General features: G+C 40.0%; 1 protein-coding gene and 1 long non-coding RNA gene across 2 annotated transcripts; one reads left to right on the forward strand and one right to left on the reverse strand.

Annotated features, from left to right (window-relative positions):
- Nucleotides 1–68,437: 68,437 nt before the first annotated feature.
- Nucleotides 68,438–211,934, reverse strand: LOC124269627 (neuroligin-4, X-linked-like). The gene is given in 8 exon segments (XM_046704663.1): nt 68,438–70,033; nt 70,036–70,118; nt 73,304–73,419; nt 96,177–96,978; nt 102,104–102,289; nt 107,176–107,325; nt 211,063–211,264; nt 211,266–211,934. Coding segments are annotated over 8 exon segments (2,649 nt in total). The 5' UTR covers nt 211,509–211,934; the 3' UTR covers nt 68,438–69,166.
- On the forward strand, nt 161,205–180,667 carry LOC124269628. Its single transcript, XR_006896555.1, has 3 exons — nt 161,205–161,243; nt 163,885–163,886; nt 180,512–180,667. It is a non-coding gene; the product is annotated as an uncharacterized LOC124269628 (long non-coding RNA).
- Nucleotides 211,935–288,358: the final 76,424 nt, after the last annotated feature.

The raw sequence follows: 288,358 nt of genomic DNA on the forward strand, positions 1-288,358 counted from the left end.
TCTCACCAGAATAGTTTTATTAGCCAGTAAAATTGCAGGTGTATCTTTTGCTAACCTTAATGAAATATATGAAGAAAGAGTTCTCAAGTATGCCCATAAGATTATATCTGATCCAGATCATCCCATCTACTATGAATATACATTACTGCATTCTGGGAGCCGTTATAATTTACACCGTTTTAAATCCAATCGTGCCATGAAGTCCTTTGTACCTGCCAGTATTAATCTTTTAAATGATTACTAGTGTTTGTCTTACCTTGTTAGCGTGTTATATGTGTGTTATTTATTGTATGAAAATAATTTAATCATTTTATCAATGTTTGAGCTCTGTACTTTACACAAGAATTCCCTCACGGGTAATAAAGTATTGTCATTGGCATTGTCATTAACTTCTCCAATTGCATATCAACTTCCCCAACAGTGCGGTTACAAATGGAACTACTGGAATGGTTTATCCACTGTCATATGTGCAGGCTGTTCTTCCTTGACTCAATTTCTCCGAATGCAGAGATAAAGGCAAAGTAACCATAGGTCCAAAAAAACCAGTTCGGTCAAGTGGCTATCGACCCATGTCTCCAGCATTTTCTTTGTTATGTCCCTGTTATATTTCTTACAAAAATAATTTCCCTGCTAATAATTACTTGAGCAATCTTATATCCTACGGTCAAACTATTGTTTTAATATCATACATAGTCACACAATGAATAACACATACATTCATTATTTGAATGAGTCTGCTTATATTTCGTTCTTTATAATATTTCTGATGATTTGACAGCAGTGTCAAGCTGGCATTCCGTCGCTCCGCTGTCCGAGGGTCAAATGCCGACTGAAAAAATAATTCTTGAACTTAACTACCTGTCACATCGTTGCTTTGATGTGTATTCACTCCACTGTGAAAATTCAGATAGTCATCGGAAGTTATTTGTCGCCGGTAACGCAAAACGAACTTATATAACCATCCTGCTGAAACCCATTTTGCATGTTGCCTCGAGCTGCAGCATCCTATGTAAACTATACATTATCAGTTATACTGAGTTAGTTATCAGTGTGTGACTTTATTCGTTAAGTATGAGTAGAAGTAGTAGCCTGCAGGTGAACACACCACCCACCCACGTACACTTACCCAGCCACCCACGTTCCCGTCCATCTACCCACCCCATAGACATGGGAAACCAATTTGTAGGACACCAGTGCTTTATGACAAGTCTATTACACATACCCAGAAATGTATTGGTTGATGTTGTGAATGAATTGCGCCTAAACAATGAATTATGCATTACGGCTTTGTGCTATCTGACCAATCTTCGACAAAGCAAATCCACACAAATGAACTGACCGTCGAACTCAATCTTCTCCATGTAAAGTAATTACGACTCTGGACATTGCAATCAGTGTGGTATCACTAAAGCCACCTCAGTATCCTACACATCCTGTAAATATGTTCATGATTAATACATGACTTAAAGGCTATGCAACATCCATCTGTCTTTACCTTCTCCAAGGCTACGAACATCAGTCATTCTTCTTAACTGGTTTGCAATCAATTTCAATGAATTACTATACAAACCAACCTCAAATCACACCATTCACAGCAATATCGATTACATGAATGTTTTTATAATAAGTAAAACTGCCACACTCACAGGACCATTCTTTCAATGGGACCTACATTTGTCATGAAAATGCAATTTCGACCAATGTGAAAACACCAAGTTTATACAAGAAGCACCAATTATCTTTGGACAAAAATGCATACATATTTGATTAAAAGTATCATTTAGAAATTCACAACACCATGCGACAGCTAAAATAGCAATCACAGAGGAAACCGTTGGACAGGGTCGGCAAAAAATGTATTCATTTTGCTGTAATATCAGTTCATTTATTCGGTTCGATGAGTTTTACTATGGCAAGCTGTAACCAGGTAAGACATCAAGTGCAACGATTCGAAGTGGGGCTTCCTAAAGCAAAATATTGTCTTTCTACGGCATTTAACGCTTTTTGAATTTGTGCTCGAATTAGGACTAATATTGATCAATTTTCTCCACAAAGCATCAAAGGCTGTATTTGTATAGAGTTGTGTTATTTAATTCAGTTAGTTCCGAAGTCGACAGAATGTCCGTGAAAATTGATTGGAGACTTGAAGTTTTCTTTTGCCCAATAAAATCTTTTATTCAGCTCCAGTGAGACTTTGAAAAATCATGGTAGGGACTTCTCTTAAGCCCAGAGCAAATTATAGCTTTCGGGACGGTGACGGGAAAAAGAGTATTGTTTTTGTAAGACGTAGAATTTATTGCCATTTGCGTTGAAATAGTGTATACTAAGATCAAGATTTGAGGCACTTTTGGTATACCGGAAGAATGAAATTATCTCTTGTCACCCTGACTGCCGTTGGAAGAAGATTTCTATTGATTTCGTAGGTTTTACCATCATATTAATATAGAAGTGGTATCAGCTCAATTCTTTGGTATTAATGAGCTTGAAAATGGTTCAAGCACTGTTTCAACACGAGACAGGAGAGTCAAGTTCCCATAACTCTGACCATTACAATAAAACAGTACTAGTTCATCGGCTTGAATTTTCCGACCGGGGACGGTTTTGATACCTAAATGAGTAGAATTTGCCTTTGTTTTTCAACAGGGCAAACAAAAAACTACTGTACAAAAAGTTATCACCGACTTCACTTGACCAAAAGAACAGACGTATGTGAGATTTATGATAATTATTTTATAAACAAAATTTTCCATCTTCCAATATACTGACTGACAATTCATTGTAAATGCTGGTCTTGCATTTGATTTAATTGATTAAGAAAAAGTCAAGGGGTCAAATTAAAAATGACACAAATCAGAGTTCATTCAAAAAAGAGCATAAAGAGACCCTAATGAGACAGGGGTGAGATGATACGTGATCAGTAGTGGGCATGCATACACGCCAACACACGTCTCCTCATTGACGCTGTCAGTCTGCGGATGACGTCAGCATGAGTCCTGTTCCATAGTACAAGAGTCTGTTCAACTGCCGAAATGATGACCGATGGAATTGTCTTTTGTCACCTATTCTCGCGAGTTTGGATTTTGCTTGCTATTTATCAAGTAAACTTTTGTGATAGGATACTCAAACACGAAAAACAGATACTAGCAATATAGTCGAAATTTAAAACGGAGCACAGACATATATGGCTTCTGTGAGATCTAACATAATCACTGCGAAAAAGGGAATCGAACCCATGATTGGCTCCTGAGACGCCAAAGGCACACAACTCTGCTCCTGTGGCGGGACCACATTCAATTAGGTCGTCAGGTAACTACTCGGTTTGGGTGTAAATTAGCTGCAATAAAACCGATCGCTAGATTAAACACACATAACGAGATGATTCATAAATATTTTTGCTGATATCAGAACAATAACTGGATCTCGATTCATCCACTCATCAACCAGGAATCGTTACGAGGATCATCAGTATCATTGCTATCTATGACTTCTTTGTATGACCTGACCTGAGAAGGCAATGACATTTTAGGGTAGGCGTTTTATTACCCGAGTGACACTAAAACGCCTAACCCTAAAATGCATGGCTTTCTCGGGTCAGATCTCTTAACGTTTATCCTCCAGACTCCCTCACTCACCCATCGGTTCCTCAGTATGAAGGACAGTACGATCTCAGCGAATGGTCCAGGATCGTTTGATCCCCACTTTTGCCTCTCGAAATCAGATTTGCTTGTGACATAAAGGGGAACTATCTTTGTTCCAGCAAAGGTTTATGAACTTTATGTCTGACTATGTCTGAATTACAAACTCTTTGGGTAATGTTTATTCTGACAGTGCTATTTTATGTCGAAACTTTAGGTGAAAAATTCCCGACATCCATCAAAACCAAAATCAGGGGACTTTAAGAGGCAGGGACGCACCACTGCTTTAATAAAAAATGCTTCCCTGTCATAGAACGGTGTTGAATGTTGCCGTCTCAAAAGATCAATAATACAAAATATAATATTCTCTCATTCTCTCATAGCACTTATATCAGAGTGATATTACTGAATATGTTCTCATTATACATGTAGATTATACATGTGAGCGAAAATCGATTTTGAAATGATATAAATTTTCTTTGCTGATTCCATGGAGCCAGAACGTATCGTTCCTTTTTAATTTTATTGATATGATTAAAAAGAATTTACAGTCAACAATGTGTGCCAAGATCCCAATGTGAGAAAAATCAACTGTGCGGCAGAGTCAATGTCATCACGACATATGCCATGTTGTCAAGTTTATATTTCCCTCTTTTATTAATTTGTTGAGGAATATCCTCTTCTACCTATATAAATCATCCTCCTCTTCGTGAGACAACCAACGGGGAGCCTTCAGCAGATGAATCCACGCGTGTGTCACGTTCGACAATTTATTTGTGAGAATGGCCTCAAAATCAATACACATTATACATTAAACATCAAAGACTGTTCTTTCATGACGCCAAAATATAATCTTCGTATATGCTTTGATTTAAGATTTTCTGTTCGATAATTCTAGCAGTGAAATCCTTTCACCGTGTCATTAAGTTTCTTCATGGTGAAACGACCTTCTTCGTCTTATCAACTGGTTCCGTTTTACTGACAAATCAAACTCAATTGACGACCGCGAGAGGTTTGGGAATATATTCATTTCTGCGCAACACTGACTTTCCTGACACTTACAAACATTTTTTTTATAATGGTGTACACTGTTGAGTACAAAGGAGTTCTTTTCAACCACTGTGTGTTTCATTTTCAAATTAAGGCTGCATTCAGTTGCGTTAGCTTTATTACGAGGTAAACCATGTACCCGACTAGAGCGCCTGTAGGGATGGAGAAATTAAAGGACTCTTTGAACATTTTTCAGTTATAAAACTTCGACATATCAGGTTAATATGAGTGTTAACTCCCAAGTGAAGGAAAACGATGCTTACAAATGGAGACACGAGATGCTTACAGACCGTGGAACATAACCTGCGACAATCAGAGATTCGAAAACAGTGTATAACACTTCGTATGATGAGGTGAGTACAGAAACAGAGATAACTAGAATCCGGCGAAAGAAACCAGGGACCAGCGGATCCTGGCATGACCAAAGGACCTAGGTTTGCAGAAACGCCTTTAGACTTGTAAAATAATGAATGTGATTGCAAATTAAGGTTTAATTGTCTCCATCAGTCAAGAAAAAACACCACTATTACATTCGGTCAATGAATCACCCCTTTTCTCACGACACACATTGTCACTTTGTGGACCTTCAGTTGAAATGAAAAAAATCCCCATGATTACATCAACCGCCTCGTTACTCACCAACACTGCTCACGTGTATCCGAGTTATAGACATTAGTCCACAGTAAACATTCACACAACCGCCACGCGACTAAATTCTTGTAAGGTAACATATTCACCACTGACTGCGTTAATTTTACGTTGATGTTTACCATGTTGGTCTTGAGATCGTTGATGTCGTTAGAATCGTTCATGCTGATAACGGTAACAATGATTGTGTTCGTGAAATCACATCCAGTTCTTTTGATTACATGGACGACATATAACGTGTTGATAGTGACTACGTTGATGTTTATTACGTCCATGCCGTTGAATTCGTTGATACTATTCAACTCTTTGATATTTATTATGTGAACATACATTACGTTCATGTAATCATGTCACATTATACCAATTACGTGGACGACGCTGATGTAAGTTACGTTGATGCTGAACACGTTGAGCACGTTGATGATGGTGAACACCACCGTGCTATTCAGGATTAGGTGCATCAGAACGTTGCGACGTCGTAGTCAGTAAACGTTGAATTTACTGATTGCGTATGTCTCATTGCAAACCTTGTTCCATTAATTACATAGCTGTCCATGCAAATCGGTAAACAGAGTTTATTGATCCAGTTCTTGAATTTCCTCCATTATGATGCTTGGTCTGTCAAGTAACCACATTCGTACCTTAGTGTAGTCTAGCTGTAAAGGGCGGTGGGGTAGCCATGTGGTTAAAGCGTTTGCTCGTCACGCCGAAGGCCCGGGTTCGGTTCCCCACATGGGTACAATTTGTGAAGCCCATTTCTGGTGTCCCACGACGTGATATTGCTGGAATATTGCTAAAAACGGCGAAAACCCATACTCAGTCAGTCAGTCAGTCTAGCTGTAAACGTGCTTTAAAACAGGTCAATGGTCAGATAGGTTTTATACAGCTATTGTTTTTCAAATTGACTTTGGAACAAGATTCAGGGACCACTTTGGTACCGGGTCAGGGACAATGTTGTACCAGGTGTATGACAAAAAGTGAACATCAGAGCGACCGTCACCAAGTACTTACACAAACACATGATGACACAGAACAATGGATGAATGTGGCTTTACGCCGCCTTGTGAACTGGCAGTCAAACATTGTATCCACTGGGGGACAGAGCCTTGGTGTTTTGCCACTATGCTTTCCCCTCGGTTTAATAGTTAAAAGAGATACATGCAGAACAATAAAGCCCCAACAGTCTAAGTTTGACTTCAAATGTAGGTAATGATGCGGATGGTATTAGTCGCTGCATGAAATAATTGTTTTTAGGTTTGACTGGGGACATGAGGTCGTGTGTTCTCTTCAGTCATGACCATCTCAAGCTCTTTGGTCACTGTCCTGACAGTGGTCTGAGGGACCACTGTCTGAGGGACGTCCTTTCCACGTATATTTAAGAAATACACTTCGCTCTACCACCATGTATAGTGTAATAAAACACACTTTTGCCCTGAACTATTATAGTTAAAGCACGAGGACGCTTGCGTCCGAGTGCTTTAACGTTATAATAGTTCAGGGCGAAAGTGTATTTTATTACACTATACATGGTGGTAGGGCGAAGTGTATTTCTTTTCTAAGATGCCAAATTTAATACTTTCTAAAGATAATTACGATTAATTTAAGGCAGAAAACAAACGACGGTGTCGGTGACCTAAATTAAGAATCCTCGCACAGGGCTAACTGGCGCGCTGTTCTATTGATGTGTCTGCCCCCTACGTTAAGACGAACGTTACCAGAAAAAAACAAATGATAACAGTTTGATGACGGTTTACGTTCGGATTAAATATCTTCTCTGAATTATTTTAATTACATCTGTCATTAACGTAAACCATATGGGGCAATATGAACGTCGCATTTCTACTACCAGCGTAAGTTTAGATCAGTACATCCAGAGGAAGTTGAGTAGTCAAGCGACATTCCACAATTGCATTGTGGGAATGTAAACATTACGAACGTTACCGTGTCGCTGAAACCTTGTGAGTCGAAATTACACATTTTAGCCGTCGTAAAACATAAACGTAATGTTTCCACCAGTGATGTTAGCTGCGTGAAGCAACAGCAAACCAAGAAACTGGATGCAACGGTGTAGTTTACTGTAGGAGGCCGTACGAGGCGATGACAACTGACATGCATCGTGACGTCGCTTACATTGTGACGTAATGTAAGATGGTTCGATTACGAGGGGGCACACTAGAATGGCGCAGTGACGGGATAACATCATTCAATTGTTACGTCATCAAAAAACTATACCTTTATTGTCTGATAATGTATATTTTTTTCGATTGTTCGAACCGCTAGGCATCTTAGAATCATTATTAGTACGGCAATCGATTGGGGGTACCAGACCCTAACCGGAAATGCAGTCAATGGAGTCTTAAATTGGACCGTTGAATACCAGTCTTATACCCTTTGCATCTCTTAAGAAAATGTGCTTGTAATTATACCTTGCTGCCTTGAGATGTATATATCGCTGTAAAGACACAATCGATTACTCAACGTTATTGCTGTATTCAAAGACGAGCATTGGATGATGTGTGTATGTGGGTTCCATTGTCCTTGTTCATCAACCTCATGTTGTAACAAAAGTATGAATATGCATATTTCAATGGCATATGGTATACAAATTAAAACTTCAATCATTTCAGTGAAAATACATATATTGTCCTGTTTTATTAACCTTGCTTAAAACATCCGTTTCAGCTAATCAAATAACAGCTACTCTTCTTAAAGTAAACACCTGCGCAATTGAGATGATAAATTTTGTACAATGATATTTTAAACCTAATGACTCGGTTTGTTTTTTTTAAACAAGAAATCGACACAACTCCGTTTATAAAACGATGACAAACATCTTCCGTTTTCAATACTCCACTTCACTCGCATGGTTCTTGCTAATTCAACAAGGAAAGATAAAGCAGTCCGTTTCATGACGCAAACGTTATGAACACTTCCTGTCGGATAATCTTCCTTCCATTTTGGATAAAAGTCGTGACATGTTGTTCAAACATCGGCCCTTGTCTATCATGATTTTTATGCGACATTGTATGGGGTGATCATAAACCTTTTTCCAAACGTAAACGGTTGTTCAACAATATTGGTAATTTTTATTGTCAGATAGCCCCGAACATACCCGATTCCGCACATGCCTTGAAGCTCGATCCTTTGTGCTCTATTCCAGGAAACACATGCTTTACATGCCTATCTACAATATGTGAACTCGCAGATTGTGTGAAATCTGACGCAGTCGACGTATGTTGTTGCTCATCCTATCGACCACTTTTCTTGCCAGGTCCAGATACTTAATGACTTAGAGCTCACTATAGTTACAAACCACAATGGATATCTGGTCGATACATTCATCGATTTAAAAAACCCCATCTGAAATGCAATCGTTAACGTTTAGACTCAATCCAAATTAATGTACTTTCTGCCGTTTCAAACTGTCACAATAACTCGTTCACTCACTCACTCATGTCTCTGTTTGTTTGATCTCAGTTTTATCGAACGATAATGTTGAAATGTTCTTGACGTCACCCGCCGTTAGTTCACCAGACAAACACAAAACCAGTAGTGATATTCCCTCCATGAGCCCAACCGCCCGAATCAATAGCACCTCAGGGGAGACGAGACGTTATGTGATTGAAAACAGGATATACAAAATCCAATTTCTAAATGTACCACATTGACTTCCAGGTGCATCGTAAGCCAACAAAACGCTCTAATTGACTGTAACTCCCTATAAACATTGAAAACATTCCTTGGTGGGCAAAGAGGTCTTTGATTAAAATGGAAGACTAAAGCGAGCTATCTGTGGCATTTTAACGAGCCGGCCGGAGTGCCACCAGGGCGTGAAATTCATATGTGTCAACGGATGACAGGAATTCCTTTCCCTTGTTTCAAATATACATCACCCTAACATAGCAATAAAGCCAATTGACCAAGCTAGAAACATTGAATAGCTGGCTATCCCCATGGAGATGCTTGCTATCAACATGTTTGACAAGATCATAAATATAACTTGAGGGCGAATGAAACTTATGTCACTCCATCAGAGGTGTTGATTTGACCGTTTACATCACTTGCTATATTCACACGTTTGTATTCATGAACATTTTAATCTGATTGACATTTCTGTCTTCCGCTTGTGAAACCATAAGCACATTGCGAACTGACATTTAGTTATCTATCCGCTTAAAAGCAGAATGTGCAAAAAGGCTTTAAACAAGATATACAGTGGTGATGTTATTGATCCCCTCTATTTCTCGGATGAGTTCGAATCGTTATTACTGCATAAATTGGTCAATTAAAAAATTAAGATTCAGCACTAACTTTTATAGGATAGCCTATAAAAACAGAGGTAATCTATTTTGAACCATCTGAGATGCATCAGATGGTCGGGAGATCACCTTCAATACAATCCGCTTCCTTAACCTACGTAAATTACTTTGGTAGCCATGTTTTTCTTCTTTTGATCTGTCGCGGTTTAGAAAAGACAGTTCTATATGAACAAATGATTGAAACCATTATCTTTATTATCAGCTAGTGTTTTTCAATCATTACGTGGAAAAAATAACATTGCCAAGGATAATTTATAGAGAAAACTTTTTCAGAAACATATTTGAAAAGAGACGTACTTACCCATATTTAATGCTCAGAGTGTTTTTCATATGCATCACGTTTCAGCTAATCATGAAACACCCAATACTATTATAAAATAATTTTCTTCTCCAGTATTACTGTCAGTTGAAATTTCTCGGTGAACACTCACATGAGTTAATTTCGATTTGAGAAACAGTAATTGTTTGTCTGTACCACGAACCGCTCCGATGGCAGTTACAGAGTTATTGCCCAGGAATGGTCCCAGTGTTGTGAATAGAACCCGGATCTTCGGCGTGACAAGCAATCGCTCAAACCACTAGGCTACCCCACTGTAAAGGCCTAACCTGTTCAACATTAACACAGGTGAATATAACACATCAAACAGTAATAACTTCACCTCACTAACTAACAAATTCCGATAGACATGAATGTAGTAGCCCGTGGCCGTGGTATATCTTTTGTTACTAATCTCCAGCTGGTCCTAAATTGCCGCCTCGCTCAAATAATAAGTTTATTCGCATCCACTCATACAACTGCCTGAATATAAATCAGATCGCTCTGGAAAAAACCCCGAATTTCCCGTTTCATAAGAAAAACCAAAAAAAACAAAAAGGAATCATTTCTCTATGTGCATTATCAGGAGAGTATTCCATGAAGGTAACAAAGTTTCCCCATAGCTTCGTGTGTTTTTTAAACCACAAATTGCTGTGTCAATACAAAAGAGTTTCGTAGAAGTTTAGCTACTTTTGGTATATTCATAATTCAAACATTCTGTAACCTGATTTTAAGTTTAATTATAATTGTGCCCTTATACACTTTAAATGTATCAGCTGTGTTTTCAACAAAAGAAGATATATATTTTATATATTTTCACTTTGCGTGCAGACTCTTTCAGTGTTGTCACAACCCCCAGTGTACAGTACACAACCCTGTGCACTTAAAAGAACCCACGAATCCCTTGGTAGATGGCCAGATGGTGGCCACATGAATACGTATATCGGCGCTATACAAATGTATGTATGTATGTATGTATGTATGTGTGTGTATGTGTGTATGTATGTATGTATGTATGTATGTATGTATGTATGTATGTATGTATGTATGTATGTATGTATGTATGTATGTATGTATGTATGTATGTATGTATGTATGTATGTATGTATGTATGTATGTATGTATGTATGTATGTATGTATGTATGTATGCATGCATGCATGTATAATTTACTTTCCTATTTTCTTTCATGCTCTAAAGCTCAGCTGGGAAATGAGAACTGCATGAGTGACATGTATGAGCCACAATTACAAGTCAAGTCTAATTACCATTGTATTACTAGTATTACGTAAGCTGGTAAAAATGACGATTCTCTCTCATTCCGGGAACTTCTAAATTGGCTTTGATTCTCAGATAAGGAATCATTATGACTATATCCTTTCAGTCGATCACCTGCTTTCTCCTGTCTCTAGTATGTTGACTATTTAGGGCCATCGCAATATGGCCCTGAGATACAGTTCTCAGTAAAGGCGACCGAATGGACATGGGAATCAGGTCAAGTTGGCTCATGATGCAGCCCTGGTAGGGCTCATACAGAATGAGGATAAACAGCATTATAGAGATGATATAAGTGACTTTGTATCAAGGTCTGAACATAATTATCTTCAAGTAACTGCGAAGAAAACTAAGGAACTTATTATTGACTTCAGAACTAAGAAGAACACCAAGTTGCCAGTTATAATTAACAATGAACCTGTTGAAACCGTAAATGAATACAAGTATCTTGGTACATATATTGATAACAAACTGCATTTTAATATAAACACAGATGCTAAATTGAATAAGTGTCAACAAAGGTTACACGTCTTGCGCAAATTGTGGTCTTCCAATGTTAATCAATCAATTATGTGTCTTTTCTATCAGTGCTTTATACAGAGCATTCTGGCTTTTTCTGTACAATGCTGCTATGGAACCTTGTCCCTTAAAAACAGAAACCGTCTCACCAGAATAGTTTTAGTAGCCAGTAAAATTGCAGGTGTATATTTTGCTAACCTAAATGAAATATATGAAGAAAGAGTTCTCAAGTATGCCCGTAAGATTATATCTGATCCAGATCATCCCATCTACTATGAATATACATTACTGCCTTCTGGGCGCCGTTATAATTTACACCGTTTTAAATCCAATCGTGCCATGAAACCCCTTGTACCTGCCAGTATTAATCTTTTAACTGATTCCTAGTGTTTGTCTTACCTTGTTAGCGTGTTATATGTGTGTTATTTATTGTATGAAAATAATTTAATCATTTTATCAATGTTTGAGCTCTGTACTTTACACAAGAATTCCCTCACGGGTAATAAAGTATTGTCATTGGCATTGTCATTAACTTCTCCAATTGCATATCAACTTCCCCAACAGTGCGGTTACAAATGGAACTACTGGAATGGTTTATCCACTGTACATATGTGCAGGCTGTTCTTCCTTGACTCAATTTCTCCGAATGCAGAGATAAAGGCAAAGTAACGATACGTCCAATAAACCAGGTTCGGTCAAGTGGCTATCGACCCATGTCTCCAGCATTTTCTTTGTTATGTCCCTGTTATATTTCTTACAAAAATAATTTCCCTGCTAATAATTACTTGAGCAATCTTATATCCTACGGTCAAACTATTGTTTTAATATCATACATAGTCACACAATGAATAACACATACATTCATTATTTGAATGAGTCTGCTTATATTTCGTTCTTTATAATATTTCTGATGATTTGACAGCGGTGTCAAGCTGGCATTCCGTCGCTCCGCTGTCCGAGGGTCAAATGCCGACTGAAAAAATAATTCTTGAACTTAACTACCTGTCACATCGTTGCTTTGATGTGTATTCACTCCACTGTGAAAATTCAGATAGTCATCAGAAGTTACTTGTCGCCGCTAACGGAAAACGAACTTATATAACCATCCTGCTGAAACCCATTTTGCAAGTTGCCTCGAGCTGCAGCATCCTATGTAAACTATACATTATCAATCAGTTGTAAGAGGATCACCAAAGCTGGAGTTAGTTATCAGTGTGTGACTTTATTCGTTAAGTATGAGTAGAAGTAGTAGCCTGCAGGTGAACCCACGTACACTTACCCAGCCACCCACGTTCCCGTCCATCTACCCACCCTATAGCCATGGGAAACCAATTTGTAGGACACCAGTGCTTTATGACAAGTCTATTACACATTCCCAGAAATGTATTGGTTGCTGTTGTGAATGAATTGCGCCTAAACAATGAATTATGCATTACGGCTTTGTGCTATCTGACCAATCTTCGACGAAGCATATCCACACAAATGAACTGACCGTCGAACTCAATCTTCTCCATGTAAAGTAATTACGACTCTGGACATTGCAATCAGTGTGGTATCACTAAAGCCACCTCAATATCCTACACATCCTGTAAATATGTTTATGAGTCATACATGACTTAAAGGCTATGCAACATCCATCTGACTTTGCCTACTCCAAGGCTACCCACATCAATCATTCTTCTAAACTGGTTTGCAATCAATTTCAATGAATTACTATACAAACCAACCTCAAATCACACCATTCACAGCAATATTGATTACATGAATGTTTTTATAATAAGTAAATCTGCCACACTCACAGGACCATTCTTTCAATGGGAACTTCATTTGTCATGAAAATACAATTTCGACCAATGTGAAAACACCAAGTTTATACAAGAAGCACCAATTATCGCTGGACAAAAATGCATACATATTTGATTAAAAGTATCATTTAGAAATTCACAACACCATGCGACAGCTAAAATAGCAATCACAGAGGAAACCGTTGGACTTTAAAGGCCCGTTCAGCAAAAACATGTATTCATTTCGCTTTAATATCAATGCATTTATTCGGTTCGATGAGTTTTACTATGGCAAGCTGTAACCAGGTAGGACATAAAATGCAACGATTCGAAGTGGGGCTTCCCAAGCAAAATATTGTCTTTCTACGGAATTTAACGCTATTTGAATTTGTGCGCGAATTAGGACTAATATTGAAGCAGTTTCTCCACAAAGCATCAAAGGCTGTATTTGTATAGAGTTGTGTTATTTAATTCATTTAGTTCCGAAGCCGACAAAATTCCGACGAACATTGATTGAAGATTTGAATTGTTCTTTTTCCCGATAAAATCTTTTATTCAGCTCCAGAGAGACTTTGAAAAATCATGGTAGGGACTTCTCTTAAGCCCAGAGCAAATTATAGCTCTCGGGACGGTGACGGGAGAAACAGTATTGGTTCTTGTTAGACGTAGAATTTATTGCCATTGCAGCTAAAGCAACAGAATGCAATAGTGTATACTAAGATCAAGATTTGAGGCACTTTGGGTATATCGGAAGAATTGAATTATCTCTTGTCATTCTTGCCGACGTTGGAAGAAGATTTCTATTGATTTCGTAGGTTTTTCCATCATATCACCTAGTAAAATAGAAGTGCTATTAATGAGCTTGAAAATGGTTCAAGAACTGTTTCAACACGAGACAGGAGAGTTAAGTTCCCATAACTCTGACCATTACAATAAATAAAACAGTGTAACGGCGTGATATAATTTTCAGACGGGGGCGTTTTTTATCCATAATAGAGTAGATTTTGCGTTTGTTTATCAACAGGGCAAACGAATAAATCCAGGAGGAGAATCTCAAAAGGGGCCTAGAAATAGGATTTCGTAGCCTCCCCAGTACTGATTTTGTTTGACACTATTTTCAGTTAGTATGATGTCTTGGGCTCATGAAAAGGCCTGTAATACTCTCAGATTGTGGTATCAGGTTTTTTTACAGGCCATTATATGTGGTGGGGGTCTGGGGGCATTTTCGTCACATTTGGTTTGCTGCCCGACAACACCTCAAAGTTAATCATTAATAGTTTTACTACTATCAATCTGATCACTTTCATTATGACTTCTGTGTACTGCTAAAGGATGTAGAAATTATTTGACATAATTTTGTTTTGAAAAAAAATCAAAATGGCCGCCATTATGGCCGCCATTTTGTTTTGTCGTGTTTTGCCTTCTCAGCACTTAAATCTACATAAAAATGTACACCGAATGTTTCCATTTACATCCAAAGTTGATACTTTTGATGTGTTTTGACGCTTGTTTCTCCTAGAGTGATGGCTTGGGCACAAAACAAGTCATTTGGTTGGTCATATCGTGGTAATTTAATGTTTTACAGCCTATTCTTTGAGACAGGGGTATTTTAGCATTTCTCAGACTTTTCATGGAAATGTGTGAGGGTGATTTATTTAATGGCAGATAACATTATTTTGTTACTAAAACAAGTTGTTTTGTTTTCTTTACTTCTAGAGTGACGGCATATTATTAGGGATTTTTATATATTACCCAGAATTCAAAATGGCCGCCAAAATGGCCGCCATTGTAGTTTTTACTACATATACTTAGTGGAGGACTAAATTTGTACTGATATGAAATCCAAACAAATCATTTGGTGTCTAATGTTGAATACAGTATAGGAATAGAGCTAAATTTCAATGATAAGGTCATTCAAAGCTTCACACTCCTAAAATATTTGATGAAATAACATTATCCAAAAGTGTTTGAAAACTATGCTTCATGGCCGATAACTACGTCTAAGCTTTGGTTGTAGGCATTCAAATTGTTCTATCAGATAACTCTTAATCACTTTTGATACATCCATAAGCTTGCAATTAACCCTCCTTTTCACTTTCTTTCATTTCATATGTTACTTCATGTCACAATCGGACCTGCAGAGATCCGGGTTAGAATTGATCTTCAATAACCCATGCTTGTCGTAAGAGGCAACTAACGGGATCTGGTAACGTTGTCAGGCTCGCTGACTGGGTTGACACATGTCATCGTATCTCAATTGCACAGATTGATGTTCATGCTGTTGATCCCTGGATTGTCTGGTCCAGACTCGATTATTTACAGACTGCCGCCATATAGATGGAATATTGCTGAATGCAGTGTAAAACTAAACTCACTCACTCACTCATGTCAGAATCGGAGTCATCTACTGGCAACAAGTCAAATGTGTTCGGGCAACAATCATCTGCCATACAAAAGACATGCCTATGTGCACACTATATCATTCTTTCTGCTGGCATGCTGACTTTTTGCATTTACACGATGTCAGTTCAACCAATCCACGGGGAGCAGGATCTCTCGACATCAGAATAGGATAAGCTGACCATCACAAATGCTCCAACCATGGTCAACTGGTGAAGGGATGTTCATGATTGGTTGCAGAGACTGTTTCCAAACATGGACTTGGTAGTTTACTCTTTCAATGTGATGTTTTAGACTGTTGGATGTTGGTGGGAGGTTTTCATTCAATATCTTGTGTCATCTACAGACATCACTGGATTATTTGGTACATGAATAGAACTCACAAACTGGCCACAAGATATAATGAGTGTTTCTTGAACATCCAAATTGTCATCCATTTGTTGTGTGAAGCTTCTCATCCCTGGGCTTTACATCCTTTTTGGGAATCAATGTAGAAAAGGTTTTCAGGTTCAGTCGATGTAAAGGTGACCACAAGTTTGTCCTGGAAGAGTTCAATCGACTACTTATGATGTTATCCCTTTGCTCTGCCCCAATCTGTTTAACATGCAAGAGGCTGTGAATCATATCCTTTGGGACAACAACTCCACTTCCAATGTTCACAAGATGCAGGCATCATTCATTTGGAAGATTGAATGGATTTGTCATCAACCTTGATCTGAACATGGACATTTCTAGTGTTCATTTTACAATGGCCCATTCAGATGGAACATTAAGAAAGAACATCAAAAGCGGTTTGTTAAATGAACTTTAAAAGCTTTTGATCCTTCGCTGCTTATACTAGCAGATGAAAGAATGTTGCCAGTTCATATAGTTGATGGAATGGCAAAATTGCAAATGTTCAGAAAGGGAGCTGCTTCCACATTTGGACACTTGGCTGATATGCATTGAGACAACTTCACTTCAATTCTGAATCGAACAGACTGCATTAGAGTTGATGTTGTTTGGGACAGGTATGCCAGACAATAGTAAATCAAAGCAGGGGAGCAAATCAAAAGAGGGTCGCCAACGGCGCTAGAGGTCAAGATTGTTGGCAAAAACAAACCACTGCCAAGACAATGGGGAAAAATACATCAGCAGTCCTGTCAACAAGTCTAGTCTTGTAGCATGTATGAACGAACGATGGTGTTTTGTTTGTCCAGCCATGCTACCTGTTGGTAAAGCCTGAGTCACACCAATGTAGTTCTTAGGACGTCCTGCCCTGTCCAAACAATAACTGTAAAGTGACCTCGAACGGGATAGAACGTGTAACTTTTGTATAAATTACAATGCTAGTTTGATCATAAACAGTTCTCAGTACGTCTGTCTCGTCTTTACCCTGTCCTCAGACAGTTGGTGTTACGTTTAGAGTGGGTAAAATTGCCCGTTCACCCCGTGTGGACAACGTTTTCAAGCAGTCCAATCCTGTCCATAGTCACTTTATATCCCTTCTGAACTAAACCTATCTCGTTCTTAATGCGCACAACCCCGTTCTAACTCATTCTTCTAAACCAACTCATTTTCAGGCACTTCTTCCCATTCTCACTACTTTCTCACTCCGTTTCTAGTGTGTGCAATCGTAATAGCAATCACTTCCTGGTTCGATTTATATAAATACCCTGCCCATTCTTATTCCGTTCTCAGTTTCAAGGTGGAAACATTGACATCACCATGCCTCCAAGGAAGAAGAAGGGTGAACATCTAATTTATAAAGGGGTCAATGCGTTCAAGAAGTTCATCAAACATGGGTGGGGTGATTCTCAAGAAGTTGTAGAAGGACTCATGATCATCAAGGCGGAGCTCCTCCATCAGCTGATGATAATGTCCCACAGCTATTCACCTCTCAGGTTTAAGCCAGTTCCTCAGCCAACAAGTTCTTGTGTTTTCCTTCTTTCTTGCTCTACCAACTCATTGTACTCTTGCTCTGCTTCCGATAAAAATTGCAGGAAACCAGCATTCAATATTCTGACAGCTGCAAGCTTGTTCATAGAAACTCTATCCCAAATGACGACCATGTTAAAAACGCATGTATATATACCCTACCTTGTCATATCGTAATGCACACAGAGTTGACATAGTAAGAACTGCATGAGAACTACATAAACATACTAACAACGAGTAGAACGTGATGAGAACCAATTTCAAACTGTTAGAACCGTGTACTACAAGTTTCTTCAGAACGATTCATTTTGTTTTGAACATATTTGCTTGGAATAGCGACTAACTAGAGTTCAGTAGAGTTCTGCAAACGGGATGGACCAGGTGGAAACTGTGTACAAACGTATTGCAATTGATGCCGGACTGCACTACGTCCTCACACATACCCAGTAAAATTGAAGCGCCGCGATTCCGTTCGTAGTATGGCAATTCCGTTCTTAGTATGGCAATCTCATTTTACGTACGTTATTACTCCGTCCCATTTTAGAACGTGTAGAACGTTCGACATGGGGAATTGACTTACATAAGTCCTCTGAAAATCACCAACAAACATTGACACAGTTGACATTGACATCCAAAAAGGATGTAAAGCCCAGGGATGAGAAGCTTCACACAACAAATGGATGACAATTTGGATGTTCAAGAAACACTCATTATATCTTGTGGCCAGTTTGTGAGTTCTATTCATGTACCAAATAATCCAGTGATGTCTGTAGATGACACAAGATATTGAATGAAAACCTCCCACCAACATCCAACAGTCTAAAACATCACATTGAAAGAGTAAACTACCAAGTCCATGTTTGGAAACAGTCTCTGCAACCAATCATGAACATCCCTTCACCAGTTGACCATGGTTGGAGCATTTGTGATGGTCAGCTATTCTGATGTCGAGAGATCCTGCTCCCCGTGGATTGGTTGAACTGACATCGTGTAAATGCAAAAAGTCAGCATGCCAGCAGAAAGAATGATATAGTGTGCACAGAGACATGTCTATTTGTATGGTAGATGATTGTTGCCCGAACATATTTGACTTGTTGCCAGTAGATGACTCCGATTCTGACATGAGTGAGTGAGTGAGTTTAATTTTACGCACTCTGTTATATTCGAGTTATATGGCGACAGTCTGTAAATAATCGAGTCTGGACCAGACAACCCAGGGATCAACAGCATGAACATCAATCTGTGCAATTGAGATACGATGACATGTGTCAACCCAGTCAGCGAGCCTGACAACCCGATCCCGTTAGTCGCCTCTTACGACAAGCATGGGTTATTGAAGGTCCATTCTAACCCGGATCTTCACAGGTCCGATTGTGACATGAAGTAACATATGAAATGAAAGAAAGTGAAAAGGAGGGTTAATTGCAAGCTTATGGATGTATCAAAAGTGATTAAGAGTTATCTGATAGAACAATTTGAATACCTACAACCAAAGCTTAGACGTAGTTATCGGCCATGAAGCATAGTTTTCAAACACTTTTGGATAATGTTATTTCATCAAATATTTTAGGAGTGTGAAGCTTTGATTGACCTTATCATTGAAATTTAGCTCTATTCCTATACTGTATTCAACATTAGACACCAAATGATTTGTTTGGATTTCATATCAGTACAAATTTAGTCCTCCACTAAGTATATGTAGTTAAACTACAATGGCGGCCATTTTGGCGGCCATTTTGAATTCTGGGTAATATGTAAACATTCCTAATAACATGCCGTCACTCTAGAAGTAAAGAGAAAACAAAAACAACTTGTTTTAGTAACAAAAATAATGTTAACTGCCATTAAATAAATCACTCTCACACATTTCCATGAAAAGTCTGAGAAATGCCAAAATACCCCTGTCTCAAAGAATAAGCTGTAAAACATTAAATTACCATGCTATGACCATACAAAATGACTTGTTTTGTGCCCAAGCCATCACTCTAGGAGAAACAAGTGTCAAAACACATCAAAAGTATCAACTTTGGATGTAAATGGAAACATTCGGTGTTCATTTTTATGTAGATTTAAGTGCTGAGAAGGCAAAACACGACAAAACAAAATGGCGGCCATAATGGCGGCCATTTTGATTTTTTTTTTCAAAACAAAATTATGTCAAATAATTTCTACATCCTTTAGCAGTACACAGAAGTCAAAATGAAAGTGATCAGATTGATAGTAGTAAAACTATTAATGATTAACTTTGAGGTGTTGTCGGGCAGCAAACCAAATGTGACGAAAATGCCCCCAGACCCCCACCACATATAATGGCCTGTAAAAAAAACCTGATACCACAATCTGAGAGTATTACAGGCCTTTTCATGAGCCCAAGACATCATACTAACTGAAAATAGTGTCAAACAAAATCAGTACTGGGGAGGCTACGATTTGAAATTTTTCAGCTGCCTCCTCCTGGACTAGTGAAAATCGATTTGAAATGATGTAAATTTTCTTTGCTGATACCATGAAACCAGAACTATTATAATTTTATTAATATGATTAAAAAGAATTTAAAGTCGAAAATATATCCTATGATTCCACTGTGAGAAAAATCAACTGTGATGTAGAGTGAAAATTTGCATCATTGTCATAAAACGGTGTTGAATGCTGCCGTCTCAAAAGATCAATAATACAAAATGTAATATTCTCTTATTCTCTCATACCATTTACGTCAGAGTGATATTACTGAATGTTTTCTCATCATACATGGAGTTGATACATCTGAGAAAAATCGATTTTGAAATGATATAAATTTTCTTTGCTGATTCCATGGAAGTAGAACGTGTCGTTCCTTTTTAATTTTATTGATCTGATCAAAATGAATTTACAGTCAACATTATGTGCCAAGATCCCAATGTGAGAAAAATCAACTGTGCGCCAGAGTTAATGTCATCACGACATATGCCATGTTGTAAAATTTGTTTCCTTCTTTTATTAATTTGTTGAGGAATGTCCTCTTCTACCAGTATAAATCAGCCTCCCCTCCATGAGAGAACCGACGGAAGCCTTCAGCAGATGAATCCACGCGTGTGTCACGTTCGACAATGTATTAGCGAGAATGGCCCCAAAATCGATACATATTATACATTAAACATCAAAGAGTGTTCCTTCATGACGCCAGGAGATAATCTTTGTATATGCTTTGATTTAAGATTTTCTGTTCGATAGTTCCAGCAATGAAATCCTTTCCCCGTGTCATTAAGTTGCTTCGTGGTGAGACCACCTTCTTCGTTTTATAAACTGGTTCCGTTTACTGTTTAATTGACGACCACGGGAGTCCTGGGAATAAATTCCCTTCTGCGCGACACTGATTTTCCTGACACGTAAAAACATATTTTTTATAATAGTGTACACAGTTGAGTACAGAGAAGTTCTCCTCAACCACTGTGTGTTTCATTTTCTAATTAAGGCTGCATTCCGTTGCGTTAGCTTTACTACGATGAAGACCACGTAAGCGACTATAGCGCATGTATGGATGAACAAATTAAAGGGCTCTTTGAATATTTTCAGTTATACTTCGACGTATCAGATTAATATGAGTGTTTACTCCCAAGTGAAACAAAACAAAGCCTCCAAAAAGAGGCATGAGATGCTTACAGACCATGGAGTATTACCGGCGACAATCAGGGGATAAAAACAGTGTGTATGACACTTCGTAGATTTGTGTACTCTGTTGACAAGGTGAGTACAGAAACGGCGAAAACAGAGTTAAATTTTGCAGTCCGGCGAGGGAAACCAAGTACCTGCAGAACCTGGCATTACCAAAGGTCCTAGGTTTGCAGAAACGCCTTTAGATTCACTACTCTACATAGTAAAATAATGAAAATGATTGCAAACTTTAATTGTCTCCATCAGTCTAGGAGAGTTACCATAATTGCATTCGGCCAATGCATCACCTTTTTCTCACGGCACACATGACATTGTATAGACCTACAGTTGAAATGAGAAAAGCCATCATTACATAAACCGCCTCGTTACTCATCAACACTGCTTAAGTGTATCCGAGTTATAGAAACAATTCTTGTTATGTAACATATTATGATCTTGAGGATGTTGATGCTTAAACTCGTTGATGCTGTTAAACTCATTGATGTCGTTCACGTTAATAACGTTAATGAGGTTCAGGTAATCATGCAAATCAGTAAACACGGTTAATTGATCCAGCCCTTGATTTTCCTCCATTATGTTTATACAGCTATTGTATTTACAACTGACTTTGGGACAAGATTCAGGGGCCACTTTGGTACCGGGTTCAGGGACAAGTTTTACCAGGTCAGGGACAAATTAAAAGTCTACATCAGAGATATCCTCACCAAGCAATGTGGTACGTTTAATATGACATCATAGAACAATGTGTGAATGTGGCTTTACGCCGCCTAGTGAACTTTCAACATAAAGGCCATGCATGAGGGACACCGCCTGTGTGTTTGATTTTAGCTCAAAAGAGATACACACAGGGCTAACAAAAAGAAGAGTCCAACTATGAGGATGTTATTTGTCGCTGCATGGAATAATTGTTTTTAGGTTAGAATGAGGACAAGGGGTCGAGTTGTTATTTCTACTCATGACCATCTCAAGCTCTTTGGTCAATGTCCAGACAGTGATCTAAGCGTCGTCCTTGTAATTATGCACAGCCCACGGTCACGTATATTCATAATTAGTACTGCAATCGATGGCGTACCAGACCCTAGTTTAACCGGAGATGAAGTCAATCGAGTCTTAAATTAGCCTCAGTCGAATACCCATCTCATATCCTTGGCATCAACTTAACTAAATGTGCTTGTAATTATACCTTGTTGCCTTGGGATATATATCGCTGTAAAGACACAATCGATTACTCAACGTTGTTGTTGCATTCAAATTCTAGCATTCGAGGATGTGTATATGTGGATTCCATGTTCCTTGTTCATCAATCTCGTGTTGTAACAAAAATATGAATATGTATATTGCAATGGCAGATGGTATACAAATTAATATTCCAATTATTTTATTGCAGGTAAATAATCCGTGTTATGAAACTCACCTGCCGCAAATGTCCAAATGTATTTTGTTGTTGTTTGGTTTATGAAGGAATCAGTAATATTTAAAAAAACACACATTTGACAGTCGAATATTGTCCAGTTTGACAGCTTGTCTACAATATCAGAAACAAGCTATTTCCTGTGTTTATGAGTGCGCGGTAACCAAGTATTTAGTTATACGACAATCAATGGACAATGCTGTTTCATAACCTTTTTTTCATGCAGGCATGTTACACGGATAGGGACTTCGCTCGGCATGCCCAGGACCCCTCCTCGATTCCCCTTATGGGTACGGTGTGTGACGCCCATTTCTTGTGTCTCTCGCCTTGCTATTGCTGGAATATTGGGAAAAGCGGCGTAAAACTCGACCCACCTACTCACACTCACCACAAAAAATGATGTTCTTATCACAACTCCCGAATCAGAGTTATAACTGTCTGAATAATTTTCTGAAGACAACTTGTGATTTGATACGGTTCACCACATGTCCATAAAGTACATTAACCTTGTTTAAAACATCCATTTCAGCTAAGCAAATAACAGCTACTCTCATTGAAGTAAACACCTGCGTAATCGAAATGATATACTTTATACACTGACATTCCAAAGCTAATGACTCAGTTTGTTTTTTCGGGACAAAAGGAAAATTTCAGTATAACTTCAAACAAGAAATCGACAAAACTCCGTTTATATATAAAATGATGATAAACATCTTCCGTTTTCAATACGCCGCTTCACTTGCATGTTTTTAGCTAATCCAACGAGGAAAGATAAAAGCATTCCGTTTCTGGCCACCATGACGAAAACGATATGAACCCTTCCTGTCGGATAATGTTCCTTCCGTTTTGAGAAAAAGTTCAAACAATCTCCACTGCATTAGGACGCATCTTGATTAATAAGAACCTTACGATCACTTACGAAGACGTCAGTGGAAATGGGGAAATGGAGTGAAACGAGATTGTCTAATAAATTATACACATTTATACTGTATGTGAAGGATTTTGTGCTTATGATAAAACAGAATATTTTCTTTTACATGTCATTATGTGGACGGATATAGTTTTGTCGTTATTAAATAACAACTTATTTGTCTTGTGTTATTTTGCTGCAGGTATGTTTAGTAAACTAGAAGTTCTTGTAGCACAACAGATTGTGAATGTTATTGTAAACTACGGACACTTAATACGAGTCTATTTAGCTACGTGGTTCATGAGTATTCTATACATCAGAATATGACAAATAACGATGTGTGGACAAGAATGGGATCGGCTCGTATAGGGATATAAGGGTGGCATATGGCAGGTTTGGACAAGATGCTACTGAGAAGGAAATTGCTACAAATTAATGTTTGTTTGTTGGGGATAGAAACAGAACCCGAAAGGAATGGCGGTGCGTAGGCTTTGGTACGGTTTGGTAGAATGGAATATGACGAAAGTGTGACACGTCGGGAAGGCGTAGGTGAGAGTAGATGCCAGTGATGATGGTGGGAAAAGGGTACATGGGGATTCCTGCCAGCGAATCTATGTCACTACGTGACTCCATTTGACAGTCACAGTATATACTGCCATGATGGACGTTTGCTCATCTTCCGACCCCACTCCCTGTGGAATGTTAAATATTGAGGTATTTACTTTTGCTTCACTTTTGTTGTTGTCACGATGCCTGTTCCCTAGGGAGAGTTGAACATGAGGATACACACCTCTGCTCCACTTTTGTTGTTGTCACGATGCCTGTTCCCTAGGGAGTGTTGGACATGAGGATACACACCTCTGCTCCACCTTTGTTGTTATCACCATGTCTGTTCCCTAGGGAGTGTTGGACATGAGGATACACACCTCTGCTCCACCTTTGTTGTTATCACCATGTCTGTTCCCTAGGGAGTGTTGGACATGAGGATACACACCTCTGCATCACTTTTGTTGTTGTCACCATGTCTGTTCCCTAGGGAGTGTTGGACATGAGGATACACACCTCTGCTCCACTTTGGTTGTTGTCACAATGCCTGTTCCCTAGGGAGAGTTGAACAAGATGATACCTATGACTCACTGCAGTAGTACGAACGTTACACTGAACTATATATATATATGCATTAAACGTCTATGATGAAGACGCCTGATGTCAAACAGATAAGCGAAAGTCACATTATATACATGAGTACTTTACTTGACCGGTAGGTGGGTGTTTTGGACAAAAGAGAGTAGGGTATACGAGGCATCAATATTGTATATATCTTTACCAGAAAATCACAAGACCGCTGCATATATGTCGAGTCCTGTGGTTTTCAAGTTGCCCATTTTAATTGCATAAAACATCAGTGCCAGAGACCTAGTCTCGATACAGTGTGAAGCCTAAAACCACGTTTTTGTTTGCCACGTCCAGAACCTATGTTCCTGTGTTCAAATCTCGGGTCACCCAAATCATGTTTAAGAGTTTTCTCACCACCGTTACCTTAGGATTCACCAAATTGGTAAGCGCCGTAGGCGTGCACAGCTCAGGTCTTCGTCCCATGATTAACAGATATGCTGCGATGTACCTGGAATATTTGTCAAAGTGACACCACTCAGTCAACGAATCACCCAATCAACCATCCAGTTTAACCATAAACAAACAAGGACAACTGTAAACTCTCTTTGATATACATCAAACGTTTACGTGTACATTGAAATTCCGTTTCTGGGCTGAACCGCTTGGAGATCTATCATCGGTATATAGTCCTTTCCTTGGAAATATATTGTTTTATACAATTTTAGCTACACAACGAAGAGATTGCTGATCCACACCAACCAACATCTATTGACAAACCGAATTTCCTTAAGGCAGGATGTTTTGTTGTTTTTTGTATGTGGGGGTAGACCTTGGGTCGTGATTCCAGATCTGTTAAGTGGATATTGTTTTTATTGATATGTTTGAGACCCGGCTCTGCAATATTTTGCCGGTCACCACTGTCAATATCGTAGCCGTATATTCTTTAGTCTGATTGAAAATTATACACGAGGGATGGCTGAACAGTATCAAGTCTAACTATGATGGGTTGCGGTGAAGGAGTTATTAATCCTCACTGACGTACACGTTTGCCACCAGCGTTGGACTGACTGGATCTTTATGGTGTAAAAACTTCTTCTCAGCAGATGTGATGCATGCAGGACAGTTTGGGTTTTTTAAGCGTGGGAATTAGTGGAAAATGTGGCAGTAAAAATCTGTTGAGCACGGATGTTCTGTGAGTTCTATGATACCGCTATGCATTACAGCTTGATTTCAATGGACTGGTGGCATGTTCTTGGTGAAGGATAATACTTTTAGATTTGATATCATCAAAAAGTTGATTGAATGAGCAGACCTGCGTAATGCTGGCCATTGTTGTTTGGATTCTTGTGGAATACCAGACAACCAAAGCCATGACCTTGTACACTGATGCAGCAGATGTTTCGTTCTGTGGATGAGGAGACATGTGTCCACTGATTTAATTGTTGTTCAGCGCTGGTTAATAGTGACCTCTACACAAACCGCTCACACAGTCAGTTGGGTGGGCCTCAAAATAACGTAAATTCTCACGAGGTTTGAAGATTGTACAGCAATTCAGGAGTGCTGGAAACTTTGTCACGCCCAGTTCATTGTCAGAATGGTCTTAACTCTCAGAAGAGAGATACTAACTCACTGGCTCTGTAACGCGTGTCTAGTCATCGATAATCCATGATCACATCCCGTGTGTCATCTAAATCATCCATTGAGGTGTTAGCTCTATCGTTTCCCTCAAAACTCTAGAGATCCAAATGCATGGAAAGTAATGTTACTATGTATTGCATGCCAATCGCCAGAGTGTACTTTTAGTATCAGTAATAATTACTACATGCTTATTATACGTTTTGGTTTTATGGTATGATCATAATTATCATGGTCTCTCCTATAGAAGCTAACATAACTAAATACAAAACTTTAAGCCACCAATCCATAAGACAACAGCCCTGAAACAGCTGATTGGACGATTCCTACTGTATCATCAATATGCTTCTGTGAATCACTTTCAAATATTAGTAATCACGAAAAAGGGAGCTTATCATTCCCCACCGGTGGCATACATGTAAAAGCAAGGGTTTCGTACCATACGCTGCAAGATAGATCCCATGATCCCATGTACAGTAGTGTAACTTTGGATGACTGTGGCACAATAATCCATCTTACAATACGTTCTTATACGACGTGATGACTTACGTTTGAATAGTTCATCTTGAAGATCAAGAACTACGTAAACAAGAGCAACAAGAAATTGCATATGACCCATTTCGTTGAACTGGAAAAAAATCAAACAAAAACTATCAACTTGAGGACTATTTTCCTATAATCTATGTTTCTCTCTACGTTTCTCTTTTAGCCTGTAGATTCAGTAAATAGCATTTGTCATAACACCGGTTTCATCCAACAGCTTTTCCCCGGTGAAGTGATTGAGCACAACACAAAATATGCCGATTTGTTTCAAAATTGATACGGAGCTTGTAAAATGCCTTGGTACATTTAAGAATTTCAATCTTTTCGCGATTATGGACGTATAAGTATGAACATGTGAAACCGGTATGCATACTGTGCGGCGGATATGCATAATGGGAAAAATGGGTGAAGTGAATTAATGAACTGTGCTCGCCCCAGTTTCTTTTAAGTTATATCGTCATGAACAAAGAAACCCACACATAAATAATGTCAATTCTTATTAATAAATACGCCAACAAAAATATCTTCATAGACTGCTTATTCAATCATTGACATTAAACTATATACAATGATACGGAATGGATTCAGCACAATTATGCAAGACATTTAAAATTTGGAGATTGATTATGCATGAATATTGCGGTTTTAATTAACCGACTTGGAGAATATTCATGAAGTGTGGCCCATACTCATGTCAAACCCAAAATCTCAGAAGGATGCTCATAGTCGGATAACAGCTTTCTTCTGTTCTTGTAACTCGCGGGTGGTAGGGAAGCCTTGTGGTCCGAGTGTTTGCTCGTCACACTGAGGACCTTGCTTCGATTCCCCATGTCAGTATAATACATGAAGCTCATTTCTGGTGTCCCGACCGAGGCATTGCTGGACTGCTGCAAAAGCATCGGAAAGCCACATTCATTCCCTCATACCCTTAATGTGCGGAAATTGTTCTGACGTGTACATACTGAGATATGATACTCACCGTGACCATTTATTTTGCATTAATGTTTAAACATTGCTGTTGAGTTGAGGTATAGACAAATCTCCACAGTTTCAATCATGCCCTAGTTGAGAAATCAAATCTTGTTTTCAATGAATTGCATTTCAGCTCTGAGATCTGTGTTATAGCGATGATCGATACTGAAATATGCTGATGGAGATCATGAATTATCTCACTAGCACTCATGCCTTTAAATCAAATCAATGCAAGCAACTACGAGGGCATTTGGAACTCAATTAAATTGGTTTATTATGTCGTTCAGGATTTCATGTAAGGGATTACTTCCGGCTTTTAACGATTTGTACCATCGACGTTTGTTCCAAGCTGGTTTGCACAATACATAAGTTTTTGAAGTTGGCATAGTGTTTAGGAGCATATTCCTAGAATCGTAAAGTGCAAAATAAGCTTTGAATCCTGTAGTGGTTGTATCAGGTTCACAATTTACACGTGTACTTGACATAATGAACGTGCCGTTGTATATTGTAGCCGACGCATAGTCCTGAAAAGAAACCCTTAAGGACCCGGGTTAGAATTCTTCTTCAGCAACCTATGCTTGAGTCGAAAGAGGTGACTAACGGGATCGGACGGTCATCAGGTTCGCAGACATGGCTGACACGTTTCATCGTATTCCAAATGAGTAGACCGATGTTCATAATATTGATCACTGCTGCTACCAATGCTACTGACCGTAACAAAATGCTTTCTGATCTCAATTTCCCTCGATAAAGCTGATGTGATGAGAAAAGAATGCTCTTATCTGTGAACATTCAGGTTAAACAACAGGTCAGCGTGACACTTCCACGTGCACATATAACAAAATATTGTTACTGAAGCCAAGCGACTCAACCTACATCATAAATCTATTATATCATCAAGTTATCAAATTTTACAATTTCTTTAAGATACATTGTACAACTGATAAAACCTATTGTTCTAACTTTCTAAATACTTTCTGAAACATATTTTCTCCCGCCGGCTCTGTTACAAGTTGGGGATGGAGATGAGAATCAATTATACCACGGATGGAACGGATCCTGACCAGCTTCATGTACACGTAGAACTATCGTAACTGTGACGTCAAAGTCACGAAACCCACCTCATTGAGTTGGGTGACGGCTGGGAACATGATGGCTTCTTCCTGTATGACAATAATCACCCGTCTAGCTCTGTCTCATATCAACGCATTTCATCTCTGATTCATGCTAATGCCAGGTTTACTGTGACCAGGTGCAACCTCTGCATGACATTTTGTTCAACAATAGGAGGATTGCGTGCGTTTCAGATACCATTACATCTTGTTCCTTTGGAGAAGCCTTTTCTCACAATTCAGGATCTCAACGTTGTGAGTATAAAAATCATTGTTTGAAAATACACTTGTGTTGTGATCAGATTAAAGATACTGAGACAGGTTTGATCAAGGATCGGCGTGAATCAAACGCTACAATGAAAGAGATGCGCCCGATAATTACACTTAGATGTTCGAATTCTGTGACTGTTTTCATAGTTTTTAATGACAAAAATCGATACGATCTCCTGTTTTCCTATCTCGAGGGAGTGTTATGGGACAGCTTTGGGTATGACTCCGTAAATAGAATTTTCTCTCTTATAATTGTGTCTCCATGTTTTTGATGGTGAGGCTCAACAACGGTGCCCGTACTTTCTGTGCCGGAGCGAGCTGACAAAGAACATGGGAATGATCGTCGTTGCATACTCTACCATGAACATGGTCAATGAGATGTTTTAAATGACAACAATGTCTCGGATGGGTTTAACGGGCTGTGGACGGTATGTCAGTTCTATCAAGGCGTTCCAGTTCAATGTGGGAGGAAAGCCAGAAGTGATGGAAGTCCAAAACGTTTTTCCATGTGGCTGAAACCAAAGAGCACAGGTATGATGTTGACAAACCTGGTAAGTTTTCTGAGATGCCCAATGGACGCAACTCTGCACGGCGCATTAGACGACTGATGTCAAGCATGATCACGCAAATCACAATAACCACCACTGACTGAAACAAGAGATTTGAACAGCGCATCAACAGAGAATGCAATTTACAATGATACTTCTTTGTCGTTTAAGTGTAAATATCTTTAAATAAGGCAATACAAGTTTATTGTGAGGACTTGTTGCGACTATGATATACGAAGCTTTACATCTGGTGCTCTTTCAAGATATGGCCGGACGCATAGTGTGTTCTAATCACTTGCACTACAATGATCGCTAACTTTAACATTTGCTACCTACTGCTGTGCATTGTGGCTCCGAATATACTTTCGCCGGGTGTAATCTACAGGAAATCTAATTCTTCGTTGATAACACAGTATGGCTATCTGTTAAATATCACTACACATGCGGTTAACAAAGCGGCTATGGTGATATCATTACCAGTTTCTTTAGGTAATAGTGTCTATGGTTCTCAACTGCAACTCTGTTATCTTTTAACATTGTTCTCTTAAACCATGTGGAATGAAAGCATGTTTCTTTCTGTCATCATTTAAAATAGTTAGGAGCACTATGTACGGGTGTGGTTGCACCAGTGGTTCTGTGAGTAGAATGAAACCTCTCTCATAACGGAGTTCAGTACCTTGGATGCACAAGGGTCCCATGACCGTTGGTCCTCTTTAGTAGTCTAAATAATCTTTGTTTGCCAGCGCTGTCATCGTGTGTTTAAGTTAACGTCAAAGATCTGGAGCTGTCAAGTTGGTCTTCATTATACATTGATCTAAAACTAAACTACTATTCAAAGCAAAAGTGGAACCCAAACTCAATCAAACTATATGCGATGAAGGACCTTTTGGATGGAGGCACTATTTGTGATTGGCCAATGGCGATAGTGTTTCTTGTAGTATTTCAGTGTCACATCATCTCGCAGATATGAAATAGATATATTACTCTAGATCTCGTCCATCCAGATTCCTTTCGATCACCACTCACTCAATAAACATAAACATAAACATATTGAGTGTGAAGCTACTATTTACAGAACCTTTTTCAATATAAATGCCACATCATGACACAGAATTCGGGAGAGGTCAAACTAAATCTTTTTTCACAACACGTCTTAGAATACGTCATCTGTCTTTCCTGTACAACTATTACATGGTGTGTTTTTGTATAAATACATTTGTTACTACGTTATACGAGAACATCATATCGCCTTGACATGATTGATTGTTGCTTGACACCACATTGAGCAACATTCTAGCTATATGAGTCTCGACCAGACACTCCAGTGATTGACATAATGAGCATCGATCTACGCAATCTGGGACACGTTAACATGCATCACCCAGGTTAGGTTGTTCTCACATTAATAGTGCGTTCTTTTCTTTCCAAACTAAATGAACTATACATTCTAATAGTCACTTAGTTCCCAGCTTGTTAAACCTGTAGGCTACGATCATAAATCTTAGCGAAGTTTGGATATTATGTGTCATCTGGTCAAAAGTGATGCTTCACAGTTTTTGAAAAACCAACGTGAGATACACCCAGCCTGATACACACAAACAGCCTGTGGCTACTGACGTAGAAGGTCCTAATGAACCGCGGCATTTATCGGCATTGTCAGGGTCCCAGGGGTTGACTTAATGGGGAAAGCGTCACGATCAATTCTCCAAATTACGGAAAACTCCACAATGGATTCAGTCGCAAAATACCACCATAAAGTAGTCAGCTTGGTGAACATACGTGATGGGAAAGACATCAATGGGTAAAATTGACTTTGAAAAAACAACAAAATCCCTTTGGCACCATATCGATAAAATGGTGCATAACTAACATCGATAAATCAACGCATTAATAACATCGATAAAAAAGGGTGAAAATATCATCTTAGGGAGCAATATGAAATCTGTTCCAATGAACCTGTAATTAGTACGGACCATTTAAACAAGTGACTGATAGCATGAGCAATGTTTACTCGAATGTAATGTGAACAATGTGATATACGTTCAGATACTGCGTTACACATGTGGGAGGATTCGTACAAACATATACTAAATCATTTGGTGATTCAGAAACGAATCAGAAGCAGTTGGTGTGCATTTCTAAATACATTGACAACCATTGAATATCTGGGTTAGAATTTATCTTCAACAACCCATGATTGTCGTACGAGGATGGGGTGGTCAGGCTCACTGACTTGATCCACACATAGCCTTGGGGGTAGCCTTGATGGTCCAAGTGTTCGCTCGTCAAGCCGAGGACCCTGGATCGATTCCCCATATCAAATAAATGCCAGCAATTACGTGGGCATTTGGAACTCAATTAGATTGGTTTATTATGTCATTCAAAACTTCATGTAAGACATTACTTCCTGCTTTTAAGGATTTGAACCATCAACGTTGGTTTCAACGTAAGGTTTTGAAGCTGGCATAGTGATTTGGAGCATGTTCCTAGAATCGTAAAGTGTAAAATAGCCTTTGAATCGTGTAGTGGTTCACAATTTACACGTGTACCTGACATAATGAACGTGACTGAGTACACTGTAGAAGGTGTGCAGTCCTGAAAAGATACCCTTAAGGACCCGGGTTAGAATTCGTCTTCAGTAACCCATGCTTGAGGCAACTAATGGGATCGGGTGGTCAGGGTCGCTGACTTGGCCGACACAGCCATTCATATCCCAATTGCGTAGATCGATGTTCATGCTATTTATTGATCATGGGATTGCATGGTCCAGACACGATTCTTTACAGACCGCCACCATTGCTGAGTGCTGTGTTAAACAACAAACAAAAAGAATACATTGTCAACTCTGACTCTGACTCAGCTTAAGTGCACTACATGTACTCAGATTTCTGCTTGTCGTTTATGGCATGCGAAATACACTCCCAGCATAAACATTTCTATTTTTTTGAAGACACGTTAACTAGTTCTATCAGACACAGTCCGGGATTACTATCACTATGATTATTATTGGATTGTTTGCGAGTCTGAGTTGATGAGCCAATTTAGTCTCCCTGTGCCAGAATGACCTGTACCATTTTACCTGAAGTTTAATCTGTTAAAGAACATTAATACCAAAGAACAGAAATTATGTACTTGAGGACTTTTATACGATATGAGTGCACGATCACACTACAAATAGAATTTGATCATGAATCAGTAAATAATATAATGATATTCAAACGAATTATTCTTAAATACGTAATACCACTAGATGTTGAGGGACTCTTGCATTGATGAAATAACTTAGAAAAGTAGGCGATTTCAAAGTCTCGAGATATACTACGTCGACAGGAGATACGTATTTCTAAAGATGTTGTCTGTCTGTGTTCCAGTGTCTGTGTAAATAGCCGAACTGCGGACAAAGTCACATGCATCCTACTACCACACAAACGTTTTAGTTGGGCTCATGTGCAGTAACTGGATGAAAGAAAATGTACGATGAGCGCTGTCAACAACAGGGAAATACATGAATATCTTTACAAGATGGCTTACTCAAACATCATGTGACTTGTTGCCTTGCTGGTGGGTGCTGCTGAACTAGTGACAATCTAATGTATGGTTGTCATATGACAAGAGGTTTGAATTTTAGACGTCTTGGATTCACTTTCTATTGGAAGAATACTACCACCAACCTCCTCACAGCCCACTGGGAATTGCAAGTTGCCTTGTCACAGATATAGGCCTAACCTTGTCGATCCCTGTCGCGTCAAACCAAAAGTCGTTAAAGAATGAACTTGTTGTTGCCTTGCCAAGCGTTAGGTAAGTACAGGATAGCAAACTATTGGTCAATTCGGAGTCAAAAACACACACACACACACGCGCGCGCGCACGCAAACACGCACACGCGCGTACATAGCACACGTACGTATACAACAAGTTGTCATTTATTTTGCGTTGCCCCAAAACCAGCACGCTGTAGGCAGTGATATACAACAGTTTACTGATTGTAAAACCGAAAACATAGACTGGTGATGCTCCCCGATTGTCACGTAGTTAAAAGGCAGCATGGTGTTTATTTCCCTTCAGTAAATGCTCTTTCCCAGCTATTTAACTAAACAATTTGATGTTTGACGGATGTCTAGGATTGGTTTGTGCTGACTTTTGCTGGGCAAAAAGGTCAGAATAATAAAAGTATACATCTGACAATTGTAAAGCAATCTGCATTTGTTAAGTATTTTGTTAAAAATAACATAAAGATTGTTGGCATTATCAAAACACCGAGGATAGATTAATGCATAAATGATGTATAGAATCTCATAGGCAACGAGCACTGCGAGATGCTTCAAAGTCTGGCGAAGTCTGCACTGCTGCAGTAATCATGTTACGATTTATTGCTTAATTCTATAAAAAAATATTAGAAGAATTCGAAATGCCATGCCATTAAATCTATGGCGTCGTCTTTCGTTGGAAAAGTAGGTTCCCCTGAAAAAAAAGTAGGTTTGTCGACAGTTAAAACAGATAGTCAGCGTATAATGAAATATAAAATTGAAAACACAATGACACCATGGCAAAGATCATATGTTTACATTGTTTATTCAAACAAGCTAAAAGTGCTGACATAAACTAGGACTAGAACTAAATACTGCAGCAACAATGGTGTGCAGATAAGATACTAGGAAATGTATTATACATTTCAAATGATAAATAGAGGGCTTCTTTAGGTGCATTTTTAATGGTCTACTAAAACAGCTACTCAATTAGGGACAAATTCAGAAGGTTTCTTAAGGTGCACTGTAATCTCTTATATGGCGTACCACAAAGAGATCCTTGTATAAAGACTGCCGTATGTCTATGAAATCTCTGAGATGTTAGTGTTAAGTTCGTGCAAAGATCGCTTTATGGTTCAACCTATATCATTTGTTTCCAACACAAATTACACGACTTGTATTGTAAGGTCCTCCAACTTGTTGATGGTGAGTGAGTTTACTTTTACTCCGCACACAGCAATATTCCAGCTATATGGCGGCGGTATGTAAATAATCGAGTCTGGACCAGACAATCCAGTGATCAACGATCTGGAAACAGATGACATGTGGCAACCAAATCAGCGAGCCTGACCACCCGATCCCGTTAGTCGCCCCTACGACGAGAATGGGTTACTGAAGGCCAATATTCTAACCCAGACCTACACGGGTTCCAACCTGTTGATACTACACCTCCTAACATCACCGCAGGTGTATCACATGCGGTACGATTGGTAATTCCTGTCCGCATGTTGGCACTTACTGAATTCACCTTAGCACTACAAAGGAAGCTGAGGGTATATACATTATCACTGGGTGTATAAACACGGGATGGTTCTCATTCTCAGTAAGTCTCAGAAGGATGGCCAACTCTCTGGAGAAGTTCATCAAGCCGTCACTCTGCTAGTCGACTGCCTGATGCAACTCGTGAAAGACAGGAAGGTCAGTGAGATTTCAGGATCTTAAGGGTCGTTCCTGGCGCGGCGTGCTATTGACTTAGCTGAAAGCTGTCGACATATACGACGCTGTTTGACGGGAACGACCTGGCGGGAGCTGAATGAAAACATCGCACACTTGGAAATACTTGGCAGATTAGCCGACAGATTGATATTTCGTGGGTTAAGGTAAACCGGAGAGATTCTGACGAGTGCTTCCTGAGTGTAGGTCTGACGACTGGCGTGTTCCATAACTGCTCGTGTCATAAAGCCGAATTGTGTATTATTGTGTATCGATTTCAATGTGAAGTTTACATTGAAATTTCATGACCTGAAATGCTGCATTGTAAATATATTGTTGGTCGTCATAGCTAAGACTTCTTTCAAAAAGATGTAATGTTTTATTTTCAGCTTTGGAATCATGCTGTGTACAATAAAACTAGGGATCAGTTGTCCTTTTAAGTTTGCCCAAAATATAATTTATTGAAAGATGTATTGTAAATCCATTCTTTAATTTTATGTAACAAGCCACATTCTGATTGGTTAATACCAAACTTGTAAAGCAATTAGCCGTATTAGTGGTCAAATGTATAATAGATATAAATATTTAATATGTGTATAATATAATCAACGAGTACATGTACCTTGATGAATGGGAACCTTACGATCACGTACGAATACGTAATAGGGAAATGGGAGGAATCGAGATTGTCCAATGCAATCTACATATTTAGGCACTATCTGTAGGTATCTGTATTTGTGATGAAACAAAAGAATTTATTTTACATGTCATTGTTATAATTTTGTTGTTTCCATACAGAAGGACTTAGTGAATATATTTAAGATATGACCGTTATTAAGTAAGTATTTATGCGTCTAGTCAGATTTTGTCTGCAGGTATGCTTGGTAAACAAGAAATTCTTAGAAGCACAGATCGTGAATAGTATTTATCACTTTACATTTGCATTAAACCACGGACACGTAATACGAGTCTTTTTGTAACTATAGGTCAAAACTATACATTAAAACCATACTGTAGAAAGAGAGCCCGAAACGAGTGGCGGTATGGTCGGGGGGAAACGGGTATTGGGCAGAGATGGTACGGTTGGGTAGGATTGAACCAGATGAATGTTAAACACTCAGATGTGAGAGCAGGTGCCAGTGACGATGGTGCGAATAGGGTACATGGGGATTCCTTACAGTTAATCTATGTCAGTAGGTGACTCAGTGCAAGAGTCACAGTGCATGTTGTCATGAAGGGCTTTTTTCTTGAACAAATCTTCCCTGTGGAATATTAAACATAAAGATTCATACTTTTTGTCCCGGTTAGTTTTGCCCCAATGCCTTTTTACTGCGGAGTATTGAACACGAGGGTACCTATGGTTCACTGCATCTCCCGATTTGGGAGAATCTGTCCCTTTTTCGATCTTTCAATACTTTAGATTTTTCACGCCAAATATTAAAACAGTATATATAGGCCATGTCTACATTGGCCGACATTCCCCTCCTTTCACAGATAAACATACCAAGCACTTTATGCATCGTTCTACACCCGTTATCTTTGGTATCTGGTGCACGGTTTATGCGATATCTTTGAAGTTAAAAGATGGTAAATACCATCTTCTCAGTCTTTTGTCTGCAAAATGGGGAAATGGCGGACATTCTATGTTCGCTACTTTCCCGAGGCAACAGAAAACCTTCTCCTAAGTCTTGAAATGTTGATCAAACGTCGGGCCTTGTCTATCATGATTTTCGTGCGTTCGTATGTGGTGATCACAGACCTTCTTCCAAACGTAAAGGGTTGTTACTCAAACTTGGTTTTGTTTGTTTTAGATAGCTGCATCATTTATATGAAAGGCAGTTTAATGGGTTTCTAATATATATACATATATGCAGAAGAAGACCTGTAATCGAGACGCTTGGTATCAAACGTGCTGACATCGGCAGGTTTAACAAATGAAATATGCCGATTTGTTTCAAAATTGATACGGAACCTATCATGTATATTTAAGAATTTCATTTTCGTCATTATGGATGTATAAGTATGAAAATGTGAAACCGGTATCCATACTGTGAAAATTGGGTGAAGTGAACTAATGAACGCCCTAGTTGCTTTTAAGTTATATCGTCATAGATAAAGAAACTCACACATAAATTAAGTGTCTATTCTTATTAATAAATACGCCAACAAAAATAGCTTCACAGACTGCTTATTCAATCATTGACATTAAAGTATAGACACTGATATGGAATGGGTAATATCGTTCAGCGCAATTATGAAGACAATTAAAATTTATAGATTGATTGTGCATGAATATTGCGGTTTTAATTAACCAACTTGGAGAATATTCATGAAGTGTGTACCACACCCATGTCAAACGAAAAATCTCAGAAGGATGTTCATAGTCGGATAACAGCTTTCTTCTGTTCTTGTAACATGCGGGTGGTCCGAGGACCACAAGGACCTTGCTTCAATTCACACCGAGGACCTTGGTTCGATTGCCCATATCAGTATAATGTATGAAACCCATTTCTGTTGTCCCTACCGTGGCATTGCTGAACTGCTGCAAAAGCATCGGAAAGCCACACTCATTCTCTCACTCCCTTAATGTGGGGAAATTGTTCTTACGTGTACATACTGAGATGTGATACGCACCGTGACCATTTCTCTTTTGCATTAATGTTTACACATTGCTGTTGAGTTGAGGTATAGACAATACATCCACAGTTTCAATCATGCCCTAGATGAGAAATCAAATCCTGTTAAAGTTTCCAATGAATTGTATTTCAGCTCGGAGATCTGTGTTATAGCGATGATCGATACTGAAACATGCTGATGGATATCATGAATTATCTCACTAGCACTCATGCCTTTAAATCAAATAAATGCCAGCAATTACGAGGACATTTGGAACTCAATTAGATTGGTTTATTATATCCTTCAAGATTTTATGTAAGGGATTACTTCCGGCTTTTAACGATTTGAACCATCGACGTTTGTTCCAAGCTGGTTTGTATAATGCATAAGTTTCTGAAGTAGTGTTTAGGAGCATACTCCTAGAATCGTAAAGTGTAAAATAAGCCTTGAATCCTGTAGTGGTTGTATCAGGTTCACAATTTACGTGTACTTGACATAATGAACGTGACAGAGTACATTGCAGTCGGTGCATAGTCCTGAAAAGAAACCCTTAAGGACCCGGGTTAGAATTTGTCTTGAAGGACTTCCGGTTGCGCATGGGAAGAAATAGGCCACGCTGAAGACGCGCTCCGCCGCCCCACAGGCTATCGTAAATAATCCTGCCAAATGACTTAGTGAAACACTGCTCTGTGAAAACAACATTTGCAAACAGTTATTAAAGACAATTATAAACGATTATTTAACAAATGCGCATCGACTGTGAGCAGTGTAATATCTCCAAAAATGGCAACACGAGCAAGCTCGGCTAACAAGGAGGAGATTGTAAAGTCATCAGAGAAAAGATTACGTGAACTCATCCCAGATGTGAAAACCGAACTGAAAGATTCTATTGATGGGATTAAGCAGGATATAAGCGATTTGAAAACCAAAGTTGACAGTGTTGAACACGATGTGTCGGTGCACGATGGTGAACTGACCAAACTTCGCGCGGAAATGGCCGCCATTAAACAATCTCATCTTGAACGTCAGAGTATTCTTAAAGACATACACGACAGGAAGACTAATATCCTTTTCTATGGTCTGCCAGAACGTCCAAATGAAAACAGAGAAAACACACTTAAAGTTTTCTTTATTGACAAACTCAAGTTCAGCCAGGACAGAGTTGATACCATGTTGATCAAAACCGCACATAGACTCCCAAAAAGCGAATACCAGAGGCAGCACAAGCCAACGGCCCCGCCCAGTATCATCGCTACTTTCGTGAAAATGACAGACCGGGACGATCTACTACGGGCACGGAAAATACTACGAGAACAGACCGAACGGTACAGCATCCAGACAGACCTACCCCAAATTTTAAAGAAGCGACGCGCGATCCTGAGCAGACAGGCGACGGAAATACGCGAGAAACAGAACGTGTGGACAATGGTGAGAGTCGTGGGGGTGGAGGTCGTACTGAAGACGAAGGAGCCGCACACTTAATCTTCTCAATGGAAAAGATATGAATAACACTTTACAACAGACACTGAGTCTGACTGAACATTGTTTTGTTCCCTATAAGTGACTGTTAATACCACCATTTCTTTTTTTTCACACTTGAAATGCATAATAACAAATATTGTCTTTTAGTTTCTACAGAATCTTGCACTTCTAGAGCATATTGTCTTGGTCCTTATATCGCAAAGTTCATTTAGAAATCCCGTTGGTGGAAAGGACACAAGTAGTGCTCATACCACTAGGATACCAGTGAACACGAAAATCACGTGCAGTCGTAACACGTGGCCGTATCTCGAACAGTACGCAATACAAGTTGTATTATGATTAGTGTTCTTTCTCTCGATTATTTTGTGATCTGTACTACGTTGATTTTCACTTGGACTACTTGGACTATACTCAGTGAGTATGCTTTGGAATTGCTACTTTTGAATTACTACCGTTCTATTTCGAATAGAAACAACATGTAGAGCACTCGTCTATGTCTGAAAAAATGTGAATATAACGAAACACCCATATGTGTTTATCTTAAACTTTTGATATGTTGTAACTTGAACAGTTCGCAATGCAATCGTTGTATTATGATTGGTGTTTTTCTACCGAACTATTTTGTCATCCGTGCTCTGTGGATTTTCTTTTCAAACACTTGGACTCTACTCAATGAGTGTGTTTTGGAATTGTTATAATTTTATACAACATGTACAGCACTCATCTATGTATGAAATTATGTGAATATAACGAAACACCCATATGTGTTTTTCTTGAAACTTTTGAAATGTCGTAACTTGAACAGTACGCAATGCAATCGTTGTACTAAGACTGGTGTTCTTTCGCGGGTTACTCTATGCGATCTGTGCCAGATAGATATTCACTTTGAACTCCGTTCAGTGAGTATGTTTTGGTTTGGTTATCATTTTGAGTAATACCACCGTTTTATTTCGAATATCATGGCACTCATCCATGTCTGATAATGTGAATATAACGAAATACCCGTATGTGTGTTTCTTAAAAACCTTTTGATATGTCGCAATTTGAACAAGTACACAATGCAAGCGTTTTAGTACGATTGGCGTTCTTTCGCGGGTTACTTTATGCGATCTGTGCCAGATAGATTTTCACCTTGAACTCTTTTCAGTGAGTATGCTTTGGTTTGGTTATTATTTTGAGGAATACTACCGTAACCGTTTTATTTCGAATAGACACATGTAGAGCAATAGTGTGAAGATAACGAAAACACCTATATTTGTTTTGTTTTGTTTGTTTCTTTTTACTTTTGATATGTAATAACTTGAACAATACGCAATGCAAGCGTTGTAAGTGATTGATGTTCTTTCTCTGGACTATTTTATGTGATCTGTGCTGTATGGAATTTCATTTCAAACACTTGGACTCTGCTTAGTGAGTGTCTTTTGAAATTACTATGATTTTGAGGAATACTACTGTTGTATATTGAATAGATACCGCATGTAAAGCACTCATATATGTCTGAAATAATGTGGACATAACGAAACACCCATATCAACCATGCAAAGACCTATTTTGAAACTTTATTTACCAGTAAACATGTCAAAGATGTCGATCTAGAATTCTTGTTCAAAGCTAGTGCAATACCTAGATTATCTGACAACGACGCCCATTCTCATGAAGGCGAAATACAATACGATGAAGTGCTTTCAGCATTGAAAAATATGAAAAATGAAAAAACCCTGGTCCATCTGGTTTTACAGCTGAATTCTATAAACTATTTTGGAAAGACATCAATAAATACCTAATCAATTCATTAAATGATGCATATAGGAAGGGTGAGCTAGCTATAAGTCAAAAACAAGGGCTCATAACATGTATCCCCAAAAGAGATAAATCCAAGGAACTTCTGAAACATTTCAGACCCATTTCACTAAAAATGAAACAATCGTTAAACATATCATAAACCTGCCTCAGCCGTGATATCAGCACATATTAAAAACATACTTCCTAATGTAATAAGTGAAGACCAAAAGGGATTTATGAAAGGCAAATACATTGGAGAATGTACAAGACTGGCTAACGACATTATGGATTACACAGAATATACGAATAAACCAGGACTTTTGATACTTATAGACTTCAAAAAAGCATTCGATTCGGTGGAATGGTCCTTTATCGAGAAATGTCTTGACTTCTTTAATTTCGGACCATCTATCAAAATTTGGCTAAAACATTCTACAATAGCATAAACTCTAGTGTTCTTGTAAACGGGTTTCCATCAGAATTCTTTCAAATTACACGGGGTTGTAGACAAGGTGATCCCCTATCGCCGTATATATTCCTCATAGTAGCAGAAATCCGGGCCCACATGTTACGACAAAACAAAATGATAAAAGGAATAGTGATGATTGATTTAGAATACCTACTAACTCAATTTGCTGATGATACAACTATAAATTTAGACGGGTCTGAGCGCTCATTTAGGGAAACATTACAAGTACTTGAAACATTCGCATCTTTCTCTGGACTTATTTGGATAGGTTCGAAACAATATTCAAGTTTGCAATACTGCAGAAAATACAACCTTGACTGGACTCAAAAGCCATTTGGTCTCTTAGGCATTCTATTTCAACATAATAAAGCAGAAATGGAAAAGAATTATAAAGATAAAATAAAAAAATTGACAAAGTAATGAAAATGTGGACTCTGAGAGACCTTACACCCTTAGGAAGAATAACTATTCTAAAGAGCTTGATTTTAACAACACTTAATCATCTTTTCACCTCGCTAGCAAACCCTAAATTAGAAACGATAGTGAACCTTCAAAAGAAATGTTTCTCCTTTATTTGGAAAGGTAAACCTGATAGAATAAAACGATGTCTGATAACAAAAACATACCAAGAAGGTGGTCTAAAAGTACTAGCTATACTTGAAACAATTAAGTCCCAGAAAATATCATGGATCAGAAGATTATTCGTACATGGCTCAAAATTAAATAATCTTTTATATACTTCACAAACAGTGAGCAAACTAAACCCCATAGAAATGGGACCATTGTATCTGAAGACAAATTATATTCCAAAACTCATAAGCCCGTTCTGGAAAGACGTATTTAAAGCCTGGTATGAATTACAAGGACAAAGTAAATATGATAATGACCATCCCAGCAAACAGTACATATGGGCAAATGATAAGATTACAATAGGGCGAAAACCAGTATTATATGACCACTACCTACAGTCAAATGTAAAATTTATAAATGATTTCTTAAAAGATGACAATACATTCCTTTCTTATAAAGAATTCGTAGAACTGTATGGGGTTAAAACAAATTTCCTTGAATATACAGGATTATTATCTTCATTGAAAACATATTCAAAACAGAGTTCGTTCAAAATTAATATTCAGAAAGATTTACCTTTTATTCCTCCTAATTTTGGAAATACTACTCAAAGCTAAGAAAGGATGTAGCATATTTTACAACAGGCTTCTTCACAAGGAAGCTATAAACCAAAAACTGCTTTATCAAAGTAAGTGGGAAAAAGAATTGAACATAAATATCACTCTTAATCTATGGAACACACATAATTGTATACCATTTCGAGCATCATATAGTGCTAGGCACAGATGGCTTCAATACCGTATTCTCCATAGGATCCTTACAACCAATAAATATTTATATCAATACAAACTAATAGAATCACCACTATTTACATTTTGCGATGTTGAAATAGAATCTATCATTCATTTATTATATGAATGAAAACATGTCCAAAGGCTGTGGCAAGATCTACTAGAATGGATTGAAAATGAAACAGACACCCATTTGAAATTAAACGCAGAAACCATTATTCTCGGATTCAAGAGAGAAAAAATGATGTACTGAATTTAATTTTCATATTAACTAAAGAGTACATATATTCTATAAAGTTAGCAAACATTGTACCTTCTCTCGCTGGTCTGAAACCAAAATTGAATTACAATTACCACTTACACAAATTTAATGCATACTCTCACTGCAAATACGACACTTTTGATACATTTTGGTCGTCTTGCCACAATCTATTTACATAGATAATGACTTTGTAATTTGAATCCTATATAAAGCAACAAAAATGCTGACTTGTTAAATGTGCATGATATGCTGTACCCAGATCAAAAAGAAATAAAGTGATAAAAAAGAAAAGAAAAGAATTTGTCCTCAACTATCCATGCGTGAGTCGAAAGAGGTGACTTACGGGATCGGATGGTCAGGTTCGCTGACATGGCTGAGACGTTTCATCGTATTCCAAATGAGTAGACCGACTTTCACAATATTGGTCACTGCTGCTACCAATGCTATTGATTGTAACAAAATGCTTTCTGATCTCAATTTCCCTCGATAAAGCTGATGTGATGAGAAAAGAATGCTCTTATCTGTGAACATTCAGGTTAAACAACAGGTCAGCGTGACACTTCCACATGCACAGATAACAAAATATTGTTACTGAAGCCAAGCGACTCAACCTACATCATAAATCCATTATACGCTATCACCAGTTATCAAATTTTACAATCTCTTTAAGATACATGACCATTGTACAATTGATAGAAACTATTGTTCTACTATAACTTCCTGAATACTTTCTGAAAAATGTTTTCTCCCGCCGGTTCTGTTACTGGTTGAGTATGAAGATGGAAAACTATAATACACGGATGGAACGGATCCTGACCAGTTTCATGTACATGTAGAACTATCGTAACTGTGACGTCAAAGTCACGAAACCCACCTCATTGAGTCGGGTGACGGCTGGGAACATGATGGCGTCTTCCTGTATGACAATCACCCGTCTAGCTCTGTCTCATATCAACGCATTTCATCTCTGATTCATGCTAATGCCAGGTTTACTGTGACCAGGGACAACCTCTGCATGACATTTTGTTCAACAATAGGAGGATTGCGTGCGTTTCAGATACCATTACATCTTGTTCCTTTGGAGAAGCCTTTTCTCACAATTCAGGATCTCAACGTTGTGAGTATAAAAATCATTGTTTAAAAGTGCACTTGTGTTGTGATCAGATTAAAGATACTGAGACAGGTTTGATCAAGGATCGGCGTGAATCAAACGCTACAATGAAAGAGATGCGCCCGATAATTACACTTAGATGTTCGAATTCTGTGACTGTTTTCATAGTTTTTAATGACAAAAATCGATACGATCTTCTGTTTTCCTATCTCGAGGGACTGTTATGGGACAGCTTTGGGTATGACTCCGTAAATAGAATTTTTCTCTTATAATTGTGTGTCCATGTTTTTTATGGTGAGGCTCAACAACGGTATAGTCTACCATGAATATGGTCAATGAGGTGTTTTAAATGACAATAGTGTCTCGGATGGGTTTAACGGGCTGTGGATGGTATGTCAGTTCTATCACGGCGTTCCATTTCAATGTGGAAGGAAAGCCAGAAGTGATCGAAATCCAAAACCTTTTTCCACGTGGCTGAAATCCCAGAGCACAGGTATGATGTTGACAAACCTACAAATAGAATTTGACACTGAATGAGTAAATAATATAATGATATCCAAACCCATTAGTCTTAAATAAGTAATACCACTAGATGTTGACGAACTCTTGCAGTGGTTAAATTATTTAGAAAAGTAGGCGATTTCAAATTCTGGAGATATATTACGTCGACAGGAGGTACGTTTTTCTAAAGATGTTGTCTGTCTGTGTTCCAGGAGCTCGGCTAGAGCCACTTTCTCCAGCCAATCTGAGCAAGATCGGTCACCAGAAGATTCTGCGAGTTGTTGTCAACAGAGCTGAAAGGTTTCCCCAGTCTGTCTGATTAAGCATGTAGCATTGTTTGCATTGAATCAGTGGCTCGGCTTAGCTCTTCAAGTCTGCATTTTCGATAGAAATAAAATACGGACATTTATTTATTGAGATATACATGGAAATAACTGAACTGGGGACAAAGTCACATGCATCCTACTACCACACAAACGTTTTAGTTGGGCTCATGTGCAGTTACTGGATGAAAGAAAATGTACGATGGGTGCTGTCAATAACAGGAAAATGCATAAATATCTTTACAAGATGGCTTACTCAAACATCATGTGACTTAAGCTTGTTGTCTGGCTGGTGGGTGCTGCTCAACTAGTGACAATCTAATCTATGGTTGTCATACGACAAGAGGTTTGAATTGTAGACTTCTTGGATTCATATACTTTTGGAATAATACTGTCCCCAACCTCCTCATAGCGCACTGGGAATTGCTAATTGCCTAGTCACAAATATAGACCTTACTTGCCTGGCGTTAGGTATATACAGGATAGCAAACAATTTGTCAACTCGGAGTCACAGACACACACACGCACACGCACACGTGCACGCGCACGCGCATATATAGCACTCTTACATATAGAAAAATTAGTCATTTATTTTGCGTTGCCCCAAAACGTGCACGCTGTAGGCAGTGATATACAACAGATTACTGATTGTAAAACCGAAGACAAAGACTGGTGATGCTCCCCGAATTCTCACGTAGTTAAAAGTAGAAATTGCCAAGGCAGCATGGTGTTTATTTCCCTTCAGTAAATGCTCTTACACAGCTATTTAACTAAACAATTTGATGTTTGACGGATGTCTAGGATTGGTTTGTGCTTAATTGTGTTGGACAAAAAAGGTCAGAATAATATTAGTATACATCTGACAATTGTAACACAATCTGAATTTGTTAAGAATTTCCTTAAAAATAACACAGAGATTGTTGGCATTATAAAAACACCGAGGATAGATTAATGCATAAATGATGTATAGAATATCATAGGCAACGAGCAATGCGAGATGCTTCGAAGTCTGGCGTGCACTGCTGCAGTAATCATGTTTCCTTAATTCTCTCAAAAAACACAGTAGAAGAATTCGGAATGCCATGACATTAAATCTATGGAGTCGTCTGTCGTTGGAAAAGTAGCTTTCTCTGAAAAAAGTATGTTTGTCGACAGTTTAAACAGATAGTCAGCGTATAATGAAACATGAAAACACAATGACACCATGGCAAAGATCATTTGTTTACATTGTTTATTCAAACAAGCTAAAAGTGCTCATGTGCTGACATGAACTAGGACTAGAACTAAACCAGAAAAAATAATGCAGCAACAATAGTGTGCAGATAAGATACTAGGAAATGTATTATACATTTCAAATAATAAATAGGTTTCTTCAGGTGCATTTTGAATGGTCTACTAAAACAGTTATTGAATTAGTGACAAATTCAGAAGGTTTCTTAAGGTGCACTGTAACATGTTTTTTGTCGTACCACAAAGAGATCCTAGTGTAAAGACTGCCGTATGTCTATGAAATCTTTGAGATGTTAGTGTTAAGTTCGTGCAAAGATCGCTTTATGGTACAACCAAGATCATTTGTTTCAAACACGACTTACACGACTTGTATTGTAAGGTCCTCCAACCTGTTGATACTACACCTCCTAACATCATTCCAGGTGTATCACGTGTGGTACGATTGGTAAATCCTGTCCGCATGTTGGCACTTACTGAATTCACCTTAGCACTACAAAGGAAGCTGAGGGTATATACATTATCACTGGGTGTATAAACACGGGATGGTTCTCATTCTCAGTAAGTCTCAGAAGGATGGCCAACTCTCTGGAGAAGTTCATCAAGCCGTCACTCTGCTAGTCGACTGCCTGATGCAACTCGTGAAAGACAGGAAGGTCAGTGAGACTTCAGGATCTCTAGGGTCGTTCCTGGCGCGGCATGCTATTGACTTAGCTGAAAGCTGTCGGCATATACGACGTTGTTTGGCGGGAACGACCTGGCGCGAGCTGAATGAAAACATCGCACACGTGGAAATACTTGGCAGATTGGCCGACAGATTGATATTTGGTGGATTAAGGTACACCGGAGAGACTCTGACGAGTGCTTCCTGAGTGTAGGGTTGACGACTGGCGTGTTCCATGACTGCTCGTGTCATAAAGCAGAATTATTATAGTGTATCGCTTTGAATGTGAAGTTGACATTGATATTTCAATACCAGAACTGTTGCATTGTGCAATATGTTCTATCCATAGCTAACACATCTTCCAAACAGATGCACTGCTACATGTTCAACCTACTAATCATGCTATACATTGATAAAGCTGAAATAAGGGTTTGTACTCAAATATTCCTATTAGTCTTTGTGTGACCCCTTAATGATCAACCTGTTTTTTAAATTACATCGGTAGGGTTTCACATTGCAATAACTCATCACAATTAACACATTTTAATTACATCCATGATCGAGTTTTCACAGTCCCCTTGACCCAGCTCCGCAGTGTTGAAACTCTATTTGTTTCCATATTCTATTTGTATTCTTATCAGTATTTGAAAAGACCCCTGGAAGAAGACTTTTGAACTTTCCCTTTCGCTTTAATTTGCAAACTATAACATACAATCAGATTCTATTGTTTTTTATGTCCGAAAACCTTTAAAGCTATATTTTATCAAATGTTGTGAACAAAACATCACCATGTTTAGCAGATGTTGTCAACTGGTTACCGGAAATTCAGCTGACAGTTAACGTGTTAAACGACACGTTAAATTGCCACTTAGGATTTGGTCATCATGGGTAAATTCCTCAACTGCCAAGGTATGCATGTGTTCAGTATCACACCCTTAATCTACAAGTTTCAGATATGTATACTATATCTTAACTTGAATTTAATGTGGAATTTAATTTCGTTGTGGATTAAAGTCCTTAGGTTATCATGAATGGAACAATCGGGGCATAATGGGAATAAGCTTTCACACCTATCGACAGTTAAAAAAACAACTGGAACCTGAATCTTATGTTATGTTATCCTACCTGGGCCTCACCGCTGTTTACTGAGTAAATTAAGATGTGGTTCCGTCATAATGCTGATTTATAAGTCCTAAAACTCCGCTGGCGAGTTGGATATGTAAGTTCCTTAACATTGACCCCATTGAGGATGAAGTACATTTTCTGATCAGTTGTCATTTTTTTATTTTGACCTAAAGTATAATTTATGGAAAGATGTATTGTCCATTAATCCATTCTTTGTCTTTGTGGACCATGGCGCATGCCTCCTGGCTAATACAAACTTGTAAAAGACTTTTAGTTTTTACAAGTATTTAATATGTGTCTGACATAATTCAAAAGTGTTTGTGAAGAGCTGCACTACGTTATTATTATTTTTTTACATTTTACTTTTGACTGTTTTTGTTGTTGTTGTGTACATATTTGTGTTAATGATAGTTAATGATAAATTAAATGTGTATACTATGGTCATTGTTGTGTTTCGTAACGTCTTTGGGCTGATGTTATAGTTTACTAGCGTTATGCTGTGTTGACAGGTGCCGATGTATAGTAACGAGCAGAAGAAATGCGACAAAAAACTTTACTTTGTAGACTCGATCCTACTATCAAAAAAGCCGAAATACTTTGTTTCTAGCCGCCAGTAGCTTGCTTCGTTGGTATGGAATTATCTCCCTTGGGTATAGGGATGGCTTGATCACGTGACTTCGTTGCTACCAGACTATACCGAAGCTTTGCCATGACGTTACAAAACAACAGAAATCGACTCTTGGCATATTATGAAGCAGGTATTATATCCATAACTAGACTTGTGAAACTGTCGGGACTACATCGGGCCTCTGTTTACCGAAATGTGAAGAAATTTTACGCAGGGTTAGGGACAGAGCGACATGCTGGATCGGGACGTCGTGCTACTCTTGGGGCAAATGACAGACGACGTATAGCGCGTCTCACGGCGGCGTACCCACACTGGTCTGCAAAACAGCTTGCCGTGAAGTCAAGGAACCCCTAAGGTATCAGAGTGGACAATCAGAAGATCTTTAATGCAATCTGGATATGTCAAGCAAGTGCCGAAGAAAGTTCCATTGATGACAACAGCACATATGGAGAAAAGGCTCGAGTGGTGCAGGGAAATGCAGGGTACAGACTTTTCAAATGTGATTTGTACTGACGAATCAAAATTTCAGTTTTATAGGATCCAAGTAGAGGTGGTGAGGAGGTGGACGTAGCTGCAAAATGGTTCCGAAGTTCTCACCCAGTGTCATGGTTTGGGGTGGTATGGGCAAACTCGGGGTAACGCCGCTGATAACTATTACAGGAAGGATGGATTCACGCAAGTACTGTAAACTTATACAAGAAGGCATAGTGGAATCCCATATAGGACAAAGTGGAATACCTTTCAAACTTTTACAGGACAATGCACCTGTACACAAGTCAAGACACACCTGTAACTGGTTTGAAACAAGTCACGTGACCTTACAGAAATATCCAGCGGAATCACCAGACCTGAACCCAATTGAAAATGTGTGGCAGATTATGAAGGACAAATTAGAAAGGTTGGAACCGAAGAGTGTCGTTGAGTGGTCTAATCTCATCAGACAAATATGGGTGGGCCTACCCCAGGACTACATAGACAATTTGATTGACAGCATGGGACGCAGTGCATCGAGAGAAACGGTGGACTAACAGACTATTGACTTGCATAAATGTAAACTTCAGTATCCAAAGTGGATGTATGAAAAATATAACTGAATTTATCAGTAAATAAATTTTGAAACTACGTCTGTGAAAAGTCGCATTTTTTCTGGTCGTTATTATACATCATTTGTGACAATAAGAAAATATGTTTCTTCTTCATGATCGAATCCAAAATTTGCTTTGAATACTCTCTTTGTTTCATCAGTACCAAAACAATTTCCCTGATTGTTGCTCAAGGATACTTTAATTCTATCGTGACCAGTAATTACAACCAAAAAAAAGTTATTATTCAATTCATATTGTGTCTCATAATACGGACTGTAAATGACTGCCTTTTAAACAACGTTTTGAGCATTGTATGCACGTGTAATTAGACCTGTCTGTGTCAAATACAAAACCGAAACTTATAAATCACATACACATGAATCGCAGTTATCAAACTCCATTGTTCAGTATACCGGAATAACATACATTAGCTAACAAACATCAGCTATAGAAGACCATCAATTTATGACAAGCCACGACGTTTGATGTTCATTTTTGTTCCACCTCCAACTGATGCTTCTTTTGTTTCCATAACTTCTTTGTTATATAGCTTTTCAAATTTCGAAAAAAAGAATTACAATCATTACGTTTTAGAGAATTGTAACGTTATGGTGATTTTATGAAACAGTTTGCTGCTTATAATGAAGGGACGTCGTTTGATGTCACTCGAGGCGGAAACGCACATGGCATCCCTCCCTCGTTCCATATTAGTAGTTAGTTCCGAACACATCAAATTCAGTGGATATGCGATCATTAAAATAGATTCTTTTGATGAGAGAGTTCACGGTCGTCAAGTCCTTTGTGAAACGGCGTTGAGTTCCATTGTAAGATATGACACCGTTGCTACAGCGAGATAGGTTACTGAAGCAGAACTTGTACAGGCGCTCGATGTTTCCGATCATTAAGATTTGTTCAGATCATAAAACACCTAGACAGGGATCATGTTATTGAATGTTGTGAGGTCACAAGCTAGACAGTTGTGTCACAACAGTATCTATACAGTCTGGCGCTCATTGCAAGATTGGACAGGGTATGGTCTATTTCCCATCCTGGATTCATGAGCCCGCAACATTGAGGTGCAGCATTACTCCCTTTCCAAATAAAACCTGGTGATATGAGAACCTTTCTTTCCATCAATGTTTATGCAATAACAGTGTGATTGAAAATGAAATCCATATTTTATTGAATGAGCTTGTCAATGATGACTTGCGATTTAATCTTTTGCAACAATTTGCTATTTAACAGTACATTAAAACGTATAAAAAGTTCCAGCAACTTTGCTTTACCGTTTTTATAGTGGCAATTTACCAAAGATATATCGAGAACCTGTGTTTATGTTCTAACATGTCTTACCACTGATATTACACTGGAGTTTGTATATTGGTAGACAGGTAGTACAATATCTTTGACCCCAGTCTGTCATAACTGACTGCCGCCATATAGCTGTAATATTGCTGAGTGCGGCGTAAAACTAAACTCACTCACTCATAATTGAGTGAGCTACATTTTTTAATCGAAATGGGTGATTTTAGTGATTGTACTAAGTCTGTACATCGGAGTGAGACTGTAATAAGTAATCTGTGTATCTGCCCTTTGCCTCCATTGTCCTGTTTTAATTGAAACTTGTAAGAAACAGATATTATTAGCAAATGTGTTTCTTTACCGTAAATATCATATTTCATGAATAATACACAATTTCAAAACTAATATGCGATATTTGTGACACGAACACAAAAGACACGAACGTAAGAAGGGTAAAAAATTTTCATGTCAATCGTACTATAATCTATGTTTCAGAGTTCATTTCACTCTACAAAGAGGCTTTGTTGCTTGCAGCCAGATTCGTCTACAGAAATATGCTAACACATCAGGAAACCCCTGTCCTATAAATGGGGAAGATAGTTAGTATATAGTAGTATATTGACAATGAAGTCAATGCAGCGATCTATGGAGTTTCTACTTTGCGATATTTTTGCATAATTATCGATCGCGATAAGATTATCTCTTAACGTGATATATACAGAAACATCAGTTCTATGTTTATTGGGGTAATCCAGTCCATTTGTTTTGTTCAACAACAACCAATCGAAAAAGGATGTTTCGTGATTTTTTTTCATGCGGCCATGTTAAACGGAGAGAGCGCAGCTGCAGAGACGAATGTCATTGCGTTGGTGAGGGTCACTGTGTATTATTAGAAAGATGAAATATACATTATTGCTCCCTTTAGTCATAGTTATTTAATTACATTATGAAATCGATAAGTGACCTTTACATGATGAAGGAAATATCAGAGTTGTAACATTATTCTTTATGCTAATAACAGCGATAGAAATAACATTAGCAAGGGAAATGAACATGGCTAACTACAGAGGTTTTTTGGGTCATGATTACCCCCAAAAAACATCTTTGGTGAATGGATAGTATTCCAGTTATATCACATCTTCTTATAGTGAGTGAGTGAGTTTAGTTTTACGCCACACTCAGCAATATTCCAGCTATATGGCGGCGGTCTGTAAATAATCGAGTCTGGACCAGACAATCCAGTGATGAACAGCATGAGCATCGATCTATGCAATAAAGATACGATGACAATGTCAACAAAGCCTGCGGGCCTTGACCATTAGATCCCGCTAGTCGCCTCTTACGACAAGCATGGGTTACTGAAGATCAGTTCTAACCCGGATCTTCACGGGTCTATCGAAAATAACATATTTCACGAATTATACACATATTTTAATTCCAATACGCGATATTTGTTACACGAAATAGAACACACGGAAGTAAGAAGGGTATTATGCATATGCTTTCATGTGTTTATGTCATTCGCACTTGAATCTTTGTTGCAGAGTTCATTGCATTCTACGAGTGAGTGAGTATGGTTTTACGGCGGTTTTAGCAATATTCCACCAATATCCCGGCGGGGAACACCAGAAATGGGCTTCACACATTGTGCTCATGTGGGGAATCGAAACCGGGTCTTCAGCGTGACGAGCGAACGCATTACCCACAAGGCTACACCACCGCCCCTCCAAGACGAGACTTTGTTGATTCGCTGCTTGGAAGCTTAGCAGAAACTGAAACTGAATGCAATGTCTGAAATCTGTTATCATATAGTGCCAATGAACTTGCAGGCAGATTCGTCTCCAGAAACAGTGACGCATTAGAAACCCATGTCCTACCAATTGGGGATATAGTTAGGGGTTTATCGAGAAAGAATTCAATGCAGCAATCTATGGAGCTTGAAAGTAGCTTCAACTTGGATATATTTTTGCATAATTATCGGATATGATGCCAACGGACTGTCAATCACGTGATTATACTGAAATATCAGAAACAGGCTCTTGCCTGTGTTTATGAATACGCGGTACCCCAGTCAGATATTAAGTTTGTTTTGTTAAACCACAGTCAACGGAAAACAGTTGTTTCACGAGTTTGTTTCATGCGGCCATGTTACTTGGATACGCCCAGGTGGAATAGCCAAGTTCATAAAGCATTCGCTATTCAGGCCGAAAACCCGGGTTCGAGTCCCCACATGGGTACAATGCGTGAAGCATAATTCTGATGTCCTCCGCCGTGATATTGCTTTAATATTGCTAAAGCAGAGTTAAACTAAACTAACATACTGACTACACAGAGAGGGCACGGCTGCAGAGACTATTGTCATTGTGGTGGTGGGGGGCACGTTTCGACATAGATTCTAATGTCGTTGTCAAGCAAGTGACATCACTTGCTTGACAACGACATAAGAATATAAATAATGTATGTCGAAACGTCGCCTCCACAGAATAAACGAAGTTTTATATCCATAATAATTGTCATTATTCTTCATCAACTCAACTTCTAAAATGCCCATCAAAGAAGTCATGGTATTTCTTAAAACAAAATATTGACCTCTTCAAATATATTCAATTGGTCAATTAACCTGTACAAGTAAAAAAACGGGTTAGTCTTTGCTCCTAGGTTTACCGGACCATAACTGAAATAGCCATTGTCTGCCGTGATATGGCTGGAATATTGCCTTCGTAGTACAGATGACAGTCAGTCACATTCCATTTGTATCTTATTCCAACTTGAAGTATTGAGGATCTAGTTTAATCAATTTGTTTGCCAACGGGCTTGTGGAATATGAGATATTTATGAACAGTCGTCTGGTCGAAAGGACGTTTTCGTTTACCATGACACAAGAGAACGCTGGATTCTTATTGTTTAAAATAGCACTGGCATCAGTTGTCTAATTCCATTGCATACTTTCAAAGTAAAGTCTTTTTTTCACACGCAGTGACTTGAACGTGGAGACATCGCACTGGTGAAAAGCCTACGCATCGGTGAAAAAAGCAAAGGCTGTTTGTGAGCCATTCGAAATGTATACGTTCATTATTAGACTTTAGTCAGTAGTTTGTAGAATGTATACACAACACATAGGACATGATAAAGTCTATGCCAGTACACATATAATGGTGTTAGGATATACCAAGCCAATGTTTAAAAGTAATGAAGATTCATGGATATATAGTCGTTACCACACACCATCCCCCCTATTTAAAACAACAACAAGAAACAAAATACCCAAAAGTAAAATAACAGCAAAAACCAAAAAGAACAAACAAACAAGATAACGAAAAAACAAACACACCTTTAATAACAACAACACACACACACACACACACTCTCTCTCTCTCTCTCTCTCTCTCTCTCTCTCTCACACACACACAGACAACTCCACTGCAGCCAGGTTCATCCAGGAATTCTACGTTCGATTCCCCTTCAGTCAAGCATATATATGCCGAGTGTTTATTATCGTTTATGGTGGATATTCGCCAACAGAATCCGCTTTGGCCGACAGGATGGAATGTAATAATATATCAAATAGATCACTTCCAAGGTTTGTCGCGACCTAACAAACATCTTACTTAACTCATTCATCTTACAAAAATAATTGAGTCATAAATCATCTCAACACCTACAAGCAACAAGTCAGTACATCAGCCAATGCCAACTGAATATTTCGCCACTTTTGACCCCAGCCAAACAACCATGACACCGATTTACCTTTCTTTTCCCTTACCCCGTTCACTGCCATCGAGTCTTAGATGAAGGACTCGATATCTTTGATGTTCGAGTGAGTAAATACCGATCTTTTCCAGTCTGCCTGATGGGAAGGGAGAGAACATTTATCTTGATGTATCGCTAGGAACATGCGAAAAAGTCTGGCACAGTGGCGCAAATACCGATCGGAGACACCACTCGATTTTCTGAAGACGCCATTTTGATTATTAAGCGTACTTTTCTTCTGCAGAGCCAAGATTATATCCATATCGATGGTTCATTAACATTAACCTTTTCTTTAGTTTACATTGTTCTTCTCTATTAAAACTTAAATATTGTTCGGTCAGTTGCATTTGGTCTTTGTTTTCCTTTTCATTCAATTTATTCAAGAGAGAAGAAGGCACCATTATACACTGACCCTACAAGTGAACGTGGCAATTGTTCCGTCAATTGCTGGCACTTTGGAACCGAAGTAGATCTGATGGAGTAAAGCAGGCATTTCCGTAGACTTTGGAGTTGTGCTGAGGAGGCTTATTGTCTGACGAGGAGAAAATGATCCCTGGATTCTGATAACAGATAGAGTGTATTCGTGTACTGTAGACAAGTATATTTTCTCAGGATGTCGTTTCTTGTGAACAGGAAAGGCCTCACAACGGGCACCCTTGATGAACTCGTTACACAGTCAAGGAAAGCGAGTCGACAGATAAGGAGCTGTCATTATAATATGCATTGTCTGGAGTGTTCGCCACATCAACGTCAGATGTGTCAGTGTGATGAACACTTATCTGGTCTATAGGAGCACTCAGGAAGTAGTGTGGTGTTTCTGAAATGGTACTAGTGTCCATGTCGAGACTAAATACATATGTCAAACGGAGACAGAATTATATTGTGTGGGGATGATGCATGTGTGTGTTTCCAAAATATGTCCGCGATGTCAGACAAATTCGTTTTCCAGTCATTACCTTACAAAACAGCCGTGCAAATATATGTCAAAATGACGACATGTTACGTTTTGTATCTCTAACCCGTCAAAGGTTTGTGACCTTGGCTAAGGTCGAGCAGTAGTGGGCAACATGGCGCTAAGTCGCTCGGTACCGTGCTGCACATTTAATGCTTGGGAGGTTGATATACAGTTTTCGAGCACAGAGATCATTTGTTAAAGAGATAGATGCGAATGAGTCACAAGCCATACGTGATCCATACATGGATATCCAACCGAACGTTTCAAATTCTGACACTGCACGTTGAACTGTTGTGGCCTTTCATCTTATACTGGGAATATGTAAGCGTTTCAATATATGCCAAGTCTTTGAAACCTGCAAGAACGATAAGTCTGTGTTGCTTTTGCGAATAGTAAGCGTAATATAGTGGACAAAATAAGTTAGGGATATTGGTATTTTTAAGATTGATATTTTATCATCGTGTCAATGAATAAGTAAATCTTTATTCATAATTTCAAAATGTACATATATCCCTAACTATTTTTGTCCAGTATATAAGAAATGTTTCAAGGTTTGGGAGTATGTCGTTCTCGAACACAAAATAAAACTTATATTTCAGTTTCAGATCAGGTGTTCTTATTGACATATAAGCACCACTTTGAACAAAAGATAACTTGTCACATTCGATACAATACTCCATCAATACGGGGAGACTTCGTGGCAGACGACACAAACAGTTAGAAGATTATCGAGTATTTTAAAAGTTTTTTCCTGCAAAAAACCTGTTTGGCCCCATCGGCAAAACTGCTGCGACTTCCTTGTCGACATTGATTTATTAAGATTGCATGGGCCTGTCGCCTTCCCCTGGTTGCAGAAAGTCTTCCTCTTAGAAGACAATTGTCTGCTGATACCAAGTCTGCGTTTGTTCAGGAACCACAAGACAGGTGGGAACAGTGAATACAGACCTAATCCGTTCACAAACTGGCTTTGGTTGCGTTTATAGTCCATGCAGGCACAATCAGTCAGCTGTGGACTGAAGAAAAAAATCAATTACAGCCGTGATCTCTGATACACAGAATTGTGTCTTACACATGTAAATTAAAGAATTAAGACCTTGTTCTACATTTTCGAGTATAAACCGACAAACGTTTATATTCGTCAGCAAAAGAATTAATGTTGATTAAAATGCGTGAAGTTTTTAATATGTGTTGCCATTAAGTCATCACTAGGTTTATCACACAGGACATGATAGGAATTGTATTCAGGTCTTTTGAAAACACACGATTAGGAGGCCCTTGTTATTCCCGAACTCAAATCTCTGTTGTCTATTCAATCAAAATGGGGTACATGTGACTATTCTTCCCAAATCCCTAAAGGTAAAGATTGCCGAATCTGTTCCTTTACAAACACTTCAATGGCACAGTTCCCTCTTGAGAACAGACATAGTATTGGCATTGGAAAGACATGCTCCTGACTGTAAATACAGTGGCAACTGATCTTCTCAAACCCCATCGAACAGAGCTCGAGTCGTGTCCTTAGCTTCCAATAGATATCATTTTGAAGAAGATGAAAGGTTCCAAATTTCAGAGGACATATGCAGTGTCATGCAACTACAATGAGCAATTCATTTACGTTCTTCTTTGTCATGTGTGAGTATCAGTACGCATATCATTCCACAATGTTATTTCTCAAGCACGACATAATCTACCGAAATACTTAAAATCAAACTGACTTCACAGTCGAAAGAAAACACAGTCGATCCATTTAAGTGCCAATCCCCAGGGCAATATCCAAATGACGTTGGAAAAACACGTTGAAAAAATGTTCCAGCGCCTAAGACATTTATTTTACGAGCAGCTACGACGAAAAAGGATTTATCAAAATGTCACGATGGCGGTTGGATGAAATCAACATGGACATGAAATGAATTGGACGAGAAAACGGCTGCCTTGATGTGCAACTTTACTCAACAAGGACGTAAACACAATGTAAAAAAGAGAAAACACAATATAATACAAAACCGATACACTAAACTACGTGGAAGTCTCGGGTAAATATTGCTTGGGAACAAAAATGTCGAGAGTTACCGAATACCAAAAAAACATGAAGTATTCGTTTTTCAGGCAATTAACCTGGTGCAAAAACATAGTGGAAACATTTGATGCATTATTTTATCGATGTTTTATTGCGAGTCTTGTCATTATCAGCGAAATTTCCTGTGAAGCCTGACACTAATGTAACCGTTTTGTTCTATCGTTAGCAACAACGGTTTCCTTTGTTGCCTAGAAAGAACTAACATCCAGTAGGTTGCAAGACATGATGGTATGGTGACATTGGCAATTCAGATAGTCCCTATTGATCCCTATTGAGACCATACCATTGGCGGCGTAAAGAATATGTTTTCTGGTGAAAGGAATATATTGCTAGCCATTGGATGATGTTTTATTTCACAAAACGGATTATATAATCTGGGCTGGTTATTCTCAGTTGTTGACGGTCTATATCTTTCACGCTATATTTTGTGTCGTAAATAATTAGGAGATACATCTTATGTGTTTTGAAATGTAATATAATCCAAATGTAGATTAGATACTTCTAATTTAAAACGAATCGGAACCAAGAGCTTTATCTCAATTGCAACTTGACGACAAGTGCTCTTTGAAAACGACGCTCTAATTACACATGTTCCATCTTATATGATGCCCGAAAAAGGTCACAAAGTGACTATTGTTATTTACGTTCAAAGTAACCATATCCATGGTCTTGACAAGTTCAGATAACAGTTGAAGAAACTGGGATGTTTTCAAGGTGAATTTGTCAAATAATCCTCCAAAGTTTACATTTTAATTTCATAGCAACCCCTTGAACATGCGCACTGTTTGGACTCAACAAAGTTAGTCTTGGAAATCAACATCCAATGATCATGTAATGTTGACAAATAGAAATCTTCAACAACTCTTCATATAACCGGAGGTACTCGTATTATTTTGAAATGTACGATAGAGCAATTAATTCCTCAGCAGTGACAACTATTTCAAATAACGAACTCTCCACCTCGAACTTCAACATGGCTGAACGTTGCTCGTCGACAAAATAGCTGTCGACCGTTACAATGTTCCTTGCTAACTGCTATGAACTAAATAGACAATCTAGACTTGTAATTACATTTGTAATGAGTATACTGGCGCACAGAGATTGCTCATTTTTGCAACACCTGGTTATGCGTCCGTATTACGAATAGGTGTGCGTTATACGTATTTGAGTGTGTTCTGATCTGCTATCTGCTATAGATGCGTAGATTACAGGTGGATCATTGTTTTTACCAGGAAGATAAATACCCCTTTTCATTTCTTTATTATCAGATATTATTCAATGTCGTGGTAGAATAATTGGTAACTGAAACGGCTAACGATAGGAGAAATTAGGAAGATCACGTGCGTAATGATGCGTCGACGCTGTACTTTTTCTTCCTACCGCATTCGAGTTCTGAATTCCTTCTCCGAGAGTTGCACACGGATTGTTATCGCCCTCAAGTTAATATGGCAGCTGTCAGAGGTGTTGGTTGTATGAGGATGGATGGTATATGATCTGTGGACGTTCTGGAAGTGGACACTAAGATTCAAGTCTGTGTCCTAATGCCCGAACGGCGTGACAGGATCCTGTAATCAGTAGTTCAATGACAGATCGCATTGTTCAGCAAAGTAGAAATGTCAAATACGTTATCATTGCAGCCTTTCCTCCTATAAGGAGATGTGACCCGTGAAGGTCTGGGTTTGAATGAGCCTTCACAAATCCATGCTTGTCGTAAGAGGCGACTAACGGGATCGGATGGTCAGACTCGCTGGCTTGGTTGACACATCGGCTCCCAATTGCGCAGATCGATGCTCATGCTGTTGATCACTGGATTGTCTGGTCCAGACTCAATTATTTACAGACCGCCGCCATATAGTTGGAATATTGCTGAGTGCGGCGTAAAACTAAACTCACTCACTCAATCACTATTAGAAGATGTGATATAACTGGAATACTATCCATTCACCAAAGATGTATTTTTTTGTAATCATGACCCCCAAAAAACCTCTGTAGTTAGCGATGTTCGTCTCCCGCGCTAATGTTATTTCTATCGCTATTATTAGCATAAAGAATAATGTTACAACTCTGATATTTCCTTCATGTAAAGGTCACTTATCGATTTCATAATGTAATTAAATAACTATGACTAAAGGGAGCAATAATGTATATTTCATCGTTCTAATAATACTCAGTCCCGCACTGTAATCAGTCAAGCACTGTCCTCTGAACTTGAAACTCTGAAAACAGTCTCATATGCGGCATTTCTTTAACGAAGTCGTACCTGTCAGAATTTTGATCAGGCCATTAGTATCCCCGTGCCCTGATGTTCTAGAGACGGTTTTTATTTTTGATTCAGCAATTAGTCATGTCTGGGAGGTAGGTAATGACTCCGGCTATCTGCAGCTGCTCCCGTCTCTCCCAGCCAGATTGTCTTTGTATCCAGCCCCTACCATGTTGCTGGAGAAGGCCTGGCTTTCTTTCAAAGCCGGATCTGTTGTCGTTGAACATTCTAGTCACTAAAACACATATTTAACGCCCAGGAGATGCGGCTGTGACTCAGTAACCGCTCTGCCACGACTTGAATTCGTAATGTCGAAAACATTTATTTAAATAGACGATTGCCTTCCTCCCTGTTCTTTCAGATCGTCAGCAATATCTCAACGTTTCACCTTAGTGAGTAGGGGCGGTTGGGTAGCCTAGTAGTTAAAGCGTTCGCTCGTCACGCCGAAAACCCGGGTTCCATTCCCCACATGGGTACAATCTGTGAAGCCCATTTCTGGTGTCCCCCGCCGTGATATTGCTGAAATATTGCTAAAAGCGGCGTAAAACCAAACTCACTCACTCACACCTTAGTGAGTAAATGAACAAATGGTTCGGGTTTTCTATGCTAAACGTTTTTCTTAAATAAAACCAGCGAGCACATATATGGTGCAGACAAGCCAAAAACATATTCTGGTAATCGAATCTTTGATAACGTGAAGGTAATACAACTTATTTCAACGTAGAAAGCATTTTCTTGCACCACATGCGATCCAGGTTTCGTCCTGCTGTAGTAGAGACAATACAAGTCTGATCATGAGTGCTTATAAGCTTGTGCTGTTGCAGGGAATGGTTGGCTTGTTGAACGTATGACCCTGGAGCTTTTTAGAAAAGACTAATTATAACACATCTCTTTGTCAATAAATGTACTAAACCGTGGCAGTCGAATACGAGCGGAAACAAAGATCATTTTCCAATGTAAAAAGGACATCTTCACTTTGTGAATATACGACATTTAGAATAGTGTTCCAGCAGTTACATTCGGTTGCACCCGTTGTCTCGAAGTCATATGTGCCTAACCCAATTATATGTATCAAACCTGTAACCTGGATGTGTCTAATGGTTGGTTGTCTCGAACTCCCAATCGTAGATAATATGTCCAAACAACAGCTTTACCACTACATGAATAATTTGTGAAAGACATTGGTGGCATACTTCGTATCAAGCATAATGGAATATATATATATTTCAGACACTAGCGCTTTTGAGCAGCTTACGCTGGATACTAGCGCTTTACAAATGTTTGTATGTATGTATGTATGTATGTATGTATGTATGTATGTATGTATGTATGTATGTATGTATGTATGTATGTATGTATGTAAAAGATAAAACAATATGCATATTGTTGGATGTTTTCCTCATTTGTCTAATAGCTCCATCTGACGATAACAAGGATTTGTCGGATGTGTCCTTAATAAGTCGAACGGTTGACCTTTTGTGATACCCACTTCATGTTTTATGTCCCTTTATGTAATACCAACTTTCCAAAGTTAGAATCCCTACAGCTAAGTTGGCGTGCACCAGACACGATTTATAGCGTTTTGTTCTGTGCAATCATTTTAGGTCCTGAACTACAACCCCCCCACACTTTGTACACTTTTGGGTACAGGCGAGACACAGCATCCAATATATCATATTCCGTTATTGGCGATTCCAGCATAAGCCTATCAACATCATTAAACTCTTCATTTAGCACATCGCTGTCACAATCTGATAACCAATTGTCAACACTGTAAGCAATATCTTCCTTGGAAAAATGATTCTTAAAATGACATAACCATTCCGTTTGCGATATATTTCCTATTGGAGTAGAGCGACTTTGCAGAGAACGTATATTTTTCAAAATAGTTTCGGGCTGTTTAGGGAGTTATTAAGTCGCTCAAGTCTTGACGGTTGGATATCATATTTGAACTTTCGGCAAGAAGATTTATAAATGTTTCTAAGTCTGCAGTAACCTTTATGATTATATTCACTGCGACATCGTCTAAACTTTCTTAGGGTTTATCTGCTTTCTGTCCTCGCTTGTCTACAAGCTTTATTCAATTTAGGTTTACTAGTTCCAGGATCAAAATGCTTCATTTGTCTTTTCTTACTTGAAGCTGAATGAAGAAGACAATGTACAAAATCTGCAATCCCTTCTTCATGGGAATTTTCAAGTTTAGTTAATAAAGAATTATCATTGATATGCTGCATCTGTCTCAATGATGCAGTAAATAAGTCTACCTTCGATTTATCCCAGACAAATCTAAAGTCAGCGTCATGGTCATCACAATCTACAGTGCGCTTAGCATGACTGCTTAAAGGAAACCTGCAAGATAACTCAAGGGGGAAATGGTCAGAGTCTAACCGATCACCAACATTTAGCATTTCTACAAACTAAAAAACACTAAGGCATTACGACTTCTTTAGTCAATGAAAAGAGTGTTTTGTTGTGTGCTATGAAAACCGCTTTTGAGAAAGAGCCGAGTATGCTTGTATTTATATCTGCCATTGAGAAGGCGCTAAGCCGCGCGCTCTGGAGATGCGTGAATAAAATACTTCATCCATCATTTTTCCGTAACGAAAAGTTAAAATAATCTCTCAGTTTGGTATCATTCCCCTCATCGGAATTTCACACGTGTGTTCTGTGTTATGATGCACACTGACACCCGGATACATATTATCTACGTACTGATATACCTGACATACAACGTTTTCTATCGGTCAAATGATTTACAATCTGTAACAATGCATAACACATACAGATTCTGGAGGTGTTTTCCGATAAATCAAGATGAACTTAGATATATTCTATATCTGTACTTAATAACAAGTGCCTTTATAATGCGCTAACCCCATTTACTAGGTGAATGTTCACATCGCTAACAATCAAAGCGCAGCTCAGTCTGATAATTATTACCCCGGGTAACCAACCCAAGCTGCCTGTGAGGCGCAAGGAGGTTATTGTAATAGTCATATGACTTATCCCATCAGGTACCCAGTTTTCTGCTGGGTGAACAGTGGCATTTTGAAATAAGCTCACTTGCCGAAGGTGATACCACATGTATCACATGTGCTTCATTGTTTGTCAGGACTTGTTACCTTACGTATGCAGGAACTGCTTGCTAATATCACCTCCACAGTCACTGTATCCCGTTAACACCCATTACACGTGGAAGAAGATGCAGCTCGGCAATGACGATGCTGTATGCAGTGTACATGTATATCTGCTGTTTGTTAAGACAACTGACTAGCGATTTGTCATTTATAGTCCTGTAAAGACTTTACAAAGATGTCATCTTTCTGGGCATTGTTTGTGCTTCACACACTTTGAAGCGTTCAACTATCTTCTATTTGAGGTTACACAAAAGTTCATCCGTTTGCTTGACATGCTAACTATCTTTAAAATGCCTTGTAATAAAACATATATACACGTTTTAATATACATATTGCATATCTTGATGCAACTAATGAATACATTGTGCGTCTTGAGGTGAGGTGAGGTGAAATTGGGTTTGACGTCGTGCTTGAGACTATTTCGCTCATATGACGACGTGCATGCGTGTGTATGTGTATGTGCGGCTGCTTGTACCAGCCCAGACTGAAGCTGGTTTTATAGTGCTAGCTCACTGAGATACCACGCCGCAGTGAAGCATGAATACCCCACTCAGACACATTATACTGACTCCGAGCCGACCAGTCCTTGTTGTACCCATTAATGCTGAGCGCCAGGCAGGGACCAACAAGTACCATATTTTAACGTCTTTAGGTATGACGCGGTCGGGGATCGAACCCGCGACCTTCCGCTCTCCGGGCGGACGCTCTAATCACTACACCACGGAGGCAGTCGTGCGTCTTGAAGCCGTGAGAGGAAACATTGTATGTCTTGAAACACTTAAATAAAGAAAACTTTGTCTGACTTGACGCTGTGACAGAAAACATATCTCTTCAAGAATGAACAGAAAATGTGCCCTAAGCACTGAAAGAAAATAAACCTGTATATCTTGAAGTAGTGAAAGAAACATTGCATGTCTTGAAGCCCCAAAAGAAAACACTGTATGTTCTAAAACATTGAAAACATTCTGTCTTGAATCAGGTGACCAAAAGATCATTGTATATCTTGCAACAGTTAGGTTGTTGTTGTTGTTTAACGCCGCACTCAGCAATATTCCAGCTATATATAAAGTTAACATTGTCTATGTTGAAACCGTGACGAAAAACATTGTCTGCAAGCAGTTAAAGTATAAAATGTATGTCTTGAAGCAGTTACAAATTGTTTATGTTTTGAAACAGTAAAAGAACATGGTGTATATGTTGTTACGTGACAGCACTATTCATTGTAACAGTGTCTTAAACCAGTGAGCAGTGATGAAAACTGAAAACTTCAACCCATACTATTCATGGTCTATCCTTAACTGGATTGACTTGCGTGATAAACTTACCTTAATATCATTGACTCGTCGGTTCAGAGAACATAGTGTCTGATGAATATACATTTCCAATAAAGCATCGATCTCAGCCGGAATAATTTACACATTCCATAAGGTAGGACAAGATCCATGAAAGAATGATGTCGATTAATACCGGACAAATGAAACGAATTTGAACGCTAACTCGAAATCTATAATTTTCTTTTTATTTCCATTATATTACTTAATGATATTTTACAGTCAATATTTACATCGGTGGTGGATTTCTAATGTCGGACATGCTAAGTACATTTCAAAGTAGTTCTAGTGACCTTCACGCACTATGAAAACAGCGAACAGACACACTCATGGAAATTCAAATCATACAAAATATACAGAATATTAGCTTTTTTCTAATGCCAAACCATTTGGCGGAAAGAGACTACTTCATTCACATAGTCACAGAAATATATTCATTATGCTATATTACTTGCTGGGCTGACAAGGATTTGTAAGAAACGCTTCACTGAATCATAGCGGGAAATCTTCAGTTAGAAACTCGACGTCAGCTACCCACCCACAGCAAATGATGATATGAAAACGGAACACAGATTCATTACAAATTCAGTGTACTTGTATAATTTCCATATTCGATGGGTCTTCTCAAATAACGTTCAAACATCTTGAGAATCACTGACAGACATTGTATGGTCCAACAGTGATTCGTCAAATATTATATTTTCTAGCATTTCACCAGTAAGAGGCGAAAAGGATGAATTTAGATGTGTTGTTAATACAAATAAAAATAAGACATAAATTAGAAAAAAGGAAAGTGGCTAGAAACCACATTATATTGAGCACCTGCAATATATTACTTTGCCAACAACAAAACGACGCCACTCCGTAAACCTCTGCCAAAACAAAACATCACTCACTAAAACAAAAGGGTTATAATACAAACGACGAAATGAAATCAAGAATCAAAACTAGAATATTATATGATGAATAAAATTATCTCCAAAATGTTGTGCGTTACGCCTGAGAGCTAATAACCACTCAATATTAAAACACAAAAAATAGACATCTTTATTAATGACTATAAAATGACTAGCGGCAATTATATGTCTAAGACGACTTAGCAAAACACTGATCAAATTTCATCTTAAACAGTGAAGAGAGAACCACACAATGTATGAAGATGCAGAGATGTATGTATCTGCCCTTTCTTGTACCGACCTTTTTCTAGACGGAACAGAATATAGTGGTGAGGATAATGGCTTCATAAACATTTGAGCAGGTAAACAAGGGAGAAACGTGAATTCTAACACCACAGGCTATGTACATATAAACAGTAACAACACGCTTAACAACACATGCAACAACCTCCCTGATTTTGTACATTTCATTTCGGTGTGATCAATATCAAACACAACACAGTTGCCATCCGTTTTGAACATTTTGTAATGTAATAGTTTATGACAACGCGAACATGAATTCGAAGTCATCAAAAAAGTGCTTAATAAATAGGTCTGACATGAAATGAATGAATACACTGGGCAACGTTACTGACTATGATAGCACACGTTAATTGGACAGCTATGGCGGAGTAGTATGTAGAAACGTCTAACAAAACTGGAAAGGGAGTTCTGACCTATGCTGTGGTATGTTAATGTTGTACAGAACATGTGTGACATATGAAAAAGAATGTTTCATTACGCCCGTACGAGATCCACATTTCATGATCATTCGGAATACTGTACATGAATGGTAGGTATTGTGTGCATCTCGCTCAATATAAAACACCTTTTCGACATGTTCGATGTTAGTCGAAATAAATTCTTGATTTTATTTTAAATAGGTGGGGTATCAAACACTTGATGCTATTTTACACGTGAAATAGGATATGATAAATTCATCCCCTTTCAATTTCATCGGGAACATGTACGCAATATACGAGGTCGTGCTATGGCAAGAGGAGTTTGTCATCTCACACTATATAAGTTCTTAAAGAGTAACGATGATATTTCTCAATGTGTTTTGTACATGAAGGCACAAGTTTGGATCATCCTCTGGTCTCATTCATTGTCAGTATCAGCCCTTTTTAAAACACTCATCCTGAGCAATGCACACTTAAGCAGCTGTCAGTATCACAAGTTGACATCTTGTCAGATGGTCAAGTTCTTCTCTTCTTCTTTTGCCAATATACAACAGTTTCAGCATTGCGACATCATTGGTCGATATGTAAGAAATCTCATTATATTCAAATGTCTGGGGACTGGTTCGTTCACCTTCACAGCTTAAAGGATATATGAACATAATAAAAAATGTATCAACACATTGCGCATTTACTGAGCACTGCAAATACATTCACACTGATCAAATGCTCCTCTTCATGACGAATTTACCACACTTATTCGCTTAACATTAAAATAATTTTTCACAAAACTGGGAAGACATTAATCATAGGTACTGAAATTTAATGATGATGAATATTTCTGAAAGCTATAAAGATCCATTTGAAGAAGCTACAATGTGCATTATCAATACCGAGGACAAGCTAAGATCCCTGCAAAATGAATTACTTGAAATATACCCGGGTTTCCAATGTCTTAAAAATGATACATTAGTAGTGGGAATGGAATGAGATATTTCGGCTATTCTGTCTTTATCGATCACAACAATGGCAAGGGACCATTGCTCTGTACATTTACTAATTTGTGTCTTGGCAAATGAACCTGTATAAATCGCTAAAACATAAACTGACAGTGAATGCACAATTACACTTCTCAAACACAACGTGAGGGTTTTATATTGAATCAAATGAAGTAAACATCAACTCTAAATATTGCTTTCTATTTTTGGGTGGCGGTAAAAATTCCATAAAACACCAAATGATACCGTAGAACAACTTTACAAATATCACAATAGCATCATCTGATCTTTGTAGGTAAGCAGTGTAGAGTCGAAGCAAGTATCTCATTTATACAAGACCATACTCATCTGAGGTGCATTCGTTTAAATTCAAAATGCAATCCAAGCATTATATACCTGTACAGATACATTGAAAGCTGTAAAATCACAATAGAATATAGTAACTGCTTGTTTCTTACACTTAGGGTATATCGGCGTTGGAGGAATTAACGTTTATAACAGGCAAACTCGTGCTGCGTTATCCTGGGTAAATAACGTTTTCAGTTCTTATGGAAATACAAAATGACTAAATTGCAAATATACTTCCCATCAAAAGTTTAGACTCACTTAAAACACTCACTGTATGTTATGTATATATATATATGGTTGCGTCGAAAATTGATTTCTCCACTAACTTGGGGGAACCAACTACAAGCCTTATGCAGATGAATTGCACAAGGATCATGCATCAAATTGCTAAACATACGTGTGCAAATATCGTGTACGTGAACAGTTGCGTTTTGGTGCAAAGTTTTGTTAAGAATTCGCCAATGTTTTACCATTTTCTGAACTCATGACAATAATCTTTACAACGTTACGAATTTGTTTTACAATACAACAGAACCTTTTAACAGTATGGAATATTTTGCAAAATTTAGTTAGAACAGTTGCCTGAAGTAAGTGGCTATATTTACACTAGTGAGTCTAAACGTTTGATGGGAAGCATATAATTAAAACAGCAAAACCATGTTACGTGATGGTGTTTGTTGCAATTATTGCAACCTTCCTGTGATATTTTACTGTGTAAATACTAAATATGATGATATATTGTGTTCCTTTGGGAATGCAGAATCAGACGTATCTGAACAGAATGAGATAGCTTTTCCACTGATAATTCTGATGGTTTGTAGGTAACAGTATGGAATCGGTAATATAGTGGTTGGGTAAAGAACAAACCCATCATGGCACATTTACCTACAGGGAACATATCTATTTGGGTGCATGTTACATGTTACAATTGGGACGTTTCACATAAATGCCTCTTTGTGTTGAAAGGGAAACGGTTTGGGCATTTTCAGGTGTAAATGGAATTAATGATGTCCTGTCCTTTGTTTGTGATTGTCACACGAATTTGCATGCTCTCGCCTCTTTATAGAAATTAGCACCTGTTCCAACAAACCATCGGACCAGCCACACCCTTCCCTGGCATTGTCCCTAACGAATAATCTCAAAACAATTCCGCTGGCTGACACATACGACGCCCATTCATCCTTGTCAATCACACTTGAGGCCAGCCACTGGCCTGTGTCTTTTGACACGTGTCCAGTCAATTGCTTTATGTTCTTATATCTACACGATCACTAAACTATAGTAATGGCATTGTTCGAGTCATTCATATCCCTCGAATTTGGTTTATTTATCTTTTTATAAATGTGACCATCATTTTCAGACCTTTGCAGGTGGTCTGGAGTCTTTCCTTTGCCGAAGGTGTTCATTGGTATTGGGTGTCCATGAGGCATGGCATTGCGGTGCATAGGTGATGTCGACTGTGTGGGGATGGCTGTGTACGTGTAGCCCGACCCTGGGGGCGGTGGTGGTTTGGATGCTATTGCTGTTTTCTGGTTATTCTGTGGGCTTGGTTGTGGATGAGCATTTTTGGCAGGAGATTGATGATTAGAAGGATTTGACATGAGACTTACAGTCTCAGGACCCGTGGCGTTTCGCACTGTCTTTTCTAATTTCCGGGCCAGTTTTACTTCCTCCTGTTCTTCCTCTTCTTGCTCTTGCTGCCTTTTTAACTTTTTTATTCGTTCCCTTTGATAAAACACTCCAGCAAATATCAGAATGTTAAGAAACAAAAGTGAACATCCAACTGCAACGGTAATGCTTAAAGGGACGGAGCTGTGAGAAGGATCTGGCTGTCCAGCTGTGGCAGGAACAGCAGTAACGCCATCTGGAGTGCTGTGGAGCACTGTGGCGGATTCAGTGGAACCATGACGCACTCTTGTGTGAATGTTATCTGGATCCTCATCTGTATATCCGTTGTAGTAACTTGTAGTTGACCAGGTGCCATCGTTGGGCGGTCCCCAGGTTGGCGAGATCGGCGGCATCGGTGGTGGAGATGGGAACACCTTATTGAATGGTGGGACCAAACGCGGGAATTCGTCAAAAGTAGACATGTTGTTGGAGTCCTCCAGAAGGTGTTGAGTTGGATCTGTGCCGCTTTTGTTGGTTTGCTGATATTTGGTATGAGATCAAGCCATAGGGCTAACTTCTGAGCTCGATAGTGATGCCGAACTGTTGGCCGACGCGCTGGAACAAATGGCATACAGTCAAGGGGGATACAAAGCAAGCTTGGTTCTAGTATCACGCATGTTAGGGAACTAGTGGACTAACTTCTACATCACGTCAACCAACGCTATTCACTCAAAACCGCTCGAAAGTGGAGAGAAGTCACTTTGGGAACACTATCCGAAAGCAGAACTAGGAAGAGAAACACGGCAAACAGACAATCCTAAAACAGATATCTCAGATAATTAAACAGGGCTCCTGGCATAAACTTTGAACATTAACTTGCACAATTGTTTTTAATTAATGGAAAGATGGCATCTTAGAAAATGGATACGGGAGGGTATGCTTACAGTTTTCATTTGATGTTTTTTTTCCATTACGTCAACATTTTGTCAAGAAACACATTAGTCCATTAACACACTGGTTAAGTTGACAGTACGTTGACGCACGCCTTTCTTTTACAATACATCAGTGAAAGCAGTTTCACATATTGATTACATTTCGGTTCTATCCAGTACACTAGTTATGATCTCTTTCAAACTTACATTATCAATAAACTGAGGCGGTTTTGAAGAATATATCGGAACAATTGTAGGTCACGCTGATCACTCAAGGCAAGTTTTGTGTTTGTGTGTGCGTGTAAATTCCAATTCCTGACATATCAGTGGTATATCAAAACTGTTTTCTACTTCACATTTAGCGACAGAACGGGTTGACACCAATTTGACAATCTTACAGTGACACAAACATATTCAGAGAGATGCGGGAATCTAAACGCAAATCACGTCTGGATTGCTGATGAGACGTAACTTTGCACAGATGACGGCGCCTTAGAACACCGAATACATTTGCCTCAATCACGCCTACCAGTCAGAGATACCTTAGTTGTATAAAACTAGGATGCATAGGAATTCTGAGAACTCATATCACCTTAGAATGTTGCCACCACTGCTTTATATTTCTTTGAAAAAATGGTACCGCAAGAATATGACGAATGGGTGTCAATCATGTTTGAGATTTCTGGATTGATTGTTTGACCTGCACCTACACGGATATCATCTTAAAGCGGATAGTCATAGATACTGATACTGACTGAAGGCAGTTTGTCCTTATTTCGACAAAGTTGAACTGAGACACTATTGTAGTTATTTGTTCTATGTTGAGTTGGATTAACACCGCTTTGAACAGCGTTCCAGTCACATCACGGTGTGTGAGAGGGAATCCAACAGTGATGCAGGTATTCCTATTTATTAAACCTTACTTTAGCAAAAGACCAAACTCTGTTAACATTGTTAAATTGTTTCAAAATGAAAAAGTTGGTCAACTACGAAAACTTTGTATTTTTTGTAACACTGTCATGTTCAGGTAAAAGTCACTAGGAAAGTGAATTATAAAAGTTAGGTGAAAATTTAGATGAAAGTTCTCTGTGTAAAAGGAAGTACTATGTACTGCTATTTATTATGAGGACGTTATATGTCTTATATGTCTACCAGCCCTGTTTACACCAAAATTTATATCATCATTGTGATCTTCATATGCCGTTGTCTTACGGCTTGAAAAGCAATGAAGTTCTGTTCTGTTCCACGTTTACCGCCTTGGTGATACCCACGAACAAGGATATGTGTTGATAGATCTGGACACATAATTGACTCGAACCTTTTTCGATCCAACGATCATAGACTGCAGGCGTACCCGCGGGACGCAACTTTCAAAACGAATTGTGGTGCCTTAGACGACTCGACCGTCCAAACTCTCCTGTATCATATGAATCTCTTTAGCAGGCCCCAGAACATTTAGTTAGGAAACATTCAACCCTATTCAACTCCCATCCCTTCTCATGTCCCGCAGCCTGTACACATCCTCTCCCACTCTCTGAACTATGTGACCATGTATTTTTATAGCCAAATGGTTCCTAGTGAATGATTTTTATTGACCTTATACATCGTTGTACTTCAGAGACACGTATTTCGTATTTACCTTCATCATCATTAGGTTGACAGATGGTGATAAATTAATGTTATTGTTATTGCAACATTCTCAAACTCGGAAATGCTAAACAAGGTCTTGAACAATCGGTAAATGAAACAGAAAATGTACCTCGGGAAAATCGGAACAAATTTAATCAGCTTTACGCTCGTAATTCTGAAAAACACAATGACAAGATTTACCCGAGAAACATTTCCAATGAGTTATAGTTAAAGGGCAGATCGATTGCTTGTTAATATCTTCTCATCACCGTTATTAATGTGTCTAATAACAAATATTATGGCAACGGTGGTAATAACTGACTTCGACTGTGAAAGATTGTGCCTGAACTAAGACATTACCAGGATGGTAGTAGATAAACTCACAAACGCTCACTGTCATACTTCAACACGAATATATAAACTCATCAGATACAATAATTTCAAACTATATGCTTAGAATAGATTGAATTAGAGACAAGGAAATAATTAATCAATATGTCTGTCAGCTGAACTATATAAATATATAAGGAACATTTAATTGACATAATAGATGTTATTGCGATCTGATATATACCGTTACATTACCACATGTTCAGTTATTTTACACGTGAATAGATTCCATTTTATTTGTTCTTTGAGAAAACTAAAACAGAAATGCAATCCTACTACAAACGAGCATGACCATGTCGCTAATGCGTGTGCAAATTGTATATGTCTAATGAAATGCATATGAATTTATTTCCAGAAAACGTAACAAATAATAACATTGAAAAACAGCTTCACAATCGGTCATTGTGACAGCGTATTTTTACTGATTTGTTTAGTTTCTGATGATGAGCTAAATTATGATATATAGATGATACAAGCCTGTAGAGAATTTATCTTGTGTTCATGAAGGAAAATCCTTAAATAATCACATTTGATAATTCAAAAGCCTTGAAAATACCCTACAATTTCACTACACCTCTCTAAGAGGGACACACAATCGTACTTACTTGTGAAGGTGCTACAGTGACAGAAACATTTCATCCAAAGGGAGATGGGAATACCTTAATGACAGATACACTGATCTTAAAGAACTGTTCACACAATTCAAATCCTCCCCATGCAAAACAGGGCCTATGCGAAACCCATGCGTAATCGATTAGTACAACTGGGTCCAATACTATGTTAAGATCAATCAAAATAGACTTTAATTATGCTAACCCTGGTCGCTTCCTTCGTTAATGTCGAACCCACCTATTTGGAGGTAATTTTGATCACCAAGCTCAAATTTTGGCCAATCGATGTTTACGAAACGGTTACGTACACGACCGCCGTGAACGGATGTCTGGTTGCGAGGCTCATTGGGGTTGCTGAAACATAAAATAGATATAATTACAAGTGAGTTATACATCATGACGAGACATATATACATCTGCTGGACAAGAAGGGGGACTCACTTCATAAAAAAATCAAGAGATGTCAAAATGGCAAATTTACGGTGACTCTAGCACACCTTCATGATTTTTGCCATTTAGTGGACATTCTTAAAGGAACACAACAATATGTTTGTATAAAGATGTGTGTACTTTACTACGAAAGGCACGCAATGAGTACATGTCAGTCTGGAGGCACGTACAGTGCTAGAGTTTGACAATCTAGGCTTCTAAATCTAGGTTTCTATAATTATGCCGTTGTAGTTATCATTGTGTGTATCACGGTCAAGCCCTGCTTGGCTGCATTGATTTTTCCATCACAGGGGATAAATATTTCAATGTCAAAACAGTTAAGAACCTTTTTACTAATGTTAATCATCATTAAATCATTGACTTTTAAAAGAAATAGAGTTGTTAGATAAATTTTGATTACAGCTATGTAAATAGATAAATGTTTTATGATGAGTACTCTAAACTAACAACTGATATTGTTAGTGGCTGTATCCTCGAAGGGTTTAAGTACTGTAAAATTATTATCCTTCTGTGAGGGTACGTAAGTCCCAAAACAATTATAGTAAATTAAACGTACTACTTTTTTAATTGTAGCATATGTGTTATTTTAATTTATGGATAGATTGTCAAAAATTACCAACATCTGAAGGGCTGGTGTAAAGCCAGATGGGGGCCATGCTGGAAGCAAATGTACTGTAAATCCCCATGGTCCCTAGTATGGTGATCAACTTCAGTTGTTGGCAATCTATAGCCTGTTCTTAAGTTGTATTGTCATTTATAGTTAAATGTAGGTTAGATTTAATTACTAGTTTTGAATTTATATCTGTGATAGTCTAGTTGTTTTATTGTCCTTCGTTGACAGGTGTGATTCAGTCACGATATGGCTGAAATATCGCCGATGTGACTTAAATTCTTAACTCACTCACTCTCATTGTGTGTTGCACGAGTTGATGTGTATGATCATATCCAAACAAACACTACATTACAAGATTATTTGCAAACAACATCCCTCCTCCTAAAGACATTTATAGATGAATAGAAAAATTAAAAAGAAAATAAAGAAAAGAAACTAGTAAAGTATAATATACTGAACAGCAAAAGAAACGCAAGTCTGGCTTTTTATCAAGTTTTGAATAGAAGACAACCACAATTATGTCTAATCATTTATTCTATAGAAAACACTGTCAATTTAACAGCTAAAAGTTGTTGTAGACATCGAATTGCAATAAGTTCAAATTGATCACAGTCCGTCAAATGGAGATACCCCTGAACGCCAAAAGTGACAAGTCTCTTTAGTAGCGCGTATAGCCACCTTGAGCTTGCACACAGGCCGTGCAACGTGGCTTATTGTTGCTGCTGGAGTTCGGTTCCTTAGATGAGTGACCCGGATGAACCGATCTTGTGCATGAGTTGTCACTCGTTGCCGTCCGGTACGGGGACGATCAGCAGCAACCCCGGTTTGGGCAAGTCGTGTAATGGAAGTAAGATGACAGCCCAATTGTCTAGCTACAGCGGTTTGTGAACTACCTCCGTGCAACTTTCCAATGGCCATTCCCCCTCTGCTCAGTCGTTAGTCTAGGCATCGTTTGTGTGGCGCGTACACCTCCTAGCGTCAGTACTGAACAGTTTTTAGACACAAACCATTATAAAGGATACCTCAGAGTGAAATGCATGCTTTTCATACAGAACCGCCGATGCACGTGCTAAAATTATGGTTTTGCTGCACTGCTGGTGTGTTGGTGCGAATGTTTCGTATGGACGTCAAATTGCATGACATCATCTCATCTAGGATCATTACGTCACTTTACCATGGACGTTCCATAAACATGAACGCTTACCTTCATGAGGTTTCATTTTTTTCGAAACTTGCATTTCTTTTGCTGGTTAGTATATATTACTGGGCGTGTACAGTTCAATAGACTTCCATTTTGTTTGTGTATTGTGTATTGCATATCGTTATTATTTGGTATATTTAATACAAGTAATAAGTTATATTTTTGCAATTCACATTCATATATATAGTCCTATCTATGGATGGAGCACGTAGCATAATCGAAATAGCATAGGTCCTCACAGTAATGGTGAAGTTTATGTTGATAATGTGAACACAACCACACACAATTCGCTTAAAACGACAACGTCCATGGGCTAGAAAACAAAAGACCTTCGTTCCAAACACTTTCCATGTTAATTTCGCTCAACCATACTTTTAATCGTAGTAGTTTTGTGATTTTAATTTCGTCTAAATCTTCCTACCATCGCCAGCGGCTGAAGGGATGGTGTAAATCCAGCTAGGGTCCATGCAGGTAGCAGAATTAAAATCTTTTAGTTTTACATGCTAGTTTTAGGTTCATATCTGTGATACTCTAGTATTTTTACTGTCCATCGTTTTCGTCACGATATGGCTGAGATATTGCCGAAGTGACGTTAAATATTAACTCACTCACTCACAAAAGACATTCTGTGAAAAGTGAAGGCCCTGGACGTTAATCACAGAACAGGAAATGACATAGAAATTCAAGACAGCAAGAGAACAAAGGAAAAAGAACAAAAGTTGACTCCCTTATATATTTAAGGTTTGCAGAAGTATACGAGCAATGTTTTTCGAAGTTCTAACTGATTTTTTTTAAGATCCTGTGTGTATCACCTCTGTAACTGCAAAATAGAAACTTGCAATTTGACGTCTTTCAAGGGATTCATCTGTGTACCCCGCCTGTCCGAAAAACAGGCTTCAGAAACAATTATACAACAGGACAATAAAGGGAAGAACTTTTGAAAGGTTTCGATCTTCACAGCCCCGTTCAAAAACATAAATCTACTCTGAAAACTGACGAGAGATAATTACGCAGACTCATTTCCCGATCAGAGAGGAATATCGAACACATAATAATGGTTCTCAACGCAGGAGAAAAAATGATATAAATCAAACTGTTTCTGTGCATTAGCCGTTATCCCTATCCGAAATGTCAGACTGAAGGACACGGTACAGACATTGTCGAGTCAAGCCAGGAGGCAGCGTATTTGTCAATGATATTATGTATTATGTTTACAGCATTAACAGCCACACTGCTGGCTTCAGGGACCTTTGGCACGGCTAGGTTAGACATATCCGTGCAAGGGTTACGGCAACCAATCAATCGGGTGCAAAGAGGGTTAACATAAGGCGTGTGTGATCACAAATGTGGAAGGTCAACAAATGGTCGAAAAGACACCGATGTGAATATTCCAATTAGCCTGTTTTGAAAGCATTTACTAAGAAACTTGCATGCATATGTACCATCCACTAGAAGTCAAAGAACACCCGCGGTTTCATATGGCTGTTGTTTATTCTCTTACAGTCGGTGGCCATTGCAGCACCTTTCACTTGTGTATGTTCGTGAACTGGTTTCGAGTGATATGTAGTGCCTAATAAACTGGACAGATGTGCCCCTTCCATCTGAAACAGGGTTGACAAGAGTCATCAAGAGATCACAAATCCCCCCGTCTCCCACATATTTGATAGAGGTAGTAATCAAGACCTACAAGAGTCATATGTCCAACTTCATGGAAGTATATCTATCAATCTGCCTGTGTACAGGTTATTGAGCTATTGGAAAAATGGAATAGGGATAAGGAACTTTGATCTGTATGTCACGTTAAGATGATCACGTACATGTCAGAAATGGTGGATGCCCTATGACATAGTATGTTACGAAGCTCGTCTTTCACCTGAAACATGGAATCCTATATTTGCAGGTTATATGAAAATAAATGTTTTCACAAAACACTTCCTTTATGTTCCTTAGGTTACCTTTAACTGGTGAATAACCATCCAGACAGTCTTGTGGGCAGACCAAAAGTCTGTAGAGTGTCAGTTTGGAAGGTATGCTGACGCAGAGGTAGATATTGTCTATGAGTGTTCTCATATCTGAAGTTTGTTTTGTGAGATATTGACGGTGATAAGTTGAAGAAATGCTGGTAGTTTTGGAGAAAAGACCAACAACACATCTCTATCAACTGAGTCAAAGTCAATCTTGTTGCCATGGTAACAGGAAATTGTGTTGTTTTTTTCTAAAAATCCCCAAACATCAAAACGCACCATTTGACAACTTGATCAACCTGTGTGCAAAGTATGTGAATGAGTACATATTAGTTTTAATAGGATCTGAACAAGGACACTACTATTAACAGAGTCAAAGTCAAACATTTTGCCATGGGAACGGGAAAATCTACAAATCCCTTACCAGCAAAAAGCACTTCCTGACAACCTGTACCGTCTGTGTGCAAGGTTTCGTGGATGAGTTCATGTTTGTTTCAGAGATATGTTCCGGACAAGAAAGTATTACAGACGGACGGACAGACTGATTGCTATATCCTCTCGTATAGTGATACGGCGGGTGGGATATAATAAGCAGGTATATGACATATTGGCTTGGGAACAAATAAGGTCTAGAATGATACAAACTTAAAACAGACCTAGCATGAATTAAGGTCAAAGTAAAGGTGCGGCGTATGTATACAGAGTCGTCCATTCCAGCAACTGCATCTCAACACAATCAGGGACCGGGAGATAAAATAGATCTCTTAAATCCTGTAAGACAGCTAACCTAGTTCCATTCGGGAGTGAAATCGTCGGATAACTACCTTCTACAAGAAAAGGACGATTACAGTCTGTGCAGTTTGTAGTCACTTAACGCTGTAGCTATGTATCTATTAGGATAAAGCAGAACTGGGCCAGTTAACTTCCATCACAAAGTCTGTTCTGTAATCGATACCCGTAGTCCACAGTCAGATGCCATTCTAATGTATATTGATTATTGCTGATGATGGCAAGGAATGAGTCTTTACAAATGAAATACTAAAGGATGCTTTTATCTTATTGTGATAAATATGATTGTCAACAGAGGTAGCAACATATAATGTTCCAGCTAATCATGATTAGGAAGTTTGCATTTTGAAAAATACATACGTTGCCAGATATATTCCAGTTGGAGGCAAATGAACATTTGATTTTCAGGATGAATTCACCTTAACTGTCACACTCTTCCATATATACACATGGAACAAATGGCGCACCACCATATATTTTTCATAGTGCCAGTGTTTACCATTAACCATACTACAAAGGGACTTATTTAAACCTCAGTTTACTTACTGAACTGACCCTCATGGAGTGAGTGAGTGAGCTTAGGTTGACGCCGCTTTTAGCAATATCCAGCTAGGGTTCATACAGGAAGCAAATGTACTGTAAGTCCCCATGGTCCCTAGTATTGTGATCTACCTTCAGTTGTTGGCAATATTTATAGCCTGTTTTTACCTTGTATTGTCATCTATAGTTAAACTGTTTTAGATTTAATTACTAGTTTTAAATTCGAATCTGTGATAATTTAGTTATTTTACTGTCCTTCGTTGACAGGTTTTTTACAATTTACCATTAATTACTAAGTATAAAATTAATTGTTCTCTATGGCTGAAATATTTCCGAGGTGACGATAAATGTTAACTTACTCACTCACCCTAAATTGCTATAGAACTAGTCTGCTATACAGAACCCGCAACAAGTAATCTAATACAAGTTGATGTTTGCCAAATTTAGATTACTTGTGTTTAATATGTTTGTTGCTTAACGCTGCAATTGACAATATTCGCGCAATATGATGGCGGTCTGTAAATAATCGAGTCTGGACCAGACAGTCCAGTGATTTACATCATGGACAGCGACCAACGCAGTTTAGACACGGTGACGTGCATCAACTAAGTCAGCGAACCTTAGAACCCGATCTCTCATGGGCTGCTGAAGACCAACTCTAACCCTGATCATTGCTGGAGTCAAGGAAATCAAAAGAGTCTCCGAGCCTCTTTTTATTACACATAATTAATTAATGTTATTAGTTTTTTCTTCTGAAAAACATGTTCATTTCTGAGACTAGATGCTAGTCAGCTGAGAGACTGAAACGACCCCTCCATAAAGTGTGTGTCGTAAGTCATCTCTCGCTTGATTGGGTTTCTAGCAATCTCTGCTGTAGCATTTGATCTCTTACTAGACACATCCATTACAACGGTCGACTAAGCAAACAGTGCAATCGATCTGAGTGAAATAAAACCCGGTTATACCAAACATCCTGGTTCGATTCTGGGATGGGCATTAACACAAAGAATACACCTACTCTACTTGTGGTCCAGGATGTCTGTCACAGACACCTCAACCTCAACTGTTATCAATATACCAGGAATTTGAATGATACGGTCTGATCCCAGCAAACTTGAGGTTAATAACATTGGTATACTCTTGACGTCAACCAATCACGTCACACAGCCTTCCTCCCTATTCCGATATTAATGGGCATATACAACACATGTGCAGGAATGACAAATATTATCAGCACAGGGTGCCTATCGGAGCAAAGGCCACCTTAAACCGCTGAAACATAGGCAAGCGTTGAAACTATTCATTCTCAAGTGTAAAACATACAATGTCACCTTAAATATCCCCATAAAAGTGACAAAATCTTGAAATTCGTGTAGCTTATGAGAGAAGGAAGTCTTAGGACATAATTCTAATACAAGGAAAGTGTATTTCGGGTAAGAAATCTCCTCCAAAGTCTCCTAATTTATAGCGCCGCTGTATCAACTAGAATGCGTTGCTTTCCATATGTCACCTACAGACATCCAAAACATTAGGCGTCATTGGATACTATTTGCATTTGTTGCAAATATGCAAATAAACATGTCAGACTTGCTAAGATGGCAACAAAGGGGTAAAAAATGAGATTCCGTAAACATGATAAACAGTGTTCGTGTCTGTTTCCATGGCAACGCTGTATCAATACGTAGATAGCGGACGAACAACAACCGATCAAAAGGGCCATCAGCAAGACACTATTTTATTACATCGTGATGGTGGCTGGTATTTCTTTTTACGCGTGGCAATTCGCCATGTTCCTCGAGCAGAAGGTGTTGACCCGGAAGGAAATTAATTGCAGGGTCACCGCTAGAGGTCGTTTGGTCGATGCCCGCTGTGGAATCCTGATGAAATTTGTGGTGCCATCGAACTCAAGTCACAATGTGAACTGATTAACACTAGACCTCTACACTGTCTTGTATTTGACTTCTTCTGGAATAAACATTTTGATTTCTTTAACTTTAGTGTTGCTTTGTCGTTAATATTACAGCCGTAGGTACAATATGAGTGCATGCATGTTCCCATTCTGTCAGGCATTCATACATTTTGTATACAATATATTCTTTTATGTTTCGAGAAAAATGTAGTTGCATATGCAGTTTCAACTATCATATTGCTAAAATATATTGACTTCTCACAAAGATGACATAATCGCATCCTGTCCGTGTTTCAGAGAGAAATGATTTAAGAAAAATGTAGGTTTCTTACTGCAAAATCGATGTAATCTATTAATCTAAAATCTTCCAAACCTTTGCATTTTATGTCTGGTATGTAAAACTGTATACAATACTACAAACAAAACCTCCAGTGGATATTAAACCTGCAAAATGCTGATCAGAAACATTACTGAAGACGTTTATCTTATGAAGGCTCTCTTTGCACGTCTTTAATTATTATTCATCCACGCCGTCCTCATTTTATCGCTATCCTGTTCAGAGAAAACCGGAAAATGCGCGGAAAGAACATAGAGTGCGCCTCGTAAACATCTTTTATGGATTATGATACACAATGGAGAAAGAATCATACCGATGGTGCCAAGTATGTTTCAACGCATCTCACGTCTATGGTAACATTTTTACATCCAAGCCCAATCAAAGCGATTATCACTCTGGGACAAAGACCATTAACTAGGAATGAAGAAATGCGCATGGGAGAGAAGAAGAAATAAAAACACTCAGAAAATGGCATTTAAGACTCTTTTGAGAAAGTGTGGAATAGCGGAGCTATTAAAATTGATCACGTTTTTCGAGCTCCTTCTTTGAAGGCATTTGAAGTGGGCCAACAAAAACAACAATTTCCTTTTAATTCTTTTCCATTTCTATCCGATGGATATTTAGGAACAGTAATCTCCAGCGCTGAAATCTATGAACTGAAATTGAACTGAAATTAACATGGCCAGCGGAACGAAGATCAATTCTTTCCAGAAGTCGGCTTCAAATTCTGCTCTTTTCACAATATTTTGAAATTATTATTCAATGTGATGTTTCGGTAGCTGGGAAGCGATCGTGAAGAAATTGATAACAAGGGGGTTGGACTTTTTACATTGGCTTCAACCGGTTTGATCTTTTCTTATCGTGATGAATATAAACACGGTACACGATTTACATGCTACATCCAAATTCTGGTAACATCCTAATAACATTAATTCTGAAGGTTTTTTTTGCATTCTCTTCAGGTTTGTAATTGTGTTGGACACGCTTTCAGAATGGTTGCCATTGAATGTTTATAGTCGGAAGGGTTGGCGTAAGAGAGGATGCAATGTTTTCAATAACCATTTCCATCGTGGCCTCTGTTGAACGCTGGGAATGAAAATCTATCGATTGTCATCATGCAGGGACATGTTTATAGAAAATAGCATGACACCCGGTGCTAATAGACACACGATCAGAGTAACTTTACACTGAGTGAGGTTAGTATCTTGCCACCTGACCCGTGTTTCAAATACTTCACACTTCAGAAAAGGATGCAAGAAATGATGATGGTTTAAGACATTGAACACAATGGCGGAACCACAAGCAGGGTATTGACTGTATGACACGTACTATTTTACTGTTCTGATTATAAGAGGATATTATGTTCACTCAGTTGGACTTTGAATCGGGTTAATAAAACACAGTTCAATGGCGCAAGTTTAACATATTCTAATGACCCCAACTGTGCAGATCGATGACCATGCTGTTGATCACTGGATTGTCTGATCCAGACTAGATTATTTACAGACCGCCGCCATTTAGCTGGAATCTTGTTGAGTGCGGCGTAAAACTAAACTCACTCACTCACTAGTCTGCTGACCATTTCCATCCGCAATTGAAATGACATGCAACAGATTTGTAAGTTCGTCAGGTTCTAAAGGACATACAAAATACAAGATAAAGGTTGGAATTTGTCTTAAGCGAACCGTGCTTGTCGGGGAATCGGGCGGCCAGAATCGTTGACTTGATTGCTGCATGCCATCTCAAACTGCATAAATGTTTATTAAGTCAATCATAGGATTGTCTGGTGCAGAATCAATCACTTACACATTTCAGTGATATAGCTAGAACATTGCTGAGTGCGGCGTTTAAAATCAAACAAATAAATAACACACAAATGAAACTGACCAGCAACAACTCATAGGCATTTGTAGGCTGTTATTGACAACATATATATTAAGATATAGAACAAAAACAACTTTATCAACTGCTGCTGTTATTGGTTGTATATTGTATTTTGTTGCGGATAATCTAATTTCATAAAAATAGCGCGATTGGATGTACATATATACGTGTACATCTACCATATGTAACTGTGCCACGCCCACTAACAGATGAGTGCCTTCTTCCAGTGCCACTTTTCTTATGCATGAGTTTCTTTGAAGCAAAGGCATGTTTACAAATGTCAGATCGTTCCGTTCGATCAATGTTCAGAATAGGTTCAAAGTCATCACAAGCTATTAATCATATGCCTGTACATCCAACTTGTCGCCTTCAATGCCATTACAATCGTTTCTTCTGTTTACACATGAGAAAAAAAATGAATGTTTGGCTCCTCTTTTTGGAAATTTCTCACTATAAAATCAATACCAGTGTAATGACAAAAAGCCAGTGATTTCAGCTTTGAACTTGAAAGTAGTTTGTCAAGTTAATATCACAATATCCTCAAAAATCTAAATGTACTGGTATAGTCTTATTTATGAAAAACACATTTTATTGACAAACGTTCTTCTTCATTCTGTGCGCAAACAAAACGCCGAAAAGGTCGATTAGACACACTTTGTCGTTGAACACAGTATACTATAATGATAAAGCATATATTAATATGATATTGTATGGTTTCAAAAGCTTTTAAATTTCTCTAGGATGTAGAAATGCTGAAACCGTGACTGGGGTGATCTTTAGCATTGCGAAACAGATGAAAACATTAATCTACCGTTGCAATACTTGTCTTTTCATGTGTACATTCTCCTTTATAAAAAAATCCGAAAGGTCCTGGGAAGAGAAGGCCAGAATAACCATGAATGGGCCTTTTCATCGAAGGTTTTTCGTGTGTAATCTAATACAAATAATAACTTACTTTCATAAGAAGTCTGCTCTTTTAACAGAGAAAATGAATATCGATCACTGCTGGCGCCAAGTTTGGGCCTTGGTTGAATCAGGAAAAAATCACCGTAAAATACGATTGTAGTACTCGGTACAGCATGGTGAGGCTAGCATTATATTCTCAGCGAATAGCTGATAAGGAGCTGAGTTATTACTCTGGCGCGATAAGGGAAATGTCAAATATTGTCCGTTAGTACTCAATGCCTAGCACAATTGGTACTATAGTAGGTAGATTTAAGAGTTATTTGTAGTGCATTTCTGAGTTATGGTTTGAACATTGTCAGAATTGATGAAGTCGAATGGCAAATGTCCTATCTGTAGGAAATGTATTTTAGAGATGTAATGAGTTTCAACGGGTTACAGCGGCGCGGTGTTATCAGAGGACGTACTTTATGGCTCTAATACACGCGCGACGTTCTTGTTTCAGATAGGATTCTTTCAGTTTATTTTTCTGTTAGGTAGAGAACAAGTGTTCAATATATCAGCACCTTCTATCTGCATGTGTAATTTCTTATGATGGGGTTTCTTAACCGAGTTGATACAATACATCTCGTCACACAGAAATACCGGGTTCGAATCCGGGTTATCTATTGGAATGTTTTACTGAAGATAACCCTATGTTATAAATGTTATCAGAGTAGGGTTAGCCATAATCGCATAGGTTTGTGACACCAATAACCGGTCTCGTTGGTTTCACAAGGTTTCACCAACACGGCAAATGCCTGAGCCTGGCGTCATTTTGGGTATCTTCCCAAATCTGACAGAAACATGGCGATACAACTAAAATACTGTTCACCTCACTCACCCACTCAAAGGTTTTAGAAGTTCCTTCTACAGACAAAACAAGTGCATGTTCCGAAGTGATGACTTCAGTCAGTAGGATTTTGTCGTTCTCATTGTCCATTTGTTCAGACATAATATTAAGTATTCTTATTCTGATTAGGCACCAGTCATCCCAACTTAGAGCGCCCTCTCCCTTAGATGCACATGAATACTTAATCACGATTAACACACCTAATGACGGGAAGTAAAGAAAAGCAAGAGGGTGAGGTATATACAGTAAAATCACTCACTCAAACCGTTTTATTTTCTAACAGGTTTTTCGTTCCTAAGATTAAGTAAAACTCCTCTGCCAGCAAGCATCAAGTTAATATTACCATCAATATATCGTTCACAATTATAAACAGAAAGTGCATCAATTCGTTTCTGGACGATTTCAAATAAACGAACAAAGAATGAGTGAATGAGTGAGTTGGGTTTTACGCCGTTTTTAGCAATATTCCAGCAACTTCAAGACAGGGGACACCAGAAATGGGCTTCACACATTGTACCCATGTGGGGAATCGAATCCGGGTCTTCGTCGTGACAAGCGACGGCTTCAACCACTAGGCTACCCCATCGCCAAAATAGACAAAGAAAACATGTATCATGGTGGGTTGAAACCTTTTCCAACTAAATCATGTTCTTATTCACTGCCACCATCTCTTAATTCTGCATGTATAGTGGAAATGAAAAAGCATGTTAGAACTTTATTTATCAGCTGTTAGATTGGCCTTACATCTATTGGTTTCAATAGACCCATGTTGAATGGGTAATGTAAGGGTAATGTTCTTCTGTGTGGTCAATGGCCATGTTTGTTTCAACTTCAGTATCACGCAGAATGTATACACTATACAAAATCAAAACAAAACCATCATACATAAAATGAACACACGATGACTTTGAAGGTGCAGCTCGATGGTCGGGTGTCGGACGGCCTAATGACGGAGGACGGGCATCATTACCCATAATCCATAAACATTTGACCCAGGAAACCGGTTCGAAATAACGTAATCAATAATATGACCCGCAAGACACATCTACTAGATCAATAAGGTCAATTTAGCAACACAGTGTAGACAGGAGTCTCGTAAAGGCAATCTCCATAAGTGAAAGTATGTAGAAAAGTCAATCGAATTACCTATCTCTTACATAAAGAAAGGATGAACAGTGGATCAGAAGCGTATGAATACTTATAGCCTCTCTGTATTCTCCATCGTCTAATAACTATATCATGATGGAAGGCTTCACGCGAGTCAATAAACAGAGCGTCTACATGGAGACGAATATCAAATAAGCATAACTAAGAATGTGTTAAGTACGTTAGGTGATGTCATCACCACGCTGCAAATATACGACCAGTATCATGTATTTATTCCTGGCAGTAAGGAGACTGAGAAATGAATATGTATATACGCCCATCCTTCTGCATGTTTGAGCACGCCATTGTGTGGGTTCCACATTTGACGGGTACCTATTCGTGGCTTTAATTGCAATACTATATACACACTAGGGGCCCCAAGACGCCCCTTCGTATATACACTGTGCATGACGTCACTACTCTCTATGTGGTCAATAATTCTATTACTTATACGATGGGTGTTGGCGGAACAAATTATTGTGCCGAATAAACCTTTCCTCGGAGTTGTATTTTTCGAAAAAATATAACATGAAAAATTCGTTAAGTCTCAGGTTGTTCGCGTAGCTGTTCTCTTTGAACATATGGGCTGAGCAGGTTTCGTAACAAAGTGGAAAATGAACTTTGTTCACTGGCATTAACGATTAAACAAAAGAAACACCTTGTTCGTATCAAACGAGCACTCACATATAAACTCACGGGCGAAAGAAACGTCACCTCGCTTTTTTAACATGTCACAAAACAACAAACTCAGATTTTGGAAATTTAACAATCATATGTGGAAAATTAATGATTTTACAACATTCTGAATGATGAAAGTGTGAACTACAGATATGAATAATCACTGAGTGTACGACGAAAGATTAAAAAAAATTTGGTGACGTTTCTTTCTCCCTTGAGATTATACATCTTGTTCCCTTTACTTCAAAAGCACATCCATAAATGACATTTAAGGTGCCAGACGCGCGTGGTACAAACACAGGGGATATTTCTTTCACAATTGCGTCAGTTTAGATTGACAGATTTTACATACTCAGCAAATCTTGCTTCAAGTTAACTTGACAACACAAATGGATGATTGTACAAAGAGAGATCATTAGGACTAAGGCGACCTGAACGTTGTTGGAGTTAATTTAGGTAGTGTCAGCTCAATGAAATCACCTCATTAACAAATGACATAGTGCTATTACAGACAGACACATACATCAAACTGGCCAAGACAACGGACCTTCGTGTGGTCAGAGTCAGTGGTCACTGAGACATCCTGACAATAGGTTTCCTATTTAGACCCTAAACGGAAGTGACAGCTTATACCACTACGGAATGTGATGTGGAAAGGGTAACATACAGTGACATTATGTTGTATGGTCTCATGAAAATGAATGACGTCTCCTACAATTAATCTTTGATTTTGTTTTCCCGTTGATATCGTGATTTATTACAGATATGCAAGCTGAAATTGAAATATATTGCATACATGGTGTTAATTGTACATATGAAGGGATTAACATATGTTATATTTGGGATTACACTTTCTTTGTAAAGTACAGATTCTAGTACTTTTGTTGGATTGAGTCCCATCCGGGATTCGAACCCACACCCTCAGAGTCAGGCACCTAATCGCCAGCACACAAAGTCAGACGCCTAGACCGCTCAGCCACCGCGGCTTCCACAAAAAAATGGAAGTCGGACAACTGGTAGTCTAAATGGCATTGTGTTTTTCATATGAAGGGATTCATACAAACGATATGACCGTTGGTTCCATGAGGAAGCCTTCCTCACCAGTTTCTCTTTCTCCGTTTATCAACACAGTCTGTGTTCTCTGGTGTCATCAACGTGGTAAAAAGACCCACATAACTGCCTTTCATCAGGCCTGCACGTCTATGTCCGAAACACAGTCATACAGCACATGTATTAGATATTACATGTTCAAATCATTTCAACAGACACCTAACGCAGTCATAGCAAACATCTGCGTTGACTTACAGTGGACGCGATTCACCTTTCAGTCACAGGTAATGCAAGGTGAGCTACGAAATGGCAAGCAATTTAAACACCTTACAGAAAGGGCAACTTATTTCTGTACCATCAACTTTTGAGATACATCTCATCGATTTCCAGACAGGACCATCAAACACTGTAACAAGAACTTTGAATTTGATCTCATATTTCTTGTTTTTGTGTTGGAAATGAGTTTTTACAAGCAGTGCTGAGATGTGTAGAGGACCCAGCATGCACAGACAGAGTGTCTGAAACTTGGAGTTATATGTTGAGCAAGTCATCCATTTTGCATTTCTTTATCTATAATCATCTAAAGTCCAGAGAAAGTCGGTAACGGGCTGGTTTAATGCACTTATCGTGGTCAATAAGAGGCTTTTGGGTGTTTTTTGGTAATAATTCACTTTTTACCCCATGCCTGTCTCCTACAAAGAATTATTTAGAAAGGTTTAATTCTTAAACAACATCAAGCTAACGACCCACAGGATCAGACGCTTTGAGGATAAAACAGGTCTTAACCTCCACGAGGTTAATGGATGTTTTCGAGTCGAGTCTGGCATATTTTCTTTCACGTTTCCATTTAGATACGGAAACCGTAAAATTTGTTCGTCATATCAGACCAAAATAAAAGTTAAGTCTGTTCTTTCTGGGTTATGCGCAGGTGAAGGGAAACCCTGTTTTATTATATACCCATGTAAACTTAGGATAGTAATACAGAGGTGCAATATGGATGATGTGGTCAAATTCCGTATTTCACCCCAGATTCCTTAATGAACCCTGCCGGTTCTACTGATTTGTTACAGATTAATGCAAGATAAGAGGGCATATAATATATATAGAACGTCATTCTAGTGCATCTGTGTGTTTTGTATCGAACTCGTTGTTTCTCCACTCGTTCAATGCAAAACAACCAAATGCACAAGTATGACGTTCTATATATGTCTAAAATGTCGTAATTCACTCTACAGCTGTGCTCATTTTGATTACATGGCCGTCAGATGGTGCTTGCGATCTTCTTAATAACCAATCTGGGTTTGTCAGCACAGTGTATGGTTGAGGTCAGTTGCAGACTAGCAGACACGTGAAGATCGGGGTTAGAATGGGTCTTCAGCAACCCATGCTTGTCGTAAGAGGCGACTAACGGGATACCGCCGCCATATAGCTGGAATATTGCTGAGTGCAGCGTAAAACAAAACTCACTCAGTCACTACAAACCAGCATGTCACATCTTCTAGCGCAAACTTGTAATACTGTTCCATGCGACGTTGACCCCAACTCAAGCCGATTTTAACACGCATCTCTGCTAAATGAATGAGTCTGGTTTACCGCCGACTTTAACAGGGCTACAGTTATATCCCGGCGTGTTTAAAGTGGGAAGAAATCCCGAAGTGGTGATGGTCCCAGACGTGTATCAGCATCATGTAACCCATGTACACAGTTGTAGTGCTGACAGACGAAACAAATATTTAAATCAAGGAGATCCAGGATTCGAAACCACGAGCATGGGTTCCTGGCGTGCCCAAGGGACGAAACTCTGAACACGAAACTGCACTGAACAAATGAGACATACATTAATATCAACTGATTTGTGTATTGTTGAAATGAGACAAAATCCCTAAAGTTTGGAGACTTTCATACAGCATAATAACAAAATGTTGAAACCAAAGATGACTAATTTATAGGAGAGTAGAACGTAACATTATGATAATGTTCACTTCATGTTCATAGTTCTGTTAAAGATATGATGTATATTTGAAACAATGGTAAAAACATAAACTAGAATAGCGAGACCATGTTTTGTACCAAAGCATAAAAAACGGCATCGATATCACTCCCATACTTGTCAATATTGTCTAAACACTGCCCATGGTGTAATGAATGTTTGTCTAAAGAATTACTGCAAATTGTTCTGACAGTTCTGTAGACCAATTATAAGATATCCATACTGAAGGAAGTGTCACTATGATGCTAGGTTTTAGGAACGTAGTGTCAAAATGTATATGTTTGCCCAACACTCAGAACCAACGTTTCGAGAATCGCCTCGTTAATTAGACTGATGCAAAGAACATAAAAACAGAGGGTCATAACAGGTGCATCACATAATGTAATTCATGGGGATATATCTGGACGTCTTCTCCAAGAAGGTGGTGCCAGTCGCCCTGCCCTGTCTACAGCAGATAACGACTGTAGCAGACTCCCGATGGCTCCGTGCCGCCATGCTCTCTGTAACCGAGTTACCGTTATGGGCGCCGCATACTACCCTACACTGTAGTCCTCAAATAAGGGAAAATATCGATCTCCTGTTATTTTAAGTCTGATAGCAATACCCCGCTCGGAAAACTAGTTTGATTACCAAAATAATATTAGCATTGCCGTGAAGAGAGTATTAAATCTGTTAGAACAAGCCCTAATAAATGTCTCTTTCTAAACAGAGCCAACATCTCATTGACTGAGCATAGCTTTATAGGTAGCCAATAATTGACCATGTCTTCGACAAAGATCCTTCAGAAGATTAGAGTAACTGCTTACAATCAATGCATGGAAACAGCGTTGTTGAGGCGCCTAGTTCCGAGATGGTCAAACGTTTCGACAAACTGCAATCATTTCTTGAGTGCCACCTCGTCAGGCGGAGATTAAATTGGCCTGCGCCGTACGCTATACTGGTCGGAAACAGGTCGCATCTAAGTAGACGTAATGATTTACGACATTGCCTAATGTTCTCGCGCCTTGGCACAGACAGGTCCGCCTCCAAGTGTGCCATAAATTAAGATCCTAATAATGGTAATTGAATCGTTAAGTGGCTTTCTAAATCACTGGATAAAATCAAATTGAAACTGATGTGAGCTATTGTCTTTTTTCCTTTTTGTCAATAAGAACTAATAAGCGACAAGCACCGTCTTAAGTTGCTCAGATTAGGAGGAACGTTCAGCCTTCGTGACACCGGTCATTTGTGGATTATTCCTCGATGATTGACTTCATAACGACTTTCCGTAAACAAAAGCCTGACTCAAATGGCTCAACTCCTCAATGCCTTGTGGACTTGGTGACCGGGGCATGCAAGGGGTGAACACCATACACACAGTGGAATGAATTCACAGTCGGATCGGGCATCACAGACCGACGGTACTGGGCAACCCTGGGAACCTTTTAACCCAGCAACTGCTTTCCGGGCGCCTGCTTTTTGCAACAGGGATCCTAAATGGTTTTCCTCATCTCAATATTCATTGCAAAGGGGAAAAAGGAGTTTGGCTGTTAATCGGAACTGTATTTCAATCTGAGAGTGCAAGGTTTTAAATGAATGAAGTATGTATAACATGTACTCAAATGCCATGAAGCAAAGAGCTTTCACATCGTTGTCGGCTGTACAACTGCATTAAACGTTGTATCGAATTGAAGCTTGCCGGGATAACATGCATGGTCATGACTAAAGATTAAAGTAAAGTTTATGAAACATGCGCAGTCCGGAAGGGTGAATCTGAGCAAAATTCAATTACAACAGAATCAATGTTAAGCAGAATTTAATGGACCCATTTCTCGTCTTAGAAGTTGCATTTAATGGAGAAACAGTTTTATTAGATCAGCCACATCACAACACACACACACACACACACACACACTCTCTCTCTCTCTCTTTGTCTCTCCTTATCGATCTCTAGGTTTACCTCTCTCTCTCTCTAAGTGTCATTTTGCACATTTAAAACGGGAACCGATCACATTGAGACCATTAGTAGTTGCGGTTCTACATCATTTTTATTGATGACAACATTTTCACAAATTCTTCAACATTTGCGTCTATTATTTCAATTCTGAGGCTATTACAATTGTTCCCAATGCGATTGCTAATTTTCCTAAAGTAATAATCCTCTTTAGACTCTTTGCGAAAATACTTTTTCTAAAAGGCCCATGATTGGGGCACTAATCAGTTTTTTCGTCGCAATCAAATTATCCCTTATGTTTGAAAAGAAACCCATGACGCCAACCGGGCATCAGTTTCCATGACAACAGAATACTGCATAAAGTTCATGTGTTGTTAAACATCAGTTTCGAGTCAATTATTGAAAATACGATATTCATTCAGGACATTAAGTTGACAGTTTTATTCGATTCAGAATTAAAGCATCTGGGTAACAGTAACCATTCTTCAGTCAATGAAGAATTTGCATGGAATTAAAGATCTCACATTTACATGCTAAGACACATCTCGATTGACAGCTATGCCATTGTCCAATTAGGCATATCTAATGCCACGGAATTTCCTTAAGCTGCTATCAGCTTATGAGTAATGTTCAGATCTGAGCAAAAGCAATCATTTCATATTCCTCTGATGACAAGGATGCTGAATTCTGGGCATCTTGGAATTCGCATGGATTTAGCGTTAGAGTGGACGTTCTCCGCGTATCTCTCAGGGATATGCTGTCCTGAAAATGAGACGGCAACCAGTGACCGAAAAAATGAAAACCAACCGCCGCCATCGAGGACCACGCACGCAATCAGCCAAGGCAATGAGCCATTCACGAATCTCCTTTTAGTCGACTTTTACAGCAAGAATTGGGTACTGAGGGACTATCCTGGGGCGGAGTTCCCAACACTTAGAGGAAAAAGCATGTACCGTCCGTCGCAATAATCTCTTTGTGCAAGCAATCTACTTTCAGTTGGCATTTGCATTTCGAGCCAAAACGAATGTTAGCACCTGCTCTTTATTGAACATCTGTTTAACACGAAAACAGGTTTCTTCAGCACTGTATCCGATTTAGGAGAGAACAGCTATACCTGCGCTAAGTGAGTAAAGATTTTTAGATCTCATCTTTCGTAAGGATGAAACCATTCTATGTTATTTATGTTTCTATACCAGAACAACAACAACAACAACAACAACAACAATACTGGATGCATGGTCACAGTAATTACTTTATTACGTATATTACTCTGGTCAGTGGATTGGTCATTGTGCAACGGAAAGTTTTCTCGGTGGTCATTTTGACATTTACTCCGGCCAGACATTTCTAAACCAAGCCTCATTTGACAAATGGATCAATTCCAATCCTGTTTCTACATAACGGTATCGTGCAGTTTCTTTATCTTTAGCAGTTACGCAATGAATTACCATAATCAAAATATAGCTCCTTACTGTCAATAAACAGATTAATTAACAGCCCATCTGCCAAGTCAACAAGCCCGGCGAGAATCTGAGCCTGGCGCAATAACTGTAACGAAGCCGTTAATGAGGATCAGATGGTAATGGTGACTGTTATGGATGAACATCATCTGCTCGGAGGGAAGACCATCATTCATACGTGACCTAGTTAAATTCTGCCATTAATTCATCGACGGTCTGGACTGTTGTTTACAGGTTCTGACCACTGATTTGTCTGGCCTCACAGATCGATATCATATTCCAATGCTGTTGATACGGTGACACTCAATGGACCTACGAGGACTAGCCTCTCCGAGGTAGACATTATGCAGTTGGTCCCAGACATATATACGTATATATTAATTCACCTTCATATTCCCAAATTTGGATGGATTCACGGAAACTGTAATTGAAACTAACAACCTAACTAACAGGATATACTGAAAGAAGAAATGACTTCCAAAATCATCAGAAGCTTCAACATATACTTGTGTATGTTTGCTAGGGACATTTCTATCTTGCATCTAATTATACCTGTAAATAGTTGAGTTGTATAATTGGTTCAAACGTTTTGGAAGATATGTCCCGGCAAATCACTGTGAAGGGATCACATTAGACTTGCAAAGGTCTCTAAGGTAATAAATAATAGTTTGAGTGATAATTTCTAAAAGACTATGAATACAAAGAACATATTGTCCCTCTAACTAATTGGCGTCCGTCCGCTAATCTAGAATTGACTCTTTGAAGGATAGAATTACTTTACATTGTATGCTCCCCAGGGATTTGAGATTGAAAAATAAGATGTGCCGTTGAGATTGACATCCTATGATTGAAGGAAAAACAAGAGCAGATGAGATGAGCTGGATATTGAGGCTATACAAATACTAACAAATAAATAAAATAAAAATAAAAACTTCCTTTGGCTTAGCATTCAGTACTGCCTTGGAGCAAGGCTACGCTTACATGGATTTCTATACACCTAGCGGCATAGCGTGTAATCTCCATATGAAGTTGAATATGTTCTCTGGTCTGTTGATTGAGATAAAAAAATTACTTCCTATGTATATGCTGTCAGAGAACCGTCATACACAAACATATTAGTGCCATTAGTATGGTATCTTAACGATACCTATTCATCGTGTGCATTACGATGAAACAGACACATGTTGATGCATGACTGTCTTCAATAAATGATATGATCAAAAGATGTTCGCTTGAGATGACAAACGAAGATAGATGTAGACACAATTTACATTCCATTTTCACCAGTATGAGAATCTTGCTCACATTCCATGCATCAGATGATAGTAAAGTTGGTTTGTTGTTTAAAGGAACTCAGCAATATTCCAGCTATATAGTGGCGGTCTGTAAATAATCGACTAGACAATCCACTGATCAACAGCATGAGCAATGGTTGGGATGCAATGACATGTGCCTGACCACCCGATCCCGTTAATAGCCTCTTACTGCAAGCATAGGCTACTGAAGATCAATCTACCCTGGATTTTCACTGGTTGCATCAGGTGTGTAGTGTATTGCATTACCTATAAAATATCACGCTGTCGGCACCATCTGTGTCAGACTGTCACCCTCGTGTTAATGTCCAATGATACCTGGCCGTTCCTCACGTTGTCGATATTTCACGAATACGGGGAATATTCAATTTATTTTTCTCTTGACTGAAGCTAAAGGTCGAATTATCTTAACGTGCAATTCACATCGGGAAAATCAATTTATTTTGACATTGGAAATTGAAATCATTCCCCAGCAGACAACCGATAATGTGCTCGCGGAACAAGTCTAGCGTTACAGCCTGAAAGATAGGACGATTATGGAATCGTAATTTATATTTTTGAAATAGCAGACAGCTTATCGGTTTATTTTATCATGGTTTGTGTGTTATTGTTTCAGAGAAGAATACTCGAGGAGGTAGATGTCCTCAGAGGGCATTGTTATAAAAGCAAGGGTTACGTTCCAGAAGGGTTATGAAAATCAGACAGTATCTGCCCTGACAATTGTTGATACACTATGCTGTTATTATATTGACAAACTTTATGGATATTAAGTTCTCTTATTTCGTGAGTGCTGCGTTACATTCGGGGCGGTGGGACAGCCTTGTGGTTAAAGCGTTCGCTCGTCACGCCGAAGACCCGGGTTCTACTCCCCACATGGGCATTTGTGAAGCCCATTTCTGTTGTCTCCTGCCATGATAGTGCTGGACTATTCCTAAAGGCGGCGTAAAGACTGAACTCAATGACATTCCTGCTTGACAATGGTATCTGTATCGAATGTCGCACCCATGAAATAAAAGAAGTGGTTACGCATAAAGTTTTTGAATAGTGTACATCTAAAATGCCACAAAAACTAAGTTATGTTGGTGAATACACAAACCATCAAACAACTCCCTGTTGTTTCCAATGCTTACTATAGAGTTATATAGACACACTCCAACTAATCACTAAGATCGTTGCACAGGTTTGCTGACTCATCTCTGTAGAACTCAACTGATTTTTTTCCAGATACGTCTCTACTAATCAATCAAATCAGATTAGTATCTCCCTTGAGAAATGTTGTCGACAAGGGTTAAGAAGTTTAACATTGTGATAGAAACATTTAGACAAGAAAAACACATTTGGATATTAGGTCAATCGATGATAAAATTAACTGTACATATATTCGCACGTTTTTTACCGTCAAGGATGAAAATCCAACTGACTCCAGTTGCTTGGCAATATAGTAAACCAATTCTCCTTTAAAGTAAAAAATCAAACAAAAAAACAACAACAACAAACTAACAACAAAACAACAAAAAACAAACCATTCTGTGGAAAGTACGAACATGTAAAAAAAGTATAACGCATACAACAAAATACGTTTTCCTCTCTGTTTCTGTTTGGTTATAATGTTATTTTCAAAATACATTTAAGAAAAAAATGAATTATAAATATCACATAATAATTATAAGAATAAAACAGGTAAAATGAGACATAGGTCTTAGTTTAATGTTGATGTTGATAGTTGTTTCGCGAAATGATTAAATGTGACCTCAATATAATGGACATTACCTCGCTCGACTGACTGACTGAGTTTAGTTTTACGCCGCTTTTAGCAATATTCCAGCAATATCACGGCGGGGGACACCAGAAATGGGCTTCACAGATTGTACCCATGTGGGGAATCGAACCCGGGTCTTCGGCGTGACGAGCCAACGCTTTAACCACTAGGCTACCCCACCGCCCCAGCTCGCTCGAACTTCCATATGAGCTGATTCTAGAATATGTTTCCTGAAAGAAACTGCCGAAATACTAAGTTTACTTGAACAACAATCCAAGGTTTGCTATTAATAACACTCACCCAGTTTTGGCAAAATTCGTCCAGTATGTCATCACAGCCTCACTAAGCATCTTCTCTGCGCTGGTGTAAGTGGAGGGAAAGGGAGACAATCCATCAACAATAGGAGCACCAAAAACATATGGCAGTTCATCACCATGGATACCATGTACATCCTGCGAATTCTCTGACTGGGTAGAGTACGTAAATGCATATAAATAAGTGTCGGCTGTTTCTGCATGTTTCTGGGCCGTTTCCATCAATGGTGCAACATACTGCCCGTCACTAAGCAAATCCATGATATTGTTTCTCTTGGAAATTTTGTCTGATATCCGGTTCCAGTCCGAATAATGGTGATCAAGAATCTCAAATACTTTCTGTCTGTGGTATCGGAACACATTTTGCACATAAGTTCTGATTATTTGCGTTTTCCGGAATTCGGATATTCCTTTTTTGATCTCTTGTTGTTTTAGGTAGGAGTACGCTTCGTTCTTGGTAATGCCAAACATGACCTTGGCTGATGCAAACTTCATCTTCTTCTCATTAATCATCTCCATCACCTTCTTTGGAAGCACCGACCATCCATCGACGGATGGAGCAAAACACGAATAATACTTCGGTGCCTTGGGAACTGCATTTACAAGCTCCTCGTACGTACGTTCCCTGAGACATTTGATGAGCTTTTGGGAATCACTTATGAACCGGCTACAGTTGACATTGATGGCAAGTTTTTGAGTGCACCAAACAGGGTCGTAGGACACGGCCCAGGTGCTCAATGCGGAGCCACTTTGAATGATGGCTCTTTGGAAGAACGGACCACGACCTTCTGCAAAAGAAATAGTGAAGGTAGATTGATAGTTCCTTGGGTTGGTGTGGCGGGGTATATAAGTTGGCGAGGGATATGTCTTATGTGATCACTCTAGTGACATACTGGTAACGTTCATTCTGTGAAGGAAAATGCATATCTTGTACTCGGTCATAGGATATGTCAAATAGGAGATAAACATCACGTGTTGGCCAATTTCCGGGTGTTTTTGAGTATTTGAAGCACGGGAATTCATTTGAAACCGACATTATCGACATTGTAAACACAAAAGTAGACCGAAAGGTCCACACACGTTTTTGTGTCTGCACTCATTGACATCGAGTACCAGCCCAGCAGTGAAATGTCATCAGCTGGCCGTTTCGGCTGTCTCCTATGGTAGTAGCATCTGGAACTGCTCAATTGTGACGTGATTCAGACTTTACGTCACGATATGATTTGAATGACGCCATCACAGCTGACGACGTAACAATACAATGGTGTGTGCGATGTTTATACGTAGCGAATTTCCGGGAATGTGAGATCGTAACCCAATTCGGAACACATATTACACTATTGTTACCTCATCAACTACGCCTGGATTAACAATCCCAGGCTTCCACTTGGACATCCGGTCCACCAAGTTAGTGCTAAACACACACACACATACTTCTGAATGTACTAATGATCAGTGTACTATTGGCATATGGGTCCTATAGTGACGAAGAAAGGAAAACAACCGATCACAATGTGTATTGTGAATTATTATTATTATTTTGCTTCAGATACATTAACTCTGCAGCCAGCGGCTTGACACGTTTGGGATTTCCATACTGCTTTTGGTTTACAGCTGGCACTTGTTGCTACAGGATCATGCAGCAGAAACAGTTTTGGCTGAAACACCCTGTTACTTTGGCAACATCCTCAGATTTTACAGAATAAAAACTATGACAAAACGTAAGGAAGAGATTTTTTTTATGACAAAACGGTTTATGCGAGGAGTATCAAAACGTTACCTTTGCCGTGCTGTTTACTGTTTTCTGTGTCAATAGTTCATTAGTTTAAATTTAAGGCCTCACTGTTCGATACAATACGACATAATGCGAATGCGAACAAAAAATATTTGCTCCGAGCTTGTAGATCACGGTATAAAAAATACATATGCTGCCATGTGATATCGTCCATCTGTGACAAAGGCAATACGAACAAGTCTTGAAGGAATCGTGCAGCTCAACACCTGCGAAATACAATAACGAATTTTTCGTATCAAAACGTTACCTTTGCCGTGGTGTTTACTGTTTTCTGTGTCAATAGTTCATTAGTTTAAATTTAAGGCCTCACTGTTCGATACAATACGACATAATGCGAATGCGAACAAAAAATATTTATTTACAATAACGAATTTTTCGTATCAAAACGTTACCTTTGCCGTGCTGTTTACTGTTTTCTGTCTCAATAGTTCATTAGTTTAAATTTAAGGCCTCACTGTTCGATACAATACGACATAATGCGAATGCGAACAAAAAATATTTGCTCCGAGCTTGTAGATCACGGTATAAAAAATACATATGCTGCCATGTGATATCGTCCATCTGTGACAAAGGCAATACGAACAAGTCTTGAAGGAATCGTGCAGCTCAACACCTGCGAAATACAATAACGAATTTTTCGTATCAAAACGTTACCTTTGCCGTGCTGTTTACTGTTTTCTGTGTCAATAGTTCATTAGTTTAAATTTAAGGCCTCACTGTTCGATACAATACGACATAATGCGAATGCGAACAAAAAATATTTGCTCCGAGCTTGTAGATCACGGTATAAAAAATACATATGCTGCCATGTGATATCGTCCATCTGTGACAAAGGCAATACGAACAAGTCTTGAAGGAATCGTGCAGCTCAACACCTGCGAAATACAATAACGAATTTTTTTGAGAATCATGGCCACGTATTAAACCAGGATTGACGTAAATGCATCCGTATAATGGCGTTATTTTCCTCATTGTGTGAAATGACAAACAGGCCAGACGTTTGAAAGTGACAGACAAATAGATGAGATGCTGCAAGTGTTCATTTACTCCGAAAAGGAAACGGGCTGAGGATGCTGGTAAACACTGGAGTCATGACATTGTCCATGATGTAGGCGTGAGGATGTCAGGAAGTTGGTTCTACCAAATATAAACTGCATATTTAATTTGGTTCTGATTGATCATAATGTAATAATACTCACATAACATGGCATTACAAAGTGGACGATGTATTCATCACGACTGCCATGTTATATAAACTGAGATATCAGTTAAACCTCACAAGCACGCTCTTGTTAGATCCTTAAAAGCGAATCATAATTATGTGCAGGACATCATGTCTCCCATTTCCAATCATAACTTCATCCAGATACACACTGATCATATGTAAACGAAAACATATCACAATAACCGCCTTTAGCCAAATACCTTTATGTAGACAGGATCAGTATCCAGACGGACATGTATCAATTTTGTATCCATCCAGAACTGGATACGACGGTGTTTAACCACATACTTTCTTCCCTTACAACGTGAATGGATAGCATGTATATGGTATATTGTACGATTTAATTGTGGGGAATGTTTCGTGTCAGCGCGGGGATTACACATTGGTGTTTTGAGGGAAGTAAGCACTGGCATTGCAAATGTCTGTTTATTAACAGATGTAGGATTGATTACATCTTGGGTGGGATTTTGAACGCCTTCCTGTTAGGAAAATAAGTATAAATGTTGTCAATCGGATGTTTAAAAGTTGATTACAGAACTAAACAGGATTATTTTTTCAGAACCATAATGCAAGCGTTTGCCTCATACAGCTGACTGGGAGTTCATATTATGTAATCGACTCTTCATACAAATCAACGTCACATACATGTATATACATTAGTGCGATTGCACCGAAATTGGATAACTGTTGCCTAAGCCCATTTATGTCAATAAAATGTGATTAAAAACAGAAATTCCCTGGGCCATTTTTTCGCAGGTATGTATACACCAGGTATTTAACACATATGTGTAAGAACATACACTCTTCATACTTCAAATGTATTGTCCTCCTAAGTCCCGAAACATTCAAATTAAATTAAATCTTTCCACTTTTTTAATCGTAAAATATGTGTCTTTTTAATGTATGGCTAGATTTGTCTAAATTGGTAACGGCTGAAGGGATGGTGTAAATCAAGCTAGGGTTCATGCAGAAAGCAAATGTACTGTAGGTCCCCATGGTCCCTAGTATGGCCATATTCCTTCATTTGTTGGCAATAAATAACCTGTTTTTATATTGTTTTGTCATTTATAGTTAGAATAATTTAGATTAATTATTAGTTTTAAATATATTTCTGTCATAATCTAGTTGTTTTACTGTCCTTTGCAGACATGTTAGTATAATATCTTGCTTTATTAGATGTGTGTGTGTGTGTGTGTGTGTGTGTGTGTGTGTGTGTGTGTGAATTATCAGGTTAAGTAGATCTCGGTCCTCTAATTCACAACCTGATTATTCCAACTTGATTCACGGAATTCCGTGATGGTAAGAGATACTTTACAGAACGACCTCACTTTCCAAGATTCACTGTATTTGGTCTCACATTAATTCCAATTATGAACGTTGTGCCCGTGATTCCTAGTGTTGCTAATGTTCTAGGAGTGTGCGGTCTGACTCTTGGGGATTCTAGCAAGATTAAATCTGACCACTTGGAAATGAAAATTGTTACAAGACTCGCTAGCTCACTATAAACGGAAGGCAAGCGCGACTCGCCCCGAGTGACGTATGGCTTCGTGAAAGTATGCTGAACCTCAGATGGACATGTCACAGAAGTCAGGGATCCGAAACAAATTATGGGAGACTGGAGTCTATGAATACCGACAGCTTGTCATCATCTATTACTCTCATTACTTCTTCAGCTGGGAAGGCCACGCGCACGGCTAATGTAGGAGGACTTCAATAAGTGAACTATGTTGTCTCGTTTGGATTGATATAGATTGAACATGGCTGAAACACATAGCTTATTGCCTCACTGAAACGTCACTGATTCTCATGTGAAAAGTTCATTTTAACAAATACAAAATTATGTAATGCTGATTGAATATTATCAGGTAAATATTATTTTCGTATGCATCGCGTTTGTATTATACATTTATAGATCTATGCATTTATCGATAAGTATATGAACTAATTATTTGTGACTATATTTTGTCTAACGTTTGTTCAAAGCGACGCTGCAATATTACAGGAATATGACTCGCGTCTTGACCACACAATCCAGTGATTGACTTCATGAATATCGATTTATCTAACTAGGTTATGATGACATGCTTCAACGAAGTCAGCGAGAATGCCCATCCGATCCCGGTAATCGCCTTTAACGGCAAGCATGAATTTGTGCAGATCAATTCTAACCCGGATCTTCACGGGGAGCATAATACATAAACCGCTTATGCTAGTAACATTGCGATTTTTAAATGCCATGAACGTTTCATTTTTCACTGTGTAACATCGATGAATGGTTTCGTAGAACGAAAACATAATAATGCTTGATATGTTTCGACTGGCAATTGATAATGGTATCAATGTCATAACCGGAGTCATTATGCTCTCATATCTAGAGTTACTGCGTATCCGGAGGCACGTTACCATAATACCGATACAAGGTCACACATTTGCCTCAGGAAGGTGAGCGGCGGTGAGGTGTCCTGGCTGTTCAAGCGTTCATCCTCACGCCGATGACCCGGTGTCTCCTGCAGTGATATTTCTGAAAACGACCTCACTCACTCACTCACTCACCCACCCGCCCACTCACTCACTTATCCACCCACACACACACACACCCGCTCACTCAATTACTCACTCCCATGGTTAAAGAAACAGATCTTTACGTTAGACCAACCCTCAGTCTCTGAATAGATTACAATTTTGATACAAACAAATACATCTATACTGACAAACAGCCCCAGTGAGATGGGAGATCCTGGACCTGAGGAAATCTAGACTTGTTCCATCAAGGGAATTGGCATTACAGAAGGGCTGGTCGGAAAAGGAACGTAATGTGATTTAGAAACTATTTCTATGTGTGAGCACAGACTAAAGAACCATTACATTCAGAACCCGACAAACTAACTCCCACCTGACGCAAATGGCGACAGCATCAGCAGGTTGACGAGAGCGGCCCCATGGCCGTGACCAAACAGTGTCACTCGTTGAGGATCGCCAGTAAAACTGGCGATGTTTTCTCTAAGCCAGTGCAAAGCCTGAGTGATATCAAGGAGGGCGTAGTTCCCCATGGCAGCCTGGTTCCCCGTCGTCAAGAAACCTGAAACATTAAGGGTTGACATTTGGGTGACAAATAGTGTTGGTTTGTTGTTTAACGCCGCTCTCAGCAACATTGCATATATACAATGGCAAGCGATCTACGGAACTGAGAAACAATGACATACAATGACAAGCGATCTACGGAACTGAGATAAAATGACATACAATGACAAGCGGGCCTGGCCACCCGATTCCGTTAGTCGCCTCATACGAAAAGCATTGGTTGCTGAAGAACAGGGCCCTTATTCTCGAAGCGTTCGTAGCCCAACGAACTTCTTCAGCCCATTCTTAACACATTGGCTGCGATCAAAGTTAAGAATTCTTAGGGCTACGAACGTTTCGAGAATAAGGTCCCAGGTCTTACCCGAATCTTGCAAATAGTATGTCTTGTGAAACTGCATACAAAAATTACGTAAAGCATGTCTGGTCAATGTAGGATGTATTTAATTTGCTGAAGACCCGGGTTCGAATCCTTACATGGGTACAACGTGTGAGGCTCATTTCCAGTGTCCCCCGCCGTGACATGCCAGAATACAGCTAAAAGCGGCGTAAAACCCTACTCACTCACTCACTATTCCGACTTAATCATCATTTTGCGGATGTGTCGAAGTTTTGATCATTGGAAATATTTACGTAGGTCATTCAAAATTCGACACATCAGTGTTTGACTATCATTGTGCGTTCAGGTTGTCATGTATACCCAATCAGAGAGACATTTTATTTGGGGCACATTGAAACTAAAACTTTGTGAAAAGAGTGAATTTAATCGGACCGTGTCTCACTGATCTGAATACGTGTGAATGTGTTTGAACTCTTGCACTGTGATATCACATACATTCAATCATGTCAACAGAAGATGATCTTCAAGCCTCGGAGCTTTAAACATTTATGGACTCGTGCTCATATATATAATATGAAAACATAATCGGGCAAACTTGTCTCAATCCTGAGCCGTTTTAGTTCATGGAGCGGGTATCCTATTTTACAACCATAATGCATCTGGAACGTATCGGGTGGCATGCAAATACCTACAAAGTGGGAGTACGAATTGTCCAGTTGTAAAGAATGTCAGTTTGTTTACAGAAAATTAATATTATATTATAAAGGCTATTGTAACCTGGAATCCTGCGTCGCGGTGTTGACATAAAGTTAACTGTGACCAAAAGAATATACATACCGCCAATAATCAATACTCCGATTATACAGATTTACAGACTGATTAGTCTACTGCCATATAGGTTTTACAGACTGATTAGTCTACTGCTATATAGGGTTTACGGATTGAATAGTTTACTGCCATATAAACTGTAGGTTGGTGTCAAAAGGAATGTTAGTATGTACGTCAGGTTACTGTTTATGTGTGAATGGCAATCACAGCAACATGACGTTTCATCTCATGAAGAACACACAGTCATATTTACTCCTGTTACAAACTGGAATTGATTTAGCATTACACGTTATAAAAAGCTCCATAAGGAGCTCCTAAGAACACCAGTGAATTGTATATCGTCAAGAAGGTGAAGATTCTTTAATATTATTATGAGGTTTTTTCAAACCCGCTTCCGCACGAAGCAACATGGCAGCGACATGACGGCAGTCTGTATATGATCGTGTCTGGACCACACAATCCAGTGATTGACATCTCGAGCAACTATGCAGGTATACGATGACATGCTTCATATATCCAGCATGACCACATATTTGTTGTTTGCATCTTACGACAAACAAATGTCCCTGAAAACCCAATCTTAAACAATACCAGAAATAAGGACCTGATTACGATTGTCTATTACAGTATATAACCCGAGAATAAGAACCTGGGTCTCGGTCGTGCAGCCTTATGGTTAAAGCGTTCGCTCGTCACTCTGAAAACCCAGGTTCGATTCCCCACATGGGTACAACGTGTGAAGCCCATGACTGGTGTTCCCCCGCCGTGATATTGATTGAATACTGCTAAAAGTGGCGTAAAACTAAACTCTTTTTCTCACCAAGAAGCTATTGTACGCGCACATGACTAGGTCTTGTGTAACGGACGAACAAAATAGAGTGTTATGAACCACCTATATAACCCTAGTAAGTCGTTTAGAACATTACTATATACTGCCAAGCAAATAAAATATTAGCAAAACGTAAACGTTATTTAGCACTTCATTAATGCCAGAATTTTTACTTCATATCTAATTGGTGTTTTCTTTCACAGTTTGTCACATTAGGTCTATAAACCTGTTTATGTAAGTTCTACCTTGGTATTGTGCCAAGACGAGAACATTAACGCGTGTCGGCTTATAGATAATGACGATGTCATATGTTCACCTCAAGGTAACGCTCATGGTGCTATGCGTTTTCGTGTTGTCACTACGAAGTCGCATATAACAAACAGTCGACAATAAAGAAATGCATCTCCTAAGCTCACTAGTAGACTAAAATATAGTTTCTGAAATGAGGATACTTTACCGAAGGAAAATGTTCTTAAATTATAGTCATAAAATCTAAAATGAAAAGGAGCCCACACACATTGATAATCTAAACTTGCCACATATAGACCTTCTTGGGTATGTGGCATTACATCCCAATGGCTTAGATACAGACCTTGAAACAAACAAATCCAAGAAAGCATATGCAAGTCTAGAATATGTGGCAAGTTTAGATTACCAAAGTCTCTTGGCTTCGATATGTTTGTTTTAAGGCCTGTAATAACGTTCTTAAATTATAATCATGAAATATTAAATGAAAAAGAGCCCAAGGTCTGTATGGCAGACTAAGTCAAATAACAAACAATATAGATCTGATCTGAGAGATTCAACAAGGCGTTGATGTCGTTGTTTTTTAGGATTTGAGTAATACATATAACTATCTATGTCATAACTACATGCATTTTGACTCACTTTAAAGTCAAATATCGGTTTTCCCCAATTACAACTGAAACCCATTTAAAAATATCGAATTACATCTAAGACAGAAGTGAAAAGATTTAACCAGTTTCTATTCATTTCGCAATTTCATTGTACATGGTTAAATTACACCTTGTTTTACTGAAGTTTCTGTCTGATGTGAGGAATGAGCAAAAGAAAACGTGATTGCGAAATACTTGTTTCTTCATCAAAATTTACAAACGCTTGCGAAATGCTTGCTTCATCAAAAGAAACAAACGCTTGTGAAATACTTGCTTCTTCATCAAATGAAACACACGCTTGCAAAATACTTGCTTCTTAATCAAAAGAAACATTTTTTTGCGAAATACTTGCTTCTTAATCAAAAGAAACAAACGCCTGCGAAATACTTGCTTCTTAATCAAAAGAAACAAACGCTTGCGAAATACTTGCTTCTTCATTAACAGAAAAGAACTCCACCACGAGTAATTCGACTTTTGATATCACTCAATGCCTCCATACATCACATGTGTGAAGTTCCTTTCAGGCGCTGCCAATCCACATACTCCGGGGTCAGACATTCAACACACAGTATCGGAAACGTACTTTAATGTCTTCCCTCAGAGGTACAGCTATCACTTCTACTTTTCCCTCAATAAAACTCGAACCTACACGAGTCTCTGAATCTATGAATAAAATTGCATCTGCGGGTCTAAGAGCCTTCGGCTGTGGACTTTGGTCCGTACTGCGCATTTGGCCTTTTCATTTCTTGACTTGGAACTTGCAAACGGTCCTGGGCACGTGCTCAATTGTTTGGCAACATCTTTCCAACCTATCTTTAATACTATTTTCCTTCTTATAACGACGTCTTCGCCCCGAGGGAAGAGGTTTTATATTCGTCGAGTTCTATCGATAGTTTTCTGGCTCGGACCTTTGTTCCCAAGGCGGAATTATGAAGATATTCTTGGCAATTGTCTCCTGAAGACGCTTGGTCTCAGTTCGGTTGCAAAGAAAGCACATGGATAATTCTGAACGGATATTTTTCTACCGCTCGAATTCACGAATTGCTCACAACGCTAAACTTTATCAATTATGACCGACTGCGCCAAAGGCCTCTCACAGAAATTGGCTAACCCAGCCCATTTGAACTGTAATCGTATTTCCTCTTGGTTCTGACATTGGCTATTATTCCCAGTAAATCATTATAACCATTTACGTAAACATTATTTCAGCATATTGTACAAACACTGCTCCAGCTATGCTGGTGAAATTACCTAAGTGGCATGCCAAGATCAAATCACTCTCGCGTAAGGGCAAAACAAAAAGGGCCAGAGGCACACTACGCAAATGATAAATTCATTCGCATTTCATGATGAAAAGCAGAGCTTAATTCAACAAGCTGATTAGCGCTTCAGGCAATGCTGTTTATGTGAATCATTTGTTAAAACATCATTCGTGCTCCGCAGCTTGTTCTTGTTGATGAAATGCAGTTGTTATTTATTCTGCAATGGCATTCCGGAATACCATAGAATGTTCTTGAATGAATTATGTATATTATGCAAGTAGCCGTATTGCTTCAACCATATGTTCTTGGTCAACAAATAATTTGACATTGAAAGCCTACTCGTCATCTCTTCATTAATTTGACAATGCTTTTTCATATATATTTTTGTGAATTTCTGAAGTGTCAGAAGTCTGTTATCTGTTTCCAGGCTACAAAGCCAAATCAGTAACAAAGAAAACAGATTTTATTGCTCACTAATTTATGTTCCTGATCTATAACATTTACAATCCGAAAGCAGAGTACTCATCGTTTTGTTTCCATTAATAAAAAGAATCAAGTGTTCGCTATTGCTGTAATTCCCCCAGGGTATCATGTAAACATCTGCGTCTAATAATTCTCCGGTGGCTTCAAAAGGACAAAATATATGGAGGCATTGAGTAATGAAAATGACCTCATTCAACTGTTTCATGTACAAAACAGATATCTCAAGATAACGAAACAAAAATTAGTTACCAAGCACTCCGAGTCTGTAATTGAGGGTGACGACTATGACATCACCGTAACTTGATAAAACACTTCCGTCATACGCATTTCCGGTTCCGGTTTCATATGACTCTCCGTGGACGAACACCATCACTGGCATGGGGTCTGTGTCGTTCCATTCTGAAAGAAACAGATGTTCAATAAATACATAGATTTTGCTTAAGAATGATAACTCATAATCCATATATCTTCTTTGGATTTTGTTCAACAAAATATGATGGTCATCGTGAAAAGGTTGTACATGTAGAAATAGCCAAAAATATCCTTCATAAATCAGTCATTGAACGTCTTAGTTTGTTTAATGTAAACTGTGTGAATGTACTGCGTGATATCTCCTTCTACACTGTGAGAAGGGGTTTCAACGATATGGTACATAGAAAATGTCCTATACATTGACGAGGAATCACTTTCTTCATAAGGTTGTTTTATTCGTACAGTCATGGGGTATCGTCGTGTTCACAGACGCCTTGAAGAACTAATGTTTCCATGAAATATTGTGTCCGAATCAAGCATTTACACCAATTATACTAATACAAATGGACCGTCATGGGAAGACTGGTTGTCCAGAAGGCACAACCATTCCTTCCTCACTCTTTTAGTCGATTTAGATTACTGGAACATACCATTGAGGGCATGAGAAGCCAATTAATGATCCCCATTACTGTCATAGCACTTAAAGAAGCGCAAGATCAAAATCATAACTTGCGGCGATACCGCATACTGCTCGGGGTAAAGCTTTCACAGTGGAACACTAAAGTACATTCCTTAGAAGAAAAGTCACTTTCCACACCCTGTTTTCGTGAGGAATTGTCACATGGGACTGAAGCCAGATGGCAATGTTACGTCCTGTTCATTAAACAAAAGCTCACATTTCTTAATACGGCTTTACCCTTTAAATGTCAAAAGATGTTATGAATGAAGGTTCATGTCATTTATTTGAAACTAGCGTGCTTAAAACTGTTTGATGTTTGTGTCAAAATGAAACGTATAACATGAAAAGATATGATTAGATTCACAATTTTATGAATAATATCTTGTTATGATGATAAGAATTTGTTTCATGACTATGATGAAAGTCTGAAAGAAACAATGAGCACAAAAGGTTACCGTGGTACAAATTGTGTTACCCATAAGTATGGTTATGATAAAGGAAATAGAATAATAACATACGCCTGAATTTATGATGAAATCAAGAGGTACTCTACAAAGGGTTCAAGTCTCGTAATATATTCAAATGACGTTACAACCACTCATCTTTGTCTAAATGAGATCACTGTCATGATGCACCGTGGAACCGACAGGGGATATTAGTTTATACGAATCTTCTTTACGCAGCGAGTGAACAGTATTTCAGTCATGCTTTTAACCGTAGTGGACATTCAGTAAGATTTTACTTTTGAAAACTAGCTGACTATAAGGTACTATGCATGTTGTGTTCTTTTTGTGAGGTTATGTATTCGGAAAAAGTAAATGTTATGGATCTGATGTGTGTATTATTCACTCCTGGAACACTAAACAGGTGTAGTAAAGTTGCGCTGTTGAGTTTGGGGTTTTAGGTCGCATCGGCATTGTCGCAGAAGTGTATGTAGAGACACACCCACTGGTTCGTGAACAAATTTAGTCGTTGTAGTTGCATGTCTTTAAAGTATATACACACGCATTTGCAATTTTGATCTCAAAATGTCGAAACAATGAAATGACTCATTATGTTAGTGCACGAGAACAAAATTCAACCCATTACAAAACTAAATATTCTGAATCATACTCTCTGTAAGAGGGTTTCCGACATGCTTCATATAATTGTCGACTAACATGTGGTTTTGAAATACACAATGCCATTTAGAAAGTGGTCAAAAGTAACATATGTTATAACTGGGATTACACTTTCTTTGTAAAGTGCAGATTCTAGTACTTTTGTTGGGTTGAGTCCCATCCGGGATTCGAACCCACACCCTCAGAGTGGAAGCCGCGGTGGCTGAGCGGTCTAGGCGTCTGACTTTGTGTGCTGGCGATTAGGTACTCTGAGAGTGTGGGTTCGAATCCCGGATGGACTCAACCCAACAAAAGTACTAGAATCTGAACTTTACAAAGAAAGTGTAATCCGGAATATAACAGATGTTAACATGTGGTTGATGTAACATGTGTCTTGCCATTGTATGCCATTTTACCCCGACTTGGATTCTGCCGACGTTTAGAGATGCTTGGTAATGAAACGTTTGACCATGCAAAATATCTACGATACCCTGTTTTACTCTTGCAGCTAGGATATTTCCTCGACTCGTTCTGTCCATTACGTTATGCTGTAAGCCCCTTGCTGTCAAAACTGGACACACCTCTTCAACAGGGAAATGAAAACAAGTCACATGACAATTGAAAGAATTGAAATCAGGGCACCCAAGAGCCCCAATGTCATCAGTTCTTTCTCACAGTAACATCGATACCGTTCCAACAATACAAAAACAGGCAACTTAGCGCATTCTGGGTCAGGATAAACAACCTGTGTCCATCATTTGTCACCGCCTCGTGCGTTTGAACGTCAGAGTCACGCGAGGAAGGGATTTAGGTTTTCTGAATCAGTAAGCCTTGTCTCGATATGATATTTGTTTAAACGCTCTTCTCTTCCTTGAAATAAGAGGATCAATACGCATACATCGCTGAAAGCAGTATCTTTGAAATTAATGTAACATTTATTGAATATTGTACGGGTGTAATCATAATGAAATATGACTTTTTCTTTTCCCCGACAATGAAACACTGGCAATTAATTCGAAAAGTTCTTGCGAAAATTCACTTGTTGAAAGTTTGTCTTTTCAAGCATTGCTGAAAATCCAAGTCAACGATCATCATAACATTTTTCTTGATAAATAATTTCCATACACGTCAAGATTCGATTTGTTGCTCGCTTTTTGATAAATAAATGAACCTTCTTGAGACATGGACGTCCATGATGATATAAATGTGCACCATTCTGTTAAATCATATATAAATCCTTGTTTTATTAAAATATTGGTATTCGAATAAATTTGCGTGTTCAGGTGTCCAGTACAATGATCAATACCCTTACGCCAACACAACGCAAGCATCTAACATGCAGTTATAAACGAGAAAGACACTCATCAATGCTAGCATTTCAGTTCTGACAACCTCGTAATAAGCCTCTCAGTGATCGGCTACTTTCACTCTAAACATAGCTTTCTATTTTATGCTATGATTGCTTCATATTAAGTTTTCAAAAAGAGTGAGAGACAAGTAATACAACGTATATTATACGCTGATGAAATCTGACACGTATAATAAAACGTCTCCTTGCTCAATTTCACTCAAAGATTCCACGTTTGAACTTAATCGAGTAAACTTAGTGATATAAGTGCATCGCCGTTGCTTATTGACGTGCCGTAGTGATATTTTTGCGTCGTTTAAAGGTCAAGCTCATATTTATCGTGGCCACTCGAAAGTCATAGATAGGGTGTTAATTACGTGGATATGTTTACAATTTGAAATGTGAATGTCAGTTAAGTGTTACGTTATACATTAAATGCGAATTTTAAAATGTCAATGTATTTTCAAAGATATTGCATTTCTAATCTTCGGCAGTGTCGCACCAACACAGAAAAGTAAACTTCAGATTTCTGAGTCAAGACCAGATAAAAATGTTAATTGAAGCACGACATTTTATGTCGTTGGTGTGATCGCGTCAGGTACGTTATCACGTCAATATCACCATAACCATTTGTCGTTGTGGCAATAAATACCAACCGGATTTATAATCACGTACTCTCGTTTAACTACGTTTGAATTTCTTGTACGTCAGGCCCGATCTTGACAGAGGCAGAATCAACAAAAAAGATAACAGTGGATTTGCTATGTTGAAATGTCTGTGATATGGTGAGGAATTATTTAGCTCCTCCATCACGAGGTATTTTTGGAACCAATATATTTAGACACTTTCACGACCATGAAGATATATGTCTCGCATCAGGGGAGGTGGTGTAGTCTAGTGGGTAAAGCGTTCACTCGTCACCCCGAAAACCCGGGTTCGATTCTCCATACGACTTCAATGCCTGAAGCAGGTTTCTGGCATCGCCCTGTCGTGGTAGTGCTAGAATATTAGTAAAACCATACTCACTCATTTGCCATCCTGTCAACATTGGTACGAAAAAAACCCAGTTGATTTTGGTTGATCATTAACATTATTTCATAAATGTATTTCTGAACACGATTTTGTTGAATGTATGAGACCATACGACTCTAGAACATGGTACTTGCGCGGTGGGGTAGCCTAGTGGTTAAAGCGTTCGCTCGTCACGCCGAAGGCCCGGGTTCGATTCCCCACATGGGTACAATGTGTGAAGCGCATTTCCGGTGTCCCCCGCCGTGATATTGCTGGAATATTGCTAAACACGGCGTAAAACCAAACTCAGTCAGTCAGTCAGTCAAAGATTGTACTTGTTATTGCCTTGCCTTGTACTCGACATTAAGGGAATCAGACAAGGCCTGGTCAGCTTGGATTAGGGTTCCCAGACTAATACATACAGTACGCACAATATAAATATAAGCTTCATAAAATATGAAACATCTATGACTTGACGTTGAATCCCATGTATACATATGGGCACAATTTAAAATCTTTAAACTTTAAAACTATCCTTTCATTGGAAAGAATAGGTACGTGTCATCACCGTATGCTGCTGATCGTGGGCATCTCGCATATTTACTTCACTATATCTCGATTAATGTCATTCCATCATGAAACATCTAACATGTAATACAATAGGAAACGGTTCGCGTCACTCTTACTAACTTGATGTCCGCTTGGATCTCAAGTATTTGAAAACACCCAGATTCTTACAATGCCTGACCTATTCACAAATTATACTGAGAAAGATTATATGTAGACACCATTATACTAGCTGGTTTAAGGTCATAGAAGAGAGGTAAAGAATAAATGTATTCATATATAATCAGATTAGCAGACAATAACGGAATGAACGTGTTGTCTACGTAGGCTAAATAATCTTGTTGCAGATATGAGCACATCTATACACTTAATAAAGATACTTCTTGTTCACGTAGTCAATATAATAGAGAGTTTTTACACCTCGTCTGAGACCCACTCTCACAAATTATACCATAAGCATCAGAGGGGGGTATTGCACTATCGCGTTGATGAATGAGACTGAGCCTGTCAAGAATGAACAGGGTTTCACAACGCCAGTAAACCGTTTTCAACCATCATGGTTTTGACGTAATCACGTCTGAGTTACACCATCCGTCGACGAGATCTCGCACGTTAAGTAGGTCACATGCGAGACCGCAAGTTGCGCCGGTCAGCAGTTTACCAGAAAAGTAAATATTTCCTCTGATCGATGTAAACACTCGAAGACGAACATAACATCATAAATAGCAGCAAGTATGACATTTCAATCTGCAGCAATGATGAAATAGAGGGCAATCCCTTGGCCGAAGTTCCGACATTGATTATCTTAAGTCTCGCAGAGTCTCGCACCATCTCACCGAGGGCAAACGTTAAGTAAAGCTCCCTACAGCGACCAAACATCCCTGCTTAAAGAAGAGCCTGCCTGATCCGATCACAGACAAGATTAAATCGTGAGATGCGCTATTTTTTCTCCTTCACTTCTTGCATCAAAATCTACTTTAAGAATCGATACACCATGTTAAGGAATCTCCTACGTGAGAAATAAATGTTGAGAAGGTCAAATAAAGAGCAATTAATAAATTAGATACCAGTCATCCGTAAGCTTGAAAGATAAAGATGAAATATGTCTGTTCAATTCCTTTTCTAGGACCAGTTCGAGGCACGTTTATCGTTGTATCAACTACTTTTGGACCACTTAATCATATTATTGATGGTGGACGCCCAAACCTTGAGCAAGTGCTCAAGCAAGAAGCAGTATTCAATGTCCTCTATTGGACGCTGGACAAAATTCTCACATCTCACTCCAAACAGTCGTAAAAGCCCCGTTCAAAGATATTGACTTTTTCAATGTAGCTTCTAGCCACAGAGAACTCCGGGATCGCGTCAAGCGCAAAATCATGGCACTGCCCATTAACCACAGAGAATCAGAACGAGGGGGATCTATGAGTGAAAATCTCGACTCGATGCTTGACTGAGTGACTGTCAGATGCTATCTCAAAAGCCATAGTGTTTTGTATAGCAAAGTGAATATTGATTGAAATATTTTGCAGTTCACAACTGGAAGAGCATATCTCGTAAACCTCAATATAGTTAAGTCGCCACAGACAGCCAAACTCTACAGATCCGACCATACAAGGATTTTTAGTTGTGCCCAAATCGATACTATGGAGATGATAAACGGAAAAAATTGCGGGACATTTCCTGCAAAGATTACTGTATTTTTGGACGCTTGCCCATACTGTCCCAAGTTCCAAGATTGTTTTCTCCCAGCAGACTAAATAGCATATATCCACACTGAACGATCAGACTATATGCTGTTAAAATCGACTTCTAATTCCCGAGCGGCCGACACCATAAGCCAAGATACGCTTGTGGAGGGCGTTCAATGCTTCAAGGGATACCCGTTTTACCAAAAGTAATTTTCGTCCAATCATTTTGGGGGTCTTCATTTGCAGGGATCCATTTCTCTTCGTCACATAAGAATATAGACATGATCTTAAACAATGTTTCTATAAAACTTTACCCGAAACTGCCAATGGATGGCCAAGAAATGTTAACACATGAAGACCTTCAGACATCGTTCCTGGAAAGTTTAAATATAGATATCGGTTTCATAGAAAGTCATAGAAGTGATACCGAAGGACATACACTGCAGCGAATATGGCACATTACATCTCCATGCAGATGATGTGTTTTCATAAGCTTTCATTGACTACTGTATTTCCATTTTACTATACACTGCAAGGGTGTGGCTGTACCAGGCATTTAACAATATTTACTGCAATATCACGGCGGTGGACATAGAAAATTAGCTCCGCTCACTCTACCGGAATCGAACCCGGGTCTTCGGTGTGACGAGCGACCGCTTTAACCACTGGGCTACCCAACCGCCCCTTTACTACACTGAAGGCGTGTAACAACACGGTTTGCTGATTGATTACCAGTAGGGGTGGTTACAGACTATGCCACTGAATTGTTTGGTCTAGATTTAGTTAATTCAATGTAACAGCGTACTGTGTGTGTGAGTGAGTTTAGTTTTACGCCGCACTCAGCAATATTCCAGCTACATGACGGCGGTCTGTAAATAATCGAGTCTGGACCAGACAATCCAGTGATCAGCATCATGAGCATCGATCAACGCAGTTGGGACACGATGACATGTGTCAACCAAGTCAGCGATCCTGACCACCCGATCCCGTTAGTCGCCTCTTACGACAACAGGGTTCCTGAAGATAAATTCTAAACTGGGTCTTCACGGGTACGTATTATGTGAAACCCATGACATGACGTGCATCCGTAGTCGCAGTTTGTGTCGTCTTGAGATTAATATGTTCTTAAGTCAATATTGTGGAGGTTTGAAGTTCACACATACATCACACGATAAACAAACACATGAAGATAGAGTGTGTGACTGGAAAAGAACCTAAGGGATTCCGTAACATTGTCAATTACTGCTAATTGAAGGCAATTGGGGTCTACTCTCTCATAACGATAGTTCCACCAGGTCATCTTGCAGCTTCTTTCTGCTTTTACTCAGTCCATTCCCTTCAAATCGATGATAATATTTCACCAGGCGTTCCCTCGACGTCACGGGGATGGACTTCTCAGTTTGTTTGTAGCAGCGTTGATAAACTGATTCAGTAAATGACAAAGACAATCTTTTACCTCCACCGCAGCTAGGGACGGTTCATCATCTTGCTTTGAGGAAGCAAAAAACAAATTGATGGGATTAGAGTGGAGGAAGTTTGCTATTGGGCCAGACAACAGCGAGGCACGGACCGTAATATTTAAATGTTTGATTCATTGATTTCAAGCCTTTGTGTTAAAATGGAACAGGGCAGAGGCACACAAGGAGCATTTACTTAAAAGGTGAAATTACACTAAAACCTTGAGTTGTCACGTGTTAATCCACATCATTGAAAAATCGTCTTTATAGTATTTTGGATTAAGCCGAAAACCAGTCTTTAGACTTTGATTCACATTTTAGTGTCTCAGTGTAAAAACTGTTGAAAGGTCCCTGCTGGCATTTCCTATTTGGCTAATGACAAATTAAAGTCAGTGGAAAACTGGATGATTAAATATCGTCTTAAATACGGCTCAGTGATGATAACATTGTTTGAGAAGGCATTTTCTTGCTTGCATCTACAATTCTGTATTAAACTCAAAACGATAATGAGCTTTATGTCAAACAGTTCCCATAAACCTTGATTAGCTTGGTGACCTCGGTGATAACAGCTGGAATATAGCTGAGTGATAGTTGGCCCTGTCAAATCTGCGTAACACTACCTACCAGTATAACGTCTCCAGCAATACAATGTGCCCTGCACAACATCATAGCCAGTAATACAACGTCTCCAGCGATACAATGTGCCCTGCAATACATCATATCCAGTAATAGAACGCCTCCACCAATACAATGTGACCTGCAATACAGCGTACACAGTAATACAACGTCTCCAGCAATACAACAGTTATGTCACAACCACGTAGCCGATCATACAACATATCCAGTAATACAACCTAGCCGCCTGCAGTACAACATGTCCAGTAATACAACCTAGCCCCCGGAAGTACATCATATCCAGTAATACAACCTAGCCTCCTGAAGTACATCATATCAAGTAATACAACCTAACCTCCTGAAGTACAACATATCCAGTAATACAACCAAGCCTCCTGAAGTACATCATATCCAGTAATACAACCTAGCCCCCGGAAGTACACCATATCAAGTAATACAACCTAGCCCCCGGAAGTACATCATATCAAGTAATACAGCCAAGCCTCCTAAAGTACATCAAATCCAGTAATACAACCTAGCCCCCGGAAGTACATCATATCCAGTAATACAACCTAGCCTCCTGAAGTACAACATATCCAGTAATACAACCTAGCCCCCGGAAGTACATCATATCCAGTAATACAACCGAGCCCCCGGAAGTACATCATATCCAGTAATACAACCTAGCCATCACAACAACGAACACAGCAATACAATGTATAGACCATGTAACCGAACACTATTCAATTGACTTCAACCACCATAGCCACTGCAAACAAACACTTGCTACTCCGCGTATCCTTGGAGAACAAGGTTAATTTAAAGCAAGGCGAAAGGAAATTGGTTAAAATCTTATAACTAATTCATTGGCCTCGAACAAAACCCCATGAGAATGACTTTTGGACATATTATCTGCCTATCAATGTCTCATACGATAGGGGATCATACGATAACCACAAAATCGATCTCCAACACTCCAAATGGATATTGGTCGATATGTCATCCCTTGCTGAAACCGCCTTCAAGCATTTGGCAGCATATTACACTTAAGGGATTTCACATTCAACGCAGACATTTCAACCAAAGATGTATAGAACACAGGACGAGGCATTATAAAAACAACAGTTAGGGGAAATAGATAAACGAGAAACAGAAATGTAATCTCTCCGTGATCAATCGTTTTCTAAGAAATATGAAATAAATTACGTGAGCAATTGTAGAGAATCTGACTGGAAACGACACGCTGCTCCCTCATTGCAGAGTGAAGTGCCTATCCATCTAAGAGTTTTCAAGTACATTATCGGAATGCCAATTAGCAGGTTATAGGATAATGTATGTGCAGACATCAATGTTCATTAACGTCTTCAGGATAACAACTGCACTGTCCCCGACACATACTGCTTGCATCCGTTTGTCTAAGATGACCTTATATCGATCAAGACAGACTTCTTGTTGGGTTGACAGTGACGTTAACAAACGAGTACTACCAACGTAGTTCTCCACTGATAGTTTCATGCAGTGGGAAAACTTGGCATCGTCTGAAAACCCACTCAATAAGTGTTGCCCTTCTGAACAATATTGACAAAACACCTGACCTCTTTTGTTCTTTTTTTTAAATGGAGACTGAAAAGTTTTTTTCCTTTAAGGCTTCCTTTTTATGCTGTTTGACAGATGTAATCGTTTTTGTTTTACAACGTAATGCTCCGCAGGACAAGAGGTATTCGAAAAAGTATTTGAAAAAAAATATAATTCTGTTGACCTTTTCTATTGTTGGTCCGTCGTGTCAGCTTGGTTTTAAACCTTCATCCCAATACATCACTTTACTTCCGACCTTCGTAATTGAACTTCCAGCGTTACGTATGGACCTAGTCAACAAGATTACAATAGATAGTTTTACCGTATTTTGTACAAATATACCCTACCATGGCCTAAAATGAAGGTGTTTCTTGACCCGTCGAAGGGGATTATGGCCTGGCAAAATGTCAGTCCTGGCAAGTCTGATTCCAGTTCATACAAAAGTCCTTTGTTGGGTCTGCCATCTCACAATGTATAATGAATATCTATATACACGTACATTGAACATTCTGTTCAATTCGGCAGACACCATGTCTCACTATACAACAGGTTGTTGATTACACCACCAGGACCTGGACGTGGTATCCGGCTTAAGGGAAGGTGGTGGTGTGGGGGTCGGGGTGTGGGGTGGTTGAGTGGGAACTTTAAATGATACTGCAGTCAACCATTGCTAATTTAGGATAACTAGTCCACTCTAAGGTCATAGTATGTCCTCACCACCTCTTAAATCACTCTGGTTTCGGGGGATCAAGGAACTACCCACGAGTCATAGCACCCCACTACCCACACACTGAAGGATGAAAGCACTTCCCAGGATAGAAGTACTTCCCATAGACAAGTACTGGCGGTACGTACCCTTATTAATTACGTAGCCAAACGTTCTATATATACCGTTACAACATACAGGTATTCGTCACGACTTATAACAAAACAAACCCATGATTTGAAAGCTGTTAACAATGTCATGCGCGATCAAATCAGCATTGCTTGTTAGTTTCTTGTTTTACGCCGCACACAACAGCTTTCCGGCTTAATTAGGCACCGAAACAGGGTTAGCAATGAAAAATCTTTGAAAGGATGAACATGTTATGTTAGCCTTTGACCTTCTGTCTGTTAACGCAGACATATTCCAACTATATGGCAGCGGTCTGTAAATAATGGAACAGACAGTTCCTAACAGCATGGACATCGATCTACAAAACTGGGATACAATTGTCAACCAATTGTCAACAAAGTCAGCAAGCCCGACCCACCCGATCTCATTAGTCGCCTCTCATGACAAGCATGGTTTGCTGAAGACCGGTTCCAACCCGGATCTTCACGGGAGACATGTTATGTAATCCACTTACTGCATTGAATGTGTGTTAGTGCTTAGTATAAGAAACATTCAAATCAAATCGTCAGTCGTTCAGCTTAACAATGTGGTGTACACGAGGCTACTGTACATTCCAATTCTTCCTTTCAGATTTCTGAATTAAGACGTCTCTACTCACTTTCTATTTCTTTAATTGAAGATTTGGAGGTTTTATGATTTTATGAAAACAAAAGAGGCCTTAGAGTGGAGGATTTAATGTTTTATCCACTAAGACCCACTCTTAAATTGGGATGTGGTTGTGAATTGCAAAAAAGGTGACATGAGCTGGGGTTTAACGTCTCGTTCACTGTTATCGCTCTTATACAGCGCTGTTGCTGCAAAATATATTAGAGACAGTTTTTGCTCATTTCAAACCTAGAAAATACCTTATTAAAAACAAATGGCTTTAACATACTCGCTACTTCTCAATACTGTTGTGTTTATTTAGAACCGTCTTGAATTTAGGTTGGAGTAGTTTGAGGATATTCAAACGAATCTACAACTAGTTGAGACACTTGAGACTTTAATGTCACAGCGTTGTGGTAGCATAACCGTCTCCATAACTCTACCGTCACCACTACCTCAACCGTCACCACTACCTCAACCGTCACCACTACCTCAACCGTCACCACTCTTCAACCGTCACCACTACCTCAACCGTCACCATAATTCTACTGTCACCACTAACTCAACCAACACCACTACCTCAACGGACAACACTGCCTCAACCGTCACCACTACAACAACCGTCACCACTACCTCAACCGACAACACTACCTCAAACCGTCAACACTACCTAAACCGTCTCCATAATTCTACTGTCACCACTAACTCAATCGTCACTACTACCTCAACCGTCACCACTACCTCACCACTACCTCAACCGTCAAAACTACCTCAACCGTCACAACTACCTCAACCGACAACACTACCTCAACCGTCACCACTACCTCAACCGTCACCACTACCTCAACCGACAACACTACCTCAACCGTCACCACTACCTCTACCGTCACCACTACCTCAACCGTCACCACTACTCCTCAACCGACAACACTACCTCAACCGTCACCACTACCTCAACCGTCTCACCTCAACCGACAACACTACTCAACCGTCACCACTCACCTCTCAACCGTCACCACACCTCAACCGTCACCACTACCTCTACCGTCACCACTACCTCAACCGTCATCACCTCCTCAACCGACAACACTACCTCAACCGTCACCACTCCTCAACCGTCACCACTACCTCAACCGACAACACTACCTCAACCGTCACCACTACCTCAACCGACAACACTACCTCAACCGTCACCACTACCTCAACCGTCACCACTACCTCAACCGTCACCACTACCTCAACCGTCACCACTACCTCAACCACACCACCTCACCTCAACCGACAACACACCTCAACTGTCACCACTACCTCAACCGACAACACTACCTACCTGTCACCACTACCTCAACTACCTCAACCACCACCAACACTACCTCAACCGTCACCGCCACTTCCTCAACCAACAACTCTCACTACTACCCTCAACCGTCACCACTACCTCTACCATCACCACTACCTTAACCACCACCACCTCTTAACCGGCCACCACCACTACCCACACTACCTCAACCGTCACCACTACCTCAACCGACACCACTACATCTCAACCGTCACCACTACCTCAACCGTCACCACTACCTCAACCGTCACCACACCTCAACCATCACCACTACCTCACTTCCTCCAACCGTCACTCACTACCTCAACCACCACACCACCAGCTCCTCAACCGACACCACTACCTCAACCGCCACCACTACTCAACCGTCACCACACCCTCAACCATCACCACTACCTCAACCGTCACCACTACCCTCAACCGTCACCACTACTAACCGACAACCACCTCAACCACCTCACCACTACAACTCCTAAACCGTCACCACTACCTCAACCGACACCACTACCTCAACCGTCACCACCACTACCTCAACCGTCACCACCACCTCAACCATCACCACTACCTCAACCGTCACCACTACCTCTACCGTCACCACTACCTCAACCACCACCACAACCTTAACCGCCACCACTACCTCAACCGTCACCACTACCTCAACCAACAACACTACCTTAACCGCCACCACTACCTCAACCGTCACCACTACCTCAACCGACACCACTACCTGAACCGACAACACTTCCTCACCACCAACCACCACCTCAACCAACAACACTACCTCAACCGTCACCACTACCTCAACCATCACCACTACCTCAACCATCACCACTACCTTCAACCGTCACCACTGCCTCAACCGTCCACCACTACCACAACCGTCACCACTACCTCAACCGTCACCACTACCTCAACCGTCACCACTACCTCAACCGTCACCACTGCCTCAACCGTCACCACTACCACAACCGTCACCACTACCTCAACCGTCCACCACTACCTCAACCGTCCACCACTACCTCAACCATCCACCACTACCTCAACCGTCACCACTACCTCAACCGTCACCACTACCTCAACCATCACCACTACCTTAACCACCACCACTACCTCAACCGCCACCACTACACCACTACCAACCGTCACCACTACCTCAACCACCACCACTACCTCAACCGTCACCACTACCTCAACACACCACCACTACCTCAACCGTCACCACTACCTCAACCGACAACACTACCTCAACCGTCAACACTACCTCAACCGTCAACACTACCTCAACCGTCACCACTACCGTCAACCGACACCACTACCTCAACCGTCACCACTACCTCACCACTACCTCAACCGACAAGACTACCTCAACCGTCACCACTACCTCAACCGTCACCACTACCTCTACCGTCACCACTACCTCAACCGTCACCACCACCTCAACCGACAGCACTACCTCAACCGTCACCACTACCTCAACCGTCACCACTACCTGTTACCACTACATCAACCGTCACCACCACCTCAACCGTCGACACTACCTGTTACCACTACATCAACCGTCACCACCACCTCAACCGTCACCATGGCTTATGGATAACACTGCTACTGGTTTCATAAACGTACTTTCTGAGTCAAAGTTTTTGTTAAAAAACGTTTTAGATTATCACAAAGCTCCGATAGGAACATGCATCCCGCTGACACCCCTCCCACAAAAGCACACGACTTAACAGATTGTAGGAGTTTTGCGTTGAACTCCTGCTGTGAAAGTGGGCTTGTCGGTTTTGAATTATACTAGCAACATATCGAAGGTTATCATACGATAACCCAACAGATTGGTGATCTGGTGTAATTTACTACACATACTAGCTAGTTAGATAGATACGAAGAGTGCATGTATCTGGAAGCACCCTTTTACAGATGTTATTACAACTGAGCATGAAGCAGAAGTAGTGCAAGTCCCCGCAGTGATCACTATGGTTGCCTCATTTGGGTTGCTCACGATCTATAGCCCGATTTTATATTGTGTTGTTGAAGAATGATTTAGCGTATTAAAATTATCTCAAACTAGTTTAAATTATAATCTGTGATAATCTAGTTGTTCTTCTGTACTTCGATGGCATCATCTTAAAAGTATAAATACATATATTCGTACTATATGACGTCATATCGTGTCGTCACGATATGGCTTAAATATTGCCGATGTGACGTAAACTTTTAACTCACTCACTATTGTAATATAATCAGTTAAAATCAAAATGACTATAACATGTAATCAATGTTTTCAAAACACGATGTCGATGGTTATATAAATGTAGAGAAAACTGAATGTATTTGCAGATGTTGGAGTCAAAAAGACTTCCTTACCGGAAGATATATATGGTCTTGAAACCACAAATCAAATCGAATTCTCAAATATAGCCAGGCACAAAGTACATCATTAAGGGCTAAGACGGCTCATTTGATTTTCGCCGACAATTATTGCAATTTGTTGTTGAGCTCATCTCACGCATTTATCAACCCCGTGCTTTAATGGGAAGTCGAAAACATGACATTTCGTGCAATAAATGCCAATTATTAGGAAACAGGGGATGATTTGGAGGCGCAAGAACTTTAAAATAACAATAAAATGTACCGAAGACACTCATTAACGGCATCCTATTAAAGAAAAACATGTCCCTTTAACAAAAGTGAATTAAATGCACTGATAAGCGCTGCAAATCATGCTAGATCCACTCCAAAAGGACGGAGCGTATGTTAATGATTAAGATATTTTGTAGTAAAGATGAAAAACACGTGTGGTTCTAAGGAAGACATTATATTGGACGGTAGTAATTTAATCTTATTCCATGTGCATATTGCAGAAGCTTGGCATAAAATTTCGGAGATTTTGATGTGGTCAGGTGTTTTCTGTTAGTCATTCAGGAAGTAGGCGTCTGTGAGGGCGTAACAATACCCTTGTTATATCATTATTTATGTTGAAAATATCTCCACTTGCAATTAGTTGTGATATATACATTACACTTCAATGGATTTCAATATGAGTAAGTAATTAATTGACAGCATGTGCCACCAGTGACAGTGATGTATTGCGGGAGCGTAGAGGGGAATTCAAGACGCAATAATTCGCGATTTGTCTCACAATATTGAGTATGATAAGTCTCAGATTCAAATCCTCTCTATATGACATTATTGTTGTTTTAAGTATGTAAAAGTTGCTTGTTCTAAGCTATTGATAAATATTACTGTTGAATGTTTATCATATAGTGTCTAAACTTTCATTTTTCAAAATAACACCTCCCCAGCTTGAGAATCACAAGAGAAAAAACAGAATGGCTTCAAAATATTCTCGATTCATATATAATTCTAGCTATGGCGAATCTAGTTAATACCAAGGATTACATATTTTGGTTAGTTTATGTTTCGCCTTTAATGGTCACTTCTGTCTGTGACGGCATGGTGGTATTCACATTTTTGTCCATTTTCGTATCCAACGTGGATCATATGTTCGGTGAGTAACTATACTCGGTTCTCCTACACTGCCGGGGGCGGTTGGGTAGCCTGTGGTTAAAGCACGTTGGCTGTCACGGTAGTATTCACAATTTTGAAGCCCATTTCTGGTGTCCCCGCCGTGATGTTGCTGGAATATTGCTAAAAGCGACGTAAAGCCAAACTAAGTCAGTCAGTCAGCCTAGACTGGTGTGTTCATACATATGGTGCTTCAGGAGTCATGACAATGAATTGCTATCGTGTTGTAGTTTTGCTTTAAAAACAAATACTGTTAAATAAGTAATAACGTATGTTTGACGCCAGTTAACGGCGTTTCAGGACAGCATGGTGCTTCAGCTAAGAGATATGGTAATGTATGTAGCCGTTTCTGGATCCATTATGATAACATGTGTCCACCTAATGGTCAGACCGGTGACTCGCCGATCTGATTTCTTGAATCAATTTTTAATCCATGCAGGTAAGCTACAAACCCATTCTTCCCTCCACCCCTCATCACGGTGCAATAAAGGATTCATTTAGGACACTTATAATCTTATTTATAGGGAGTAAACTGTCAATTTCCCTAGCACACATAGCGCGTTCATATATGTGAATAAGCAGGGTTATGGGTAACTCAAAGTCATGCTGGTCGTCCTATATCACAAGCCATTGGACAACCCGTCATTCAAAAAATGTAATCATGTTCATTTGTAATTTTTCAGAATAGCTTAATTTCAATAATTAATTGAAATGAGCGTAAGCCTCTGAAGTAGATATCTTCCAACTCCCACGCTGTTAGATCATATTTCACACTTTCTTCATCAGTTGAGCACACATCAGGAAGGTATTACAAAATGATCGAATAATTACTAATTTCAAACTAACTTCTTGTGAATTAAGTATTCTGTGCTTGTCATTTCCTGAACCGTTTAGTCATTTTATTCAGTTTCCAGTTGATGCAATGGTGGTATTCTCGTTTCCATTCTTCACATCAAAATCACTTTCCAAATAAACAAGAAACTGCTCCAGTAGAGTGCTAGGCAATTGAAAGCAGTGCTCCTTTAGACACCTTTCGTTGTATATAACTCTAGATCTGATGATCACTCATATCATATTCCTCCTCAACCACTCGCAAAGCCATGCTCTCGAGTGGTCATTCTGAGTAAAATGGATGAGAGAACTTACCGATGATGCCTGCGTTAGAGGCATCGACATATTTATCTGTGATCAGACTGCTCATCTGTCAAAGTGTCCATTTATATGGCACATTAATCTAACCATATGACAAGCCACGTAGACCGTCTAGCGCTGGAGCCGTAGTCTAACCATATTGAACCAGCACGGTCTGATGGAAACACGGCTTTAATGACACGTCTATGTGAGTGTGCACCAATGTCTGATTACAGTCTACAAGGAAAGCAGATAATCAAAATATACACTGCATACGTAAAATGCTGCAGCCAGAATCTCTGTTCTTCTCTATCACTTGCCTGAAGCTTCAGTTGATTTCAAAATAGGGTGTGTGATGCTGAATACTGGATTAGTACCAGTCTCTAGTACAAAACACATGTTACAGTTCATTCACCAAAGCTATTGTGTCTTAGTTATCAGTTTAATTATGTTGATTTCTTCATCCTTGTCGGAACCGTGAAGTTCCGGGTTAGAACTGATCTTAAGCAACCACAGCTTGTAAGAGGCGACTAATGGGATCAGGTGGGCAGGCTCACTGACTTGATTGACATATGTCTTCTCAGTTGCCTACTGGATAACTGGATTGTCTGGTCCAGGCTCGATTATTTACGGATCACCAAAATATAGCAGAAATATTGCTGAGTGCGGCGTGAAGCAACAAACCAACAAATCGTGGTCAGTAACAAAGCTATTTCCTTATATGCTCCCGAATGGCCATTCCAATACAAAGCAGGGCCGCGTTCCTCAAAGCGATCGTAGCGCTACGACTGTCGTAAGTTTATGCTAAGTATGGGAGTTACGATCACCTTAGCTCTACGATCACTTTGTGGAACGGGGCGCTGTACAATGTACAGACGAATGGGATAGATTTAAAGTTTGAAATATATATCTGTAACTAATTTCATATAAAGTGTCCAATTGACGTGCAAACTGTGATCACACTTGGCACAAACAACTTTCAGCGTGGAGAAGTTTCATGTCTTCTTCACACGAAATAACTACTTCGGAAAGAATGTGGGCTAAAAGCTAATTCTTATTCAAATACCCCCTCTCTAATGACATTGCGTTGGAAACTGCCATGAGAAATGAGGGACTGTCGAGTGTTGACGGAGACCATCATGAAGGCCTCAGACGCCTGAATGCGTTGAACTAATGTTGCAGTCTTGCTGAAAGAATTAATAGATGCAAACGCTGTAACACCATGGTTCCAACAACATCGGACATTTACATAAGTGTGTTTGGTAGGGTAAAACAAGATTTCAGCGGCTTCATGATCAGACTTTATCGAATTTGCATAGCAATGTGGTTCTGGATTTAGGATAAACTTCTAAATTTCTGTCCACCTCCTCACTGTTCTATGTCTTGAGGAAAAAGAGGCGATTTCTCAGTGAGTCAGTGTTTTATATTACTGACGGAACGTACTTGTAATCTTCAGTATGTGTAGCCAAGAAATGTAGCAGCAAAATGTATTTGACTTCCTTATTTGACTTCCCTAATAGAAACGAGTATAACACCATAACGAAAATACGTTTCCACAAGATCTACACCCATTGATATAGATATTGGAATCATGTACCAACAGGTCAGACTCGATGTCTTGACTTACTTAGATGTATGTCTGACAGAACTGTTTCACTCCATCATTCATTAGGTTGCTGATGCAACGTTAAGAAATTCTCACTCAATCCATTGCGCCATATTCTTAGTAAAGACATTTTGACTGTGAAAGTACAAATGCTTGGTGTTGGTGTTTGATAACATTTTTTAAGTAACGCCATAGAATCACAGACACCAGCTGCGTTTTGTAATGGGAATACATTTCCCCCGTGACATGTACCCTGTGTTCGTTTCCAAGAACGTCTCAGCTCTGGACGTTGAAAAATGACATCTGTCCTGTTAGTATTGATTTATCCAAATCAACTGTACCCTATTTTATCTTATTGACATTACAAAACGATACTAACAGTTAATCATCCTTTACCTGGATAGCAGTACAGCCAGAATGAACAAAACAACTATATGACGTGGGTATTATTTCCACGCGTAAGCGTCTGTGATTGATCGGGATATGATGGTACTGAGAGTTAGATGCAGTGAGTTATGAGTGCTTGTGAGCGCGGCGTTGTCGTAATTCAAACCGTCATGGATGTTGGGCGTGTTTGTGAATATCCTCTGTTATGCTTCAAATCAAATATTGGAACTGAAGTGTCTGCTTAGAATATAAAACGTCTGATATTTACCAGATAGTGACCATATGTGTTAGGTGGCAGTTAAATGCATGTATCGTGTGCAATGTTTGGAACAGACTGTACAAAAAAGGGCCTTTAGAAACTCGTAATATGTGTGTGGGAGATTAGACCAACACCACACCACTGCAATCCTTGTCTCTGCTTCAGACGCGAGGAATAAACTCTCCTTCGAGACATCTGTTGTTTAGATAATTGACATTTAAAGTGCATAAATACCCGCTTACATCAGGCCTTAAATTATATCTGACTTGTACTAACTTGAGTATTACATGGTCAGACAATCATACATGAACCAAGATGGAGACACATGCTCCCTAAATAGACCTCGTCTGTCATGGAGTCAAAACGAACATTGCAAAACAATAAACTTTGCCCTCTGATTGGAGGACGCAGGTGGGTTGAGAGGGGAGCCGTCATTATTAACATCTCTACGAACGTATTGACGCTGGGGAATCATAAATGACGGTTCTGCAGGATATAATTTGATCGGGAATTGAGAAAGCGTCCCTGGCAATGCCTTTACTGCTGGAACTATTGGACAGTCCCCGGGGAAAGGAAACAGTTTTGTAACTGTTAGAAAATGGGACAAGGAACACCCTAGGACATAACAGATATGTCGTGTGTCTGTCAAGGGAGCGACAGGAAATATCAAACAGAAATAATACGAGCAATTACACCTCGTGTAAAAATAAATTTTCACTCACATTCACATAATTTTGATAATGGTGAAATGGTTATGGGCTATATGTCAGAAGGTTCGTTACACCAACTTGTCAACAGAGTATCATTAAAGTACCGCCGTTATGAATCAGGGCCATGTAGATTGGTTGGAATATCAGATCTGTAGCAATTACTCAAGTTGCATGTAGGATTCAGGATGAAATGAGAGATAGTGATTGAAGACAATTGGATCCGTGGAGAATTACGAATCACTCTGCAGTGCCGGGAAAATAAAAATGTGATGACAGATGAGCTTTTACTGAGTTCCATTCTCAAATTAAATTTGCTGAAAACTTGGAGCTGAAATATTCTCATGTAAAGGGCTGGAAGTGGGATAATCCCTGGAAATGAACCTATCTGAGCTCATGGCGCTCACACGGGACATCAATTATACTGCGATTTACAGGACAAACTTGTACCCCTAGGTACGAGAACTCCAAATAGCTGTTGCCATAACCTCTGCAAAATGTTTAACAGTTCAAGCAAGAGTAATCGACCCTGTCCTTGTAGGTGAACAGGACCTGATGAAGATATCAAGGAATTTCATCCAATCAATGCAAAGACAGGATTCAGCACGCAAGTGCTTCCGAGCGGTATAATCCATATTGACTGGCTGTGGATTTGCTGACATCACAGAAGTAAACACAGTTTCTTGTGGCGCCAAAGATTGTTAATGAAAAGCCATGACTAGGAGCAAATTTAGTCGCTGATCTTTAATTTCCGTGGCGTAGATAACGACATTCAATTTAGGATTTTTTCTCTTTAAGAGGCCGATGGTCTAAAGACCTCTAGACATCCTTTATTGATTCGACAATTCAGTCTAGCTCTAGGTGTACATGAAGCATGCAACAGGCTCACTGAGAGAAAGCTGTGGGTGTGCATCTTAAGAAGCTTCATGGAAAAGAATATGTCTGTCTGGTATTCATAAGCAACTGGGTATACTGAAATCCATGACGGCATCTAATATTGTTCTGGTAGCATGATAAGTAGAATATCTTATGTTTAAAAATCTGGAAACTCATCGTCTAAAATGTTTTAATCTCCAATAAGAATATGTGTGCTATTGATATGGCTTTGCAATTCCTGGTCTTGATTAGAAATACAACCGACAGCTAACTGGATGATAACCTTGAGCATCAATCATGCAATCAGGTTGACATACATAGAACATGTGGTATGACCAGTCTAAATTTACATGTATACCATCCACATATAAACATGTGAATACTAGTCCACCAATATGGCTAGTATATGAAATGTTTACATCTTTCACATGTGCAATATCGGTGAATGTATTCGTTTTTTATCTGAATAGCAAAGGTCATTGCAAATGCTTTGTATTTGAAAACAAGGTCATTCAAAGGCACAATCGATCTCAACAACAAAACCAATGATTTGTATGGAAGGTGACTTCAATCGGTTTTATTGATTCCATGAAAGGCCGGTGTGGGAGTCCAATAATCAGGCAGAATCAAACTATTCATTTAAAGCACGGTGATGTAAAAGTGTGTTCGGAAAATACATGAGTTTGAGTAATGGTTTAATTTAGGACGCATAGAAGATGACGTTTATTGGCAGGAGGACTTTGAAAGGCCATGTGGATTCTAAACGCAACTCAAGTACAAACCAGATGGCTTTCATTAAACCGAAAATAAGACTGGTGTCTCATAAATTTGATAACATAACAGCATCTTGGGAAAGAGTAAGCTTTAAACAGTTATAATCTGAATTCATATCAAGATATGCAGAATAATCAATCAGTACATGAGAGAATAAAGATTCTGTGGTGTGTGAAGCTTGGGTTAACGGTTGGAACAAATTTGACTGCATTTATCTCACACTTGGAAACGCTGGATGCTTGAGAGGACAGCAATATCCCTTTGAGGTTTATTCCATAGCCCCAATCTCGAATATTTGCGATCATCACGTGTGATGTGATAGTTAGTCTGTCTCACAGACCCTTAACCACTTTACTTTCCCTGCTGCCTCGACCCCCTGCAATGCTAAAGTCATAAATGAAGCAAGTCTAGATTTCCCTAGGTTCTGAATAGCACTGGGGCTCCATTTTAGTTTTAGGGGGATTATTTGTTACTATCGAAATTATATACATTTAGAGACTAAGCGTTAGTCTGGAGGATAGTGTATAAGGTAAGGAAATGATTGAAAGCGTTTTTGAAAGTGAAAATAACACTGTGAAATAATACTCATGAAATGTATTCGAGAATTAACTGTATATGTATGATTATTTAATTGCGCTTAATGGCAATGAGGAACTGATCACGAAAACGTAGCAATACCTTTAACAAGTTTTCCCTACTTTCCCCATGATGAAATTAAAGGAGAACTCTCTGGTGTAAGTAATGGCTTTGAGTGAGTTGCCGATCTAAATGAAGGACTATCGATAATAATCTTTAAACTGCATGGTTCTGTAGCGACTCCACATATCCTCCATGGCAGGTGATGCACAATTGCAAGATCACTTCCATTGCTGACACTCTTATTCCATACGTATCAAAAACATAGAAACAAAAAACCTCCAATTTGCTGTCCCTCAAACCTGAATGAGATGTACACGTTTTCAGACGTGTTGTCTGCCAAAAAAGAACGGCCAAAAGTACTTGGGATATTACAGAGACAGTAAACTTAAATTTTAAAACCAACACATTGGATAACGGGAATTGCTGAGAAAGAACTATTTTTCTACAAATATTAGCTTGAGCTGTGTTGTGACCAGCAATTCTGCTGATTCAATCAGAGGTGATTATGGTGATTTGAAACTTCTAGTCACAAACTGAAAACTTGAAGAGTTCAAAATATAATATTCGTTTGTACAAAAAGCTCCAGCAATAATAAAAATAATAATAAGTGCATTTATATTGCGCTATTTTCCAGTCAGAACGCGAAGATCGAAGATCGAAATAACGCGACACCAGTTCATATGCTGTCACTTGCTTTCTGACAACGTCTAATCAGTTAAAGTGGATCACTATATGACAGATACTTCATAATTTCAAAATCGTGTCTATGCCAGATCAAAAGTGAAATCGACATAAACTTCAGAGGTCAACGACACCTTTCGTGACAATCCTTCTCTTAGATACGACGTGTTCTTCTATCACAATCATGATTCATCGTGCTGAGACGTTCAGCATGGTGGTTGCCATGGAAGTAGCATCGTTGTTGTCGGAGATGAAGCATATCGTCAAGTCTATGGAAGAACAAAGGTTAAACCTTCACCCCAGTTGTAAACAGGTCCCTCTCCATATCGCTCCAGACGTCTGTGGAGAGTACCAAATTTCAAGAAGAGAACGAGTCAATAAAGGCATGTTTCCCTAATGGTCTCAACTTTCTTTACAAGCTAAATGGAATAAATCCTAGAACATTAGCGAGAAATACCACCTCAATCCCCAAACTCTGTCAAGCCCAATCTACGACTGCTAGGTTAGCTCTTGAATCCAATTTGCTGGAGAACCCTCCGCAGTCACCAACTATCAATAGAAAGATAGCCAGCTCCAGAGAAACAAAGCTTGGACAATTGCCCTATGGGACACAGTGATAGCTGAAGCCAAATATTTGCTGTTGAAATAGATTCTCAACAGAAACGTAAATGTTTCGGCTGGAGGAATACATCAAAGCACACGTAGCCGACAGAGTATATTAGCAAAAGCACACTGAACAAACTTATAATAATTAACACAGGATGGAATGGGAATAGGTAATACCAACGGTTTGACCGGCACGGTAATCTTATTGACTTCCTTGACTTTGTGCGTTGCTAAATGTTAGCATTTCCGATGCAGCTTTGCTGTTGAGGCTCGACAATGAGACGCATCTGTGTACTAAATCTCTTTTTGTGAGATATACAGATTATAGTTGAACACAGCTGGTTTTATAAATGCCATATGTATAGAGATAGGATTTCTGTGTGATTCACCAAGCTCATAAGTTAACCGTAATCGATTAATACAGGTTGTGATGAAGGGATGGAAGCAGCAGCAACGAGAACAATCATATCACCATTTAATATGAGGAATGTTCTTTAGGCTGCGAATGCCAGGTCCTTGCAGGAAGATATTTCTGAAGTCAACGTTGTCTATGATTTGCGGGGTAAACGATACAAGTGGAAATGATGGAATCAGCCTAACGTTTAGTCTCTGAAAAATATTTCACAAAGAAAGCTATTAGATAATATCAGTGGAATACCTTAACAATGAGCTAAGAGACTTTCATCTATTAGGTATATTTGTTCCAGGGACTGTATCGCTGAAGGTGAGTGTTTAAAAGCGCGTGTGCTGACTTGTGTGTGTGTGTGTTTCTTTGTGTGTGTATGTCCGTCCGAGTGTGTGAGTATGTGTGTGCGAGTGCGTGACTGCAAGAGATAGAGATGTTGCCAGACAGTGATAAATATTTGTAATGCTCTTTGATCTGACCTTAACTCTAAATCGCTTTAAGTGTATTAAGGGGATCATTTAAACCGTCACCGATCAATTACCCCAGCCAGCTAAAGACCAGTACTAAAAAGGCCATGAATGGTATTTGAGTGGATATGATTCCTGGTGAATGTAAGCAAGTAGAGGTAAGTTTCCCACTTAGCAGCTATCCAGACGTACTCCCTTTATGTGCCCAATTTACGTGCTTCACAAGAGCACATCCCAGTAAACATCTTCATCTGTAGAGATGTTGCTGACACTTAAGGTGCCAGAAGCTTCCCAAAGTGTGGCGTCCATGTGTACACAATAATCTTGAAAGAAGAGTCGAACTTGAAGCCTTTCAAAGAGAAGGATCTTCCGCTGACTGATGGCGCCAAATCAGAACTAATAGCTGCTGGGCGCGTGTTGTCTCGCGAGCAGAGCTGTTTCACTACCGTAAGAGCTTAACAGCTCGGTTTAAAATGATTGGGCAACCCTTGACAAATTTGAGGTAAGGTGGTTCCGAGGTTATGTTTTGACTTTGAAAACAGCGGACGTTGATGAATTCTGGATTATTTTGTTCAAGTTTACAAGGAACACCGCCGGATTGCAGATTAAGAATAGACAGCCACAGACAGATTACGACAGTAAAAGAGATATTACGTGCCAATATGCAAGTACTACTTGAATCTAACGTACCGTCGGGCTTATAATTACCAATTCCGCTTTGACTGAAACTTCAATCCCTAATCTGTGAGACTGGAACTATTTTACTTTCATCTTTGAAATTAATGTAGCCGTACAATGCCATCCATAACCTATCCCTTTCTCTGTATCTGTACACGCTCGATGATTACAAATATGAACCAGATAGGTTGCATCCAACTGGCAAAAAAAGACACTTTTAGATAAAACATATTTTGGTCTAAAATACATTGATGGCTATCGCTTCTACTGTCGTTGTTTAATATGTAATGCTAATTTGTGTACGCAAGAGAAAAAGAGGACGTCCAAACAGACCTGGAGACGAAGCCTGGAACGGGAACTGAGGGAAACTGGTTTAACCTGGGAGGCTACCAAGAGCACAGCCACTGACAAATGTTGAGGCCCCATGAGGCCCCATGCTCCTCAAGGAGTAAAGGGGACTAAGTCAAGTCAATGTTTACAAAAAAAATGGTTCGGTGTTAGCTTCAAGGTATATCAGACTGCAAATTGGCACAATAGCAATGATAATGATTATTTGTTCTTTCTTGGGTGCGTTGTACACTCACATCACTGGAAGTGTTACTTCCATCACCTCTGACGTGTTAAAGCAATTATAGACAAGTATTAACATGTATTAGGATTCAGAAGTAGGTGTTAAAAACACCCCGAATTTTTAAATGATGCTTCCTGCATTAGTCTTCTCATTATTAGCATTAGGTTTAAGTCAACAGTTCTAACAGTTGAATTAGGGACCGCGGTTTAGTTCCTTGTCGTGTTCTCGGCGCCAGTCATTAACTGTCAATGCCAATTTGCCCGCCTGTGTCAAGGAAGTAATGCGCTTGTGCACATACAGATATTCAAGCTATCTTCTTCTACAATGCACTCGTTGCCAAGGTGTTGATTTCAATTTATGTTCTGCTGCCATGACGAGGATGTTTGTCTGGGAATAAATATATTTCACAGGGGGACTATCCTAAATTAGCTTATCTCCTACAATAATAACATCGCTCCGGGGGGAACGAGAGAAATAACCTATGCGGTATTCGATTTCTTGTGGCGCTAATATTCACCACATCAGCCATGTACGTATCATAACGGAAGTACATTATGACTGCCAGTATCACCGGTCGACGTACACGTATCTGCACAGTTTGCCCGAAGGGATTTCAGGTCAGGGAAGGTCCCCTTGGTTTAGGGTGAACACCAACTCAAATAATACATGTTTGAACACTAATCGTTTGCCATCTTGCCTCTTCATGGTGGAAAGCGCCGCTCGTCACGCCGAAGACCCGGGTTCGATTCCGCACATGGACACAATGTGTGAAGCCCATCTCTGGTGTCCCCCGCCTTGATGTTGCTGGAATACCAGTATTTCTAAAAGCGGCGTGAAACTGTACTCACCAACTCTTCATCGTGGGGCGTTACTCATTCAGTCCGGCAACGGCGTGTATGAATTACTAACAACCAGATCATACAAGATTCGCTAACTAACTAAACAATCGTAAAAGTTAGGAATATGGACGTACCCTTCAGTAATGCATTGTTAAAATTGCTACCCGCGCATCTGAGTCTAATGCTTGATTAATTCTTAACATGCTAATCATACAACATTCACTAACTAACTAAACAATTGTAAAAGCTAGGAATATGACCATACCCTCCAGTAATGCATTTTTTTAAATCACTACTCGTCCGTTTGAATTTGATTCGTTAAGTTTTAACAGAGAGATCGCACAGTTAATGTTCAAGGTCTCTATGCTAAGTAATTTCGAAACACGTCATGAAAAACATCTACACGCGTGCAGCTACTCGTGTTTCAAATATTTATTTCCCATTTCCTGCACTTCATAATATTCATTCTGTGGCATAAATGCGTTGTTGATGGCAGTTTGCACAAGACACCCGACACTGATGCAAATGTTAAGCTCGTTAGCTGACGGATGCCCAGTCCTCTTACATGACTGTGGAATTATATTTTTCTAAATTGTCACTATAAAATGTCACCGCGGTATACTTAATCATATTAGAAATGCCAGAGTGAATTCAAGCATCCATTGACAGTATTGAAGGGATAAACCCAAGCTCCAGGTACAGACACTTTAACACAGTGTTTTAACAGAGCATTGTTTATGAGCAAACATTGACGCAAATCCTTGTCCAATGTTATGTCTTTGGAAGTTTAAAGCACATTCAGTTGTTTCCGGTGTCTGTGCTTGAACCTTGCATGGGTGAGTGAGTGAGTTTAGTTTTACGCCGCTTTTTGCAATATTCCAGCAGTAACGCGGCGGAGAACACCAGAAATGGGCTTCCCACATTGTACCCATGTGGGGAATCGAACCCGGGTCTTCGGCGTGACGGGCGAACGGTTTTAACCACTAGGCTACCTCACAGCCCCTCCACACAATGACATCATTCACATGCGCTGTCTCCACGTCTCCTGTAATCGTCATGCCACCACCCAAGGGCCCTACTGTACTGTATAAACCGCCTCAACAACCTTCTCAGAAGCTCCTTCCCAGTAAAGTGGGTTGCGTTTAAATTGTTTATTGTCTTAAGTGAACTTTGGTGTCTGTTTAGAAATGTTATTATCAAGACCCTACAGGCAAAATTCCATTTCATATTCACGTCAACTAGGTTTATAAGGAGTATCAGTAAACGCTGCTTTCGTGGAAGGTCGTTTTGGCTCACCTTATGCGATAATGCACTGTAACCGAACTTCTTAAGGGGAGCTAGAATATGAATGTCAATAGCGTCTTCGTGGCATGATATGTCATAAAAGAAAGATTGCTTATCTCGCTTCATCTGGCGGCTGAAGCAGAAAGGGTCACCTTTTGTGATCATCGACGCTCGGATTTGGGCAGCGCCAGTCTAGGAATCTCAGTAATATGGACCAAAATCAATACCTAATTCTGTTTGGGTAGAAATATGCATTAATCACTGTTGTGGGAATATAAGACACTGTAATACACTGTTTGAGACACGAGACATGGTTCACACATTCTGGAAACAATTCACCGCCGATGGTTCCAGCGGCTCGTAATTTCAAGACAATACTACCATGGAATTGCGCGCTTCCTGCAATTATAGAACACAAGAAGCGAGAAAGGAACAAGCTACGAGTCCAAACAATGAATAAATTTGTCCCAAAATTGATCATAGGTGATGATTTATCAGGCAAGCCCTCTCTAATCGAGAAAGCAGCCAAGGTGACAGGCACCATTAGCTTCGACTATGTATACGCTAGGTGGAGACTTAGGCCACAGATTCAATCCTGTATAAATTGTTTTAAATCGAAGCTAGACGTTCTAAATCACCCTAATTGGACATCCAAACATATCTTCTCCATTCCTGCCATGTCCATTATCAGTGCTGGATGGACCACCACCGGTAAAGTGATAGAATCGTACCCCAAGGTCATTTACCGTCTTGTGTCGTGTCCCCGTCTTGCTGTCATCACGAACAATGAGCGGACCAGTGGGGCTCTAAAATTATCTAGCCAACACAATGATAAAATACTAGCTCTCACATCAATATCTATAGACCTGGACGATAACCATAAACTGACCCATATCTGGACACAAGGACATGAATGATGTCTGTGATAATGTATCAAATATGTATGGTAGTGTAGCTGGTCGACTTCCATCTGGGAATCACAGGCAGTGGCTGTACATATTACGTAAGAAATCTCCAAACGAAAAAGTTTATCTTATGGTTTCTAACGGTGACTTACAGGTTGGCCTCGTGATCATGTCAGTGTCTCTCCAAGGCACCACCCACTATTCAAAGGCTATTGATCTATATCTTGACATGGTAACTATATGATGAGGTAGAAATCAGTTCAATTTGTTATGCGGGTATTTTGTGCCACAGTGTTTACTAAAATGGAATCCGGGAAGATCCGAGTCAGAATGAGCCTTCAGTAACCCATGCTTACCGTAATAGGCGACTAACGGGATCGGGTGGACAGGCTCGCTGACTTGGTTGACACGTTCCATCGTATCCTAATTGTGTAGATCGATGCTCATGCTGTTGATCACTGGATTATCTGGTTCAGACTCGATTATTTACAGACCGCTGTTATATAGCTGGGATATTGCTAGTGCTGCGTAAAACAAAGCTCACTCACTCACTAGAATGGCACTACAACTATATTAGTGCATCTCACACGTGGAATTTACAAGTAACTCCATATAATACCACAATATGAAGTGGGTAGTCTGGCCTTATAGCGACACCTTTTATGGCACGATACATCCCCATAGCTGGCGTAAATCCAGGTTTGAAAGATGTATTTAGTACCATCAGTTATCTGAGGGATACGTCGTGTCAAGATGTTGATGATGCACGTATCCTTCCAATATGACATCATATTAACATAGAGCTGGGACCAATAGGTCGACTGTTGCGAATACATTATTTATTTAGCAATAATGATGATCGTAAATATAATATTTCTGAATATTGCGAATAAACTGCGATATTCGACCTTTGTTGCTGTCAACTACTGATGCTGTTTCCGTGATGTATCACAGGTTTTCATCTATCATCGTTCTCTTCCAGAAAGGAAGTCAAGAAGCATACAGTAATTCTACACCTCAAATGAGAACTAACAGCTATACATTATTCATGTTGGGAGTTAAATGTAATCGCACTTTCATGGGCATGTAAATTCAGTCAAAACTACCATATGAATGAGTCGGGTGTAATAGTGAAGAATCAAATGTAAGTTTAAAGGTGTATACGAATGTACATATAATAATAATAATAATGTATGGCGCCGTTTCCACACACTAGTGTATGCTCATGGCGCCCCGTGTGTACAGCTAAAAAACTGCAGCAATTGTACAAGTCATTCGTAATATTTCCTAATATACACAGAGAGTAACGATCATGTATACCAATATCTATCTACCCATCCACTCATATCTCCATCCACATATATTTATATCCATCCTCCCATACATATATATATATATATATATATGTGTGTGTGTGTGTGTGTGTATGTCTTTTATATATATATATATATATATATATATATCATAATTTTAAAACATATATCTATATACCTATAGCTATATGTTTTCTCTGATGTTTTTTGCTTTCCAGATGTCTATCTCTGTGTATATATTTTCAGAGACGGCAAAAAACGCATGAATAAATGAAATTTATATTACTCATTGGTAATCATATATTCTGGGGTACAGAAGAGGTCAAAGACATAGTTCCGTGATGGAATGCGGAGCACGTATTAATCCCAACCCACGCGAAACCTGCTCTCTGATGTTACCGAGGCGTGAACACCCTCCTCGCGAGTTGTAGACATGTGTTCAGCCCTCAAGGCACCTGTTCTTCATTGCGCGTGCGTGCTGCACCACTAACGCGCAACCCGAAACCGGTTACATGTCAAGGTAGTGGAACCGGATCACAGTCTTTCGGTACGTGTGTGTTTCCATTGGATCGAAAATAACATTCCTTCCACAGAAGTCTGTCTTTGCAGTTCCGAAAATAACATGTTTTCACCCCTCATGGCCTTACAAACACATCATTTGAGATCTCAGGTCAGCCGTCTTGTTAGAGGGTTTTCAGCCGTGAAGCAGACGAGAATTGCCGCCATATTGTGCATAAACCTCAGTCTCGCTGCGTGGTTTTTCAGTGTTTCAAACTCGTTCTCGTGTTCCTTACTTCGCAGAGTGAGCTCTACCGAGTGCTAAGTCAGCATGCGGCCGCAATACGTTGACAATATCCAGAATTACCTCCATGTATAATTCATACAAAGTATACGCTTTCTCTGCTTATACAGAACGAAACACGCCTGAAGCAGTACACTTAGCATACATGTAAATTTTTTCGGAGATCCATACCAATACTTGATATGGAAATATTCTTCTGAAGAAACTAGACAAAGAAGTCAGCGACTTGTCAGATGTCTTCCTCAAACACTGAAATCTTTCAGGACAAGGTTGCTATATGTATATTTAATTTTATGTTGGCACGAAGGAAGGGGGAATCCCAAGGGTGCATCCTTTCTTACAAGTGGATGTGATAGTGTGCAGCCTTGTGTATACGTAGTCATGGTAAAGAATATATGTATACTTCTTCCTTGCCCCAAGAAGTACATATAGCACAAATGAATTTATGGTGTGGAGTGCAGTGAACATTATCGACTTTTAGATGTCTGCGTAACATCAATAGGGAACATTGTTTGCCCTCAAACTTTCCCAAATTTCATATTTTGAAAATCAGTTCCCTAACATGCTCGAAACAATTAACGTATCTCAAGATTTAACTCACAGATACAAATCGTACCCTGAACAATTGCAAGTTGGGACAAACTATATGTATTGAAATGCTGACAAGTAACATATAGCCGTATAAAATGTTAGCCCGCCCACCTTCTCCTTTAAACTGTATAAGATCTGACTTTTGAAAAATTCAATTTTTAATTTATTTAACGCATTTATCGAATTGCAGCTTGTACGTGCAGCAATAATAGCTTTTAACTGATGTTTAAATTTTCGTGGCCAAACTATATGACCAATGAAACAAAATCATTTCTCGAACGGTTATGTAAAAATTTAAACAGTCGATCAGTGAAATTCCTGTCGGGAAAGCCGAAGGGAAATGAATATTCAATAGCTCATTTTGAAAGAAATGTCTTCAATTGAATTTAATGACTGTATGATAGCCCAAGGTAGTTAGTGTAATATTGTCCAAACACTTGTCGTATGTCATTATTTGTGAAGAGATAGAGAAATGCCAATAAAGCATGTTCCCAAATCAATTCACTAAAGAAACCTCTTGTCTCTAAGGATCAGCGTGTACACAGCTGCTGGGAATTACTATTGTACAACTGCCGGTAAGGAATGTTGAAACACCCTGACCAAACTGCTTAAATAGTTGGTGCTGCGTGGAAATTATTGTGTTTCCACCTATACAAAGATTTATTGATAATCCCAATGGTCCACGGTGTAGTGTTTCGCTGTAAATTGGTCTGAGGATGTAGTGACACTGGTTTCAATGAGTAATATCGAATATCAATGCACGGGTCGATGGTGGCTTGAACACGGCAGTCAATATGAATATATGATATTGTAACTGTTGGCAAACATCCGAGAGAATCGACGTGTGACTTGGCAATTGATGGTCTGGAAAATCTATAGCAATAATGAGCCCCGAATTCAGAAAGGGATCCTGTTGAGGCTGGATGCCATCTTGGCTGTCCACTCTCCTGTCCAGTGGTCAATGGCTTGCCTGTAGTACTTGTGTGAGTCTAGTACTATTGACAAACTTGTAAATACGCCCGTCACTAACGTTTCAGCGACGTTAAACGTTCAACGCAGACTCTAAAGAATTTACAGCTTTTGAGAGATGATTAAAGATTATTGACCAAGTTGAAAGGTAGGGAGCTTGATTGAGACCCACTGGGTTCAACAAGGTGCTTGATTTTCGAGCATGAATGCGGCAAATGACAACTGATGTGATGGAAAATATTTAGATTCAAACGCAAAGGAAATGAAACATTTTAGGATCAAATGGTGAAATACTAGATGCGTTCTATAACACGGAGCAAATAAAACATTAATACATGTCTTACGCTTTGAAAGATGGCGTTATTTAAGAGCTTGGGGTTAACTTTTAACTAAAACACTTGTTGCTCAGATAAGTAGTGGAATATCTGTTCAGGCCATGGTGCTTGTCAGTGAAGAAGGCGGTCGTCTCAGAAATATTTCAAATTCCAATATCTTTGAGAGGATGGGAGATGTGGAACGGTATTTGGCCCTGTCTCTGGCTTCTAAGTTTAACGGTGCCGGGAGGGAACATGGTGATCAATATCTGATCTTGAAACTGTTGCTGTATTTTGACAAAACTTTATTATTGCTGGTAACCCCGTATCGCCATGAATCCATTTAACATTTTATAACCCAGGAATATATTCAGTGGGAAAATACGACGCAATAGACATGTTTCCTCGTTTTGAGCTAGAGGCCATTCTATTGTTAACGCATTATTATAGAGCAGATATTGAACACTACGAGTGGAATATCTCGTTTCACAGAACAACAGCGATATCACGACATAAGAGGAAGTCGCTTATGACTGAAAACAATGCCAAAAGGACGTTTATGTTACACTCAATAACTCACATAGGAGACCGACGTGTATATATATAACTCGAAACAATTCTCGTTATCGCTAAATAGTAGACAGGCATGTATTATGATCATAACAAGGTAGTGAGTATATATACTGCAGGAAGACCCAGGCATCACTTGTTCCTGAACTAAGACAACTACCGCTGGGGTATCTATCAACTATTCCTGAGTGACATCTCGGTCATGCAATGAATCATTCCCACTAGGCTAACATCTAGTCTCTGAAATGAACATATTTTACAGAAAAACAGTTAATAAATTATAACAATAAACCACAATGAAAAGGAACCCTGAGATGTTCTTCATTTTCAGAAACTGTGGAAATCTAGACTTGCCACATATTCTAAACTTGCATGGTCTTTCTCGGAAAAACATTGTTTCAGGGTATGTATGACAGACTACATTCCCACCTCAACATAATTATACAATAAGAACTCTTCACGAACATATTAGAAATATAACTGCCATGCACGTCATGACGATGACATCCGAAAGGTAACAATAATTGTACCTTCTTATGGAAGTCATTTCTCTAAAAGTTCTCAAGCGTAAATTAACGAGGATGCTCGAAGGACAGAATTATCAAGAACAGATGCAAGACGCTTATTAACCGACAGCCAAACCGTGTTTACAATTCCCCCTCACATTTCCCCCTTTCAAATAGAGTTTTGACAGATACAAAATACAAACCATCTGTTTAAGTATCTTGAAAAATAAGCACTAATGATTCCCTTTGCTGAGGAGTTATTTCCCTCGCAGCTGGAGAAGAACACCGTATGTTTGCCCAATGCTGTGAAAGACGGAGCATCTGCAATAGCAAGTCTTAACTCTGTAGAATGGAATATATGCGTACGTAAATAGACCGCTGTGCTTCACACATGATAAAGGTTTATATGTGCGGTCTGCCGATGGGATTCTATCAAAGAGCGTAAATGAAAACATCCATTTTCCTTCCATGTTGCCTGTTGTTGTTTTCTCTTCTGTCCTGGTTACAGTTTTCAAAGAATATTGCACCCATCCCTCCCTGTCATGGCACTGAAGGACGTATTGAGCATCATATGTAGTATTACAATACCCTAAAGTAGTACCAAAAAAGCTCAAAGAAACATAATTTAGTGGAAACACTCAGTACATGCACGATGGTCTTGGGCCGCTCTTGGATCGTCCTTGCAAAACATCACACATACCATTTTCGTTATCTTCATGAAATACAAAGACGTTCCAACATATTGCTTAGTTTTAGCACAACGCGTGTGTTCCTCGCGCATCGGCCACCGAGAGGTAACAGTTGTTTTTTCAAGTCTCACTAATGGTTCTCGCTAGACGATACTGAGCGTTATTTTACGAGAGGACGCGTGCGTCCCCTTCGCAACATAAACTACAGTGAACGTGCACTAGATGTTATAGATAGCAGGAGCAGTCTTGCATTAAAAACTGCACGCACAAGATTTCGCTTTCTTTGAGGTAAACAACATTTGGTAAGCCATCTGTCGTTGTCAGTAAATGGCCTATTATGTCGTAAGGGTGATGTAAACTGTTGCAAACCTTAACCACTGTTTGTATTAATCATAGGAAATGGTCAATTCATCTGCTTCATAATGTTGAAGGAGAAACGCGTCATTCTGAAAAGGGCCCATGGTTCAAAGACATTCTACTTTATCGAATTCCTTCCGCGAGTTCTGTTTGATCATTCAATATAATCAACAATAAGATATATGGCGAAAATAATCTTTATAATCGGAGATGAAACTTGTCTAAATGATTTAATAACCGTAATTATGAAGTGTTACAATATACAGAGCTAATCAGAATCTAAAGGGATACACAGGTTGTACAACAGGCACGGGAGACTGATAGATTAAGTAGATACACCGGGTGTTATAACATCCTCATCCATGAGTTAGAAATAACATCTACACACGATACATCAGGAGAGATAAAATACGTTCAATGTGAAACCACGTTGGGAAAGGTTGTTTACACTTCCAACGAAAATTGAAAAAGACTTCAACAAGTATTGCACCGGATCAACCATCTGCCGTCAAATTCAAGATGTCTGCCGACTGCAACCGTGGAGAAAAAGATCCGTCAAAGAGGAGCGGATTGCATCCTCGATAAGATGCGAGCGCGTCTTCCCGATGATAGCATCAGGGCTCCTGGACGTGTCTAGTATACAAACAATCTGCATCAAACCTGGAATGCATCGGCGAAAGGTAAAACCTAGTTATGTCTAGTGCTATAGTAACGTCAGTTGCTTGTGCTAGGAGCATTGAACAGGACCGATGACACAGACACTAGATTATATATCCCGTACGTGCTTAAGTAAAGGTATAGTTCATGGTAGCGGGCTCTCCACGTCGTACAAAATGAGGTTTTCGGACGATATCTTTACTTGACATTACCGATTAACGATCCCATTAGACTACTGATGTAAATTACATCGAGAGAAGCTGCATTTTCCGCATTTTTTCTGATGTTCCTGACAGTCTGTAAGCTTGATTACATTCTTTTTGCTTCGGGTTTGGATCATAAGAAAGTCTTAAGTATTTGTTTAGATTGAGTCAGAACATTAACGGTTTCTTGTAAGTATTAACAGTTTGTAGATTTTAGCCTTGATTTGGATTTGGATACTGACTCAAAGCCATTGGTGTTCTCATTTTACTAGATTATTTCCAAATAAGAAAGGCCAAGACAGTTATAATTTATTATTCAATATTTATTAATACCCTGATATTTCAAGAGCTATAAGCGGAGGATTTAGACTGTATGAAGGGTCATTAGTCGACCTCATAACACATTAAGTTATTGAGACATAGATAATTTCGTTATGTCATGAAACATTGGTTTATATTTAGCGATGAATAAATGAATAAATGATGTCGCAACTACTGTCTTCTTCAGATGATGAACAAACTGTTGTTAGAACATGTGACATGTGTTAGAACAGGTATGGTCTTGATAAAGAATCAGTCCCAGAAATACAATTACCATTTCAAATAATTTCACGGACACCCTCCACCCAAAGAGAACAACAAACAAAAAAACAAAACAAAACCAACAAAATATAAATAAATAAAAAAGAACGAAAAAGGGGAAGAAAACATAACAAATATATAGAACGTCATACTAGTGCATTTGTATATTGTAATGACTGCCAAGATGTCATGGGAGCAGAGAAACAACTCGTTCTTCGAGAAGATGTCATGGGAGCAGAGAAACAACCAGTTCGAGGAACGAGTTGTTTCTCTGCTCCCATGACATCTTAGAGTTCAATACAAAACATCCAAATACACTAGTATGACGTTCTATATTTATTACATACCCTCGTATCTTTCATTAATCTGTTACTTAATAAAATAAGAAAGTAGAACAGGGGTTCAATACGGAATCTGGGGTGCAATACGAAATTTGACCACGTCATCCGTATTTCACCCCTGTATTACTATCCTAAGTTTACATGGTAATATAATAAAAATACAAATACAATGAAATGATCCTACCTATTAAGAAAGAATAAGTTTTTAATCATCTGATATCTTGAAATCGAATTTCTACCTGATGACACACAAAAGCCTCCAATGATCTCAGAGATGGTACATACCAAAGGATCTACCCCAAGGGGGTTACATCAAACTTAAAACCAAACAACCACACAATAATCAATAGGCAAATCGAACATGGATTCCAACATCAAACAACAGTTAATAAAAAATGTTCCGTTGTCTGTAAAAACGAAACGAACAAAAGGTCTTTGCAGCATATGCAATAAACGTATTGGGGCGTGATCTAACACTGTTACAGTATTAGCAACGGATGTTGAAATCCAATGCCGAACTGTCATTCCATAGATCTCAGTTCTATTCATATCACCGTTTTCGCGGAAATTAGATATTTGATTACAACCAGTCAGAAGCCGATGTGGCATTCCGGGAGATTGAACGTAACCATATAATATTGAAAATCCTTTCAAAATTAGCCAGTCGTATAACAAGCCCCTGGAATTAGAAACGCCTTTATAAGGAAAAACAAGACGTATGTGGTCTCCTCTCATCGTTTTCAAAATATTGCTTTCAGGAATGCGTTTACAAACTATAAAGATCCAGTGGAAAATCCAATTTGAAAAATTGCTACAACAGTTTCAATAATGAATAACTTACGCAAACAGTTTTAAAAGTTCAATATAAAAGGACAGAAGAAGTATGATTTAGATTACATGTAAATTACTCCAATTGCATCAAGGAATATTTTGTTTTTGGTTATAAATTATAAGACAGGTTTTGCCAATTCCTAAGTGCATTATTCTGTTACCGTCGGAAATAAATCAGTTGCCCGGAATTCACCCCCTTTGTCATGACATCTAGAAAATTCAACAAGGATAAGAAGGAGTTCAATCCGCACTGAAAATGCCATGCAGAATCTGTTTAAATACTGCTTCACATTTAGTGATATTCCTGATAGTGGATGATGAAGAACACTTGGCAGTGTGATCATCAGGGTATCATTTCATATGAAATATGATCATATTTCATATCGACCCATTACTCACAATAACACCAAATCCCTGGGCCACGGGGAATATCGGTTGCATACTGCATAACTTCATCTGTTTTGAGTCTATCAATCCATATGTTTTGATTTCTACTTGTTGAGTACCGTGTGTTGAACAATGCCGATAGTCTTCAGGTCAAATTGCAACAGGTATAATCTTCTAATAAGGTAGCATGGTGTGAGGCTCATTACGTCATGCGTTAGACAATCATCCACTTTGATCTCCAATATCTCCATATTCCTATATGACACTTGTAAAAACACACAACTGCCTTGGAAACCTCTTTGTGTGTATTGCAATTTATCATGAAAAAACCTGGCCAGAATCACAACAAATATAGAGAGAAAACCTAAAACATCTTCAAAAGGTTGGAAGAATCATTCTGTTCTGATATTGTTTCAAAAGAGCCCGAGAAATGACTTCATCTAAACCGAATGAGCTTAGTTATTATCTCATAGGGTTTTTTTTATAACAAATTTTCTCTCAAAGAGTTATCAGTTTCAAGCCCCCGGTGAAACATGCACTCCGCAATTATGACTGCACTGATCCGTCGGCTACAACGCAGAACAACATTTGACGTGACGTCAGCTATAGATTCTCCCACGGTATATTCACCCAGAGTCACCGGGAAACCAACACTGAATAATAGGAGAGCAGACTGTTCCATTCAGCCAGCGTTTGGAACAACAATTTTGACGCCATGAGCCATTACTATGCGATCGCTTGTCGGACTTTTTAGTACTAATCGAAGACTGTCAACGTTAGACTTGATACAAACCAGGCAAAACTAATCGATCATTATATAATTTTGTCTCACTCTACCACCAAAAGTTCGATAAATGCAAAAAAAGAGCTCGGTCCCATTGCTCTGATAACGAAGATTAATTGTCGCTGCAAATAACGGGAAAATCGTTACCATGTTGGAAGAGCAAGCGATACTGAAGGAACCCGGCAGACAAAGTCAATTTCTGTTTGGCGTTTGCTTTCTTGACATAAGGAGATGAGACACTCTGACAGTATGTTTGAGCGTTGTGAGAGAACAGGGTTGTGATTACAGCATCCTCTACAGGGCATAGCTCGCAGTCTTAGATGCGTGTTGCTTGTCGTGTCTTTGACATTTCTGTGCATGAGGGTTTAGACACCTAGTACTTTAGGGCCGTGTAACTGCAGGCAGAACTCTCAAGGTAATGTTAGAATCCAGTTTGGTGTAAGTGGAGCTGTATGACCATTTGATGTCAGGGGGTACTTGGTACTTTGAGCCTGTATGACAGAAGGCTGAAGTCTCAATGTAATGTAACAATCTGTTTTGGTGCAAATAGAGCTATATGACTATTTGACGGTAGAGGGCATCTGGTACTTTGAGGCTGTACGACAGAAGGCTGAAGTCTCAATGCAATGTAACAATCTGTCTTGGTGTAAGTAGAGCTATATGACTATTTGATGGTAGAGGAACCTAGTACTTTGAGACAGGATGGTTGAGGAACCCAGTTCTTTGAGGCTGTATAACAGAAGGCTGAAGTCTCAATGTAATGTAACAATCAACGTAATGGAACAATCTGTTTTGATGTAAAAAGACCTATATGACTATTTGATGGTTGAGGGCACCCAGTTCTTTGAGGCTGTATAACAGAAGGCTGAAGTCTCAATGTAATGTAACGATATGTTTTGGTGCACAGAGAGCTATATGACTATTTGATGGTAGAGGACACCTAGTACTTTGAGGCTGTATGACAGAAGGCTGAAGTCTCAATGCAATGTAACAATCTGTTTTGGTGTAAATAGAGCTATATGACTATTTGATGGTAGAGGACACCTAGTACTTTGAGCCTGTATGACAGAAGGCTGAAGTCTCAATGTAATGTAACAATCTGTCTTGGTGTAAATATAGTTTTATGATTATTTGACGGTAGAGGGCACCTTGTACTTTGAGGTTGTATGACAGACGGCTGGTGTCGCAGGGTAATGTTATAATCTGTCTTGAAGTGAATGGAGATATATGGTTTAGACACCTAGTAGTTTGAGGCTGTGTAACTGTAGGTTGATGTCTCAATGTATTGTTACAATCTGTTTTGATGTAGGTAGAGCTATATGTGTATGACCATTTAACTATTGTCTGACACCTAGTACGTCACAGATGTATAACGGCCTCAGCGTAGCGCGATTCGAGAGAGAGAGAGAGAGAGAGAGAGAGAGAGAGAGAGAGAGAGAGAGAGAGAGAGAGAGAGAGAGAGAGAGAGAGAGAGAGAGAGAGAGAGAGAGAGAGAGAGAGAGAGAGAGAGTATGTGTTGGAACACAGTGGTGTAGTGGTGCTGGCCTCTCACGCCAAAGGCCCGGGTAACCTGGGTGTCATACTGTGTTGTGTGCCGGGGCATGGCACTTCGTCCACATTGCATTCAGTCCACCCAGCTGTTTCAATTGTGTACGTTAGAAGCGGATGTACGGACCTATATGGTCGCGTGAAGCGCTTTATAGCAGCTTTGAAAGTACAATTCCGCCAGGGTAACAATGTAACGCCAGAGAGCAGCATCGTGTTGGATTCTAGGCGCCAAAATTATCATCATTATTATCATTATTATTATTAAAGTGATAAAGAAGCGGGCTGATCCTTATATCACTAGTTGACATTCCAACAGATCCCCTTAATTACTATCACTTCAAAATGTCATTCAAAGTTTCCACTGTCTTGGTTGTGCAACAATCTGTTTTGAAGTAACTTGAGCTGTGTGATCCATTTGACGTAATATAACATCGTGAACTTTACTGCTGAACGATAGTTACCTCTTCCACCGATGTCATGTCACAATTCATACGATGTTAGTTAGGCGATGGCACTATTTGACAGTATTAATGGAATGTCCAATGCCAGCTTTGGTAATGGTAAAACTGACGGAGGATGGTACCAGGAATTGGTTTTGGAAATCTCAACCGTTCTGAGAGTCAAACTCAAAACTGTCAAAACTGCATGCGAATCTCCATCACTTTGTCTCCTTTACTGACTTTTATACCTGGACATACAACCACAAACGCAAAATAATTCTTGTACAAATATATTGTTGTGTCGGTTGTCCAAAACTACAGGACTCGTCCTTGGGTATTCTCTATTCAGTCATCATTTACGGTTTTGGCGGACCTCGGGTACCTCGACGTATTTACGTGGATCCTTATCATTTGCCTTTTAGCTGAATTTCGGATGTCGCGAAGTACCAACAGGGGTTCCCTTCAACTTCGACACAACATCGTTTGTAAAGATACACAACACACATGAGTGACATCGTTCAACGCAGTACTTCATTTGAAGCCATCCCTATTCTACTGCCAGCCAATCAGAAAATATTAGTCGTTAGTGAGCGTGTTCGTATTCCATCCAGGCCTTTGAAACATAATAATAATAATATAAAGATAATAATAGTCTACGTATTTTGCGCATTTATCCATGCACATTGCTCAAAGCGTTGACATTTTATCCATGTACTACGAGTACAGAACACTTCCTGTGGAGAATACAATCGCTCGCCTGTCAGGCGCTCAAGGTTCAAATTCCATCTACCATCGTATCATACCAGATACCCAATTTACTGCTGGGTGGACAGAGGCACAAACTCACATGCCTAAGATGAGACCACATGTATCGCTTGTGCTTTGTTACGGGGCAAGACTGAAATCCAAGAAACTCTCAGGAGTGAAGCTGCCAAACACGGTCACCCATCCAAGGACTCTCCGCGCCCAACCGATTGCGACCTGACCTCTATGCACAGGACCATACACCGCAACGTACATCCAAGAATTGCTTTGTTAGTCAAATCTGAAGCAAATGTATCAGTGGGATTTCATGTATCAATTCACCACAAAATATTATGTGCAAATTCTAAACTTATCTATTAAAACATAAAGAAAGCCTTGTCTTCTAAGTAAGTGAATGTTGTTTAAGGCAACATCTTCCGACACTGTTTAAGGCAACATCTTCCGACACTTCAAGGCAACATTTCAAACACTGTTTAAAGGCAACATCTTCCGTCACTGTTCAAGGCAACATCTTCAAACACTGTTTAAAGGCAACATCTTCAAACACTGTTTAAAGGCAACATCTTCAGACACTGTTTAAGGCAACATCTTCCGGCACTGTTTAAGGCAACATCTTCCGACACTGTTCTAAGCAACACCCTCAAACACTGTTTAAGGCAACATCCTCCCACATTGGTTTCAGCAACATCAAAACGGAGACGCGTCTTTCCAATGTTGTCGAACCAGGCCCTTGAGTGTAACTTCGGTGAACGCTTTCCCTACTGTGCTACGCACTCACAGTCCTATTCTTAAGATAGCACTCTAAAATGCAAAGCGGTGTCTGCGCAACACAATACAAATCATCACATACGGAAAAGTGATTAATAGGATCACAAGCGTAATATGGCTGTTGTTCCATTACCGAATAGTGTTGGAGTTTATACATGCACACGCATGAGCGGCGCTATTGTACCTGGAAACAAACCAGGCAGAGTAACTGAGTGTTACGAACGCAAGGGTCAGAAAGGACAATTGAAGTAGACAGCCAGGGGAATACGATGATATTTTGAGTACTGATGTACATAATAATTGGCGAGGCATGGTATTGTACTCGCAACGGAGTAACAACCATGTTTGTTTAAACAACATCTCTAATCCCATCACGTTATTGAAATACCAGTGGGTTTAAATTGCTGAAATGATTGCATCATAATGCATGAATTTACAAAAAGGGCTCGTCAGAACAAATAAGAACTTCCAAATCGATTTTTAACCGTGGTTACGAGGCGTGCAATTGGTAAATCATTTATCAAAATACTCGGTTTTTTATTTCCAACAAAGCATTCGTTTGAAGTCAGAATCTGCAGGATGTCTGCGGGTGTTGGGTTTTTAAGATTTGACAAAGAGAACAGTTTAATCATCTTTTATTAGCAACTTGTTATCAAGACGAAAAGTTAATTGAGGGCATATTCAGAGTTGGGATCCGAGGCTTACAATTATTCGCGAGCAGTGATTGATGTTATTTCGGTTGGATAAGGGCACGAGAGGGGCTTGAAATCTGTCTGCTATATTGCCCCAATCTTTGATCAATTTACAGTTAGTTTTCAGTCTGGTGTTATCAATGTGACGTTGTCTGACATATATGTCAAAGGTCTGGAGAAAGACAACTCGATCATTGTGCTGCAACACGTCTTAATTGTATGTTGAGTTCAGCAAAACTACGTGTCATTTATTATCTGTGATTTTCGAAAGCGCTGATGTCGCCTAGCTGGCATACTAGCGTGTTTACGTTACCGTAAAATAGAACATAAACGTCCGAGTAAGCTAGTTATATTATTTACACTTGAAATCGCCATACACGAGGACACGGTATAGTGTTTGCATTACCATAACAATCCCTCGAAACCACGGCGTCAATTTTGGGATAAAGAACACATTATGCTTGAATAAAAGCATATAAATAACTAGTTTTAACTATATTTAACGGATATTTTAACTGGATGATTTTGCCTCCTCGTGGCATGCTGTCGATTCTTTGTATGGCCTTGTTTAAATCCTGCGGTCTATATGAAGCCTTGCTGATTGCCTATCAATCTGTCAAAGCCCTTGATAGGAAGATGATTGAATTGACTTCTTCTCCTTTAATTGTCATCAGCATGACTGTGGCATGGCACTATATAGGAACGATACTCGACAAACCACTGATCAATACTGGGTGAGTGAGTGAGGTTTGACGCCGCTTTTAACATTATGCAGCTTATACAAGATGTGGCAGCTTAATGTGGGGGGAATGCCCGAGGCCTCATATACATGTATCACATTGGTCATACCTGTGAGGACAGGTATGGTGCTCAGACACACTCAGACACACAATCCGGGCAGACCGGGATTCGAACCAATTCTGCAATGGGTTGCAATTTCTGCAAAGTGAATTTAGGTGATTATGGCACAACTCGTGTCCGTGTGATCCATAGTGACATATGACACATGTCTGTCATGTCAAGTGTCACACTGATGACACTCGTCGTCACCATGTCATCATGCATCCCCGATTCAGACATTTGTTACACACGTAATACTGGGACACATTCTACTCGCTGAACTCCCTTGATGTAAACCAAAACAGAACAGGTATAAGCGAATGTACAGTGTTCTCTTGAGTCTGAAATTTCAATATAGCAAATACAAAGCGTGATATATTTTGTTTTACGTCATAATATGCCAGCGATTAATTATACATGATCAATATCCAAATTCCTGAAACGGACGATGGATTTGGACAGGAACTTACTGTTAGTTTAGAGCAGTCACCAGCTATACCATGATACGTCGTACATATTTACAATCGTAAAACCAGCAAGCATAATTCGAAACCGGTTCGAATCTGTGATCAGCGGATCCTGTAACTGTGGTGCTTTTGACTACTGTGCCAGCTGAAGCCCGACGGTGTATTATATATACATTACGGAGTATATCTTGAGACCTTTCTCTCAGCCGTTGTCCAGAGAAAGATTTCTAATGTAGTCAAAGAATTACAATCATGGAAGACAACAGAAACAAAAAACAACACATTTTTCAAAGTTCAATAAATCCAGGAATAGACTTTTACCATTCCTTAAAACAGATAATCTGTGTTGTCGTAACAACTGTGAACAGTCAGCTCCCTTCGAAACTCAATAATACATCATTAGTTTTCAATACCCCGTGGGATGAGGTCAATGATTGGTATAGTCTACGGCATCAAAGCAGCAGGGAGAGGGGTGTGTGACAAGTATCGCCAAATCGCCACTTTCGTTGGACAAGACGTATCAACGTTACTAACCCGTGCCTTCCCGATCCATCACATGTGCACGACACGAAATTGCGATTTAAAGTCTAAATAGTGAGACAGATACAACGAGACGTAAGATTGATCACCAAATAAGGAGACTGAAAGCCCCTAAGGAGCGATTAAACAGGATTGCTGCGCAGTCCTGGTGATAGCAAGCTGGACCGCTATGATATTCAGCACATGGGTAAATATCACATTTGCATGGGCTATTGCTATGGAGGGTTTACCAAGACAGTCATGTTCAATAGTACTACTTGCTGGGTTCACAATGACAATCCAGGGGGACAAAGTAATACAATAACTCACATTCATGAGAATCCATCTCTTTCAAGGCCAAATCATCTTACACGACGGCAATGAATGTTGATATCTTAACATGTGATTACCATAATTCCCCATGAAGACGTGAGGGATTATGGACGACCATTCCTAATTGCAGCGACATTTCCGGGTATTTAGAGATTATATAAATTAATGTTTTTTATAGTTGTGGAAAATGATCATGGAATGCTTTAGTCTTTAGTCCGTGTATTAAGGAAAATATCTCTAATCTGGGCACTACCATTCTTACTGGATGAGTCCGGTTGAATTAATTTCCGGCTTGACAAGTCATGGGTCAGGTTGCTGTACACAAACCTGTGTAAAGGGCGAAGGCGTCCGGTCTAATTAGGTTATTGAACAGAAACTCATATTCCCTTGTCACTGTTATTGGGGCGGTTGATGCCTAATGGTTAAAGTGTTCTTTCGTCACTCCGAATTCGAAGTCCCGGGTTTGATTCCCCACATGGGTACAACGTGGGCAGCCCATTTCTGGTGTCCCCTGTGATATTGCTGGATATTGCTAAAAGCAGCTTAAACCCATATTCATTCACATACACTGTTTGCGGTCGCGATCCAGAAAAGCGTTCGTAGCGCTACGACATTCGTAAGCTATGGTAAAATATAGAGTTACGACAGGTCGAAACGTTACGAACGCTTTGTGGTTCGGGACCCTGAACACTATTGCCGAAGCTACTACCACAAAGAACTACATGGAGATTAACCACAATGTACGGCACTGAAAGAAAAATCATTTGCTCAATCCAAACCAAAGCAGTTGACGTGAATGCTTCTCTATACACTTAAAACTGTTCCTCTGCTTTTTCCAGACATTCATAACTAAATAGTCACATTAACTGCTGCTTTCAAATGCCTAATGTACTACACATGCAACCACTTAGAACACGAAACCAGATCGCGAAAGAGCAGAGTTGTTTTAAATATCTCGAAGTCAATCAAACAATCTCCTTTCTCCAATATCCGCGCTGAATTATCCAAACATTAACTTCACACCAAGATTCAAAAGGCGTTTCAGATTACATCAAAACGCATGACAAAACTACAGCCATCCATACTATAAAAAGATCCTGAAAGAACTCCTCGCTCTGTAATGATTACTTAAATTGTAAAAAACAAAGACGCCTGTTTGATTCTGTTGCCTTTAAGCGATTGAAGCAATGGAGAAGAACTGAATCAATACATTGCCTACTCGCCATGCCAAATTCAGGCACTTTGGTTTCCAAGAATTGTTCTTATGTTGTAAAGTGTTTTTTATCGGGGTAACACGAATTGCGACAGCTCAAGGAAGGGTCTCTCCTCTTTGAAATATCTCTATCAGGGGGAGAACTTTGTATTTAGATATTTGAAGAAGAAGCCTGTTATCAAACAATGACATTTAAGCACATCAATCACCCTTGTATGAGGGCTAAACTAGTGCTTTTATCTTTGAATAATTAAAGGATGTTTTCTCAATAAATTGCATCGTAGCAAAACATACATGCCTGCAGTGAGGTTTTAACATGAGTTAGAAATTTTAACCCGTTGTGTGTCTTTCACAACAAAGTTGAACCCTTCATTGAAGAATTGGCCAAAGACGACCCAACAAAGATGCACATGGTTGAAGTGTTCATGCATTTCCGTATCTGATGCTCTCTCTTTTTAATATCGTTAGACGTTCTTTTGATAATGGAATATATTAATCAATATATGTACGCCTCGTTATAATGCTTTGATCAAATGCTATATATATCAGGCGCCGTTCCACAAAGCGATCGTGGAGCCTCGAATGTCAGAACATCTGAGCACGGGAGTTAAGATCGTTTTAACGATACGATCACTTTGGATTTTTTTGGAGAGGATGATGTTTTTTATGCAAGCATCAAAATTTCAGCTTTCCAATTGGTGTGTGGATGATGAGCGCTCCTGGGCAAGACAGACCACACAGTGTAGCTAGGATGACATGTAATCACGTAGGTCGCCAACCACCGATCCATTGAGCTACTTCTCACAAGCATTGGTTACGCAGGCATATTGAAACCCAGAATCCCCAGTAGAGTAATTTATACCAGTGAAGTGTTGAAAACCGTGTAGATGAACGGGAGGTCGTAAAATGACGACGAAGGTCAAAACAGCTTCCCAACGTATTTGCGACCCTGCAACGACTATACAAATGAAATGGTAATGGCGAACGAACATGCATCACACTGCAAAATACGTTACTATCATAGCCTCTGTGACGAAGTACAGACGCTTTAGTGTCACCTCTTAGTAACAGTTTGCGTCCTCCGAATTTCTTCCGTAACGATCTTGATAGTTATTGATCCCTAATTGACACTTAATCTGACTGTTGATGCAATGATCCAAATGATGTCTCTCTCGTGTCACTCGTTAAACTTGTATTTAAAAAACTTGAATTTGCAAAATGGAATTATGACGGTTTTTCAGCTAGGAAATTAGTGCACCATTAGCGTAAACTCAGCGTAAAGGTTGTAACAGCTCCCTTCTCAATTAAAAGGGGAAGCATGTAACGAAGGAGACAAGATAAGGACCAGAGAATTCAATTCCCTTGAGAGTTTATCCTATAAACTATTTTTACAACACACGGTTTCAAGGAGGCCTGTGATGACCCGACAACGCTTCTGCCGCGTTTCACGTGTCTCTCAGGGCCATCACGTAATAACTTGTTCTTAAGAAATGTTATCTGAAACGCTTCGGAACTGTCATCTAAAATATATGTAAATATGTCCTCTGATGTGGACAAGTGAAATTTAAATTCATTTCAGGCCCGTTTATCAACACAACTGAAATTTGGATCTTGACAACCTTATTCAGTTTGAATATCTAAGTAGGCAAAACACTGCCCACAGTAGGACAGCTTCAATTGTTGCAAAATATTTAATTATGGTATTTTTGTTTGTTTGAACATGATTGAATTACATCAAAACGTAAAGGATTTGCTTCGGTGTGATGTAGAGTATGACAATATTTCATTCCTCGTGATGTTACCGTCCCCCCGTGATGCTCAAAACGTCACTCACATCGAACATCCCTACCATGGCTACACAACAGAGCCTCGCGATTTTCACCATGGCGGATATAAGGAAGTAGTGAGTGAGTTTCATGCCGCTTTTAGCACTATTCTATCAATATCACGAGAAGGGACACCAGAAATGGCCTTCGCACATTGTACCCATGTGGCTAATCGAACCCGGGTCTTCGGCGGGACGAGCGAACGCTTTAACCACTAGGTTACCTTACCGCCCCGGTGGATACAAGGAAAGAGGCTAACAGTATATTTCGTCAACTGGAAGAAGCGCAAAACAAAAACTAGCGTACATATTGCGCTGTCACGCCGGACAATATTTTACAAGGTGTCACGGACCCACAGGGACCGGGGAGATTCAGTTATAGTGGTATTTGCCACAACCAACAGATGATACCATGCCATCAGATCTTTGCAATGACCTGATCCAATTTGAATTCATATCAGCACGAAGAAGATCCTTTACGAACCATGTCATGTACCTCGGTCGAGCTCATTTCTATTACCAGGCTGACTCTGGATTCATGTCATGTTACAAGGGTTGTATCAGGCGCAGGAGACTCTGGTAATCAAGTTTGAGCTGCCCTTCGTATTGGAAGAAATTACACAGATCAGATGCATGCTCAATGTCCAACATACTGATGTTTATAGCCGGAACCACTGTTCTCACATGCGAACAATGCTGTGTGTATAGAATCAGCCTTACAATGTGTGGGAGGTGAGGCAAACTGAGGATTTAAGTCGTGTTCAATACTACTGCTATTAACACAGCGGTTAGACTTGCACAGGTTTCTAAGGTAAAACAATAATAGTTTGCAAACATAATAAATAACAGACTGGGGTCCTTACTGTCCGCTTATCTAGACTTGCCTCTTCGAAGGATAGAATTACTAAACATCCATGGGCTTAGCATTCAGTACAGCCTTAATTGGAGCAAGGTTACGCAGCGATGTGCATGCATGGGTGTCAGAGTGTGAGTGATTGCGTGCCTGTGTGAGTGTGTGTGAGATTGTGCTAGTCTAGTCTGATGCCCCTAATACAGTCTTAGCCCACTGAGATACATTGCAATGAACGAACTGCCATGAGGCAGGGAAACAAAATACCATCTTTTAACACCTTTCGGTATGCCGCCGATGGGGAGCTGGCTGGCCCACTAAACCATGGAGGTGGTGCATGATATATTGCCAACTTATTCAACTAATTCAGATTGTATGAGCATTCAGGAATTTTCATCCATAAGTAGTACATCATGCCTATCCATACACACCACAGACTATTAAAATGACAACTGATCGAGAAAGGCAGTGGACGATCAAGTTGTTACAACCTAGATAGTGTTCAAGTATTCGGATGGTGCTACCAATGTATGCATCGATCACTGCTAACCTAACCAATAATCAAGAACAAGGTTGTACTACCACGTCTTGGCATCAACTGATCTGAAAGTGGCGGACAGAAACCAACACGATAAATAGCCACCCAAATGTGAAAAAAATATTCTTAATGATCATTGATAAGAGACTTTAAAAGTCGCTAAAATTGGACCCAAAAAGTTCTTTGGGAACGTTCCGACCTTTTTGTCATTTCCTAATGCGCTCTGACGTTAATGTGCTTGGGAGCTCGGCCTGGCCTGAAAGTTAGGGAGCAGGCTTTCCTGTTTTCCGTCTCGTCCAGTGTAAATTTGATCGTCGGCACCAGGCTGAACAAGACGAGAAAGTTAACTCCCAAAATGCCTTTGTGGTCTTCTTCGTCACTTGTAGATTGATTAAATACATATGGACGTTGGCAGACGTCTGTGTACCTGGAACAAGTTCTTGGTAGAAACTCCAACACTGGAAGGACTAATGAGTATCCAGGTTAAAAACAAGAGTCATCAGAAGATGACAAATCCCCGGCCCCCATAAATTTGAAAGAACAAATCAACTGACAGTTACTTAAAGTCCAACTTGGGTTTTTTTTGGACTAGGTCCAAATTGTTTCCATGGAAATCAGGAAAATTAAAATGCCAAAAATCGGCAAATAGCAAAAGGCACCACTTTAGGTTCTGTTTGATATAACTACCAATTTTTGCTGAAAAATATTGATCGGTTTACGAGTTGTGCTCCGAAAACGAAGGCCATCTCTCCCTTTTAAGTCCGACTCGTTTCCATGGAAACCGGGAAAAATACAAATGCCAAAAATCTGCAAATATCAAAAGGAACCACTCTGGGGTCTGCCTCACATATCTGCCAAGTCTTACTGAACGATATTGAACGGTTTTCGACTTGTGCTTCGGAAACGAAGCTCACCCCTCTCTTTTGAGACTATGTTCGACACGTTTCCATGGAAACCGGGGAAAATAAAAATGCTAAAAATGTGTAAATAGCAAAAGGCACCACTTTGGGATCTGCCTCACATATCTGCTAAGTTTTGCTGAAAGATATTGAGCAGTTTTTGAGTTGTGCTCTGGAAACGAAGCCCACCCATCCCTTTTGAGACGAAGTCCGAATCGTTTCCATGGAAACCAAGAAAAATATAAATGCCAAAAATCTGCAAATAGCAAAAGGCACCACTTTAGGTTCTGTTTGATATAACTACCAATTTTTGCTGAAAAATACTGATCGGTTATACTTATAATGTGGTTGATTGTCGTATATTATCCTATAGCAGATTGTATATAAAACATCTTACTGATGCAATCTTCCTTGGGGTATTACTAATCTAAAGTAATGTCCGATAGCATAATGTGTTAATAGGGTTTCTTGTCATTATGTGGCCGAGACATTGACGAAACCACGTTAACGTTTAATTCCGGTAGGATGTATCAGTTCTAAGTAGATTCAAGCCACAGTGACAATTAGTGCAGTAACATATGGTTTAAGTAACGTGTTCTCAAGATATTACAATAAATCAGGGTTGTTTTAAGTCACACCTTGTTCTATGCCAGTTAGGAATAACAAAAACAGACCTGACACACTCTATCCGTGTGGGGAATCGAACCTGAGTCTTCAGCGTGATAAGTGAGCAACTTGTACTAACCATTCCCTTTTCCCAAACAAACCTCCCCACCCCCCCACCCTCACACACACACACACACACACCACTCACAAACGTCTGAGCGAGGCGTTAAACGACCAACAAATAAACAGTATGAAAGCGTGTCATCCATTCAAGTAACGAGCATTCAATAAGCTGTTACTTACGGTACTTAGGCTAATAGCGTCGCCATACGTGATGCGTTATTCCCGGGCTTTGTAGAGAACCGATACGTATGTACGTAATCCACTCTAACAGATCCACGCATTGAAACATGAACAGCCTCAATGCACTTCATCCTAATCAACACTCATAAATACCCCAAGTCTAACTAATCTTTCAAAATTCACAGAGCACACAAACCCACAGAGAAATTTAAAGCGCGTTTCAGTTATCAAAGCGACTGAAGTCAATTCCAACATGGGCGATGTCAACACAGCAAGTGACGCTCATTCATCTTACAGTTTCAATAACATGACCATCATTGTTGCACAATACCTAACTTGATCAGATCGGTATTACCATTCTACCAACGTCTTGCTACATAATGCAGTTTCTCACTCCAAACTGAAAAAGGCCATAATGAATAGACGCTTTCTAATAAGCAATATTGCTCTAAGGCAATGGAAAACAACATCAAAGGAGTCTCCTGAAGCAGGCGCTTCATCCCCCATCACAGCCATCAACGATAACCCAAATGAAAGAAACCATTGAAATCCCAATCCTCTGATCGATGATGGTGACATAGAACAGATTATTCCATTGGATGATGTGAGATGATAGTATGTTTCTATGATCAATAAGCTTTAATCTGATTGGACAAGCAAACATCACAAGGGAGAGAACATCATCGACGCCATAGTTAGGTGTATCCCATGGTGCACTTGGAGAGAATACTGTAGACAGGTCTCGAGACAAGGGACTGTTCTTGTATTTCCAAAAATACTTAGGTGATGAATTGTTCCAATACCTATCCTGTTGGTCCGACGTATTTCTCCCAGATGAATACAAGTAGAATATTTGTTGTCTGAAGGTCGTTGCTTTGACATGTATTGAATGTTAAGTGTATTTGTAACGTGTTTGGACGAAATAATGCTTCAGATATTAAACTGGTACAATATTTATGACGCAGCTTACACCACTTACAGCTTTCTTACGAACTTTGCCTGGTAATACATCATTCACAAATAAGTCCCCATTTTCATACAGTTTCACTCATTACAATCCATAAACATCGAAATACCGTGTTAGACTCATTTGTTATGTACAATTTACCATATCCTGGTGTCATGTATGAAATATGTCTTCATTTCTTTGCAGCGTCTTTCTTACTGCGAGAGATACTCACCCACAATAGAAAGCAACGCTATTTCTCTTAACGTATACTGGACAAAAATAGTAAGGGATATATGTAAATTTTGAAATTATGAAAAACGATCTATTTATTAATTGACACACTGATAAAATATCAATCATAAAAATACCAATATCCCTAACTTATTTTGTCCAGTATATATTGTCCTGGATGGAGTGGGTGAGTTTAGTTTTATGCCAGACTCAGCAATATTCCAGCTGTATGGCGGCGGTCTGAAAATAATTGCATCTGGACCAGACAATCCAGTGGTGAACAGATTGAGCATTGGGTTAGGATGACATGTCAACCAAGTCAGCGAGCCTGATCACCCAATCTCGTTAGTCAAGCATGGGTTACTGAAGACCAATTCTAATCCCGATCTTCACCGGTCATCCTGTATAGAACATATGGTCTATGTGTTATTTTGACTGATAAAGTGTCACAAACGGCCTTCTTCCCTTTTCTTTGTTAGGTTAATATCGATATACTTTGACATTTGTTGATTCGTTGTCACGGGAAAATGGAAAGCTATTTTTTCACGTGCAAGTAACAAAATTTGTCTCAAGTGTCTTGGGCGAAATCATGACGCCAGTTGATTTTTTTTTAAAATGACGAGACGCGGGAAACGTAATCGAATCAATATATATTACCAAAATCGTGATCGAATCAATATTGTAAGAAATAACGCTATAAGTATACATGAAGTCGTTGAATTGCAAGAACACGTTTCAAGTCTGTTCAGCCCCACATAAAACAACATTTGGGCACGATATTGGCAACCTGGTACCACAAGTATAGATAGATCTTCCACAGGTTCTATCCATCTGGGTTAGTGGTTAGAGCGTCCGCCCGGAGAGCGGAAGGTCGCGGGTTCGATCCCCGACCGCGTCATACCAAAAGACGTTAAAATATGGTACTTGTTGGTCCCTGCCTGGCGCTCGGCATTAATGGGTACAACAAAGACTGGTCGGCTCGGAGTCAGTATAATGTGTCTGAGTGGGGTATTCATGCTTCACTGCGGTATGGTATCTCAGTGGGCTAGCACTATAAAACCAGCTTAAGTCTGGGCTAGTACAGCAGCCGCACAGACACATACACACGCATGCACGTCGTCATATGAGCGACATATTTTCAAGCACGACGTTAAACCCAATTTCACCTCACCTCACCTCACCTGTCCATCCCTATTACTACAACATGACAGGATCGTTACGCGAGCTCTTCGAAAAAGGACACCCTTAGTCTGTCATAAAGACCCTGAAGCAAATATATAAGAAAGCCCATGCAAGTCTAGAAAATGTGGTAAGTCTAGATTTCCACAGCTTCAGGAAATGAATAAAGTCTCAGGGCTCCTTTTCATTATATTTTATCATTTTTACTATGAGCTTTTTTCTGTAACATATGTTGATTTCAGGAACTAGTTGTAAGTCTAAGACACCCTCTGTAACGTACACTGAAACACAAATTTCTGGTTCGGGACAAATTGTTCGTCACCGTTTCCAGTTGCCTGTATGCCAGCAGGATGACGTCACGTTAGCGTTGTGCATGTTGTACATCATCCTAAATCTATTCTAACTGCAGAAGTGATGACGATTAATTTAACAGAGAAGGCTCTGAGGTGAACAAGCACAAAAGAAACACAATTCCCTTCATTATAGATATGTGTAGTTAATGTAGGTGCTTAATACGAAAGACATTAATTTCAGGGTCATCCTTACCGCCAGAAAAGAAAATGGCAATTGGAATAAATTAACAGTCAATGTATGATTAAAAATCAATTTGAACATTAAATTCTTCACATTTTCAATGAAGTATGTTAGTGTATGATACAGATTTTGTCTGATGTTGACCCGTGAGGCCAAGAAGGTCATGAAAGCTGTTATGAACGTTATAGATAGTAATGTCGACACTTTCAAGAGTTGACATGTACTCATTCCACAGAAAATGGTATCCTTCCCAAAACATATCTGTACAAAAAATAATAAAACACCTGAATCAAGTTTAACAGATATCCAACACCTCGGCAATATAATTTATTCTGAATGCATCTGGGTAATCAAGCCTTTCAGTATCGTGTGATATGTGATTTATCGCTTACAAACCGTAAAAGGAAGAGAAACAGAACATATCCTTGTGAGAGACCATATTTTGATGCAGAGTGAGTGGGTGAGTGTGGTTTAACGCCGTTTTTAACAAAATTCCAGCACTACCACTACCAAAATGGGCTTCACACATTGTACCTATGTGGAGAATCGAACCCGTGACGAGCGGACGCGTTAACCACTGGGCTACCCCACCGCCCCTTTTGATGAAGATACATCGTAAGAGCTAGGTAAAAGCACAGCAGAGGGATGGTATGGAGTAATGAACAACAGATTGTGAGGTAACACGAGAGATCTGCGAAGGCTGCACTGCATGGAAGGCAGTGAGTATCACGTGGAGGGAGACATACTGGGGATGACATACCAAGAAGGTATGCCACAACCTGTGTACGTCCAACTACAGCCCGGAGTAGGTGAAAGCGGAGGCTTTTCTTATGTTATTGCACTTAGGGAACGACCGTTTCATATTTCGTTTGTGTGTGCGTGCGTGTGACTGTGTCGCCATGTGGGTGTTTGTCTGTCTGCTTGTGTGTATGTGAGTCATTCTGTGTGCATGTGGGTCAATCTGTGTGTGCATGTGGGTCAGTCGTGGTGTGTTTGCATCTGCATGTGCGTGCTTGTGTGTGTATGGCTGTCTGCATGTGTGTCAGTCTATGTGTGTGCTTCTGTGTCAATCAGTCCCCCCCCCTCTCTCTCTCTCTCTCTCTTACCCCGTCCCTCACACGCTCTGTGTCACCGTTATGTTTGGGGTTTTCCTCCTATATATTTCATTCTGGGATTCCATTTGGTACAGTAACAATCTAAACGGTGAGAACGAACACTGATATACATCGCACGTAGCTATAACACAGTATTGGAAAAATAGCATGGCTAATGCTGAATCCAAGTGTTGGCATACTAAATGTCAATAGACGAGTCAATGGGGAGTCAAAATGTTCGACATGTTTTTGAATTCTCAATTTATATACCAAGCGTTTCTCTATGTTTATATTGGGAAGCACCCATACCATTCATTGGACACTTTTAAATTACTCTTCATTGCAATAATATGTCAAAGTGCTTACTCGCCATGCTATATCATTTAACTCCAAGTCGTTTGACCAGTATTGCACTGGCATGGCGTTCTACAATTTCAAAGTGAGGACTGACAGCTCGCTATAACTAGCTCATGGGCACTCGATTTACGTGAAAGCCGTAAAACAATAAAGTGGTTGCACTGCTGTAGGTTAACTGTCGTTGAGACATCCCCCGTCACTTGTGCCACGATCAGTACCGTTGCTAGAAGTTACGAGCGTCAGTTGGACAGTTTTGAGAGATTAGTGAATACGCTCAAGCAATGACACGGCAGGGAATACTAATTTTGACCTAAACGAATAGTGCCGTTCATGGGAAACGAACCTAGGTCATCGACAAACTCACGATCCATATAGTCGACCACATGGATCACTCGGGACGGGATCAAGCCCCGATTCCCAACACGTCCACCTACATTAGAGTACGTGTATGAGCCAGTGGTGTAAAGTATGATACTGTTTCTCACGCACGTAAATCCCAGGGAATAATAGATACCCAAATGGGGAACCACGTGGTTCGAAAAACGACCTTGGCATTGATTATTCGTGCCGAGACGTATTGTCTCAATTACTGTCTATCTGTTCAATATAATTGTGAAGTGTGTACATCTCGTTGTGACCAGGTTGTAACCCCACTGACAGCAGTACACCGCTATATCCACTCAATTAAAGGTTGGCAATACACATGCACTTACAGCACAAAACTAATATCCTATAAGTAAAAAAAGCCACGGATTCCGTGGAATTATCTGAGTCACGATGAATGTGTACTTGTATTGATTCGGGCTGAAACAGATCGCGATTAAACATGCCGCTCGTTGGAGGCAACTTAATGGAGTAAGTCAGTGAGTGTGGTTTTACGCCGCTTTTATCAATATTCACGAGATGGTGAGGAGCACCAGAAATGGGTTTCACACATTGCAACCTTGCGGGATGTTATAGTCACAGGACTGATCCTACCGGGTACCCATTTTCTGTTGTGTGAACAGAGGCAATTTTGAACAAACTCTCTTGCCTCACGTAAGATATCATCACATGTATCACACGTGCTTCGTTGTGGTGCAGGACTGAAGTCCTAGAAACTCTCAGGAGTCTAGCTGCCAAACACGGTTACCCATCCAAGGATTCTCCTGATTTATGACCAAAGCTCTATGCACAGGACGGGGCGGTGGGTAACCTAATAACGTTGGCTCGTCACCTGGTGTTAATATTGCTACGGCGTAAAACCAAACTCTATGCACAAGACCACACACCACCACACTATGACTAATACATACAAACCGAATACATTTTGGTCATCGTGACATAGATGTCAGTAGTATTGAACAAAACATGCTGTAGTAAGACAATTACTACCATTTATTTCAAAGCTTTTCCAATTGAAAACTGATATAGGGCAGAACACATATAGACACAGATATGGAACTGTCAACTATCACCTTTTCAATGTAAGTGGATATTAAAGCGGTTATATACATTCTCGTATTCATATATGTACATACGTAAGCAGCATATGACTCACTGGAATGCACTTACGTATATATAAGCATTTGTGTGTGTATATAAGTATCCCAGAAACGTTTGTGAGTGATACCACACAGTTATCGACCTAGTTCTCTGCGGGCCCTTAATACAATCTTGTAAACAGCTACCTAATTCCCAGACTATACACACTACAGGGCGACGCCAGCTAATTTGGGCAAGAGTAAATTGGGCAACTGAAATACATGAATATATTCGACACACAAACTGGTTGCCGTATCAGCAATTTCATGAAGAATTGATTTATTAACAAACAGCCATAGGGTACACCCGTACTATTTATGGCGCGCTGGTTCACAATTAAACCACCACAGATGACCAGTTTCTGGTCTCAGTGACCAAAGACGGAATGACCATGGAACTGAAATAGCGGTGCATGCCATATGTTGACAGTCGGTATTATTCAGGAAGTGTAGCACCATCCATTCCAGCCGCGTCGCTATCCACCATCAGCGTCTGTTAGGCATCAATGCCTTGAATAGAAATACTGGGGTGTGAATGGGTATCATACGTTGAGGAAACTGACTTCTCCATCGCCTGTCTCGGATGTGATGGATGACGAAGCTGGATCCAAGCTGCCTGTATCACCCCGCTTCCTTGGAAAAGACGATTGTGATGCAGGCTATAAGAGATTCTACTCCTGGTGATCGAATAAGTCATTATAGATAAGGACTTTTTTCAGACAGACTTTCGTGTTGCTGTATATTTCTGTATTAGCCGATACACCTCTTAACGCTCTTGCGATGAAATCCGACAGTGCTTACTGCGTCCTACCGAGAGGGGTCTTAAGTGCACACTACCGGAATTACAAGTGCAATATGTCACTTTTTTCGAAATGAGACTAAAAAAATGTCTAGACCGAAAGCCATTACATGGATGATGATTGTGTTTTGTGTTAAAAGCATTGCTTTTTAAATGATTGCTATAGAAATAGATCTATATAAGAAAAACAGAACAACACAGGGCAGCTGTATTAACACAATATGAATGTTTGGGAACGGATCTAAACACTTAATGTCTCAATTACACTGTATATTTAAGAACCGTACGCTGACGTCAATAACGACTAGTGGTTGAGCTTTAGACAGTTTATCTACACATACAGTGTGTGGGAGGACATTCCGGTGCGAAGTACGGCTTAGAAGTTTATCACCTTGCTGAAACACGAGCACTGGTACAGTGCTGGCAAACCAATAAACATAACCAGGACCCACGATCACAGGATTCTGGCACGGATAAGGGATATAACTCTGTATAGGAAATCGCGGCGGCTACCACTTAACTGATGAAACAATTAAAAACATACATTTAAATATATAGGGGTGTATATTTATCGATTGATTTTAGATCGAGAGTGATTCACTGAAAGAAATATAACATCAATACACCGCCACTTTAATCAATCAAAAATGTTACTACTGCACATTATTGTTCACGGGTATAAATAATAAATGCTACTGTCAGAAGTAGAAAGATGGATTGCACATTTCGCAAAAGATCTAGATGGAAATATTTCTTTACATCTAATAATTCACAGTTAGGAACATTATACAAGCATTATACATGACAGAGAAGCAATTACCACCAGCACATGGCCGGGGCTCCCCAGTGACTAATGACCAAACCATGTTATATGGTTAAAGTAATACATGTATAAACGCCCTCAGACGCTTCCCAGTGATAGGTGAGGAATCCCGTACCTCGGTTACTTTGCTCTGAATAATTGCCGAAGTGGGATTTACCTTGACAGTAGCACGAGTGATTAATCAGAGCTGAAACTGATTACTCGTAGGACGTCTCATAAGTGATCATATCTTTCTTCGGCGGTCACACATTTGCATCTAATTTCCACACGTTCACAGATATTGGACACAGGCTCACATATGTCGTATAGACAGTATGGCTGGACTGCATGTGCCCTATATTCACGTGTGGTTACCCCGATGCACTCTCTCCGTGACATCGTTGGTAGTTTAATGTGTATGGTATCAATTCGTCGGTTTGAGAATTACCCCAGCTGGCTCGTTATGCTTCCCTTGGTGACATTCATAGAACGCAATGTAACGGCATGGTTGGATAAAATCCCTGCACAGTATCCCCTACAATGAGTACAAAGTAGTTATTGATCAATAGCTCAAAGATCTAGCAATAATGTGTACATTAACAAAGCTTCGTGTCGTATTAAAGACTTGAAATATGGATTGACAATGAAGTTGACCGTAACATTGCTTTTTCTGAAATTTCACTCTCCATTGTGTCCGACATGTTCATCTCAGATACTCGTGGCATATGTTTAGTACACTACGATTATAACGAACACGTTTATAACGAATGTTGGATATACCGAACTGTATCCTTTGTCCCGGTAACTTGCGGTGTATTTCATTGGTTGGTTGGTTTGTTGGTGGTTTAACGCCGCACTCAGCAATATTCCAGCGGTTTGTGAATAATCGGACCAGAAACCCAGTAATCAGTCAAAATGCGGTTACTATAACGAAGTAGAAAAATAGGTGCTCGAAGTTCGATATAACCGTAGTTCACTGTATAATATGTATATTTTCTCCTCATCACACTGCCACCCGTTGAAACTCCTGATCGTAAGTGAGTGCCTATGGGAAACGTAAATAATCTAACCTTGACTAGCCAAGTCAGAGTTTGAAATAGCAAGCGGTGATACATGCCGCCGAACGTGATAGCTCAATCAGACATTGTAACCATCCGATACTCATTAGTAGTAATAATTTGCTATGCTATTCATTGTTAGTGCTATGAGCATACCTGGTGTGGAGTTGGAGGCTGTTAGACACATTTTTAGTAAGTGCTGGGCAATTATTTCACCATCTTGACGACTGACAAAAAGAAATGATGTCCACAGACCTCCTATGAGTTATTTACTCGCCTTTATTGACATGATTCAATCATTTGATACATAGTGCTGCTTTCCGGTTCTGTAAACTCGCAGATACTTTAAGTCGGGTCGTTGTGACACGAGGTCTGCCTGTTCATTCTTTAATACATTTATCATTGAAAACTAAATTTATCATGCAAAACCTAAGTGTGATATCAATACGTACAAAAGTTCCAAATCAGGTGATGTATTCATGGATTTTTCCTTCCTCGATATTCAAGGGAATTACATGTACTATCAATTAGATCCTAGATCAACACGCTGCGTCAGTTCCAGTTCAAGCCTGATTCAAATGACGCGAATGCACGAAACACATTAATCGCATTAGCAAGACTGACTGACTGACTGAATTTGGTTTTACGCCACTTTTAGCAATATTCCAGCAACATCACGGCGGGGCACACCAGAAATGGGCTTAACACATTGTACCCATGTGGGGATTCGAAAGAGAAATTCAGAATAAGTGCTGAGTAAGAAATGGGATACACTGTACTTGTGACGTCAGTTTACTAACGGAACATTGTTGGAGTATGGGTCCAAGAGATGCATCACAGTGGAACTGGTGGCCTAGAACCCTGGATTGACGAGGATGAAGGTTTATTGAGATCAAAAATAGAATCAGAACTAGCAAATGCATTTTGTATCAAGCTTGACATTGACCAACATTTAAATAATATAGAATGAAAATTGGAAGGTTATGTCGACACTACTTTGAATTTTCGACAAACACTTTTTTCGACAAGAACTTGTTTTGAACAAGCACTAAACCTGTTACACTGAATTGAGGTTCAAAAAAGGAACGTGAACATGAGTGTCGATCAGAGTGAAAACGACTTCGAATAATCGATAATGTATTTTATGAATACACTGCAAAACGCATATCGACCACAACTAATCCTCCCTACCATCAGCACCCACCGACAACACCTCTACGTTAAAGAGGAAACATGTTATTATGTGTTTATAATATGTGGAAACTAATCATATGATAGTTACATCTTTCATCACACACAGTTCGGGAGTCAAACACGATTGAGTTTGCAGCCCTAAATACAGTTACCGCGATGGCGAATTGGCGTGAAGGCAAGATTCCCGCAGTAAGCCAGGGAGTAATTATAGACAAATCTAATTAAGCAATAGCCAAGCTTTGGAACCGCAGACGGGCTGGACAAACATGTTTCACGCATGGGATGAAAACGTCATTGATTGCTGGCGATTGTTGCATTATTTGAGCAAATATCACTTTTGATAAGATCATCAAGCTAAACCCATTGATCGAGGGCTGCGTTCATTCCCCGGTTCCAGCAGTCACGAGATTTAATATGACTTCCAGTTATCACTAACGAGCTGTCGATGAAATTGTCAGCTGAATTCACTCTTCTGAGGAAGGTCTTTGCCTTTGTAACGGTAACTCTGTATATGGGTGTTACCGGTTGTATCTGGAACGGACGCACACATTCCTGTTTGTTACCTGCAGAAGAAATTAGCTGAATGCACGTGTCCCTTACCAAGGAAGCAGTACGGATGTAGAATATTACTGTTTCAGGTAAAGACGGATGTTTCGGGGAAAGCATTCTTATCCTAATTTGAAGAATGATTTGGTTATCGACATGTGTAAGTTCTAATATGGTAAGCCTGATTTGTAGCCGCTCCCAATGAGCCCCACTGAATGTCAGAGGCTGCATGTTTTCGAAAGTGAATTTTCATTAATTTCTGTAGAGATGTTTCCAATGGCAACTTTAAAACTCTCCCGATACTATGATTTCTTTGCCCGAAGTACGTATTTAAATGGAATTGAGAAAAAATACACTAATGCCTACAAATGAGTTTACCCAAGGGCATTTCTCGTGTATTAAAGCAAAACCCAATAATAGTGATTAAAAAAACTCGTTTCAGCAGCAGTGGTTAAAAAAATAAATCCCCGCCGATAACACATCCATATAAACCGCCGAGGGTCAGTCGGGAATTCAGTGTAGATCTTACCTAAGACAGTTGAGCATTAGAGAAGCACTTATTGCTTGAATGATCTGCAAAGATATGTATGGGATCTGTCTGTACACAACCGATGTATTTACCATACCGTTCGTCCTTTAATCAATTCGTACCCAGACCAGAAACATGCGCCAAGAAACACTTCGAAACACTAAGATTTAATTTATCGACGTTTTACGACATCCGCAAAGCAATCTCTGCTTTGGTTGCCACCAATGGCGGCGCGAATGTCTCTCGTAGTGACTAGAAGCCTACAGGATGGCAGGCGAACTGAGATAAACACACATTTTCAGCTGTTTTTGTCATTAGGACAGAAAACAATTCTTGCTGACATTTCTAGCATCTGTCAGTTCATTATGTTCCGTGTATCGGCTCTAGACATTCCTGTCTACAGCACGACTCCGTCGGAAATGTTTGTAAGACGAAATACATGAATATCTGACATTAATGAAAAAGTTGGCTCGTGAATGTTGTTTTCGAAACAGCAGTTGTTGCCTCTGCTTCTGTTGCTGCCCTTCATATAAATTTACAATAAAACATAAATCTTCGAACGATAGATAACGTTTTGGTTACTTCACCCAGAGTTGCGGTTGCGGTTGCGGTGCACAGTACATTTTCACGAGAGTTTTATTAAAATTTCAGAACTAAAGATGTGTGTGTGTGTGTGTGTGGGGGGCGCACTCCTGGATCCTCCTATACAATATTATCATCTGGAAACACACACATCACTTTCCCATAAATAGCCGATACATAAATGCGGTAGCTATCAATTAACTCTACTTCACCTAAGTCCAGTTAAGACAACGCATCCTCCTACTCAGAACAAATCTTAAAGATCTATCCTAAGATCGATGTAACGCTCAATTTTCGTATCCTTCCGTCCAAATGTAAAGTGCATATTGAGTAAGAGAACCACCTCTTTTTGCACTCAACATAACGCGATAGTTTTCGAGAGTTCTATGGACTTCGAGATATGAGGGAGCTATTGTTGATAAATACCAACACATTGTGCCTTAGACTACGCAGGTTCTGGACGCATTACCGAGCCTTTACGGCCGAAACCGTAGCAGAATAACGAGATAAGTATAGCTCTGATCGCATAGACAGACTCTCACTGGGTTCGCCGCGAGCGATGTTCAGATAAAACGTTTTTTGTATGTTTTGTCTGTATTTTTGGAAGCCTGTATGCAGTTCTTTAAGACACGGGACTACGTTTGTAAATATTTACTGCTGAAAGGCGTCGGGAAGTTTAATGATCAGCGCCAAAAATCAACACTGTCATTAAGTACGTGAATACAATTGGAAGGTTAACATGCATTGAGTGATTATTCATTCTGCCATACGTCTGTAGTGTATGGTTGAGAGTGAGTATGTCTTGTGACGAGCCCTCGTTCAACTTATACTCGGGGAGTTTGGAATTGAAAAATATTTCAAAACCAATGATCTTAATCTTTGCGTCATTCGGAAAATTCGCAAATTGATTCGATAGATCCGAAGCAGTGATGACCACAGGCATCCAATGCTTGACGATAGGACCAACGTTCTGATACCTGCTCATACTATCAATCACTAGTCTACTTGGGCGTAACTCGTTTACTTATTGCTTGCGGCCTTCTATGATATGGCTTAAACATCGTTCACTCAAAAATCAAGAAGAATTCAGTCAGGTGGGACACTCTTCCTGGGAATACAAACCTTTGAGGACTGATTGTAAGGACACATACCTTTCAGGACTGAATTTAAGGACGCCTACCCTTTATTACTGATTGTAAGGACACGTGTCTGTCAGGCCTGATTTTAAGGACACAAGCCTTTCAGGGCTAATTTCAAAGTACAGAAGCCTTTGAGGGCTGACTCTGAAGGACACATACCTTTCAGGACTAATCGTAAAGGACACATGTATGTCTCGGGACTGATGTTAAAGGACACATACCTTTCAGGACAGATTTTACCGGGCACATACCTTTTTGGAAGGGTTCTAAAGGACACATACTTTTCAGCAGGATAACGGACACATCTGAGAGACTTTAAAGCTACAGCTGCAGACTATTAGCGCATCTGGCGTCTCTCAGTGGCTATCACTATAGCACATCTGCCATAAACAAGGCATTAACGCCTGGTAAATATCATTTCATTAAGATGGCAGCTACAACGGAGGAAGCTGACAAGTGACTGACATGTCCGGGCAAATTGCTAATACCATTCTGACGTATGTAACTAGCCATCCAATAAACCACTGCGAGGATATGATGCTTATTGAATTTTGTCAGATTCAGAATATTTCATTGCACCGGTAATTTGTCGGGCTTTATTCTGACACGGGACTCCACATCTATTCCATGTCTAGATTCGTTCATTTCCGAAGAACCAATCAGTTTGGATAACCAGACCTGAAAAGAACTTGTAGAAAGACACCAGTTCGAGAGGAAGGGAGATGTTGTGTATAATTAATTTGAGAGAAAAAGGAGAGCTAATTACAATTTCAACACGAGACCAATGGGCGGTTGTCGTAAAATGATATTCATACCTCAGTCGTGTGGTTCCTAGCAATGGCGTTTAGCAGAGTTAATTGAGGCAAGGGTGTTTTATAGTTACGCTTGTAATTGGGTAGCCTTAAGATGGCAGTTTCCACCACTGCGATGGAACAAAATATCCATGACACGATCCTTGCAATAATACATCCAGCACTACTGACGCCAAAGGTATGCATGCTTAACGTGACAATCAAAACAAGACGCCACTGAAAGACAGTCGAGACACAATGTGAAGACCCGTGTTGAAATGATCTAAATGACACGCGAGGGTAAATATGCCACACAATCTGTTAATCGGCCACTAAGGCAGAAATGGTAGCTTTGGAAAAGCCAATTGCAACCCCTCGTCTCTGAAGTGACTTCGATATGTTTGGTAAGAGTTATTAGCCCTTCTCGTTGTTATCCTTGGGACACAATTCAAAAGTATTTTTAGCCGCATCTGTAAATGTTGCTCAAATGCTGGCAAGAAGAGAAGTATAGTTTATAAGTTCTATAAAACATTCACATCAAAGAATTATCTGCCACAAGTCTAAAGGCATCAGGCATATTCGACATGTTTTATATTCAGAAGATGTTCAAATTGTCTTTCCTGTACCTGTATGAATAGAAATAGTTCATTATTACAACATTATAAGGGCATTTCAGAGCGGGAAAGAGGTACTTCATACCATTTCATGCTTCTATTAATAACTGCAACACATGAAAATAGAAAACATTTTTGACAAATGGCATCATAAGCGTACTGAGATTGGCCACCGAGCCACATTAGGCTGGATGTGAATGGCTGTCCGACCCGGGCCTTATCTGGAGGCGTTTGGTTCTATAGGGAATCCAAACCAACGGGCACATATCTACTTACTTAATAAACGTCTATATAATAGAGGAATCCCATTTGATCATGCAGGTTGACTGAACACAAAGCCCCTGCTAGGGCTTTTGTTAGAAGCTTCTCTCCTAAATAGTATAATCCATACGCTGTTTCGTTTCAGACAGATAACTTTTTCTGATTGGGCACAATTCGGCAGTGAATTAAGAGATGGGTTTTGAAATGCGTTTCTTATTTAGTTCCGCCGCCGTCCATTTATGAAATAACTTGTTGGTGAGTGGTAGCGAGAAGCAAGGTCAAGGTCAAAGGCAGTAAATAAAACGTAATCTCAAACTGAATTATACTGTAAATCCTTGTGGCGTTTTATGGCAGAACTTGCGCGATGGAGTGGTAATTCAATACTTAACCTTTAAATTACATCAAACAGAAACAAGCCTGTTTCAGAGTAGACGCATACATGAACAGATACTGGTAAACGTTGAATATTCTTCTAGTACTGATTGACGCTTATATTTGAAAGCGTTTATATTTGGAAACCGTTTTTGCACTGTTTACAAAACATTGTGATTTTTTACAATATTTTCAGTTTGCTTATGTGAAATGGTAGGTGGTTTTGTGATGGCCAGAGTGTTCGTCCGTTGTAACGTAGGTACGGGTTTATTTCTCAACCTGGTTGTAATGCGTGGCCGATGCTTCAAGATCCATCAGTTATCATAGTTCAACCTGGTTGTAATGCGTGGACGTTGCTTCAAGATCCATCAGTTAGCATAGTTCAACCTGGTTGTAATGCGTGGCCGATGCTTCAAGATCCATCAGTTATCATAGTTCAACCTGGTTGTAATGCGTGGCCGTTACTTCAAGATCCATCAGTTATCATGGTTTGCTTGTGTTTACTTTTGAGTTGGTACTGGTTGTTTGACTTCTGACAATGAGGTGAGGTGAAACTGGGTTTAACGTCGTGCTTGAGAATATTTCACTCATATGACGACGTGCATGCGTGTGTATGTAATGCTGTATGTGGCCGATGCTTCAAGCTTGTACTAGCCCAGACTTCAAGCTGGTTTTATAGTGCTAGCTCACTGAGATACCATGCCGCAGTGAAGCATGAATACCCCACTCAGACACATTATACTGACTCCGAGCCGACCAGTCGATCCTTGTTGTACCCATTAATGCCGAGGGCCAGTCAGGGACCAACAAGTACCATATTTTAACGTCTTTTGGTATGACGCGGTCGGGGATCGAACCCGCGTCCTTCCGCTCTTCGGGCGGACGCTCTAACCACTACACCACGGAGGCGGTTTTTCTGACAATGAGGAAGAATGATGTATGCAGTGTTTAAGACACTTAACCTCTGACGAGAATATTATTTTTCTCTTTGTCGTAGCATGTCTTCTTTAAAGGCATTAAGTGAGCACTACAAAGGTCACCGTCACCTTAATACTGACGGTTTTCTTCACTGCCTTTCCACATTCTGCGGAAGAGAACACTTTTTGTTGCATCGTCACAATTCATGGAATGGTGCAGCAGCAGGAGCAGCAGCAGCATCCCCATCATATGTTCACGGTGGAGTGCTCATGTAGCAACTTCAAACGTCATCACCGTTCTCTGACTGTCCTTTCACTGACGTTCTTGTGATCGTTTGGAGATCACACAACACAGGTGAGGTGAGGTGAAATTGAGTTTTACGTCGTGCTTGAGAATATTTCGCTCTTATGACGAACACAATACAGGTAGCTATAGAGAACTGACCATACTTGTTGACACGTAATAATTACCGTGTCATACTGTCCCCGGTTGAGAATCATAAGCAATCATGGGCTCATGGTAAGTAGAATTCCTCAGCGTCACAGCCTCTGAACTTTGTCGAATATCTGTTCGTAACGTGCGGATTGTGCGTATTGGTTGTCTCGGTTGGACCCAGAAAACTGTATATTTACCATATACACAGTACAACCTGAAGTACATTTCCATGTCTATATACACTTTGTATGTATGCACATTTTGTCTATTTGTTTGTTGAGTAACGCCTCACTCGGTATTATTCTAGCTATAAGATGATGGTCTTAAATAACCGAGTCCAGTTATTTTCACAACATAAACCTCGATCTACCCACCTGGAATAGCAAGACATGTATCAGCCATGTCAGCGAGCCAAGACCACCCGATCCCGTTAGTCGCCTTTTAGAGCAAGCATGAATAGCCGAAGTCCAATTGTCACTCCAATTTTCAGAGGTAATATAGGGCAATGAAACTCCAACGTTACAGAATATCACGGCAGTTTGAACCAGGCAATGTGTGGTTGACGAGAATAAGTAAATGTCCTTGACGTCTGGGTACGACGTCACACAAGCAAAGACGTCCTACCTGTAAATCTCCCAACCTTTGACAACTGGATCTCACTATAATGGGACATTCGGTCCTGCCTCTGATCCAAATGTTTAGTCGAGAGCAATAATTTAAAAGAATGAATGTGCTGTAAAACGTTGAAATGAGGACATTGAATGTATTCAGCTTCAAAGCTTGACCGCCGCCATATAGCTTGAATATTGCTGGGTGAGGCTTGAAACTGAACTCACTCCTTTAAAGCTTGAGGAGTTAGCCGAAAAGAAATCGGATGGGGGTATCACAAAACATGACGTTTGTTATTCATCCGACGGCTTGGATCGAAAACAGTACAATCAAAAACAGATTTAGCTATTCTGGACTCGATCACTTATAGGCGCACGTGGCAGAGCGGAGTGATTGCGTCGTAAAACAACACCCACTCTCTCAATAAGATGGAAACCAATTGACGGATTCTTGCACATCTGATCATTGGAAAATACATACATGAAATAATTAAAAACTCCTAAAATTTAGCGTAGGCCCATTTCAAATTCACACGTCGCATTTTGGAGGTGGCGAACCAAAGTCGTTATGTTATGCTTAAGACATGTGTAAACCCGATTTCCGGTATTGCTGCCTCATATTGTTGAATAGCGCTTAAAACGGCGTAAAACTATACTCAATCAACACAACATCGGGAATTCTTTCCGCACTGTATATGTGTCTAGTTGACAAAGTCAAACATGTAAACATTCTACTGGCGTGGGTTCAGGCTGGGCACATTTCAAACAAATAATCAATACAGAGACATAGTTACTGCTTGTGAACAAACGTTGGCAACGAACGAAACAGTCTTCAGATCGAAATATCCAACGAACAATCCCTTTACGTACGGGGGAGGCAAATCTACTGATTGGACCACGTGAACGGTCACAATTGTGTTATTTAAAAAACATTACGAAAACAATTCAACTTTTTTTTTAAAAATTAAGTAGCGACAATAACTAGGTTTTACTCTTCGCGACGATCGCGCAGTGTCTTTGTATTGGCTTAGTGGTACTGTCTATTGTGGTGTCGATGCCGCACTGTCAAGTGCACAGCAAATGGATTGATCCCGCAGACATAGCACACCAAGCGAGGTAATGATCTTGGTTTCTTTTGGTCATTGTGGATGGAAGCATTTCTAGGTCAAATGTGTTCAAACAACCATAAACAACGATAACACTGTGTCAGTAAATCAAGACGAGGGCATCGAGAAAGGTCATCCAAGTCATAAAACATCCTTGATCTCATTTTACTCATCTGATTAAGTGCAAGCATTTCGACGTATGTCGAACTTCTTTGTTAACTTTCGTCACGAGTTCATATGTGTCCTTTGTGTTGGCGTCCACATACCTGAATTAAGTACACAACTTTCATCCTGTACTAAATAATAGGAAAGAAATTCAGTTTACAAAATGGTGCGGAGTTTGCTTGGTGCATAAACCGGCATTATTAATTCCCCGAAAATGGCTTTATTATTCTTTTGGAAGAAATAGGGCTGTTTTTTTCCAACCAATATGATAATATCCCATCGCCAATTTCCTTTTGATTTTGATAAATATTCTCTTTGCTGTGTGATCGATTTCCATAAAGAAACTATCAATATAATAATCATAGCAAACGAATGATCTCTGCCTTTCCTTTCGGTTGAGGGTCTTAGGTCTCGGCAGTTGCGTTGTTGTCACGCATCAACCGATCAATTGTGGGGTTTCCAAATGCGAAAATCAGCCGGGCTACCACGGTTGAACACTGAGAAGGATTCATTCATTTCTGATAAAAACCACAAATCAAAATTATACAGACTGTTTCTCTATACGAGTAGAAAACACTTTTGCCACTCTTGCAAATCTATAGGTTTTTCAGAACCCGTTATGTGCGTGTGTCTGGCGTGCTGGTTCCAATCTCACCCAGTGGATACCTCTTCGCAACATTTAAAGGGTTAATCGACTTTGGAAAACCAAGTTGATGGATTGCAGAGGGCAATCATTACCAACAACCTACGTCCATTAGTGTGGAGTCTGCTGATATAAAAAATGTCGAGGGAAAATAGGAAACGAAAGGTCGCCCAAACGGAGGAACCATTGGATAATTTATAAAAAATAAAATCGATTATTTGTACAAACCGATTATCGGTATAGAGAAGCATTGGTCTACGGACCAGTCGATCTGAGTGGAGTTTTGTTCAGATCGTAATCTGTGATGCCCAGTTAGATGGTACGAACAGATACGTAAATGAAAAGCTAATGGGTTTTCGCCAGAAATTTGCCAGCGCTGAGCAGATGGAATTTCGATAGCTCAGTGCTAGGAGAAACTAGGTGCCGGTGTGAAGATACCTCTCTGGAAACAACATGCGGAGGGCGAAAGTAACATATGATGGCGTATTCCTGGAAACGAGTCTTTGAGTGCCAGAACAGTACGTACACTTGGCAAGCGTTGGTAAAACCTGAACACGACAACGGGACCATGGATACGTTCCTAGAATGTGGATGTATTGACGAGATTTGCATGACAGTGGTTTTAACGAGTTCGGTTCATCTACAACATCTGGTCCTTGTCTGACAAGTTTGAGATGAAGAGAGGTTTGCATTTGGAAATATATTCAAAAGATGTTTATTCACGAAACAGTAATCAGAGTGACTGTGATGAACAATGTTTGAATGTTATAATACTAATGTTATAATACTAATGTTATAATACTAATGTTATAATATACTAGTGATGCTAACAGAATTGAATGACGTATTGTTGACCCAGTTCGATGCAGAACACACATCACGACTAGAACAGAAACAAGAGTACATTTCCATTGTCCAGATATCATGTTTAATTTAAACATATCTCACTGTATGAAATGACAACGAGATTGGGCACCAGTGCCAAACCTATTGACGGTGTGTCCCTTCTGACATATCATGTTAAACATCATGGCTCCAGCAGAAACGTTGTCGGTGTCGTTCGGTCCAAATATGCGCTCGGCATGGTTCCAACTATGGAGAACATACACTCGGTTGTCCTAAAAATACAGCTAGAATATGTTTTGTTGCAGAAATCACAGGGTACAGTTATGTCCCTTTAGCATGCCAGAACCCGAGTTAAATACGCATTATTACGGTGTGTGTATCATGTTGTTTATTTGCCATAACTATACTCATATTTCTTGATTTGTCAATGCATATGTCATGTCGTCTACTCCGCCATTCTCCTGGAAATAAGGACAACAAGTAACCTTGAAACTTTATCCATGTATAATGGAGGTGTTGCTATCCACAGGTTATCGTCTAGGACCTGTATAACATTCGATTTTATTATCACGTAATGATATTACTGAAACGTTGTATAACATCTCGCCCAATCACGCACTCCCGAGAAGCAGATTCGCGGTTAGGGCTGTTACACCAGGCACCAGTTGTTTAACATAACATTTCGTTTCCGGTGTTTGAGCTATCGTATCTAGATTAAAAGGTACTACTAGTCATTCACAATTTTTCACTGTTGTTGTACCGTCGGCACTTCATACAGATGATCACAAGAAATCCAGTTACACTAACTGTCACTCAGAATACTTCCAGAACCAATTCCTCTGAGGATGATGCCACAAGGCTTGCTTCATGGTATGCTGATGAGGAGTGCCTTGTGGGAATGTGGACTCGGGGGTATCAATTTCAGCTAAATGGCATTTGAGTTATCAAAATATGAAATAATATTTGAAAAACGCCACGAGGCTATTGTATTAGTTCTGGAGACGGCTCCCAGTCCCGCACGGAGGGTTCGCTGACGTTCATCTGTCGGCTCTCATCAGCTGCAATCGCCAACACCGTCACAATCAGAACAACACGTCGCGATCGATACCAATAATTGACCTTTAATTTGACCCGTTTAATGACAACAACGTGCCCAGAATCAACTCGGAGCCTCACAGAAAGAAGGTAGTGCTATGTGGTCAGTGATGTCCTGTGGTTGGGAATTGTTGTCAGTCATCACTGATAAATGATATGGTTATATTTACATATCGCGGATATTTTCTGTTGTTTTCGAACGCCGTATTAGAAACATTCCACCACATGACAACTTTGGCACCAGTAATCCAGGGAGTGATATTATGAGCAATGCCCTCGCTGCCTGGGGCAGGATGACATGTGTCGGAACAAAGGGACCGAGCAACACCAAATTATCCAAAGTGAAACGGGGCGGTAGCCGAGTGGTTAAAGCGTTCGCTCGTCACGCCGAAGATCCGGGTTCGATTCCGAACATGGTACAATGTGTCAAGCTCACTTCTGATGTCCCCCGCCGTGATATTGCTGGAATATTGCTAAAAATAAACTCGCTCACTCACCTCAAAGTAAAACGTGAAGCTGAGGATCTGAGATTGCAACGACGACATGTGTGTTTGTCGTTTATCGCCGCGCTCAGCAATATTCCAACTATATAACGGCAGTGTGTAAATAATCGAATATGGACCAAACTGCCTAGGGACTGACATCATGAGCAATGATTTTCGCAACTATAGTCCGTCAACTGAACTTTTGGCACCTTGTTTTTCACAATTTACCTTTTAACCGAAAATGCCTTCAAAATGTTTTTGTGCATACACTCTTTATATGTTATGACCTATCTAAGGTTTAAGTTTCACAATTGTATGTCAATTATTAAAGCTTCTTATTAAGAAGCCATCTTATAAAAATATGAAAACTAGAAGTAGTTATGCAAGGGAGTAAAATGATACGATGGAACAGCAAACAACATGGTATGACACGCGTGCATGCTGTTTACATTGTTACACCTGCAAGCAAATCTAAAGGGACTGTATAATCATCACAAATCCATTTTAAACAAGTAGAGTTATTGAAGTCTTTAAAGTCTGGTTGCTCAATCTCTTGTATCTTAGATAATCTATATCCAAATTTGGACAACAGCTTGCATATGGTATGCTTTGATACATTGATGTCATGGTCTTCTTTTGAACAATATTTCTTCAGTTTGCTTGAAGATGTAACCGACACATGACGTCCCTCACCACCCTTCTATCGAATTCATCAAGCTTTCTTTTCTTTGCATGTTTTGAGACGGTCCCCGATTTAACTGCCACGTCATCGCCAGGCTCTGAAATAGTGTCATGGGAGATAACTCTTTGCAATTTTCTTTTCCAGATCTTGGTGGCATTAAATGTCTTTTGGAGAAACACTCAATTGAAAAAAACACTTATTTTTCGCTTTGCCTCGCGCTTGAAAAAGTTGTAAACTCTTTTGATGATTTGCCGGTCATCTTTGTACAACATCGTTTTCACCACAACCTGTATGTTGACGATCTTTGACATCACGTAAGCGTGCTAATGTAAATACCCCGTGCATGTACACATCACGCTGACACACATTTTACAATGTTGTTGGCTTTTCCATCACGTGCGTTAAGCCCTCGTAAAACTCTCCACAGTTTTACAATTATTATATGACAGGTTTAAAGGCACAATCTTTAATAATCATTTTAAAATTAATAAAATCGATATCTTGTTAGGTCACGGTATACAATTACCATATGAACAGAGTAGTGTTTTGAAATATTCAGGAGTTTTATGTAAATTGTGAAAAACAGGGTGCCAAAAGTTCAGTTGACGGACTATAGGGAACGATGACACCAGTCGCCTCTTATATACAAGCAGGAGTTGCTGACGACTAGTTCTAACCCAGATCTTTTGGGTTTCACACATTTTACCAATGTGGGGAATCGAACCCGGGTCTTCGTCGTGACGAGCGGACACTTTAACCACTAGGCTACCCCATCGCCCCAAACAGGGACTGCGGACCTTGAAAATGATCCTGTAGTCCTAATTTCATCTTCCGTAAAAATAACACAGGGAAATCAGTGGAATAACGTACCGGGGTCACCAGGATACGCAGAAGTCAGGGAACAATGAAGTATATGATCACACAAAAAGTAATTTAAATAACCATAAAACTTAACGGTTCCAGTTTTCTTAGTATTTATAGTAGAGTATTTAATAGAATGCCTCTCATATGTACAAGGGAAATGAATGGTTTATTCAGAGAAATGTATTATATTAGTAAAACACATATATGTTCTACTGACGTGGATATAGTAAGTTCGAATCCCCGATTTGATCGTACTTTTTCCACCTGGTCTCACAGTTGTCTGTACGTAACATTCTCGTTCTCATGGAGTCCAGCAAATTAGTAGCACTCATGGTCACTTTGAGTTTCTCCCCAATAATCACCAACATACCGTTTTGGAACCTTTCAGAAAATTCCCAGAACTGACTAACCCGTATCAATGAAATGGACCACATTTTGAGGCAAGATACAAAATAAGCGCAAGTTGGCAGCTGTGTTTAGGAGTTTACAAGGACACTCGAACTGCAAGTTAAAGCAATGCAAGCAGGCAGCTTGTGTAAAAATTTACCGTTAAACATCACAGACTTTTTTGATAGTTTTTCCTACGGCATCTTGGATCACCCTTTGTCGGTGCCTAATTTCAGCCAATCACGTTGGGTCTACTCCAGATAGAAACAATTCATCTCGGTAGAGTCCATCAAACTGTATAATATATGAACTTTTTGTACCAGTGAAGGACAGATAATTATCCATGTGATATAACACATGGACGGATAACTGGGTTTCCCCATCACCGAGAGGCATATCTCCGTGAAAATACTGTCACCGATATATCCCGAGAGCGTTTTTAGTCTACCGTTGTGAGCGTTTGGACAAAACACTGTCTTCGTAACGGAGCCACCTGACGTTGATGCGTCCTGACCCAATCAAGCTGGTGTTGTTTTTGAAACATCGCTTGAAAGGAGATTTGCGTAAATTTGAATGTAAGGCTCATAAAAGAACTCGCATGGGAAAAAGGAGACGCCATAGATCTACGTCATCTGAAAATGGTGGAGTGTACAAAGTGGACTTGAGGACACTTGGAATAGGGTTACAGTGATATCACGACGAATCTATAAATCACTGGGATGCATATTCAATAGGACTCGCACGGATGGTAGACGTACTTCAGTGAAACCAACGATCGCTGCGATGTTGTTATCAAACCAATTGTCACAATAGACGATATAATCCGGCTTCTGCATCAATATCTAAGGAAACAAAAGAACTACTGAATTGTCAACTTTAAACTAGAGAAAACCTCAAATGATGCAGAGCGTAGACGATCCCGTTAATGAAACCCATGGGTATGACGCTGTCAATGGAGAGCAAATCGGACGATCAGCAGATCCTAGCAAAACAAAGGGAAGTAACAAAATACCACCACAATCCCCCCTCACCATAAATGGTAAATCAATATGATATATAGGTTCAGGGCTCTTTTTCAAACAAATAGGTTCATATTCTTTACACGTATGTTAAATTAGTCTATATTTGACGTCAAAGAATTTCTGTAAACATCGTAATAATTAAAAACAACTATGATTTTTATGGCTATTCCTTTCAAATATCAAGGGTTAATTAATCAAAGAAATTGTTTACAATATTACAAATAGTATCTGGTTCTATGATGTGCAGGAAAATCAAATAAAATCTCCACGAAATGCAATTATATTTAGCAAACAAAACTGAATTCAGCTGATTGAAAGGAAAGATGAAAGGCGTCTCGTTTATAAACATTACGAGCTGCGGCCATTGTGCTTCGACGACTCGGTCAACTCGAGAAGAAACGTGGGTCGCCATTGTCATGTGTTTGGTGTTGCCATTTGTTTTCAAAGACACTCGGAGGATTTAGAAGAGGCTGCCTTGTCGGGAAGCCTCATACATTCTTGATAACTATTTATCGGCTCATCAGAATTCATTGAATTTCCATTCGGCAATAGCCATAAAACACAGCCAAAGACTTCACATCGATGAGCGATTTGGGTGTCTTTGCAAAACAATGCGTGTTATTTCCATGTCAGAATGATGAACGAGAACAGGAAAAGAACAAATAATATCAATTAATATGCGAAAATACAAAAACACCAATGATGGATATGTGATATTTATTTTAAATATTTCAAAGTCCTCTAATTCTAACGTATTCCTTTCAAAATTCATTTATTACGTCAGATCTACACAGAATTGTGAATGAATCATCGGTATTGTGGTTTCTGGGTCAATCATAGCGAAATATCATCCTGGGTAGAGATGCTTATGTACAGTAACATATAGCTTGGTTTATTATAGTTGCATATTTTCGAGAAGATATCATCGACTGGTAAGACCTCTGGCGCCAGTACAATGTCTCCCAGAGGGGAGGATTCAATATCGAAGGTTGTAGTACAACAGGGCTGGGGGCGATGGGGGAACCACGTCATTCATCCGTGACGTTTGCTCTGCTTTCAATCACGTCCCACCCATAGTTCAAATTGATTTAAAGTTCTGTGAGCCTCGAAACACGGGTTTCAATCGGAACCTACCAAAGCAAGATTCCAAATCGGACAGAGAAATCCGCAACGTTAAGGATTCCAGACGGAATCATCTCAATGGATTACCGGAGCCGGCAAGAGGGCTACATGGAATACGAGCAAATTCAATTACATGAAGGGAAGGCCTCTCTGGTTCTGCTTGTGGAATTCGTGACCAAACATACCATAAACCACTGACGGTGAACGTGAGAGAGAGGTCACCTCATCCCATTTCCTTGTGAAGGATGTAGCTTCCCTAAACAATCTGGATACTATCATAAACTGAAGTCTTTTTTTCTCCCGTTACAACGCAACGTGAAAGCGACATGGACTCAAAAAACTTAAGGCTGAAAATTATTTCTTTTCAATCGTTAACTCTTTTTTTAAAAATTCTCCCGGAGATGACTGCGTTTAAGTTGGCTTGCAAATTTCTGGGATATTGATTGGTCTATCTGTCGGAATGACCTGGCGTGATCTTCCTTGAAGTTCCTCACCAACATGTGAATACGCCAGACGCTGAGTCGGACAATAGGCACGGCGAGTTATAAGGTTATACGATCAAACAATTCTCTACTTTCGCATACTGCCATTATTTGTCTTACGTAGGTGTAGTTTACATTGTGTTGATCGTACATTATTGCAATGGAATGATATGGACATGTCAAACGTGGTGTTCAAAATATGTCAATACAGATGGCATTCTAACTGTTGAATACGGTCTGTTTTAACTACTCCGATTCTAACTAGAAAACATCTTCTGCATGTAAGATTACAAAGCCATATATATACACACGTCTACGTATATCGCTCAAAATATGTCAATACAGATGGCATCTTCTGCATGTAAGATTACAAAGCCATATATATAAATATATCTACGTATATCGCTCACGGATGAACTTTCTTTTATCAAAGCATCTACACATGCATGACCCATTGGCTGACAACATGCTCGCTGCTAAGATGGGTTTGTGTGACCCTCTGATGAAGTGATATCATAGCTTGGTATTGTGGTGTGGAGAGAAGCGGGATGTAATGCAGGTTTAAGAACGTAGACAGGTAATAAGTATAAAAGCTACTTATGGATTTACATTTGTATAATTTTAAGGAGTGACTTGTCTAGTTACTCGACTAGTTTTGTTAATTCAAAAAACTAGCTAGTTGGTTGGTTGATTTGTTGTTTAAAGCAGCACTGATCAATATTCCAGCTATATGGCGACAATCTGTATATAATCGAATCTGGTCCAGACAATCCAGTGGTCAACATCATGACCATCGATATACGCAACTGGTATACGATGTTTCGTGTCAACCAAGTCAGCGTGTCTGACCACCCGATACCGTTAGTCGCCTTTTACGACAAGAATGGATTGCTGATGACCAATTCTAACCCGGATCTTCACGGGTCAATAACATTAGGTAGACCTGATTAGACTGTTACATATATTTTCTACGGTTCCAATCTCCCGCCCCACGCCCCGAATATTCTTGAAATAACAAAACGTTTTCCCAGGTAAATTACTCCGCAATCGCGGACAATCATACCATCATGTGATCAAATATACTGTTACCTTTTCACACTCATAACAAAGCCATGTCAGCATGATCTTTCCTTATCTATATTTATTATTCAAAGACTGTTATCAAGTAGTACAAGTTTTAAAATTTCATGAGATAAATTACGCAAATAGTAAACATGTGTCTTCTTGTCGGCCCTTCTCCTTCGTTGCTCGTTGACTTTGGAGATAAGGATTACACCGAGATATCATTACCGTGGGACATCGACAAGAGCAGTCACAAGGTAACCGTACTTCGAGACAAACGGAGAAACGATATAGTACAGTCGAAGCGATAAGGCCATGTCTAAGTCATGGAAGTTCCGCGTTCAAATGAAATATCGTATTTATTTTTGGGGATAGAAAATACTTGTATTTACGCTACATGAAACTTTAAGCTTCGTGACTGACACCCGAAGTTCATTTCGTGACATCTACATGTGAAGTGAAAGGCAAGTTAATTGGCTGTTAAAAAAATATACAACAGTCTTTGATTTCATTTAAACGGCGATATAAATCAAGAACGTGGCGTTAATGTTGTTGACAGATGTGTAAATTGCAATCAATAGCAGGTGTTACAGTTACCTTGGCCATATACACTGGCTACAAAATGATGTTAATTGCTTCTGACGTGGAAGTTCCAGTCGGAAATGACTGTGCCTATGTGACAAACAATAATTGATTCCTCCTGTCCCCAAGGCATGTTGTAGATGGAAGTTGACTAAGAATGAACAATTATTGATTAAGGCGAACATAACCGGACTACAAAATGCGACGTTTCTCAGATTACGCAACTGTTTCCGAGCTTTATGTTGTCTGGGAAAAAGATAGCTTGTGAGTTAGGGAGATGGAGTGAGGAGCCGACACTTTGTGGTGAGTGGGCGAGTGGTGGTGGCAAGCTGATGAAGTAAGACGGTGAGTGAGTGAGTGAGTGAGTGCGTGGTGAGTGAGTAGGAGTGAGGAGGCGACAGTTTGTGTTGTGAGTGGGCGAGTGATGATGGCAAGCTGATAAAGTAAGACGGTGAGTGAGTGAGTGAGAGTTGGAGTGAGGAACCGACAGTTTGTGGTGAGTGGGCGAGTGATGTCGGCAAGCTGATGAAGCAACACGGCGAGTGAGTGAGGGTCATAAAGTGAGAAGTGGAAGGGGTATAGGTGATTATGCGAGTTAATGGAGCTAGACGATGAATGAAGGATTGTTGGTTTGTTTGTTGATTTATATCGCAGCCAGTAAGAAGCCCTGTGTATCAGAGCGTCCGGTAAATATAAGGGTCTGGACCAGACACACCAAAATACCATCTGCATTTCAACAAAATGAATGGTGATGTCAACACTAGATGGAGTGAGTGAGGGGGCGAGCAAGCAGGATAGCGAATAAACAAGTGAGAGCCAATTTATCTCAGTACGTGGGCGAGTAGTAGTTTGAGCAACACAGTGCTTGAAATGGTCGCTAGCTGTTCTTCTACGTGAGAACAAATAATACTATAAGTAACTTAAAACTAAACTCACATCACTCACTCACATCAATCCATCACTCACCCACATAACCCTTTGCATAACCATCGAGGTATAATTCCTTGTTTTTCCAATCCAAAGACCACAAGAAGCTACAATAAATGTACGACTGCATCGAACTTCAACAAGAACACAGACCCATAAATTCCCATTGCCACCATCGGGGTTCCGGATAAACGGAAGATTTGCAGTCGACAACACATACATGTCATAAAGGAGCACCCTCGATCAAAGAATTACCTTCAACGTTAATGCTGTAATCAACATACGATGCCTTAGTAACGATGTATATCACAGAAGCACAATGCTTTCAGATCACGTCAAGGTTACGTGTTTTATGGACAACCGAGCTTAACGATACGTCATAAAACATAATGAACAAGACTCAATAGATCTGAACGCGTCTGTTTCTCGTGGGATGTCATCAGGCCAGAACTAGACTTTATTTCAAGGAACAGACAGCAACATGTCTACAGCGCTCGTTTCCATCCTCGTTTGAAGTCTCGTCACAGGCAGTAGTAGCCGGCCATGCTTCTTGTATCTCTCGGGCTATCAACACTATAACCTTTTTAGCCTGTCCACTGACAGATGAACGGGAAGAGGACCAGACAGACAGATCAGAAGACATGGAGACAAAAACACAATGGGCGATAATGTTGAAAGTACAGGATGGAGAAACCTGATGGACAGCCGGTAACATCCGAGGTCTGAGCATGTATCGTGTTTAAGGCTTCTGCATCACTCGCTGGGAAAAAGTCAATAATGAGTTTGCGAATGTAAGTTTTTTTAACCCTTTTCTCCTTGGTCAGCAACATTTGAGCTGAATCGCGTCGGCATGAAGATAAACGAATCTGCGCCAGCCAAACGTTTGGTTGACAGTCTGAGTAGCTATCGTTGTCTTTGGAGTACTGTGATACACAGTTGGTTAAGTGACATGTCTTACTTCCCGATCTCCATTTTGGTCTGGCTCAGTTTAGCTGACTTATCTTGTGTTACGCTTCGAATAGCTCGTAATTCATGCTCAGAGAAGTACCCACACGCTCGTATATGACAGTCACTGACCTCAGAGAAGGGCCCTCATGCCCGTGTGTGACAGTCACTGACCCCAGAGAAGGGCCCACATGCCCGTGTTCGACAGTCACTGACCTCAGAGAAGGGCCCACATGCCCGTGTGTGACAGTCACTGACCCCAGAGAAGGGCCCACATGCCCGTGTTCGACAGTCACTGACCTCAGAGAAGGGCCCACATGCCCGTGTGTGACAGTCACTGACCTCAGAGAAGGGCCCACATGCCCGTGTGTGACAGTCACTGACCCCAGAGAAGGGCCCAGGTAGACATGGGCTGAAGGTCCTTGTGGCGTATGTTGTGACCCACAATGGCGAATGTGTTCCAAGTAAGCATTCACTGACGTCAGAGGAGGATGTGAATGAAAGACTTTGAACACAAGATGGTCCAGATGCTAGCGGCTAGCTGTTCATACCTTTACAGACAAAGACTTCAGTTAATGACTTCATTGCTTATAGTCTGACAGTCACCCACTTCAGAGTAGGGCTTAAGTGTTCATAGTGTATCAATCCGTGCCCACAGAAGAAGAGCCAAGGTCTTTAGCTTAGTAACCATATCGTAGCGGTAGGACAATTCCGTTTGGTAGACACAGGCCAGTGGTTGTCACCTGAACAGTGTAACACATCACCTTTCTGGGAGAACACATACAATGGGGCTGCAAGATCCAATCGAGACAGGCTTTTTATGTCTGCCATCATTTCCACATTCTTATCGTGTGAGATTCTCAGATTCTTCAGAATTCAAATAGTAACCAGAAGTTGGTTTTAATGCGTCAATGAAGTGACACTGAACCCAAAATACATTTACATACAGGCTAAGTTTCTGCTAAACGGTGACGCTTTAACGTTTATTCGATGTTTAATGGGGTCGGTTGATGTTTTATGCAATGGGCTGTAATACTTTCTTCGCGGCCTACATAAAACCATCGATTGGAAGTTGGAATCAGACAAACGAGTTGTCGATAGCGTGAGTAAACGACCAAAGTCATAGGGTAAGCATCTTTTGGAACAGGTCACAACACGGGTCAGACGTATTGATCATCAACTGTCCAAGTATCAGTAGCCATAAAGATCAAACGACCTCATTGGAGTCGGCTTTTTATTTTTATTGTTAGGTTTTACAGATAAGAATAGCATGAGACATCGGGTGGTTCTGGCACAGTCAGGCTTTCACTATTATTATTATCACGATAATTATAATTTACCGATTTAAATATATGAACGACGAAAAGAGTGTTCGGGTGAAGATTCTAGCAACCCAAACTTCTAATATATGGGGAGGTGGTGTAGCCTAAAGGTCAAAGTGTCAGCTCGACACGCCGGGTTCGATTCCCCACATGGGTACAATATTTGTGAAGCCCATTTCTGGTGTTCATCGCCGTGATATTGCTGGAATATTGTTAAAAGCGGCTTAAAACCCAACTCACTCACTACTAATTAATATTATTTCATATCATACTACACATTTTATGATTATTATTGTATGCAAACTGAATATATTGAGAGAGGCTACGGGTGATCCTGAGACAGGCTTGTTAACCTCATCAGCAGGTCCGGGTCATTGCCCTTTTTACACACAGCCCAGAATAGGACTTCCCGGTAACGCCGCCTAGTCGAACCAAACAAGAACAAACCGTACACCAGGGGAAGACTCTCCAATACTGTAGCCGTGGGCTACCTGTCTTGGATCTAAGGCATCGAGATAGCAGGGAGTCGGGCAGTTTGGTTCTTTACCATACTTCTTATTCATATATACAATAAGATATTCCTCCGTGTCAGGTTCGAGCTACATCACAAGGGTTCTGGACAAGAAGCCAAACAGTCTGATATCCAACGCTTCACTATGAACGATCAGGTTCATTCAGTCGAGGGTTCAATATTGGCCTAAGCTGGAATCTACAACATAATCGCATCTAAATCCAATAAAAATAGTGTCAGGAAAACTAATGGACAATGTGTGTGTTCATTATTGAAAATATGCGCATTAGTCTCATATAATATTATTACAGGCTGTCAAGGCTGGCCTTATTGTTTTTGGACGGCAACTCGAAATCTCCAAGGGGCATGGAAAGGCGGATGCACGATACCAAACCTTGTAAACTGGTCTTCATAGATCCCTCGACGCACCTCGCAATATCGCCACTAGACGCATTACTGAATAACATTGATTGAATTGAGGTAATAGCGGATCTGATCAAACTAATCGACGCGGTCTTTGATAAACCCTTTCTCCGTAAGATGCTCAAATCTAGGCATTACGAGTACAAAGGCCGTAGTAACCTGAATGTAAAGCAATGTTGATTTAGCCGACTGTTGTTTCAATTACCACGTCGGTTTCAGAGATCCGAGTTGCAACAGTAACCGACTCTTCCGTTGAAAGACTATTGTGCATAATTGATTCAAACTGCTGCAGATCTTCTACCTGGATTCCAGACGGTGTTTATTGTGCCACTTACAAGTGACTTCAAACCACTGTGTCAGTGAACCTTCAAACGCCAGAAACTGCAAATCAAATATGGAGATCGGAATCGTGTGAGGTAGAGACTGGATTGGCACTCGTCCTGTGGTGTCTGCGATGGTGCCTAGAGCGACTACAAACATCCCCATGGGCTTGGTAGTGCAAAATAGGGGGATTACTGGTCGGGCTAACTATATCACTTTGTCTCCAAGACAATGAAATCAAATCCAATAGCGCTGATCGAAAGCCATGGCCAAGCGCGCTGGCTTCATGCAGAACACTGTAACACTGTTTGCTTAATTCTATCTCGGCTATTCACCAGGCAGTGTTCTACTTTCCAGAAGCGTGTGTCAGTTTGGTACCCTAGAGGGGCGGTCGACCTCGGAAAGATGTAATTCTATCGAATGTATATTAGATGGAGAATAATAAGGAACACCGCCTAAGGCGGCAAGGTTTAAAGCCTAGACATGATGATGCCATTTCTAGAACACTGTGCAGTCTCCACTCACGGGGAAAATTGGCCTTGAAATCATAAAATGACGTTAATATCTGTTTTCAGTTTATTCCCAAAATAGCAATGTAAACAAAATTTGTATGCTTTCAAGATACGTTTCTATGCATTTGCGATTTGGATCAAATTAAAGGTAGGATATGCGTGTCAGAATAAAAACGCGATCATAAGAATTAATTCTACCCTTGTCGACAGGAGCGAAAACTGCCTATTTTTAGTAAGTAGCTGTATACAGCCTTGTCAAAATATAGCTCTCTTCCTTAGACCTTGGTTATCGTATAATGAACCTTTACAACTTTTCCCAGAATTCTTGCGAGTAGCCAGTTCTTTCTGTAACAAGCCACTTTCAAATTCCAGATGTTTGTTATGAGTGAAAACAATCACAGCTTCCTGCTCTACCCTTGACCTCAGCGAAAGCTCGGGCAGATATCGTGCCTCTCGTGAAGCACGTGCCCGCATGGTAATCATGCTACTTCAGGCCGCACGTGTTTTCTGTTCTTGTTTCGAGCGACAAGCGTGATCTGGCTTATAATTCCCGGTGTACTTATCGCGACCTCGTAATCATGTATCTGTCAAGAGCCTCGCAGAAAAGAAACCGGAGAGATTACTCGTGAAACTGAACACGTGAAGTTTCCATTTTGTTACCGCGTGTACGATAAGTACTTTTGTTGCGTGTTTTCAACGTTGGCGCTGATTACATCACACGTATTTGATGTTAAACCGATGTTCGTTGAAGCATACATCACGTTGATCGTGTAACAGGTCTTTAGGAAACTCGCTGTGGTATGACCGTCGTTCGGGATGAGTTTGGGAAGTGGACTAGCCTCGTGGTTCAAGCGTTCGCTCGCTACATCGAAGACCCGGGTTCGATTCCCCACATGGGTACATTGAGGGAAGCCCATTTCTGGTTTCCTAGCCGTGATATTTCTGGACTATTTTGAAAGTTATTCTTGGTGAAGAGGAGTTTTAAAGTGAGAGCTGGAATGAGTCTATTCAGGTTAAGCAATCACTGAAGTATGTAAATACCCCGGATAAGGCAGATGTGTGGGTGATATCATGAATGAAAGGCTGTGATACACACCAACCCGATCACACTCAGATGTAAGTGGTTGGATGCTGTTTAATACCTGCGCTTCACCAAACGAACAAGCATCTATATCTCCAAAAATACAACACACTTGAATTAATACTTTTGAAGATGAACAGATTCGGGTCCAGAATCCGAAAACTGTCATTTCGCCCAAAATATAACAGAAGGGCTAACAGATTAACACATGTTCTCATGTAAAAAGAGATGTGATTTCGACAATGGATGTACAAATGTTATATTACATCTCTAAGCTGAAGTATCTCCCAGACACGTACAGCGCTAGACATATCTCACGGGGAACGTTCATTAAAAGCTCCGCCTTGGAAGCATACGTCCATCTGGAACTGACAGAAGAATCTAATCAACAGACAATGTCAGGAAAATGTGCGTCTCAGAATGTCCACGCTCTGTTCCACAACAGAAGCATCATCATGGAACTATTCCGATATTCCAAATGCATGACTGACACAGAAATGCATTATGAAAATGACTATCAGACAGTTTGAACGATTACAATGCATTGTGGTTGCCGTCGGCGCGACATGCATATATCATCCGTGTCAAGCGCCCTGAGATTTTGCACTGTGTATCCGACCTTTTTTAATTTTTTTTTTATTCGCTGGCAAATCTGACAATTTACCAAAGCAATCTGCATCTTCATACTTGGAATGAACCTGTAGTGCCAGCACGGGCGTGAATGTCCTCATCAATCAAGCATTCGCGACAATAACTGAAACAAAGTTCATCTCATCTGCGACATCAACGACACTCGCAGAATCCAAGCAATACCCCAACCAAAGTTCGCCTTAATTCCCGCTACCAAAGACCGAGGTTGTCAATTCTAGCACAGCCGAGATTAGATACCCCGACCAACACGGAAAACAAGTTGTGATTAGTGTGTTCTCGCAACACCACAGCAGAAGCAGAAAGCAATTGAAGACTTTCTAATCATAACAACAGTGCAAAAGCAAATAGGTGAAGATGGCCCCGTTCCAGAGGTCCTCTGTGGGATTTCCCTCGTTCTGTGTAGCAATCGATTCCCCATATCGCCCCATATCTTATTGAGCCGATGCCAAGTGTATGGTTTAGCTGTTGCGAGGAGAGCTATCGACCAACCTAGGATCGTAACTAAATACTTTATCAATACTCAAAGTGGGGATGTCTTTGTCAGTTTACACTTACCGGGATTATAAAGTTTGTAACGGTATATGTGGAGTTCGACCAGGGTGCACGTCGAGGGCTATATGTGGAGTTATTGATTTGTTTTCTACTAATTTTCAGAAGTTTGGTTAAGCTTTCAAACCATCTCCGTCTCCTTCTAATGGTGAAATTAGTTTTGCAAGCCTTTTTAGTCTTGTAATAGAACGGTTGAATACAAGGGCTCGGAGGTTAGAGAGGGAAAACAAACTGATTTGAATTTTATAGGAAAATCTATCTATTAGTGAAAAGCTGTTAGAGAATATGATCAATATGATTAATATGTTGCGATCGTGAAAAAGTCCAAGGTCGTGTACATTAGGAGATCACCCTGGTGACGATAATTCCAGGAGATATTCTGAGAGGATTGGTTTTCACTTTTGATGATCTTTGTATGTATATAGCGGACGTCTGAGATATTTCTTTTAAGAGACTTTTCAAGGAGAGTGACTTACATGTACGTTCCTTTCAAACATGATCTTCTTCAAAGTTAATCGCTGTATAGATCTCTCATATAAATGAGATCCCGGCTGGAAATAATCAAATTAATTCAATTTAGCAAGCACTAGGAATATGGATCCAGATAAAACACGGACCATGGTAAGAATTATAATCACACAATGTTATCATACTTATATGAATGGGACACGACTGCCATGACCTTACAGCTATCATGTCAATTAATACTATCAAATCTTTAAGGGAAACACTCGACTGAAATGTGAGTCGGACGGATCAAATGTGACAAGCCGACCACGTTACATGGTACACTAACCGCACGGGCCGAAGCTCCTTCGATTAATCATTTGTCGATATTAGATCATTAAAAGGAGGGAGTCATTTATAGAAGTTTTAACGCTGGATATAATAATATACTCATGGAAACGAATAAAGGGAACATATAAAAGTACAAGTGTTCCTTTATTCTTTCATTATTATTTTATTCTTTGTACTTTCATATGTTCCTTTACAATGCCGTCCGGTGATTCCGCGCACCTAAGCACATCGATCGCAACACGGCAACTAACGTCTCTTATTTTTTTGTGGTATACGTGACTAAACATGCTGGTATGCATCATATTTACCTAGAAATATAAGCCTTATTGACGACTATGAGATTCTAACGTTGCATTATGTCATACGGTTGACCTAACCGGCGCTCTGACGACATCGCTTGCTGTCCGGTAAATCTGCGCAGCAACTGATGCGCATAACATCCGGCTGGAGATCCGAAGTATGGAAGCGGATTAGGGCAATATTATGTTCAATAATCACTTCATCAATGTAACTGTTTCATATTTAATCCAATTATGAATAATGAAGAAAAAGGTTTAAAAGTCTGAAGAAAACGAATTTTCATAAAACTGTCAATTTATCCGTCAATTACTGTTATTTATTTACCTTTAGTGATTAAAAGCCAGTCCCTTGTAGAAAAGGCCCGATTTCAAGCGTAAATGTGGTAGCAGACGATGTTTACCTCGATACGGAAGTACGCTATTGCAGCTGCGCAGAATTACCGGATGCGCTGAACTACCAGACTCGCCTGTATTCGTTTCTATGAGTATATATATCCTTCACACAAACCATGAACCGATCTCAATGATCCTTCATCTATAACCAGCTAGGTGAGATTATTCTACAACGCATTCCCCAGCTACATCGTGAGAAGGGACAAAACAAATGATCTACACAGTCACACAGATACACTTGTGCCAAAGGAAGTTCAACAGTGCATGCAAGTTCAACAACAGATGGCCGACGTCATGGCATATATACTCTTCATAAAAACTACGTGAACGTCATTTTCAATTTACGAATTGGGAGATATATCAATGTTGATGTGATAGTAATGAATGTTTTGAGAGTGCAACGCCACTTGCACTTCCTTATGACCATAGTTATTTGTACAGCAATCGCTCTTGAAAGATGATTGGTGTATGACGTGAAATTTGCATGTGTACGATTTTCATTTTCAGACAAAAAAAAACCCGACTGGAAACAAACACTAGCAACTGCGTGATGCAAGATGATTGCCAAAATGAAAGATCTACAGTGATTTATCGACCTTCATGGAAACCCTCAAAATGACACCCCATGCACGTGTATGGGGCTACTGCGTTGTGTACGTGCATACCGTGTGGTAATAAAGAGAAATGGTGGTGAGTTCATAAGAAGTCTGAAAAGTATGTTAACGCTTAGGGACCGTTTATAATTTATTGCTAAGTGGGGTGATGATGATTTGTATGGAGAAGCATGTACAATTTGAATGACACCACCCCCCACCCCCCCCCACACACACACATACACACACACACACACACACCTAACATTTATGTACAAAGTAAATGCCCCCTGCCCCACAAGGCATGTCATGTACAAACTCAATGACCCCTGTCCCCCTTCCCATAATTTTTAACCATATTTTCAAATATCCTTATGTACAAAATTGCTGCCCCACCCCCTAGTGCGTCTGTACGAAATTGACCACCCCTACCTCCCCATAGAAAAATGGGTGACCCCCCTTAAAATCTTTATGATCCCCTAGCTATTAATTGTGAACGGTGCCTTATACTTCGTATCCAATTTGAAAGTTCAGGTTCCCCTACTTTTAAAAGAGTATACGTAAGTGTGATTTTAAGAAATTACAATGCCCCTTCGAGAGGATGGTCTGTCAACGGATGCCAAGTGCAACACATTCATAACAGGGCTATAGTATTATGTATTGTGATGTGCTTGTAACTCTATCTGGTTAGGCAGTCTCCTACGCCGGTTTCTACATCTCTGGGACGTCTTTCAACAATTACCTGGCGACACTGGGACCCATCAGACGTGATTGGTTGGGGAAGGAAATAGGTAATTAGGGTAATGATACAGATGACGGGATGATTTGATGCTGATACTATTACTCCGTGGTAACCGTGCACCGAAGTAGAGAAGAGCAGTGTGTACTCTAGTGTCGGAATGCTGAGCATCTCTGTTGTATACAGCTTATCTGCTGAATAGGTTAAGGAAGTGTTGGATTTGTAATATCAATAATGTGCTTTTTTCATGACATTCAAGCCGTGGTTAATGCTTGAACGATATCTGTATGTATTTTGTATTATCAATGATGGTTTTTAATAGGGTAACATTCTCTTGTACGCCGTTCGTTCGTTTTACGACTTTTGCATAACGGCCCTAGTGACGACCCGTAGCAACGTGACGCAAGTCTTCGATGATGACGTTAGCTAATGACGTCATTAATTGCTTCTATATCTGGACCGGAAACTAACGTTTCTTCCACCTGTTATACAATGAACATGTGGGTTACACATGAACTTATCTACACCACAGCAAACCAGTTACTCGTTTATCCTTATAAATAATGAATATTACCTTGGTGAAATGTTGAGATACCAGATGCATCCAGAGTGAGTGTGTTAAGTTTTACGCCGCATTCAGCAATATACCAGCTATATGGCGGCTGTCTGTAAATAATCGAGTCTGGACCAGACAATCCAGTGATCAACAGCATGAGCATCGATCTACGCAATTGGAAACCGATGACATGTGTCAACCAAGTCAGCGAGCCTGACCGCCGTCCCAATACCGTTAGTCGCCTCTAACGACAAGCATGGGTGACTGAAGATCAATTCTATCAATTCGGATCTTCATGGGTCAGATGATCCAGAAGAAATACTTGGGACCACACACTGGTCATAAAAGATGACCAAAATGCAGATAATGTCTGTGAGTTGCTTCCGGCGTTCATCCAGTGCTCATGGACACGTCCACGCCACCATGTTTCTGCTGTTTCTCAAGTGAATTTGTATTATTTCTCCCAATGTTTTGTTTTTTATTTCACAATTTACTGATTCGGACAGATGTGGTCAATATTGGTCATCAAAATGTGCATATTTGTTATTTCCCTTTAGGAAGAACACTTGTGTCATGTTTGCCGACTAGCTGTGTGCGGGTTCGATCCCCGGCCGCGTCATACCAAAAGACGTTAAAATGTGGTACTTGTTGGTCCCTGCCTGGCGCCCGGCATTTATGGGTACAACAAGGACTGGTCGGCTCGGAGTCAGTATATTGTGTCTGAGTGGGGTATTCATGCTTCACTGCGGCATGGTATCTCAGTGGGCTAACACTATAAAAGCAGCTTAAGTCTGGGCTAGTACGAGCAGCCGCACATACACATACACACGCATGCACGTCGTCATATGAGCGAAATATTCGCAAGCACGACGTAAAACCCAATTTCACCTCACCTCACTAGCTGTGTCTGCAGTATGAATGCAGATTGATCCGTTTGTTTTAGTTATCCACGTACAACTGGGTATTGTTTAGCAGAGCCGAGCTTCACGCGACGCTCGCTCCTCGTTTCCTATCCTTCCGATAAGTCTGAAGCATTACTTGCCCTGATCAAGAGTATCGATAACACAGTCGAGGTAACACTCTGTGATCATGCCTTTGTAATCACCAGTAAAAAAGGATAGTTTACTCTCAATGCGGTAAATACATGACACAACTTCACCTGACAGCTGTCCTGACCTGAACAGCAGGTGTAATCACGCACAACATGCGGGTCGCTTCATAGCGGTAGTGAGATCATATGTTGGTCTAGACAACGACATTGATGAAGTATTTTACGCTTCTTATCATCAAGTTCTCGTCACTATATTTTTAACTCACTCACTCTTTTTATCAAACCTAATAATGGTAGTATTATATAGCCTTACTGTGCCAGGAGCACCTCATCATGTTTCTTCCAGACATATATATATAATAATGATATTTATAAACAATATGAAGTGACCGCCTCTGTGGTGTAGTGGTTAGAGCGTCCGTCAGGAGAGCGGTAGGTCGACGATTCGATCCTCGGCCGCGTCATACCCAAAGACGTTGAAATATGGTACTTGTTGGTCCCTGCCTGGCGCCCGGCATTACTGGGTACAACAAGGACTGGTCGGCTCGAAGTCAGTATAACGTGTCTGAGTGGAGTATATATGCTTAACTGCAGCATGGTATCTCAGTGAGCTAGAACTTTAAAACCAGCTTAAGTCTGGGCTAGTACAAGCAGCCGCACATACACATACACATGCATGCACGTCGTCATATGAGCGAAATATTCTCAAGCACGACGTTAAAACCCATTTCACCTCACCTTCAATATGAAGAATAATCGTAAGAACGAGAACACTATTAATACACTTACATGAACTCTAACACGTGTCATCTGCCATCTACAATAGCTTATCTATCACCACTCAACCATCCATAAATACAACCATTTCAAACAGACAAGCAACCACCCATCCAATGGAAACACAACATTTAGTCATAATTCTCAGCTTCATTGATCAGCAACTTAACAAAATATCTGCCAAAGCGGCGTACACAGAATAACAACGGCAACCGCCATGCTATAAACACCGCTGCATACATTCCAGGATGTACGGGTCCAACACAGTACATTCCCGTGGTGTTTGTTTGGGAAGCCAAGTCCCACGTTGTTGTGTTCTGTGACTGTCAGTAGGTAAAACGAAACTAGCTTGACTATCCCGGCTAATCGGAACGAGGGCCTAGATGTTCGAAGCTTTCTTAGCGCTAAGATAGTCGTAAGTGCCATACATTAACATTAACTTACGACTATCTTAGTGCTAAGAGAGCTTCGAAAATCTAGGCCCTGGTAACTAACACGCCTCCCTACGCTCATCGATTACCAACAAGGAACACTTGCAGTGTTTCATCGCTCTCTTGTCTTCGTACATGAACATAAACGGCGCAGCAGAGCTGATCGTGGTTGATAATATGGCCATATAGGCGTACATTTCATCATGGTCAAATGAAAACTTATAGACAAACCGACAACTTGCCCACATATCTTGGGATGAAGAACGCCAGACCAGTCAGTTATGAGGAAGAATGGACTCAAATGGTTTGGACAAATCTATCTTGAGCATCGGTTTCAAGCTTAAAGTCATTACAAGAAAGGTCACCCACTTTGATAGGATCTTTACAGTCTATATTAAGGAAACGGTGGCGGGGACCATGTAGGTTGGGTAAACACTCAGGAAGACTTTGTTCTCAGGAAGAACCGTTAGCGTGCAAGTAGAATTCATGTCTTCAAATCATGTCAACAGACTTCATTTAACCGGGGTGGCATTTCGTCTGCAGAAATAAAGACGTCGATAGTGGGACATCCGAGGTAGTCTGCAAATAATCAGCTTCATCATCCAAGTGATGTTGCTATTTAGTTGAAAATGAGATGGGCATGAAAGAATAACAGATCGATTTTTGCTTATTCGTACCGTTAAATGTCAACATGATTAGAAAAGCAGGGAGGGGGAGGTTTGATCATTTGTAAATGTGATTTCTTTACGATAGTTATCGACTCTTGCATGAGTACATATTTAGCTACAGACGATATTACGATTGAAAGATACATTACGTTTGCTCAATTAAATACAGCAGCATACATGGACGGTATTGTGCACTTTTGCTAGACGTCTTTTACTATTTCATTTAGTCCATTTTCTTTGTTGTTGTTATAAATGTACAAGGATTTCCGAGTACAGATGAAGTCATATAGGCCAACATGGTACCTGGTTCCACAAGGACAGCAAAGTCTCAGCGCTACAACCATTGTAATTCTACGTTACAGAATATGAGAGACACTATCCATATGCTGATCTCATTATGTGCATGCGTTATAACGTAGCAGCGTCTGAGATCAGATACATACAAGATTTAATGTCAAGTCTGCCACAATCGAGACAGGTTGACATATTATTGAAGTGACGCGCACGTTCGATATTAGATTACAGGGCTTGCGGACAATCACGTCATATAGTAGAGGGCAGACATGCTATGCCGCTTGTCATCATTCATCTATACTGTATATTTAGACACCAGTTGCCAGGATGAAACCTCTATGGACAATTGAAATTGAATACCACTGGTCCTTTGTTACACCACGGTCTGTCACACATTAGATTATTGTCTACGTACTTCAGTTGACCATTGGGTCGTAGCAATTGTCAGAGGCTGTAACGGAAACAGATACCACTATAGTGTGGAACTGTCGGCAGGCAGACGTTGGGAGTTGACCATAACGAGAATTATCTTCACCATCAACATGGGTTACAATTGTAGAGTGATTGGATAAGCAATATAAGAGCTGAGTGTGGGGCTATCATCACATAAATTGGGGTCCCACAGGGACAAAGGTTAGAATAGGTCCCCAGCACTCTCCTGCTTGTCCTACGAGAAGACCAAATTGGATCGGGAGGTTATGCTCTGCCATCATGTCACCGTACTGGGCGACAGGGGGGGGATGCTCGAGTCAGCCGTCGAGCTGTCCAAGAGAGGTTCAGTTATTGACCAGGCATCTTGGTATGAGTAGATATTGCTGACTAGGGGTAGAACAACCAAACCTAGGTAGCATTGTTCAAACCAATGCGGTCGTTGAGAAACTATCCTGGACTGGTTTACGATGCTTTAGGTTTTACTCCAGCAAACCAACGGCGAGGGATGAACATTGGACTTCATGCACCCATTTAGGAACTTTCAGAATATTTTGGTATGACCTTCAGACACACATTCTTCGTTTTACGTCGTTAACCAAAACAACGGCGACCGCGGGAGACGAACATTGGACCTATGCAGCCATTTAGGAACTTTTAGAATATTTTGGTATGACCATTTAGGAACTCGAATCTTTGGCATGATGAGTTAAGGTTATAACCCAGAGTATCAGTTAAAGAATAGACAACGCTTATTCTGTAAAAACATCAGAATGTATATCCTTATAATAGAACCAAGTAACTACACTTAAATTGTAAAGGTGCATCAGTGAGCTGGGAGATTCCTCTGGAAAATCTAGACGTGTTTCGTGCAACTTCCACTGCAGACAGTGCTGGGCGGAAGGGACAATAATGTGGTTGAGGGACTGTGACACCGACAATCCTAACCCTATTAAGATCTCTTTGTGATATTCTTCTAGCGCCGGTTTAATTATAACATTTAATGCTCCGAATTGCCATCAAATCTCTTTTTTAGTTGGCGACTAAAATCAACAGAGCATTAAGAAGTTGATACGAGTTTCAAAACACAAGTTATTTAAACATAAATAAAAAATACTTCATGTTTCACTCAAACAATATTACCAATTTTGTTCTAACAAATCCAATTTAGTGTATATATTTAAATACCCTTTGTCACGTCAGATGGGAATGCTTCATTGTTTTGTTGATTTTCATATTACTTTTAATTCCAGACCCAAACACGTGTGGAATGCATGGTTCAATGCAACCATGCATGAAACCTCTATTTACATGAAGTAAGGAAAAAGGAAAATTCAGAAACCACGAACCCTACACGTTAAAGAAAGCAAATATTATTGATTGTACCTGTGCTTACGTCAAGTGCATCCCCTAACAAGCAAATATGTGAATATCGGTTTCATCTGAGTGGAGAGCACATTCTCGGGATTCTATAGCGAGTTGGAAGAAAACCATGGCACATAGAGACAGGAATGTCACGTTCCTGGAGACTGATTCTAACACAACGTCTTCTTGCCACGTATGGTATTGTGGATGCCTAACTGGAGTTACAAGATGCATGTGATATTCGTCATATTTCAGCTTGAATTAAAACACCAATATATCTTAAATATATCCTTCAATTAAAGGAAAAAATATATTCGAGTCACGTACCATAGCATAATAAATTAAAGTTCCACTTCTTTGTACAAAAAAAATATAGACCGGAATTTTTTGGTTAAATAATTTAGACAGAATTTGAAGCTAAATGAAAAGAAATCTGTCCCAGGTTTAACAAAAGAAAATAACAGTTATCTGTAAGATTATATCCTGACAAAAATATGCTTTAAGTGATAAATCCCCGGGGAGACAAACATGCAAATGTAAGTCTTGAAAAGCAGGGGCGTAGCTACCATTATATAAAAAAACCGGGCTTACACATGATTGTTGCTAAAAAGGCTTGGCAAACCCCCAATACTCCTTAAATATAAAGCTTTGCAACCTATCGGGCTTACACGAAAACATTGGCTTGCGACGCGCCTGAAAAGGGATACAAATATTTTAAAACCACCTTCAAATCCACCAACATAGGACAACATTCATTTTTCAGCATTTAAATCGTCTCCCTGTACTAATTCACATGTCTCTCGCATGGGTTAGAGCCAGCTAAAGGGAAGACGGTTAGGCGTCCGGCGTCGTGCGTCTTGGCATCTACAAGATGGTGCGTGTAGGTACTCATGCAATCGGTCCTTGGTTTGTCTCGGTAATATACAGTACACTATAAAATTGCTGAAATAGTCAGTGACTGAGAATGGTTTTACGTCATTTGTATTAATATTGGTCCATGTAACGGTGTTGGAGGCCAGAAATATGCTTCACACAATGTACCCACGTGTGAATCGAACCTGGGTCGAGCGAACGATACAAACACAAAGTTACCCCACCGCCCCTTGCCGAAAAAGTACTAATTTATTCACTCAAGCATTACATGTGACCTCCATATTATAAATAACATCACGACCTTACGCCATGAACTCGTTTTGTAATTGCCCCTTCCGACACAGATCATTGAGTATCTACAGTTATGTATACTTGATACAAACGTGGATCATAACAGCCCATACAGAACTAAACTACAATCATCTCGCCATATTGGTACCATCCGGTGAAGATGCGTCGCGACAATGCGGACAAATTACGTGTTATATAAAACTGTCAGCTTCTTTGGAGTTCATAGGAACGTTCCACCATTTCATGAGCGAGACGGCAAAACAGAAACAGAAAAACCTTGTCATATTACTTAAGTGCGCGTCTGTGTCAGAATATCGAATTGTCAATAAAACATTAGAAGAAGTGTCGAATCATCAAATTATGTAAATGATGCACATGTACAACGTATATAGTGAAAGTATACAACGTATATAGTGAAAGTGTACAACGTATATAGTCAAAGTGTACAACGTATATAGTGAAAGTGCATGTGTAGCGTATATAGTGAAAGTGTACAACGTGTATAGTGAAAGTATACAACGTATATAGTGAAAGTATACAACGTATATAGTGAAAGTGTACAACGCTTATAGTGAAAGTGTACAACATATATACATGTAGTGAGAGTGTACAACGCTTGAAGTGAAAATGTACAACATATATAGTGAAAACTACTTGCCTTTCGTAGGGACGTATATGTTCAGAGTAAGGCAGTCCTCGACTTGGTCGTGTAAGAAAGGTGAAATGTTTCGCAGACGCGCTGCTCTCTCCCCAGGTACTCCTAAATCCTTGTCCACTGGTCTGGGTTGGGGACACGCTGTCTGGTTCCCTACTGCCGAAGCAGTTCCTGACCATCGTTCCATTGGACTTTTCGGGGGCATGAATCTCATACTGCCCTGGTCGAGATCGGCATAGCGAAGACCGAGATAAGCAATAGCGGGGCGAAGGTCGTTTGGGAACTCAACAAGCATTCCTCGAACTTTTCCATACCTCGTGTTAATTACACGGGAACTCAACTGATTCTTGTAGACATCTCCTCTACAGCGGTCAAGAAGACACACCAGAACCAACAGGGCGTGGATCGCACACTCTAACACCACGGGACCCATGGCGATGGAAACTTAGGTATTTCTTTGTCAAAGAGTATCATGTCATGAGAAGTACAGATCCCAGCCACAACTGACACAACCCATACATCCTTGCATCTGCTGCGCCTGCTACCCACTTTATAAAGAGATCGCAATTTTCAGCCTCAGCGCGAGGAACAGCGAAGATTGCCAGGTAGCGGCGTTGGCAAACGTTGGCTTGTTAGGTAACACGCTGGTCCATCCCCGCTTGCAAGAAAACACGTACTTAAGGCATCCTCTAACAAGAATACTTTAATGTTTCAACTACGAGATATGCTCGCGCCTATGGGGCTGCTCACTTCTGTCTGACTGGTAACACATGTGTTGTAGGATAGGAGTGAGCTAGTGCCGAGGTCAAAGGTGGAATGAGAACATAAGGGATTTCCATAACGCATTTGGGTGAATCGGAGCCTCAGATACCATTCTTCCCTCGGGATGAGAGGTGCGTGTATCGGTAGTGAGGTGAGAGATGATTCGACAGACTGAATGTCAAAACCTAATTTTGGGGGTTAGCAACATCGGACTCGTCATGCAAGGGATTGATTGATTGATATGAACATCAAAGAGGCTGAGTGTATTCGGGATGTACGTTTTCATGAACGACAATTATGTGAGGAATTTTACTGGAAGAACTACACGACTTCCTGTATTCGCCCGTGAAGAGAAAATTGTGCGCGCGGTTGAAACTTTTTAGATGTAGTGTTCCTGAAGAAATATATCAGCGGTTTCATCTTAAATGGATTTAAGATACGAATCGATAAATATCTTTTCATGCTTGAATACGAGCCAATTACTGCTATCATATCTCCTGGTTGGTATATAATAGATCTTACACATTTTCATTCAGTTTCTTAATATTGTTAAGACACACTTGGCTGTGAAGTGTTGTTTTTATTGGCAGCATCACTGAAAATATCCAAAATCTATTTGTGAAGTGCCCTTTGGGGCTCATTGGATGTGCAATAATGCTTAGGTAATGTATTCACAATGTGGTTTAATTTTCTACGGTAATCTGAAACATGTTTCATACATGGTGTCTATATCTTAACGATCTAATTTTACAGTATTTTTCCGTTACTACATATTCAAGTGGTCATATACAGCATGATACTGTGACATTGGGCGGAAGACGTCTCAAAAAGGCTGGTTGGTTGGTTTATATACCTTCATACATAATCACACTTTACACGGGTTTCAGTGTTAACTGTAACAGCAGTCGATCATCTTCAGAGTCTCCCATAAAGCAAAAGCTGGCACTTTCCAAGAATTGCGGTGGGGCGTATTACAACTCACGTTATAGAAATGAAACACCAATATTGTGCGATCTTCTACATTATTGACAATGATTTGATGCCTTATCTTGACGGTATTGTTTTGTTAAAATGATTAACCGCTGTGAGTGAGTATGGTTTTACGCCGCTGTTAGCAATATTCCAGCAATATCACGGAGGGGAACACCAATTATGGGCTTCACATATTGTACCCATGTGGTGAATCAAACCCGGGTCTTCAACGTGACGAGCAGACGCTTTAACCACACGGTTAACCGCTGTGTGTGTAATGTTAACACTAAGTCGTCATGACCGGTTCTCAAGATGGCAGTGGTCAGTCTTGACACTGTGCCAAAACATAACATGGACGTAAAGGCTAAAATGATGATGACAGTAATATGAATGGATCCCTGAAAAGTGATGACACCAGTTATTCAGACAAATCGTATAATCAGCATTAGGGCTGCGCAATATAACCGGTTTACCGGTATTTATCGGTTCAGACATGAAAACGATACGTATTGCGATATGCTGATCGAAAACCGGTATTTTGACTTGCATTCGGAAAACTTCGTAACACTCAGAAATCTTCGGATATTTCCTTGTTTCAGTTGTGCCAAATATTCACATTTCTATTTTATCATGATTAAAAGTTGTTATTAAAGCTTAATCAAGCATAGTGATTTTGCTGTGTTTTTGCTCTATGAATCAAACATTAACTCGATTATAAGTAGTTTTTTTGTTTAAAAATACTTCATGCAATATATTGCAATACATATCGCAAAACATGTTTTCACATCGCAATATATCGCAATACGAAAATTCTCTGCAATACCCACCCCTAATCAGCATTCTCCTGTATTCGGAAGATATTTCCATTCACACAATTTGCATTCAAAAAGGAGATGATTGTTTGTTGCTTAAAGCCATACAGCAGTGCTCTTGCCATACGACGGCGTGTAATACGTAACCTTGCCCGTGTTGATTACATGATCTAATCCCTAATGTGTTCTCGTTGCTATGTGGCTAGGAAATTGATCATTTTACTCGCCCACTCATCTGCTTGTGCTTCTACGATCACGTCAATTGCAGCAACAAATTGTACACGAGGGTTGTTAGCTCGATTGCACCGTCACTTCCTGTCACGTGCAGGGAAATACACCATGCACTATGTGACGTCGAACGTCGGTTGGTGAGGGAGGCTAGAGGTGAAGGTGATTGTCGTCACGTCGAGTTTGATTCCCAACATAGGAACAGGTCCCAACAAGTCTAATGTCACCCATCGTACTGCTGCAATAATGCGGCATAAAACTAGACTCAGCCACAAATGACGTCACACATGAGTCATTAAAGATGACATCATAATCTCACAATTCATCTTGAAATATGGCAGTAACTTTGTTCTGAGTTCTGTGAACATCAATACCCCTTGACAACTCCCTATACCAGCGGGATATGATCGTATCCGTCAAACACCTCCACTATTTGAACAAGATAGAAAGACTGATTACGCGTTGAATTACATCACTCAAGCACACAATCCTTTAAATTCTTGAGTGATTTATGTTGATGACAGGTTGGATGCAGCTATCCGTCCAAACAGGCAATTTGCATTTCAAACAAGCAAAACAGTTAAATGCATTCAGTATGTTTGCGGAGACAACTCAATTGAATCTGTCTTTCATCAAACAAGGTATTTGACACCCCGTTAATTAAGATCAACCAGCAAATGGGTCTTGACACGTCCTTTGACGACATACGATTAATTCGCAGTCGTTGTGAGTCAATACGCTTTTCCAAAGGTAATTGTTATGGGATTGTGATCGTGTTGAAAATATATAGATACCATATAGAGTTACTCCTGCAACATTGACGAGAGGATATTACACATTAATCAGCTCCGTGTCACTATCAATTTAGAAACCATTACACTTAGAGAGGCTTGTTTGGTATTACGTTAATCACACAAGGTCTGTCCCGGATATGGACACATTCAAAGTGTTTTGGTGAGTGAGTGGGTTTTACGTCACTTTAAATAGTATTTCAGCTGACGGTGGGGTAGCCTAGTGGTTAAAGCATTCGCTCGTCACGCCGACGACTCGGGTTCGATTCCCCAAATGGGTACAATGTGTGTAGCCTATTTCTGGTGTCGTGATGTTGCTGTAATATTGTTAAAACATCCTCACTCACTCACTCGGTATTTCAACTATATCACGCATAACGTGTCTGCGTAATATGGGATGGAAACCCGAAATGATACAGATCTCAGCCGTTTCCTATTTTGCTTGAACCCATATGTGTGGCGCTAACCCACCACGATCACTATATCCGGGGTTAACTGGAGGATGTATCAGCAGATCCTGACACAGCTAATGGACACAACTCCGTGCTGTATTTTCAGCGTCCAGTGCAAGGTGACTGTGTGGCGTAGACCCAACTTCGGAATAGGCTGTTTCAATACTATACCAACCTCACTGCAACTTTTATATGATCGTGTGTATTTCTATGCTTCTGGTTACCATTTCACCATGGCAACGGTCAAAACACGACGCGTGTTAAGTACACGTAAAGTAAACATTGTCTTGTTTCAACACTGCTGTGAAAGTAACGTGTTACTCCGTTGAGCATAGCAAGGTCAAGGTCAAGGATGAGACGAGATGTTTGCACATAAACACACGAGACTATTATGTAGACCGGACGGTTTTATTCCACTGTGAATTTCTAAACATCACTACATCGAGGCGCCGGGATCGGTGGGGTAGCCCAGTCGTTAAAGCGTCCGCTCGTCACGCTGAAGACCCGGGTTCGATTCCCCACATGTGTACAATCCGTAAAGCCCATTTCTGGTGTCGTGATGTTGATGGAATATTGCTAAAAGCGGCGTAAAACCATACTCACTCACTAAGTCGATGCACCGATTATGCAAACCACAATATTATTCCTGTATGTTAACATTCTAAATATCTCATCAGTTATCCAGTCATTATCTGCAGAGCTGCTTTCGTGGGTGCTCTAGAAGCCTACGGTCGTTGGTTCGAGTGCTGGATCGACATGACTATGCTCCGACATTTCCCAGCACAATACTCAACATCTCACACATGCATTATTTCGGGCCCTCCTCCCATTTTAAACAGACACCCCATGATATAACTGGAATACCGTTCAAAGCGGCGTTAATTCAACGCTTTCACTCACTGTCCAGTGATTCGAGATAACGATAACCCGCATCTTTCCCCTCTGCAACTTGGATACAAAATGGAGTACCTCGGCTATCTGCTTGCTTCCATTCCAACCGATAAACTTCGTATAGCTACAAAGGGCACACGTTAGCTATCTCACTTATCACTTCACCTCATCTACCAAATGTGTGTGTTATAATTACAAAGAACAGTACTCATTATACTGTTCAAACATTTGGAAATATAAAAAACATAAATCCATGTTTACAAACAACTAATTATACTTAAAACATTTGCAAATATCAAAACATAAATATAGTTTACAAACAAATCATCATACATCCAATACGCAAGTTGTCTAGAGAAAGTAACGATAGCAATGTACATGAGATATACAGTGTACATCCAATACACACGATGTCAAGAGAAAGTGACGATTGCTATGTACATGAAATATACAGTGTGTCAGTTTAATGAAGATGTAATGTACATCCAATACACACGATATCAAGAGAAAGTGACGATCGCTATGTACATGAAATATACAACATGTCAGTGTAAAGACAGATGTAATGTACATCCAATACACACGATGTATAGAGAAAATGACGATTGCTATGTACATGAAATATACAGCATGTCAGTGTTATGAAGATGTAATGTACATCCAATACACACGATGTCAAGAGAAAGTGACGATTACCAAGTACATGAAATATACAGCATGTCAGTGTAAAGACAGATGTAATGTACATCCAATACACACGATGTCAAGAGAAAGTGACGATTACCAAATACATGAAATATACAGCATGTCGGTGTAATGTCATAACACCTATCAGAGAAACTGACAAGACAGAATCAGAACAATGCAGATGAAACACACAATCGACGGTGACAATTCATCAATGCCATTGAGCTGGGGAATCTACTAGCATTATACTCAGACAAGGATATCTCATTTACCCGTCGATCGTTTCACAGAGACCTCGACTCAAGTTGTCACTGTGAAATCGACACGGTTTCTTGTCGCAAGGCATAGCGTCGATAACCAAGCCCAATTGGGGCTAGTTAATCTCTTTCATAGTTTTGTTAGCTTACACATCTGACACCTTGAATTCCTACCGAAATCAATATAACTCTGTATGATACTTGGACTACCAATTGTATTCCGCGATGAATTATTAACAGGTTGGTATCAATATTCATTGTGTCTTACTAACAATGTTACACTGATAGGACACATACCCTAGCCATTTGTTGAGGCGATCACGAAACAGATTTTTAAAATGTGCTGTCAACGGGAGCCTGCATTCTCGGGTATTACGTAACAATGTAGTGGAGATAAACAGAACGCGTTGTTTGGCACAAATTCATCATTTTAAGAGTATTGCTTTCGAAGACCAACACGTATTCATTTGCTATGTCGAAATAACGCATATTGATTTGTTTTAGATAATGCACCTCGCCATGTGAACAGGCATTTATGTCTGCACATAATTTAATAATGTAGGTTTTTCTATGGAATGCGCCACTGGCGTAATTTACTGATGTGTGTAACGGTAAATCAGCTGTGCATGATTGACGTCAGCAATACATATACATGACATGTACATCTGTAATGTACAAGGTTGGTTGGAGCACGTGTTTCATCTCACGGGCTGTCACCACCGTTGAAATAACGTGTGTTTTCCATTAAAACAATCATAAAAACCACGACGATCTGGTTATCAATAATGTCTACCAACGAACATTACTATTACATCTGACATGCAGAAATATATGCTTAATCAGTTTCGTATTAACAAATGTTTCTTAAATGAAATGCCAGTTTGGTCGAGATCTCGTTGCAATATTTTTCGCAAGCTTTAGTTTCCCCCTGACGTTTGATTCACATCAAACCCGGCATCAGTTTGTCAAAACATGTCATTAACACACATACTCGCCAGTCCGTGACTTTAATGAGAAACTAGTAAATTTCCGTAAAAGGATATGCAATGGTCAGTGAAAAAGCCATGATTCAAACCCCGTAGGAATAATGAAAATGGGAAAATTCACGAGTCTAAACAAAAAGTCGGCAAATTCTATTGATTCCGTTCTCGATGGAATAAATTCCAGTTAAGTTTTTTCCTAGAAGACTTGCTCTTTCGTATCGTGTGATTGCATACAGCTAAGGGGAGTGATATTGTTGGGGTTCATCTTGCTGTGACACTGCCGTAGAGGCTGCAGTATCCATAAGAGATGATATCAATGTGTCAGTCCTCCTAACGAAACACTCATGGTGTAGGTATCTAGCTGCAAACCACAAGCATCCTTGTTTGATTAAGCCCAGCTGGTGCTTTGGATCTCCCTCAATTGTGATACGAATTCAAAGTCTGAACACTAATGTATTAATTACATATGTACATGTGTCATGGAGTTATTCTGTGCCTATTATATATACTGTTGATAGGAAGGGTGAGGTATCGTTCAATATAAATATTTGGATCTAGATGTGAAAATGAGTGTTTGATCCTCATCATGTCACGAAGATTCGTGATAGAGAACGGCAGATTGACACGTAAGGTGGCTGAAGAAATGTCATGTGTCCCCCTTTTCATCCCTCCATATCAGCTTCCTAACACCACAAACTACGAACAGCCTTAGAATATCAATTGTCATAAATGTACATAATTCGACATGCTGAAAAAGAACCTAATACACGTTTCCTTTTCAATGTGGAACAGCAATATAGATTAATGTATCCGTGAAGGAAAAAAAATCACTTACCTTTCGTGGGAACATATAGATTGAGTGTGAGACAGTCCTCCCCTTGTTCGCTTAAGAACGGGGTGATGTTTCTCAGGTGTGCCACCCGACCTTCAGGTAAGCTCAGACTTAAATCCCTTTCGTGGTGAGTGACTTGTGGACAGACTGGTTGGTTTTTAACAGCTACTCGAATTCCCGTCCATTTTTCAACAGGGTTTTTTGGGAGGCATAAACCGCATATTCCCTTGGTCAAGATCAGCGTAGCGGAGGCCTAAGTAGGCCTCGACCGGGCGTAGATACCGGTTTGGAAACTCAACAAGAATTCCTCGAACTTTTCCATACCTGGTATTAATAACACGGGAACTCAGCTGTTTCATGATCACTCGTCCCCCGCTCTGTTCCAGGTGTAAACTAAACACAAACACAAGGACAAGGATGACAATGCACTCTACCCCCAGGCCGCCCATAGTAACGAAAACTTAGATAACACACTGCCAACTTTTTCACTGCTTTTCATGACATGAACTGTAGAAGCCGCCTGTGCTACTGCCACCAGACAAAGTATCCCTTTGAATAGCTATATCGATGCTCAGCTTGGCCGCTACCCACTTTATAAAGAGATCGCAATTTTCAGCCTCAGCGCGAGGAACAGCGAAGCATGGTCGGATTCGAGCGGCGAGCAATTCTGGCTTGTTTGAAAACATCACTTCGGATCCTCCGCGGGTGTCAAATTTAACTGGAGAGTTCGTGTGCCGTGGAGGCAGACGTGTGCCCCAATAGAGTGCGCATGCGCAGAAGTGGCAGTTCGTCTCACGGCTGAATGAGACGGGGGAAGTACTGTGTTTGAGTGAAGAAGATGATGAATTAGAGCTGGTTTAGAAGTGTAAAGCCGTGAATATTCCCACACCTCGCCACCGGCGGGCAAACGTACAGACCAACTGCACAGGGAGATATATCAAGGTTGTATTCACGTGGGAAGTAGGCGGCGAATGCATAGGGAAGATCTCCTCTGTTTTTCAACTCCCTAGCTTAGGGAACGTATTTATTTGACCGTTGGACTCAATGAATTTTATTTCCACTCGATCGAAGATGCCTTGTGCTGTTTTCGTCACACTTTCAACGGGTCGTTCCATTGGTAATGAGTGGAGTCTGATTCCTGATTGTCTTCCACGTTATCGGAGCATCAGGTTTACGCGGCATTTGGCGGCATAGCTCGATATCTAGCCATTCCTTCTGCTTGGGTTGCAGGACTCAAGGGCAATCTCCCACTTGGGAATATCCCATTTGGTAAAAAAGTTATTATTAAAACTGCAAAATCTGCAGGTTTCCGTTGGCAATGAGGTTTCTTGTTATCTCTGGGGACGAGATGAGATAACTGTTTAATAACATGACAAATCCCCTTTCGTTGACTCTATAGGTCAGTTGCGGTTCTGTGAGTGATTGTGTGACACAGCAATTGACAAATATACATTGGGAGACGTCACTTGCAATTATAACGAAAATCGAAAGAATTTCTTCAGTACTTAAACCTAAAAATGTTGATCCAGTAAATTTATAGCAACCTACTTTAACTCGCATGTTGTAAAATGGAAAGTTGTCAGTGCCGACTAGTAACCACCACGTCAGACCACTCTCTCTCAGTTCTATTCTTGTTATAGAGACTCTCTCTCTCTCTCTCTCTCTCTCGTTATCTCTCTCTCTCTCTCTCTCTCTCTCGTTATCGAGTCCTCATACCTCTCTTCATATCGATTTTTCCGCATGTACTATAAACGTCATTGTCACAGGTCCACATATCGCTTGTTGTATAGTGAGTGTGCTATACATCTCACTCTCTAATTGTACCCGTGGAGACAGGGTTAGAAATGGTCTTCAGTAACCCATGCTTGTTGTAAGAAGCGACTAGCGGGATCGGGAGGTCAGGCTCGCTGAATTGGTTGACACATGTCATCGTATAGCAGCTGCGTAGGTGGATGCTCATGCTGTTGATCGCTGGATTGTCTCGTCTAGACTCGGTTATGTACAGACATCCGCCATGTAGCTGAAATGTCAAACATCAAACAAATAACAAGCAAATAGTGTGTAATTGGTCTATAACTATTTTATAGAATATGTTGCCTGCATTGCAACATGTCAACAATATTGCCAATGCAAAACTGTACCTCAGTATATCTTGTTTAACTCGTTTAACTATTTTTTACTTCCGATCTATGATCTATCACTTTCTCTCTTGAGTTCCCTTTCGTTTCTTCATTCCTTCGACCGCCTCCGTGGTGTAGTGGTTAGAGCGTCCGCCCGGAGAGCGGAAGGTCGCGGGTTCGATCCCCGACCGCGTCATACCAAAAGACGTTAAAATATGGTACTTGTTGGTCCCTGCCTGGCGCTCGGCATTAATGGGTACAACAAGGATCGACTGGTCGGCTCGGAGTCAGTATAATGTGTCTGAGTGGGGTATTCCTGCTTCACTGCGGCTTGGTATCTCAGTGGGCTAGCACTATAAAACCAGCTTCAGTCTGGGCTAGTACAAGCAGCCGCACATACACATACACACGCATGCACGTCGTCATATGAGCGAACTATTCTCAAGCACGACGTCAAACCCAATTTCACCTCACCTCACCTCTTCATTCCTTCACTTGTTTCTTTCGTTCTCGCTCCCGAAATACATATGTTTCTTCACCATGTGTTTCACTGTACTTCTGCACCCTCCCCTATGTTGTTTTCATTCGTATTATGGAGAGGTTTCATTACCTAACGATTTATTTCTAATTCATTAACAATGTAGGTTGAATTTTGGTTCCCTTCACATCCTCTTCGTTCTCTCTACATTTCCTATCGGGTCAGTGGTCAAGATCATTATGAAAACAGTTATCATTATCTGGACCCCAGTGCCTTTTAATATACGGCTAACGAGATTCCCGTACGTGGACGTACTCATTAACCCATTACGGATTTCACACAATCAATATTTGTATTGCTCTCCAAGGCAAAACAGGGCCCCGTCCTTTATTTGCTCTGTTGTTCTTCCACGATGCGACACGATATCTGCACACACAACCCAGTCACGTCCGAAATGCACGGGTAGGTATGTATGACACTGCACAGTGCCTGTACATTAGTAGGTATATTGACACAATAATAACCGCTGTGCCAATCACCAAGAAAGGCGGGGTGAAAGAGCACGCGAATCCCGGTTCAAGGGAGGTAACTCAGTGCGGTGGCGCGCCGCTCTCTTGTCGACTGATGCAGTGAGCAAAGGGAAGAGTAAGCGTGTCGTTTGGGATGATTTCCGTAACAAATGGGAACCGTTGGTGCACTGTGTGACAGCGTGTTACGTATTACGTGACGTGATAATAATTTTATTTACTACAACCTGTTCTGTTAACACGCTGAGTCTCTGAGGAATATTGGAAAAAACGGGCTCATAGACGAAAATTATGTTTCAATGTTGAAGTGTAAATGACTGGGGTGTTCTGTTAAACCCATTACTGACAATTATAGCAATTAACAGCCTTGTTTATTAACAATGTTCTTTGTTAGCTGCTAACGGTAAAATGACACCTGTCAAATATTTTATGTTACGTGCACAGAGTCAGGGCTGTATTGGTTTGTCCTAAAGCCCTGGTTCTGTCTGGGTAATAAACAGAGGGACTCATTATCGGAATACGCATGGGTAATGCCAGGTTTGCAGCATTGATGTTGTTTTGTTTTATTTAATTCCCCGCAATTCCAACTGAATGAGTGAGTTGAGATTTCCAGCCACTGTTAGCAATAACCACGTCATACCACGGTTGCTTGCCTCTCTCACTGTCCTTGAACCGAATTAGGGGCGGTTGGGTAGCCTAGTGATGAAAACGTTCGCTCGTCACGCTGAAGACCCGGGTTCGATTCCTCACATGGGTACAATGTTTGGAGCCCATTTCTGGTGTTCCCCACCGTGATATTGCTGAAATATTGGTAAAAGCGTGTGAAAGCATACTAACTCACTTGAACCATATTGTATTCCCATACGCCTAGTCTGTCATACAGACCCTGAAACAAATATACATTTGTATGTATGTGCATGTATGTATGTGTGTGTATGTATGTATGTATGTATGTATGTATGTATGTATGTATGTATGTATGTATGTATGTATGTATGTATGTATGTATGTATGTATGTATGTATGTGTATGTATGATGTATGTATGTATGCATGCATGGATGTATGTGTGTATGTATGCATGTCTGTGTGCGTGTGTGTATGTATGTATAATGCATATACAGTCCGTTTGATTTCATTTGAGACCGACGAATTGCTCACTAACACAAAATCTAATAAATGCAACAAAACCAAATTTTGCACACTCACGTGAAATCGACAGACCAACTCTGATGATTTGTCTCATAAATTTGCACAACCGAATAAAACAGTTGTTTAACAAACGATCATTATTTTGTTGTCACTTTTCGTTATCTTTCACGTGGGGGGCCGTTTTCTGGTAGAACAGCCAGGAGTGCGAGTTGCACGTATGAAATTGAAATTTCACTACAGACGCTGGCTGATTACCTGGCTGTTCTGCCAGCAAGTGGTCCCCCATCGTACAAAATAGCACTAAGTGACAACAAATTAATGATCGTTTGTTAAACAACTTTTTTATTCGGGTGTCCAAAATTATGAGACAAATCTTCAGAGTTGGTCTGTCGATTTCACGTGACAAATGAAATCAAACGGACTATTTGTCGGTAGGTAGGTAGGTAAGTATGTATGCATGTATGCATGTATACATGATTGATCAGCTAAATTCTGTGTGTATGTGGATGCATATGCGTATATTGATATGTGTTCTGCCAACACAGATGTATAGGTGAATGGCACATGCACGAGATTGTTATGAGTGCACGGTGTGTTTGCCTGTTCGTATTCTTTGAGAATGTTTCTATGAGTATCTAAGCAGGGCTCCAGATAAGGGCCGTATCGGCGCGTGTACGGATAAAAAATATGCACGACACGGTAGAAAATAATTTAGAAAACGTAGGAGATACGCACCACAGCAATCATTTACAGGCGTTTTTATCTGAAAAAGTATTGTTTTATTGTTCATTGACCTGTTTACACAAGAGTAGCAATGTTGTGGTGCATATATGAAACGAAACACAAGATTACTAGCTGATACTCCATTAATTTCCATTCAGTACTCTAAATCAGGGATATATATAGTCTCACTGTCTAAATGTACACTTAAGGTTTTCCAGGAGTACGTACTCCTGATGTTGAAATATTATCTGGAGCCCTATATGTATGTGTATGTATATGTATTTATGTATGTATGTGTTTGTATGTATGTATGTATGTATGTATGTATGTATACATGTTTGTATCCTGCATGTATTTATGTATGTACATATGTATGTGCATGTATATATACATGTATGTGTCCTTCTGAATGTATTTATGTGTTTGTATGTATGTTTGTATGCATGTATATTATGTATGTGTATGTATGTGTTTGTATGTATGTACATTATGTATGTGGATGTATATATACATGTATGTGTCCGTCTGAATGTATTTATGGATGTATGTGTTTGTATGTATGTATTATGTATGTATGCATATATATACATGCATGTATATATATGTACATGTATGTGTCCGTCTGCATGTATTTATGTGTTTGTATGTATGTGTTTGCATGTGTATGTATATTATGTATGTGTGGATGTATATATACATGTATGTGACCGTCTGCATGTATTTATGTATGTGTTTGTATGTATGTACATGTATGTGGATGTATGTCCGTCTGAATGTATGTATGTGTGTATGTGTTTGTATGCATGTATATTATGTATGTGCATGTATATATACATGTATGTGTCCGTCTGAATGTATTTATGGATGTATGTATTTGTATGCATGTATATTATGTGTGCATGTATATATACATGTATGTGACCGTCTGCATGTATTTATGTGTTTGTATGTATGTGTGCATGTATGTACATTATGTATGTGCATGTATATATACATGTATGTGTCCGTCTGCATGTATTTATGTATGTATGTGTTTGTATGTATGTATATTATGTATGTGCATGTATATATACATGTATGTGTCCGTCTGCATGTATTTATGTATGTGTTTGTATGTATGTACATTATGTATGTGGATGTATATATACATGTATGTGTCCGTCTGCATGTATTTATGTATTTGTCTGTCTGTATGTATGTAAACAGTTCTAACTGTTTTATTCACTTATATATTATATGTATCATCAAGTACTTCCTGTCTCGTAGGCATACTGGCCGGGTGCTGTTTTTAATGTAACTTCATGATATGTCTATATATTTTGTACTACAGCATGTGGCACTTTGATAAAAAACTTCTTCTTCTATACCCATTGTAGCACATGCAAGTCCAGGATGTGTGGCAAGTGTAAATTACCCCAGTTTCAGGAGCTGGACTACTGCTGAGTGCGGCGTTAGCCAACAAACCATCCAACCAACCACAGTACAGGTGGAGGTCCTGTATGGGGTGTTCACTGTTCACAGCTGGGTTCACTGTTTGAGCTGCCTCGGCTATCCCAAACCATCCAACCAACCACAGTACAGGTGGAGGTCCTGTATGGGGTGTTCACTGTTCACAGCTGGGTTCACTGTTTGAGCTGGCTCGGCTATCCCAAACCATCCAACCAACCGCAGTATGTTTGGATCGCAAGGTGGATGTCCTGTATTGGGTGTTCACTGTTCACAGCTGGGTTCACTGTTTGAGCTGCCTCGGCTGTCCCACACAGATACACCAAACAGACTCTCAAGCCGGCCAGTCCCTGGGCTATCCTAGTAGTACCAACATGTATATAGACAGACAGACTGACAGACATAGTTTATGAAAGTGTCACATGTACGTAAACAAGATATAAAATACATATACAATAAACACATTATGTTTTACATACATCCAGCCTTTACAGGCTTATGAGACACTGTTATCTAGGGGGTCAAAATATACATCATAACGCCCCGGGTATTGAACCACCCCTTTCCGGGCTGACTGATCTCATGATCCGACTGTCCTAGTGTAGCCTAGTACCAGAAGCACCGTCTCACACCAATATTTAAAAACGCCACTGGCCGACCCACGGCTGATTTTACAAGGCAACTAATGTTTTTTCCACATTTGCTACAATCACGAAAAATCCGTCACACGAAAATACAATGTGTTTACAAAGCATCATGGATGCATCCATGCTTTCTTACAAAAGGGGTTCGAAAATTAGCTTTTCTTGTAATCTAATCAAGTAAGTGTGTTTTTTAATACCGAATGGCCAAATGCAGCTACAAGCGTTTAAAGGTACCTGCGTTATTATTGAAGGAATCTATGCGTTAAACCGTGTTACAATGCATGGCGGGACTCGTGGCCCGTGTACCCCCAGCACTTCAAATATGTAGGAAGCGTGGCCGTCTCAGTAATTTAAGCAGGACTTGCAGTCCCCAGGGGGCTATTTATTGTTATGCAGCGTTTCCCAACATGCAACACTCTTGGTAATTTATAATTTATGCATGCATGATCAGTTCCAGGACAGTTAACATGCATAATACGTTTAAGAACTGATGATTCGCGAGTCCAAAGCTAGTCAGAATATGAACACTTTCAATAGTATATTCATCCTGTTGGATACGTCTTCAAACGTAAGCCACTGTTGTAAGCATTTAATAATTATGACTGCGTGTATCTTCAGGACTGGTGACACTTTGATGTCAGTTGTCTATCCGGAACACTTGTCAAGTCGATAATAACGAGTTTTGTTCATCAGTGCCAAGACACACTGATCCTGGTATCGAATCCGTCAGCATCCGTGAGCCCGTAGCATAGAGGTCACGGGCTGTGATTTGCGTCTCTTGGTGGTGACGCTGTGATGTTGGATATACTGTCTCAATGAACCCAACAAGCTCCAGTCTATGGGACTAACACTGCGTCAATGGCTCAAGGACATGCAATCTGTTCAGAACTACGGCCCTTAACTGTGTCAAGATCTTATGATTGTGCAGCGAATCCGAGTAGCCCCAATTGTATTCAATATTTACAGACCGTCGTCAAATAGCTGGAATATTACCGTGTGCGGCGTTAAACAACAACAACACAAAACAGCAAAATTCATGTCTGTACTGCTGCTGTTATATACAAAGGACACAGGACAGCTATATTGAAAAAAAGGAAGGAGTCAACCAAAATGGTTCTCTACATATAAGGTTAAATATTACTAGTATAAGTTGTTCACAACAGTTTGAAATTTACATTTATTTTGATCATTTTAAAAATGAATATAATACTGTTTATAATATAATATTTGTTCATTATGTTAAATAAGATCAAGGGTACCTTAAGCTTTACAATAGGTCCTTACTTCGGACAGGTAACTGAGTGTATAAGTACATACATAAATACGGCTGTCTCTGAGAATGTGGGTTATTTACTGCCGTCCTCGGCAGTATTCAGGCTGTATCACGCCGACCTCTAAATATCGGAGACTCGTGAAGAGCCGGGTTAGAATTGGTATTTAGTAACCCATGCTAGTCGAAAGAGGCGACTAACGCGATCGGGTGATCAGGCTCGCTGACTTGGCTGACACATGTCACCGTATCCTAATTGCATAGATCGATGCCGATGCTATTGATCACTCTATTGTCTGGTCCTGATTCCATTATTTACAACCCACCGCCATGTAGCTGAAATATTGCTAAACGTTCGAGTCTTGACCTGGTAAACTAGTGATTGCAAACATGCGTAATGATGCGTAACCCAAACAGGATACGATGCCATTATTAGTCAAGACAGAGGTACAAGATCAGATCCGGACTCCCCAACCTTATGTTAGTCGTGCATGAAGCTGGAGATCCGGACTCCCCAACCCTAGGTTAGTCGTGCATGAAGCTGGAGATCCGGACTCCCCAACCCTACCTAGGTTACACGTGCATGAAGCTGGAGATCAGGACTCCCCAACCCTAGGTTAGTCGTGCATGAAGCTGGAGATCCGGACTCCCCAACCCTACCTAGGTTACACGTGCATGAAGCTGGAGATCAGGACTCCCCAACCCTAGGTTAGACGTGCATGAAGCTGGAGATCCGGACTCCCCAACCCTAGGTTAGTCGTGCATGAAGCTGGAGATCAGGACTCCCCAACCCTAGGTTAGTCGTGCATGAAGCTGGAGATCCGGACTCCCCAACCCTAGGTTAGTCGTGCATGAAGCTGGAGATCCGGACTCCCCAACCCTAGGTTAGTCGTGCATGAAGCTGGAGATCCGGACTCCCCAACCCTAGGTTAGTCGTGCATGAAGCTGGAGATCCGGACTCCCCAACCCCTAGGTTAGTCGTGCATGAAGCTGGAGATCCGGACTCCCCAACCCTAGGTTAGTCGTGCATGAAGCTGGAGATCAGGACTCCCCAACCCTAGGTTAGTCGTGCATGAAGCTGGAGATCCGGACTCCCCAACCCTAGGTTAGTCGTGCATGAAGCTGGAGATCCGGACTCCCCAACCCTAGGTTAGACGTGCATGAAGCTGGAGATCAGGACTCCCCAACCCTAGGTTAGACGTGCATGAAGCTGGAGATCCGGACTCCCCAACCCTAGGTTAGACGTGCATGAATCTGGAGATCCGGACTCTCCAACCCTAGGTTAGACGTGCATGAAGCTGGAGATCCGGACTCCCCAACCCTAGGTTAGTCGTGCATGAAGCTGGAGATCCGGACTCCCCAACCCTAGGTTAGTCGTGCATGAATCTGGAGATCCGGACTCCCCAACCCTACCTAGGTTAGTCGTGCATGAAGCTGGAGATCCGGACTACCCAACCCTAGGTTAGACGTGCATGGAGCTGGAGATCCGGACTCCCCAACCCTACGGTAGACGTGCATGAAGCTGGAGATCCGGACTCCCCAACCCTAGGTTAGACGTGCATGAAACTGGAGATCCGGACTCCCCAACCCAACGAACCAAGCGCAACGACGATCTTGATGTTAAAAGGGGCGGTGGGGTATGCAGTGATTAAAGCGTTCGCTCATCACTGCGAAGACCCGGGTTCGATTCCCCACATGGGCACAATGTGTGAAGCCCATTTTTGGTGTCCCCAGCCGTGATATTACTGGAATATTGCAAAACGCGGCGTGAAACTAAACTCACTCACTCACTCATTAGGGTACGATACACAGTCCGCCACTGTGTAATAACATCTCCATCTTCATCAGGAGGCGTCAACGACAGGCACCGGGTACAGGAACCTACTCTGATCCGAAATCCCAAGGGACATGTTGCAAATGGTTGTCTGGCACAGCGAACGTTAATATGACGTTCCTTGCTTCTGGACCTGCATCATTGGGGGAACAGTTCTGCATCGTCAGTCGAGATACGTCATTCCTTAAGTAATCAGCTTACAGTGCAGAACCTGCTCCAGGTTCTTAACGAGTGTACGCATGGATCCCAAATTGTGATCATCTCTCCGCTTGCAGGACGCCTGGGTACGTTTCGTCGCCTGAAAACCAGAGTGTCCTGGGTCCTAAAAACCGATTTTCGAGAAAATAGATCTGGAAATTTAGAACAACAATATTTCATACTATTCGATCAAATTCTTTGTAATTGTGCACATACATGTGTTATATCAAAAAGACTTGGAAAATAACCCAAAGTATGTTAAAGGTCACATGCAACGTAAAACACAACTTTGCAGATTCTGACACCTTTCGGTATGGACTTACCGAAACAAATCGTCAAAAATGCAAATTCAACTTATAAAGTTGAAAAATAACGTGATGAAAAAAAACGCGCGAAATCGTAGTTCAAACGATTCACTAAATTTCCCCCAGCGTTTAGGGGGAATTCAAGTGGTTTCAACAATGGGTTCGCGCAACTTGGAAGCGGGTTGTCCGGTGAATACTCGGTGAAGGCTTTGGTGTGAGCTATTTTTCTAATGTTTTGTTGATATCTCACAGGCGCGAGCTTTTTATATGTTATGACAGTAAATTAACTGTTTATATAATTTCATTTGTCTATTTCACCACACGTTCTTCTTACCGAGCCACTTTCTCAGTTAGATACTTAAAAGCAATTTCATTATTTAGCGTTGACAGAATTTCTAACTGTGATATAGATATGGCGTTGTCACAGACAAAACTCAATGTCTTGTTTTATTGACACCTGTGTGTCTGCCTGCCTGTCTGCTAATGACAATATTCAATACACAGCTGCTATCACTGACCACATGCAATTTGAACTTAACACCAATCAGGCTATACACCATAAACAAAATGCATTGATTTATGGCCCGAGTTCGGTCTCTGTCACATTATGTAATTACACAGACAGGTAGGTGTGATACTTGAACACATGACATGTTATGATGTCTGTTGATTGCACAATTTTATACACAGAAAATGAGCATGTATTTGCAAAACCCAACATCTCTATATATACACACACAATAAGCCGTGAGGGCATCTGCAAATGAACCAGCCGTTACACTTGAGTGCACACCCACCCGCTCTGACTGGGTTCGGTATCCCGGCTGCTTCGTTTCTTGGGAAGTAAACCCAAGTACACAATATTGCACTTTGATTTGCGATTGTACGCTTATAATTTTGTTTATATGTTTTTTCATAACCAGCAATGTATATTATATGTCATGAATAAGTGATAATTGTGTTTTAATTATGTTTGATTTTTTGGTTGCATGTGACCTTTAAAGCTCTTGAAATAAATGAGAAATTAACGTAAAACGCATGGAGATAGTTTTGTACTTACGTTCAGAACCAGAGTGTTCTATGTGTCAGAAATGCAGATGAATCATTATTGTACTATTATTGTATAATTATTTCTCTTGAAACAGGTTGTGTTTTTGTTGTTTTAACTCGTTTTAGTTTCATAGCTTATGAATAACATTAAATACATCATAAATGATAGTAACTTCCAGATTGTTCCATCTCATGTCACGTGATCAAACTGGATTTGCTGATTGGTCCATTAACCAGTCAGAATCTGGAACTAACAATTTGTGTTATTTTAAGAAGAGAAAACAATGTAAAATCTCTTTCAAGGCAATATATCAAGGTGAAATTTTGCATGGAGATAAAATATGCAGTAAAATATACCCTGACCTTCCTAACTCAATTTTCACCAACAGTGGACATAGAACACTTGGGTTTGTAGGTGTATCGGCTTGGTATGACGTGAATGGACTATGTGATGCGCAGCAAGTCTTATACGGTGGGCGAGCTGGCTAAGGCGCCAGGCTAGTGATCCAGCGAGCATGAGTTGCCGGGATCGAGCCCACCTGTGACTGGGTGTAAAAACATTGGAGTCAACTTTGTGTGCAGACTCTTTCAGTGTTGTCATAACCCCTAGTGTACAGTACACAACCCTGTGCACTTAAAAGAACCCACGAATCCGTTGGTATATGACCAGATGGTGGCCACATGAATACGTGCAAACACCTAGTTGCGGGTACAGCAACGTGCAGTCCAGTCAGTCCCAACCCACCCATCTGTGAATGGGTACCTTGTACGGATGGGAAAGCCGCAATAACTCGGTGCGCCTAGTGGCTGCAAGAGTTGTATGATCCCCAGGGGAGTTGAGATTGATATTAAGATGTGCCGTTCAGATTCACATTCAATGGCCGAGGGAAAAACTACCAGCGCCTTGAGCATGCACTAGTGCGTGGATATGTGCGCTATATAAGTATCCAATAATAATAATAATAATAAATAATAATTATATGTTTATCATCTTGTTGAAACCCCATGAGTCCGGGTTAGCGCTTAAAAAGAGAAGCATAGTCTGTTCAAATTCTGGATTCGAACCCACGATGATAGGCCTCGGCAATGCCAAGGGGACGTCACTCTTCACATAACGATTTGTAGCACAGACAAGCCAACTCGTGAATTGTGATTTGGGAAACTGAGATTTGATGAAGTGGTCTTTCAAATAACATCTAAAATCGAAATCGCTAACTCTAATTGTTCGACTTTACGTTATGGTGACACTTGTACACATAGTTACAGACTATAAGTAATATGTTGGTAAATGAGAAAACTGTTAAAGATATACAGAGAAACTCGTTATATAGGCCCAGCTAGGCTATTCCAGACACCCAATCTTCCTGATGATGGGCGTTCTCTCGTCACGCCGAAGACCCGGTTTCTATTCCCACATGGGTACAATATGTAAAGCCCATTTCTGGTGTCCCCCGATGTGATATTGTTGGAATATTGCTAAGATCGGCGTAAAACCATACTCACTCATTCATGTTGAGAACTTTTAGTGATATCGACCAGACCAGAGATTCGTTCATCCTGAAATGTGTTTCTTCGGACAATTTCCCGTAGTAATGTACTGCTTGCCGACTGAAGCTGATTATTTTGCTCTGTGTCTTGTATAACTGTAACAACATAGTTCTCAGTTTTCTCGGGAGACATGCCATCGCCTGACGCAAATGACGACGAAAATCGACCGTGTGTTAATGCACCAGGTTCCCTCCGTGGCTGGGCTGAACAATCCAGTGATTCATATTAATGTTTGCATGTCAGCAAAACATGGAGCGGTGCTCATAATATCAACCGCTGGTTTGATTTTTCTAAGAGCCGCCGTAGCACATTTGGAACATTGTTACTCTGACGTAAAATGAAAAACAAACGAAAAGAACTCTCTGATAAGAATTATCGTACACTGTACAGGTGTTATTAGACTAGACTAACGCTTAGTCCCTGAATATATATAATTTTGATAGTACCAAATAAACCCATTTAAATTGAAAAGGCGCCCCAGTGAGTTGGGAGATTCCGGCTAAGGTTACTATTAGTATGAATACGGGAGGATAATTTAGAATTTGTATCAAAGAAACTACACACGGATCAAATAGTAGAGGGTGTTTCACACAAGATGAACTACATACACTGTAATAGAGATACTTTTGTTTTGTGAAACAAATTCCTAATGATACAAGTTTTCTGATCTAACAGGAATTAAAGTCAATCACGTGAACTCATTCCAATCACTGGGCTGTCCGGTTGAGTCTCGGATATTTACAGACTGCCATCATTTAGCAGGGATACTGGAGGCCGTAAACAACACATGATGCAAACAAACAGAACCAGCAATGGTTTGTCTAATGATATACCTTTTACAATATCGGAAAGTTGAAAGTAAAGAGAAGCTGTTTTAGTGATATGGATGGGCATGAAATTTCTGGATTACAAACAATCGGAGACGCCCACATACATGGGTGTAGATTGTCATAAGTGTTTGGCCAACTTGTGTCAACAAACTGACCACACTTAATCCGCACCTTTGTGAGAAGCGCGATACAATTATAGTGAAGAAGAAGAAAAATAGTGTATTCAAGTGTCTAGCGATACGTGACATACATACATACATACATACATACATACATACATACATACATACATACATACATACATACATACATACATACATACATACATACATACATACATACATACATACATACATACATACGCACACACATACATACGCACACCCATACATACGCACACACATACATCACATACACTCCAATATGGCCAAAATAATTGCATCAATTTATTAACGCCAGGAACCGAGACCGACATTATTCCCATTAATTATAAGGCCGCGTTTATTTCACGGGTTGGCTAATGAACATTGAACTGATTCAGTTGACGTACTTGGACATTGGTTATCCACACGTGCAAGCATCATTTTAGAACCAAATGATCGGAGAACAGCGGAGCCCGGTAACTAAAGCAGGCTCCTCACAACCTCATATTCCAGCCTCCATTGATTCCCTAGAGTCAATGTAACCCATTTTCCTAATCAGTGTAACTCCATACACCACCTTCCATGCAAATGAAGAGTCTGCGGAATTAAAACATTCAGCATCAAATCAGCCTGTCTTTCCAGATACTTCTAACACATAGCAATTCCAAGTCCAGTATAAACCCAAGTGGCAAGCCAATAGACTGTTGAAACGTTTCACAATACACTGGTGAAATTTATAAATAGACATTTAATTCCAGAGTTGCCTCAACCATCCAACGATGGTAAGTTACTTGTTTCAACCCTGTAGTGGATAAGCTGTGGAATATGACTATGCCTCAAGACTTGTCTGCAGAACATCACAAGGAGGAGATCTAGATGACACATCACACAATTCAAAGCATTTAGAATACTTTATCACATGAGTTAACTTGTAGTTTATTCTGATTACTGATTACTGACTAAGACTGATTTCAAGATTATTAAGTTCCAAATCACTTTCAGGTTTGTTATTGTAAGATACTGCAAGTTTAATACGTCATTTAGATTAAGTTAGAGCTGGCGGGTAGGATTCTTATGGAACAAGCATTTAATAATCAAATATTCGGGCCTGATCCTGTATTTTAGTGTTAGACAGATTACTTCTTCGATCACAGCTTCAAGACATACAATGCTTTTGCCACGTAAGTGTGCTTTCTCTGTCCCACAGTAAGTGGGAGGGTATTTCTTTTTTTCAAGTAATCCTTTGACTGGCTCATTGTGAAAACATTGAAATATAATTTGTGGATGTCATCTACTCTGATATGTATATAAGCGTTGTTTCATCAAGGACTTAAAGCATTTTATTGTTTTTGTGTACCGTACCTAATAGCATTTTACAGTCATTTTACAGTCATTTTACAAAAAGTCCAAACTGAGTTATACAAGATGTGTAGTGGCTGTTCTTGCAGTGTTTTGTTTATAATACGGAAAAAATGAGATATTAATTTCTAGATATTAATGATAACAACATTAATACCAGTGAACTGAACTGGAAATTAAATATTATGTCAGTCCATAGCCGCATGTTATAATAATGATCGTTTTTCATTATGAAGCTGTTAACTGAAAATGATGGACAAGGGACTGTTATCCCATTTAGATCTGACACTTTCAATCAGTATTGTGTATGACCTGGCTATGTTCTGTCGTCATATCGTGTCTAAATTAAATCATCGCTGATTTGTGTCACCCGGAAACAACTTCCTCAGCAACCCTCATGCTGCAGCTAACATTTTCAGTACAATCCATGAACTGGTTGACTTGCTGTATAAATCCACCCAGACTGCAACCTAGAGCAACTGTGTTAAACATTTATCTTACCTTCATGTAAAATACTTTAATATCATTGGTCAATGACGTTATAACAAGTTTCCGTGTCACCCCTCCCAGGAGGGTGACAACTGGAAAAATATTACCCGCTGCCACGGTAACCGCCAAACTCTCCGTCGAGAAGCTGTATCGCTAACAATCGTATGACGTCATAACATGACGCATGCAGTGCCCGGAGTTCGAAAGCCGTTCGATTAGCTGTTTTTGAGTTTCCAATGTACAGATTTATTTTACCGATTTTCACTGGTATATTTAAATTATTGTATACATTGAATCGTTTGCACACTCAACTTAAACAAAATTTTGTTTACATGTCATATAGTCAGTGGCGATCTTCAAAATATAATAAAATGATATTTTGTACATTTAACATGGCGGTAAGATAAATACGTTGTATGCTTCTCCCTCGGGTAATACGGTCTGATGTACGCCTACCAGCTCGGGTAACACTGCTACAAGGAGGTGTACATCAGACCGTATTACCCTCGAGAGAAGCGTACAACTTATAGCGTATCTTAAAAACATGCTTATCAGGGAGAGAAACTTTGTTTAAGCCTTTAAGGTTAAAGCTTTTCAGGACCTCCTCCCACAAAGCGAACTTATATTAGCACTAAAGTGACTGTAAATCCCATACTTAAGCATTGGCTTACGATCGTCGCAGCTCTACCGTGGCGTTGTGGGCCCTGGTTGTTTCTTTACAGAGTTGAGATTGTGTCTGGTGCCTTGCTCCGTGCACATGACCGTGCATGTCTAGTGGTCGCGGTATTACTCAGGTCCTCAGAAGTAACAATGACCTGAAACCTGATCACCAGGGTAAGAATGACCTCCTCACAATGGCAGGTCTACCTGTAGCCTTGCTACAAGGCTGTATTGAAGGTGAGGTGAGGTGAAATTGGGTTTAACGTCGTGCTTGAGAATATTTCGCTCATATGACGACGTGCATGCGTGTGTATGTGTAGGTGCGGCTGCTTGTACTAGCCCAGACTTAAGCTGGTTATATAGTGCTAGCCCACTGAGATACCACGCCGCAGTGAAGCATGAATACCCCACTCAGACACATTATACTGACTCAGAGCCGACAAGTCTTTGTTGTATCCATTAATGCCGAACGCCAGGCAGGGACCAACAAGTACCATATTTTAACGTCTTTTGGTATGACGCGGTCGGGGATCGAACCCGCGACCTTCCGCTCTCCGGGCGGACGCTCTAACCACTACACCACAGAGGCGGTCGGCTGTATTAAAGGCTAAGCTCATGGCTGTATAGTCTTATATTTCTTTAGAAACTATCTTTTAAACTATCAGTTATTACCTTAGAGTCTAGTCTACTTGTAACTTAATTTGCTATGTAATGTATTATGAGAGGCAATAGTTAGCGCCCATAATATACCCAGAGAAAAAGACTCGGGATCCAGAAGATTCTCCAACTCACTGGTACAGGGAAAACTCCTAAGGCTGTAGTACTGTGTAATACCTTCCAGACTTATGCATAAACATAGCACACAGGTGCCCGTCGCTAACTGTTCACGTATACAATGTATTACACCTGGAACATTGTTACACAATAAATATTACTGCCACAAAACAACGTTTAAATGGAACTTTCCTGAACATGGTCACGGACACTTACGGGCTGAGAAGGGTAACGTGTTTGCAGTCCATTGGAACCGCTTATAGATCATCGTAGTACAGAATGGAAACGTGAAGCATTAAGTTAGATACACGTGAAGTAGTGTTTGGGCGACAAAATGTCGACTATGACTCAGAGTTAGGTTGAGAGAAACGAGAACAAAAGAAACGTTTGCATCTTGACGATACAATATTCATGATTACAAATCGCTACATGATTGTCCAGAATAGGAGAGTTTCTTTACACATGGTAGTCTATTCTCGTTGACATTCATTGTCATGAATATGCTATCATTAAACGTCTTCAAATTTGAAATGTTGGTTCATTTTTGCAATCTTTATGTTTTACGTGAAGAAAGTATTGTCTAAGTGCGAGAAGGGAAGCCTGTGGTAGATCTTCATTTGTGATTTATTAGAGAGGAAAGTACATGGTACAATATTAAGTGTTCATTATTCATGGCTTGGCAGCTGAAACTTTAAAATGAAGGCCTGGTAGTCTGTTATTCATGTGTAAACTCATTGTAAAGGCAGATGTTTTTAACATAGATGAAGATAAATGCCAGAAAGTAGGTTTCTGAATATTGTGGTGATGTTTCAATTCACGTATCTGTTCAAGCGAACGCTTTAACCACTAGAAAGAAGCCGTTGGTTATAAATACATCATCATGTAGTGCCAGTAAAGTGCGTATGTCGTGGTGTGCTTCAAGCTGATGTGTACAGTATTCAATGAATAATTGTCACAGGACACAAAAGACACGATCTGCTGGAATGAATGAATGAATGACGGGATGGATGCGTGGACGGATGGGTGATACTCAGTGACAGAACGAACGAACGAACGAACGAACGAACGAACGAACGAACGAACGAACGAACGAACGAACGAATGAGTGTAACGTGTTTCCCCAAACACTGTTATTTCCGCAGTCCACTCTTTGCCCCAGAAAAGGGCGCCCTAACATCTACGATGTGACACGAGAATGAAGCCCCTGACGCGTTCATGCAGTTTTCCGGTCTCTCGTCAGGTCAGGAAACGGAGAGACGTCAACATCGATACCAGACTCTGTGTCCTAAGGGACGATCTTATGATTCATCTCACGTCGGCGATGTACACATAAGGTGTATCCCACTGGATACATATCCAGTAGATGAACTGAAACATTTTTGGGGCAATATACCAGGGTACTGGGCGACATGTTAAATGAATATCGAGCACTGGTAACAGAGACTGTTGCATGTACTGGGCACTCACTGAAGGACTGCTGGGCATTGAAGGATGCATGGTATGGTAAAAAGCAGTCCAATATTCCAGGCCAATGCAAGACAAGACGATCTAAAATATTCCATACTTCAACAGATTCTCAAGCACTGCAAGGTTCCGGACAGAAGAAAGTGGTAAAATCTCTGTGCAATATCAAGCTCTGTTTTTATTAGACTCATGGTGTGTATGGTAAGAAAGCTTTGCATGAATCTGGACTGATACATGGTAGCAAAGGACCTTAAGATCCCAGACTGAAGCATGGCAACAAAGGACCTTAAGGTCTCAGACTGGTGCATGATAACAAAGGACCTTAAGATCCCAGACTAAAGCACGGTAACAAAGGACCTTAAGATCCCAGACTGAAGCATGATAACAAAGGACCTCAAGATCGCAGACTGAAGCACGGTAACAAAGGACTTCAGATCCCAGACTGATGCATGGTAAAAAAGGACCTTAAGATCCCAGACTGAAGCATGGTAACAAAGGACCTTAAGATCCCAGACTAAAGCATGGTAACAAAGGACCTCAAGATCCCAAACTGAAACATGATAAGGAGTAATGTACGATCACGAATTGAAGCGAGGTAACACATCTTTGCAAGATGTTAATACAGAGTTCAGCAAGACCCTAAATTGGAGAATGTAACAAAGCGCATAGCAGTTTCCGTATTGAAACGTGGTAGCAAAGCTCTTTACGATCATAGATTGAAGCATGGTAATCGAAATTTGCAGGAAGATTGCACAGAGGTAATCAGATCCGAAACGTCCCACACTGAAACATGGAGAGCATGCGCTGTGAGATCGTAGATAGAAGCAAGGAAACACAGCCTTGTAACATCCTAAAATGAAGCATGGTAACAACGTCCTGCAACATAATAAGTAATAAAATGAAGCATGGTAACAAAGCCCTGCAACATCCGGGATGAAGCACAGTAACAAAGCCCTGCAACATCCCGGGATGAAGCACGGTAACAAAGCCCTTCAACATCCCGGGATGAAGCACGGTAACAAAGCCCTTCAACATCCCGGAATGAAGCACGGAAACAAAGCCCTTCAACATCCCGGGATGAAGCACGGAAACAAACCCGTGCAACATTGCAGGATGAAGCATGGTAACAAAGCCCTGCAACATCCCGGGATGAAGCACGGAAACAAAGCCTTTCAACATCGCAGGATGAAGCACGGAAACAAACCCGTGCAACATCGCAGGATGAAGTATGGTATCAAAGCCCTGCAACATCCAGGGATGAAGCAGGGAAACAAAGCCGTGCAGCATCCCAGCATGAAGCATGGTAACAAAGCCCATCAACATCCTGGGATGAAGCGCGGTAACAACGTCCAGCAACATCCTGGGATGAAGCACGCTCACAAAGCACGGTAACAATGTCCTGCAACTTCCCGGGATGAAGAATGATAACAACGTCCTGCAACATCCCGGGATGAAGCACGGTAACAACATCCTGTAACTCCCCGGGATGAAGCATGGTCACAAAGCCCTGCAACATCCTGGGATGAAGCACGGTAACAATGTCCTGCAACTTCCCGGGATGAAGCATGGTAACAACGTCCTGCAACATCCGGGATAAAGCACGGAAACAAAGCCCTGCAACATCGCAACATCCCAGGATGAAGCACGATAACAAAACCCTGCAACATCCTGGGATGAAGCACGGTAACAATGTCCTGCAACTTCCCGGGATGAAGCATGGTAACAACGTCCTGCAACATCCGGGATAAAGCACGGAAACAAAGCCCTTCAACATCCCGGGATGAAGCACGGTAACAACGTCCTGCAGCATCCCAGGATAAAGCACGGTAACAAAGCCCTTCAACATCCCAGGATGAAGCATGGTAACAAAGCCCTTCAACATTCCAGGATGAAGCACGATAAAAATCCCTGCAACATCCCAGGATGAAGCACGGTAACAACGTCCTGCAACTTCCCGGGATGAAGCACGATAACAAAACCCTGCTACATCCCGGGATGAAGCATGGTAACAACGTCTTGCAACTTCCCGGAATGAAGCATGGTAACAAAACCCTGCAACATCCCGGGATGAAGCATGATAACAACGTCCTGCAACATCCCGGGATGAAGCATGGTAACAACGTCCACCAACATCCCGGGATGAAGCACGGTAACAAAGCCCTTCAACATCCCAGGATGAAGCATGGTAAAAAAGCCCTTCAACATCCCGGGATTTAGAATGGTAACAAAGCCCTTCAACATCCTGGGATGAAGCATGGTAACAACGTCCTGTAACATCCCGGGATGAAGCACGGAAACAAAGCCGTGCAACTTCCGGGATGAAGCATAGAAACAAAGCCCTTCAACATCCCAGGATGAAGCATGGTGACAAAGCCCTTCAACATCCCAGGATGAAGCATGGTAACAAAGTCCTTCAACATCCCAAGATTTAACATGGAAACAAACCCTTCAACATCCTGGGATGAAGCATGGTAACAACGTCCTGTAACATCCCGAGATGAAGCACGGAAAGAAAGCCCTTCAACATCCCAGGATGAAGCATGGTAACAAAGCCCTTCAACATCCCAGGATTTAGCATGGTAACAACGCCCTTCAACATCCTGGGATGAAGCATGGTAACAAAACCCTGCAACAACCCGGGATAAGGCATGGTAACAACGTCCTACAACATCCCGGGATGAAGTGAGGTAACAACGTTAAGCAACATCCTGGGATGAAGCACGGTCTCAAAGCCCTGCAACATCCTGGGATGAAGCACGGTAACAATGTCCTGTAACTTCCCGGGATGAACAATGATAACAACGCCCTGCAACATCCCGGGATGAAGCACGGTAAGAACGTCCTGTAACATCCCGGGATGAAGCATGAAGTTCAACATCCCGGGATGAAGCACGGTAACAAACCCGCAACTTCCTGGGATGAAGCATGGTAACAACGTCCTGCAACATCCCGGGATGAAGCATGGAAACAAAGCCCTTCAACATCCCGGGATGAAGCACGGTAACAAAGCCCTTCAACATCCCAGGATGAAGCATGGTAACAAAGCCCTTCAACATCCCGGGATGAAGCATGGTAAGAACGTCCTGCAACATCCCGGGATGAAGCACGGAAACAAAGCCGTGCAACATCCCGGGATGAAGCATAGAAACAAACCCGTGCAACATTCCAGGATGAAGCATGGTAACAAAGTCCTGCAACATCCCGGGATGAAGCATGGTAACAAAGCCCTTCAACATCCCGGGATGAAGCATGGTAACAAAGCCCTTCAACATCCCAGGATTTAGAATGGTAACAAAGCCCTTCAACATCCTGGGATGAAGCATGGTAACAACGTCCTGTAACATCCCGGGATGAAGCACGGAAACAAAGCCGTGCAACTTCCCGGGATGAAGCATAGAAACACAGCCCTTCAACATCCCAGGATGAAGCATGGTAACAAAGTCCTTCAACATCCCAAGATTAAACATGGTAACAAACCCTTCAACATTCTGGGATGAAGCATGATAACAACGTCCTGTAACATCCCGAGATGAAGCACGGAAAGAAAGCCCTTCAACATCCCAGGATGAAGCATGGTAACAAAGCCCTTCAACATCCCAGGATTTAGCATGGTAGCAACGCCCTTCAACATCCTGGGATGAAGCATGGTAACAAAACCCTGCAACAGCCAGGGATAAGGCATGGTAACAACGTCCTACAACATCCCGGGATGAAGCGAGGTAACAACGTCCAGCAACATCCTGGGATGAAGCACGGTCTCAAAGCCCTGCAACATCCCGTGATGAAGCACGGTAACAATGTCCTGCAACTTCCCGGGATGAAGAATGATAACAACGTCCTGCAACATCCCGGGATGAAGCACGGTAACAACATCCTGTAACTCCCCGGGATGAAGCATGGTCACAAAGCCCTGTAACATCCCAGGATGAAGTACGGTAACAATGTCCTGCAACTTCCCGGGATGAAGCATGGTAACAACGTCCTGCAACATCCCGGGATAAAGCACGGAAACAAAGCCCTTCAACATCCCGGGATAAGGCATGGTAACAACATCCTGCAACATCCCGAGATGAAGCACGGAAACAAAGCCCTTCAACATCCCGGGATGAAGCACGGAAACAAACCCGTGCAACATTCCAGGATGAAGCATGGTAACAAAGCCCTGCAACATCCCGGGATGAAGCATGGTAACAAAGCCCTGTAACTCCCCGGGATGAAGCATGGTCACAAAGCCCTGTCATCACAGGATGAAGTACGGTAACAATAACAAAAAGCCCTCCTGCAACTTCCCGGGATGAAGCATGGTAACAACGTCCTGCAGCATCCCAACATCGGGATAAAGCACGGAAGCAACAAAACATCCGCCCTTCAACATCCTGGGATAAATGGCATGGTAACAACGTCCTGCAACATCCATCCCAGGATGAAGCATGGTAACAAAAGCCCTTCAACATCCCGGGATGAAACACGGTAACAAACGTCCTGCAACATCCCGGGATGAAGCACGGAAACGAAGCCCTTCAACATCCCAGGATGAAGCATGGTAAAAAAGCCCTTCAACATCCCAGGATGAAGCATGGTAACAAAGCCCTTCAAGATCCCGGGATGAAGCATGGGAACAAAGCCCTGCAACATCCTGGGATGAAGCACGGAAACAAAGCCCTTCAATATCCTGGGATGAAGCATTGTAACAAAACCCTTCAACATCCCAGGATGAAGCACGGTAGCAAAGCCCTGCAACATCCCGGGATGAAGCACGGTAAAAACGTCCTGCAACATCCCGGGATGAAGCACGGTAAACAAAGCCCTGCAACATCCCGGGATGAAGCATGGTAACAAAGCCCTGCAACATCCCAGGATGAAGGATGGTAACAAAGCCCTTCAACATCCCGGGATGAAGCACGGTAACAAAGCCCTGCAACATCCCGGGATGAAGCACGGTAACAAAGCCCTGCAACATTCCAGGATGAAGCACGGTAACAAAGCCCTGCAACATCCCAGGATGAAGCACGGTAACAACGTCCTGCAACATCCCGGGATGAAGCATGGTAACAAAGTCCTGCAACATCCCGGGATGAAGCACGGTAACAAAGCCCTGCAACATCCCGGGATGAAGCATGGTAACAAAGTCCTGCAACATCCCGGGATGAAGCACGGTAACAACATCCTGCAACTTCCCGGGATGAAGCACGGTAACAAAAGTTTCAACATCCGGGATGAAGCACGGTAACAAAGCCCTTCAACATCCCAGGATGAAGCACGATAACAAAACCCTGCAACATCCCGGGATGAAGCATGGTAACAACGTCCACCAACATCCCGGGATGAAGCATGGTAACAAAGCCCTTCAACATCCCGGGATTTAGCATGGTAACAAAGCCCTTCAACATCCTGGGATGAAGCATGGTAACAACGTCCTGTAACATCCCGGGATGAAGCACGGAAACAAAGCCGTGCAACTTCCCGGGATGAAGCATAGAAACACAGCCCTTCAACATCCCAGGATGAAGCATGGTAACAAAGCCCTTCAACATCCCAGGATGAAGCATGGTAACAAAGTCCTTCAACATCCCAAGATTTAGCATGGTGACAAAGCCCTTCAACATTCTGGGATGAAGCATGGTAACAACGTCCTGTAACATCCCGAGATGAAGCACGGAAAGAAAGCCCTGCAACATCCCAGGATGAAGCATGGTAACAAAGCCCTGCAACATCCCGGGATGAAGCACGGTAACAAAGCCCTGCAACATCCCGGGATGAAGCACGGTAACACAGCCCTTCAACATCCCAGGATGAAGCACGATAACAAAACCCTGCAACATCCCGGGATGAAGCATGGTAACAACGTCCACCAACATCCCAGGATGAAGCATGGTAACAAAGCCCTTCAACATCCCGGGATTTAGCATGGTAACAAAGCCCTTCAACATCCTGGGATGAAGCATGGTAACAACGTCCTGTAACATCCCGGGATGAAGCACGGAAACAAAGCCGTGCAACTTCCCGGGATGAAGCATAGAAACACAGCCCTTCAACATCCCAGGATGAAGCATGGTAACAAAGCCCTTCAACATCCCAGGATGAAGCATGGTAACAAAGTCCTTCAACATCCCAAGATTTAGCATGGTGACAAAGCCCTTCAACATTCTGGGATGAAGCATGGTAACAACGTCCTGTAACATCCCGAGATGAAGCACGGAAAGAAAGCCCTTCAACATCCCAGGATGAAGCATGGTAACAAAGCCCTTCAACATCCCAGGATTTAGCATGGTAACAACGCCCTTCAACATCCTGGGATGAAGCATGGTAACAAAACCCTGCAACAACCCGGGATAAGGCATGGTAACAACGTCCTACAACATCCCGGGATGAAGCGCGGTAACAACGTCCAGCAACATCCTGGGATGAAGCACGGTCTCAAAGCCCTGCAACATCCCGGGATGAAGCACGGTAACAAAGCCCTGCAACATCCCGGGATGAAGCACGGTAACAACGCCTGCAACATCCCGGGATGAAGCACGGTAACAACGTCCTGCAACATCCCGGGATGAAGCACGGTAACAAAGCCCTGCAACATCCCGGGATGAAGCACGGTAACAACGTCCTGCAACATCCCGGGATGAAGCACGGTAACAAAGCCCTGCACTATCCCGGGATGAAGCACGGTAACAAAGCCCTTCAACATCCCAGGATGAAGCACGATAACAAAACCCTGCAATATCCCAGGATGAAGCATGGTAACAACGTCCTTCAACTTCCCGGGATGAAGCATGGTAACAAAACCCTGCAACATCCCGGGATGAAGCATGATAACACTGTCCTGCAACATCCCGGGATGAAGCACAGTAACAACGTCCTGCAACATCCCAGGATGAAGCACGGTAACAAAGCCCTTCAACATCCCGGGATGAAGCACGGTAGCAAAGCCCTGCAACATCCCGGTATGAAGGACGGTAACAACGTCCTGCAACATCCCAGGATGAAGCACGGTAACAAAGCCCTTCAACATCCCAGAATAAAACAAGGTAGCTAAGCCGTGCAACATCCTAAAATGAAGCATGCTAGCATGCTCTGTAAGATCACACACATGAGCATGGTAACAGTGCTCTGTGACATCCTTGATTATTTCTTTGGCTGTAGAAGATTCAGGGCACAGTGACATTAAAGGTCACATTGGTACAAGCTTCAGCGTGTTAGGCTGACGGGGCTGACATATGATGGTACATTTATCTGAACGTTTATGGAATTCCTCCTAACACATCTTAAATTGGGAATCATGTGTCTAAAGTTTGAGAATTAGTGTGAATTACGTCCCATGATTGTAGACCTTTTGTTGTTGGGAATTAAAATAAGGGTACACACGACATACATCAAAGTTCGTTTGACCACGAAACAGGAAACAAAAAGAAGCATTTGTGCCGCTCAACATAACATCTTTCTGCTTCTAGTTCTTGCAGGTTTACAAATTCATCAGCGACACTAGCCACGCCGTGGACCTGGTAAACATCACACACTGCTGCAGTATTCTTTTGCAGTATCCTTTTGTTCAGGACATAATGGGTGCACATCAGTCGACGACAAAAGTCATTATTATTGGTGTGCTGTTTGTGTGGAGGATGAAGTAAGATAGCTCTTAATAAACATCGCTTTCAATGGTAAAAGAGACAGGAGGCGTTTTCAGCAACTGGCGGGATGGCACAGTGAGTGAGTGAGGCAGTCGATGTATACAACAGTCAGCATTACTACATTTATGTAATACCCGTGAAGATCCGGGTTAGAATTGATCTTCAGCAACCAATGCTTGACGTAAGACGCGACTAACGGGATCGGCTGGTGAGACTCGCTGACTTTGTTGACACATGTCATTGTATCTCAATTGCGTAAGTCGATGCTCATGATGTTGATCACAAGATTGTCTGTTCCAGACTCGATTATTTACAGAGTGCCTCCATATAGCTGGAACATTGCTGAGTGTGGCGTTAAACAACAAGCAACATTTATGTAACGACAGGGAGTTAACCGGGACTGGTCGTGAAAGTTAGTGGTTGATAGCGTGAGCACTGATCCGCGTCATCGGGCTACGTTGTGCCACAGCCCTGTAACACTCTGACCTCCTTTTGCGTCGGCCTGACAACCATGGATGCTTCTACGACTCATTACGCCAAGGTCATATCGCATCCGTTTTCTCCAGACATTTCCATGTAGGGCATGGCTCAGTCGTTAAAACGTGTTAGCAGTGAATAAAAGAAACTATAGGGAAATAAATTCCCTGCAGTATATTCTCTTCTGCAGGACATCATTTCTTTTTAGCAAATTCCTAACGCATCACCTGTTTTCAGTGATCCACTTTTTTTACGACGTTTTGCCTTTTATTCCAGCCGAAAGCTGATCAGTCGCATAGCCACTGACGGTATATATTTAGTAAGTCAAGTTGTGTTTGGACATGTAATCAGACCCAACAGGAATACCTTTAACTCCTGGAATGACATTCCGCCCGGCTTTGCGCCACACACACTTGCCACATCGATTGAAAGCGTTTCACTGAAATAGCGCACAATATGTTCGTGACAGGCACCGCGTTGTCGATGCGCTATCATCTAGATCATTTATTCACGGTCACTGAGTTCCAATTTTCTAACAAATATTCACGTGCTTATAGTGGCTACCCGCTATGACATAACAAAGCTTCGAGGGCCGCACGCCATTAAATAAATCGGATAAAGCTCCTCACCTGAAAACTTAATTTACCTCCTAGCCTAGCGAGCAATTGCTTCACGCGTGCGCAGTGCGAGCTCAGTGGTTTCTCAAATTTCCCGTGATGCTCTCGCTGATTTGGACAACGGGACAAAAAAATCGCCGCAGTTTGATTTGTCCGATATTCTCCTCAAATCTTCTGCTGTAAAATCAGTATCGAATTGCGGGCAAAGTTCTACCACCAGCGGGTGATTTAACGTAGAATTAATTGAACATGAGAAGTACTCGATTGCGGCTGTTTTTTGTTGATTATTAACAAAACAAGATGGATGATGGTACGGCAAATGGCACGTTATTGATATTTGTAGCGGATTAAATACAAATGTGTGACCATATTGTTATAGACACCGGGTTTATGCTTTTAACAGTATGAAGCGACCCTCGTATTGAACGCTGGACGTTTTAAGTGGAAAGTAACAAAACATGTATCTTCCGTTAACGAGACCGACCGGCCTACTCTCTCTGTGAGTCCTGCTGAGTCCGCAAATATCGCGTAGTTGGGTGGTGGGATTGGATGCACAGGCAATCGCATAGCCGTGAATATTTTGTTGGAGCGCCATCACGCGGTCCACGCCGGCAATGAACTGATGGTAGTCGATGTTAACATGGATTAGTTGTTTGATCAAAGGAGAGGCTGTCACTAACTATACTGTATTTCATCAGTCAGTACATTAGAATATAAACCTACACACGTTATAAATAACAGATTTGATTGTCCACAGAACCCTGCTGTTCCTTTGAAGTGATTTAGAGGGAGTATTGATAACGAATTTTACTGCTTGGTTTTGGGGTGAATATTTCATGACACTGCTGAAAGGATACATTGACGACTGGGTTATGTTATGAGTGGAATTGGGTTGCAGAGGATTGCGTGAAGTGGGTTGGGTTCATCCACAGTATTTACGGTCAGATATCATCACGACCTGAACTGAACAGACCTCTGTGATAAAGGAAGTTCTTCGTCAGGTCTATTCACGCGTTCTGTTCACAGCAGCGAAAATCATCTGACCTCGACAGAATCCTGTTTACGCTTGAGCAGGAGATATTAACAGTAAAAGAACAGTTAGATGACCTTCCGACATAAATCCGACATAAAAACTCAAAATTGGTCTGGTTTCAGCTAACAACGGGAATTAAATTCCGTATCTATCCTTGAAAATTCAGGGGACATAATTCAAAATTTAAAACGGAGACAACCACCAAAAAAGCCCAACGTATCTAACTAAATCTGATCACCTTATTTTCAGAATGTTAAAGGAAGTGTTTTTGCCTCGGGCTGAGTATCATCTAGAATTATGTGCATTATGGGAACCGATTAAATGTTTTCTACAACACAGAACCATATATTATTGCAAGAGTGGGGTTTAGCTGCATAGTATTAGCTAATACCGGTGCCCATGGCTATGTAGGAAGGGATTCCTGAACTCAATGGCCTACATTTGCATTGCAAAAATAATAACGTGGAATTCAACCTTACAACAAGAGGAGCAATAATAGAAAAAAAAACACACGAGCATGTACTAAAGAAGCGGTGATCGTGAAATACGATAGCACCAATGTATTGGTTCAGTCAGACATGATCTCGCATGACGTCTGTTCTTAAGCACCGTAATAGACCCTGGCGACAGTATGAACAAGACAATCAAGTGATTGATATCATGAAGAGTAATCCACGTCGAACATAATGGTTTAAGTTAAAGTCTATACAGAATTTCATTCACAACTAATGTTTTCATTCGTTATTCAATGACAAAACGTCGTACTGTAATACAATAAATTGTATTAAAAGAAGGAAACAGAATCTATGACAATGCAACCTTAGTTTGGGATTGCTGTTATCAGAACATAACATATATGTTTAAGGACTTATAATGTAGAAAATAGGATTGGCATGCACAATTAGTGTCGCTCACTTAAGTTAAGTTCCCAATATATCGCGATACGTACCGCAATACGGGTACCTGAATCGTAATATATTCCTATACAATTTGTTTGCCAATAGACAACCCTAACACACGGTCTCCTGCTGCTGGTTCGTCTGGTCCAGACTTGATGTCATCGAAATGTAAGCTTAATGGTTACAGCGTTTGCTTGTCTGGTCAAAACTCCACGTTTGATGCCCCACTTTGTTATAGTGTCTGAAGCCAACTGCGTCAAATTATCTAGGTATTGCATACAGATGCATAAAACCACATTCCACTCTGAATGGATATCGGGTAGTCAGGCTCGCTAACTTGGTTGACACATGTCATCGGTTCCCAGTTGCGCAGATCGATGCTCATGCTGTTGATCACTGGATTGTCTGGTCCAGACTCGATTAATTACAGTCCGCCGCTATGTAGCTGGAATATTGCTGAGTGCGGCGTAAAACTAAACTCACTCACTCACTCTGAATGGATAACTGGTTGTAGTCGTAAAGACCTGGGTTAGAATTGGTCTTCAGCGACCCATGCTGGAAAAGGGGACTAACTGGATCCGATGGCCAGGCTTGCTGAATTGGTTGGTGCATGTCATCGTTTCCCAACTGTGTAGACAGACGCTCATAATGTTGATCACTGAATTGTCTGGCCCAGTGTCGATAATGTCATACAGTTGGAATATTGCGGCATTGAACAACGAACAAATCAGTGCACCTTGTCTCGATAGCTTGAATTGTCGTAAAGAAGTGTTAGATTCACATGTCATTCGTCAGCGGCATCTTTTACGCCCACTTAAACTGATTTTGTTTCGAGTGAAACCCTCCAAAACAATTGTCTTGAAATACCATGTTACTTCCAGCTCGTAAAGTTTCAACTCACTCACTCACTTACAGCTTGCAGTCAACATCAACAGTTAATCCAGTGGCAGTACCAAGGAAAAATCATTGCGAACTTGTCTCATAATAGTTCTTCTAATAAAAAAAAATCCCACTGAAAAAAATCAATTACTGCATGTAACTGAGATATGTCTACGTTGTTTTTGCAAACGTTAATTTTATCCATCTGTCAAATATAACAAAATATAAGTAAAGATAGAAATCGTAAACACATTTATTAGCGTTGTAGTATGCATGTGGATCTGAAAGTATTTTAAGCAGATTAATTATTTCCCAATGAGTAAAGGGATGGTAGATATGTCTAACACGTCTCGTTATCCTTATATATAGCTACATGTGTGGGTGATCTGATTCCACAACGCTGAACATATACTTTTATCTAACCTTGGCGTGTCACTTTAATGTAAGAGGGCTATCTTTCTCTCACGCACAATGATAAAATCTCCCTTACTTGCATTTTCTTTCTCCCACCTTCTCCCTCTCTCTATCGCTGTCACTATCTACCGCTCTCTCTTTATCGCTGTCACAATCTACCTCTCTCTCTTTATCGCTCTCACTATCTACCTCTCTCTCTTTATCGCTCTCTCTATCTAACTCTTTCTCTCTTTATCGCTCTCACTATCTACCTCTCTCTCTTTATCGCTCTCTGTATCTAGATCTCTCTCTTTATCGCTCTCACTATCCACCTCTCTCTCTTTATCGCTCTCTCTATCTAACTCTTTCTCTCTTTATCGCTCTCTCTATCTACCTCTCTCACACACGCGCACATACGTACATACGTACGTACGGACGCACGCGCGCGCGCACACACACACACTATCAAATACAATAAGTGTATTTGCATTGATTTTGCTCGTGCATACACGTCCCACCGTTCCCATGGAAGCGCTACAGATTGAGAATCATGATGCTGTATATATCGCATTCAACTATACGCTAAGTCTCAGATCGGGACCAAAGTTCCAAGCAACTGTTCTAGTCAGCACTGGGAGAAGTGCGACTCTACATCCCTCAACTTTCGCGTGATCTAATTCTTGCACCTGTCTCATCGAATCAAGCACGCATTATTGGTGAAATCGACAACCTTCGCTCAGCTGCACTCGTGAGAAAAACGATGTAAATTTCCACGACAAGTTTATACAGTTGTGATGGTGTGATATTTCATAGCACGAGGCCGTATTTGTTTCCTCACTAGCAATCATCGATAGCTGTACGCAACGCATGCAGTGGCAAATTTTTCCTTGATTTTGAAAATCAATAAAAAGGTGTTCAAACACAGATCGTTTGCCGAGGGCTTTAAGCTGCTAATGATAAAGTTTCGCAGCGAACACCAATACGAAGAAACGCCGGACGAGAACTAATTCCTTCGAACCCGATCGCTACTGCAGGTGGAATTTGACCAAAAACATCATATTTTGTCATTTTGTTTTTGAAGTTTGCAATTTAAACGATAATTGTTGCAGAATAATGAAAGAAGAATATTGCTCTCGGAACATGGTTCCCAGTTAACCCTTCATGCTCTCTGGCTTCCCATATTTTGGATGTGAGGAAAATGAATTTGTGCTGGATTAGGTGACCGTTAACCGAACTCTCTGTCGGTTTTGGCACAGGTACAATATTTATAAAACAGAGGGTGTTTAGAAAGTCATGTGGCCGTACGGCGTTTTGGTCTCAAACAAAAGGGTTAATGTCTGCAACATGCACAGCTTTCAGCATGTCAACTTTAAACCAACGTAAACCACATTGATTCACTTACATACTGTGTTTTAAAATTATTGTACAGTTACTTAACGGTGCATTTAAGCTGGCACATCTGCAAAGACGTACTGAGGACATGGATACAAGCTGATGACGTTACAGTCGCGGTTCCTCACATGAAGGGCACGGTTACAGCTACCTCCCCTGGATGTAGTCTGTCTAGCCACCATCTGCCCTGCAAGCGGCTTCAGTAACACCATCCTGGCGGTTGCTGCTCAACTGCAGCCAAATATCTTGGACGGTGTCGTGTCTTGTTCCGAACCCCAAGTCTACCAGTTCCCTTTTCTGCATGCATTGAATATCTATATTGACACATAAGTAAGGTGTTTATACCCACATGCGTTCTGTGGTCATATTGCACTTGCATTTCCAATCGGAGCCAATAAAGGTATTTTAGATAGAATTCAGAACTAAAACGAAAACAAGATTTAAAACTGCACCCATCCGTCTGATGTGCATATACCATCCGTTTTACACGAGATCGGAACAGTTTTTCTTCTTCGAAATTCCACTTTTATAATTTAGATGATTTTGGTTCTATATTTGAGCGCCAGTATACATACAATATAGCCTTGTATTATAGAAACTAGCTGACATACGATTTTGCCATGACGTAATTTACCTATTCGTTACGAATTTATCTGTTCGTTAAACAATTACCTATAAGTTACGAAATTACCTATTCGTTACCACTGTACCTATTCGTTACCAATTCATCTATTCGTTACGAACTCATCAATTGGTTACGATGAATGCATGTGCGGAGTTATAACTAATGTAATATGACCAAATCAGGATAAATCCTGTGTCTGAATCCAGCACGGAACAAAGTAACACATACGATCGTCATATTGTCGAGAATATTTAGCATGCTTAAATAACATTTATTTAATCCTAACTTTCCTCTTTGACTGACTAAGTGCCTCAATCGGTGTTTGACGTCCATTGTCATAAGCCTTGGTTCATATTACATTTCTTTTTCTATTTTAAAATAAACCAAAGTTTAAAGTTGATCTTTCTTATTGTTTTTCATTTTTTGCACTGCTGGAATAACTAATTATATGAACAGCAAAGAACTTCTCATATTTTCGGCATAAACGGAAGCAAATATAGCCCATTTTTGCATCATTTTATTTCAAATAGGACCATGCGTGTTTTCGTAGCACACAACGTGATGCTGAATAGATGGATGGATTACAGTCCGACACATTTCGTCTTGGCTTCCTGTTATTTGTTTTCATTTTGCAAAGTTACCGGAATGTGTGTGTTTCAGCTCTTCATTTTCCAAAGTACAGGAACTATATCTGCCCAATAGTCAGGTTTTGGATCTTTTGAACATCGTCAACAAAAAATGGGTAGCATTATCACATTACGCTCACAAGCTCAACAAATCTTAGGTCTTTTCACATTCATATTAATATTCAGCAAAATATTCAGAAGAAAAGTAATATATGCATCTTGACTCATTGAAGTTTTTCTATTATCGTTTATATGCAGTTTTTTCAAAAGCGAAAATTTAATAACAAATTAAAATGGTGTATTCAGCAGGCTTGCTCTTCTCTCAGTGCGAAGACACACTGACTGATTTAATTTCGTAACCTGGATTACCTCTCACATCGTGTCTGAAGGAAGAGGCAGCAATAGTGAAGTATTATTCAATTGGGACTTTTGTTATGATGCTCTCGAATATTAGGAACTGACCGGTGCAAGAACGAGACTATGAATATGGAAAGTAGAGACAAACGACAACATATTTTAAACCAGCATGTTTACTCATGTACAGGATCCGCCTTCATGAAAACACCCTGAAGTCCATTTATATAGTAGCTTTAGTGTCCGGCCTAGTAACCAGACTAGTTATTAGATTCCGAACATGTATGATTTAAGCAAACAATTTTAAGATTTCTCCATCATATGTTGCAGCATTTATTGCAATAACTGGCAAAGAATCAAGGATGAGTTTTATCCTTTGCACCCATGAGTGTAATAGAAACTGTCAGTACAACGTGTCGACCGAACGCTGTGAACACCAAGCTGCAACCTTTTCGCAATCTTCGTTTGATGATGTTTTGTTTTGGTTCTGGAGAAACATGTTCTGATACTCTCACCCGACAATTACAAATACTGTGTCTTGGTGTTAATGTTCCGTTCGGTGTTTTCAGATCAGAATAACCCTCAGCGCCTCTTGCTTGTAACATTTCCCCAAACCATAATTTCATCAGACGCCATATTTAGCAGTGTAACCACTTCAAAAGCATGCAATTCTAGACTGTAACCAACTTACAGCAGTACCAATACAACCTACAGTATCTGAACCATAATGTTTGTGTTTAGTCTACAGTGCAACCACCAGAAAGAAATGCTAAAAAAACTCCTCCGTTGTAGATGAAAGCAAAGCAAATAATGTCTGTTTTCGGAATACATCAAACTGTAATTTTTCGAGTCGAAGAAAGAAAACTCAATGTAGAATTTGTAAATGTTTGCCCAGAAATAGTTGAAAGAAAAGCTCAGTCAAATTCAGAGAAAACACTGCCTTACAAACCCAATTTTGATATGGCACAGGCTACAGGTTTCTGTTTAAAGAGTTTAAGACGAAGTTTGGTGGGTTTAATTTAAAATAAGATCTTTTCGATTTTCGGGACGTAAATCCTGGTTCAATAATAACATTAATTGTACGATATAACCCAAAAGGCGAACAGTCCCATGTGAAGGGTTACAGCACAGACCGTTCAGTTCAAAGGCCTTTGCCAACAAAACTCTGCACAGGGAAGATTGATTCTTATTTGGCGAGACAACATTGACTTAGGCTTCATATGTCATAGTGATTGAGAACGCCGCTGTGGTATCTCTCATGCATGTATTATGGAATTAAAGTATTAAACTGACTGAGGTCGTAGGAATTTAAATTTCAGAACAGGTTAACGTCCACTTAGTAGATTGAAGCATTTGGAGCGGTATTCAGTTCTTATTTTGAAAACGCAAGTTTGTGTTTATTTCTTTAATATATCTCATCGGACTGGAGACTGGGGCTTTTGATAGACCACGATTTGATTAAATATTAAACTGTGCATGTTGTGCTGGGATCAGCAGTCAATGTTACAACGCTCAGTGATCAGGAGATTGCAGTCCCAGTTGTGACGATGCCTTCTGTGTAGGTAAGTGGATCAAAATGGATGTACTGCTTAGGTTCTAAATGAAAAAAAGTGGTGTTTCAGGATGGTCATTGATTCTCTCTTTGATCGTTGGATGCATAGACAGCATCACTGCAGGTACATGAATGATTACAACTGCAAATAGTTTCCATGCCCAAATACTTGTAGATCAATCGGAGAATTGGTTTGGAAGATTTACCCAAGTCCTCGTGGTTGAAATGAGCACTTCTTGGCCTCTATGCGCAGCAGAGGAGGTTCAAATGAATATTTATCTCACAACCGTCACGCTTCTCACGATACATGAACATGTGATATACATTAGATGTGTACAACATAGGGTGAAAACTTTCTGTCTGAGGTTTGAGGAACACATTCCAAGTTTGCATGTGCAAAATACATGTTTCAGTTACATGATAGTAGCCGTTTCTATCTTATAAGATGCGTGAAATGAGAGTCTTGCTTCAACAAAAAATAAATAATTGCAAATGAATAATAAGGTGTATATGTTATCACTGTGTTTTATTTTGTCATTCTGCATAACTTTTGCATAGTCTGGATAATCAGTTAAATATTCAATGTTTGTAACCGCCCATTCCAGTCAAAACACGCTCATTTATTGCAAACGAAGGTCCATCTTTGCAGGCATGCTTACTGGTAGGCTTTAATTCTTTTGGATGTTCGTATTGGATACCAGACCCTGGGTAAAAAAGATTCAGACACGTGGCTGCCAACTAAAATGTTCAGCATTGAATGGACATGTCCTCGAAACAGTCACTAAGTAAAACACCCAGCTTTATTCGTTGCAAAATATATGGTTCAGTTACATGATAGTAACAGGCTTTAAACAGTAATTACTTTCAAATGAATAAGAAGGTACATATGCTAGCACACTGTTCCATTTTGTATCATTCTCCTGTAACATTTGCATAGTCTATATAATCTGTCAATACTAAGTGTTTGTACTATGTGTTATCAAGTTTTTAACAGATGAAACACTTATGTTTGTTTTCATTTGCCACACATACTGTTGTATACAGCTGCACCATCTTTGCTGCTACAACGAATGAATGAAGGCACGAACGAAAGACTGATTAAATTACTACAGTGTAGACTGACTACACCTAAGATATATCTAGCTATCTTCTACTCTTGTTTTTTTTGGTAGAAAAGACAATATTGTGTGCGATAAACATGCTTAGCAAAGGGTACAGGTGAACGTTTAGCATAGCGTTGTTCTGTATTGTCCATCAAAGCATATATAACTCAGGAAAAGAAGTTCATGTGACCTGATAATCTCTTACGGCAGTCTGTGCTGTGTAACCTCCCGAGTTTAACGTTTGGTGGCTTTGTAGATTGTGTGTATGTCTTTGTTGATTATTTGATATGATAGTGCAACGGCATCTGACCTTGTTCTCTTTAATACTGAGTTCATCCTTCGCTTTTGCTTTGATTATGTTCGCGCTGCCGAGACATCGCTGATTGAGATATAATAAACCACATTTCATATTTTTCGGTGCCATGAAAGGTGTACAGTGGGATCAGATATAGTGGCATCATATACAAAAACCTATGATACTGGTATTTTAATCCACGAATTGGTGGCACATGACTATTAGTGCATGTTACTCCAAGATATTGCCACGAAGTATATTACAGTAAATGTTACCAAGAAAGGTTTATGTTAATCGGTGGACACTCATTAGATGTTTTCAGGAATAAAAGGTCCCCTTTTCATTTAAAGAAATTACGAACATGCGTTTTGCTACATGTGAGCATCATTCGCCCAGTTCTACGTCAACAACATCCCTTTTAAGACCTCTTTCCTCAGCGTCCAAACCATGTACTCGACACTGAAAATCTAAAAAGCCTAAATTAAAAGTCCAATCAACAATCGTAAATTTTAATGGAGGAGAGCTATGATGGTCAAGTTTTTGATGATTTCGAAACATGACGACAAAATGTGTCTGTGAAACATTATTAGATACTTTTTGGTTCGCTGTTACAAGTATTAAGTCCCCAATCATTACTCATTTTGTGACAAGATACTCACTTAACTGCAACACCTATTTATACTAACAGACGTCCGAGAATCTAACTTGAAAATTGGAAACTTAAACCTTTAGCTTCAAAGATGCTTTAAAACGATAAGTCCAATTTGTGAGATGAACGTCTAGCGATAACTGTATTCTCGAGATCATGCAAAACAATCACATTTCTTCTTTACTTCCTGTTAACGATCACAAATTGTGACATTCGGCCATCTTGTTTTTGTATCCTGTTTTCGGATATCCACAACTTGGGAAGAGCAAACTGACTTGCATCGTAATCACTGGGAAGGAATTGCGTCTGGTTCAATGACAAAAGATGTTGCTCTTTTAGGAAAAAAACGTGGGCTGAATTATGAGACTGCATTTAGAAGATGAAAAAACCACTATCACATTCAGTTCGAATTGCCTCAGAAGAAAACTAATTCATGCCCTGCGAATACTTGTCTCATTTGTTTGTTTCCAATGACGATTTTTGCACTGGACTAAACAAATCATCTCAAACGCAGTTTCTAAACGTGCACTATAAATGCGAATGTGACCGTTTTCAGGCCGACGATATCTTAAACATGCAATGATCCATACTGAGTAGCGTCTTAGTGCGATATATGCATTGATTTTATGGCATAAAAGTCAGCCAGAATTATGACCTGAATGCTATAGAAAACAGGAGATTGTCAAATACAATTTAATCTTAGACATTATTTTTCAATTTATTTTCATCCTTTTCTCAAATGTAGTTCCACGCTGGACTTGAATTTGGAGTGAGTGCCAAGGAAATTCAGTTAACTCCTCAATATTGATACTCCGAAATACAGTGACGCAATATTCATGCACGATGTCCTTGCTCGTAAATTACATATGATTTGGACATGATTTCAGGAGATACAACACTAAATGTCTTTAGATCATATGTTCTACTTGTATATTCGGACTTTGCTTGTAGATAACTCATTAACTAAAAGTGAGATCAAAATACTCTTGACCCTACTAATAAGAAAGAGCTGTTTGTATATTGTTCCAGCTTTATGGCTGTGGTCTGTAAATAATCAAGTCTGGTCGAGACATTCCAGTGATCAACATCATGAGCATCGATCTACGTAAGTGGGGTACGATGACATGTGTCAACCAGATCCAGTTAGTCGCCTCTGGTTACTGGCATGGGTTACTGAAGATCAATGATTATTTTAACCCGGATATTCACGGGTTGCTTGTAAGACAGTATATGATTACGTAATATTACATACACATATGTATATGTGCACGGACTGTGCACATAAACGTATTCCTGTTGTTCTGTCTGTTGTTTCTATTATTTAAAAAAAAATCAGAAGATGAGTTCTTCGTTAGATATTTTGGCGACAATCGCCATTTAGTGTAGACACGGTGTTGAGTGATTGGGTTATTAAGCTGGTATTTATGCCACGATCATGCCATTTAATACCGCTGCATCTTTGTCCTACTGGAAGTTACTAATTACACATTTATAACGTTCATATCCAAGTGACGGTATTTCAAGGATACATAACGACATGTTAGATTTGTCCATCCAGACGTGACTCTTGTACTGCTAATCATTCTTAAAGTTTACACGTGAACGAGTATGATTTGACACTGCTAAAAGCATTATCCCAGCAACTTCATGGCCTGTATTGGCTTCAGACATAGTACACAGATTGGAAATTGAAACCAGTGTGATGGACCCCTTAACCACATGGCTATCCAACCATCCCTGCGAAGTGCCTTGGGTAAAGTTCTGCTGCCAGAAGACAAATGCATTACAGTGTCAGAGTCAACGTGGTCGCTTTGTTTCTTTATTGTTAGTATGAACAACCCTAGTGTGAAGATTTTACATTTGAAATCAAAACTATGCAAGTTTGTGTAAAAGTTGATTTGTCACACCTAACAAGCAATGATATCATTATGGCCAATGGCAAAACTCATGTATTAAGATTACAAACTAAACGCTTTAGTTACACAAACAATAGTTTGTTTTAGCCTTGTCATATGCATTTGACAGTTAAATATCACAACTAGTTATCAACTCCCTTCCCATATTGTGACAGATTCTGAAATACCTGAATATACTCAGCAATAATATAACACCGAATGATAATAATGTCATGGTACATGACTCCAAACCTACAGTTAATCGATGTTGTGCTATTTACACAGTATATTTTTTCGTTTACAACAAGTACTATGAACTGATCCCTGGCACTGTTGTGATGTGTTTATTGTCTCGAACAGTGTACATTCGTATCAATAATCGGGGATTTAATTTGTCGGTTCTGTTAACCAAATAGCTTGTCAAGAGAAATTATAATGCAAACATGCTTGAGAAAGTTCGGGTTAGTGTGAAGTTTTAACTTCATCTGAAGGCACTTCGAAAAATATAGGTACAATAACCCGTAATAATGGCCCAGTATGAGAAGATTATTCAAATTATTAAAACACACAGCACTCAGTGTTTGTGCGTTATTGACATCAATTGATCTCTCGCTCAGTATTTGCTTTTAAGCATTGAAAAATTTATGCATGTGAAACCTTGTCAAATTGTCTTTAGATTCGTCTAGGAAGCACATCCGTCCCCATCATTCAGAGACACGTTGTCCAGTGGGGTGTTCCGCAGTTTGCATTTAACCTGTAAAAGTGTGTTAACTGTATTCTCATGCACATGTGCGGATATATAGATACAACATACCTGTGAACACCCTGGGCACAGTTGATCTTCAGCAACCCATGCTTGTCGTAAGAGGCCATGGGATCAGGTGGTCGTTGACTTGGTCGACACCTGTCATCGTATCCCAAATGCTTAGATCGATGCTCATGATGTGAATCACTGGATTGTCTGGTCCAGTTTCGGTTACAATTGGTTTTACACGAGATCGGAGCAAGTTTTGGATCTTTATGTGAGTGTCAGTATACATACAATATAGTCTCGGACTAAGGAAACGAAATCTCAGACGATTTTGTCATGAAGCAAATTTACCTATTCGTTTCGAATTTATCTGTCCATTAAGAATTTAGCTATACGTTTCTAATTTATCAATTCTTTACGATGAATGAACGAATGTGAGCAGTTATAGCTAAAGTATTGTGGTGAAAGTCCTGTGTGTCCAAATCCAGCACCGAAAAAATAGCACACACGATCATCATATATCGAGGCAATAGTGAATGTGGGTTACTGAGATAACGTTCCTTTTTAACTGACTTAAGTGACTCAACCTGGTTTTTGACGTCCATTGTCATAAGCCTTGGTTCATGTTACATTGCTTGCTTTTTCCTATTCTAAAATGTTGATCTGTCTTAATGATTTTCATTATTTGTACTTCTAGAAAAGTAATCATATGCACAGAAAAGACATACTCGTAATTTCTGCATAAACAGAAACAAAATTAGCACATCTTTTCATCATTTTATTTCAGATATGACGATGCGTGTGTTCTTGGCACGCAGCATACTGATCAATAGATGGATGGATGGGTGTATTACAGTCCGATACATCTCGTCTTGTCTCATATTATTTCTTTCATTTAGCAATTTTACCGGGGTGTGTCGATTGCAGCGCTTTGTTTTTCAAAGGACAGGAACTGTGCCAAACAGTCTGGATTTGGATCGTTTGAACATCCATCCAAAAATGAGTAGCATTATTATATTACACTCACAAGCTCAACACATCTTTGGTCTTTTCACATTCCTATCCATATTCAGCGAAATATTCAGCAGAAAACACTATATGCATCTTGACTCATTGAAGTTTTTCTCGTATCGTTTATATGCAGTTTTTGATAAGCGATAATTTAATAACGAATTAAACTGGTGTATTCAACAGGCTTGTTCTTCTCTCAGTGCGACGACACACTGACTGATTAAATTTCGTAGCCTGGATTACCTCTCACATCGTGTCTGAAGGAAGAGACAGCAATAGTGAAGCATTATTCAATTGGGACTTTTGTTATGATGCTCTCGATTATTCGGAACTGACCGGTGCCAGCACGAGACTATGAATATGAAACTGATGGTATTGTTTCAGTTTCACTGTGTTCAACTGTATGTGGTAATGTGTATACATTGCCTCTATAGCTAAACTATATATGACATGTTTTAACTGCATAGAAAGAAATGCATCAATAGTCAATTACTTTCAAATATTGATTCAGACAGAGGGATGGTAGAGACAAACGACAACATATTTTAATCCAGCATCTTTACTCATGTCCATGATCCGTCTTTATGAAAACACTCTTTCCATTTATATAGAAGCTTTTGTTTCCTAGGGACCTGACTAGTGTCTTAGATTAGATTCCGTACATGTATGATTTGAGCTAGTGAATATTAAATATATCACTATCATTTGTTGCAGTACTCCTTGCAATAGCGGGCATGGCATGAAGGATGAGTTTCATTTATTGTACCCATGACGGTAATCGAAACCAACAGTACAGCGTGGTGACCGAACGCTGTGGTCACTAATCTACAAACTTTTCGCAATCCAGTTTCATAATGTTTTCATCTTCTGGATAAACTTTTTTTTTATACTCTCATCCGATAATTTAGTATACTGTGTCCTGATGTTAATGTTTCGTTCGGGGTTTCCGGGTCAGAATAACCTTCAGCACCTCTTGCTTGTAACATTTCCCCAAACTAAAAATATCCTCAGACACCATACCCGTGAAGATCCGGGTGAGAATTGCTTTTCAGTAACCCATGCTTGTCATAAGAAGCGACTAATGGGATGAGGCTCACTGACTTGGTTGATACATGTCATCATATCCCAATTGCGCAGACAGATGCTCATGTTGTTCATCACTTGATTGCCAGACTCGATTATCTACAGACCACTGCCATATAGCTTGAATATTGCTGAGTGTGGCGTAAAACTAAATTCACTCACTCAGACGTCATATTTAGCAATGTAGTCACTTCATAAGCATGCAATTCTAGACTGTAACCAACTTACAGCAGTACCAATACAACCTACAGTATCTGTACCACAATGTTTGTGTGTAGTATATACTGAAACCAACAGAAAGAAATGCTGATAAAAATTCTCCGTCGTAGTTGAAAGCAAAGCAAATAATGTCTGTTTTCGGAATACATCAAACTGTAATTCTATGGGTCGAAGAAGGAAAACTCAATGTAGAATTTGTAAATGTTTGCCCAGAAAAAGTTGAAAGAAAAGCTCAGTCAAATTCAGAGAATACACTGCCTCACTAAACCAATATTGATATGGCATAGGCTACAGGTTTCTATTTAAAGAGTTTAAGATGAAGTTAGGTGGGTTTAATTTAAAATAAGATCTTTTCGATTTTCGGGACGTAAATCCTGGTTCAATAATAACATTAATTGTACGATATAACCCAAAAGGCGAACAGTCCCATGTGAAGGGTTACAGCACAGACCGTTCAGTTCAAAGGCCTTTGCCAACAAAACTCTGCACAGGGAAGATTGATTCTTATTTGGCGAGACAACATTGACTTAGGCTTCATATGTCATAGTGATTGAGAACGCCGCTGTGGTATCTCTCATGCATGTATTATGGAATTAAAGTATTAAACTGACTGAGGTCGTAGGAATTTAAATTTCAGAACAGGTTAACGTCCACTTAGTAGATTGAAACATTTGGAGCGGTATTCAGTTCTTATTTTGAAAACGCAAGTTTGTGTTTATTTCTTTAATATATCTCATTGGATTGGAGACTGGGGCTTTTGATAGACCACGATTTGATTAAAGATTAAACTGTGCATGTTGTGCTGTGATCAGCAGTCAATGTCATAACGTTCGGTGATCAGGAGATTGCAGTCCCAATTGTGACGATGTCTTCTGTGTAGGTAAGTGGATCAAAATGGATGTACTGCTTAGGTTCTAAATGAAAAAAAAGTGGTGTTTCAGGATGGTCATTGATTCTCTCTTTGATCGTTGGATGCATAGACAGCATCACTGCAGGTACTTGAATGATTACAACTGCAAATAGTTTCCATGCCCAAATACTTGTAGATCAATCGGAGAATTGGTTTGGAACATTTACCAAAGCCCTTGTGGTTGAAATGAACTTTTTTTGGCCTATTTACGCAGTATAGGAGGTTCAGATGAATATTTACCTCACGACAAACACGCACCTCACGATACATGAACATGTGATATACAGTAGTGTACAACATACTGTGAAAACTTTCCGTCTGTGATTTGAGGAAAACATTCCAAGTTTGTATGTGCAAAATATACTACCCATCAAAAGTTTAGACTCACTAGTGTAAATGTAGCCACTTACTTGTCCACTGTTCTAAACTAGCTTTTTGCAAAATATTCCATACTGTTTAAAGGTACTGTTTAGTTATGAACTGGTGTATTGTAAAACATATTCGTAACATTGAAAAGATTATTGTCATGAGTTCAGTAAATGATTAAAATCTGTGAAAATTGGCGAATTCTTAACAAAACTTTACACCAAAACGAATCTGTTCACATGCACGACATTTGCTCATGCCTTTCGCAATTTGAAGCATCATCCTTGTGCAATTCATCTGCATAAGGTTTTCAGTCGGTTCCCCCAAGTTGGTGGAGAAATTCATCTTCGATGTAACCACATACATATACATAACATATAGTGAGTGCTTTAAGTGAGTCTAAACTTTTGATGGGTAGTATATATGGTTCAGTTACATGATAGTAACAGGCTTTAACAAGTAAATATTTTCAAATGAAAAAGAAGGTATATGCTAGCACACTGTTCCATTTTGTATCATTCTCCTGTTACGTTTGCGTAGTCTATATAATCTGTCAATACTCAATGTTTGTACTATGTGCTATCAAGTTTTTAACAGATGAAACACTTATGTTGGTTTTCATTTACCACACATAATGTTGTATACAGCTGCACCATCTTTGCTGCTAGGCACGAACGAAAGACTGATTGAATTACTGACTGCACCCAAGATATATCGAGCTATCTTCTATTCTTGATGGTTTTTGGTAGAAAAGACAAGATCACGTGCGATAAACATGCTAAGTGAAGAGTACAGGTCAACTTTTAGTACAGCTTTGTTCTATCTTGTCCAGCAAAGCATATACAACTCAGGAGAAGAAGTACATGTCTTCATAATCTCTCACAGCAGTCTGTGTTGCATAACCTTCCAAAGTTTAACGTTTGGTGGCTTTGTAGATTGAGTGTATGTCTTTGTTGATTATTTGATATAATAGTTCAATGGAATCTGACCTTGTTCTCTTTAATACTGAGTTCATCCTTCGCTTTTGCTTTGATTATGTTCGCGCTGCCGAGACATCGCTGTTTTGAGATTTAATAAACCACATTTCATATTTTTCGGTGCCATGAAAGGTGTACAGTGGAATCAGATATAGTGGCATCATATACAAAAACCTATGATACTGGTATTTTAATCCACGAATTGGTGGCACATGACTATCAGTGCATGTTACTCCAAGATATTGCCACGAAGTATATTACAGAAAATATTACCAAGAAAGGTTTATGTTAATCAGTGGACACATATCAGATGTTTTCAGGAATAAAAGGTCCCCTTTTCATTTAAAGAAATTACAGTTCCTGTTTCACGAGCATGCGTTTTGCCACATGTGAGTATCATTCGCCCAGTTCTAAAACCAAAAATTCCTTTAAGAACTTTCCTCAGCGTCCAAACCATGTACTCGACACTGGAAATCTAAAATGAATAGATTAAAAGTCCAATCAACAATCGTAAATTTTAATGGAGGAGAGCTATGATGGTCAAGTTATTGATGGTATCGAAACATGACGACAAAATGTGTCTGTGAAACATTAATTAGATACTTTTTGGTTCGCTGTTATAAGTATTTATTCCCCAGTCATTACTCATTTTTGTGACAAGAGACTCACTTAACTGCAACACCTATTTATACTAACAGACGTCCGAGAATCTAACTTGAAAATTGGAAACTTAAACCTTTAGCTTCAAAGATGCTTTGATGCGATAAGTCCAATTTGTGAGATGAACGTCTAGCGATAACTGTATTCTCGAGATCATGCAAAACAATCACATTTCTTCTTTACTTCCTGTTAACGATCACAAATTGTGACATTCGGCCATCTTGTTTTTGTATCCTGTTTTCGGATATCCACAACTTGGGAAGAGCAAACTGACTTGCATCGTAATCACTGGGAAGGAATTGCGTCTGGTTCAATGACAAAAGATGTTGCTCTTTTAGGAAAAAAACGTGGGCTGAATTATGAGACTGCATTTAGAAGATGAAAAAAACCACTATCACATTCAGTTCGAATTGCCTCAGAAGAACTAATTCATGCCCTGCGAATACTTGTCTCATTTGTTTGTTTCCAATGACGATTTTTGCACTGGACTAAACAAATCATCTCAAACGCAGTTTCTAAACGTGCACTATGATTGCGAATGTGACCGTTTTCAGGCCGACGATATCTTAAACATGCAATGATCCATACTGAGTAGCGTCTTAGTGCGATATATGCATTGATTTTATGGCATAAAAGTCAGCCAGAATTATGACCTGAATGCTATAGAAAACAGGAGATTGTCAAATACAATTTAATCTTAGACATTATTTTTCAGTTTATTTTCATCCTTTTCTCAAATGTAGTTCCACGCTGGACTTGAATTTGGAGTGAGTGCCAAGGAAATTCAGTTAACTCCTCAATATTGATACTCCGAAATACAGTGACGCAATATTCATGCACGATGTCCTTGCTCGTAAATTACATATGATTTGGACATGATTTTAGGAGATACAACACTAAATGTCTTTAGATCATGTGTTCTACTTGTATATTCGGACATTGCTTGTAGATAACTCATTAACTAAAAGTGAGATCAAAATACTCTTGACCCTACTAATAAGAAAGAGCTGTTTGTATATTGTTCCAGCTGTTCTGGTTAAGACATTCCAGTGATCAACATCATGAGCATCGATCTACGTAAGTGGGGTACGATGACATGTGTCAACCATATCCAGTTAGTCGCCTCTGGTTACTGGCATGGGTTACTGAAGATCAATAAGTATTCTGACCCGGATAATCACGGGTTGCTTGAAAGACAATATATGATTACGTAATATTACATACACATATGTATATGTGCTCGGACTGTGCACATAAACATATTCCTGTTCTGTCTGTTGTTTCTATTCTTTTAAAAAAATCAGAAGATGAGTTCTTCGTTTGATATTTTGGCGACAATCGCCATTTAGTGTAGACACGGTGTTGAGTGATTGGGTTAGTAAGCTGGTATTTATGCCACGATCATGCCATTTAATACCGCTGCATCTTTGTCCTACTGGAAGTTACCAACTACACATTTACAACGTTCATATCCAAGTGACAGTATTTCAAGGATAAATAACGACAAGTTAGATTTGGCCACCGAGACGTGACTCTTGTACTGCTAATCATTCTTAAAGTTTACATGTGAACGAGTCCAATTTTAGGCTGCTAAAAGCAATATTACAGCAAACTCACGGCCGGAATTGGCTTCAGACATAGTACACATATTGCTCATTGACAGAGGTGTGATGAGCGAACACTCTAGCGACATGGCTACTCAACCATCCCTGCGAAGTGCTGTCGATAAAGTTCTGCTGCCAGAAGGAAAAAGCATAACAGTGTCAGAGTCAACAAGGTCCCGATTTGTTTCGTTTCTTGTTAGTATAAGCAACCCTAGTGTTAAGACTTTACATTTGATATAAAAAGTATGCAGCTGTCTCTTTTTTAAAGTTGATTTGTCACGCTTCAAGGTGCAATGATGTCATCATGGCAAATCGCAGGACTTGTGATGTATAATGCTCACATAAAACTCTTTAGCTGCACAGCAATTATTACAGCCTGTTCATATGCATTGGGTATTTAAATATCAGAAATTAGACATCAACACCCTTCCCATATTGTGACAGATTCTGAAATACCTGCATATACTCAGCAATAATACAATACTGAGTGATAATAATGTTATGGTACATGACTGATATGACTCCAAACCTATTTACAATAGTTAATCGATGCTGTGCTATTTACGCAGTATGTTTTTTCGTTTACAAGAAGTACTATGTACGGATCCCTGGCACTGTTGTGATGTGTTTATTGTCTCGAACTGTGTACATTCGTATCGATAATCGGGGATTTAATGTGTCGGTTCTGTTAACCAAATAACTTGTCAAGCGAAATTATAATGCAAACATGCTTGAGAAAGTTCAGGTTAGTGTGAAGTATTGACATCATCTGAAGGCACTTCGGACAATATAGGTACAATAACCCGTAATAATGGCCCAGTATGAGAAGATTATTCAAATTGTTAAAACACACAGCACTCAGTGTTCGTGCGTTATTGACATCAATTGATCTCTCGCTCAGTATTTGCTTTTAAGCGTTGAGAAAATTACGTATGTGAAACCTTATTCAGTTGTCTTTAGAAACGTCTAAGAAGCACATCAATTCAGTATTTATTCTCTATCAGGCAGAGACACGTTGTTCAGTGGGGTGTTACGCCTTTAACCTGTAGAAGTACGTTAACTGTATCCTCATGCATATGCGCGGATCTATAGATACAACATACCTGTGAACACCCGGTTCACAATTGATGTTCAGCAACTCAGAGGCGACTAATGGGATCAGGTGGTCAGGTTCGCTGACTTGGTTGACACGCCATCGTATCCCATTTGTGTAGATCGATGCTCATGATGTGAATTACTGGATTGTCTGGTCCATTTTTGTTTACTTTCAGACATCATTGCTGAGTGTGGCGTTAAACAAGCACGCTACATGCAGCAAACAAACACCCAAAGATCCAAGACAGCGAGACGGTGTTCACTGCCCTTTTGTGTGAAATGTCACTCTTAATATGCCTACGAAAGCCTAATGCTGCTACTTTTGTTGTATATTTGTTTCAGTGCAATATCTCGTTTTCTTTGATTATTTCGAAACGTCTGTTTGTTTGTTTGCGAAGATTGAATTTGTGTTCACAGTTAAATGTTAGTCAAGCATAACTATATTTAATATGTACTGGATACATGCAAACTGAAATAATTAGATTTTAGTTTTAGAAATAGATTGTACGTGTGCATATTAAATAGCCATTGTAACAATCGAAGAAAGACTGAGTTAAATAATTACACATCACACTGTATCGTTCAACCGACAGCATGCCTCACCATGCACTGCTTATCGTGGAGAGCGTATTCGCCACTGCTGATATCAGGTATCTGTCGACCAGCTCAAAATAATCCATATATTACCTGCTTCAAACGTGACTGTGCATTGTAAAACTGCGATCCGGTGTTCCTTGAAATGTCATATGCGCGTCATAAGCTTTGAGATCCTCACTGACATTGCATCTAATGTCACAAGTGATGACAAATACAATTTCTTGTTTTTTTTCTTTTTATAGTCTCGTTCAAACATCATATATGTACTTTTATGTCGCCGACAGGGTACTTAAGACAATAATTGACTACTAAAATCAAACTCTATTCGAAGTACACAAGACGAAATCTTTGATAAACTTATTCCGCCGAAAATCATGAATAATTTGCTTAGCCTTTATCACGCGGGTGTGCTCCGTGATGATATAAACAACAATAAAGTGCAATAATGTCGAGGTGGATTTGTTTATTACACTGTACTATCTTACATGCACCCGTTCGAATAATAGTATTAATGCGGTGTAATCATTGGAGAGAAACTGCGTGTGGGCAAATGTCAACCATTTACATTCTTGGTAAATTTCATGAAACATAATTGGTTGATTTAAAAATACATTTTTACGTTGCCAAAAAAACACCTCATCACATTCAGCAAGATGTAAGTCAGTAGAAAATCAATCCCTGCCCCTCAAATGCTTGTCTCTTTTGCTTGTTACAGTGATAGTTTAGTTTTGTTTCCGAATGAACAAATCACTCCAAATAGCTTTTCTTTACTTCACGAATGTGAATGTTCGGGTGGAAACGATATTTTGAGCATGCAATAGTCAAATCTGTACGTGATAATGCGAAACTTCCATCGATTTTATTGCATAGTGTCAATCTCAACGGTTACAAATACCCACTATTATTTAACGTTTGATACTTAACAACTTCAGAGTAATTGAATTTATTGATATATGAATGAAATTTAACGACAGCACTGTTGCAAGAGTGAGTGAGTAGATGGGTGAGTGTGTGTGTGTGTGTGTGTGTGTGTGGGTGTAGGTTAGGAGAGAAAAACCCCGTTACATCTGTTTTATGAGATATAATTTTATGAGTATCAAATGATGTTTGTTTTGTTCATATCACGTTATATTCGACCTGAGATATGAATGTTATCAACATACTGTGATGCTAGAGTCAGCCTATGTCCAACTCAGCCACAGTATTCTATTCAGCTTACACATGATTAAAACAGGAAAAGCATGCAAGAAAAACAAAAGTATTGGTCGAGTTCGTGAGCCGTATTAAAGCATGTTTGTTATTATTTCAAACCTTTTTTGTTAAAGTGGTAAGGAAACGTATTCTTGAGTAATATTCCGACCTTTTATGGACAGAGAAAACATCCTGCATGATGCGTTATAGTTGTGAAAGAACGTACAGAATTAAACTGACCTTCAACAGAATGCGTTCTTTCAGCATTCCAGTATGTCATTAGTCCAACACGTTTCATACAGTACTGTATTTCATCCTCGTAACAGTCCTAAAATCCTGTGTTTGATAAAACGCCAACGTAAACGGAAATTCAGTCATAAAATGAAAAATATATATATAAAACCCATAAGCTATGAAAACTCTATTCCTTCTAAGTATTTCGTAAATAGAGATACTTATTATTAATAGATTTACTTTGTAAAGTATTTGAAGGAGGAACACTGTCAAATTCAGTAGAATTTAAGTGCATTATGTTACTGGAGCAGCTGTGAAATAACATATGCAAGCGATTACTATATACAGTGATTTCCGTCCAAGAGTATCTTGTGCGATGACATCACGTATACGGAATGTTCCCTTTTCATGGTTACATCACAGGTCGTTCAGTTCAAAAGGTATTTGCAACAAAGCGCCACATAGTGAGGATGTAATGTAATGCAGCGAGACAACATGGACTTTGGCTTGATATGCTACTCTGATGGATAATGTCACTTAGGTCCTTCTCATGCATTTATTTTTGGAATTAAAGGTTCAGACTCACACTGACTATACACGTGTCAATTCGACTTAAATGCTGGGAAATGGATCACCCAGTTGTCTAAGTCACGGTATATTGTTGTGAAGAGATGCTTCCTTTGAACAAACATATTCCGACAATCGAGAGTTTGAATCCCAGGTTCTACTTAACTCATATCATATTTCTATTGGGCGTCACACGGCAATTTTATTGAAATAGTGTTTAAACCGGTGTTAAACCCAACACTTTCGAGCACCATGAGAGTGAACAGAAAGCTTTATTATGTTTGTATTATCATCAAATCCAATTCCAGTTCATATTTCGCATAATCAGATGTCGCGTTTGCTACACAGGGTGGTGGCGCAATGATGCCCCTAAAAGTAGGCTTGAAATGCCAAGGGTAGACACTAGAATCTGATATGGACGTTCATGCCTTTGAAGTATGCGGTTACAATTATAGCAATACAAATATTTTGTACTACCATTATATGAATGTCACTTTGTGAGAGGTAGCTAATGATCGGTTTAAATAAAGCAGTCAGACAAATATTATGCAAGTTCACTCCCTCAGTTACTAGTCATAAGAGCAATTGTCACCGGCAAATATTTACACTTTGCCAAATACAGGCTTGTCCTTTAAGGCTATTAGATTATCATGATCTATATAGCACTTCCGAAAATCTGAACCATTTAATAATAAAGGTCCCCAAGAACGTTTCTCACATCATATCAAAATCAGGAGGCCAGCTCTTCGTTTAAACCGTTTTCTATACAGAATAGTTCCTGATTGAACATTCTGGCATCATGTACCGGAGTTTTGATATTGTGTTTTCTGTTCCTGTAACGAATTCCAAATACTGTTAGCAGGTCCTAACGTGTTCTCAACATGTTTCGTCCACACTGACGTAAATGTTTACGAAAGTGATGACACTACATTTGTTGTTTTTTTCCATTAGCATGTATGTGCATTTATATCGCAATTATGTTTAACCCAAAGGCAAAAGGAACTAGCAACTGCAAATATACTGATTTGGATTTTTTTTCATTAGGTTGTATCATGAAGGAAGAAGGCGAACGAGAAAAAGATGCTACAAAATATTTTTCATTTTCGCGTGTTCTTTCATTTGCCGCTAGCATTTGCAATATTTCTTTTGCAATGGGCCACGGAAATAAGGAAGGGTTTTACATTGTGAAGAGGACAGAACTCGCGCCTTCTGCACGGAGAATGAACGTTGGAGGCACAGGGTTACCAAACTCTAAACAATTTTAGTTTCGTTATTTTTCTTTTCTGTCTGTTCTGATACTCTGCGTCAATCATGTGTGTCCTGCTGCCCTCCGAACCAGAGGCTGGCTAATGTGTCATCTTACTGAGAAGGGACAAGCTCATGCTCATTAGCCATTGGGCCAGCTTAGCCCGAAATCGGAACAGTTTAATACTCATGACTTCAGAGTCCTACACCAATACACTGTACCTTAGATAAATGACTAACAGCATTAGAAAACAATCAACTTAGTACCGACAGGTATCTGCAAGCTTATACTAGCATTAAACGTTCACCAGTAAAATATTTTCTAAACCAAAACAACAACTTCATGATTACCCGTAAAGGGAAACAGAACAAACAAAGTCTCCCCTTTCGAAGTACATCCAACTTCATATCTCTGCGTCAACAAGATGAAGGCTCAAATTAGAATTTCTAAATGTTTGCAGGAAAAACGTTTCGAGAAGCTTTGTCAAATTAGCAAAATACATTGCACTACAAAAATAGTTTTGAAATGACACATGCTGCAAGTTTCTATTTAGGGACTCCAAGACGAATTTAGGTGGGTTTAATCTAAAAGAAGATCACTCCGATTGTCAAGACGTTCATTAATAACATTAAATGTGCAGAAAAAGTAAAAACGTGAGCAGTCCCAAGTTGAAGGTTACGGCTCAGACCGTTCAGTTCAAAGGCCTTTGCCAACAAATCGGTGCACATGGAAGATAGATTCTTATTTGGCGAGACAACATTGACGTAGGCTTCATATGTCGTAGTGATTGATAACGTCGCTATGATACTTCTTGTGCATGTTTTATGGAATTACAGTGTCAGATGTACAGAGATCATGAAAATTTCAATTTCAGTACGGTGCATCTTCATCACTGGGAAGGCATGGGTATTTTCTTTCATATTTTAATGAGGAAGGATTATATTTATTATACTTATCTCACAGGACTAGCAACCAGCATCATTCATATACCATAATTTGATTAAACTGTACATGTTGTTTTGTCGGTGTCAATGTCAGATAGCAATGTGTATTCCACATAGGAAGGCTCATGTTTGCTAAAAAGTGTGAAACATTCCACATAGGAAGGATCATGTTTGTTATAAAGGGTGAAACATTTCCACATAGGAAGGCTCATGTTTGTCAAAAAGTGTGAAACATGTTTGCTAAAAGTTGAGTAGAGTTTTACGTCACATCGGCATTATTCCAGCCATATAGTGACGAGAACGAGTCTGTATTAAGTCTGTATTAAGTACAAAGTCAAAATTAGTTTTATTTCAAAAACATATATCCATTACATTGTCATTTAAAAACAGAGAATGTCATAGCACTAAATTTAAAAGCAGGCAATTCGTTAGTCACATTACACAGTTACAATTTATGATACAGGTCAACTTCCCTCAGGTAGTTCACTATCAGATGAGCGCTCACGCTGGAGATTTGTTCAGATTTGTTGCATCATAATGTGAGTCCCTTGCAGACGATAAGTCCACACAGTCAAGCAGAATATGCTTGATGGTGAAAACTTCATCGCAAGAGACACATATGGGGGGTCCATCCCCATCCGTTTTCAGCAGATAGTCATGTGTAAACCTACTGTGGCCAATACGACATCGTCGTAAAATTATCTCATGACGTCTTGACTGACAACACAAGTAGGTATAACCAATTGTTGGCTTCGATTCATAAAGTTTGTTTCTTCCTACTTGAGTGTCCCACCTTTTTTGCATGAGGTCCCGAGTATAACTTTTGATAGTGGGTTTGAAATCACTGTACGGGATCAGCAGTGGAGAAACGTGTTTCTCAAGAGCTGCTTTAGCTGCAGTATCTGCTTTTGTGTTACCTGCTATGCCGACGTGACCCGGAAACCAGCAGAGGACGATGTCACATTGGCCAGTAGAAAGGTCGTTGTAAAGTGAATGATTGGGTGACTTGAAGTAACATTTTGAAGTGCTTGAAGGCAAGGTTATGAATCTGTAAAAACGATGAAGTTTTTGGAATGATTCTGCTGTTTAATCTAGGTCAAAGCTGAAAAGATAGCTTTGGCCTCAGCAGTGAAAATGTAACTTTTGTCGAGAATCCTAGAGGAGACAGTCTTGGATCCAATGACTGTAGCACTGGCAACTTGGCGATCATCCTTGGATCCGTCTGTGAAAATGGATCTATGGGTGTTATACTTAGAACGTAACTGGTTGCATTCCTGTTGGAACACCAAAGGATTTGTTTCAGACTTTTTGAGTTTGGTGAGGGTAAGATCGACCTGTGGTTTCACCATTTGCCACAGTGGCGAAGACAGAAGTCGGTAAGGTGCAATGATATTGAGATCAATTTTAGCTGCAGATATGTGTGGTTGAATTCTGATTCCAAGTAATGGAACCAGGCTTGGCAGATTAGGAAACAGGTTTCCATAGAGAGGGTTGAAAACACAATTGTATGCTGGGTTGGACTCATTTGAACGTAATTTAGTGATATACTGCAGTGGAAGTCTACCGGAGAAGTCCTAAAAGCTCCCTTGAAGAGCCTCAGCCCTTGGTGGTGGATAGAATCTCTTTTTTCTAAATTGCCTTTGCAGGCTCCACCATAGACAATGGAGCCATAATCTGGTTTACTGCGAACCAATGAGCTGTACAAGTGAAGGTGGGTAGTCTGATCCCCTCCCCACTCTGTATTTGAAACGACTTGTAGAAAGTCCAGAGCCTTCAAGCACTTTGTTTTCAAATATTTTATGTTTGGTAAGAATGTCAAGTGACTGTTGAATATGAGTCCAGGGAATTTGGCCTCTTCTACTACCTTGATGGGAGTACCATCTAAAGATAGGTCTGGATCCTTGTGTGGTTTGTATTTACGACAAAAGTGAATACAGTTTGTTTTGGATTTTGAAAACTTAAAACCATTTTCATTGGCCCATTTTGGATTTTGTTAAGGCAGACTTGTAGCTGCCTTTCTGCTGTGTTCTTACCACGACATGAAATATTAAAATCATCCACGAAAAGGGACCCATCAACACAACTGTTCAAAAAGTTAGTGAGGCTGTTAATTTTGATGCTAAAAAGTGTGACAGACAGAATGCTGCCTTAAGGGAATCAACCCGTACTTGAAATTGTCTGTTGTTTAAAAACTGAGATATGAACTGAGGTAGTCTGCCCTTCAATCCACATCAATGTAAATCTTTTTAGACACCATGTTTCCACGTTGTATCATATGCTTTTTCTAAGTCGAAAAAGATAGATACAGTTTGTTGTTTGTTGACAATGGAGTTTTTGATAAATGATTCCAGATGCACAAGATGGTCAATGGTACTTCGGTTCTTTCGGAAACCACATTGGAGGTCACTAAGGAGGTTATTTGTCTCCAAGTACCAGATTAATCGATTGTTGACCATGTGCTCCATGGTTTTACAAACACAGCTAGTTAGTGATATAGGACGGTAGTTTGAGGGGTCGGTATGATCGCGGCCGGGCTTTGGTATAGGGATGATAATGGCATTGTGCCACGAAGGAGGAAAGTTTCCGGTTGTCCAAATGTCAGCAAATATATTAAGTAGTGTTTCCAAATTTGAATCAGGGAGGTGTTTCAGAAGCTGATAATGCATTTCATCAGTTCCTGCCGCAGTGTCGTGAGCCTGCCCCAGGGCAGTACGTAATTCATGGAGAGAAAACGTTTCATTGTAATCCTCACCATTATCAGAGTTAAAATTGACTGATTTCGTTTCTTGCTGGGTTCGGTATTTCTGGAACTGAGGGTTATAATTTGAGGAGGAGGAGTGGTTTGCCAAAGTTTCGCCAAGTTTGTTTGCAATTTCAGATTTATTTGTTAAGCGAGAGTCACCATCTTTCAGATGGCGAACACCAGATTTTGATCCTTTGCCCTTAATCTTTTGAATCATGTTCCACACCTTGGACACGGTCGTGCGGGAGTTGATTTTGGACACATATTTCCTCCATGACCGGCGTTTAGTTTGTTTGAATGTACGTCTTGCCCTGGCATTTGTCATTTTAACAGCATTCAGGTTATGCACAGTAGGATGTTGTCGGAAATTTTTTTCCGCCTTCTTCCTATTTTTTCTAGCTTGTTTGCAATTTGTATCAAACCATGGTTTGCGTATGTGCAGGTTTGCAGAGGACTTAGGAATAGTTTTGTCTCCAATGGCATTTAGGACGTCTGAAAAAAGTTCAGTGGGATCAGGAACATTCCTGAAGTTATCCGGCTTAAGTTTTTCAGAACATGGGGTTTGGAATAAAGGCCAATTGGCCTTAGTAAAATTCCATCTTGTTGATGGTGGTTCATCTGTGGGATTGATAGGAGTAAGAATTGTTTGGAAGTGGTCGCTTCCACAAAGGTCATCGTGGACCGACCATTCAAACTCGTTTAAAAGATTAGAAACTGTAAGTGATAGATCTAGTGCAGAGTATGTTCCCGTGGCAGGATGGAGATAGGTGTTTGATCCATCGTTGAAGATGCATAGATCATTATTTGAGAGACAATCTTCAACGACCTTTCCCTTATTGTTTGTATCAGTACTCCCCAATAGGGGGTTATGGCCGTTCAAGTCGTCCATGATTATGCAGGGCTTTGGGAGTTGATCATACAAGTTCTTAAGATCTGATAGGCGGACAGTTATCAGGAAGATAGAGTGAACATAGTGTAAACCCTATGTTCAGAGTCATGCGGACAGCAACAGTTTGTAGGGTGGTGTTAAGTGGAACAGGACTATAGAGGATGCCCTGCCTCACAAGGATAGAAGTGCCTCCTGTAGCTTTAACACCAGGAGGAGAAAAGATGTGGTAGGAACTGTACCGACGGATGTCAAATTTATCAGTCCTTTATAGGTAGGTTCCTTGGAGACAAAACGCAGATGGTTGAAATTCTTGAATCAATAACTGTAGTTCATTAAAATTATTCTTAAGTCCTCTGCAGTTCCATTAAATCATGCCTTGTGGATTCATGGTGCTTCCACTGGTGACATATCGCGTGACCGTGAGGAAGCCTTTGAAGAACAGGTGGAGATAGAGTGACCTCCATATTCAGAGGTCCAAAGGAGTTGTGGACCTCGACGGGGACATCTAGAGGAGAGGTGGCCTTTGGTTTGGGGTTTGGCAGTTGCTCAAGCTGCTTTAGTCTCTCTAGTTTCTTTCCTTTCCTCTTTTGACGCACATTTTCTGTTTCTGGCTTTGGCGATTGGTGCTTGTGATTCAGATGTTTTGACGTTTGGTTTCGGAGATGAAGTGGCTGAGATAGGCTGAGAAGAGTTGACCCATGTCAGGTCGGTCTGGCACGAGATACTTGCAGTAGTGGTAGAAGGACGCGAGACAGCAGCAGAGTAAGAGATGGTTGAAGGGGATACACTTAAACTTGTAACCCTCTTCCTAGCTTCATTAAAAATGAGACATTTTCTTTGTGTTTGATCTTTATGATCTCTGATTGGCGCTGCCACACGGGACAAGATTTGGAAGAGGCCATATGTTTACCCCCGCCGTTTGCACATTTCACTTCCATAGTACAATCATTGCTCTCATGTTTGTCACCACAGCGGTAACGAACAGCAGAAGAACGACAGGACTTGGATCCATGTCCAAACTTTTGGCAGTTGTAGCACCAAAGTGGATTAGGTACATACACCTCCACACCAATGCTGCAATAACCGGCTCTAATCGATACGGGAATCTTCGATCGTGCGAACGTAAAGAGGTAGGTGTTTGTGGGTTGAACCAAACCATCCTTCTTGATAGTGAATCTCTTCACAGCTGTGACAGACTCTTGGGAAAGTTCCTGGACAATTTGTTCCTCAGTCATGTCAGACAGGCATCGAGCTCTGTCCCGTACACTGCTTCTACACGTGTTCAGTGTTTTGTGCGCTGACACAGCAACCTTTACATTGACAAACTCTTGTAATTTCAGTAGATTCAGGAATTGCTGTCTCCAAGCACATTCTACTAGTAGAGAACCGGACCAGAGCTTTGTGACATTAGTAACCTCTCCGCAGATACCAGCAATACCCTTGGAGACTGCAAATGGGTTCAATTGCACAGGCTGCTTGTCACAAGCTTCGATGATCAAAATCCGTGGCCAGCAATCCATATGTCTCCGTTTTGAACCGGGGTGTTGGGATGCCATGTCGTTAGGATTATGTTTCGGCACCCCCTCTCCCCACCCACCATGGAGTGTCAACAGGAACGATATCGATCTTATACTGCAGCGGATCTCCAAGCTGCAAAGGCCGGGGATAAGAGGGTGTTATACTCCAGCAAGGTTGACACGAAAAGCTGTAGCTGTCTACCAGATTAAAGGTCAGGATGGTTTGGTCCATGACAATCAATTGGAGACGTACATAAATCATCACAAGATTGGCCCATGAGCCACCGCCTTCTGTGCATGGGCCTGCAAGGCTATTTGGTGTTGGTAGAATATCAGTTAACATTTTGAACATGGCCAAAAGTGTTCTGTAATACCAATTTTGTTTTTAAACATTCAAAGGCATGACCAGCCGATTGGTAGAATCGGGCCTATTCTACCACCCGTCTAGGCAAAGTTAGGGTGAAAGTTGTGTGTTGGATTATTGAACACTATTGCCGGTTCCGTCATCCTCAACCACCAGACAGACTTCCTCTGCCGACACAGGGACGCAACCCACTGCAAACGTGTTGCCCAAGTTGGTCGCATTTTGCGACCAGCAATGGGGTGCTGTGGGCCTATTTGACCCCGGGTCCACACGGTGGCGAAGAGCCATTGGCGTTACCCAGCACCCACCACTAGGAGGTTGCTCTTCAAGGGTGCCTGTTTGCTAAAACGTGTGAAACATTCCACATAGGAAGTCTCATGTTTGTGAAAACGTGTGAAACATTCCACATAGGAGGGCTCACGTTTGTTAAAAAGTGTGAAACATTCCACATAGGAAGCTGAATGAGTTTAGTTTCAATATTCTAGCTCTATGGCGGCGGTCTGTATCCACATATGAAGGCTCATGTTTGCAAAAGTATGAAACATTCTACATAGAAAGGCTCATGTTTGCTAAAAAGTGTCTCAGTCACAAATCCGAACACTGTTTATTACTGTGACTTTGTTGTATATTTTAACCACAGTCACCCCAAACAGTTATTATTGTTATGTTTTGCAGATGTAGATAAATGAATGCGGGAAAGTCAGGCTGTTTGCGCTCATCATCAGCTGGGTTTCTTGCCCATTCTACACTCAGCTAAGACAGTGAATGGGACTTTTCAGAAAGCACTGCCTAGTCGGACCCACCAAAACCCTTCTGAGGATGTGCAGACTCCCCAACACTTCAGCCTTCTGCATTACCCCTGAGTGTAGAAGGACCATGTGCCGGGAAGCAAGCAAACCTAACGTCAGTCAATATACTGGGAGATATCAAACCTAATGCACCTACAAAAATGGGGAGTCGCAAACTAGAAAAGCACAAACGAACTTATTGACTGGTTCAGGAAGTCATACATAGCTCAGATATGGACATTCGTGATCATATCGACCTTTTTTTACCAATAACGTAATGAACATGTTCTAAATCAACCGTTTACGACAGTATAATTATGACATGATACCACTGCCGGTTAATTGTGGATTTTTGATCATACGCGTCTCTATGGCATTCATGTATATGAATATCATCCTTCAATCTTTAACAATAAAATAACAATGTGTGTACTTATTTTGCGCTCCTTCCATGCACAAGGTGTAAGCTCAAAACGCCTACATTATATTCCACATGAACTTTGTTGACGGACGGGACGGATTTGTGACCTGTGCTTTACTTAAGCGTAAACAGGTTCAAGAATACATTCTTGTCTATGCTCTACCAGCAATAAACAGTTAATCCAATGGCATTTCATAAAGCATTTTTGCAGCGTATTTTCTGACATGCACACTACCAAATGTGGAGGGGCTAAACATCCTGTGAACGAACAGCATCTGGTTTAATATCAAGCGTCGTTGCTCTTTTAAAAAAACACACACTATCACATTCAGTATGAATTGTGAAAAAAAACTAGTTCATGCCTTGCGCATAATTGTCTCATTTGCTTGCTTCCAATCATCTTAAAAACACTTTCCAAAAGTGTGCTTTAATTACAAGTATGCGCTTTTTTAGAGCAAACGATATTATAAGTATGCAATGATCCATACTGAAAACCGATGTATGCATTGATTTTAATCCATGAAAGTCAGCTAGGATTATATCAAAGCACGCGTAAAGAAAAAACCTAAGCTTGCCAAAAACATGTTAGTTTTAAACATTCCTTTTTAGTTCATTTCTATACTTTTGTTACATGTAGTGCAACCTTGTACAGTTGAAATCAGCGCTATAAATATTTTAGGACCCGATTTATGTTGAAATTCCAAAGAACAGTAAAACAATATCTTGATCCGATTGGCGGCGAATTATGTACACAATGTATATCACATCACTTATTGTACACTGTTGGTAGTTCGAGTTAGTGAGTGAATTGGCTTCGTGCTGTTTCGATGAGGGGATAAAATAGCCCTGGAGCAGAGAAACAGGAGGCTGAAAGTGCGACAAGGTTCTGGTGCTTCTCTGCGATACAGTTTGAAGCATATCAGAGACTTCCACAAACGCTCAAGTAGTATGGTACTCATTTGCATATATATTCCAAATATCACATTCGGGCTAATAGTGAAAACGTTGGGAGTTTAAATAGTTTCTGTGTTATTTTTGTGTGTGTATATTTGAGATCAAGGAAAACATGTAAATAATTCTTTTGAAACAGATTATAGTTCAGTGTTTCGTGGCTACCATCACACACAAATACAATACCAGTGATGAGCTTTTGGCACGGTTTATTTTCATACGAAAGTCCGCATGCATAGTTTGAAAGAAATATATCAAAGACGGCTTGTTACCGTTCCTAATCTTTAGAATCAAATGTTTGGTCTGACGGTGTGAATACTTCCTGATTGATGGCTTTGACTTGCTCGTTTATAGTAATTAAAACCCATATTATGTGACAAAGGAACATGACAAAATATCATAGCAAATCAATCGCTCTGAGCCTGCACAGTTATGTTGTGTTGACGGAATGTAAATTAAAACTTGAACACAGCACAATATAGTATATATGTCGTATAATATGGAAAATTGATTGTTGCAAGTTACGAGTACATAAAGCAGATTATTTCAGGTCGAAAGCTTAAAATAAAATACCTTCGAACCGAAACGCTGAATTGAAATAGGAAAACTTCAAAAGCCAAAGTGGAAAATGGTAGGTAAAGTAAAGTATGTGACTATCATGTTTCCAGTATCACCTGAGGATTGTTCACATCTCAGGGATAACGGCTTCCCCAGAAAAGACGCAATCTAGTTGTCAAGCTGTCAAGTGGCACAGTTTTCAACACATTTTTGTCTATTCTAAGGTGACACTGTTTTCATTGCATGGTTGTCTGTTTGTTCTGAAATGGTACGTGTTGAACACATTTTTGTCTCTTATTTTCAAGTCGCACAGCGTTCAATGCAGTTTTGTCTGCCTGTTCTCAAGTGGCACAGCGTCGATCGCATTTTATCTGCTTGCAAACGAGTTCAACAAATGTCCATTAAGTGGCACAGTTTGTTTGGTCCAACTGACTGACTGACTGAATTTGGTTTTACGTAGCAATATTCCAGCAACATCACGGCGGGGGACACCAGAAACGGGCTTTACACATTGTGCCCATGTGGGGAATCGAACCCGGGTCTTCGGCGTGACGAGCCAACGCTTTAACCATTAGGCTACCCCACCGCCCTGTTTGTTCCAAAATGGCACAGAGTTCAACACATGTATGTCTGTTTGTTTTCAAGTCGTACAGTGTTCAACACTTTGTTGTCTGTTTGTAATAAGGGCGCTATTACTGTTAACCAACCGACAAAAAGGGGACTCAAGAGAAGGGTTGAATTTATAATTTCTTTTTTATTATAATTTGTTAGAGGCAAGGACATACAAACATAGAGTGATATCGTTTTCTAGGCTCTCTAGAACACTCGGTAGGTGCTTTTGTCATGTTTTCTGATGGTCCTTGTAATTTTACCAAATCATAACACAAATTTGTACATGACTGATCTGCTACTGAACATGTGCACATTGGTTGATATATATTGTACTATTTACACAACACATTTGCTCTTTCAGAGAAACTTGTATGCAAGAAGATGTTTACAGTGGTTGAAAGACATAGTACTATTTACACGATATATTTGCTCTTCCAGAACAAGTGGTATGCACAGTTCTCTAGCAATGACAGAATGGGTATAGGGTATTGAATAGTGCACATACTCTATCAATAATCGGTGATTTAATGTGTCTGACCTGTTAAACACATAGCCTACAAGGCAGAGTCGTAATGTAGATATGTTTAAGATGGTTCATGTTAGTGTAGTGTAATGACAAGGTCTTATGTGAGTTCGAGCAATGTGCGTACGATAACACGGAAGAATGCCTCAGTTTGAGAATGCGATTCAACTTGTAAAAGGATACAGCGCTTGGTAAACCTGAAGTATTGGCATCAATTGAATCCATCTTCGAATATTTATATTTAAGAGTTAATATTCTGGCCTACATGGAGGGTAAACATTCTCAGCCATCGATCAACACGAACATCATGTATGCATGGCAATGTGTTTAGTTAATTTAGGTACACAGAGTGAGTCGGATTTTACTGGTCATTGACTTGAATAATCTGTACATTTTTATGTGGTTTAAACTCTATACGTTACATATCCAGTCATAAACGTGCTTATTTTCTGAACAAATATAGTCTTGTTAAATATCAGAGTTAACTTGAAGTCATCGTGATTGTTAAATTCATTAGGTTATTCGACGTGTGAGACATACTGAACGCAGCTAATATTTGGGATTACAATTTCATTGTAAGGTAGAAATTGTAGTACTTTTGGTAGTGTCCCATCAGGGATTCGAACCCGCACTCTCAGAATGAGACACCAGATCGTCAGCATATAAAGTCAGCAATGTAACCCACACGACCACCGCAACTTAAAACATAATTTGACAACTGACAAGTAGAAGTCTAGATTACAAGTGCAAATTGGCACTGCTACCAAGGCCAACAGTTACAGTAAAATGTGACATATTCTACATTTGGGACAAGCGTAGTACTTGTGGAATGCCTCGACAATACATGTTCGAGGTCATGAAATTCATTTAAACGAAATAAGCCAGTCTATGAAGCGAATGAGTAAGTTAATGACCTTAGTTTTACGCCGTTCTTTTCACACATTGTACCCATGTGGCTAATCGAATCTCGGTCATAGGAGTGACGAGCGAATGCTTCACCCACTTGACTACCCCACCACGTTTATCGTCGCGATCATCACGCTGCTGTTGGGTTCATGATATAACAATACTGTTGAGATACAGAAGCAGTGTTCAACTATCTTGTATTCCTATGAAAGAAAAGAAACAATCGTCACACATTTTCAAACGCAAACGATATTACCTTCAGAAAGCCATTAATTAGTTAGTCAAGCAAATCATAAGAGTATTTAAACATAAAGGATCATTATATACTCTGTAAGTAAATATTCTAAGAAGGCAAACAATGTTTTATATAAACCTTTATGAGCAAAACGTAGAAATTCTGCGCAAGTTTAAATACCACCTTCTCGATCTGTCTTTCCGTCTGCAACAACTTGCAAGAACAGCCCCAATTGCGACGTAATCATTGGAAATAGATTGTGTGTGGGCAAATGTCAAGAGTTGGAACTCCTGTGAAACAACGACTGAATTCTAAGACATCATGAACATTTGGAATTTGCAAAAGAAAATCACGCTGTCACATTCAGTGTAAAGTCACCGGTTTACGCCCTCCCGAATACATGTCTCCAATGTTTTACTTCAGGGATAGATTTTGCATTTCTGAAAGTGTTCTTCCCTATCTGTGTGAGCTGTTTTCTGTGGTTTTTATGTTTGATTTTTACAATAGATGTATGGAAGTATGCCGTCATCCACGCTGAGCAAGGTATCCTCGTGTCATATATGCATTGATTTTATGACACAATGTCAGCCTCACTTATCATCCAAATCAACACATTTCAGTTTAGGCTTGGGTCATCTCTGAGGAACTGAAGACGGAGCAATTTGCTGCCAAGAGTTGCTTCCGTTTTTCATGATCGCGGTTTTTAATCCCAGATATACTGTGATTTTGCTTCTTGTTTTTTTCATCAAATTAGTTTCACATCTACAACCTGCAACCCTTAGGGTATCCCTGTCTGATGTCGCACCATAAACTCACTCAATAACTTACCCACTCATGCACTCACTCACTCACTCATGCACTTACTCTACCACACCTTCCCACTCACTCTTTTCACTCACAGTTGAGCCATCAAAGGTCAAAGCGAAAGTTCTTTGTCGTTAGAAGGCTTGTTTGTATAGTTTCGTAGTTTCTATTGTTTTTATTGTTAAAAGAACCAACATAATTTACATCTGCTTCTGGCATTTCAATGTAGTTTCCATAAGGTCACGAGAGCACGTTCACGTCATATGAGGCCTCGGACCTGTGGCATTTACACAATTCCCCTATATCGGAGAGTTAACTGACGGCCAACAGGAACTTTACCACTTTAAAAACTAAGTGCCAACATCTATAAAAAAAACATCACCAGTTCAAACTTAATCAGTGGTTTGCCATCGTCCAATCCTAGCCATGTTCTGCGCATAAGGTGATACATGTGCTGCTTTGACAACCGAAAATACACGTGTAATCAGGGTTTTTACATGATACCGACGTCTTGTGTATAACAACGCAACCACTAAAATGCCACGAGTGATATCCGAAAAAAGCCAGGGGCCCTGGGTATGATACAGATAGGGGCTACCCATGACAGCACAGCCACGAACGTTTGTTACGGTATTGCTGTAACTTAGACAGGGCCAGAACAGGCAGGCACAATATACTAGTAACTACGTCCACTGAATCCCATTTACTTGCTTCTCTTGAATCGAAAGTTCGAAGTGACGTCATTAGCAAAGAATGTCTTGATGCATGTGGTTTACCGACAGTCCGGCTAACGCAGGGCTCAAGGAATTGGGCCTTGAATAATTTACAGAGGGCAATTACTGACATTGCAACATCGTCATCAGAGATTGAGATCGGCCCAGACTATACGTCGTTGGCAGCGTAGATGACAGATGGCCGTCTTCACTGATGAAAGTCGGCTCTGTCTGTTTAGAGCTCATGGAAAACATCGTGTTTACAGCTGAAAAGGGGAACGGCACCTTACGTTGAGGTCATGGCGTATACATGAGTGGATGTTATGGTCCGGGAAGGAACATGTGGGCAAGAACACTAATTGTCATCCTTTGCCATCCCAGCGTTACATATGTCACTCCTTGTTCAATTGTGTTAACAGTTCTGCAACCGTTGCCACGTGCCCTTTGTCAGCATGAAAACCCTATATAGCGGGAAATGTACTAAACTTCCTTGCACCAAACAACGTGAATGTGTTGGCGTGGGCTGCCGACTCCCAAGACATGTCACCTATATAACACCTGTGGGATGTCATGGATATCATGTTCGACAGGGTCATCCAGCCAAACGACAACAACTAAACTAGGGCCTCCAACAAAAATGGCGAGGTGTCCCATGTGACGCCATCAGACACTGCGAGGTTTTGTGTGGCAGAGGTGGTCATACATGCTATTAATTGCTACAAATGTACCCTACCTCTATTCGTGCAACTGTCATGCCACAATCGGTTGCTGTGGGATCTTTTCTGCTCATTTTACTCATTCATCGATCTTTTTGTGGTTTTTAAACTATATTGGTTTAAGAATGTCGTAATGTTTCTTGTGGTCGCAGGTTTATGTAGACAGCACATTGGCTTACCTTAACAATGCACTCTTCGGGACATATTCCCCTTGTGTGCATCTTTATGTCAATATATCGTCAGTTATCAAGCTTATTTGTTTATACATGAGACCCTGAACTCAACAGGTCTGGAGGAGTACATATTTTATAGAAAACGGAATGTGTAGCGTACATCAAGAATGGTGTATTCATTTTTCAGTATGGCGTGTACAGATAAATGTGATCTAAAGCAGATCAAACTGGAAGTAAAATAGCAAATGCTCTTGTCACTGTGTGCCAATTACACCGGTTATATCCATCTTCTCCAGAGATAATTTCCTGAAGAGAGGATGGTGATACCATCATGGGCAACTACAGGCACCTAACTGATTTCACATTAAACGTTGATCACATTTAACCTTTAAGAGCAGTGACAAGATGGATGGCATCACGTACGATAAAAGGCATGACACGACAGAACAGGAATGCATTATAGACAAATATCTGACTGAAGTTTTCGTACCGTACAAAAAAGCGTTACGCCAGATATGTGAAGACTATCAGAGTTTCTGCATCCATGATATGGTTGAAATGCAACAATTGCTGAAAGTCACGTTCAACGAACATCTGCTACATGAGTGATGGGTGAGTGAGTTTAGTTTGACGCCGCTGTTAGCAATATTCCAGCAATATCCTTTCGGGGACACCAGAAATGGGCTTCACAAATTGTACCCGTGTAGGGAATCGAACCGGGGTCTTCGGCGTGACGAGCTAACGCTTTAACCACTAGGCTACCCCACAACCCTCTGCTACATGAAGGACTCATATATTTTTAGAAATGGGTATGCAAATCTAGACTTGTAATGATGACGTACTCATGCTGGTCATGTTGCAAATACACATGACTTTTGTATCAGATACCCGCACACACGGCTGCATCTCATCGTCTTAAAACCATAGGCTTTCTAAGAATAACAGTAGTCGACACCGAGTTAACCTAATTACCATCAACACCGTCTCGTTTTACGTTTGGCAACACACTGTCTGTATGTTCTCAAAGACTCAATATTTCAAATTACCAATGTTTATGGAAGAGCTCAGGGCACGAAGCCATAACGATAGAGTTTTCAAAGGTGTATGTTGTTTTCTGTTAAGGTCCGGTTGTGTTTATATAATTAGATCCCCTTTTTCTAAACCCCAAACATATTTCGGTTACATGCAAAAAAACTAAGATGTGATTGGCTTGACCATCTTCATGTCGCCCTTGCCCATCTTCTGTGCCTGAAAAACAACACTAAGACCATAAACGCATGCACTGGCTCTATATTTCCATGAAGATGTGTGACATAAAATATGAACATATCTGACCGGGTGAACGTTATTACTTTAGAATTCTACAGGAAAATGAACGAGAATTTGCTTCATTACCAGTTGTATTATAACATCATCCATGCATCGGTTATTCCAAATTTGTACAGCGGCTCCTGACACGACTGAGGGACATAACTGTGTTTAGCCAGTGGAAGACTCGTATATGCTATTCAACAATTGTCGTCTGAAAAATACAGTAAATATCCGTACTTAATACATACATAAGAAGCAAATAATCTCCAAAGCTGACTTTAATCATATCAAAACTACTGCTGGTCACATGTTACATGATGATGCAGAGTCTGAAATGTAAGTATGGTGAACGATAACCTGGTGGTTAAGTGGTGGACATGAGATTGCTGGCACAACCTCATTACCATCGCAACCAGTCTGACGTTGATCCGATTAAGTCGATACCGTGTGATACCAGGGATCGCTCATCTGTTGTAGCTTGTGTGGCTCTGACACTGTGGTTTGTGTTCTGTGTTCTGTATTTCAGTGTACGTCTTCTGAAACACATTTCATCATATTTGATAAGTAATTGTTCCGATATCGAGCGAGAATAGTTCTAGTTACTGTCAACAACCATTGTTTATATATGTCGATATGTAGGCTATCAATAGGTCGATAGTTTCACACGCGAAACTTTTGAGTGAAAATCCGAGGTAATTTTAAGGTATCAAATCGTATTAGATACTGACTTTGATCTTATATTGACAACAAATTATAGCCATACATTCTTCGGTGTAATGAGGGAACAACATGCACATATATTTCAGTGGCAATATAGTGGGATTGCGATCTATATTATTGTTTCATATAAATATATGATTATGTGTGAGTTCATTCATACGATATCTAAATATGATACATCTGTGGCAGCAATGATAGTTTGACATGCCTATAAGTATGGCCCTAGGCTATTGTGTGCAATATACACGTTACTCAAGACGGGGCACATCAACTGTTAGCTTCAAACATGATGCCCATGTTGAACACTGAATCATGATCTCCCAAAAAGGCAGCGATACATTTATCACAAAGTTTACACACCATACTTTCTCCTTGACAACATATAACCTTGTCGGAGAACACATCATACCCCTACTTGCGTCCCCCAGAATATGCATTATGAAGCCATCAAAGTCAAAACAAAAGAAAAACATTTTGGATCATGAAGTGGCAAATTACAACACAATTATTTTCTACAAATTACTAAGGTTTGTGTTCGAGATTCAGCTGTTGAGGAAGGTAGCTAATCTTCAACCCTAAAAAATCACAAAGGTAGCAAATAGCATGCTATGTTATCATTTGTTAATATTCGTGTGTAAACTGCAAAATATCATGAGACATCATACCAGTTGCAAAAGCTGAAATCATCTATTTTGACATCAATTTACCGAATGTGCTTGAAAAAAGAAAAAACTTTTTAAAAAAAATCAATTATTGTACCTCTGATAGTTTGAGTTGCTCCTCTTATTGCATGATATGTGTAATTGAAAATGAAATATTCGTTTATGTTGATGCGAAACAAATTGTTTTATCAATTCGATATTTTGTTTCAAAGTCTGTGCTTAAAATATACTGCCATATATCACAATCTTTATCCCACATAATATCAGTTTCATGAATGTCATTGCTCAGCTCAATGCAATATTTGCCATGGATATTTACTTTTCTCTTCAACTTTAAAATTCTACTTTAAAATGAAAATTCAATAAATAGACGCGTTCTGCGGCCCCAAAGAGTTCCCTAAGAAAATGTTTTTCCATCTTTTTCAATAATGGATAAAGAAAAAAATCGATTTTGATGCACAAGAATGAACAGCAACTACACACCGGAGCCCTCAAGCCATTGATCAGCGAAACCAATTGACACATTTTCGTAAACAACTGAGATATGGATTGAACGACGGGCAGGTTGGGAGAACCCTTGCTGTAATCAGGCATAAAGACAAACCAACAACTTTCAAATAAATTCTTTCCAGGATTTATCCGGTAGTTCGTAATAGCTGATTGAAATAGATGACTGTATTGGTAATCATTACTGTTTTGTGAGAGAAGTGGGGTATCCATTTCATATAGGAGTGCCGATAGCTGCGAGTTAAATTAACCGACTGTTGAAATTCATTTAATGGTCGTGTATACCAATCATTGAAAAGGCTGTCATTGGAAATCACTGGAGGTTTCTCAGTGCTTTGAATTCTAGGTGTCGGAGTAGAGTATAAAGGCTGTAGTAAACGGGTGGAGTTGTGCATGGCTGCTTGCTTTATTGACCACCATGTGGAATATGGCCATTATTGGAGTTTCGTGGCAAGGCATTGTTTAGATTGCTCAATGATGAAATGAGTGCGCGAGGTACTCAAACTCTAACGTCGCACTGGCAATTCCTCATGCCAACAGCCACACACTGATAGCAGGTTAATGTGTAATGTGTCAATAGGAATTTCATAGTCAGTGACTCGTGTCTGTACTTAGTTGGAATGGGATGGTGCTTCTATGTACCTCATGATGGGTCATATCTGCATCTCACATCTTGACATGTCATTGTCCTTGTTCTGATGTCGGTGGTGCTTGTTGACTATGGGTTGAGGTCTGCATGTGGGTACCATTGCTGTCACTGATGTATTGTGTCATAGTCATAGTAGTTATTAGGGTTACGCATTTTCCTGCACTGTGGCGTATCGGCATTGCAAACATAGGTATTGTCACTTTCGAATCGGACCTTCATATTTACATATACTACAAACAAAAAGTATGGGAACACCGTTAAATTTGATAGTCATATATAAACTTAAACGTGATGAGGTCATTTATACTCTAAGGTAAATGCTGGTGTGTTTCAGCACCCTTGTTTTCGCTGTTTTTGACAATGTTTCATTTCACTCAAACTCAAAGAATATTGAATCAGTTGCTTCACTGCATGTTCCAACATGTCGTTTAAAGTGCCCATTAAGCACAAAAAAATTGCATTTACCTTAGAGTAAAGTTTATATATGACTATCAATTTTAACGGTGTTCCCATACGTTTTGTTTGTAGTATATTATCAGATCTGCGTTACAAACATGTCTTTTTAAGTTAGTTAGTTAGATAAATTTGTGCTTGTCAATAGTACTTTTTGTCCTCGACACGTATTGCCACGCCCATTTAACTGTTTAGCGTTTTGTGCTGGTATGTAAGATTAATGCAGTGATTTAACGTGTGGACATAACTGTTGTTTAACTCCGCACTCAGCAATATTACAGCTTTACGGCGGCTTTCTGTAAATAGTCTGCACCAGACAATCTAGTGATCTACAGCATGAGCATCGATCTACGCAACAGGGAGACGATGATATGTGTCAACCAAGTCAGTGAGCAGCCTGACCGTCCGATAGTTGCCTCTTACGACAGGCATATGTTACTGGAGAGCAAATTCTAACCAGGGGTTGGTTCTGTCACAACGCTGTATAGCGCCTACCTCTTCCATTTTCCTGCCTGTAAATATTTGTCGACACACGACTGTTAGGCCATCGTGTCGCTGTATGGCTGGACAACTGCCACTATAACGTTTTAACACATTTACATTTGTGATGTCAGGTTTGTATCTATGCACAACAGAGTTACGGCAACCGGTTTGTGACTGATAAAGGCAGCAGTTTGCATACATTTATGGAAAATGTTATTGAGATGTTGAATAAAGATACTATTTATTTTCTATGATAAATTGATACGAAAACTTAAAATGTTTGATTGAGTAAGTTTTGAAATAAATAGAATTATACTAAGTCCTCACCGTGTTTTCTCACGCATGCAAAGTATTATATTTCCCTATTGATCGAAACATATGTTATATTTGAGTAGTACAAATCACCATTTGTCTAATTTGAAACATGATTCAGATTTACCTGGAAACAATAACAAATGGCGAAATTATCTTGGTTAATGAAAATACAGACTTCAAATTGTAAAGACATATTGAGCCTTATGAGAAAGGTATAGTAGTTTATGGATGACAACTTCTATATTATATTATGATATGACATTTCGGCATCGATTCTTATAATGTTAATTATGCCAACTGGAATCTATACCGAAACGTTGCATCAAAATGTAGATGTTTTCAGCCATAAAGTATCCTAGCTTTCATATTACTCACCAACTTTTAAAATTCCAACCAAACAGATCATACTCAGCAGGCATTCATTCTAATTTTCTTTGAGTGAGTGGGCTTTGAACAGAATGTCGGTTGTTATATAGTATTTCTCGTGTCTACGAAAAGTGGTGGATTAGCCCAGTGGTTAAAGCGCTCGCCGGAGACACGGGATCGATTCCCCACATGGGTACAATGTGTGAAGCCCATTTCTGGTGTTCCGGCCGTGATATGGTACGAATATTGCTAAAAGCGGCGTAAAACTACACTCATCCACTCGTGTCTACAAGGTAAAACCAAAGTGGTGCAGTCGCAGACGATGACCAACTTGGTAAAACCGACGAACATGGGGATGGTACCAACAAACCTTGCAACACAATCCGTGTGCACCCACAATCACAGGATCCTGACATTCACAAGAGAGGTAACTATGCACAGTGTATCGCGGCGTCTTACACGACCTTGGTCTCCATGCTCCAGTTCGATTATTCAAATGACATACTGTCAGTGGTATCGATTCATCTATAAGCCTGAAAATAATACACCTACATATACAATAATATGTAATGATAATTATAACCGTTTGTGGTGGGAATTTCGCTTATAGTTACTTCATTTTGGAACTATTTGTACATCGACATTGAGAACGTTGATTTAGGTTATTATTATCGATACTTTTAATGCCATCATAATCACATGTTTCGTTTTCTGGTGTAGTGCAGGAACACAATCATTTTGGAATTGCTTTTATAGTTTTATACAGCAATGTTAATAAGACCTGATGAAAATGTCACCGAAAGAAAATTCAAAGCACATTCAAGTCGTAACAATCATTTGCAGTGACAGTGACTATTCTATATTTTAAGGTCAACAGTCAGTCAACATTTGCTCGTACGCTTGTCAACTTACTGGAATTGGGAAAAGGGGGATTGAACGCTGCCAATAGCAACATTGCCACAGGGCAATCTCGTATACCCGTCTCAATTCAATCCGAGTAGTGGCATACGAAGACTCACCACAGTTGCACATCCGGGTCATCGTTACATCCGGGTCTTCATCGACGTCATCGAGATGGTACTGCCACCGCGATTGTCCTACGTGTACCTGGCTGAGGAGGATACAGGCCCGACGTATCGGTAAGAGTGCTGACTGACTGACTGAGTTTGGTTTTACGCCGCTTTTAGCAATATTCCAGCAACATCACGGCGGGGGACACCAGAAATGGGCTTCACACATTGTGCCCATGTGGGTATTCGAACCCGGATGTTCTGCGTGACGAGCCAAAGCTTTAACCATATGGTGTATAAGGCTACCCCACCGCCCGGTAAGAGTGATGCATGGCTGCAGGTGTAATATGAAATACACACTGCCATTATGTTGCAGGTGCAATGTTGAAATGATCTTCACAAAGTGTATGGCTATAAGAGCGCAGCACAACTTCTGTTAAGATTGAGGTTAGAATAATACCCCCAGCAACTCATGGTGGTCGAAGGTGGCGATTTGATGGACCTGGTGCTCTTGCTCGGAGACCTGGTTGACTGCATTTCATGTTACCCAGACGCTGTGGATCGGTGATCAGTCACTGTTGTGTACACGTACATAGTAGTCTCTGGGATGTATGTGTATGTCCTGACCTCTGTCTGTTAACCCTCAACGTGCTATGTCTTGTAGCCTTAAGTGAAATAAAGTTAATTTCAGTCTTACCTAATGTATTGGACCGCCTCCGTGGTGTAGTGGTTAGAGCGTCCGCCCGGAGAGCGGAAGATCGCGGGTTCGATCCCCGATCGCGTCATACCAAAAGACGTTAAAATATGGTACTTGTTGGTCCCTGCCTGGTGCTCAGCATTAATGGGTACAACAAGGATCGACTGGTCGGCTCGGAGTCAGTATAATGTGTCTGAGTGAGGTATTCATGCTTCACTGCGGCATGGTATCTCAGTGGGCTAGCACTATAAAACCAGCTTCAGTCTGGGCTAGTACAAGCAGCCGCACATACACATACACACGCATGCACGTCGTCATATGACGTCATGCAGGTGAATTATTGATGAGTGTGACTTGAACAGCAAACAAACACAACCCTGAAGGTTCTAGCAAAGCGCACACGTACTTTCGACCTCTCATTTTGAAGGAGTTGAGGGTGGTTTTAGTCAAAGCGATACATCAAAGAGCATCAAAGAGTAGCCAGGACCAATGGTAATTAATGGATTTAAGATAATTCCTGTTTTTCCCACACTTACAAATGTTTGAGTTTAAGCTATGCAAGGCGCTGCAAGTGTTTTAATAACGCCAGACGTGCAGTCATCGCTGATCCATCTGTTTTTCACATCACCACACAGACTTCATCTAAACAAGGCAGTTAGATCCAATGAACAGGGTTGATGAGCTTTAAATTGAAATAAAACCCATGTTGATGCTGCTTGAAGTGTACATACAAGACGTAACGAATGAAGCCTAAAGGCAAATTAGGTTATATTCACCTGTTCTGCTATTAATCTGAGTAACGTCATAAATGGCGATATTTGATAGACCATTGAGACAGATGCAGCACATTTTTCAAGTTCAGTGTTATAGATGAAAATAATACGTAGTGGGACCTGGATTTATGTTACTATGCAGGTCATCTCAGAATCAGGGACAAAACACGACATCATGTTTTATATTATGGACACGCGCCAGCAGAAAGTTCTGCTCTCTCATTTCACTGAATGATATCGTATTTGCATCTTGCTGAAATGATGTAAGGCTTGGAACGCCGAATGAACGTTTATTGCCGAAATTAATCCATCAATTGTTTTCGGTTCTGTGGTATTTTGGCAGATCAGAATCTAAATCCAATTTGCTAGCTAGTATACGAATACATATTTATTATCGAGATGGGAATTGAAGCGAATATCATTACATCTTATCTGCGTTGTAAATCATCACAGAAAATTACTTCAGCGTTCCTGTTTGACTGACAGCCATTTCAAGTGTTGTTACTGCGTGTGATTGGGTTATCTGTCGGTGTTGTATCAACTCAATGTACGCCACAACGATCTAAAGACGTTGACGTCTCGACAAAGATGACGTTGTTTATTAACGGAATATGACGTCAAACACTAACAGAACTGTGTTGTTTATAAGATTAAATTATTTACACTTGGTTATTGCATCCAGCCGCGGTGGTTCGTGCTAAAAAGCAATTCGACCACTGTTTATGATTAATGTTAGAAAAACACTGTGTTGGCGCATGTTTGAATCAACAAGAGAGAGGTATTTGAAGTCTAGGATTACAAATAGTAATTGGAAACACTTAGGGAAATGAGATCATTTTGACAAGCATAATCAAGCACGACCAATCATCTGTAGTCAGGATCTGACGTAACGCGGTAATTCTTGTTTCAATTTAATTCAATAAAAAGTGAGTTTGGAGCAACAAAAAGACTAAGTCAACAGCACAGTCATCCGTCTGCTTCCCGATTCCGAAATTAGCGGTTCTTATCTAAGGGTAATAAAATCCTAAAAATCAAAATGGAATTGTACATGCTTAATCTCGTGAAACAAAAATAACACTGCATTGTATTTATGCTTGCCTCAGGGGAGTTAACTCGCATGGATGAGTGATGACCCATAAAAATCAGCAAAAAGCACTAACGGAAATTCTGAATTCCCCCCGAGTGTCATATAAAACTCAGATCCAACGTTCCCTGCCCTGCGGAAGGGTGTGAAAAATGATATTCGCCTAAAAACTATCATTTGCAGATAATTTTGATATAACGGTTCTTCCCATATCCGTGCCTGTTTTTGCCGGCGGTGCGAGGTTCTCGTAATATACAATAAGCTGGTCTTTGGGGGCGTATCTTTTTCTGGGAAGCATAACAGACATTGCTGATTGTAGTTTGACAAGTTCTCTTTTTCCCTGCGCCGGAAAGTCTTGTAGGCATTTGGTTCTATTTAGAACCTTCTGCACAATTCTTCAGATTTATGAATAGATGTCAAAGATAGGATTCTTCATGGCTGGAGATGGAGTGGAATTTACTAAAATTGTCATAGTGATTTCAAATTGAAGGTTTCGTTTACTAAAACTGAAGTCTCAAAGACAAAACTCTTTTAATACACCAGGGTGCCTTGGTCAACATTCAGACACTAGCGTTGTGGACCCTAGCCAACAGTAGTAGCTAGTTCCGGGTTTGAATCCAAGACTTTTGCCGTATATGTCTGTCAGCAGATTCATTTGCTCCTGTTTTTCCCAATAGGGGCACACGCCTATAAGCTGTGTCACTTTTAGTTGACCAACAACCGGGATTCGAACCCACAGTGTGAGGCCATTATCGTCAGCCCACACAATCAACTATCTACCCCATACAGCTACTTCGGTTTGCATTTGTTTTTAATACATACAAGTACATATTTTGCTCTATTATAACGTGATACATTATGTCTCTCACATATTCGAATGAATACAAAACCTGGAGATCTACAGTGTTAGCGATGCATATATGCATATTAGCTGGAATACACACACAGATAAACAAGACGACATAGCAGCATAATGTTCCAAATGCTTACAGATCCGGAAATATGTCTGTCTGTCTGTCTGTCTGTCTGCATGCCTGCCTGCCTGCCTGCCTGCCTGCCTGCCTGCCTGCCTGCCTGCCTGCCTGCCTGCCTGCCTGCCTGCCTGTCTGTCTGTCTGTCTGTCTGTCTGTCTGTCTGTCTGACTGACTGACTGACTGACTGTCTATATACCGCACTTATTCAGGAAGTAGAATCTTTTCCCCAAGCAGGGATTATACGGTTTACCGTTTGACCGGACGTCTAAATACATATGTAAAAATATCAAAATGTATTAAAGAATAGCCGCTCCAATGTGTTTTAGATCCTGTAGTTCTTTAATGAACTTGAATTTGAATAAAGAAGTAGAAGAAAATAGTCTTGCTTCCATTTCTAACAAAATTACAGATAAACCCTGGATAAAGCATAAGTCGGTCAGGGAAAGAGCCAATCACAGTTCCAGCCAGTCAGCAAGGTTATCAACACAGTGGAACATCAGCTCAGTAAATGATATATGTATGTACATGACCACTGAGAGAGATATTGATTGATGTTTAGTCAGTGCTGGAAACATCCACATCCCCTCATAAGGTGGATAATTGCGTTAAGCTGAACATGACGCCGCATAGGTTAACTTGTTAAAACAGTTAGCTGTATTCGTGATCAGTGTTTGTAGTGTGTGTGCTGATGGCGGTATACGCTGCTCGGGCAGAGGAGGCAATGGGGAGTTGGAGGGAAATGTAGGCAGTGTAGGTTCTTTAAGCTGCGTGGTCACGGTAACAGTATGGTTTGAGTAGGCAATGTAGGTAGTGTAGTTGGTGTAGGCAGTGTGGGAAGTATAACCAGGGTAGTGGTGTAGGCATGTAGGTGATATTGGTGATATTGATAATATAACCAGTGTTGGCCTAGGCATATTAGTAATATAAACAGTGTTGCTATAGGCATATCTGTATTATAACCAGCGTAGCCAGTTGGTGTAGGCATTTTGGTGATATTGGTGATATTGATAATATAACCAGTGTTGCAGTAGGCCCATCGATAATATAACAATATGCCAGTTGATGTAGGCATATTGGTGATATTGATCATATAACCGGTGTTGGTGTAGGCATATTTGTAATGTAACCAGTGTAGCCAGTTGGTGTGGGAATATTGGTAATATAACCAGTGTTGGTGTAGGCATATTCATAATATAACCAGTGTTGTAGGCATATTGATAATGTAACCGGTGTTGGTGTAGGCATATCGGTAATATATCCAATGTTGGTGTAGGCATATTGATAATATAACCAGTGTGGGTGTAGGTATATTGATCATATATAGCCAGTGTTGGTGTAGGCATATTGGTGATATAACCAGTGTTGGTGTAGCCACATTGGTTATATTGAAAATATAACCGGTGTTGGCGTAGGCATGCTGTTAATATAACCAGTGTAGCCAGTTAGTGTAGACATATTGGTGATATTTGAAATATATTCCGTGTTGAGGTAGACATATTA

This window comes from Haliotis rubra, unplaced genomic scaffold (assembly GCF_003918875.1).
Source record: "Haliotis rubra isolate DU_JTF1 unplaced genomic scaffold, ASM391887v1 Scf146, whole genome shotgun sequence".
NCBI classification, from domain to species: domain Eukaryota; kingdom Metazoa; phylum Mollusca; class Gastropoda; order Lepetellida; family Haliotidae; genus Haliotis; species Haliotis rubra.